General features: G+C 48.1%; 4 protein-coding genes, 3 long non-coding RNA genes and 6 pseudogenes across 15 annotated transcripts; 5 read left to right on the plus strand and 8 right to left on the minus strand.

Moving 5' to 3' along the window:
* Positions 1–305: 305 nt before the first annotated feature.
* On the minus strand, positions 306–1,077 carry Rpl35l4 (ribosomal protein L35 like 4; annotated as a pseudogene).
* A 20,289-nt stretch (positions 1,078–21,366) lies between these two features.
* Smokwl4 (sperm motility kinase W like 4) lies at positions 21,367–34,243 on the minus strand. Of its 2 annotated transcripts, XM_087567154.1 has the most exons (6): positions 30,685–34,243; positions 25,982–28,862; positions 25,540–25,674; positions 25,127–25,320; positions 21,882–22,119; positions 21,367–21,587 (listed from the first exon to the last, which is right to left on the minus strand). In XM_087567154.1, the coding sequence occupies exon 1, from the start codon at positions 34,083–34,085 to the stop codon at positions 32,610–32,612; it is 1,476 nt and encodes a 491-aa protein (XP_087423280.1). In that variant the 5' UTR covers positions 34,086–34,243; the 3' UTR covers positions 21,367–21,587; positions 21,882–22,119; positions 25,127–25,320; positions 25,540–25,674; positions 25,982–28,862; positions 30,685–32,609.
* A 12,263-nt stretch (positions 34,244–46,506) lies between these two features.
* LOC148003887 (spindlin-2-like) lies at positions 46,507–47,234 on the plus strand (annotated as a pseudogene).
* Positions 47,235–60,946: 13,712 nt separating this feature from the next.
* On the plus strand, positions 60,947–72,054 carry LOC102554696 (uncharacterized). Its single transcript, XR_015629826.1, has 5 exons — positions 60,947–67,114; positions 69,045–69,198; positions 71,109–71,221; positions 71,609–71,818; positions 71,928–72,054. It is a non-coding gene; the product is annotated as an uncharacterized LOC102554696 (long non-coding RNA).
* Positions 68,290–176,026, minus strand: Ddx11l1 (DEAD/H-box helicase 11 like 1; the record flags this gene model as incomplete). Of its 5 annotated transcripts, NM_001447203.1 has the most annotated exon segments (15): positions 68,290–69,405; positions 74,249–74,487; positions 78,999–79,066; positions 79,180–79,224; positions 80,077–80,156; positions 80,487–80,533; positions 81,314–81,466; positions 82,965–83,170; positions 83,558–83,645; positions 84,796–84,908; positions 85,121–85,228; positions 97,046–97,200; positions 97,486–97,572; positions 97,957–98,202; positions 102,644–102,782. In NM_001447203.1, coding segments are annotated over 10 exon segments (936 nt in total).
* Positions 106,759–109,330, minus strand: Washc1-ps1 (WASH complex subunit 1, pseudogene 1; annotated as a pseudogene). Its single transcript, XR_015628965.1, has 5 exons — positions 109,201–109,330; positions 108,608–108,964; positions 107,743–107,898; positions 107,069–107,139; positions 106,759–106,985 (listed from the first exon to the last, which is right to left on the minus strand). The product of XR_015628965.1 is annotated as a WASH complex subunit 1, pseudogene 1, transcript variant X2 (transcript).
* Positions 112,966–121,541, minus strand: Smokl6 (sperm motility kinase like 6). The gene is made up of 7 exons (XR_015629828.1): positions 121,430–121,541; positions 121,074–121,122; positions 120,430–120,768; positions 119,350–119,606; positions 116,656–116,857; positions 113,423–113,595; positions 112,966–113,127 (listed from the first exon to the last, which is right to left on the minus strand). It is a non-coding gene; the product is annotated as a sperm motility kinase like 6 (long non-coding RNA).
* On the minus strand, positions 127,855–129,490 carry LOC148003888 (putative sperm motility kinase W pseudogene; annotated as a pseudogene).
* LOC148003889 (spindlin-2-like) lies at positions 141,728–142,599 on the plus strand (annotated as a pseudogene). The gene has a single exon (XR_015629825.1). The product of XR_015629825.1 is annotated as a spindlin-2-like (transcript).
* On the plus strand, positions 158,264–163,323 carry LOC148003890 (uncharacterized). The gene is made up of 5 exons (XR_015629827.1): positions 158,264–158,374; positions 160,309–160,462; positions 162,372–162,484; positions 162,875–163,084; positions 163,197–163,323. It is a non-coding gene; the product is annotated as an uncharacterized LOC148003890 (long non-coding RNA).
* A 3,740-nt stretch (positions 176,027–179,766) lies between the features above and the next one.
* Positions 179,767–183,358, minus strand: Washc1-ps2 (WASH complex subunit 1, pseudogene 2). Its single transcript, XM_087567945.1, is given in 8 exon segments — positions 179,767–180,247; positions 180,331–180,399; positions 181,002–181,076; positions 181,079–181,159; positions 181,861–182,040; positions 182,123–182,324; positions 182,497–182,655; positions 183,353–183,358. Coding segments are annotated over 8 exon segments (912 nt in total). The 3' UTR covers positions 179,767–180,107.
* Positions 183,359–201,817: 18,459 nt separating this feature from the next.
* Positions 201,818–205,852, minus strand: Smokl9 (sperm motility kinase like 9). The gene is made up of 2 exons (XM_087569057.1): positions 205,593–205,852; positions 201,818–203,210 (listed from the first exon to the last, which is right to left on the minus strand). Exons 1-2 carry the CDS (start codon positions 205,757–205,759, stop codon positions 201,896–201,898), a joined length of 1,482 nt encoding a protein of 493 aa, XP_087425183.1. The 5' UTR covers positions 205,760–205,852; the 3' UTR covers positions 201,818–201,895.
* A 12,112-nt stretch (positions 205,853–217,964) lies between these two features.
* Positions 217,965–218,975, plus strand: Spin2l-ps1 (spindlin family member 2 like, pseudogene 1; annotated as a pseudogene). Its single transcript, XR_015629824.1, has one exon. The product of XR_015629824.1 is annotated as a spindlin family member 2 like, pseudogene 1 (transcript).
* The last annotated feature ends 66,886 nt before the right edge of the window (positions 218,976–285,861 follow it).

Genomic DNA, 285,861 nt, shown 5'->3' on the forward strand with positions numbered 1-285,861 from the left:
ATCCCCTTGGACTTGAGCTTTCTGCAGAGTGATAAGAATGGGTCAATTTGCATTCTTCTACATGCTGACCCCCAGTTGAACCAACACCATTTGTTGAAAATGCTGTCTTTTTTCCACTGGACAATTTTAACTCCTTTGTCAAAGATCAAGTGAGCATAGGTGTGTGGGTTCATTTCTGGGTCTTCAATTCTATTTCACTGATCTACCTGCCTGTCTCTGTACCAATATCATACAGTTGTTTTTTTTTTTTCCTTTTATCACTATTGCTCCATAATATAGCTTAATTTCAGGGATGGTGATTTCCCCAGAAGTTCTTGTATTGTTGGCAATAGTTTTTGCTATCCTGGGTTTTTGGTTATTCCAGATGAATTTGCAAATTGCTCTGTAGATCGCTTTTGGAAAAATGGCCAGTTTTACTATATTAATCCTGCCAACCCATGACATGGGAGATCTTTCCATCTTCTGAGACCTTCAATTTCTTTCTTCAGAGACTTGAAGTTCTTGTCATACAGATCTTTCAGTTGCTTGTTTAGAGTCACTCCAAGGTATTTTTTATTGTTTGTGACTATTGTGAAGGGTGTGGTTTCCCTAATTTCTTTTTATTTTCTCGTCGTCTTACAGTTTATTGTCATTGTCGAAGTCTCAGGCCTTGACTGCGTACTTGCGCAGTGGGTACAGATGGTCCTTCCGCTGCTGCTTCTTGGCCTTCGGCTTCTCTTCGTGATTGGTGAGCCCGCAGCGCATGGCTCTCGTCTTCTTGGGTCGCAGGTGCAGGAGCTTGTACTTTTTTCCCTTGTAGAACTTCCTGAGGTTTTCCTTTTGAGTCTGATTAATGACAGTGAGGACACAAGTGATGGATTTGCATATTACTCCTATCTTAGAGAACTTGGACGTGGCGCCATCTGTCATTTTGGCAACGCGAAGCTGGGACATTTCCACCTTCAGATCGTCCAGTTGTTTCAACAGCTCTTCCTTCTTGCCGCGCAGGTTCCGAGCCTTGATCTTGGCCATTCTGCGTTGTTCACTTGTTCACGGCTGAGGCCGCCTGGTTCGATAGGAAAAAACCTAATTTCTTTCTCAGGTTGTTTATCCTTTGAGTAGAAGAAGGCTACTGATTTGTTTAATTATATATCCAGCCACTTTGCTGAAGTTGTTTATCGGGTTTAGGAGTCACTTAAGTATACTATCATATCATCAGCAAATAGTGATATTTTGACTTCTTCCTTTCCAATTTGTATCCCTTTGACCTCTTTTTGTTGTCTGATTGCTCTGGCTAGGACTTCGAGTACTATATTAAATAGGTAGGGAGAGAATAGTCAGCCTTGTCTAGTCCCTGATTTTAGTGGGATTGCTTCAATTAAACTAAATTGCATTTAGTTTGATGTTGGCTTCTGGTTTGCTGTATGTTGCTTTTACTATATTTAGGTATAGGCCTTGAATTCCTGATCTTTCCAAGACTTTTATCATGAAGGGGAGTTGAATTTTGTCAAATGCTTTCTCAGCATCTAATTAGATGATCATTTTTTTTCCTTTGAGTTTATGTAATGGATTATGATGATGGATTTCTGTTTATTGAACCATTCCTGCATCTCTGGGATGAAACCTACTTGATCACGATGGATGACTGTTTTAATGTACTTGGATTTCCAAGAATTTTATTGAGTAATTTTGCATCAATATTCATAAGGGAAATTGGTCTGAAGTTCTCTTTCTTTGTTATGTCTCTTGTGGTTTACGTATAAACATAATTGTGGCTTCTTAGAAGGAATTCGGTAGTGCTCCTTCTGTTTCTATTTTGTGGAATAGTTTGGACAGTATTGGTATTAGGTCTTCTATGAAGGTCTGATAGAATTCTAAACCCATCTGGTCCAGGACTCTTTTTGGTAGGGAGAATTTTAATAACTGCTCTATTTCTTTAGATGGTTTATCTGATCCTGATTTAACTTTGGTTCCTGGTATCTGTCTAGAAAATGAGACATTTCGTCCAGATTTTCCAGTTTTATTGAATATAGGCTTTTGTAGTAGGAACTGATGATTTTTTGAATTTCTTCAGATTCTGTTATGTCTCCCTTTCATTTCTGATTTTGTTAATTTGGATACTGTCTCTGTGCCCTCTGGTTAGTCTGGCTAAGGGTTTATCTTGTTGATTTCCTCAAAGAACCAGCTCCTGGTTTTGTTGATTCTTCGTATAGTTCTTTTGGTTTCTACTTACTTGATTTCAGTCCTGAGTTTGATTATTTCCTGTCATCTATTCCTTTTGAGTGTATTTGTTTATTTTTGTTCTAGAGCTTTTAGGTGTGCTGTCAAGCTGCTAATGTATGCTCTCTCCAGTTTCTTTTTGGAGGCACCCAGAGCTATGAGTTTTTTTCTTAGTACTGCTTTAATTATGTCCCAAAAGTTTGTGTATGTTCTGCCTTCATTTTCATTAAATTCTAAGAAGTCTTTAATTTATTTGTTCCTTGACCAAGTTATCACTGAGTAGAGCATTGTTCAACTTCCATGTATATGTGGGCTTTCTGTCTTTTTTGTTGTTATTGAACCAGTCTTAGTCCATGGTGATCTGATAGGATGCATGGGATTATTTCAATCTTGTATCTGTTGAGGCCTGTTTTGTGACTGATAATATGGTGAATTTTGAAGAAGGTATCATGAGGTACTGAGAAGGTATATTCTTTTGTTTTAAGATGAAATGTTCTATAAGTATCGGTTAAGTACATTTGGTTCATAGCTTCTGTTAGTTTCTCTATGTCTCTGTTTAATTTCTGTTTCCATGATCTGTCCATTGATGAGACTGAGGTGTTGAAATCTCCTACCATTATTGTGTGAGGTGCAATGTGTGCTTTGAGCCTTAGTAAGGTTTCTTTTATAAATGTAAGTAAGTGCCCGTGCATTTGGAGCATAGATATTCAGGATTGAGAGTTCGTCTTAGTGGATTTTTCCTTTGATGAATATGAAGTGTCCTTATTTTTTTATAACTTTTGATTGAAAGTTGATTTTATTCAATATTAGAATGGCTACTCCAGCTTGTTTCTTAGGACCATTTGCTTGGAAAATTGTTTTCCAGCCTTTTACTTAGAGGTAGTATCTGTCTTCGTCACTGAGGTGTTTTCCTGTATGCAGCAAAACGTTGGGTCCTCATTACTTATCCAGTCTGTTAGTCTATGCTTTTTTTTTTTTTATTAACTTGAGTATTTCTTATATACATTTCGAGTGTTATTCCCTTTCCCGGTTTCCGGGCAAACATCCCCCTCCCCCCTCCCCTTCTTTATGGGTGCTCCCCTCCCCATCCTCCCCCCATTGCCGCCCTCCCCCCAACAATCTAGTTCACTGGGGGTTCAGTCTTAGCAGGACCCAGGGCTTCCCCTTCCACTGGTGCTCTTACTAGGATATTCATTGCTACCTATGAGGTCAGAGTCCAGGGTCAGTCCATGTATAGTCTTTAGGTAGTGGCTTAGTCCCTGGAAGCTCTGGTTGCTTGGCATTGTTGTCCATATGGGGTCTCGAGACCCTTCAAGCTCTTCCAGTTCTTTCTCTGATTCCTTCAATGCGGGTCCTATTCTCAGTTCAGCGGTTTGCTGCTGGCATTCGCCTCTGTGTTTGCTGTATTCTGGCTGTGTCTCTCAGGAGCGATCTACATCCGGCTCCTGTCGGCCTGCACTTCTTTGCTTCATCCATCTTGTCTAATTGGATGGCTGTATATGTATGGGCCACATGTGGGGCAGGCTCTGAATGGGTGTTCCTTCTGTGTCTGTTTTAATCTTTGCCTCTCTCTTCCCTGCCAGGGGTATTCTTGTTCCCCTTTTAAAGAAGGAGTGAAGCATTCACATTTTGATCATCCGTCTTGAGTTTCATTTGTTCTAGGCATCTAGGGTAATTCAAGCATTTGGGCTAATAGCCACTTATCAATGAGTGCATACCATGTGTGTTTTTCTGTGATTGGGTTACCTCACTCAGGATGATATTTTCCAGTTCCAACCATTTGCCTACGAATTTCATAAAGTCATTGTTTTTGATAGCTGAATAATATTCCATTGTGTAGATGTACCACATTTTCTGTATCCATTCCTCTGTTGAAGGGCATCTGGGTTCTTTCCAGCTTCTGGCTATTATAAATAAGGCTGTGATGAACATAGTGGAGCACGTGACTTTTTTATATGTTGGGGCATCTTTTGGGTATATGCCCAAGAGAGGTATAGCTGGATCCTCAGGCAGTTCAATGTCCAATTTTCTGAGGAACCTCCAGACTGATTTCCAGAATGGTTGTACCAGTCTGCAATCCCACCAACAATGGAGGAGTGTTCCTCTTTCTCCGCATCCTCGCCAGCATCTGCTGTCACCTGAGTTTTTGATCTTAGCCATTCTCACTGGCGTGAGGGGAAATCTCAGGGTTGTTTTGATTTGCATTTCCCTTATGACTAAAGATGTTGAACATTTCTTTAGGTGTTTCTCAGCCATTCGGCATTCCTCAGCTGTGAATTCTTTGTTTAGCTCTGAACCCCATTTTTTAATAGGGTTCTTTGTCTCCCTGCGGTCTAACTTCTTGAGTTCTTTGTATATTTTGGATATAAGGCCTCTATCTGTTGTAGGATTGGTAAAGATCTTTTCCCAATCTGTTGGTTGCCGTTTTGTCCTAACCACAGTGTCCTTTGCCTTACAGAAGCTTTGCAGTTTTATGAGATCCCATTTGTCGATTCTTGATCTTAGAGCATAAGCCATTGGTGTTTTGTTCAGGAAATTTTTTCCAGTGCCCATGTGTTCAAGATGTTTCCTTAGTTTTTCTTCTATTAGTTTGAGTGTATCTGGTTTGATGTGGAGGTCCTTGATCCACTTGGACTTAAGCTTTGTACAGGGTGATAAGCTTGGATCGATCTGCATTCTTCTAAATGTTGACATCCAGTTGAACCAGCACCATTTGCTGAAAATGCTATCTTTTTTCAATTTGATGGTTTTGGCTCCTTTGTCAAAAATCAAGTGACCATAGGTGTGTGGGTTCATTTCTGGGTCTTCAATTCTGTTCCATTGGTCTATCTGTCTGTCTCTGTACCAATACCATGCAGTTTTTTTTTATCACTATTGCTCTGTAATACTGCTTGAGTTCAGGGATAGTGATTCCCCCTGAAGTCCTTTTATTGTTGAGGATAGTTTTAGCTATCCTGGGTTTTTTGTTATTCCAGATGAATTTGCAAATTGTTCTGTCTAACTCTTTGAAGAATTGGATTGGTATTTTGATGGGGATTGCATTGAATCTGTAGATCGCTTTTGGTAAAATGACCATTTTTACTATATTAATCCTGCCAATCCATGAGCATGGGAGATCTTTCCATCTTCTGAGGTCTTCTTCAATTTCGTTCTTCAGAGTCTTGAAGTTCTTATTGTACAAATCTTTTACTTGCTTGGTTAAAGTCACACCGAGGTACTTTGTATTATTTGGGTCTATTATGAAGGGTGTCGTTTCCCTAATTTCTTTCTCAGCTTGTTTCTCTTTTGTGTAGAGGAAGGCTACTGATTTATTTGAGTTAATTTTATACCCAGCCACTTTGCTGAAGTTGTTTATCAGCTTTAGTAGTTCTCTGGTGGAACTTTTGGGATCACTTAAATATACTAGCATATCATCTGCAAATAGTGATATTTTGACTTCTTCTTTTCTGATCTGTATCCCCTTGACCTCCTTTTGTTGTCTGATTGCTCTGGCTAGAACTTCAAGAACTATATTGAATAAGTAGGGAGAGAGTGGGCAGCCTTGTCTAGTCCCTGATTTTCGTGGGATTGCTTCAAGTTTCTCTCCATTTAGTTTAATGTTAGCAACTGGTTTGCTGTATATGGCTTTTACTATGTTTAGGTATGGGCCTTGGATTCCTATTCTTTCCAGGACTTTTATCATGAAGGGGTGTTGAATTTTGTCAAATGCTTTCTCAGCATCTAATGAAATGATCATGTGGTTTTGTTCTTTCAGTTTGTTTATATAATGGATCACGTTGATGGTTTTCCGTATATTAAACCATCCCTGCATGCCTGGGATGAAGCCTACTTGATCATGGTGGATGATTGTTTTGATGTGCTCTTGGATTCAGTTTGCCAAAATTTTATTGAGTATTTTTGCGTCGATATTCATAAGGGAAATTGGTCCAAAGTTCTCTTTCTTTGTTGGGTCTTTGTGTGGTTTAGGTATAAGAGTAATTGTGGCTTCATAGAAGGAATTGGGTAGTGCTCCATCTGCTTCAATTTTGTGGAATAGTTTGGATAGTATTGGTATGAGGTCTTCTATGAAGGTCTGATAGAATTCTGCACTAAACCCGTCTGGACCTGGGCTCTTTTTGGTTGGGAGACCTTTAATGACTGCTTCTATTTCCTTAGGAGTTATGGGGTTGTTTAACTGGTTTATCTGTTCCTGATTTAACTTCGGTACCTGGTATCTGTCTAGGAAATTGTCCATTTCCTGCAGATTTTCAAGTTTTGTTGAATATAGGCTTTTATAGTAAGATCTGATGATTTTTTGAATTTCCTCTGAATCTGTAGTTATGTATCCCCTTTCATTTCTGATTTTGTTAATTTGGACACACTCTCTGTGTCCTCTCGTTCGTCTGGCTAAGGGTTTACTATCTTGTTGATTTTCTCAAAGAACCAACTTTTGGTTCTGTTGATTCTTTCTATGGTCCTTTTTGTTTCTACTTGGTTGATTTCAGCTCTGAGTTGGATTATTTCCTGCCTTCTACTCCTCCTGGGTGTATTTGCTTCTTTTTGTTCTAGAGCTTTTAGGTGTGCTGTCAAGCTGCTGACGTATGCTCTCTCCTGTTTTTTTCTGCAGACACTCAGCGCTATGAGTTTTCCTCTTAGCACAGCTTTCATTGTGTCCCATAAGTTTGGGTATGTTGTACCTTCATTTTCATTAAATTCTAAAAAGTCTTTAATTTCTTTCTTTCTTTCTTCCTTGACCAGGTTATCATTGAGTAGAGCATTGTTCAATTTCCACGTATATGTGGGCATTCTTCCCTTATTGTTATTGAAGACCAGTTTTAGGCCGTGGTGGTCCGATAGCACGCATGGGATTATTTCTATCTTTCTGTAACTGTTGAGGCCCGTTTTTTGACCAATTATATGGTCAATTTTGGAGAAAGTACCATGAGGAGCTGAGAAGAAGGTATATCCTTTTGCTTTAGGATAGAATGTTCTATAAATATCTGTAAGTCCATTTGGCTCATGACTTCTCTTAGTCTGTCTACGTCTCTGTTTAATTTCTGTTTCCATGATCTGTCCATTGATGAGAGTGGGGTGTTGAAATCTCCTACTATTATTGTGTGAGGTGCAATGTGTGTTTTGAGCTTTAGTAAGGTTTCTTTTACGTATGTAGGTGCCCTTGTATTTGGGGCATAGATATTTAGGATTGAGAGTTCATCTTGGTGGATTTTTCCTTTGATGAATATGAAGTATCCTTCCTTATCTTTTTTGATGACTTTTAGTTGAAAATTGATTTTATTTGATATTAGAATGGCTACTCCAGCTTGCTTCTTCTGACCATTTGCTTGGAAAGTTGTTTTCCAGCCTTTCACTCTGAGGTAGTGTCTGTCTTTGTCTCTGAGGTGTGTTTCCTGTAGGCAGCAGAATGCAGGGTCCTCGTTGCGTATCCAGTTTGTTAATCTATGTCTTTTTATTGGGGAGTTGAGGCCATTGATGTTGACAGATATTAAGGAATAGTGATTATTGCTTCCTGTTATATTCATATTTGGATATGAGGTTATGTTTGTGTGCTTTTCTTCTCTTTGTTTTGTTGCCAAGACGATTAGTTTCTTGCTTCTTCTAGGGTATAGCTTGCCTCCTTATGTTGGGCTTTACCATTTATTATCCTTTGTAGTGCTGGATTTGTAGAAAGATATTGTGTAAATTTGGTTTTGTCATGGAATATCTTGGTTTCTCCATCTATGTTAATTGAGAGTTTTGCAGGATACAGTAACCTGGGCTGGCATTTGTGTTCTCTTAGGGTCTGTATGACATCTGTCCAGGATCTTCTGGCTTTTATAGTTTCTGGCGAAAAGTCTGGTGTGATTCTGATAGGTCTGCCTTTATATGTTACTTGACCTTTTTCCCTTACTGCTTTTAATATTCTTCCTTTATTTTGTGCGTTTGGTGTTTTGACTATTATGTGACGGGAGGTGTTTCTTTTCTGGTCCAATCTATTTGGAGTTCTGTAGGCTTCTTGTATGCCTATGGGTATCTCTTTTTTTAGGTTAGGGAAGTTTTCTTCTATGATTTTGTTGAAGATATTTACTGGTCCTTTGAGCTGGGAGTCTTCACTCTCTTCTATACCTATTATCCTTAGGTTTGATCTTCTCATTGAGTCCTGGATTTCCTGTATGTTTTGGACCAGTAGCTTTTTCTGCTTTACATTATCTTTGACAGTTGAGTCAATGATTTCTATGGAATCTTCTGCTCCTGAGAGTCTCTCTTCCATCTCTTGTATTCTGTTGGTGAAGCTTGTATCTACAGCTCCTTGTCTCTTCTTTTGGTTTTCTATATCCAGGGTTGTTTCCAAGTGTTCTTTCTTGATTGCTTCTATTTCCATTTTTAATTCCTTCAACTGTTTGTGTTTTCCTGGAATTCTTTCAGGGATTTTTGCGATTCCTCTCTGTAGGCTTCTACTTGTTCTCTAAGGGAGTTCTTTATGTCTTTCTTGAAGTCCTCCAGCATCATGATCAAATATGATTTTGAAACTAGATCTTGCTTTTCTGGTGTGTTTGGATATTCCGTGTTTGCTTTGGTGGGAGAATTGGGCTCCGATGATGCCATGTAGTCTTGGTTTCTGTTGCTTGGGTTCCTGCGCTTGCCTCTCGCCATCAGATTATCTCTAGTGTTACTTTGTTCTGCTATTTCTGACAGTGGCTAGACTGTCCTATAAGCCTGTGTGTCAGGAGTGCTGTAGACCTGTTTTCCTGTTTTCTTTCAGCCAGTTATGGGGACAGAGTGTTTTGCTTTCAGGCGTGTAGTTTTTCCTATCTACAGGTCTTCAGCTGTTCCTGTGGGCCTGTGTCTGGAGTTCACCAGGCAGCTCACTTGCAGCAGAAAAGTTGGTCTTACCTGTGGTCCCGAGGCTCAAGTTTGCTCATGGGGTGTTTTCCTCTGGCGTCAGAGATGTGTGCAGAGTGCAGTCTCTTCTGGTTTCCCAGGCGTGTCTGCCTCTCTGAAGGTTTAGCTCTCCCTCCCACGGGATTTAGGTGCAAGAACTGTTTATCCGGTAGATCCCTTCAGGTTCTGGCGGTGTCTCAGACGCAGCGGTCCTGCTGCTCTTGGGCCCTCCTCTACGGGAACCCAGATGCCTTATACAGTTTCCTCTTGGGCCAGGGATGTGGGCAGGGGTGGGCAGTGTTGGTGGTCTCTTCTGCTCTGCAGCCTCAGGAGTGCCCACCTGAACAGGCGGTGAGGTCTCTCTCCCACGGGGTTTGGGAGCAGAGAGCTGCTGCGGGCTGGGATCCGCGGGTTTAGGACTCCCAGTAAATAGCGGAAGTGCCCGGTCCTAGAGGAATTTTGCCTCTGTGTGTCCTGAGTTCACCAGGCAGGTCTCTTGCAGCAGAAAAGTTGGTCTTACCTGTGGTCCCGAGGCTCAAGTTTGCTCGTGGGGTGCTGCCTAGGAGCTCTCCGTGGCGGCAGCAACCAGTCTATGCTTTTTATTGGGGAACAAATCCATTGGTGTTAGGAGATATTAAGGAATAGTGATTGTTGTTTCCTGTTATTTTTGTTGTTAGAGTGAAATTATGTTTGTGTGACTCTCTTCTTTCTGTTTTGTTGCAAGGAGAATACTTTCTTGCTTTTTCAAGGGTGTAGTTTCCCTGCTTGTTTTAGAGTTTTCCATCTATTATCCTTTGTAGGGTTGGATTTGTGGGAAGATTGTGTAAATTCGGTTTTGTCATGGAATATCTTGGTTTCTTCATCTATGGTAATGGAGGCTTTTTCTGGATATAGTAGCCTGGGCTGGCATGTGTGTTCTCTTAGTGTCTGTATGGCATTTGCCCAGGATCTTCTGCCTTTCAGAGTCACTGGTGAGAAGTCTGGTGTAATTCTGATAGGTCTGCCTTTATATGTTACTTGACCTTTTCCCCTTACTCTTTATAATATTCTTTGTTTTTTGTGATTGGTGTTTTGACTATTATGTGATGGGAGGAATTTATTTTCTGGACTATTTGGAGTTCTGTAGGCTTCTTGTATGTTTATGGGCTTCTCTTTCTGTAGGTTAGGGAAGTTTTCTTCTATAATTTTGTTGAAGATATTTACTGGTTCTTTATGTTGGGAGTCTTCGCTATCTTCTATACCTATTATCTTTAGGTTTGATTTTCTCATTGTGTCCTGGATTTCCTGGATGTTTTGGGTTAGGAGCTTTTTGAGTTTTACAATTTCTTTGACAATGTTTGTCAATGTTTTCTATGGTATCTCCTGCCCCTGAGATTTTCTTTTCTATCTCTTATATTCTGTTGATGATGCTCATGTCTATGACTCCTGATCTCTTTCTTAGGTTTTCTATCTCCAGGGTTGTCTCCTTTTGTGATTTCTTTATTGTTTCTATTTTCATTTTTAAATCCTGGATGGTTTTGTTCAATTCCTTCACCTGTTTGTGTTTTCCTGAAACTCTTTAAGGGATTTTCATGTTTCCTCTTTAAGGGCTTCTACTTGTTTACCTGTGTTGTCCTGTATTTCTTTAAGAGAGTTATTTATGTCCTTCTTAAAGTCCCCTGTCATCATCATAATATGTGATTTTAAATCCAAATCTTGCTTTTCCAGTGTGTTTGGATATCCAGTATTTGCTGTGGTGGGAGAACTGGCCCCTGATGATGCCAAGTAGTCTTGGTTTGTGTTGCTTAGGTTCCTGTGCTTGCCTCTCACCATCAGGTTGTCTCTAGTGTTAGCTTGTCTTGCTGTCACTGACAATGGCTTGACCCTCTTGTAAGACTGTGTGTCGGCACTCCTGTAGACCTGTTTTTTGCTGGTTTTTTTTTCAAGCTGGATCTGGGAACAGAGAGCTGTGGGACTGGGTCAGCTCCAGATGCAGGTAGAAACTGGAAGGGTCTTGTCACAGACTGCTCCTGGGTTTGTGTGTCCAGAAGCCTCCAGCTTGGAGCAGAAGAGTTGGTCTTTCCTCTGCTCTCAGGTGTGTTAGCACTCCTGGCAACTGGCTTTTAGCTCTGGGCTCAAGCAGAAACTGGAAGGATCCTGCCCCTGACTGCTCCTAGTTTCCTGTATCCAGAGGGTACTAGGCAGGTTCCTCTTTGGCCAGTAATGTAAGCAGAAGTGGCTGTCTCCCCTGAGCTATCCAGGAAGAAAGTTTTAAAAGATGGCTTTAGTTGTTTTTCAAAAAAAAAAAAGTAACAAAGTCAGAATCAGGAATAGAATGTGCCCATTCCTCATAATATTAAGTAAAGGCTGCATAGTAAGGAATACAGTGAGCTTTTGTACTTACGCTTAAGAGAAATAGACTTGGGTCAATTTGTGATCAAGGGAGACCATTCATTCTAGGGCATATTCAAGGATAAAGCCAGGGTGTGCACTATGATAAGGCAAGGCCATGTGAAAACTGCTGCTTTGAACATAGAAGGAGCTTGTAGAATCAAACAGGCTCTGAAATAATATCAGCATCCTATCGTAACCTCCATTTTGCGTAACATTTTATATGAGGTAATTTCTTAGACATTTTGCCTATGAAAAGAAAGATGGGCTTGGCTAGGGGAGCTTTGCCCAATCCATCCAACCATTCATCAAAATGTATATGTCTGTCTGGTAATATGTACGTGTGTGTATAGAGTTGATTGAGACAGATGGATATACTAGAATGTGTGTGTGTCTGTGTGTCTGTGTGTCTGTGTGTCTGTGCATATTTGCTTGTGTACAAAAATTTAGTTATTTTCCTTTCCTTCCATTCTAATTCACAAGTAGTTAACCAGCCTGGCCAGTGAAGGGCTCCAGGCCCTGTCATGAGAAGTGAGAGCTCTAGCAATAAACCCATCACACCACCCCCTGTACCCCCTGTACCCACTCTTAAGAAACAGGTGTTGCTTTGCCTGAAGCCATAGGTTTCCGGCCCCAGAATAACAAAGAATCAGGGGAGTAGACATTATTAATACTAAGCAACTTTTACTTTCCCCAAACCAAATTTTCACCCAAGGATGATCTGCCCCCTTGGCTTACTCTGGGACGAACCGTGCTCTCTGGCAGCTTCCCTGCACTGTAGTGCCATGCATGAAATATTATATGGGGTTTTTTAATTATTTGATTTGATCTGTCACCAACAGTAATTCAGAATGAAGATTTTGGACTGTGACGCTACAGATATTAAATAACCGCTGGCTATGCACACAGCTCACCGCTGCTGCCCTTTCAGAGCAGCAGCCATGGGCTCAATCTCCAACAGACAGGTGTTGGGGTGTTAAGGAGTAGCATTAGGGAAAGATGAAAAGTATGCTTTAACACACGCGTGTAGAGCTCTGCTATGGTCAAGCTCACCTGGGTACAACAGAGAATGAGCAGGACTAAAGAGGAGAGTTCCTGGAGTTATGCACATGGAGGTGAAGGATGTCACTGTCTGGGAAAACCAGGAACCCAGACTGCAGGCACACGGGGAAACCCTGTACATGAGCACTGCAAGCTAGGCTGGATTTCAGGGCAGTACAGGAACCTCACCATGGACAGACCGTGGGCTCTCACCCTACAGGAATGACCATGGAGCCACAATCTTGACAGTGTGTTACATTTTGTTAACCCAAACCTTGAATTTGAACAGCCCTTTCTGCATCCACATCCTTTTAGTTTCAGCTCCCACTATCAAGGAAAATTCCTCTTGCAGTTCCTTATCCAAGTGAGAGCCTGATTAATATCGCCTCTCCCTTTAAGACAGATCTCTGGTCACCTAAGGCCTGGTGAGATACCAGGCTGCACTTGGCCTGTGAGCTGCTGTTCCCTGTTTGGGAGTGGAAGCTCAAGCTGCTCCTGTCTTCAGTGTCACCATAATTGTAGCATTCCTGAACCTTTAGTTGTCTACACTGACATAAGAGCAGTCCATGCGAAAGAACTCGCCAATCCGGAGAAGGCAGGATCAGGAGCCATATTGGGTGCAGGTAGAATTTAAAAGTTTGTGTGAGCCTGGACAAAGAGACTGCTTTTATAAGAAATGTGGGAAATGGAGTCACTTCTGTAATGTTGTATCACTAGTTTTATACATTACAACCAGTGTTCTTGTTAAAACCCAAAACTCAGCTATAATTTATACACTAAGAGAGAAGTGAACATTTAAAGTGAGTTGAACCTAAGGAACGAATAAAACCCACTCCATCTCTCTAAGTTTCTGTCTACACATTCTCTCCTTTCTCTCCCTTTCCTCTTTTTCTCTCTTATCCTTCCTGTCTCTCCCCATCCTCCCTCCTCCCGAACCGTTAGCTCTGGGGCTTCCTGTGTCAGGCTCACGGCTCTCCCACCCACTATGAAGAAAGCCTCCATGTTAGTGCACTTCAGAAGGTCCCTCTGACAGAAGCGCTCCATGATTTTCAAATCAGACTGTGCTTATCTGTTCCTTTGTCTACTAAACTGCCTCAGCTTCACACGTGAGGCCAACAGCACTCTGGAGAAAGCTTGCCTGACCCACTGTTAATACGGAGCTGTCCTTACTGAGCATCCTCACCTTGTCCTCCCCACCTTCATCCTCCCAGGCCTCAGGATCTGAGGCAGCATGGGTCTAGAGGATGGTTTTAAGCTGCAGATCAAAGGCTCTTATCAATAAACCTGTGTCTCCCACACAAAAGAGTTGTCTGTGCACTAGGCGGCATCCCTTGAAAAGACATGTACAAATATATGTGTAGTCCAGATGTGGTGCCAACAGCAGACTTCTGGGGACAGCGTAGCATGACATGGATGACATGGGACCCTCAGAAGCAGGAGACTCATCCCTCCAGGGGTCAGCCATCAGGAATAAGGAGCGGCCCTCAGCAGGCCTGGACGGTGGCATCTCAGAAGACTGCTGGCTGCTCCCTTGTAGAAGGTTGTTCCCATTTGTCCAACGTTAGCCCTGGACAATGGCTATATACATTTCATTTGTGTGTGACTGCTTTTCAGTCAGCCTTGGTGTGCGCAATTATTCTACTACATCTGACTGTCCTATTTCTCCCTCTGCTCTCATGAATTCTGTGTAACTAGATGTTCATTGATAAAATGATTCTGAAACAATCAAAAACTGAGGCATGGGGGGACAGCACAGCACAGTCTGAATGGCCCAGGTTTGTGCTGTGAAAGAGGTTCTGGAAAATTAACCCAACAACCCTGGGTGCACTCTCATTTTTGGAACAACGCGATAACTGCACAACAGTAGTTTCCCGTTAATGTCAGACTTGCAAAAAAGTTTGAAGAAATTATGTCTAGAAATAAATTAAGAAAATGGAACAGAGAATCATACAGGGTCCATTACCAGAAAGAAGAAATTTACTGGAACTATGAAAATCATTAATATGAGAGACACAATCATGAGACCAGGGAAAAATGGAAGAAGGGAACACAAGCACAGGATACTTTAATTCATGAGGGAAGAAGCTATTGAACTTATTAAATGGTTTTACATAATACTTGAGAGTGGTTCCTGGTCTCCTTTGGCTATGAATGATAAGTAAAAGGAGACTTCTGAAAGAAGATGTAGAATGCGTACATGTATACACTAGTAAAACCATGTTAATGCACTGGGACTCTTATGAGAATCATTGTTTGCAGCATGCAGAAGCAGAAGCTAGCAGAAGTGCTGAGTTAGGGATTAACCTGTTTCTTTCTAACCAGTGCCTGCCACCTTTGCCGTGCCATTTATCATTAGAGCTTCTCAGGAAACACCTTGTAGTTGGCCTGGAGCTCTGAGCTCTGAAGTAGAAATGACAAGTTTATAATTCTTATTTTGGCCATGGGCTTGGGAAAAGGGGAGGCTTGAAACTCTGGGGAACAATCATACTTCTTGGTTCTTAGTTCTTTGTGAGATGTGGTCTTTCTTTTGAGTCTGGCACATCTGGTAATGATTACAGAATGTCTACCTCCTTCGAGTAACAAAGAAAGTGCAGAGTTATTTCACCAAGAATCATCCGAGAGCATCCGTCTTATTGAGCTGTAATACACTTGGGAATGGTTTTCCCTGAGGAAGCCTTCCTTGCTGGATCTTGGCCCCGCCCAGCAGTCTGGGTTTGAGGCTTCCCTGCAGCTGCTTGGCTTGACACTGAGGATGCCATTGGCTGTAATTGCACTCCACATCCTGCCACTCCCTTAGTGGCTCTGGCTCTGGTTCTTTGGATAAAGTATAGTGTATGAAATACTCACTGAGCAAGCAGGGATGAGTCAGTCTCCAAACTCCTGAGGCCATGTCTGCTTTGATTTACTTTTCTTTGTGGTGGAGTCCAAGTGTGCACACTTGAGTAGTTCTTAGGTGAATCTTAAGTGCCTCTCAGTGTGTGAACACTAGGGTAGAGTTTTAGGGTGACTTTGCTGTCCTTTCTCAACCCTCTGCTGCTCTTCAACACCACAGAGGTAATGACTGACCAGCAATAAGAAGAAATAGCCAGCAAGAAGAGCTGAGGGACAGGCCTGGCTTAGATGACCCTAGAGTATTAACCTTGAGAAGAATACTGGTCTGACAGGTTATTTGACTTCTAAGAGCAGGAAATGTGATGTTAAAATATTTCCCTGAGAGAGTATTCAAATCAACAAAATCAGAACTGAAAAGGGAGACATAACAACAGAAACAGGAAATTCAAAAACTCATTAGATCCTACTACAAAAGCCTGTACTCAACAAGACTGGAAAATCTGGATGATGTGGACAGTTTTCTAGGCAGATACCAGGTACCAAAGTTAGATCAGGATTGGACAAACCATCTAAACAGTCCCACAACTCCTAAAGAAATAGAAGCACTCATTAGAGTCTCCCAACCAAAAAAGCCCAGGACTGGATGGGTTTAGTGCAGAATTATGTCAGACCTTCGTGGAAGACCTAATACCAGTACTCTCCAAACTGTTCCACAAAATAGAGACTGAAAGAACACTACCCAATTCCTTCTATGACGTCACAGTTCACCTATAGCTAAACCACACAGAGACCCAAAAACGAAAGAGAGCTTCAGACCAATTTCCCTTATGAATGTTGATACAAAATTACTCAATGAAGTTCTTGTGACTCCAAGAACATATCAAAGCAATCATCCACCATGATCAAGTAGGCTTCATCCCAGGGATGCAGAGATTGTACAACACATGGAAATCTATAAACATAATCTACTATATGAACAAACTCACAGAAAAAACCCACGTGATTATCTCACTAGGTGCTGAGAAAGCATTTGACAAAATTCAACACCCCTTCATGTTAAAAGTCTTGAAAACACCAGGAATCCGAGGTCCCTACCTAAACATAGTAAAACAATATACAGCAAACCAGTTGCCAACATGGAACTAAATGGAGAGGTACTTGAAGCAATGACACTAAAGTCAGGGACTAGACAAGGCTGCCACTCTCTCCACACCTATTCAGTGTAGAACTTGAAGTGCTCGCCAGAGCAATCAGACAACATGGAGGTCAGAGGGATACAAATTGGAAAGGACGAAGTTAAAATATCACTATTTGCAGATGATATGATAATATACTTCAGTGACCCCAAAAATTCCAACGGAGAACTCCTAAACCTCATAAACAACTTCAGCAAAGTGGCTGGATATAAAGTTAACTCAAACAAATCAGTAGCCTTCCTCTACTCAAGGGATAAACAGGCTGAGAATGAAATTAGGGACATGACACACTTCACAATAGTCACAAATAATGTAAAATGCCTCAGTGTGACTCTAACCAAGCAAGTGAAAGATCTGTATGACAAGTCTCTGAAGAAAGAAATCAAAGAACATCTCAGAAGATGGAAAGATCTCCCATGCTCATGGATTGGCAGGATTAATAGAGGAAAAATAGTCATCTTGCCAAAAGCAATCTACAGATTCAATGCAATTCCCATCAAAATTCCAATTCAATTCTTGATAGAGTTAGAAAGAGCCATTTGCAAATTCATTTCGAATAATAAAAAACCCAAAATAGCAAGAGCTTCTGGGGGAATCACCATCTCTGACCTCCAGCTGTATACAGAGCAATAGTGATAAAACTGTATGGTATTGGTACAGAGACAGGCAGGTAGATCAATAGAATAGAATTCAAGACCCAGAAATGAACCTACACACCTGTGGTCACTTTATCTTTGACAAAGGAGCTAAAACCATCCAGTGGAAAAAAGATAGCATTTTCAAAAAATGGTGCTGGTTCAACTGGAGGTCAGCATGTAGAGGAATGCAAATTGATCCATTCTTTTCGACCTGAATAAATCTCAACTCCAAGTGGATCAAGGACCCCACACATAAAACCAGATACACTGAAAGTAATGGAAAAAAAAGTCAGGAAGAGCCTCGAAACATGGACACTGGGGACGATTTTCTGAACAGAAGACGAATGGCTTATGCTCGAAGATCAAGAATAGACAAATGGAACTTCATAAAATTGCAAAGCTCCTGAAAGGCAAAAGACACTGTCATTAGGACAAAAAAGAAACCAACAGATTGGGAAAAGATCTTTACCAATCATACATCTGATAGAGGGCTAATATCCAACATATACAAAGAACTCAATAAGTTAGACTCCAGAGAAACAAATAACCCTATTAAAAATGGGGTAGAGTTCTAAACAAAGAATTCACAACTGAGAAATACTGAATGACTGAGAAGCATATAAAGAAATGTTCAACATCCTTAGTCGTCAGGGAAATGTATCAAAACAACCCTGACATTCCAATTCACACTATGGCTAAGATAAAAAACTGAGGTGACAACAGATGCTGGCCAGGATATAGAGAAAGAGGAACAGTCCTCCATTGTTGGTGGGATTGAAAGCTGATACAACCACTCTGGAAGTCAGTATGGAGATTCCTCAGAAAATTGGACCTAGTAGTACCTGAGGACCCGAGTATACCACTTTTGAGCATATACCCAAAAGATGCTCCCACATATAACAAGTACACATACTCCCCTATGTTCATAAGCACCCTTATTTATAATAGCCAGAAGCTGGAAAGAACCAAAATGCCCTTCAGCAGAGGAATGGATACAGAAAAGTTGGTGCATCTACACAATGGAGTGCTACTCAGTTATCAAAACAATGACTTCATGAAATTCATAGGCAAGTGGATGGAAATAGAAAATACCATCCTGAGTGAGGTAACCGAAACACAGAGAAACACACATGATATTCACTCACTGATAAGTGGATATTAGCCACAAAGCTCAGATTACCCAAGATACAATCCACAGACCACATGAAGCTCAAGAAGAATGATGACCAAAGTGCAGATGCTTCAGTCCTTAGAAGGGTGAACAAAAATATTCACAGGAGGAACTATGAAGACAAAGTTTGGAGCAGAGACTGAAGTAAAGGCCATCCCGAGACTGCCTCACCTGGGGATCCACCCATATACATAGTCACCAAACCCAGACACTATTGCAGATGCCAAGAAGTGCATGCTGACAGGAGCCTGATATAACTGTCTCCTGAGAGGCTCTGCCAGAGCCTGACAAATACAGAGGTGAGGATGATTGCAGCCAACCATTGAACTGAGAACAGGGTCCCCAATGGAAGAGTTAGGGAAGGATTGAAGGAGCTGAAGCGGTTTGCAACCCCATAAGGACAACAATACCAACCAACCAGAGTTCCCAGGGACTAAGTCACCACCTAAAGAGTATGGGGTTACCCATGGCTGTAGCTGTATATGTAGCAGAGGATAAGCTTGTCGGGCATCAATGGTAGGAGAAGCCTTTAGTCCTGGGGAGGCTGGACTCCCAGTGTAGGGGTATGTCAGGCTGGGGAGGCAGGAAGAGTTGGGTGGTGGGTGAACACCCTCATAGATGCAGGGGGAAGGGGTGGGATAGGGGGTTTATGGATGGGAAACCGGGCAAGGGGATAATATTCGAAATGTAAATAAAAAATATTCAATAAAGAAGTATTTCTCTGATTCACTCTGGGGATAGCCAGAAGACTGGCCCTAGGGACCTGATGTTCTCTGGTCTCTATTCCAGCTCATAGGTAGGAAGAGAATAGATTCCTGTAAGCCCTGTCTGCAATGTGAACAAGGCCATGTGATGCTGGCAGCCAAGAGCAGAGCTTCATACTGCTTGTGACTTGCAAGAGAAGCAGCTGGACCTAAAGGTACCGATGGAGGGCTCAGGCAGGCCCTTCACGGCTCTGCTTCCGTCAGAGCAAGGGAGCCCATCTATCCAGCTGCATGTGGCCTCCATGCTAACTGCCACATGACTCCAGCATCTGCCATACACTTCTATTGGTTTCTCAGCCCTCTTTTACACTCCAACAATCCTGTACCTTCCAAAGAATCCCCGATTGCAGTCATGTGCTGGTTTCTGTATTGGCAAGCCCTTGGTCCTGGCAAGGCGGGACCCCAGCCTAGGAGTATGTCATACTGGGGAAGCAGGAATGTGTATGTGGGTGGGGGAACACCCTCAAAGACACAGGGGAAGGGGGTGGGATGGGGATTTATGGACAGGAACCTGGGTGATGGGATATAACTATCTTGTTTTTGGTCTATCCTAGAGCAAGATGTCAGGTACAGTGACTTCATAGGTGATAATGAATTCCTGTGTCCCAGGTGGCATTGCTGACCTGAAGCCTCCATACAGAGGCAGATGTGCTCTTCCGGATGGGGGAGCTGATACCTGGGCTACATTGAGTCATGAATCTCACCCTCACACAATACCTCCCACTTTCCTTTTGCTTTCCTCCTAAAAGCAGAGGATGTAGTGATTTCAGTATCCACTGGAACCACTCACTACACCACCGTAGGGCCACTGCATTGCTCTGCTGCCCTGCACTGCTATTCTGTAAATGGTGAGCTCACTTTGAGATTGCCAGAGAGCATGGCAATCACAGCACTAAGGGTCAAAATGCATGACATGGCTCTGTGAGCCTTGCACAGGTCGTTTTCTTTAACGTCCCCTCCCAATGTCTAAAGTTGGAATCTCTGAATGATTCTCTGTAGGTTTAGTGTTGCTCAGGCATAGGCCTGTAAATAAAACATGGATGAAACCCATGTCAGGCACCTTGTCCCGGGACTCGTTCCAGAGTGGTATCTGTACAGATTTGAGCTGTGGGATTCTGAATTGCATAGAGGTGAATCTTGGAAATATCAGGCTCAGAGCCTTGTTCTTAGTCAAACAAATATGAAAAGGGTCAATAACCACAAAGTACAGAATGGGAGTTTTAATGTCGCCTGTGGGTCCGCCTATTTCCTGCCTCTTGAAATCTTTCCTTAAAAAATCTTTCTTAGCCCATGTGTCAAGTGGGATAAGATCAGGACATGACACTCCCAATGTCAGGACTCTCTCATAGATGAGGTACCTGAGGAGGACTGTGGATACCTGGGCACAAGACTCCTAAACCTGGTATCACAGAAACACAAGTTTCACATTCCTAGTCCTGGTTGCAACAGCATCGCCACCAAGCTTCTTCTGTGGAGTGGGGCCTTCTTCCTCTTCTAGGATTCAAGGTAACCTCTGACCTGAGGCTCTCAGGCTCTCTGTATCTTGCAATGTCTGATGAGACTTTGGTCCTTGAACTTTCCTCCTGTGCATGGATGCTTTCCATGTACTTCCTAAGGATTTGGTCTCTCCTTATAGAGCCCAAGCTATTGGCTGCAATCCAGTGCTAAGCTGGGGACATCAGCAAGGCCAAAATGTTTGTGACAAGAGGCTTAATATGGAGAACAAAATGAAGGAACTTGTGTAAGTTGAGAGAAGAATGGTTTCTTGCAGTAGATGTGGTCCCAGCTGTCTCCCTCCAGTCTTTGTACCTCCCAGACATCCTAGCGCCCCACCAATGTATAAGAAACCCTCCTTACTATACTTGTCCCTCTAACCTGAAAGTCTGAGCTTTTCCACGGTGCTCTCCTGTCAGCAGAATCAGAATCTCACTGAAGTGTTAGCCAAGGAGACATACAAGAATTGAAGGAGGCTGAGAGGGGAGACTTGGGATCTCTCTGCACTAGGACAGTCAGGGTTTTTTGGAAAGAGTTAACCTGTGCCATTCTGCCTTTCCAGTGGCATTGTAGCTGTCCTGGTGAAGGTGACTGCCTGAACTGGTGAACAGCATGGCGTCTCCAGGCCCTTGTTCTCCTCCCTACAGTGTGGCTAAGAATGGAAACATCCAGTCAGGGGTGTCCACATGGACACCTCAAAAGTCTGTTCACTGTGGTCAGACCATGACTGGGGATCAGGTATGGAAGAGCTTCAAGAATGGGGTTAGTGAGCACAGAGAATGTGAGGATCCCAGCAGAACTCTGAGGACAGAGACACAACTACACCTTTATTGATCATATGCCCAGTTAGAGGAAGCATCACCTGTGTTATCCGTGTACTGAAGGCAAGCAAAGAGACCCACACGTAGATCCTGCAGCTTCCCCTACGAAGTTTTCCCCTGGAGACTTGACAGCTCAAGGGCTGGGACGGACATATAGACACATCCACGGGTGAGGATGATGGCCAATGGTTCTTCCTCCATAGCTGAAAAAAATGTGCAAATGTTACTTCTGATGAGCACCCACTCCACTGTGCACAGCCCTACATTCATACCCCAGAGACTCCATTTTAGTGTGACAGTGTCCTCTCCATTTCCCAGTCTCATGGGAGCATCATGAGGAAATGGTGGGACACTGCAGATATGCCCCTGTCCAGAGGTGTCCTCCCACACCTGAGCCTTGCTAAACACACAAGCCGGGTCCAGAACCCCCAAGACTTCAGCAGACTTCTTGCCTCCTTTGTGCAAATGGGTGTCCACACACCATTCTGAACACTTACTTAATAGTCTAAGGGTTGAGATCATCTTAACACATTTTGATAAAAGTTTCCACGAATCCACTCATCTTGACCAGCAGAGACGCACTGCTCCCATGACTGACAGAGCTCTACCCTCCACCAGGATGGGCTTATGAGGGTCCAGAGATGTCATTTCCACAAGGATGTTCCATTTTCTGGCAAATGAATTCTCAGTGTTGGTTAGAAGGTCTATTCACGATGATCAATGTTGAGATGCACTCTGAAGGGATCACAAGACATGGTGATATGAAAGGCTGGCTCAACATGGATGTGCAGAACGTTCTACAAAACAGTATCCATTGAGTTATTGGTTCATCCACCAACTGGTAGATAGGAACTCATAACACACTGGACTGCAACTTTGACCAGAGCAGGTGAGGTCTACGTTGAAAAGCTGTGAGTATAATGAGGAGCAAGTCAGCTAAGTGTCAAGTTCCTCTCCTGTGCTGTCTTCCACAGTAGAGCAGAGAATGGCTAAAGCGTGACCACTGATTCCAGACTGTGTGTACCTGTGCTGCCCCACTCTGCTCAGGTACCTTGAACCCAGGAAAACCCCACAACTCACTGAATTTTTAAATAGGGGGTAAACCACCAGACCTTTCATTGGAACATCATCCAGCCTTTGTAACGTCCCAGACTGTTGGTGACGGCCAAGAAGAGAGCGTGGTGTAGGCCAAGAGGCAGTGCAAACATGACGGAAAGGGAAGCTCAAGCTTAAAGAATGACAGGTTAGCTACAAGCAAAGGATCATTCCTGACGTCTAGGCGGCACCTGGGTTTACGTGTTTGTGCGAATGCCAGAGGATATTAGAAGATTTGTTTTTCAGCCCTGGGTGATTCCTGAAGTGACATTCTTTGAACTCTTCATGGTTAGACCCTAGCCTAGTCTTTTGAAAAGAATGATTTAGGCTCCCGAGTACAAAAAAGTTCTCCAAAGTCTAACCACATTCTCAAGCATCACACCTTCGAGCACATCACTGGGAATGTCACAGGGTTTGCAAATTTACTAGCTTTCTCTTAAGCCACATGTGTTTCATGTCTACAAGTTTCTGTGAAAATTGTGCCCATTAATACAACTTTACATGTGGTCTTTTCAATTCCTCCTTGCAAGCTGTTTTATACTGGAAACTGCACATCAAATAAGACAAGCGAGATGGTCACCTCAACAACCACCTCAGAAACTGAGACAGTCTGCCAGCTCAAAGCAGCTGGGTCATTGCTAGAAACCAGGAGGAGATATTCCCAGGAAACATGGGCCAGATGCAACTAAAAAAATACTAGAAAGACAGCAAATCTTGGTGAGGAGTTAACCTGTCGGGGGTGGAGCAGGACCTCAGGGGCACAATGGACGACAACAGTATCGACAATTTCCCAAATACATCTTGTGTGTAGAGTTCTAAGTTGATCTTCATGAAGTTCACACATACCAAACAGGACAGGAAAAGCATGCGATAATCAAAGCTCGTGTCTTTCCAGGTGACGTCCTCCACTGGAAGTGGTAAGAACGAGCCAGATGGAGTTCTCCAGAGGCACTGGGAAAGCTTAGAGAACGACAGCCTCCTGAGAAGCCAGAGAGCAGGGTTGGCATGTGGGCAGAATGTGCAGGAAAAGGAGGCCTCTCTGCATCAGAGACCGCACTGGCCTGTAGTCCAGTGTCATGCCATGTTAAACTCAGAGGAGCCTGAGATCTCCAGGCAGCAGAAAGAATCAGAGAGGTGATCCATGGCTCCCTGTTGGGCCAGAAGAAACAGGCTACCTTCTGATCGAATGTGTGCTCTCCCAGTGTGCGAAGTCCTAAACCCAGCTCACATCTGTGGGAGAGGCAGATCATCTGTCCCCTAAGATATAAAAGGACACAGAACTCTGTTATGAGAGCATGGGCCAGTCCCACTTGAGAGGAATCCCAACGTCATTGCTTCAAGTCCCTAGAGGATAAGGTGTTCAAAAAGGCCAGCTCGCAGTCATGGTCTCCTGTCGCGCCCACCTCGGCCAGCAAGGAAGACGCAACACAGTTGGATTCTTCTCAACAGCCTTTACTGCAGGACACCTTCATTGTTGACATGGGGACGCGAGCAGCAAAAGCGCTCGACTCATATACACAACAGTATGCTAATATTCTTTCAGGGATTGGCGGGGCATGAGTCACCCCATTATCACCCCACTGTCATCCCAGCTACTTGTCCTCCAGAGATTGGTGCAGCATGAACCATCCCATTAGCATAGTACCGCCCCAGCCAGACTGCAAAACCACCAGGATCTGCAAGGAAGACATGAGGGGATGGGATACCATGGGATGAGAAGGACAGAGTCCCCAGTACCTTGGTCATGATCCAGCCCATAGCTTCCTGACCTGACACTACTGAGATTCTGCAGAGAAGAAGTGTGAACAGACCAGAGGATGAGCTCCTCACAAAGAGAGTCACAGGACTTAAGTGTGCAGACACAGAGGACAGCAGAGAGAGTGCATGGATGGTAGAACATCATAGGATATTGCCCTGTTCCTGGAGAAGCATGCTGATACTAGGGAAATGCCATTCAGAGAAGACTTGCCCACTGAAGATGGGAGCACAGTAAGTGTCTTTCTTCCCTGTGATCAGCTGATGCCTGTCGAAAGTGTAGCTTACTGAGAGAGACAAAGCTAAGTGTTCCCAGGGACCCTACCTCATGCTGCCTCTAGGCATCATAGAAGTCTAGCTACTCAAAACACTGTTTTAGTCAGGTTCCTTTTTGACTACACTAAACACGTTCTATAGAAAAGGAGGCTGGAACCCAGAATCCAACAGCGGGAGAACTTCCTGGAAGTGGCGGGCAGGTGTGCACACTGAGCAGTGAGTGTCAGCGTGTTCAGGGATTCACACCACAGGATGGGTAATGAATGAAGAGGGACAGGCCCTCACAGGAGATCCTGAAGAGTCTGTGCAGGGGACATGCCACCCAGGGATCCCTCAGTCCTATCAGCCCTCCTGGACGCTATTCATCTTAGAACTATGAGTAATATTGAGATGGGACTGAAGGAACTTGGGTTCGTGGGTTGAGATGAAGCACACGGTGAGAGCCACCTGGGACCTCACCATGTTACTTACCTGGTCTTTCCTTTCAAGTGTACACACCGTCTGCTCTGAGACAGAAAGTTCAGGTTGGAGGATGGAAAGCTCATCTTCTCACAAGCTGAACTAGATTTTTGCCTCAGAGGCAGCAGCATTAGCAGCAACTACAGTTCCAACTCACAGAGTTCCAGAGGTTGGACATTCATTGACACAGCAGGTCCCGTCTTTCTCTTCAGACCGTCCTCAGCAACCAGAAACAGGGAAGGACTTCGGTGCACAGAATCAGGATTTTGGCTCCGTCCTGTGTTGTTCCTGTCAGAAAAGCCTCGTGACCCTTCACTGTTTACTTAAGGTCAGAATCATAACTGGAGGCATCTGAAGAGAGACAGTGACAGAAGGTCAGAACACGGAGGATTAAGATAACTCCTCCCACCTGTACTACTCAGTGTCTTATTTTCATAGTTAAGGAAAATCCTGGAGAGGGACAGGGTATGTGCAAGGACTGACTGTCTGCCTGGAGAGGGAGCAGGCTAAAGGCTGAGGGACACCTCAGGTCCAGGAGACCTCATGGTGAAATTTATCTGCAGCCATTACCTGCTTAGAAACTCAACATGCATATATATGTGAAGAATGATGGAGCCCCAGGCAGGAACATGGCTTCTTTTTTCTGGGATTCGAACATTGTCATCCTATCAAGATGGCCTCCTCATCTTCTGACTTTCCCATCTCCTGTAAAAGAGGAGTGTACACGTCAGCTCTTTGGCATGTTGTTACACCCAACACTCCCAGGGCCTGATATCTGAGTGGAGAACACCATTTCACCAAGCAATGAATTACAATAAATGTCCCACAGGGTTTCCATAAAATTCACACTATCACAGCCCCTCCTCAGGTCCAGTTATTTATGATGACTGTCTGTCTCATGACTGTCCTCATGGCAGAGCTCTTTTCACAGGGACTGAGTTTCCCAACAACCTGTACTAGGATAACACTCCCAATTTCATTACCCTTTTTACCTGTTTTGATGTGGACTTACCTCATCACCTTTGTCTTCCCGAGTGCCCTGGACCCTGCCCAACTGTCAGCTCCTTGGGCACAGCTTGTCCACCACACCAGTGATCCTGGGATCCAGCCCCTAGCAAGGGCCTTGCACATCACTATGCATAGTGAATGGCAACTGACTAAAGGACAGATCACATGAATGTATAGAGACAGGATGGAAGCTGGGGTCACATCTCAGAGCCAATCTTCACCCTAAATCCTTGTGGGTAAGAATGAAGTCAGGCCTCTGAAGGGAGTGATGGCTTCCATGATGCTACAGGGGAACAGGGGCAGGCACAGTCCAGGTCATGATGAACAGGTTGTATGATGAGGACTGGGAGGCCAGCTCCTCAGTCAGCCCACAGTTAGAACACAACTCTAAGGAAATGCAGAAATGCAGTGGCAGTGGTCAGGGGCCACCCACTGACTGACCTGTAGAGGCCTCTTGGAGGCTTTTCAATCTCAAGACTGAGAAGCAAGGCTAAGGGATTCTGGGAAGATGTTGCTGTCTTCTGGTGACAGGGTTGTGACTAGGAGGACACCATCATAGAATGAAGGCCTGAAGACGGGCTCAGGGGTTACACCATGTAGCTTCCAGGTATAGGTTGGCCTCCCCATCATTGTCACATGCAGCCTCCTATTCTCACGTTCCTCCTTTCCTTACTGTCACCTCAGTGACAGTAGCAACTTGTAATGCCAGTTGACCTCTATGGAGTCAGGGCAGTCATCCCATGAGCTTGAAGGGCCGAATAGCCTTGCCAGAGGATAGTTCACTGGGACATGTGCTTCTATAGGTCATGGTAACAACACTGCAGCCTGAAGTGAAGGGGACCAGGTCCACCCACTGTTCATGTCCTGGGTCACTCTCACAGGGCTCAGGATTCTCAGTATCTCCCCTTGATCTTGGGCTTTACATCAGGACACCAATGTCATCTGTGTTTTCTCCCCCATTCCTCCTTTGTCTCCTGGCCCTAATGAGGACAGACTTCATTCCCTAGACTCTAGACCTGTCCACAGCCCTGCAGCATCTCCCACTCTTACCTCCCCCAGAGCTTGATTTTGGACATTTTCTTGGGTATGACTGAGAAGTCTCTGTCCACTCTTGCCTTGAGCACTGGAGTCTCAGTTGGGTAGGATCAGAGTTGCAGATGTCTGTGGTCTTCTCTTTAGTCACAGACAGGGAGAATATGGAACCTTAGATTAGCATAGGGGTCAGGCCAGGTTAAGAAATCTGCAGGGATGCAAGTGTTCAAGCTTTTTCTGAAGACAAGGGCGACAGGGAAGAGGAGGCCTCCTTCCTTTCCTGTCAGCAGTATCTCTGGAGCAGCGACGGCTGTCCTGGTGTGACCTGCACTGGTGTGGGTTACGTGTGCTTTAGGAGGAATGAGCCTCAGGGATCCTGGTGGTGCTAGAGGTCACCAGAACACCTGTCCCCTCCTTCACCATTACTTTTGGGTTCTGGCCATTTGGGTGTGAATGCTACTCTCAGGCAGGATCCTGGTGCACACAGCAGCATGTTTCACAGTAATTCAAGCCTTAAAGGTTCCCTCAGAATTCGTGAGACCTACAAGTGGTCAGGATATAGCTATCATCTGGGACTCCCCTCCCCAAATGAAAAAGCCTATGATTCCTATTTTTCTCATTGGGACCCTGAAGTCCAGGGAGATAAGCCTAGTTTGTTCCCCATGCAGCTACACAGACTGAGTGCACCCCAGACTTCACACTCTCCCACTGTGGACCGAAGCATCCACCATGCAAAGCTCCTGGATTCCTGGGTGTTGGTGTTGACTCTGATCCAGGAGTCACTCAGGTCTCACAGGTGAAGTCCACCTCCTTTGTGGCCTGAGCTTCTTTTGTCGGCATTACAAGGTGCCACCATCATCATTGCATCCAGCGCCCTACTGTCATAGTCCTTCTGTCCTCAGTGTCCCCGTAGTTACAGTAGCACCCTGTTGGGGCAGACTGGGTATGTTCATATGGAGACTAGGGTATCACTACATCACTGTCAGTCACAGAATGGCCTTGACAGAGGACACGTGGTACAAGCTTTTCAGAAGTAGATGTGGAGAGCGCAGGTCCTCAGCTGGTCCTGCAGCTGGCAAAAAAAGTCTTCCAGAGCCTGTGCAGTCCTGCATGTCCATACAGACATGCGAGCACAGAGAGGTCCAGATCCTCTTTTCAATTGTGTTACCTGACGTCTGGAGAAAGACTCAGGTCTGACCACGGGAAGGAAATGTCTTCACCTTGATAGGAGATAGAACCAATGGGGGAATAGGAGAAAAGAACACTGCTTAAGTGTCTATGAGGATGGGTGACATTTATTCTCGGGATAGAGGCATTGAGGGCATCTGCTCAGATTTGTTCCCTGATTACCAATGTTTTTGGCAGCTGACAAAGAGGCCCTGCTCTTGTGACTTGGGTCCATGTAGAGAATTCTGTCTCATTGTCCACACACTGCCTTACTGGGTTGGTTGCTGTCTTACTGGCCAGAATGCAGTCCACTGTGGTGGGAGTCCAGTCTCTCCCACTTCTCCAGAGGGTGACACTCCACACTGATACACTGATGGAGCTCAGCACTGGGTGTTCTTCTCAACCCCAGGGAGACGCTGAGGTGGCCCATTAGAGCGTTGACCGTTGTCCCTCTGCCGGGCACCACACAATCACATTATATTCCACCTGGACATTTGTTCCTGTGTACAACAGCCTCACATCTTTTCTGCATACCTTGCTCAGGGAGGAGGGTTTTACTCTGTGTTTCCAGTTCAGCGTTGGTATTGAGATGTGATCCTCTGCAGTAATGACCACCTGCCCTCATCGTCAGAAAGCTATGTCCTTCTGGCCTCAATGCACCAGCTTCTGTAGGACGGTGCCATCATCTGCAGAGGAGAAGCAGAGGAGGGAAGGCCTTAGATGCAAGGTGAGGAACCCCAGGTACCATGGACAAGGGCAAGCCCACCTTTGCTGAGAACTTCCTACTGCATGAGATACCCCCGTGTAGATTACAACTAGGGTACGAGCCAAAGTGCTCAGGAGGGAAGGACACTGGGGCAAATGCAGAGACGGGAGAACTGATGGGCCATTGTCTTTTCCTGAATGACTAAAGCCTGCTCTTGAGACATGCAGTGGCCATCAAGAATAGCCAAGGCCATCGACTACTGGACGTCAGCATGTTGTGTGTCAGGAAGCTAATGGAACAGCACGTCCTTTAGGGCGGGGAGGGAAAGGGTCACATGTGCCATTGGGCTTCGTCTCATGCTGACTCTGGGATAGGGACAGTCCGGATCCTGTATGCACTGTGCAAACTCAGGTTCCAGAGGTAATCAATGACCATCCTCTGCAGATGAGGACAGCAGCAACTAATTCCAGAAATCAAACACATGGAGGATAGAATTGATTGGAGGGTGGGGGTGAGCAGCTGAGTCACCTGATAAAGAGGCCTGAGTGAAAATATGACAGGAGGTAAGGTCAGGCCGATTAGTGTTCCAAGAGTGAGGACACCTTACACCCTGAAGTGTCTGCCCTGCCAGGATGTGATTGCCTCTGCCAACTGTGTTGGACAAGTTTCTGACTATTTAGTCAGGTGAATGTCATTCTGGAAGAAAACCTTAAGAACATACCATCTTCAGACTGACAAGTGAGTCTGCAGTACATTTTCATGATTTCTCACTGTGTTTAATCCAGTCTGGATGGTAGCTCAGCTGGGCAATATGAAGCATGCTAAGGAAAGCATGGTGTACAAGCCAGTAAAAGAACCCTTCATGGTCTCTACTCTTGTCCCTGCTTCTAAATTCCTACCTTCAGTTACTACTCTTGACTTCTTTCAGGGTAGTTATAGGCATGCGTGTGAAGATAAGAAACACTTTCTTGGAGAGCCAAACAGGACCTGTTGCTTCTTGTGTTCATGGCAGTCATGGAGCAAGGAGGACTTGGCACACACCTGTCGGATTTTGGCTTCAGCCTCAGGCAACCTCATCCCAGAAGCCTTGTGGCAGCTTCCTACTGTACTAATGCCTCAGCGGGGGAATTCTAGAGAGATTAGGGCTGGCTGATGAGACAGGAGAGAAATAGCCTGATCAATACGCCTGTCTATCTTGGAAACTTTCATCTTAGAGGACGTAGAAATACCTAGGACACTGAAGTAGTTACCTCACGTTACAGATCCTTCGAGTTGGAGGGGAAGCATACGCAGGTCCTGGTGACACGTTTTAACTAGAATCACCACTGGCTTTGGCACACCTACAGGTATAAGTGAGAGAGGGTGGAGCCCCACAGCTGGAGCAGAGCCTCTAGATTCTGGGATGCCACTATGATCCCCGTTTCTAGTTGGCCCTGTTCTTTCCCACAGTTCTGACCCCTCTCAGAACTGTGTTTTCTGATCCTCAGGCACAGGGCAAGAACCCTTTGGGTATTTTCCTCGTGTGGACATCAAGAACGCCAGAGCCTGAGCAGTATTACGAGTTTCTGGACGTTTCACCTGAAGTAGACGTACAAACAGCTTCCCCTTGGGTGACCACAAACACTGCACTGTCACAGAAAGACACCATCATGTCCAGGGATTCAGGCTGGCAGCATGTCACATGGCTTCTCCCATGGTCCTCTGTCCATTCCATTCTTCCCTCCCAGGCTCTGACCGGCTGTGGCCTTCACAGAAGTGTCTCCTTGCTCCCTGGACTACCATGCATTCTCTCTGTCCCTTACCTTGTTAGATGTTTTCATGTGGCCCTACGCCACCATTTTTGTCTTCCTGTTTTTCCTGGACTCTGCCAGTATGTCTGCTGCTGGCGACAGGTAGATCTTCAGGCCTAAAGATCCCGGGATCCAGCAAGTAGTGAGGGCTTTGCACACAGCACAGGTTTCGTGAATGTCTTCTGACGGGAGCACTGATCACAGCCTGACAGAGTCAGCCTCGAACACGGGATTGGATTTCAGACCCCGCTTTCACACTGGAAGTCTCGAGCATTTAAGTAGAGTGAAGTGGGGCCCGTGAAAGAGGACAACTCCAGCAATGACGTGGGCACAGGTGACTGTAGAGGGAGCACATGGGCGGGCCCAGCCCAGAAAGCAAAGAACAAGCCAGATGGCTCGGACACCAAGCCCTGCCGTGCCGAACAGCCCACGGCCTGGGAACAACATCCCAAGGAAACCCCGTGACATTGGTCACAAGGCTACCATCTGACACATAAGAGGAGACCCTCCTCCAGGCTCTTCAGATGTGGAAGACTGAGTGTCAGAAAGATGGTCAGAAAGTTCTTGTTTCTCAGTCACTGAAGCCTTCGAGGTTCACTCACAAGGTTTGCAGCTTTCTTGGGCTCAGAGAGACAGATGTGCTGTGTGCCTGCCCCAACCCTTCCCACAGGAAAGCAGCTCACACAGGCTGACTGAACTGCATGGCGGCTGACCTTTCACTTTGTATTCCCTCAACCTCTGTGTGTGGTCCTTCTGCAATGTAGACTCACCACACACTCACTGTAGACAGAAGCCTTTCATGTCCACAGCTTGAGCACTCCTGGGACTTGGTTCTGGGTCAGATCCTGGAGTCCATTCATGCTCCCACAACTGATGCCCATCTCCTATAACCCCAGAGCCTCCTGCTGTCAGCCATATACTATGTCCTACGTCTCCCAGGGGGGACTCACAGGACAATGGGAAGTTCACAGGCTGCTGGAGCTTCAGTGTAGACCTGAGGGAGCCTGGTTAGTGTGAGAGGCCATCAAGGTGCTTCTTACGTATGCACGGGGGTGGGATGTTGGATGGGTGTCCCTTAGCCTGTCCTGTGGCCACACAGGAATTGCCCAAGGCAGCACAGGCATTGAATGGATTGCAGAGCAGAGCTGTGGTGGGATGCTTCCCATCTCTGCTCCTTACTTGCTCTTGAGCAGGCCTCTGTTGGGTTCACCTGTGATGACGAGAAGAAGGGAGAGTTGAGAAGGCCAGGGGTCAGTGTCCTGATGGAATCACTGTGAGGCATTGCTGCCTTGAGCCTGGTGGCCGTGAAGATCCTCTGCCAGCTAGTCTTCCCTGAGTAGGAGTTGGTTGGTAAGAGCAGCATGCAATGGTATGCCAAGGGTCTACATGCCACTGTGGAGATTCTAGTGACACTGAAACCATCTCCACTGGATAGGGTACCCACGATACTCAGTAAGTGGGCATCCAGCTCAGTTTCCCCATGTAGGCATCCAAGCAACCATGTGAGGCTTCACAGGGCTCAGCACACTCTGCCTGTCCAGTGCAAATGTAGGGGGACACTCAGGTGGCCCCTTTGTGTTTGACCATGGTCACTCTGCCAGGCTCTAGGTCCCCAGGCAGAGTCTCTATCAGAATATATTCCCCATTGACAACAGCTGCACACGTCCCCTTTCACCTTGGCAGTACCCACAGCTCTTGCTGATTACTGCTAGTGTAGCTGCATCAGATAGCACCTAGGCATGGTCCAGCCGGATTTCCTCTTGAGGTGGTGAGCCCAGGATCAGGGTTTAATCCAGCTGGAGTAGAAATGCATCTGACCATCCCAGGAGACCCTAGAAATGTACACCTTTCTGATTTTTCCAACAAGAAGACACTAATAAAGACAGAGAACACACAACACAAAAGCAGAGATTGCGCCTCTGATGCCTGCTAACCCTTCATTGGGTTTGGCCTCCTGCCTCTTTCAGGGGTGCCACTTTCTTGGAGAATCTTTGCTGGGTTCTTTTCTTCCAAGCCCTGGGCAAACAACTGAGTCTTGACAGGCACTCCCTGATGCTGTTCCTCAGTCTCTTAAAGCACCCCATCTGCTGAGGGGGAGATGATGTTTCAATGTCATAGTCTTGGTCAGGAAGCACAGGCAATTCCTCCTCCAATAGGCTTCTGCAGATACATGGGTCACTCCCATGTCCAGAATGGAGGTAACAGCTAAAAGTGCTGCTCTTCTTGTTGGTACAATCTAGAGAAATGGGAGGCATAGAGACACTTCTGGCCACCTTGTATCTTGACGGTGCCAAGGCAACAGGCCCATGCTCTCCTGAGGGCCAGATGTGGAGTGGGCAAAAGTTGGGTTCACTTCTCACTAGGGGAAGACCAGAGACAGAGGGATATGACTCGGATGGGGGTGGGGTAGGGCACAGGTTCAGAGGCTTGGATGATGTGATTGATGAATACTCAACCCTCTTGTCTTCTTGTTCTTTCAAAATTAAATATGCCCCCATTGGTGCATCAAATTTTTGGTTTTTCAATGACTCTCTAATCTCACTGGCATTAAACCCCATGCTACAGAGCACATCTATTATTTGGGTGTCTGGGTAGGTCTTAGGTGACAAACTCTGTTCAGACTTTATGACCCATGGGTGTTCTTCAATAGCTTCAATGGAGGGCCTCTTTTCTATGGGAACTGTGAGCATTTGGTGAATAAGATTTTCAAGCTGCCCAGAAAAGTAAGATGGGATAGCATAGGTCCGTGTAACGACCTCTTCCTCAGTATCTTTATTGGTAACTATTTTGTAGGGGACGAACCCGGCGGTCATAAAGTAGAGCAGCACGCCCAGACTCCACACATCGGACTTTTTTCCATCATATGGCTCCCCAAGTAAAATCTCTGGTGCGGCAAAACGTTTGGTCCCACATAAATCACTCAGTAAGGTGCCAGGTCTCTGATGTGCTGCAAGGCCAAAATCGATGACCTTCATGAGCCCATCTTCATCTTCCATGATGTTTTGTGGTTTAATGTCCCGGTGGACAATATCGAGTGTGTGGCAGTATTTGATTGCCGACACAATCTGTCCAAAATGTTTCTTCGCCACTTCTTCCTGAAGGGGGCCATCTTCAGCTATCAAATCATATAAGGTTCCTCCAGGAGCAAACTCAGTCACAAGGTGGACATGTTTTGCTGTTACCAGCACTTGATAGAGGCAAATAATATTTGGATGGTGTAGCATCTTGAGTATTGATACTTCCGACAGGATCCTTTTTATGTGCCTCTCTGTGATCTGTATAGTCTTTATTGCCACGAGGGCCTCGGTTTTCCTGTGGCAGGCGAGTTTCACTGTGCCGAATTCACCGTGGCCAATGGAAGAAAGCATCTTATACTGACTCCCTATGCTCTTCTTTTGGGAGTGCCTCGCCATGAGGCTAGGTATTCACTGTGCTCAGGTGCACACGTCAGATTCTAATATAAAATAACTCACAACTACCACACAGTGTACTGAACTGAGGTCCTCAATCTGACAACTGACAAACTAGACACCGAGGAAGGAGTCCCACAGGTTACCCAAAACAGCTACCTGGTCAGTAGAGACAAAACCACAGGCCAGCCCACAGCCTTATAGAGGGGACACTCATTCTTCTATCACAGTGGACTTTGTGAGGTCAGAGGCAGAAATGGACCAAGCACAGCACGCTATAACCCAGAGTGGCTATTTCCACTTTGGGCCCAGGGACCTTTCCATTTCTATGAGAATGAGAATGCCCTCTCTGAGCTTCTGCTTCTGCAGATCAGACAGATAGATATTCACAAGTCTAGCAATTACACGCAGCAGAGTACCTCAGTGGACTTTGTAGCTGGATAGTGAGTATGTCAAACTAACCATCTGGACTTTCAAGAATGAGGTGCATTTTGGACAAGTGTTCTGCAAAGAGAGAGGCTAAGTCAACACAAAGTGTAACTGGGAGCGTTTCTACCCAGACTCTTTATTTCCAGAATCATGACTCTGAGAATAAATGCCCAGATTATAAGCTGTGGCCCGTTCTCCAACCAGCTTGTAATTTATATAACCCGTTTACTCTAGTCTGTGTCTGCCACATGGTTGGTTATTTCTCCTCAGATTTATGCTTCTGGTTTCTTCAGCCTTTGGGGCAAATCTCCAGGTCTTGACTTTTTCCCAAAGTCCTATGTGTCTCTGCCCTGTGTTCCAACTTCTATTTCCTGCCTTAGCTAATAGCCCATCAGCTTTTTATTACAGGTGATGCTTACACAGACCTTGGAAGAGATTCTATATCTCCCGCTTATAGTTCAATAAAAGGCCCTTTCTCTAATATCACTAAACTTCGTACCTTAGGAACAACTGTGAAATCCAACAGGTAAGACTGCATTTACAGTGTCCAGCCTGACTGTATTTAGCCACCTTAGAACAGTATTCTAATATTATTCCTATCTTGGCAGTTGAGTTTGGCTTTCTGTAAATAAATTATTTTCTATTTATTTACATGCATATTCTATTATATTCTATGCATTTATAAACCAAAGAATATCTCCTTAGGCCTTAAAACATTTCCTCAAATCTTAAGTAATTTAAGGTTAAATGTCCTTAGTCTTCAACCCCATCAGAGACCTGAGGAGTAAAATGGCCTGCGTATGCTAGAAGTACAGATCATGAAGCTCCAAATCTATAGCTGGACAGTTGACTGCCCAGACAGTCACGCAAAGTGTGCAGGAGTCTTTGCAGCATCCATCTTGAGCCTTCCAGCCCAGAATATCTGACAGACTTTTCTGTGAAGCAGGAGTTGTGACAGATTGCTTACCTTGTCTTGGCAGAGCTTGGCCAACGACTTCCCTGTGTCTTATTTGTCCCCGCCTTAGACTGCATTCTGTCTCCATCCTACAAGGACTAAAATTTCGCATTACATAGGTACAGTACATTAAACAAGAGTTGAATGCAGCAAAACAGAATCCTCCATCTGCATCGAGATACAAAGCCCAGGCCAAATGTAAAATTATTTGGCTTGTTGATGTTCTTTGGTCTAAAAGTAGATTCCATAATCTACACTTGTATTCTTATGCATGCACACATACATACATACATATATACATACATACATATGTATATACATATGTGTGTGTGTGTGCATTGCTATTATTTTTATATTCCGGTTTTCTTTTCACACATTCTACCCATGTTTCCACCTGAACATTAGTTAGGAGACAGGAAAAGGAATAGAAGAAAAAGGAAGAGGAAAAAAAGAAATCACTGAGTCTAAACTCCTTTCCTTTGTTTCCACCCTAATCAGGAGCATTGACAACTTTTACCCAGGCCCCCTTAAAAGATGGCAAACATATACTACCTTATAAATAAGCAAAATCACCCACCCCATCCTTTTGTGAATAGGGTGTCATTCTCTGCACATCGCTTCCTGCCGTTTGGTGGTATCTTTTACCTGTGGGTGCCCAAAGAATTGGAATCTCGGCCTGTGTTAAGAAAGCTGGCTATAACTTTAGTTGTCCAGTCTCTGACTTCTGAGAAAGTGTGGGGCTTGAATCAAAACATTCATGGGACAGTCTGAAGGGCTGGACCAACTAGAACCAGCAGCTTTGAAGTTGATGTAGAAGGGGATTTGATGAAATGGCTTTGGCTGCAGTCTGAGGCTGAGCCTAGCAGGTTGATAGAATGAATATGTCTCAGGGTCATAGTATCATACTCAGCACCCTGACAGCAGATCTTCTCATGGCTTCTTTTACTTCATTGGTGACTGTAAGTATACAGACTCCTATAGGTAATGTACGCTTTTGCATGAACCACACACTGATGGGGTACGAGGTGTGCTCAATCGGTTAAGGAGGATTTGATGAGCAGGTAAAGTTTTGGTTTTTCTTTTAAATGTAATCTTGGACTGTATAACCAAAGTTTAATGTGAGTTTTCACACATGCCATTTTGAATGGCGTGGATCTGTCCTGAGGAGTCTGTGGCCAACAAGATTTACTGGCCATGCTCACCCGAGGTCTTGGCTGGAGACTTCTTCACGTCTCTGTCCGTCGAGTGCTGTTCCCATGTAGAGGGATCAGACAATCACGTTACCCTTTTGGTGACGTGATTACTTTCTTTTTGTCTGTAGTCAGGATCTTCAGGAGTTTTCTCCCAGTTAACTCTGACATTTATTAATTTTGAAGGACCCGACAGTTTCCCTTTTCCTGTTGAAGCAGGAGCATATTCTTTTCCTTGATGCCCCACATTTCTTGCCTTCTATTCTGAGGTTATCAGATATTATTCTGATCTGACTCGGAGTCCTTTCTAAGACCTAGTGCTTTTTAGCTGGTGTTTTATCTGCCTCTTTGGCATTTAAAACATTTAAACCCAATGAAACAGTATGCAATCTATCCTTTGAGAGATCCCATATTCCTCCTTTGTTGTATGAGCCCTTCCTTTAAAGTCCTGTGAGAGCTCTCCATAATTGTTCCACCTGTAGGTTGGTAACGTACTTCTGTGACGTTTTCTATGCCACGATGTCTTTAAAACTGTGTAAGGGATACACATGTTAAGGCATCATCAGGTCGAGTTTGCGAAGGCATTTCCCAGATAGCCATCATGGGTAATAAGTGTAGAATTTCAGAATCATCCTTTGCAGAATTCAAGGCAGAAGCCGTGTGGAAGTCTGAATGTATAACCAGTGTATGATATATCAACATACGTGCATGTTTTAAATTTTTGAAATCTACAAAATGAGACACGTAATCTGTTATAGGATGCTGCTTTAATGTGTCATGTTTAAGCAGTATCTGGATTCTTGACTGAGAATATTAAGTCTGTATTGGCAGCCATTTTCCTTCCTCAAGCCTTTATGCATTTTTCTCTTCTGGAAATAGTTTCTGCTCTCATTCTAGGTTCCGGATCAGAACCTTTCAAGACTCTTTATTCTGATTTAAAGTTTCCTCTCACCTTTGTTCTGTGGCCTCTGACCTAGCGTTCCACCTCCCATCCCTCTCTTAGTTACGCCTGCTTTATTCTGAACTTAAAAGTTGTTCTAGAAAACTCCAATCACTCCTGCACATAGTCACTTCTTGCTCACAGTCAAAACAGTAGTATATGTAGTCCTTCTGCCTTTCTGCCTTTCTGCAGGCTGCTGAGGCCAGCACATGTCTCTGGCTGCTGGCTACCATCTCTGCTTGGTCCAGCAGACTGCCGTTGGCAGTTAGGGGCTGGAGCTGCTCTATGCCCTGTATCTGTTGCCCTCTCTGGGAAGGTAGATCAGGCTCTCAGAATTCCAGTGCACTGTTTTTGTCTAGGGGCCATTGCAGGCTCCTCCCATAGGCGCATGCTGGGTTCTGACAGGCCCAGGCTGCTCAGTTGCTCTGCTGCACCAGGGAAGTGCATTAAAGCTGTGGCCTGAGAGAGACCTTTGATCAGCACTGCACCCTCCAGCTGTATGGGCTCAGTACTCACCAATTAGAGGAGCAGCACCCAGGAGCTGCACTGAGGGGCCAGTAGAAGAGCCCTTTCCTCTCAGTAAGTTTTCAGCAAGTTTTTAAAAGTATTGTTGTTGCTATGGTGATGGTGATGGTGGTGGTGATGGTGATATTTTATTATAGCTTGTGACTTCTGCATTGCCTCTCTGTGGTTTACTGCTGCTTGCCTGGGAAGTTGTTTTGCAACCAAGATTTCTCAGGCTCTAAGCCTGGATTCTAACCTCACATTCAGTGTGCCATTAGTAACCGCTGCCTTTTCTACCCACCATCTCTGTCATCAGAATTACAATGCTGAGACTTATTTATGAATAAATGCCCAGGCCGTAAGCCCTGGCTCATTCTCAGGCTAGCTTGTACCTTTCATAACTTGTTTCTTCTAGTTAATGTCTGCCACTTTTCTGGTTACCTGTCCTCAGTTTCAGGAGTCCAACATCTTCAGATTTCAGGGCCAAGCTTCTGCTCTTGTCTCAGTCCCAGAATCCTCCCTCTCTCCCCCTACCCCTTCCCTCCCTTCCTCCCTCCACTCTCTCTGCTGGTGGATCTCCCTTCTATTTCCTGCCTCAGCCAATCGGATGACTACTTATTGGCAGGAGATGCTTCTACGGAGACATAGGAGAGTCTCTCTACAAGGGAGTTTTGTCAACACCACATTCACAGGCTTCTGATTTTGGGACCTGGAGGAAGAAAGGCAGAAAGATTCAAGACACCAGGAGCTCTTGGCCCTCTCTAACTTGAATTTTTTTTTTTTTTTTGGTTCTGGCCAACAATGTTGCTTCCAGTGTATATTAAAGGGCATCATTAGATGTGGAATGCCCGGAAAGGTGGCAGCCGCAACTGGAGTCTTGTAGGCATGTGGATACTAGTCTTAGAAGCACCGAGGTGTCTTAGCACACCCCTCTCCAGGCTCCTGTCATGCCTCTTCGCCTCACAGGGTCCTGCCAAACAACTAAGTTGACTCCTTACAGATAAGAGAATGGATTTTTAGCTCTCCCTTGTGACCTTGGGTGCTGGCTTGCTCTCAGATGGTTTTTCAGGAAATGTCAGGACACCTCCCGAAGAACTGCCTCAGTGTCTTGTCTGCTTCTGGGAAAAATGTGTTTTCTTTCCCAGTTCTTACTTCCCTGAGACACTGCTCTGACTGTGGGACAGGATCTCATGCTCAACCAGAGGTCACGCTCAGGTTTGTCTTCGCGTCATTGACTAGCTCATAAGGACTTGGGAGACTAAGGGACCCAATAAAAGATCCACTCTGTCCTGATCCAAATCCCTGGTCCTCCTCATAGTCTCCTTCAGAGTCAGGACCTGCTCCCCCTCAAGCAATGGACTAGGGTGTTGCATTTTTCCTCCCCTGCAAATGCATTGTTCATTCTCTTAGTGTAATTGTAGACTCCGACGATAGCTTAAGCCTCGTCTTAGAAGCTTGGAGCCTCCACATGCTCCTATCTAGGCCTAGAATGTTTTCAGCCTCTAAGAATTTCTTGGAAGTAGCTCACCCCTTCTTGGTTCTTCCTCTTTATAAACTCACCCAGGAAAACTGCTTCCTTGTCATTTCTCTCTCTGCACTGCTCTCTTTTAAGTAGCTCTTTTTCCTCTCTCTTCTTGTGCGAGTGAGGCGTATATGCTTGTGTTAAATTTCTCTTAGATTCATCACTTCGTCTGCCACTCAATTAGACGGAACTGTTAAACCTGATGCTACTTTCTGCACTTACTTTACCTTCTCTGTTGTGATTAAAGGTGTGAACTAAGCTTGAGCCATACCACAACTAGGAACACATTATTCAAGAAAAATGCGCAGTCTCTGGTTTCAAGGTTTAAGAGTTTAATCAAATATCCCGCAGCAATCCATGTGCATGGGACTGCCTTCGGCTGTTTGTTGTCCCAGTTTGAATTCTAAGGCTGTGATCAACGCCAGGTCAAAAGCCTTGGTTAGGGAGGAAATGGTCGGTTTAATTGGCATCCCAGTGAAACCCTTCACTGAGGAAGGTCAGGGTAAGGAGTCAAGCAGGATCAGAGGCAAGAAAAATGGAAGAAAGTTACCCACTGACTTGTTCTCCCTGGCTTCCTCAGCTTGCCTTCTTGTATGACAGAGAACCACTGCCTAGGAGTGGTGCTGCCCACAGTGGTCTTTATGGAACTCCTCAGGTACCAAGAAAATAGCCCATGGATGTAAGCACAGGAAGAAAAGTGGAGGTAATTTCTTAGTTGAATTTTTTTCTCCTCGTGTCTCTGTGTCAAGTTGACAAAACCATCCAGTTCTCTTGCCTTCTCTCAGTGTAAGTCTACTTCCTTCCAAGGTGCAAAGATATAACCAAGGCCACCCCAACTTTGCTTAGAACCCAAGGCTTTAAGAGCACAGAATTTCCCACTGATATTCTGTCCCTCCTCCAACTCCTTGAATTGAATCTAAGGTAAATCGACTCAGGGTCCTGACTTAAGCCTCATTTGAGGAGGGGACCTGTGAATGTACATCTTTAGGTGGACAACCCCACCACCTGCTGTGCTGTGTGTGAGGGTCTCTGCACCGGTGCAGAGGTGTCTCATCCCCTAATTATGGATAAAGGTGGCTGACTAGAGACTAGGATTACACACAACCAGTTAGTGGTTTCATTCGGCACTCAAATGTCTACAAGTCAGACATTAAGTGTGGATCATGATCATAACAGAAACAAAGACAGAATGTTAGGCGGACAGCAAACCTCAAAAAAGATCACCTCATCAATTGCATCCACAACCATGCAGTGCTGAGAATGAACCCTTCAGTCGTGGGACTCCTTGAGTGCTCATTAATCTCACCTGTGCCCTGTCACTCAGCCCTTTGAGAGGATGCAGAGCTCAGCAGATGTGGAAGGCTGAACCAGTGCTCCAGCTGAGTCAATGCCTGTAATGACACTGGGCCTCTGAAAGTGTCCTGGAGAAACATCAGGAAAAGGACTGGTAGACAGAGGTTGGGTTCTCTGAGGCGACAAGTTTGGATGTGTGTGTGTGTGTGTGTGTGTGTGTGTGTGTGTGTGTGTGTGTGTGAACGTGTGCGTGTGCCAGTGTGAGTGCGAATGCACATATGTGCGTGATTTCTATGTAGGCCCATTCCATGGAGTCCAGACATCCTGACTTTGGTGAACGTGGCTAAGGCACAAGAAGACAGAGCATCCCAGAGCTCCCTAACTTCCTGCAAAAAAGAAAACCAGAGACTGGTTGGCTCCAACCTGGACAAGGTCTCAGAAGCAGTTTTCCCTACCTAACGCGTGCTCAGGGAATGCACTCACTAGAGGATAGCAGCCAGGACGGAGCTTTCACTCTGGGCTTGATGTCCCAGGTGCCACAGTCTGAGATAGACAGACACATTCCCTGAGGTTCAGATTCCAGATCAAGGTGAAAGCAAGCAGAAAGGCAGAAGACAGGAACAGAGGGCAGCTGGCTCCTGTGTTCTCCAACCTAGGGACTGTTCCCCTGTGGGCACTGGGCCTGAAGTATCCTCGGAGCCCAGGACTGGGACAATGCCCTCAGCTCTCCCAGTTGAAATAGGAACATCTGGGCACATGTGGCAGGCGGTCCTTTGACAGCGCTTTTCCCGTTTGTCTTGCCATATGTGGCCAAGGGGCTCCTTCCAGAGAGAGGGAAGTTCTGGCAGATCACTATCAGGAGCATGAACCCCAAGCATCAATCACAAGAAGTCAGGTCAGCAAAGGTCGTGCTCCCTTGTTGAAAGTGTGCAAGTCTGCTCTTACAGGGTAGCCAGGTGAGCCTTCCCACTGGTTACCTTCAGGGAGGCGTTGACTCTTCCTGGCTTGTGTTTCCATCCTGTGGTCTGACCCAGTCACCATGTTACCTGTTGTGGCTTGCCATCTGCATGTCTTGCTTGGTTTCAGTCTCTGGAAAGCTGCAGACCTTGTATCCCAGATGTCTCTGTAGCCGAAGTTTTTGTGGAACAGTATCTGAGGTTGTAACCACTGAATACTGCGAGTGGTTAGGGCGTGGATATCAACCAAGGAGCATGGTAGAGGCAGGGTCATTCCTGAGGCAAATCTGACTCTTGCTCCTGGCATAGCAGCTGGCCTGAACAGCACATGTACTGTTGTTTCTCTGGCAAAACAATTGGGTGGGCTGAGGAAACACTCTAGGCCAGGTTGTTCTTGGTCCTAGATTGTCTACAATTGTCTCTCCTGGTCCTAGATTCTCAGTCCTAACACTCAGGAAGAAAGCCCCTTTGCGTCAAGTAGAAATTCAATGAGTTGTAAAAAAAACCCACCGCAACAACAATAATCAGATCTATGGTTGATCAAAGTTCGCACAGGCTCAACTCAGGCAGCAAGGTCTGCAGTGTGGGACACATGTTGGTCTCGTACCCTCTCCTCTGGCTTCACTTTGAGGTCACTCTGCTCTGTGCTGCAGTCAGTTCTTTCATTTCTCAAAAGTGATCATTTGGACACTTCAGTGCCACTTTCTAGAACAGTGAGTGTCCTTTTTTGGGAAGTCTTTCCTGCTAAAGACCTACGTAGTATTTAGTCAGAGCCTAACTGGTTCTTCTTGGGGGGAACGTCCTGACAAATCACTGCATGGTAAAGTGCAGTTCATCAATAGCTACTCTTGAAGCAGAGTGGGGCCATCTGAAGAAAGGGCTCACGGTTGAGAGCTTGGACTGTTTTTGGAGATGATCTCCTTGGTTCCCAGCACTCACGCCCAGGGACTAACAATCATGAGTCACTCCAGCTCCTAGGTGATCCAGAGACCTCTGCTGGTCATCATAAGTGCCTGCATGTACATGCATAGCTTACAGAGACATAGAGAGAGAGAGACAGAGAGAGACAGAGACAGAGAGACAGAGGGACAGAGACAGAGACAGAGAGAGACAGACAGAGACAGACAGACAGAGACACAGAGAGATAGCGACAGAGAGGCAGAGAGGAAGAGAGGCAGAGAGGCAGAGAAACTAAAAATAATGTTTTGAAAAAGGAAATAAACATTTAATTGGACATTGTACAAAGAAAGACAGCAGTTTAAATTTTATGTCACTCTGAGTGCCATGGTGAGAACTCAGGCCATCCCATGACAATCCGAGGACAAAAAAAAGAAAGTAGGGGCTACTATTCATATCCACTAAAGTAACCTTGGTCCATGCTGTAGGGACATATTTAATCAATGTGCAGAAGATAACCCACAAGTTAATCTGGCATTTGAGTTTATCCTCAGTAAGATCATATGGGTGTGGTGTCAAGACCGCGCAGTGGTTATGTGCACTGGCTGCTCATGCAGAGGCCCCAGGTTGGAGTCCCAGCACCTACAGTGTGCCTAACAAACTCTTGAAACTCCAATACTAACGGATCAATGCAAACAGGACAACAATGTATTCTCCTACCTATGAGCTGGACTAGGGACACGAGAACATCAGACCCTGGGTCCGGTCTTCTGACCATTCCCAGAGTGTGTCAGGAAAGGAATTTTTTCCTATGATTGGATATTTTTATTTACATTTTAAATATTATTCCGTTTCCCAGTTTCCCCTCCAGAAACCCGATATCTCATGCCCCCGCCCCCTGCAGCTCTGAGGGTGCTCCCTCACCCATCCACCCGCTCCCTCCCACCCCTTGCCCTGGCATCCCCTACTCTGCGGCATCGATCTCCTGCCATTGATGCCCTACAAGGCCATTCAGAAAGTGTTTTGACTTTCAGATTTCAGATTTCTTGCTCTTAGAAACCAAATCAAACCTTTCACTTCAGCAGTCTTATCAAGGATGGTACTCTGTGGTCATCTAAGCCAGGCCCCTCCCTCAGCTCCTCTTGCTCCCTATTTCCTGGTCGACACTTCCTCTGTGGTGTGAAGGAGCAGTAGGGGCTGAGAAAGGATCTCAGTGTCACCCTTAGACTCTGCCCTGTGCTCACACACGGAGAGGAATTAAGATTCACCTAAGAGTTGTCCAAGAGCACACACTTGGGCCCCACCACAAAGAAACATAGATCAAAGCTGACGTGGGCCCAAGGTATTGAACCCTGACTCACCAGTGCTTGCCCAGTGAGCATTTTACACACTTCACTATGTCCCTAGGACTGGAGCCAGAGCCACTAAGGGAGTGGCAGGATGTGGAGTGCAATTACAGCCAATGGTATCCTCAGTGTCAAGCCAAGTAGCTGCAGGGAAGCCTCCCCAGAACGCTGGGTGGGGACAAGATCCAGCAAGGAAGGCTTCCTCAGGGAAAACTGTTCCCAAGAGTATTACAGATCATAAGACAGATGCACTCGGATGATTCTTGGTGAAATAGCTCATGCACTTTTTCCCTTGTGGACAGAGGCCTCCTCCACATTCCAGGAATGGACTGGGATCCAGGGGTAGATGCTTCTGTTTGGCTCAGTCTTGAGAGGTTGGGATGCTTTATATGCATGGGGGAGGGCCTCAGGTGTTGTCCCAAGTGACATGATCCTTCTAGTGGAATGTTTTCGTCACTTGTTCTGAAACCAGTAGGCCTTGACCTGAATTGGAACTAATACCTAGTGTTCGCAATTATGAGAATTCCGAGTTTTTTGTTTTTGTTTTTTAACTAACTTCATTGCCCAGTCTTCTGTCTAGTGTCAACCCCCACTGTCCCACACAACAAAAACCAAAGCATCTAATCAATACTTGGGGTAGTGAACTGAAGAGAAGGCCCTCAAAAGAAGACCCACAAAGGTAGACACTTCAACAAATGCTCAGCATCCTCACCATCCCGGGAAGGGAATTATGGTGTTTGAGGTGACAGGTCCCCCCTCCACCATGACTGGTAACGAGGAAACCAAGGCCAACATATGACAGGCAGGACAGGGAGAATCATGGATGCTCACACACTGATGTTGGGAAGTGAGACCGGGAAAGTGACCCTGGATGCCAGCATGAAAGTTCCTCAGAACAAGGAAAAGGGGACTGCTGTCTGATCCGTCAATGTAAGGCAGGGATCCTCAGACATCCAGGCTCATGGTTGCCCTGTTCACTATGGCTCAGAAGGGAACCGACAGGATGAGCACAAACATGTGGGAGGGGATGAGAAATCAGCAACACTGACGCATCATTACATGTGAAGGAAATTGAGATAAGCAGGACATGTGTCGACATTGAGATCAAGATGCTAAGTGAAATAAGCCAGTCTCAGGAACAGAAATGTGTGTGTGTGTGTGTGTGTGTGTGTGTGTGTGTGTGTGTGTGAATGCCTGAGAGTGTCTTGCTCAACTGTTTGTGTGCCTTTGTGTTTCACTCTTAAAACAATAAACGTACGAGTGGACCAGTTCTGAGAGGGGAACACAGGTATTGTGGGCGAGAAGAGGAGGCACCGAATGTAATGTGTATGACACAACATCGCAGTGAGGAAATAGCTGGGCTTGGAAGGAAACCCATTATGAGGTTCAGGAAAGTGAACAGGCCACTGGGAAGAGGATGGAACTATGGTGTAATCCATGCATAGGTACACACAAACTTCCATGCACACACGCAAACACAAGGAGCACATTTCGTTCAATTGGTTTTCAAGAAGAAACCTAAAATACAACATAATTAAAAAAAAAAAGAAACCAGGGCTAAACGAGAGCAAGGATATAATGAGGGTAGGTGTGTTAGCCTAAAGACCATACAACATCCCAAGATTCCTCAAAAATAAAAGGCTTACTGAGTAGCAAACAATGTAAAGTAAAATATGCAAACACGGCAAAGCCTGAGGCAGAGACAACAGAACTGACTGAAATCTCCAAGGCCAGCCAGGCTAATATATGACCCAACAATATCAATGGGGACTGTAGAGCAGCAGGGTGGAAGGAGAGAGCTCACCATCAACACTTCCCTCTAACCCTGACCCTTACTGTGCGTGCCCAGCACACCAATGCACATACACACATGAAGAAATGCACGTGTGCACACACATGTACACAGAACCACAGCCACACAAGCAAAGGTAATTAAAGAGTAAAAGCTATAATCAAATTCATACTGATCAGACATGCTAGTGCTCATGAAGGGGTGGTGTGTTAGACAGGGAAAGGTGACTGGTGTGGGGGATGAGAGTTCCTTCAGGCACAGCTACAAGTTTTGAAAATCTCCTGGAATCATGTTTGCAATGCGTGAGATAATCATACCAATGGCTGTTGAATTCTTAGCATATATTAAAAAGTTCCCAAGTTGTACTCTACAAATCCCTGCGTTGTATGGGACAAAAAGTTTAATAAAATCGTTAATCCTCCTTCTCAGCTCTGTGTGGAGCACTCCTTAGGTTGGACGCCCTCGCCTCCGGCTTTTAGCAGAGATATCTAGAGCCCCCTCCGACAGCCTCTATCCCCCGAGGCAGGAAGACAGTACAAGCTAGGAAGAACCTTGGAACCCTCCAGGACCCAGGAAGCAGAAGGGCAGCACACCAGCAAAGCTGCATAACAGAACATGGGAAGCGCAAAGTTGGCCAAGAAGAGAGCTGGTCAGGGAGAGGAAAAGTTTCTCCAACCCCGACCCGAAGGAACATCATGGGCTGTAGAATTTCTCTCGGGCAGAAGGAGGGACATGAGCCCATCACACAGTGGAAAGGAACTGTGCTGGATCAGGTGGCTGTAAAGACCTCTCTCCACCTGCTGAAATGCGATGGCATTGACCGTGTCTGTGGACTAGAATTTAACAAAGACAAGAGGGTACTGTGCCTTAAAATTCCTTCTGACAGGGTAGCATCATCCCAAGTCACTGACACCAGCCTTCTTGATGCCATCATTGGCAAAGCAGTGGAACATGTATTTGAGGGTGAGCATGGCGATGAGGGTGATTGCAGGGGCATGGTCCTGGGCCAAACTCCTATCTTGGATGCCAGCTTTTATATAACATATGAGAAAGATCCTGTGCTGTACATGTACCAGCTTCTAGAAGACTATATAGAGGGCGACCTCTGTATTTTGGCAGGGTGCAGAAAGCTGCCTCTTTTAGACATCAACCTTGAGCTTATGGATGCCCTGATAGGCAAACATGTGGGATACACCAAAGACGATGCCTCCAAGAGAATTGGCGTGGTCATAAACCAGGCTGAAGCCGAGCCCAGTGTGTACTTAGTTAAGTTTGAAGATATTGTTTGTGACTTGGCAAAACACTTCTAAGCATTTCACAAAGCGTCAAACAGCCGTATAAATAAAGTTAAAGTTTTAATTTTTTGGAAATAAAGTTGAAATTGTATTTGCTAAGAAATACATTCATTAATTATAGAAATAAGTAGAGCATTTCATTAAATGTGGGAAATCGAACAGTAATCAAACTAGGACCTGGGTCCTGTGGGTATAATTGGGTGTCTCAACTCTGCAGCCTGCTCCATGGATTGCATCTGGACTGCTAAGCCCGGTGCGGGGAGTTCTGACTAGCAGGAGAGCTGCCAGTTCATCTGTTTCCCTTCTCTGGCTTCCTGGAATCCTACAAAGTCAATGGCTTGCCCTTAAGAACACAGCAGCTTGGGCGGTGCGGCTGGTACAGGCCTTAGCTTAGGTCCAGCAGTCAGGAAGCAGAGGCAGGTGAAACTCAGAGTTTGAGGGCAGCCTGGTCTACAGAGGGAGTTCCAAGACAGCCAGGACTACACAGAGAATCCATGTCTCAAAACAAAACAACCAGTCAGCCCTCTGAGGGGTTAGGGAGAGGGTATAGGTTCCTAAGGGTATGTCCATAGGGTCACCTGACTCAGGCTGCTCTCCTGAGCTGCTGAGGAAATGAAGGAAAGTCACATTGAAAGTGAAGCTGGGAACAGCTGGGAACTCTAAGTGTGCCTGTGGCTGCCAGGAATCTCAGGCTGTTTAATTGGTACAGCACGGGAGGAGGGGTTAGCTAGCCTGGGTGGGAGGTGTCTGTCCATGATCAGTGTCAGGCTGTAAACATCAGGGGGAGAAACCACACTGGCTAGAACTTGCACGCACTGATCAGTCATTCAGCCACACTCATGACTGGACTCCAGAGCAAAGCTGTGCTCTTCACCCGGGCACGTAAGAGGAACGTCCTTCCCAATTTAGGATGAGACACCCGGTCTCTGAGTCCTAGTTAAGCCAAGTGCATGTCAAAATAGACTGCAACAGGACCTCACCCATTCAACTTTCTCCTGGTCCCTGCAGGTTAGGGACCATTTCACTGACAGGAGTGAGGAGCAGTCAGGGCCTCTCTCTGCCTAGGGCTCTCTGTAGCAGGCAGGTCAGAGTCATAGCTTCTCTCAGGCTGTGCCACACACATCCACTCCACCTAGTGAGCACTGAGTTCCAGTGCAATCCACCAGGCTCTCACGTCTGCCTCAAATAGGTCCTGAGAGCTACAAGGGACAGCCAGCTGCTTCTGAAACTTAAGACATTCTACCTGAGTTCCCACCTCTGGTGACATGTCACCTGGTCCTAGTCCTGCTCTTTCCATTTGTATGGTGACCATTGACCCTGTGCTGGTCCATTTGTCAACAACACAAGCAGGAGACATCTGAAAGGAGGGAAGTGTGATTGAGAGAATGCCTGCATCACATAGCCTACAGGAATGATGTGGTGTCTTCCTCAGTGACAGGTATGGGAGGATCATAGCCCTCTGGAGGATCCGCCACTACTGGGCAGCATGTCCTGAGAAGGACAGTCAGGTTAGCAAGACAGTCAGCAGCCCTCCTCTGAAGGCTCTCTTTCACTTCCTGCCTCCAGGTTCCTGCCCTGATGGAGTTCCTGCCTTGACTTCTCATCAAAGACGGCCAAGGATCAGGACACATGAGCCTCATAAAGCTTGTGTGCCCTGTGTTGCTTTTGGTCATAGTGTCTGCCACATCGATGCAAAGTAGCCTACGACACACTTGTATTTTGTACACTGGTCCTCATCAGGCAGTGGATGTTCCAGGACAGAGAATGAAGAAGGAAGGGAGGCTGATAGGCCCGCCCCCTTGCAGAAAGGGGATTGGTGGATAGCACTCTGGGGGATGGGCAAACCCTAACTGCCACAAACTGTTGTTTAACTTACATTAACTAGCCCAGAGCCCGAGATGAGGTATTCAGATACTCTGCCTTTATCTCTACATGACATTTCTCACTTTGGGGCGGGGTGGACTCAAGACCTCTGTGTAACCCTGGTATCCTCGAACTCCCTCAATAAGACAAGGCTAGCAGTGAACTCAGAGATCCACCTGCCTCTGAGTCCCGGGTGCTGGGATTAAATGTGTGCACCTCCCCCCACAAGGCTTCCTCATGGCATTTCTAACAGTTCAACCTCCAAATGTGGCGAACACAGTGACCACCCCCAGGAGCCAGGCACAGGGAAGGCAGGAGATGGGAAGCAGGCCTGAAGCCTAAGGGAACAAAGTTTCAGGTGGGCAGGAGGAATTGTCTCAGACACTCTACACAGCAGGGTGATGGTCGGCCTGAAGCGATATCCTAAGATGTTCAGAGCAACTGCAGGCTTCCTTTGCCCCTGGGATCTTAGGAGACGGCGTGGAGACCCCTAACCCCCGGGATTTGAGGGAAGTGGGAGGGAATGAGCCAAGTTTGGATTCTTCCCAGAGTTAAGTCCTAATGTCTCCATAGTCTGTGCCCAGGCCCCAGCCTGTTGGCCTCCACAGTTGGGCAGTATTAAGGGGCAGTATTGAGGCTCCAGTTGACCTGGCCGGTGTTGCAGGTTCTGCACTGGATAAAAGTCACCGAGAATGCTGACTTGGGAAAGAATAACAAGGTGACCTGAGGAAGCAGACATAGCAGTTTTCTTTCCCTTTCCAACAGCTGGACTAGAAATGAATCCAAAGCAGGTACATAGGAGTCCTTTGGTTGCCCCAAAAGAAACAAAAAACACAGCTCCCTTGAATACAAAACTGCAAACCAGACACACACATATCGATGCTCCATGTGAACATGAAGTGGAGGTCGCCCCCTCACCATATGGGCATAGTGGCTGTGGTGATATTAGACTTGAGGGCCTTTTTCTTCCTAGTGATCATGCTATGGACCTATGTAGGGGTTTGAATGAGGTTGGTCTCCATAGGGTCCTGGGAGTCAATACATGTTCCTAGCTGGTACAACTGTTTGGGAAGGGTTGGGCAGTGGGGCCTTGAGAAGAGCTGTGTTCCTGGTGCTGGGTTTGAAGGTTTCAAAAGCCCAGGCCATTCCCAATGACTCATTCCCTCTCTGCCTCCCACATGCAGACCAAGTGAGCTCTCAGCTGTTCCTCTCACAATGGCGTTGTTGTACCACAGTAGACTCTCGGTCTATGAGTCTGAATTACAATTCACTTTTCTAAGTCTGCTGTCTTGGTCATGGTGTCTTACTACAGCAAAAGGAAGGAAGACGCAGACCTTAGTAGCTATTGCTTTAGAGGATCAAACGCGCTGACATTTCCTCATTGAGAAGTCAAAGCCATTAGATATTTAATGGTCTTTGCTGTTGAGTAGTAACATTTGGGACTGCTATAAAGGTTATTTAAGGGAGAGCCATTCCATGGTCCCCCCCATTTAGGGTACTTAGGACCCTCAACAAGGACAAGTATGGCCTGATGCCCATTCATACGCAGCTTCAGAAATGCAGCTTTTCTAAGATGAAGACCGCGCTGGGTCAGGCATTTGGAGATCATTTGTCCAAGGGTGGCCCCTCCTTCTAACTGACTCCACATGCATACCTGACTATAAAGCTCCCGTGAACCCACTGGTTGAGTATGCTTGACTTGGGTAGAATAATTCTGCGGTCTGTTGCTTAAACCACATCTGGATGACACAGATACTTGCTCGTGTCTTCACAGGAATGCGGCTTAGTGCACAGGTAACTCTTTTGTGTGGGAAGACACAGGTTTATTGATAAGAACTTTTGATCCGCAACTTGGAAATTGTCCTCTAGACCCGTCCTGCCCCAGATCCTGATTACACTGAGTGAGGCCTGGGAGGATGAAGGTGGGGAGGACAAGGTGAGGATGCTCAGTAAGGACAGCTCCATATTAACAGTGGGTCAGGCAAGCTTTCTCCAGAGTGCTGTTGGCCTCACGTGTGAAGCTGAGGCAGTTTAGTAGACAAAGGAACAGATAAGCACAGTCTGATTTGAAAATCATGGAGCGCTTCTGTCAGAGGGACCTTCTGAAGTGCACTAACATGGAGGCTTTCTTCATAGTGGGTGGGAGAGCCGTGAGCCTGACACAGGAAGCCCCGGAGCTAACGGTTTGGGAGGAGGGAGGATGGGAGGGACAGGACGGATGAGAGAGAGAATGTGGAGACGGGGGGAGAGAGATGGGGTGGTGTGTTAGGTTCATTCCTTAGTTTCAACCCACTTTAAATGTTCACTTCTGGGGCTGGTGAGATGGCTCAGTGGTTAAGAGCACGGGCTGCTCTTCCAGAGGTCCTGAGTTCAATTCCCAGCAACCACATGGTGGTTCACAACCATCTGTAGTGGGATCCGATGCCCTCTTCTGGTGCGTCTGAAGAAAGCGACAGTGTACTCATATAAATAAATAAGTCTTTTTAAAAAATGTTCACTTCTCTCTTAGTGTATAAATTATAGCTGAGTTTTAGGTTTTAACAAGAACACTGGTGGTGATGTATAAAACTAGTGATACAGCATTATAGAAGTGACTCCATTTCCCACATTTCTTATAAAAGCAGCCTCTTTGTCGAGGCTCACACAAACTACCTACACCCAACATGGCTCCTAATCCTGCCTTCTCAAGATTGGGGAGTTCTTTCGCATGGACTGCTCTTATGTCAGTGTAGACAACTAAAGGTTCAGGAATGCTAAAACCATGCTGACACTGAAGACAGGAGCAGCTTGGGCTCTCTCCACTCCCAAGGAGGGAAGAGCAGCTGCCAGGCCCAAGGTGCAGCCTGGTATCTCACCAGGCCTTAGGTGACCAGAGATCTGTCTTAAAGGGAGAGGCGATATTAATCAGGCTCTCACTTGGATAAGGAAGTGTAAGAGGAATTTTCCTTGGTAGTGGGAGCTGAAACTAAAAGGATGTGGATACTGTTCAAAGTTTGGGTTAACAAAATGTAACACACTGTCAAGACTGTGGCTCCATGGTCATTCCTGTAGGGTGAGAGCCCACGGTCTGTCCATGGTGAGGTTCCTGTACTGCCCTGAAATCCAGCCTAGCTTGCAGTGCTCATGTACAGGGTTTCCCCGTGTGCCTGCAGCCTGGGTTCCTGGTTTTCCCAGACAGTGACATCCTTCACCTCCATGTGCATAACTCCAGGAACTCTCCTCTTTAGTCCTGCTCATTCTCTGTTGTACCCAGGTTAGCCTGACCATAGCAGAGCTCTACACGCGTGTGTTAACGCATACTTTTCATCTCTACCTAATGCTACTCCTTAAGACCCAACACCTGTCTGTTGGAGATTGAGCCCATGGCTGCTGCTCTGAAAGGGCAGCAGCAGTGAGCTGTGTGCATGGCCAGCGGTTATTTAATATCTGCAGTGTCACCGTCCAAAAACTTCATTCTGAGTTACTGTTGGTGACAGATCAAATCAAAGTTAAAACAACCCGCATCCTATTTGCGGTGTGGTCGTACTTTGCCAGAAGCTGACCAGAGAGCACTGGTTCGCTCCAGAAGTCAGCTGAGGTGACAGAACATTGTTGGAGGCAAAACTTGGGTTTTGCAAAAGTAAAAGTTGCTTAGTATTAATATTTACTCCCCTTGATTCTTTGTTATTCTGGGGCCAGAAACCTATGGCTTCAGGCAAAGTAACACCTGTTTCTTAACAGAGGGCCCTGGGTCTGTGGGGTAGGAGTAAGGTAAAGGATTTATTGCTAGTGCTCCCTTCTCTGGCCAGTTAACCAGGAGCCCTTGTCTGCCTAGTTACCTCTTTGTGAACTAGAGAGGAAAGAAAGGAAAATACTGAAATTTTTGTACACAGGCAAATTTGCACATACACATATACATTGATACAAATACATTCTAGCCCAGCAATCAGTCTCAATGCCACAAGTGTTCATGCATGCTTGCATGTATACACATATACTTACATAGGTACATATGAACAGACAGACAGATACCTTTGGATGTAGGGAGGGATGGTGTGATAGAAGGATGGAGGGATGGATGGAGGGAGTGTTGGAAGGTTAGAGGGATGGAGGGATGGAGGGATGGATGGATGGATAGAGGGATAGAGGGATGGAGGGATGGAAGGATGGAGGGATGGATGGAGGGAGTGTTGGAAGGTTAGAGGGATGGAGGGATGGAAGGATGGATGGATGGATAGAGGGATAGAGGGATGGAGGGATGGATGGATGGAGCAAAGCTTCCCAGTGCAACCCCACCATCTTTATTTCTGTTCTCTAGCATTTTCATAGATAAATGTTGCACAGAATGGGAGTGACAGAAGGATGTAGATAAGGAGTTGCAAGCAGCTCTGTCCCGTAAGAGCTGTATAAACCCAAAGCACCTCTTCCCCAGGGGCCTGCATCGCCATATTGCACACCAGGGGCTTCACTGCCAACATGAACTAGAATGGTTTTCCTGGATCACAGATTTCTCCCAAGTCTATTTGTCGTCTGTTTGGTTGGGGTATGAAAGCTCACTGTATTTCTTATTATACAGCCTTTACTAAATATTATGAATTAGGAATTGGAACATTTCTATTCTTGATTATGTATCCCCAGGAAACCAACTAAAACCACCTCTTAAAACTTTCTTCCTAAGATCAAATCAGGAATTCAATAAAATCATTATTCATCTGAACAGTATTGATTCATGAAGTCATCTTTAGGTTGATCTGCAGGAAATCTGCTCAATGGGGTGGGTTAAAGCCCAAGGATTATTACACTAATTCCATAATGAGAGGAAAGGCACAGCACTTGCCAAAAGCAATCCCGAGATGAAGTCTCTTTGAGGCCTTGCATCTCACAGCTCAGCCATCTTAGTTCAAGCAGAGAGTGAGGCCTCCTCCAGGAAGGCCACCTGCTAGCCTTAGTGTTTCCTAAATGGCTCCTGACAGGACTTTACAGTTTATTCCTTGCTTCCCATCCATTCCTCTTGCTTTCTTACATGAACTTTCCTCATTTTCAGGTAGGATACCTAGGAATTGGACAGATTGCTTGGGATACGTCTATCTCTGAACAAATACCTCCAAGATCCAACTTGATAACCCTTATCTGGCATTCTAAGTAACTGAAAGTTTCTACCCTGAAGTAGAAGTTTCCTGTCTCCTCCTGCTCGGACTCTTAGTATGGTCTTTGAGAGAGGTCAATTCTGAGAGGTTGTTTCATGACCCCTCACAGAGAATTTGTTTCCAGTTAAGGTTTTTACAGGCAGGCAGGCAGGATGGGATGTTGTGATGAGAGATGCCCAACGTACAGGGAGGAAGGTGGCTGGAGAGAGAGGCCCAACGTACAGGGAGGAAGGCAGTTGGTGACAATGTTCTATGTCAACTACTCTTCTCACAATCATGTGGGGTCTTCCACAGGTAGAGATTAGACACTTGGAGTCTAACTATGCTTGGCTTACCATGGAGGCATCTACTAAGGAGAGGTGAAAATCCCTATGGGAAGAACTGCCCCATATTAAAAGAGTGCTTCCCAATTTTGATAGGTAAATGCCCTCTTTATTCTGACATTCCTAAATGATCCCCCCAAAAGACACATATCCTTCTATATAAATCCTGGCATCTCGTGGTAGAATGTTTTCCCTTAGATTGACATTGGGACCCTCCCAATGGGGACCTCAGTGCAGATACAGATCTCATTTTCCTTGTCTGAATTCAAAGGAATCAAAATGGATTAAGTATCTTTCACTGAAAATTCTGACCAATCATGTCTCGAAAATTGAATAGAAGAACCAACTGTCTATCCAGCAACAAAATATATAATGTTAATTTTGGACCATGACCCCCTAAGCAGGCTGCAGCCTTCCTTACTTCAGCAGGAACAGGCCAGAGAGGCTGCTGGGCAAGAAAAGGTCTAACACTCTTGTGTCCATGGGGCAGAGTGGCTGGACAACTGTCCTCGGTGGACCATCACCTGTGTCCACCATGTGTCAGAACTAATGGCGCAAGTGACTTCCTTACGTGCTCCAGCCCAGTGCACTTTATTTAGCTTTAGTAGGACTGAGAAAGGAGAGACATACAATGGTAATGGCAACTGCAGGCCTCAGCCCCTGTGAACAGTGCCCATTAGGGTAAGAAGGGTAACCTTTTTGGAAAGATACAGAAGGCTCAGCAGAGCGTATGCTTTCCTCCTGCCCTGGTGGTCAGAGCTGGTTCAAACAAGAGTTGAGGGATGAGGTGGGGTAACTACTGCGAAGCAAGGGATACTTCACCACAAACACAGCGGACTTGGTGACAGAGGACTTGAAAGTGTGACGTCATGCTGAGAGCCTATGACCAGGCAGGCTTGCAGTGTACGGGTCAGGCCAGTAGGAAGTGGAGTAGTCTTCAGATGGGGGGTGAGGATTATAGGAAAGACGGATGAGAAGACAGAGAGACAGAGGTCGAGGTGGAGAGGGCTGTCCAGTCAGTGCTGCTGCAGCCTTGAGCTTCTCAGAGGCTTTAGAGTATGGTGGGAAGGAAACTCCCAAGCCAGCAGAGACAGTGGCTGACGTACATTCAATACCTGTACCCATCTGGAGGCCTCCCTCCCCCTCACTCCTCCTTCCTCCAAGGCTAATAGAACATTGAGCTCCTCGACGTGAACTTCAAGTGGAAACCCTGTCCTCCTGTGGTCAGTAGAGCAGGCAATCTGCCAGTAGACCCTGACCCGACTGGACTACGCCTGACAGGCAGGCTTTCACAGAAGCAGGCAGAATGGCTCCCCACAAGGCAGAAAAGGCACAAAGCTGCTGCTGGTACAGCCTCCTGAAGCCAGAAAGAAGCTCGACCCGCACCAGGCATGATGGTGAGAATGAGTTGTCCTCTTCGTTTCTGACAATATATTCTCAACCACTAATCCCTGTCCCATCCCTTTACAACTCTATGGCCTTCTGGATCTCACAACGGAGGAGGTACCACTTGGAAAAATTGTTTTAGCTCCGAGATCCAACCCAGGCTGATACCAGGACACTAAGCAAATCATGGCTTCCTACTTCTCTGTCTACACAGCCAGGTGGAGAGGGATTTCAACTAATCCACCCACAACCTATAGACCCCCAGCAGGCCATGTGGTTTCCTATCCTGTGGCATGCTTTAGAGGTATAGCCCAGTGGCCCCAGCCCCACCAGAGAAGAGAAGACTTACAGGTCTAGGTACTCAGAGAAGTTGAACCCTTCACTCACATTCCGAGCAGAGTAGAGCAAAGTTTCCTTCAAATGGTGTCTTAGCCAGTGTTTCTATTACCGCACAAAACATCACGACCAAGAAGCAAGTTGGGCAGGAAAGGGTTTATTCAGCTTACACTTCCACATGGCTGTTCATCACTAAAGGAAGTCAAGACAGGAATTGACACAGGGCAGGAACCTGGAGGCAGAAGCTGATGCAGAGGCCATGGAGGAGTGGTGCATGGCTGACTTCCTTCCCCTTACTGGCTCAGCTTGCTTTCTTATAGAACCTTACAATACCAGCCCAGGGATGGCACCAGCTGCGATGTGCCCTTCAACATTTTTATTACTAACTGAGAAAACACCTTGCAGCTGGATCTCATGCAGGCATTTCCTCAAGGGAGGCTCCTTTCTCTGTGATAACTCCAGACAGTAGAGATGGTCTTATGAGTGACTGCAGCACTCTCACCAAAGAACCACCCGGGGATTCCTGAACCAAATCTGTGCGCCACAGAGCTGTTCCCAGCCGACAGGCACAGGGGATCTGTGGACCCAGCCTCACTCTTCCCTTGAACTTGGAATGTGCCGTCAACACCTGCTCTCCGTGCCTTGCTGTCTTGGGATTTAGAATATGTGGGGAGACAACTCTAGTTCTCCCAGCAAAAGGCTTCAAAAGACTAGGTCTTGAGCCTCAGACTTTTTTGCAAAGCCTTGGGATTAAACATCATTTAGGAAGCTATAGGGAATCTCTGGATCCATGGCTTACACCGAGACTTGGTAGATTGAGGAGCTGGGAGAATTCAAAGAATGCCAAGTTGACAAAGAAGGGGGATCCTGGGAAAAGCGACACGTAGCATTGTTCTTATGAACACACACCTTCCCTTGACAAACATAACAGGAGGTCAGTCTTGTACGAGTGAGCATATAGCTAGGGGTGGAAGCATACGACCCCTCCAGGTCCCATGTTATATCAGGTACACAGTATGGGGTCTCCGTCTTCCACCTGCAGCAGTCAACAATCCACTCAGAGGTCCCATGGTTACCTACAAGCTGAAGCCAAACGTCAGTGCCCATCTGGATGAGCTGAGCTACACGTGACATGCCTGGGGAAGAACCTAGAACGTACCTTCCCCTCATGGTGGTTCATGGCTAGGCATCCAGTCTGCATCCACTGCAGCATCACCCAGTCACCTCCTCTTGTTCCCCCATCAAGGCTGAGGGACTGTGATGACCACAACTGCTCTGCTCTCTGGAAGAGGCTCCCCTGGGTTAGTGTCTGGCAGCACGTTAGCTGGGCTGCGGTTAAAAGAATAGGACATGGGTGCCGGTCTACGAGAAGTGCTGGGGTATTTGAGTTTTGTACATCCACTTCTGTTGCCCCAGAGGAAGGCCAATACAGCACGGGACATGGACCCCTCTGTAATCTCACGACATAGGACCAGATGTCCTCCTTCCCCTTCCTCTCCTGGTGTCTCTTGCTTCCCCTCTAGGATCTCTCTTATCTATTGCTTCTTTTTCTGTCCCACAGTCATGGTGATTTTAAACTATTTGAGAAATCTCTAGTAATAAGGACCTATTCATATAATCAAAGCTTTAAATCTTTGAAGTTTCTTTTCCAAGATCCGAGGTTTGACCACACAACAAAAGCAAAATTCCCTAGCAACTCTCATCAATTAAAAAAATAGGCTTGGGAAACAGCCCAGGGTCTCATGATCCTGGTAAGTGTTAGATGTCCAGTCAGGCTAAATACAGGTCAGGAGAAAGGTGGAGATATTTTTTTGGACTGCACTGTTTGGTTTAAAAGAAGACACCAACCAAGCAGTCATAACTGGGAACAAAAAGATCAGTTTTATTCAGTGGGCCGAAAAGACAGGTACAGGTTTTGTTTTCCCTGAGGGAGAAGACCAAAACAAGATTACTGAGGTCCCTGACGAGAGTAGCAAGTCTTTAGTCAGTGTGTGTCTGGGCAGTTAAGGGTTTTCTTACAAAAGAAAGCCACACTTCAATGCAGAAAGCTTGTCAGTATAGCTGGCTTATCCTAGTTACCAGGTCTCAAACTGCTGGAAACATCAATGGGCCACCTGACTACAAACCAAGGACAATCTTTCAGACAAGGTCTGGAGTTTTGCATGCTCTCCAGGAAAACACCTTAGGGGGCATGTGAGGCACTGCACAACATTGCCACTGGCTTTCCCCATCATGACATAGCAGGGACTACACTGACCTAAATCACAGTCACCGCCTGAGGAGGGTGTGTGTTGCTCTCCGGAAGAGCAAGTTTGGGGGAGCTGGCACTGCTACTTGGTGCCAATTCAGTAGTGTGGACAAAGAAAGGGACACCCTTCTCTGTCCTTGTGCCTTACCACCTACAGCAAGCTTGAGACTTGACTCTGGTGTGACCAGAGCAGGAGCGCTGCCCCTGACACTCACTTGCTACAGCACTCTGGAGTTCAGGCCCCAGACCTTGCCTGGGAGCACAGTAGAGCTGGGCCTGGATGTATGGGTTGTGTACAAGCCCCAAGGGTCCTCTTGTCTGCTAGGTGAGGGTGAGATTCCCTCTTCATTCATTCATCACGTGATACCAGTGGCAGGCAGGAGAGCTGGCCCTGTGGTCATCTGTAACAGAACTGGCCATGTCCCTCACTAGCTGCAAAACTCCAAAGATTGTGACCGGCACCCTACCTGAACAGCAGGTTAGAGCTGGCCCTGCTTGCATGGAGTACTGGTCAACATCTATCTACAAAGGCCACTGAAGCACTCTGCTGCCTCTTAAACAAGTAAATATCCATCTCTGAACCGCTGAACTGGGAGAGGCTGATCTCATTTTCAAGAGAATGCAAAGGTCCCAGTGGCCCAAAGTAGAGACAGCCACTGTGGCTTATGCCGTGTTGTACTTGCTCCATTTCTTGCTCTGACATTACTGTGATGGAAGATTGAGGGTCCCCCATAGGAGGCTGTGGGCTGTCTGTAGTTCTGTCCCTACAGAAGAGAGAGCTGTGGTTGGCGACCTGTGGGATTCCCTCACAGCTGTCTGTTTAGTTGTTGGGTGAGATCAGCTGCACCTAGTGTGGGAGCTTTCAGTCGTCCCTCAGCAGCGGTATGCACCAGAGCAAAGCAACCCTAGCCTTGTGGCCAGCAATTCTGCACAGAACCAACTCGGGAGTCCATGTGCTCTTCCCATCGGCAAGGGTACATTTGGCACTGTCAATCTTGCCTGCCAAAGACAAACACAAGCTGTGCTGGCCATAAAAACTGTAGAGATAACCAAGAAGCACATCAGGAGAACACTGTCAGAAATGACACCTCAGACACTTCACCATGCTGACTCCATCAGGCTCTTGAAGGTTCTAGTAACAACATCAAAACAAGTCTATCTAGCTACAGAGTGAGCTCCAGGAGGAAACCTGTTTGACCTGATAATTGGAGGATGGCCTGCTGCAGGAGGGTGAGGCAAAGGTAATTTTGGGCAGATAGCCACAAAGTACTGCCCCAAACTTGACATTGTTTGAGACGCTAAACTTCAAAACATTATACAAGATGCAGACAGAAAAACCAAGCTGATGCTTTGGCTGCTTCACCAAGCTCAGACCTAGCATCGCCCCTAAATGGCAGTGAGGAACCAAGGGCTTTGGTACCCCAGAGATTGTACTAGAGGGGCCACATGGTGGGATAAAGGCAGATGTGTGGGGTCTGTGCTTGCTTTTCTATTTTATCTCACTGGGTGCCACCAGTTCAGAGGAAGCCACATGAACGGTATCAGGAAAAAGATTGCCAGGGGACCTGTCATATTCTAAGTTGTATCTCTGAGCACATTGAAACCTAATTATCTAGGTCCTCACAGTGTCTTCAGAGATGAGGCCCTGCACTCACGACACTGAGGGACACCCATGGGTCAGGAAAGGTGAAGTAAATATCCCAACTGTGGTCTCTCTATATTACAACAGTGTAGACATGCTCTGAGGAATGCTGTCTAATGCCAATGAGATGGTTGAACCCCTCCAAAAAAAAAAAGACATTGGCGGAATGATGGGTGCATATTTGATTTTAAAAGAACAGGTATGCAAGGAGGTTGAGCATGGATCTACCACTTCAGCCAAGCCTGGATTCCATGCACTATGCCCCTCCTTTCACCAGCACATGCCTGTATCTCTGGATATTAGCCCAAAAGCTCGAATTACCCAGGATATAATCCACAGACCACATGAAGCTCAAGAAGGAGGACGACCAAAGTGCAGATGCTTCAGTCCTTCTTAAGGAAACAAAGGAGATACGGAAACAAAGTTTGGAGCAGAGACTAGAGGAATGGATACTCAGAGCCTACCCACCCTGGGATCCAGCTCATATACATACAGCCACCAAACCCACACAGCATTGCTGATACCAAGAAGTGCATGCTGAAAGGAGCCTGATAAAAGCTGTCACCTGAGAGGCTTTGCCAGAGTCTGACAAAAAGATGCGGATGCTCAAAGCCAACCACTGAACAGAGAACAGGGTTCCCATTGGAGGAGTTACAAAAAGGTTTGAAGGAGCTGAAGGGGTTTGCAACCCCATAAGAACGACAATACCAACCAAACAGACCTCCCAGGGACTAAACCACTACCCAAATGGACAGAGCCATGGCTCCAGTTGCATATGTAGCCAAGCAGGGCCTTGTTAGGCACCACAGGGCAGCCCTGCCAAGGTTGGACCCCGCCCCCAGTGTAGGGGAATGTCAGGGCAGGGAGGCATGAAGGGGTGGGTGGTTGGGGAGGAGGAACACCCTCATAGAAGCAAGGAGAGGGGGGATGTGATAGGGGAATTATGGATGGGAAACTGGGAAAGGGGATAACATTTGAAATGAAAATAAAAAAGTTAATGTGTTCATTCATGTTGAAATGTTTAAATAAAAAAAAAGCATAAAGAGGCAGGAAGCAGACCCAACAAAAGTGTCAACAAGTATGGGGTGGTGCATCACAACCTTGACAGTGGTCACTACCCCATGCTACACCATCAGCCTCTCCCAGGTTCTAGTAACAGCAAGTCGGGTCCATCTTGTTGCTCAGTGTGCCCCAGGAGGACACTTCTTTAACATGATAATGGAGGGTGTCCACTGTAGGAGGAAGAGGCAAAGAAAACATTCAGGCAGACAGTGTCAGCCATGAAGTACTGCCACAGCCTTGACATTGTCCATGGAGACAGGAAACCCCAGTTTCCTCAGAGAGGCGGAGGGTAATGTGAAGGATGTAATAGATTTGCCCGGGCCATGGAGTGCAGACCGAGCAGCTTCCTGCAAGAGCAGAGTGAGACCAAGGGCTTTTCTGCCCCAGAAGTTGCCTTATTGGACCATGTGATGGCAAGGGGGCAGACATGTACAGTCTGGACAACAGTCTGGACAGCTACTCCATTCCGACATCAGTGGGTCCTACTCATCAGGAAGCACCAGGAAAGAGATCATGGAAATAGATTGCGGGACCTATGACATTCCAACTCATGTCTCTGAGCAACTTGAAAAACATGAGATCATCCCAGTTCCCCCAGAGACGTGAAGTTCTCCATTGAAGACTTTAAGAGACATCCATGAGACATTAAATGTGGAGGAAGTATTTCAACTCTGACCTATCTGGATTGAGACTATAGACATGCTCTGATGCATGGCTTTAAATTTCAACGAGATCTTGGAATCCCTGCAAAATATTGTGGCAAAATGAAGGGTACATATTTGACTTTAAAAGAATGGGTACAAGAGGGGCATGAACACACACCTAACACTTGAGCCGAGCCTGTGATTCCATATCCTACGCCTCACACAACACCAGCACATTTCTGGTCTTTCACTAAAGAGAAGGGCAGTGAGCCCAAATCTGGCCTTCTGCACATCTGGCCCTCAGGTGTGCACAGACCTTTGCCCGGACACTGTCAGGGCACGAGATGGCAAGAAGTGCCTCCCCGCCTGCCATTGCTTCACAGTGTGCCAAAAAAGAGCTGATTCACTGCCTGCCTGTGCCCTCCATTCAGAAGCTGTGGCTGCCTCATGTGTCTGCAGCAGCACATTGGAAGAGGAAATGTCCATGACTCCTCAGGAAGACTCTGACAAAAAAAAAAAATCTCATCACCCATTCTGAATGTTAGGTGCTTCAAGAGACTGCGCAAGAGAAGCAGGTCTGGCCTCTCCAGACTCTGTTGCTTCCCAGGACTGCATAGACAAAAACCCACCATATCATGTTTTGAGAATGTGACTTCTCTGCAAGAGGCAGGATGCAGAATGTAATGAAAGGGTAAACAGGAATGGGACGGTACATCACAACCTCAATATTGTTCACTCCACCATCCTACACCATCAGCCGCTTCCGGGTTCTAGTAATATCAGAGCAGGTCCATCCAGTTACTGAGTGTGCTCCAGGAGGACACTGCTTTGACCTTGGAATGGAGGATGATCCACAGCAGGAAGAAGAGGCAAAGAAAACACTCAGGGAGACGGTGTCAGCTATAAAGTACTGCCACACCTTGGCATTCTCCATGGAGACTCAAAACCCTAGCTTTTCCTCAGAGACGCAGAGGGTAACGTGAAGGTAATAGACATTGGCCTTGCCATCAAGAACAGACAAAGCACCTTACTGAAATTGAGATGTGGGACCAAGAGCTTTAATGCCCAATAGGGAGTATTACAGCAGCCATGTGATGGATGGCAAGAAAGCAGATGTGTGCGCTCCGAGTGTGGTACTCTATACCATCACCACTGGTTATCATCCTTCAGAGAAGGACCATGAAACAGATAAAGATCGCCACGGGAAACTGACATTCCATCTCAGTTCTGTTGGCAACTTGAAAACCTAATTCACCATATCCTCATAGTTCCCACAGACATGAGGCCTTCCATTGAAGACGCTAAGAGGCACCCATGGGTAAAGGAAGGTGAATTGAATACTGGAAATCAACGTATCCAGATTGAAACAATATAACATGCTCTGAAACATGGGATTTTAAGCCAATGAGGTCCTGGAATCCCAGCCAGAAAAATAAAATGAACGGACGGGTACATTTTTTACTTTAACAAAAAGTTATGTAAGAGGTTTGAGCCCAGATCTTCCTCTTCATCTGGCTGTGACTTTCTGTCCTATGCCACCCCATCCATACCAAACCATCCACTAGCACATCCCTCTACCTCTGATCTTCCCATAAAGAGAAGGGGCAGTGAGCCCAACTTTGGCTTCCTCCACATCTGGCCCTCAGGAGAGCATGGGCCTGTTTCCCTGACACTAACCCACACAGGGTGGCAAGAAGGGCTTCCATGCCTGCTACTGCTTTGCATTTTCCCTTGTGTCTACACCAGTGTATTGGACGAGGAGATCCCCTACCACCTGAGGAAACCTCGAACAAGGACATCTCATCACCCACTGAGAATTTGGGTGCTTCAAGAGACTGAAAGAGAATCCGCGCATGCCTGTCATGACTGTTGCTTCCCGGGCACTCCAGAAACAGACCCACCATATTTCTCAACTTAGAAAGAGCCTCCACTGAAAGAGGCAGGAACCAGACCCAATAAAAGTGTAAACAAGCATGGGATATCACATCACATTCTCGACATTGGTCACGACAGCATCAGCCTCTTTGAGTCAAAGGGAGTGGAGCCTATCTAGTTACTGAGTGTGCCAAAGAAGTTGACCTGAAAATGGGGGATGACCTGCTACAGGTAGAGGTAGAGAAAATATTCAGGCAGGCAGTGTCAGCCATAAAGCACTGCCACAACCTTGACATTGTCCATCAAGACAGGAAACCCCAGTTTTTCCTTAGAGACGCAGAGGGTCATGTGAAGGTAATAGACTTTGCCATGGCCATCAAGTGTACAACCAACACCTTACTGAAACGAGAGTGTGTGAAAAGGGGGGTTGTTTTGTGGCCATATGATGGCCGAGAGGCAGATGTGTGAGTTGGGGTGTGCTACTCTATCACCACTGGGTAGTACCCTTTCAGAAGAAGCACCAAGAAAGACATTGAGGAAAAAATTGCCATGGGGACCTGTGACATCCAAGCTCATGTCTCTCCACAACCTGAAAACCTAATTCACCATATTCTCCCAGTTCCTCCAGAGATGAGGGCCCTCCACTGAAGACATTAAGTGACATCCAAGGGTTGATAACTGTAAAGGAAATATCCCAAGTGTGCCTTATTCTGAATCAAACAATATAGACATGCTCAGAGACAAGGCATTCAATGTCAACAATTTCTTGGAATCCCTGCAAAAAGGTATGATGAACCAATGGGTACACATTTGATTGTGAAAGGAAGCATACACACGAGATTAAGCGCAGATCTTTTACTTCATCCAAGCCTGTGCTTGTGTGCCCTATGCCACCCCATCACCAGCTCATCCATCTATCTCTGTTCTTCCAATAAGAGGAGGGACAGTGAGCCCAACTTTGGCCATCTCCACATCTGGCCCTCAGGAGAGCCTGGGCCTGTTCCCCTGGCACTATCAGGACACAAGATGGCAAGAAGGGCTTCCATGCCTGCCATTGCTTTACATTCTCCCAAGAAGAAGAGCCAATTTCCTGCCTGTGCCCTCCATTCAGGAGCTGTGGCTGCCCCATGTGTCAGCAGCAGCACATCGAAGAGGAAATGCCTGTGCTACCTGAAGAATTCTCTGACAAGGCAATCTCATCATGTCCTCTAAGGATTAGGTGCTTCAAGTCACTGTGTTAGAGAATCACAGATTCCCTATTAAAGCTGTGTTGCTTCCGGAGGGAGGGCACCAAAGACAAAGCCCCCATCTATCTTACAAGAAAGTAGATCCTCTGAAAGAGGAAGGACCCAGAACCCATTAAAAGGTAAACAATATGGCATGGAGCATCACAACACTGATGTCGTGCACTACACCATTTTAACTTCATTACCTCATCCAGGTTGTAGTAACATCAAAGCAGGTCCATCTACTCACTAAGTGTGCTCCAGGGGGAAACTTCTCTGACCTGACAATGGAGGACGGCCCACCCCAAGATGAAGAGGCAAAGAGAATAGTCAGGCGGATAGAATCGGCAATAACGTAATGCCACAGCCTTGACCTTGTCCATCGAGACAGGAAACCCCAGCTTTTCCTCAGAGTGGCAGAGGGTCATGTGAAGGTGATAGACTTTGGCATGGCCATCAAGTACAATCCTGGGCCTTACTGAAATGGCAGTGTGGGACCCAGAGCTGGCATTAGTAGGCCTTAGGATGGCACGGAGACACGTGGGTGCAGTCCTCACACGGGGTACTGTCCCTTCAGAAGAACAACCAGGGAAGAGATCAAGGACTTAGATTGCCACTAGGACCTGTGACAGTCCAGCTCATGCCTCTGAGCAACCTGAAAACCCACATCACAACATCTCATTTCCTCCAGAAATGAGGCCTCCATGAAAGTCATTGAGAGACAGCCATAGGACAGTAAACGTGGTAGACATATTCCAAATGTGACTTATTCAGATTGCAACATTATACACATGCTGCCATGCATGGCTTTAAATTTCAAAGAGATCTTCTAATTCCTGTCAATAATGTGGCAGAATGATGGGTACTTATTTGCTTTCAAAGAATGGGTACAAGAGGGGCATAAACACACACCTAACACTTGAGCCACGCCTGTGATGCCATGTCCTATGCCACCCATATCACCAGCACATCCCTCTGTCTCTGGTCTTCCAAGCAGAGAAGGGCCAGTGAGCTCAAACTTGGCTTCCTCCTTATCTGGCCCTCAGGAGTAAATGGGCCATTTCCCTAGCACTGTCAGGACACAAGATGGCAAGAAGTGCCTCCCCGCCTGCCATTGTTTTACATTTTCCCCAAAGGAAGAGCTGATTTACTGCCTATGCCCTCCAGTCAGGAGCTGTGGCTGCCCCATGTGTCTGGCACAGCATAGCAGAAGAGGAAATGCCCACGCCACCTGAGGAAGTAGCTAACAAGGAAGTCTCACCACCCCTCAGAATATTGGGTGCCTCAAGAGACTGCATAAGAGAATCAGGGCTTGCCTGTGAAGATTCTGTTGCATCCTGAGGACACCAAAGACAAAAACCCACCATATATCTTCCAAATGTGGCTCCTGTGAAAGAGACAGGAAGCAGAACCAAGGAAAATGTAGACAAGTATGGGAGGGCGCATCACAACCTTGACCTTGGTCACTACACTATCCTACATCATCAGCCTCTTACAGATTCTAGAAACATAAAAGTGGGTGCATCTAGTTACTGAGTGTGCCCCAGTAGGCAAGTTCTTTGACCATGAATGACGGTCCCTTCAGGAGGGAGATGCAAAGAAAACATTCAGGCAGAATCGCTTCCATGCCTGCCATTGCTTCACGTTGTCCCAAGAACAGAGGCATTTACTGCCTGTGCCCTCCATTTAGGAGCTGTGGCTGCCCCGTGCGTCTGCAGTTGGATATCAGAAGAGGAAATGCTCATGGCCACCTGAGACTCTTTATAAGGAAATCTCACCACCCCTGGAGAATATTGGGTGCTTCAAGAGACTGTGTAAGAGAATCAGGACTTGCCTGTCAAGACTCTGTGGCTACACAAGGGCTCTAAAGACAAACACCCACCATTTACCTTCAAAATGTGGCGCCTCTCAAAGAGACAGGAAGCAGACCCAAAGAAAGTGTCAACAAGTATGGGCTGGTCACTACCCCATGCTACACCATCAGCCTCTCCCAGGCTCTAGTAACAGCAAGTCGGGTCCATCTTGTTGCTGAGTGTGCCCCAGGAGGACACTTCTCTGACCTGACAGTGGAGGATGGCCTGCAGGAGGAGGGAGAGGCAATGAAAACAATCAGGCAGACAGTGTCAGCCTTGACATTGTCCGTCGAGGCAGGAGACCCAGCTTTCCCTCGGACATGCAGAAGGTAATGTGGATTATGTAACAAACTTTGTCCTGGACATCGAGTGCAAACCCAGCACCTTACTGCAATGCAGAGTGGGAACAGAGCTTGAATGGCCCAGAGGGCATAATGGGGCAGCCATATGCTGGCGAGGAGGCAGAGGAGTGCATCTGGACTTCCTTGTCCATTTCCTCACCACTAGGTATGGCTCCTTTGGAGGAAGCAGCAGACAGACCTAGATAAAGGGTTGCCAAGGGAACCTGGGACAGTCCAGCTCACTTTCCTGGGCAGCTTGAAGACATAATTCACCATGTCCTCATAGTCCCCAGGGATGAGGCCCTCCAGTGAGGACACTAAGAGATATCCACGGGGCATGGAAGTGAAGCTAATACCACACAGCGGCCTATCCAGATTAAAGCAATAGAACATGCTCTGAAGCATGGGGCTTTAGGCCAACGAGATCTTGGAATCACAGCTAAAATTTTTAATGGGGTTGGGGATTTAGCTCAGTGGTAGAGCACTTGCCTAGCAAGCGCAAGGCCCTGGGTTATGTAACCAACTCGGGGGGGGGGGGAATTTTAATGAACAGACAGATACCTATTTTAGTTTTAAAAAAAAGGTCACAAGGGGCCCGAGCATAGATTTACCACTTCAGCCGAGCCTGAGATTCCATGCCCTATGCAACCCGGAAGGGCACATCACTCTATGCCTGGCCTTTCCCTAAAAAGAAGGGCCAGTGAGCCCAACTTTGGCATCCTCCACATCTGGCCCTCAGGAGAGCATGGGCCTCTTGCCCTGACACTATCAGCACACAAGATGGCAAGAAGGGCTTCCATGCCTGCCATTGCTTCACATTGTCCCAAGAAGAAGAGCCAATTTAGTGCCTGTGCCCTCCATTCAGGAGCTGTAGCTACCCCATGTGTCTGCAGCAGCATATCAGAAGAGAAAAGGCCCTTCCCACCTGAGGAAGACCAAAAAGGAAATCTCATCTCCCCCTCAGAACATTGGGTGCTTCAAGTGATTGCACAAGAGCATCAGGGCTTGCCTGTCAAGACTCTATTGCTTCCACATGGCTCTGAAGACAAAAACCCACCATTTATCTTCCAAAAGTGGCTAGCTACTCCCATGTCTGCTATCACCCAAACTGGACTAAACACAGTCAATCACTAATAATGAAATGTAGGACAGACACACTCACAATCTGATAAGGGCATATTCTCAACAAGACATTTTCATCCCCAATGACTTTAAGTTTACCAAATTGACAGAAAATTATCCAATCCAGATGGGGAGACGAAAACACTTTCCAGCCTGTCAGACACTTCAGAGTGTGAGCTCTCCTCACTCTAGGAACAGGACATGGCTGGCCTGACCTCGTGCCCTGTCACATTTTCACTCAGTCCTCTATCAGGTGTCTCAGCCACTTACCGCCCCATCGATTCTGTTCTCCATTGGTTTCATTTCTGGGACTCATGACTGCTGTCCTCATCTGCAGAGGATGGTCATGAATTCCCTATGGAACCTGAGTTTGCACAGGACATAGAGGGTCCGGACTCTCCCTATCCCAGAGTCAGCATGAGACGAAGCCCAATGGCACATGTGACCCCTTTCCCTCCCCGCCCTAAAGGACGTGCTGTTCCATTAGCTTCCTGACACACAACTTGCTGACCTCCAGTAGTCGATGGCCTTGGCTATTCTTGATGGCCACTGCATGTCTCAAGGGCAGGCTTTAGTCATTCAGGACAAGGCAATGGCCCATCAGTTCTCCCGTCTCTGCATTTCCCCAGTGTCCTTCCCTCCTGAGCGCTTTGGCTCTTACCAGAGTTGTAATCTACACGGGGGTATCTCATGCAGTAGGAAGTTCTCAGCAAAGGTGGGCTTGCCCTTGTCCATGGTACCTGGGGTTCCCTCACCTTGCATCTAAGGCCTTCCCTCCTCTGCTTCTCCTCTGCAGATGACGCCTCCGTCCTACAGGAGCTGGTGCATGTGGGGTCAGGAAGGACATAGCTCTCTGACGATGAGGGCAGGTGGTCATTACTGCAGAGGATCACATCTCAATACCAACGCTGATCTGGAAACACAGAGTAAAACCCTCCTCCCTGAGCAAGGTATGCAGGAATATGTGAGGCTGTTGTTCACAGGAACAAATGTCCAGGTGGAATATAATGTGATGGTGTGGTGCCCGGCATAGGGACAAAGATCAAGGCTCTAATGGGCCACCTCAGCATCTCCCTGCGGTCGAGAAGAACACCCAGTGCTGAGCTGCTTGTTTGCTGTATCAGTGTGGAGCGTCTGCCAAGAATGGACATCAGCATCTGTAGACAAGAGAGAGACCAGATTCCTACACGTTTGTTCTGCATGCCTACCCAGTAAGACAACAGTCAAGCCATTAATGTAGTGTGTACATGATACAGATTCTCCACAGGAACTCCATTCACAAGAGCAAGGCCTTTTTGGTATCTGCCCAAAAGAAGACCTGAGCAGATGCCTTCAATCCCTGTACCCCAAGACCAAATAACAATCATTCACATAGGATCCATGAGCTGGCCCTTGTTTGCCCTCATCCCCCATTCATTCTATCTCCTAATAAGGTGAAGATATTTCCTTCCATTACAGAATTCCTGCTTCTCGGGAAGCTTGAGCACTTAAGTCCCTAAAGATTTCTCTCTTTTTAAAAAGATTTATTTATTCTAATAAGTACTGGAGTGGGCTTCAGACACACCAGAAGAGGGCATCAGATCTCATTACAGATGGTTGTTGAGCCACCATGTAGTGGTTGAGATTTGACCTCAGGACTTCTGGAAGAGCAGTCAGTGTTCTTAACCACTGAGCAGTCTCTCCAGCCCCCCTGCATATTTCTTAACCGGCCCTGAAGTCTGTGCTAATCCAGTGTTCCAGAGTACTCCCCAAGAGAAGACCACAGACATTTGCAACTCTGATCCTGTCCAACTGAGCTTCCAGTGCTCTAAGGCAAAGAATAAACAGGGATTTCCAAGGCCTCTCCACGAAATCGGTCCAGAATCAAGCTCTGGGGAGAAAATGGTAGCACACAGAACAAGGGGAGTATCACATGCTTGCCTCTCAATATGATTGGTATTTCACAGAAGGTCATTAGTGGAGGTGCTCGGGGTCACTGTAAATTCCTGTGCTGTAATCTGACACTTGGCACACACTGACAGAAGTCCCTCTGACCCTTGACAGAATGCCCTGAAGGACATTTTTACATTATGACTGGAGATGAGACCCTCAGAGGGAGAGAGGCAAAGCTCCACTGAGCATGAGTTGGGACCTACAGATTGATATCTCTATGTTGCCCTGGGCTGTTTGAGAGTCAGTGCGATTATCTGAAATAAACCCTCTTCAGTTGCATTTCTATCACAGTGACGTGACACTTCCAAGTTATACTGCATGACCATGTGAAGCCAAGGCTCGTGTGCAAAGGGACTACCCATGTCATAGCCACAGTCTAGAGCAGAGGGAAAGAAAGGCCTGCATGAGGCTTGCTTGCTTGTGCTCATCTAGAGCTCTCTGCTGTCATGCAGTCTGGGACAGAAGCCTAGGGATTGGCACTACCCAAAGTGTTGTACCTTCCATTGTCAGTTAAGGTAATCAAAGAGGTCCTCTACAGACATGCTCACAGGGGACTTCATCTAGAGGACTCCTCTGTGAAGACTCTCCCTCCAGGTCACCTCTCCTGCACTGCTTGAGAGTCTGATTAAAGACCATGAATTGCTCCAGTGGCCACCACAGCTCCCAACATTGAAAACTCTCAGACTCAGGACTAGAGGCTTCAGCTTCTCACTTTGCCTGGGCTCAAGGCTGACGCCTTGTAGTGTGTTCTCTCTGCCAGCTCAGTTTCTCCCCACATTATACCTGACACTGTTTTTACTCAGCCATCAGCTCATAACTGCTATGTCTCTACCGTGTCCTCGAGTAATGCCTTCCAGACATAGATGAAGATACCTCAGCAGACTTCTCTGCCTTCATTTGATCCTTTTTTTTCTGTTTCCTCTGCCAGGTCCATTTCCAGGTGTGGAACCCCTCCCTCCAAGAAAGGATAACAAGTGGTCGGCCTCTCTGCCCTTCTGTTACGGTGTGCTTCTTTGAGTAGGCCCAATTCAGTGCTACAAGGTATGTATGAGGCTTCCAGACATTACCCTAGTTTTCACAGACGGTATGGCTCTGAGAGCCCATAACCTTGCCAAGCACTTGATATTATTGACATATTTAGTCACTTACTTCCTTATCCACTGTCTGTCTCTCTGTCTCTCTGATACTCCTGCTTTGTCTGTCTCTGCATCTGTTTCTCTTTCCTTTGCTCTTTCTCCCTGCCTCTCAGTCTGTCTGCCTGTCTCTTTCTCTCTGTCTGTCTGTATCATTGTGTGTGTGTGTGTGGGGGGGAGAGGTAGCATGATTATTTTCTGGGTACGGTATAGAGGTCAAAGGATACTCTATTGAGGCATTACTGAAAGTTGGGGAAATACCCTGAGATTGTACTCTATTGTCTATTCTTGGAAGTTTTTGCAGGTGAAGAATCTGAAGGGTCTTTGTCAGTGCCAGTACACACAGAAGTACCTGACTTGTCTGGGAAGTGGGAGCCTTGGCCTTGGCACAGACATGTGCTGTTCTCCTTCCTTGGATGCCAGTCCGGATCATATCTCTCCTGCAGACTTGCCTTGATTGTTGACTTGGGGATCCTCAAGCTCTCAGCTTACTTAGTTCTCTAAGGTTAAGTCTCATTGAATCTCATACTACTTCATTTGCCCCAGATCTTTCTGCCTACCTTTATTTTGCCAGAACTTTCTTTGACTGTAACAGTAAGTCTGTAATATTTTAGGACATGGCTTCCCTCATCAGCAGATCCAGAGCCCTCACACCAGATGCTCTTATTTACCTGTGAGTGGGACCAAGCCAACAACCTTAATCCTGACTCAGAGGTGAGAATAAACTTAAAGCTCAGAGCATGACCTGCTCCAGTGTGGTTCCTAAGCCTGAGAGCTCCCAGCTCCACTGTCCACGTTTCATGGTTTATTCACTGTTGGGACCTTTTCAGTTATATTCTTGGCTGTGTCAACAACTGATTATGCAAAAGTGGGAGCCCAGAAAGCAAGGGATAACCCTTGCATGATCTTGACCCATGCTGGATCTTTTGCCTTTTATCTCCACCTTCCACACTAAAAATACCACATCTCTCCAAGGCCATGCCTGTTCCAGTGCCCTGCACTCAGGGAGGATGCTGGAGCGAAGCAGTGAAGTCATCTACAGCGTCTATTCAGAGTCTGATAGACCACTGATGCTCTGGGAAACACTTGGCTTCATCTGCTCTAAATAACCAACAACCTGTTCAAGGAGCAATGCTCCTCTGCCATGAAGAAAACTTTCAGGTAGACAGAGTCCACAAAAGAAAAGGGGTCTGCGGTATCTCACCTTGGAATTTCCTAGGGATCACTGACAAATATGCACAGTCCTACCTCACAGAAGATGAGCCAAGGTTTTGCAGTGACTCATAACCTGAGGCACTCAGAGATTCACCATAGATCCAAAGGCCAAGAATCAGATCACCCTTCATGTTGTCTTTCCTTAGAGACAACACTGAAAGTCACCGTGGACCTCATCTGTTAGATGCTAGTAAGGCGAGAACATTAGATACGTCTTAGCTTTTGATGCTAAGACACTGGGACTCCTAGCAGCTATGAGAGGAGAGGGCACAAGGGGAGCTCAGTCCTGCAGCTGACACCACGCATGGCTGATGTCCTGGGGTTCTGTTCTCAGGGGGCAGCACGGGGAAACTTCTACATCATGTGAAAGGAAACTCTCCCAAGCAGCCTCAGGTCTGCACCTAGAGCAGAGGCTTTGATGGCACCACATCCTAAAGCTAGTGAGGTTAGAAACATGGCTGCGTATGACTAGTCCTACCACTCTTGCTGCAGCTGTTGTCAGGGATGTCCCCATACCTCTTCATCCAATGCCTCCTGGTCTGACTTAGATACTCTTGCTGGAATCACAACCCAATGCACCTAAATTGTCCATATATGGAAGGATGGGCTATTTGTTAAGTTCTGGTAAATGTACTCATGTCTGTCCATCACTGAGATGATACACTGTGACCTTGTGAGAAAGGGGACACCAGGCTGAGGCAGGTCTCTCCTGAGGTTGACTGCCCTGACCACACAGAAACCTATCAAAACTCAGAGGAAAGGGCCACATTGAAGCCCTGCTTGACAGGCCCCAGACCCAGGAACTCTCCTTCCTCCTGGCTTTCTTTGTAAAACACTCTTCCCCTCAGACAAACCCATTTCAGTCATTCTCACAGCCATCACCTTGGCACAGTCTGGATATCATCCATCTCTTACACCTCTCCCTCTGTGTGACATGGAAAGATGTCCACTGTCCTAACAGTGGTAAGCTCGAGTTAGTGCACACTTAGACCCGTCTCAGCAGGCTTTTCTCCTGTGTACCATGGGCAGCTGTTGGCCATGTCCAGTGTCCTAACAGCTCTATAGTGAGCCCACTTCACCACACAGCCAGGCCTGTCACAGGAGGCTTTGATGGTAGCCATGCGGGCCTCTTCCTCCTTGTGTGAGCTCTCCCTATAAAGTAGACCCAGTGAATGTTATCTGAGGATGTCCCTCCACCTTGTAAGTCTTCACAGCTCCCCCACCGTGTCTTTGGCATTTAGAGGTGAGCAAAGGCACCAATTCCACTCTTTGCACACAGCAGCTAACTCACACCCCATTCTTTCCTGACCTAGTCCAGATCTCCCCTCCAAACTACCCAGAGGACGTTATCCATCTCTCAATTGTCTGAGGTGCAGAGGAAGAACGGCATTAGGAGGAAAGCAGAGGTGAAAGATCCTCTCTTGCGCATCCTCAGAGAGTTTCAGCTGTTCAGACTCAAAGACGGAGACCATGACTGCGAGATGCCCTTTTTGAACACCATGTTCTCTAGGGACTTGAAGCAATGACGTTGGGATTCCTCTCAAGTGGCAGCGGCCCATGCTCTCATAGCAGAGTGCTGTGTCCTTTTATATCTTAGGGGACAGATGGTCCGCCTCTCCCACAGATGTGAGCTGGGTTTAGGACTTCGCACAGTGGGAAAGCGCACATTCGATCAGAAGGTATCCTGTTTCTTCTGGCCCAACAGGGAGCCATGGATTACCTCTCTGATTCTTTCTGCTGCCTGGAGATCTCAGGCTCTTCTGAGTTTAACATGGCGTGACACTGGACTACAGGCCAGTGCGGTCTCTGATGCAGAGAGGCCTCCTTTTCCTGCACATTCTGCCCACTTGCCAACCCTGCTCTCTGGCTTCTCAGGAGGCTGTCGTTCTCTAAGCTTTCCCAGTGCCTCTGGAGAACTCCATCTGGCTCGTTCTTAGCACTTCCAGTGGAGGACGTCACCTGGAAAGACACGAGCTTTGATTATCGCATGCTTTTCCTGCCCTGTTTGGTATGTGTGAACTTCATGAAGATCAACTTAGAACTCTACACACAAGATGTATTTGGGAAATTGTCGATACTGTTGTCCTGAGTTATTATAAGTCAGAGCCCCTAGCCCACTCCCAACAGGTTATGTCATCCCCACAACTTTCTCCTTCTTCCTGGTATTTGCTCAGTTCCATATGATCCATGTTTCCTTCTGGTCACTAGCAAAGACCTTGCTGCTTTTAGCTGTCAGTCTTCAGTCTATCTCATTTTTTTCAGGTGGCTTTTGGGTAGATCATCTCCCTTTCTTGTCTGATGTGCTGTTACCATTTTTAAAAAGCTTGTTTGCAAGAAGGTATCGAAAAATTCACTTGCAAAATTTATGGGCTGAATTGTCAAGGAAAATCGTAGCCATGAGACAGAGGAGCTTCATGACACCCATAGTAAGCTATGTGGACTTATGTGGACTCCTATCAATTTCCCAGTGATGTGTTCAGATGTGGGATGCTGAGGAGATGCTTAAACTCTGAAGATTTTTGTTTGGTTCTGAGGAGCCTAAATAGTCCTTTTCAAAAGCTGGGCTCCTGCCCGGCCATGCAGAGTTCAGAGAATTCCTTGTTCAGGTTTCAGGTTTACCCAGGTCTGAAAGACAAATCTAATATCTTTTGGCATCTCACAAACACGTAAACCCAGGTGCCACCACTAGAGGTCATGAATGACCCTTTGCTTGTAGCTAACCTGTCATTCTTTAGGCTTGACCTTCCCTTTCTGTCATGTGCCCTGCCTCTTAGCCTACACCATGCTCTTTTCTCTGCAGTACCAGCCATCCCCAACAATCTGGGACATTACAAAAGGTGGATGATGTTGCAATGAGGGCCTACACCCTTAAGAGGAGCTCAGTTGTGGGCTTTTCCTGGGTTCAAGGTACCTGAGCAGAGTGGGGCAGGACAGGTACACACAGTCTGGAATTGGTCACGCTTTAGTCATATGCTGCCCTGCTGTGGAAGACAGCACAGGACAGGAACTTAACACTTAGCTGGCTTGCTCCTCACTACACTCACAGCTTTTCAACTTAGACCTCACCTACTCTGGTCAAAGGTGCAGTACAGTGTGTTGAGTTCCTATCTAACGGCTGGTGGATGAATGAAGATGCTCAATGGATACTGTTTTGGAGACCAATCTCTGCCACCATTTTGGGCGCTGCCTTTAGTATCACCAAGTCATGTGACCTCTCCAGAGAATATCCCCACTCCTCATCTTGAATAAACCCTTCAACCAGCTCTGAGAATCCATGTCCCAGATAGAAAGAACTTCCTTAAGTAGCTGTGATATCTCTGGGCCCTCAGAAGTCAACCGTGCTGGAGAATGGAGATCTGTCAGTCACTGGAGCAATGAGTCTCTGCTGGCCCATGATTAGCAGCATCCACTAAACTTTTATCAAGATGAATTGTGATTTTTTAATTGGACATCTTCGTATTTATATTTCAAATGTTTTTCCCTTTCCCAGTTTCCCATTAATAAACCCTCATCCCATCAACCTCCCCCGGTTTCTATGAGGGTGTTTCCCTACCCAGCTCTCCTCGCCTCCCTGCAATGATATCCCCCTATACTGGGGCATCGAGCCTTGGCAGGACAAAGGGCTTCTCTTCCCATTGGTGCCCAAAAAGACCATCCTCTGCTACACATGCAGCTGGAGCCATGGCTCTGTCCATGTGTACTCTTTTGATGGTGGTTCTGTCCCTGGGAGCTCTGGTTGGTTGGTATTGTTGTTCTTCTGGGATTGCAAACCCCTTCAGCTTCTCCAATCCTTTCTCTGACTCTACCATTGGGGATCCTGTTCACAGTTCAATCGTTAGAATGCACCTCTGTAATTGTCATGCTCTGGCAGAGCCGCTCAGGAGACAGCTATATCAGGCCTGTCAGCATGCACTTCTTGACATCAGCAATATTGTCTGGGTTTGATAGCTTTATGTATATGGGTTGGATGCCCAGGTGGGTCAGTCTCTATGGCCTTTCCTTCAATCTCTACTCCAAACTTTGTCACTATTTCCTCCTATGAATACCTTGTTCCCCTTCTAAGGACGGAAGCATCTTCATTTTGGTCGTCCTTCTTCTTGAGCTTCATGTGGTCTGTGGATTATATCGTGGGAAATCTGTGCTTTTGGGCTAATATCCACTTATCAGTGAGTGCACATCATGTGTGGTTTTTTGGTGTGTGCGTGTGTGTGTGTGTGTGTGTGTGTGTGTGTGTGTGTGTGTGTGTGTGTGTATGTGTGTGTGTGATTGGGACACTTCACTCAGGATGATATTTAGTTCCATCCATTTGCCTATTACTTTCATGAAGTCATTTTTTTTTGATAGCTGAGAAGTACTCCATTGTGTAAATGTACATTTTCTGTGTACATTCCCCTGTTGAGGGACATCTGTGTTCTTTCCAGCTTCTGGCTATTATAAATAAGGCTACTACAAACATAGTGGAGCATTTGTCCTTGTTATATGTTGGTGCATCTTTTGGGTATATGCCCAGGAGAGGTATAGCTGGATCCTCAGGCAGTGCAATGTCCAATTTTCTGAGGAACCTCCAGACTGATTTCCAGAATGGTTTTACCAGTCTGCAATCCCACCAACAATGGAGGAGTGTTCCTCTTTATCCACATCCTCGCCAGCATCTGCTGTCACCTGAGTTTTTGATCTTAGCCATTCTGAATGGTTTGACGTAGAATCTCAGAATTGTGATGATCTTAACCCTTGATTATTAATAAGTAGATTTTTCCAAAGGGTTGCTGGACACCCCATTTGTACAAAGGAGGCAAGAAGTCTGCTGAAGTCTTGGGGGTTCTGGACCCGGCTTGTGTGTTTAGCAAGGCTCAGGTGTGGGAGGACACCTCTGGACAGGGGCATATCTGCAGTGTCCCACCATTTCCTCATGATGCTCCCATGAGACTGGGAAATGGAGAGGACACTGTCACACTAAAATGGAGTCTCTGGGGTATGAATGTAGGGCTGTGCACAGTGGAGTGGGTGCTCATCAGAAGTAACATTTGCACATTTTTTCCAGCTATGGAGGAAGAACCATTGGCCATCATCCTCACCCGTGGATGTGTCTATATGTCCGTCCCAGCCCTTGAGCTGTCAAGTCTCCAGGGGAAACTTCGTAGGGGAAGCTGCAGGATCTACGTGTGGGTCTCTTTGCTTGCCTTCAGTACACGGATAACACAGGTGATGCTTCCTCTAACTGGGCATATGATCAATAAAGGTGTAGTGTCTCTCTCTCTCCTCAGAGTTCTGCTGGGATCCTCACATTCTCTGTGCTCACTAACCCCATTCTTGAAGCTCTTCCATACCTGATCCCCAGTCATGGTATGACCACAGTGAACAGACTTTTGCGGTGTCCCTGAGGACACCCCTGACTGGATGTTTCCATTCTTAGCCACACTGTAAGGAGGAGAACAAGGGCCTGGAGACGCCATGCTGTTCACCAGTTCAGGCAGTGCAGGAGCAGAGCCTGCAACCAACATCAGAACTTGTGTGAGGACCCTGTCACCTTCCCCAGGGTATCTAGGATGCCTCTGGACGGCAGGATGGCACAAGTTAACTCTTTCCCCAAAAAACCCTGACTGTCCTAGTGCAGAGAGCACTCAAGTCCCCCCTCTCAGTCCCCTTCAGCTCTTGCATGCCTCCTTGGCTAACACTTTAGTGAGCTTCTGATTCTGCTGACCGGAGAGCTGTAGACCAGGCTGACCTGAAACACAGAGATCCACCTGCCTCCAACTCCTGAGTGCTGGAATGAAAGCGGGAACCACCACAGCCCAGCAGTTTTCCTGTTCTTAAGTGTTCACAGTTTGTGCTGGCAGAGTGCTCAGAACAAAGGGACACTAGGTTGTGGTTTAGTGTCCTAGCGACTGAACTGTGGGAGCACTAGTTTTCAAAGGCTAACAGAAGCAAAGGTCTGTGATTGCCATCCTGCCCAAGGATCCACTGGGAAGACTGTCTGGGCAGTCATAGCCACGCCCACCTGCTCACCTCACACAGTAAGTACCCTGTGGACTATAGTCCTAGCCATGCCCACCTTCCCACCTCATACAGTAAGTACACAGAGGACTGTCATCCTAGCCACGCCCACCTGCTCATCATACTCAGTCACCCTGGAGAAAGTCTGGCAGAACAGAGGTAGGTAGGGATGGAGAGGCTGTGTTTACTCCAAGGGATGCCAAGACCAACCTCTCTTACCAACCCTAGGTCACATAACCCCAGAGTGGTGTACAGGCCCTGGTACAACCACTTGGCTGCTGCTGTCCTAATTTAGATCCGTTGATGTTTGCTTACTCAAGGACAACGATTTACATATTATTTCTTCTGTGTCTACTTGACTAGGTGACAGGGGCAGAACAAGACAGGCAAGTGAAGAAAAACTGACCTCCTCCCCTACCTCTCCTTTCAGAGCCTTAAGGAAACCCAAAGGTGCCTGAACCACAAGAGAGCTTTACCTTGAAGAGGTTGATGTTGTCCACCTGGCTCTGAAAGAGAAAGTCGTTGATGCTCTGCAGCTCAGACCCTGTGGGCAGACAAAAGATACTCCTTTGTACCTTGGTGAGGCCTCAGCTCAGGCCTGGAGTAAAGCCCTTCGTGGCTCAGACCACCTCCCACCCTTGACAGACACCTCCTCACCTGTCTGAGGCAGGCTCTGTGTACTAGGGTTTTGCTTAATGTTACCTACGAGGGGAAATGACAATGGGTCATGGTGGCAGCTCTCTGCCCACATCTGAGCTATAACTCCGTCCTAGCGTCATAGCTACAGGGAACATTCATTTTCAAGTGACATCCGTGTGGGGCATTTGTAGCAAACAACACACTAAAAACCAGGTGGGTACAGGAGCTGTGGGTCTGACTCACACACTTCAAATGGAACCCAAGGCCAGGCAAGAGACAGGAGCAGAGTAGTCTGCCCACTGTCCCTGAGCAGGACGAGGGAGACACCAGGGTGTGCAGAAGACGTTGAGCTGTGGCACGGGCACAGAAGGAAGTGGAAAGTACTAACACGGGACGACATCTTGGTACAAAAGCCTCCACTGACTTTCTAGAAACATAGCTGTACAGAAGCCTTTCAAACCACTGACATACAGTGTAAGAGTCCCCGCCCAGAAGAGACAAAGAAACCTGCAGGCGAGAGTCAACAGCCTGCCTCCAGTCTCCAGAGCGACAGGCAGACCCCACCTTCAGCCTTAGCTTTCCCTCTGTGAATGAAGTTTGAATCTCCTGGACTTCCCTTCTGCCAGTGTGTCATGGCCAGGACACCATGTGGCTGTAACTACACCATGAAACATCAGGTCTGTTTCACACGGCATGATGATCATAACCGTACCCTTGGGTTTCTTAAAGTGAAAAGGCTGAGGTCAAACATCTCAGCTAAGACAGACAGACACAAGGACACCATAAGGAATGACCAAGACAGCTCTTAAAGGCATAAAACACCCAAGAGTCCTCAGTGGCATTCAAGGACCAAGACCAACACAATTGGCAGATTAGGGGTGATGGCGGGAGGGGGAGGGGAAGAGGTGCACCTACCTCCCAAAACAGCCACAAACTTGTCCAGCAAGTACAGGATCTGCTTGATGTACATCAGGTTCTTGGCCTTTAAACGCTTCCTGAGGAAGGAGCATCATAGCAGGGTGTGGCATCCTCCAGGAACTCCCTGCACCAGATGCACGGGCCTTTCTCTCCGCCTAGGGCCCGACACACTGGGCTGCGGGGGACAAACCCTCCAGCAGATAAAGGCTGGCTAGGACCAGGGTTCTCAGCACCTGCTGCTCTCCCCCAGAAAGCCTAGGATGAGGAGGGCACACACCAGGACAGACCAATTCAACCCATTCCAAGATGCTGGCACTACCAGTCACCTCCACTAGTGCTCCAGGAGGCTAATGTGGAAGCCACTGGGGCTGAGCATGGGGGAGCTTTTGCCTTGGGAAGTCTCTTACCTGTATCTTTCCATGTACTGGAGCAACTGGGAATGGGCCTGGCAGAGCTAAGGAGAAAAAAGAACAGCACGAAGGAATTCCAGGATGTGGTTAAGAGAACCTTTGTAGCGATCTAGAAAATGCCAGCCCAGGACACATGGGAGCCATCAGGGTGATGGGCATCTGGGTAGCAACAGACAAAGGGAAACATGCACAGGTAGGCTGTGGGGCTGACAAGAGCTGAGAGAGTAAGGGAAGAGTCCAAAGTCAAAGGTCCTCAAGTTCAGATGAGAACTGAGCTGGGAGATGGCTTACACTCCAGGACTGAGTTCAAGGTGGGTGACATCACATAGGTTTGTCAGAAGCCAGTGGTCACATCCTGGTTCACCTCAGTTTGTGCAGTTTGGGTATAAGACACATAGCTTTGCCCTCCGAGAATCCCCAAGTTCCCAAAATAAAGCAGGGAACCCCTACCTCAAGAGAAAAGCATGAGGCACACAGATCCCTTTCGCTGTTTGCCACATACCCTTGAAGGTAATCAGGAGCCTGCAGAGGCCCTGAGCAATGTGGTACCACAAGGATAAAAGGCACTGCTGTGGGCCTGCTGGCCTGGATGCCCCCATCCTTCCAACAGACAACTCGTGAGCAGCACTGGGTGGAGGAGATGAGGACGAAGCAGCTGCCAAGCTGCTGGCGTCCAAGAACCTCACTCTTAGCAAGGAGCAGGAAAGGACAGGGTTTCAGTTTAGTTCACCCTTCCCAAGCCCCACATCCAGAACACCCCCTGATCCAGGCATTTAAAGGGATGACCAATGTCACTCTGCCCCAAACAGGAGGGGCTGACCCACCTGGGAACCATTGACCTCTGTGCTGTGGATATTGGTGATGGTGTCGATCAGGTTGTGAGCCTTGTCAATAATGACCACCTGCCCTTGCAGCCTGATTCCCGCAGCCTGACAAGTGGCTGCGTGCAGCAGCATTGGGTAGGGCAGCACCACCAGCTGTAGGGAAAGGTGATGGTTGGAGAGCGAAGCAACCTGTCTTCCCAGAGCAGAAGGCTTATCCTGCAGTAAACTACCCAGGCCACTGCACTGTTGAATTTCTTACTCAGACACTGCAGGAGGCATTCAAGCCCCAATGCCATAGATCAGGACTCTGCCTGTTCCAACAGCCCTCCTTTCAGAAGGTTTCTGAGAGGTCAACTATGAGGAACTCAAATTGGAGCTGATCACTGGGAAAGGGGAGGGCTGGAGTCCCTGGAGGTGAGCTGTGTCCTTAGACTCCAAAGTTCTTCACCGTACTGAGAATCACCAAGCAGCAGAAAACAACCTTAGCCTCTGGTGCTCGGTCTGCTACCTCAGCCCTGTGACTCTGGCACACTCTCATGTAAATGACCCTTGGTTTTTCATCAGCTCACAGAATCTGAGAAACCATGTCAGTGAGGGGTCAGTATCAATTCAGATTTGTAGGTATAGACTGCCATGAAGATTTTTCCAACAAGCAAGTGAGGGAGAGCACTCAGTTGGTAAAGTGTTTTCCTTGAAATCAAGGGCAAAATCTGGGACACAATCCCATGGGGGAAAGGCCAGGAGTGGTGGCACCACTGGAGATGGCAGCAGGAGGGATCCACAGACAGGCTCATTTCGTGCACGCACACACACAAAGATACGGACAACGTAAAAACCAGGTGCCAATGTGGGTACCGTCCTTTAGGACAGTGAGGGAAGAGAATATCTGTCTGGGCCCCAGTGCTCCCATGTACAAACAGAGCTATTTCAGTGGGCTGTTTATAAAGGGAAATGAGGTGAGAACAGCTTCCGCATGTCGAGAACACACCAATCTCAGGTCTTCTATATGGACAGCACCACCTCACTCGGACAGACATCTGGAGACAAGGCCGAGTCCCTCAGTCTGTCTGTGGGCACCCACATACAGCAGGGACATCCATGTGAGCACCGCCCTGAGCAGTAGGATTACCAGGACCTGCTCTCGGGAAATCCACTAAGTCTCCTGGATGACACAGAGCTCCCTAGGAGGGAGCAGGAGAGCACACAGTGACGCACAGTGACAGCAGTGCTGTCACAGAGAAGCAGACTTCCTCTCTGTACAAAGCTAAGGCGGTCTAACCATGACAGGACTGCCAGCAGCCGTCAGAGGGTACACCAGCAGCCCGCCTGAAAAAGCATTTGGTTATTTTCCAGTTCTGGGCTCAGCTCCTACCCAACACCCTTCAGTGTGGTTCTTTAGGATGAACAACCCTCTTCTCAGATTCCTACGTGCTGAACTCTCCATGATGCTAACTGGCCTCTCGCCCAGGCCATGTGGGATCCCTGGCCTCCTCAATCTCAATGCTCTGGAGAAGATGGCCTTGTGCCATAGCGGTGAGATGTGACGCACTTGTCATGCTAACCCAGGTAGGGACATCGTCCTCTACAGAAGAGAGATGAGGAAAGCCTTGTGTCAGCACACGGACTACTTCCCATTCCCCAGCTCGCTCACCTGGGCTGCAGGGATGGCAAAGCGGCTTCCATAATAGGGGCAGGCCTGGGCCTCCTTCCCGAGGGCCACGAGCTGCTCCATGTCCTTCACCTCCAGCAGAATCTCATCCCGGAGAAGCTCCATCTGCTCATGGTTGTAGAAGGGGCAGGAGGCCTGCATCTTCTGTCTCCTTCTCTTTGGCTTGTTTTCCCCAATTCTCATCTTCTCTGTGGTGGTGCAGATGGAGGGGAGCAAGGACAGGAAGGGGCTCAGCTACGTCTGGGGTCAGGAGTAGGAACGATGATACGGAACCACACACGTTCACGGGGTAGGAAATTCCTGCTTACTGTGGCCTCGTCGGGATACTATGGGAATTGTCCTCTATGCTCTCCAAAAAGAGATGGCACAAACGCGTCTATGCCACGTCCCTGATGCTGACCCAGGAAGCACCAACACCTGTGCCCAAGGAGGGGCCTGAGGCAGAAACCAGGGCCCGCTTAGCCATTCCTTCTGGTTAACACAGTCCTCACGCCATGGCCCTGTTGTAGACCCCACCACACTTCTGCCACTCACACGCTGTCCGGCACGTCTCACAACACAAGTCCTGTACTTACCGTGTTTGCGTCTTTGCATGTCCACACAGCGGTCATTCATGAGGTGCACAGAACCCAGGCTTTTCACATCTTCATTCACACAAAGGCTCTACAAGGCAGGAGAAGAGGGAAAGCAGTGGCTTTCATTCACATTGGGAAACCTCTGTTACCAAGCTTACCCTCAGTCAACTCTAAAGATTGCCTCATCTTGACCCTTGCTTACAGAATGGACCATTAACACAGAATCTAAACTGCTCTTCTGCCCTCCTGAAGTTTTTGTTTGTGCCTAAGCTACACCACACAAAGCTCTCCACCAACTCTAAGACTGAACCTGTTCTCTGCGTGCATGAGAACCCACTGTGTTCTGTATCAGTCGGGGGTGATTAGGTTTTATGTGTGTGGGCATTCTGTCTGCTTGTCTAACTGTGCACCATGTGCATGCCTGGGACGTGCACGGGGAGCCAGAAGGAAGCGTACGATGCCCCGGAGCTAGGGTGACAGATGGCGGCGAGCTGCCATGGAGATGCTAGACACTCAACCTGGGTCCCTGGGAAGAGCACAGCAGCAGTGTTCTTTGCCCCTGGGCCATGGCTCCAGCCCAAGCTCATACTGTTTGAAGGAAGCTTCCTCACAGTCCGTTTCTGTACCAGTATTTTAGGGTTTTGTTCCTTAGTTCGTTTTGGGGTCTTAGTGTGCATTGTGGTCGTTTGTTCTGAGAGAGCGTCTCACTGTGTAGAGCAGTCGAGTCTCAAATTCAAAAAACTTCCTCTTCCTCCATATCCCATGTGCAGGGATTAAAGGTGTGCACCACCACACCAACCTACATGAAAGGGTCTCATGTGCTCACATTCTCTTTCTTCCCAACCAAAGGGTGAGTTTGCAGTGGGATTTTTGTTTTGTTTTGTTTTGTTTCTTAAGAAAACCTCTGCCCTTTAGTGAAAAAAAATTACTGTCCTTTGTTGTGATCTCTGGGCCTAGATGAGAGAAATGGAAGCCACAGTAGTATAGCATTTCTCTCTGTCTGTCTGTCTGTCTGTGTCTGTCTGTCTCTCTCTGTCTCTCTCTCTCTGTTTGTCTTTGAGATTGAAACTGCATTTTTTTCTCCTACCCTTCAAACGCTCCTTGCTATCTTTCCAATTCACAGCTTCTCTTTCATTGATATATGTATCCATACATGTTTATGTGCATCCATATTATCTTCCTAACTCTAGCCTGCTCAGTGTATATAACGTTACTTGTAGTAGGTTAGCAGGACTGACCATCTGGTCTTGGATAGGCAATGGTGGACTGGTTCCTGGGGTAGAGGATTTCTCCCACTCAAGGCATTTCTGAGCTCAGCTGAACATCTTGGATACTGAACACTGACAGATGTCTTTAAAGATAAAGAACAGAAATGGCGCTGGCTGAAGGACAAAGGAAGGACTCACTGCCTAGTCTGTGTCTCCTGCACCTTATAATTTGGCCAACCAAGGAGCGCTGCCCCCAGGCCCACCTTGCCCTCACCAACCTCTGTCTATGCCTAGGCCAAGAGAAAAGACACAGGAGGAGGCATCTGTCTGGACAAGAACACCTCCTTTTGCTTACCTGCCTAGACCCAAGGGAGACTAGCCGCGTCTCCTTGCCAAAAGGGCTCTTCTGCACCTCACGCACAAACTGGGCCAGCTGTGAGTGTGTCCGACTGCAGTAATAAATCTGACCAGAGGAAAGGAAAGGGATTCAAAGAGGGGAGTCTAATTGGCTGCATTGGCCTGAGATCCTGCAGGAGGAAGCAGGGCAGTCACAAATGCACACTCCTGAGATGACAAAGACTCTGCTCAGGTCAGGTTACACCTAACTGGGGCCCAGCACTGTAGAACTAGAGTTTTAAAAAAGTTACTCATTGTCAGAGTCCGGATGTGCCTGAGGGAGAGCCAGAGATAGGACTTGCCAAACCAGCTATCAGCCCCAAGGACATTGACCATCTGTAGCCACCCTCTCCCCTTCCTTCACCCCCCTGAGTGAGATGACCCACCCTACATGCCTGCTGAGCTGCTAGAGAGCACGTACACCTTGCTGATGTAATTTCGCGCCGAAAGTAACTGTGCACCATTTGAATTGACCAATCACGTGTCACCACTCGAATGCCCCTATATAAACCCCCGAGTTTGGAAGCTTGGGGTCAATTCCTCTGTCTCCTGTGTGGGATACGTATCGACCCGGGATCCCGCTAATAGGGATCTCGTTAATAAAAGCTACCTCTTGCTGTTACATCAAGAATGGCTACTCGTGATTCCTGGGGGCACCCCACCCCGCGATCGGAGAGAGAGACGCAGCTCCCCGTTTTGGGGTATGCTCTTTCATTTGGGGGCTCATTCGGGATCGGAGCGTGACCCCCCAGAACCCCAAATGCCACTTGGAGGTACGTTAGTGTGAGTGCTGGAAAGCGGCCGCTGTGTGTGTGAGTGTGTGTGAATTAAGTCTTGTAGTCTGTGTTTTTTGGTACCGGTTTAAGGTCTTAGTGCACTGTCTGGGCAGATGAAGGATTCCTGCCCTGTGCACGGGTGGAAGAAGGATTCCCACCCCGTAGAAAGCTAGCTTGAGAGTGCACTGTCTGGGCAGAAGAAGGATTCCTGCCCTGTGCACAGGTGGAAAAAGGTTCCCCACCCCGAAAAGGCGCCTGTGAATAGATGAAGGATTCCTACTCTGAATAGTCTTTTTCTTTCTTTTTTTTCCTTTCTAGAAAGCGCACAGGGGGACGCCCCAATCGCGCAGGCTCTGGGACGCGTGAGAGACGTTCCGAGAGCCAGCTTTTGTCGGGAGGACCCAGCAACTGGCAGTCAAAGAGATCTGACTGTGACTTGACTTCGGAGGTCGCGTTCAGCTGCCTATTTAAGAATAGGCACGGACAAGTGTGCTTAGATGTGCTAGTGTCTGTTGTCTGTATTCTGTTTCTGTGTTTGGTATCCCAGAAGCAGCTAAGGTTAAGCTGCAGTTTGGGCCAGGTACTGAAGGTACCAGGCATCTGTGGAAATTGGTTATAGGATGCTTTGTCTTGGTCTTGTTTGTCTGGATTTTTTCCTGTGGTATTGTCCAGTGTCTTTTTCAGCCGGTTTGACACTTAGTGTGTAGCTGCCTAAAAGATCAGAAATGCTGTCAACAGGCTATAAAAAAAAGGGACAGGCTGTGTTAGAAATGCTACCAGAGGAACTATCTGAAAAGGCTGAGAGCGAGGTGGGAGAGGACTATAAGGAAAACAAGAACAAGAAAGGAATTTCTGACATTTGCTCACGGAAGGAGAGCGCTCATTAAGAGAAGTTCTTTAAGGAAGCCTGCCTTGTCTGCTGGCTTTATTCCAAGGGAGGAGTCAGTCTCCAGCACTAAATTACTTTTCTCGATGATCATCATTAATATGGAGAGAGCCTTTGATCCTATCCCCACAGCAGCCAGTTCCTGCCCCTGTGGTCAAAATGCCCCAGGTTGGGGGACAAAAAGAGCCCCTAAAATAGTTTCAAAGAATCTACAACAAGCTGTAAAGAACTTTGTTTTGTTTTGCCAGTCAAAATTTAGAATTCAGGCTTTGGCGGTGGCCAAGGTCAGGATTAATGTTTTCTTTTCCATGGGCTTTTAAACCCAGTGAGACAGTTTGGTAAAGGGCTACTACTGAGGTCCTGATAGCCCCAGGTGAACTGGTTACTATTCTTTTGTCAGCCACCTGGCATCTAGCACCCAGGTTCTAACCATCTCTCCATCCTTTTGTTATTAGTTGTTACTAAAAGCCTGGTGTCATTTGGAGGCTGGTTCTCTTGAGAGGCAAAGCCACGGAGCTGACACTGAAGAGAGATACTCCTTGAGGGAAAATCTAAGCTTGTGCTTATTTATACAATGGCCTTTTTGTCCAAGAAAACCTCCTGGCTTAGCTGTGTGACTAAATGCTGTTTGCCCTCTTCAGTAGACTTCTATTCTCAAGATTTTCTTGTTTTCTCACCATCCCATTTGAGATGCTTGTTAGTAACTGTTATAGGTCTTCTTTACCACTGCGGAAAGACGGAATCCTACTGGAGGCCAGAAAGAATGTTCCAGACATGGATGGAAAGCCCTCACTTCTGCCTGTTGGATTCCATACGCCTAAAGGTAGGGAGTGCCAGGTCTGCCGCCAGGCTCCAAGGGTGGGTCTCTGAGGGGCTGGAAAATGCCCCACCAATCTGGCTAAGATAAGGAAAGGATATGAAGAAAAAGTTACAGAAATTTGAAGGATTAAGCTAAGTCACTGAGAGAGTTATTGTAAGTTGCAGAGAAAATAAGTTGATGTGTGGTTCAGGGTCTGTGCAGAAAAGTGGACAGCACCTAATAGCTGTAGAAGAAGATGCAGAGAGACTGAAAAGAAAGAAAGAAAGAAAGAGGTAAAAAGAGCAGGAAGCTAGGGAAGAAAAGAGACAAAAAGAAGAGGAAGTTAGAGAGCTAAAGAGAGATAAAAGACGAGAAAGGAACATATACTGGCCACAGTAGTTAGGGAACCTAGGAAGATAGTACCTGGCACCAGAAGAGAATTCCTGGCTAAAGATCAGTGTGCCTAATGCAAAGAAAAAGGACACTGGGTCAGGGACTGCCCAAGAAAGAACAAGAGGGGCCACTGGAGAGCTTCTTGGTCCTAGAGTGCTGGCTATATACAGAGATAGAAGGGAAGTGTGGATACAGGGACCCAATGCTCTGTGCTCCTATGCCCCCCAGTGGGCCAATATCCAAAGACCTTGAGTACAAGGGGCTACTGGCAATGAACAATACTTATGGACTGCCCGAAGAACAGTGGACCTTGGCGTGGGCCGGGTAACCCACTAGTTCATAGTCATCCCTGACTGCCCCTATCCCTTGCTCATGAGAAAATTGCTCTCCAAAATGGCTTGCGTGGGCTAAAATGGCTGGGTGAGGCCATGTGTATGCATATTTACAGACTGTGTATGTGGAGCTTAAGACCTGTCTCAGTGCACCAGTACCTGATGCTGGGAGATGAATGGCTTAGTGCTTTTCTGCCTGGAACACACCGTTCCTGTCAGCCGGGCACTAACAATTATCACCCAATCCAGGACTTAAACTGTGATAGAGTGGCTGTTGTCTTGCCTTTGAATAGAGTGTCCCAAAAGATGGGACCACTGGTCAGCTGCCATGGACTAGATTCTCCACCGGTTGGGGACAATCTGGTCACCTTGCTGCCCAATCCGGACCTGGAGCCACCACAGCATAAGTGTCAAGCACTGACAGAAGCCCATGGGTGGAGGAAAGACCTCTGCGACTGGCTGATTGACCCCTGCTGAAAGCCGAGGACCTTGTCCACAGACGGGAACAGTTCTCTTCATGAATGAAGGTCAGAGATAAGTGGGTGCTGCCATGGTGGACAACACGATGTCATCTGGGATGGCTGAACTTCTACCCCCCCAGCGCATTAGCACTTCAGATGCCTTTACCATCTCTTGGATGCCCTGGTGAAGCCAACAACTGCAAGAAACGGCCTCGATAGTCATCAAGAAGATACTGGAAGAAATCTTCCCCAGTCTAGAGTGCCCAAGGTAATCTGGTCAGACAACGGCCCTACTTTCGTTGCCAAGGTAAGCCAGGGTGTGGCCAAGTATGTAGGGGTCGATTGGAAATTACATTGTATCTACAGACCTCAAAGTTCAGGACAGGTAGAGTAAATAAATAAAATTTTAAAAGAGACCCTGGCCTGGCCCGCAGCAGCTCTCTGCTCCCAAACCCCGTGGGAGAGAGACCTCACTGCCTGGTCAGGTGGGCACTCCTGAGGCTGCAGAGTGGAGGAGACCACCAACACTGCCCACCCCTGCCCACATCCCTGGCCCAAGAGGCAACTGTATAAGGCCTCTGGGTTCCCGTAGGGGAGGGCCCAGGAGCGGCAGGACCCCTGCGCCTGAGACACCGCCGGAACCTGAAGGAAACAGACCGGATAAACAGTTCTCTACACCCAAATCCCGTGGGAGGGAGAGCTAAACCTTCAGAGAGGCGGACACGCCTGGGAAACCAGAAGAGACTGCACTCTGTGCACATCCAGACGCCAGAGGAAAACACCAAACGCCATCTGGAACCCTGGTGCACGGAGGCTCCCAGAAAGAGCGGCGCAGATCTTCCCGGTTGCTGCCACAGCGGAGAGGACTTAGGCAGTACCCCACGAGCAAACTTGAGCCTTGGAACCACAGGTAGGACCAACTTTTCCCCTGCAAGAAACCTGCCTGGTGAACTCAAGACACAGGCCCACAGGAACAGCTGAAGACCTGTAGAGAGGAAAAACTACACGCCCGAAAGCAGAACACTCTGTCCCCATAACTGGCTGAAAGAAAACAGGAAAACAGGTCTACAGCACTCCTGACACACAGGCTTATAGGACAGTCTAGCCACGGTCAGAAATAGCAGAACAAAGTAACACTAGAGATAATCTGATGGCGAGGCAAGCGCAGGAACCCAAGCAACAGAAACCAAGACTACATGGCATCATCGGAGCCCAATTCTCCCACCAAAGCAAACACGGAATATCCAAACACACCAGAAAAGCAAGATCTAGTTTCAAAATCATATTTGATCATGATGCTGGAGGACTTCAAGAAAGACATAAAGAACTCCCTTAGAGAACAAGTAGAAGCCTACAGAGAGGAATCGCAAAAATCCCTGAAAGAATTCCAGGAAAACACAATCAAACAGTTGAAGGAATTAAAAATGGAAATAGATGCAATCAAGAAAGAACACATGGAAACAACCCTGGACATAGAAAATCAAAAGAAAAGACAAGGAGCTGTAGATACAAGCTTCACCAACAGAATACAAGAGATGGAAGAGAGAATCTCGGGAGCAGAAGATTCCATAGAAATCACTGACTCAACTGTCAAAGATAATGTAAAGCAGAAAAAGCTACTGGTCCAAAACATACAGGAAATCCAGGACTCAATGAGAAGATCAAACCTAAGGATAATAGGTATAGAAGAGAGTGAAGACTCCCAGCTCAAAGGACCAGTAAATATCTTCAACAAAATCATAGAAGAAAACTTCCCTAACCTAAAAAAAGAGATACCCATAGGCATACAAGAAGCCTACAGAACTCCAAATAGATTGGACCAGAAAAGAAACACCTCCCGTCACATAATAGTCAAAACACCAAACGCACAAAATAAAGAAAGAATATTAAAAGCAGTAAGGGAAAAAGGTCAAGTAACATATAAAGGCAGACCTATCAGAATCACACCAGACTTTTCGCCAGAAACTATGAAGGCCAGAAGATCCTGGACAGATGTCATACAGACCCTAAGAGAACACAAATGCCAGCCCAGGTTACTGTATCCTGCAAAACTCTCAATTAACATAGATGGAGAAACCAAGATATTCCATGACAAAACCAAATTTACACAATATCTTTCTACAAATCCAGCACTACAAAGGATAATAAAGGGTAGAGCCCAACATAAGGAGGCAAGCTATACCCTAGAAGAAGCAAGAAACTAATCATCTTGGCAACAAAACAAAGAGAAGAAAAGCACACAAACATAACCTCACATCCAAATATGAATATAACAGGAAGCAATAATCACTATTCCTTAATATCTCTCAACATCAATGGCCTCAACTCCCCAATTAAAAAGACATAGATTAACAAACTGGATACGCAATGAGGACCCTACATTCTGCTGCCTACAGGAAACACACCTCAGAGACAAAGACAGACACTACCTCAGAGTGAAAGGCTGGAAAACAACTTTCCAAGCAAATGGTCAGAAGAAGCAAGCTGGAGTAGCCATTCTAATATCAAATAAAATCAATTTTCAATTAAAAGTCATCAAAAAAGATAAGGAAGGACACTTCATATTCATCAAAGGAAAAATCCACCAAGATGAACTCTCAATCCTCATCTTCGGTTCGTTTATATACAAGTGTGCAATTTCTAGGCTTGACAGTAAAATGATGCTATCTGGTGCTGGATAGAGGAGCCTTATTTTTTATTATGGCAGCTTGCTATTTTTGTAACATGGTGATTTGGTTGAACACAATAAAGTACAGTAGTAACTGATCTCCCCTTCTTCCTGGATGAGTGAGGAGATGATTAAATGTTGATGTCAGCATCCTTGAGCATATTCAGATGAGCTTCTGCTTCTGTTGAAAAGGATGCTGTGTTTGATTGTGGTCCGAAGCTTTGAAGCACTATTTGGCATCTCCTTCCTTGGAGGTCTCACTGTTTAAACATAACAGATTTGATAGCTTGTTGGTAAGGTGAGGTCCAGCTTGTCTCCACTAGGTCATCTTCATGTGAATCCGGTGGTTATACGGTTTTGTTCTAGGGATATTTCATTTTTTTAATAACGGTTTTAGCTGACATTCATGGAGAGAATGAATCCTTAGAACTGTGCCACTAGTGAAAGGAAATCCTGTCTAGAGTATGTTTCTTTACAAAGCTGTGTCACACCATCCTTTGGGCCCTCTGCTGGAAAAGTAGAATCAAGTCTCAAATAATGCCTTTTAAATTGTATCCTCTAGTATTATAGATGTAGGACAGTACTGTATCATACCTCTGTGGATGTAAAATAGCTTGTACCTGCTTTATGATACGTAGTAGTGACCGTGCTTTATCAGAGCTGTTTTTAATGATGTTGCTCAGAATGTTTTCTTTCCAGATGATGATTGAGAAGCTAATTTAAAAAAAAGTGGTGCCAGGTACCACAAGAGTAACAGAACTGTGCTGTTTTCTCGGGTTTTGTTTTTTTTACTTTTTTTTTTAATGGAGTGTGCTGGATGTCTCTACAGTTTTGTTCAGATGACTGCAGAACCTGGAAAAGCTGTTACTGCTGTTGATGCATAACACACTGCTATTATTGGTCTTTTTATATAAATATAAATATATATATATATACAGACATATAATTTGAATTTTTTGAAACTTTAGCTGTGCTGTCAACTTTGGAAAAAAGTATCCCCGTTTACTGTGTTGAGTTGGCACTGTACAGAAATTAACAGCCATATTGGTCTAGAAATGTTGAACTTAAGTTTTTTCCATTTGTACAGGGGTAACACACTGTATTAAATATGTAAGGTCTTATCTACATGGGTTTGATTACAAAAACTAATAAAGTATTCTCTAAATTTACAAAAAAAAAAAAAAGAGACCCTGAGCAAATTAAATTGACCATGGAGACTGGCACAGACTGGGTGATACTCCTTCCCTCTTGCTCTCTTCAGAGCAAGAAATACCCCTTCCAGATTCAGCCTTACCCCCTTTGAGATCTTATACGGGGCCTCAGCTCCCCTGACTGTATTAGATGATGTTACTGAACCAACATGTCATAGTGCCATAGTAATAATGATTTGTGTGCCAGGCTAAAAGACCTACAGGTGATACAGAAAGAAATCTGCTCACAGCTGACAGCAGCCTATGCCCCGGAGACCCCTGAGAGATCCCATCAGTTCCAGGTCGGAGACTGCAGCTACACTGAGCCCAGACACTTGAGCCTCGCTAGAAAGGACTATACCTGGTGCTGCTGACCACCCTGACAGCCATCAACTCTCAGCCCTCACCAGCCGTGTACTAGCTGTTGGGGCTGAGAGCTGGGACCTAGAGGGAAATTCAGTCATGTTTGTCCTGGGTTCTATCAAGATAGGTGTGAGGATAGGCTTGATTTCTATTACAAATGATGTAACATTACATACCTTAGTACTCCTAATACTTCTTGGGACTGTGCCTCAGGGATCACAGTCTGTATAAGTTTAGAAGTTTTAAAAGCTAGTCATGACCTCGGTGGATAGGCTTGGATAGTGTCCAGATTAGAATCCTCATGTTAAGACAACAATACCAAGCTCTTATGCTAGATGAAGCTGAGTTCTCCATGTAGTTCTAAGATTAGAACTACTAAAAAAAAGAAGAAGGGAATGTAGAACTAGAGTTTTAAAAAGGTTACTCATTGTCAGAGTCCGGATGTGCCTGAGGGAGAGCCAGAGATAGGATTTGCCAAACCAGCTATCAGCCCCAAGGACATTGACCATCTGTAGCCACCCCCTCCCCTTCCTTCACCCCCGAGTGAGATGACCCACCCTACCTGCCTGTCGAGCTGCTAGAGAGCATGTACACCTTGTTGATGTAATTTCGCGCCGAAAGTAACTGTGCACCATTTGAATTGACCAATCACGTGTCACCACTCGAATGCCCCTATATAAACCCCCGAGTTTGGAAGCTTGGGGTCAATTCCTCTGTCTCCTGTGTGGGATACGTATCGATCCGGGATCCTGTTAATAGGGATCTCGTTAATAAAAGCTACCTCTTGCTGTTACATCAAGAATGGCTACTCGTGATTCCTGTGGGCACCCCACCCCGCGATCGGAGCGAGAGATGCGGCTCCCCGTTTTGGGGTACGCTCTTTCAGCAGTACCTAGGACCCAAGACTCCCACAGTTTAAACTCAGACTCAAGTAATAGGCTAGGAGACCTAGGAGACCCTGGGAAAGTGGGTTTCCCCACAGTGCTGATTCCTGATATGGCAACAACCTCACCTCTCTGGAGAGCATGGGAGGAAGGTTATTCTGTACACAGGCCCTGGAAGGAGAGGTGGAGCCTGAGGTGCACAGTAAGACAGGAGAGCAGAGCACAAGGACATCCACACTGCACAGAAAAGATCCATCTCAGATAACTCAAGGACTTTGAACATGGAAAGGTGTCATGGCACACACAGCTCACTGCACTCCATGTATGTGGAACACAAGCAAGAAGACAACACTCCATGAGAGTCCAAGAATAAGGACTCGACACATGCTTGCTCCTCCTTGCCCTCCCCACTTTCCCCCTGGAGAGGGGAAACTGTATGTCCTAGGCCCAGTGTGGCTGGTCCTAAAGGAACAGAGGCAACTTTTCAGATGTTAAGGAAGCAATGAAGGAAGGATCTCAGAACAAGAACTACCCAGGCAGCTTACTGCCAGTGCTTACAAAGGCAAGCAATTCATTTGCCAAGTTTAAAAAAAATGTACTTAGTCCTTCTCTAAGGATCCAAAGGGTAAGGTCATAAAAGGCTGATTCAAGAAATAGTCAGAGGGGAACCTGGAGTGGATGAGTGATTTGATATGTAAATAAAAGACTGGGCTTTGGTCTGACAGAGCTGAGCTATCTGACTGAGCTATGTGGTGATCTTCAGAGAGCTGTCTCCAACAGAACATAAGGCTGCCAGCTTCTACCCCACAATTTGACTTTGAGTTGTTCTTTCTGCCGCTCTCGAACACCCCTTCCCCAGGACCGCCAACTAAGCCACTGCTGTCCCTTGGCAGACTCTTTCTCTCTTACCTCTTGCCCCTATGTGGTCGGCCTCCTCCTTAGGCTATCCTGGAAGAGACACTGCTGCTCCTCATTAGTCCTCCTGGGATGTGGTCGGGAGAGCTGCTGATTTGTTAAGGTGACACCCAACTACTATGCCTCAGGCCATGTGTACAAGCCCAGTACCAGGTTGCTCTTACTTCTGCATTACCTCAGGACCCTATCAGAGCCTGGTTAATAACAAAACTTCCAAGACTCCATGACAGGCTTCAAAGTGGCAGTTCACCAGACTAGGCCTAGATCTGTTTCCAAGAACTGGGCAAGTCCAAGCAAGCCAGTTACTGGAAAAATCCCAGGCCTTGGGCAGCCAATCAGAAACTGCCAACACCACCAGAAGCTGACCCACCACCTGCCAGAGCCAAGCAAGGGCAATGGGTCAGCAGCAGTTTTCAGGCTCCCCCAGCAGCAGTTTCCAGTCCCTCCCTCCACCCCCAATAGTGGTTCTAGGATGTCTCTAGACAAATGGCGGTGAGGGTTCACTTTGGCGGTCTCCATCTTGGTAATGGAAGATGCCAACATGCTGGACTGCTATTGAATAAAACACTCTGCTTTTATATACTATTTGAGTCCAGGATGCCACTCTTCCGTGAATCACAGACCCTTACACTATATGAAGGATCCCTTCCCCTTCTCTGACCTTGTCTGGGGAATTAAAAAACTCCATGTGCAGAATGTCTTGTAACCTTTGTCAAGAGTACAGGTATGCCTTCCTTTTTACTGTTAACAGCCCACTCAGCAAGCACCTGAGATTCCTGAAATGCTTCCCCATGCTAATGAGGCATTCTGGTACCCTAAGCCTTCAGCCAATGATCTTTGCCCATCCTCCATGCTTCTACCACCTAACGCCCAACCCCCAAAGTATAGGAGGCTTGAATCACCCACAGGTAAAGTTGACCTGCCTCTCTCCAGCTCTTCCGAGGTGTCTTCTTCCCCCTATGTACTCAAGGGGTTTCCGAACCATCCCTACCTGGCATCTCTGCTCCCACTGCCCTTGTGGGCCATTGCTCTTGGGGGGCCAATATTTGCTGAAGATCCCCGAGGCCAGGGAGAGATGCAAATACCCACAAACCTTAATGCTTGAAGGACATTCTGGTACTGGATATGGAACATAGCACTCTCAGGCTGAATTAATCCCTCCCCCAGCATGCTGCTGTACTTTGACATCCATTCAGTATTTACACAGCCCTCAGAGACCTGTACCTGCTCCAACCTTAGGTCTTCTGTCTCTTCCTCTCTTTGCTCTGATACTTGGGCCTTCCCTCAAGCACACACTCTCTCCACTTCCAGCCCAGTGAGTTTATGGGACCCTAATCACAGCCCTCATGCCTCAGCAGACCTCACCTCGGTGTGAGTTTACATACTACTACTATCCTACTCCATTTTCCTCTAAGCAAACACACTGGTTTCAAACTGGAACTGTACACTTATTTCCCGCCCCTCTCCCAGCCTAGAAATGTACGCTGGTCATAGACAGGGCTATACCCAGCTGACCTCAACTGGCTAAACAGGGTGCCCACAGATATATCCTGAACAGGACTCCAGCTGGGAAGAAGTCTATTCTCCTCCCCTAAAGGCCATGAAAGTCCTGTGTCTCACTCACCCTGACACTGACATCTATGGTCACTGTGCACATGAAACTCCAGATTGCAGCACCTGGGCCACCAGACATTCCCTACTAGAAGTAAAGTGGGAATGAGAAAAGAGCGCCTCGAGAGGAGCTGTGTGGTACAGCCATGAATAAGTCCCTCCTATTGGAGTTTCCTGGGTCATTCACAAGTGAAGCTCATAAAATAAGAGCTTTCTGCTCATCTGGACCAGAAACGCTAAACGATGTCAACTGTGAGTCTGGAACTCTCTGACGGTTATGCTTACGCTACTGGTGGAGAACACAGAATCCAGAACCAGGTGGACTACATCCAGGCCCAGCTCTCCTCCATTCATGAGCCCACAGCAATGGCCAAGATATAGCACCTGACCGAGCCATGGCCTCCAGGATTCCACCACTGAACGACAGTGGGGAAAACTAACTCAACACATACACAGGACTGTCACAGAGAAAAGAGTCAACCGTGGTTGTCACCAGCACTTATGACCGCTGAAATACAAGCCCAAGGTGAACAAACAAGCAGTCGGCTATCAGGCGGTCTCCTGGGTGCTGCGGCTGACGCTGCAGACTGACACCCGAGGTCTCACCTGCTGCCTCTTCTCTCCTCATCACTCTCATATTCTGCCAGAACCAGATGCTCCTCCCCACACTCCAGCTGCCCCAGCTGCTCTGGTGCTGTGTCTGCAGCAAGCATCTCCCTGCTGAGGCGCAGGAGAGTCTCGGTCTCCTCTTCCTCCTGTCTCTGGGTGGGAACAAAGACACAAAGAGAAGTCTCGCACTGGAGCTCCAGCTCACTCTGTGACAGACCTGGGCCCAGCACTGCTGCCACCAAAAACAGAGCACCACATTCTCCTCAGAGGATGAACCCCACTGCCTGACTCAGATCCTCCACCACTTGAAAGCCCCAACCACTGTTTGAGGAGATGGTGGCCAATGGGAGCAAGAATGGGGTCTGCCAATCGGGTGTCTCACGTCAGGCCCAGGCAGTGTGCAGCTGCCCACACCCCACAGCCCTCCACGTGCTCACCGAGCGCTTGGCAGCAAACCTGCGTCTTCCATCCTGGCAGACCTCCTGCAGCCGCTCCTCTCGCTTCCTCCTCCTCAGCTGCTCCTCCTAGAGGACAGGGACAGCAGAAAGACTCCTGCAGAAGTGCCACCCCAGGCCTTTCTCAGTAACAAATCTACTGAGGGAGCCCCTCACAGGGTGCTACCACCTCCATTCTCTCTGCCAATCTGGCCCCACTGCTCAGGTCAGTGGGGCCACATCCTCTCTTCCTCCAAGGCATACAGTAACCGCCATTCTTCAACTCTGTCCTTTCCCGGGCGAGTGAAAAATGGAAAAGGCTTGCATCATAAGGAGACAGCAATGACCTCAAGGTCAGCCAAGGACTGAGAGGCAACACCAAACGAAAAAAAATCCTAAGTCTTGTAATAAATTGAAAATAATCATTGAAGCCTGTTTCCTGATCACTCCCCTTCTCAGTCCCTCGGATCTCACCCTCAGCCTCTCCACCAGGTCCCTTTCTTCTTTCTTCTGCACAAATTCAGTGACCCAGTCAGGATCTCCAGCAGGTCTCAGGGTGTCAGAGGGTTCTTGGCAGGATGAGGAAGACAGGACTGAGTTCCTCCCACTACTTGTGGGGCCAGATGCAGGAGCGAGGAGACCAGCCTCTGCTTGCAATTTCTTCTGTTCAAAGTCCCGGAGCCAGGAGAGGGCCCCACAAATCAGACTTAAGGACTTTCCCTGCAGGAGGAAAACGACCTCACACCAGGCCAGAAGCAAAGCTTCCCAGATGATGCCCCATGTAATAAGGCCATCAAAGAAACCCTGGTTCTGAACACGATGATGTTCCACGACCGTCTAGAATGGAAACGAATCAGTGGTCACCAGAGACAGGGAAGGGAGGAGTAAGCTTGGTTCCGAGAAGGGGAATTAGCTGCTCTTAGGCTGCATAGCTCCATGTCCCAAAAGAATTTAAGTGTTTTTTTCAACTTACAAAATATCTAAATAATGACGGGAAAAATACAGTAACATAAAGCATGGAATCCAAAATTCTTGCCAAGGCCACCTCTGACTCCAAGCTTTAGGGCAACGAAAACCCAAACACGCATAGTCAGTCACACGAGTAGCTACTGTGGGTGATGTCTACTGTCCAAAACACTCTTCCTGCTTGAGGTAACACTGTTCCATAGTACCGTTCACGCTGACAGGCAACCCTATCCTGTGCTCCTAACCCCAGTGTCTGACTGACCATGAGGCCCTTAGGTGCGTCCTCATTCTTACAAGGACTGGCAGCCTTATAAAAAAGGGTCATTCAGATGCAGTCATACAGAAAACAAAGGCACCATAAAGAAATGCAGGAACCAGAACAGGAGTGGGCCGGACAGCCTACTCACATAGCCTTCAGGAAGAGCCAAAACTATGAAAATGTTGACTCCAGACCTGAACCTCCAGAACTGTTAGTGCTGGATTTCTGCTGTGGATACAATCTGCAGTTCTCTATACCATGAAGACCAGAAGACGGACTACAGAGGAAACTGTGGAGTCCCCCAGGTTGCTGCCCCTAGGATCCATCTGGGTTCATGTGACTCTTTAGAGCTAACCCTCTCTCTTCTTAACCTTCTCAGTTTGTTGCATTTAGGGGTGGCTGAAAGTCTCCAGAGCAGGGTTCTGAACTCACCTGTCCTGGGAGGACCCTAAGAAAAACAACTTCTCACCTGCAATCCTGGACGAGACAGTGGCTCATCTCAGGAGCTCTGGGACTCTGACCTTCCTCCCAAAGCTTATTCCCATATATGTAAAAGCAAATATTTTTGTATATATGCAAAAATGGGACAGTGCACTGCCTGGTTCTATGCCAATTTGACACAAGCTGAGTTATCACAGAGAAAGGAGTCACCCTTGAGGAAATGCCTCCATGAGACCCAGCTGTAAGGCACTTTCTCAATTAGTGATCAAGGGGGGAGGACCCCTTGTGGGTGGTGCCATCCCTGGGCTGGTGGTCTTTGGTTCTATGAGCAAGCCAGGGGAAGCAAGCCATGGCCTCTGCATCAGCTCCTGCCTCCTGTCCTGTGTGAGTTCCAGCCCCGACGACTTTAGGTGAGTTGACATAGAACTCACTGTGCACAGTACCTCCTTGGGTGAGTTGACATAGTACTCACTGTGCACAGTACCTCCTTGGGTGAGTTGACATAGTACTCACTGTACACAGTACCTCCTTGGGGAAGTTCTTACAGTACTCACTGTGCACAGTAATACACCAAAGTTGGAGAAAGAAACGGGGAACCTGAAACCACAGCCCTGTTCGGTTCCAACAATCCACCTCAGATACAATCCTCACTCAGTCTGGGTGAGGAACAAGACAGCCTCGGGGTTGGCTCCCAACAGCACTCAGGAGCCTGGGTCCTAACTCAGAAACAGTGCTGAACCTGGGGAAAAGCCAAAGCTTTCTCGATGTTCCTCAACATCAAAGCAGCAGTGAGCCACAGAAATCACAAAGCCATTGGTGGTGTGGGTTACATTGCAATTTTAAAGTCTCAGCTGCCTTTAGCCTGTTCTCACCATGGGATGCATTTAGTGGTTGAACAGAGGAAGAGAACACTATGCAGAAAGAGAACCTGATGATTACTGTGCCTAGCTTCCTCTTGAGGAAGTTAATGTCTACACACGTGAACTGTCAGGGTGAGAAAGGCTGCCTCAAATTGTCTGAGTGGCGCTCGCACATCCCTCATCCCTCACACCCACCATGCCAGTTGGACTCTCAAATATCCCAATCTTGCCAGCCTCCAAAACCTTGTAGAGTTCTGCCATGAAGTATTTCTGGATAGGATGGGGGGGAAGGGAAACGGAAAATGGATGCCACCCATCTCCTGGCCTTCTTCAGCCATTGCCCTAGAGGGAGGGAGGGAGGGAGGGAGGGAGGGAGGGAGGGAGGGAGGGAGGGAGACAGAGAGAGAGAGAGAGAGAGAGAGAGAGAGAGAGAGAGAGAGAGAGAGAGAGATTACTTTTCTCATGAGCCACGACGTGAATTGAATCTGCTGAATCCAAAACACTTTTCTCACTAGTCACACAATTTCCCTTTGGGTTGTACATTTTCTGGCAAGCAGTTACCATGCTCTGTCCATCGCACACAAGTGATTATAGCAGAACCACACAACCCATAAAGTGATGCTGGTCAGATACTGGTTTTGTATGCTCCAGCCCAGAAAGACCTTAGGATGAACCTCCTGTTCTGCTACTGGATGCCCTTCCAATAATTCCTCCTCAAAAGCAGAGGCCTTCCTTGCCAAGGTCAGTGCCCTTTGGATCAAGCTGCCTTGGACGTGGGAGTCCTCCAGCAATCTTCCCGAAGGCCTCTGTAATGGGCATCGTCTGCCCAAGCTGCCTCACCTGCTCCTACGATGAAGGCCTATAAACCTATGGGAAATGGCACAGAATGACCAACAAGACCTGTTCAGAAGGCACTGATTCACATCCATACCTCCTCCATCAGACAGCTCACATCTGCTTTTCTTCATCCTAACCTCTATTTCCACACTAGCACCGCCATCTACTGGTTATTCTTTCTGACCTTGGGACACAAGGGCTTTCAGGGGCTCCCTCAATGGTAGAAAGTTTACCAGGAATTTGGAGCCTCCTTGGGATATGATCCCTGGCACCCTAACGGCACTAAAGGACAGCTGCTTGGTTCCAGACAGCAGACTGTAAGAATGCTTTTCACAGCCACTAATCTCTGACTGGACTGGCTTCCCAATACTAAGGCTGTGCACAGCATTCCCCTTCCCCTGTCAGGACAAGGGCTCTCAGCTCCATGAGTGTTTCATTCCTGTTTCCTCTTCTGAAACTCTTTTCCTCTACCACCTCTTTGCCATCAGGAGGAAACTCTCGTCCACACCTCTTTTCCTGGGAAGTAACTGGACAGGCCCATCTGTTCTAAGTCCAAATAGTAATAACCCTAAGACCCACTTTATCCTTAATAAAATTACTGACCAAAACAAAACAACAAAAGGCCACACAACAAACTAAGAAAACACAGTAATGAAAACAGCCATGCAATTGGAAAACCATTAAAACACAAAGAGAAGGTAAAGAAAAGTAACCAACAGGACGTGAAGAGATGGCTGAGTAGTTAAGGGAACGTGCTGCCCTTCCAGAGGACCCAGGTTCAATTCCTAGCACCCACTTCTCAGCTCACAACTGTCTCTAACTCCAGTTCTAAAGGATCCAGACATACAGGGAGGCAAAATACCCATACACATAAAATAGTAAAAATAAAAGTAGTTTTTAAAAGGTAAGCACAGACTGTGAGCATCTAACGTGTGTTAAGCACTCTACAGAGCCCCCAGCACCACCCCTTAATTTCACTTAACCTATCACTGATATCAGGACACGACATGCTTCTGGACACTAAAGGTACAGAACTTAAAGGACTGCTGACTGGGGGCAATGCTCACTGCTGGAGCCCTTGCCTAACAGCAGCATGGAGCTTAATCTACAATTGAAAGGGGCTGGGTGTTAAGGAGTACCATAGTTACTTAAAGAACAAAAAGCAAGCATTGGACCCACGCTCTAAGAGCAGGCTATGGTCAAACTCACCTGGGTACAACAGAGAAGTAGCAGGACTAAAAAGGAGAGGTCCTAGAGTTATGCACACTAAGGTGAAGAATGTCACTGTCTGGGAAAACCAGGGACCCGGGCTGAGAGCAGAAGGGGAAACATGAGCACTGCAAGCTAGCCTGGATTTCAGGACAGGTTCCTGAATACAGGAACCATGCATTTATTATTTACTCCTACTTTTATGACACTTCCACCGCAAATGTGGAAGACTTCCACACATCAGACAGAATTTTCTGAACCTTAAAAAGGGGGGACGGGGGGGGGGGGCAGTGCAACGGAGAAAGTAATAGTATAGGCCCTGTGAGAGACTGCCAAATTGGATCTCGTTAATTATCAGTCAACCTGTAGGTCTTCACCTGACGTCCACTATACACAATAATGCCCGAAAATCGCTTAATACAGCCTCCTTAAATTTTAGAACTCAACCTGCTACCACCACTGGGCTGCCCCTCGCGTTCCTTCTTTGCCATGCTGCCTCTGCCCACAATCTGACCTTAGGGTGCGCTTCGCTCATGCCGGTCCCTGGCAGCCTCAGTTTGGCGCCTCAGCTCCAGTCTGCCCTTCTCACCTCTCTGCCTTCAGTGTCAGTTCTTCAGTCACGCAGGACCGTATTCGCTCTCATCCGCAGGGAGGACTCCCTGAGACCAGCAGGTAAGCCCAGCAGCAGCGGTAAGACTTGAAGCTTCAATGAAGGAGCATGCGCAAACGGAAAAACCGGCCACTTGGACACGCCCCCGCGCCACTGCGCTTGAGTGCTTCAGCTCATCTCGGGACTTGAGGTTCAAATTGCTTTGATTAGGGCTATGTGCTTGAGCCTTGATCTAATTTTTCGTATTAGGATTTTACTATTACCATTTATCGGGTTTTTTGTTTTCACAGAAATATCGCACTTAAAAAAAAAAACTTATTTAATGTGTGAATGCTCTGTTGAATTTACGACCACCTGCCCGAAGAGCGCATCAGATCTCTGTTGTGAGCCACAATGTGGTTGCTGGGAATTGAACTCAAGACTTCTGGAAGAGTATCCAGTGCTCTTAAATCCTCTCACCAGCTCCCAAGTTATCATTTTCTAAATACACTTTTCTCAAAGAATGTTAAAAGTAAAAAGTGGAACTATTAAATATCAAATGTACACAAACCCTTAAGAGCTAAGAGGGTTGATATCCTTCATGCATATATTTGTTTCCTCCTTGCTGTAGATATTGGATCTGGTTCACAATAACGACAAAGATGTAGGTATTACACAGAGTCCTTTAGAAACTTCTGTTGTGTAATGCAGAATAAAATATTTAACAGACTCTGGGGAACAGGCAGTCCATTGAGACTTGGTTTTCTGTCACTAGTTAGAAAAGCACAAACAGCACAGGAGGCAGAGCAATTAGTCATTATAAACGTCCCTGTTTATTGCACTAGGAACATTGGACGTGACCTATTTTCAGAGGCTGTGCCTGAAAATTCTAACCACAACTTCAAGCTTGGTGCCCTTCGCCCGCTTTTGCCATGAGGTATAAGAATGATTCTCTGCCTCTTAGTGTCCATTTTCTAGGGAGACGGGCAGTTGCAGTATTTAGTCCTCAGTGGGATCTGAAAGCCATTGATTACCCTGATGGTTCTTTTGTCATCTCTCCGGATTCATGAAAGGCTCAAGACAGCCTGCAGTAGAAGAGGAAGACAGGGTATGTGCTGGCTCCCACCTCCTTAACCCCACGTCCAGGCTCTGTGGACTTGGTTACTGTTTCACTTAAGTTTGATTGTATCAAGTTCCACCCCAGAATATCCAGGATTCTTTGTTCTTTCTTCCCACAACAGAGTTTCTCTGTGTAAGTTTAGCAATCCTGGAACTCCCTCAGTAGACCAGGCTGGACTCAAACTCAACGAGATCCTCCTACCTCTGCTTCCCAAGTGCTGGGATTAAAGGTGTGCACCGCCTGGTGAAAGTCCAGGATTTTAAGCAGTCCCAAGCCTCTTAGGTCCTCCTTTAAAAAGCATTGTCTTGTCCCAGCAGATATTCTAAAAATGAAACATCCTCTCCCTGGTGGTTAGTGGGTAGGTTAAGTGCTTTCCACGAGGCAGCCATGTGTTTATTCCAGTCAGGTAGGACTCCTCTTCCTGTTTTCTCACACTTGCCACCTCTCTGGACTTTCATAGTATCAAGAACACAACCCAGGCAGGTCAGGTGCTGATGACCCATGAAAATCTGGCAGCTTGGACCAGCAATGGGCTTGCCCAGTTTGGATTAGTAGGTCCCCTAAGTGCTACAGCATGGCTGGAAGTCATCTGAACGCCCCTGCTCTTCTCTGTGGTCTGCTAAAAGATAACCAAAGGGACAAACTACTGATGACTTGACCAGCTAAGCAAGTGCTCTTTCCTGCTGGGGCTGAGGGCCCCATGGAACAGAGTAGTGGGCAGCCAAGATGTTCTTAGGATTCAGTTCTCTCACCTGGCCTGGGCCTCAGCGGGAAAACACCCCTTTCAGGTGGCAGGTGCAGAAGTGTAGGAAAGAAGCCAGAGAGGCTGTAAGAGTGGTGGGTAATGGCTTATGCACTCTGGAGGCCTGAGCACCTTACACCACTGGATCCTGTGTCCCACACGTATGTGGTAACAGCTGACATGAGAGAAAGATGGTTTGCTACATCAGACACTTTCGAATACCTCTAGCATTTCAGAGAACAGGGGAGGGCTAGAGAGGAACCCAGTGGGAACAACCTCACAAGAATGGGACAGTCTAGTGACACTTGTACCTCTTCCCTTTGACTATCAGGGTGTCGAGCTCATGTACCTGCAGGGACTGGATCTTCCCCTTGGGATCTCATACCAGGAGGAAGACTGAGGCTCCCATGGTGGGCAGAGGGGAGCCTCTCTCCATACAGCTCTGACGTGTCATGATGGGCAGGACCACATTCTGACCTCTCACTGTTCACTTAAACCTGAACCTCATCTTAGGACTCCCAACGACGGACTTAGCAACCGTGGAGGGCCTAACTCAGTCTCCCTGTTCTCTTCCTAGTGGAGTCACATTGGGTACATCTCCCTTTTCTACTGTTCATTAGGGTTTGATTAACTGACCTGTTTCAGGGCTGAGCCCAGCCTGTTAACAACTCTGGTAACAAGCTGTGTCTCCCCCAGGCTGGAAGGCAAGGTCCTGCACTGACCGTACATTGTCCCCTGCCTCACAACAGAATTTGTGCAGAGTCTCCATCTACTCGATCTTCTCTATGACTTCATTCCTGGCCCAGGCGCGTGAACCCTGGCCTTGCGGCTAATGCAGGACACCAGCCATCCTCTGTGAAGTCCAGTCGCTCCCCTAGCCCCACCCCTGCCATAAGGACAGTACTGGTGAGGAGTCTGGGCACCCAGGTTATCAGCCAGAGCTCAGCCTGCAGCTGGGAGTTGATAGTGAGGTCAAGCACTTGGGATGTTACCTGCCATGTTTGCCTTGTGAGGGCAGAGGAGGGAACTTACCTGATGGCTACCTCTGTGCTGAGGTAATTGTAACTTGGAGCCTGGTAGGGTGATCAGGTATCAGAGAGGCTGCAGGCATGTGTCTAGCCTCCTATCCTCACACACCTGCCAATCTGGTTTCCATACCAGTGGAGGGAAAGCATCCTTGCCCTTGCCTTCTCTGGGTGTACAAGGTTCAGTCTGCCTTTCCCTCCCAGCAAAGCCTTGGTAAACATCCCTGCATGTGCAGTTTCAGGCACAAAGCAGCTCTTCTGACAGCCTGTGGCACCCCAGAGTGGTGCCCGGATGGCCCATATACCAAAGAGATACCAGGAGCAAATCTGGATCATCATGAGGAAACAGCAAGTCCTGCCTGCCTCCCCCAGCAGTCCATTCTGAGATCTGCCTGTCCCACTAGATGTCCTGCTGGACTTCAATGCCAGACACCACCTTAGTAGAGGGCAGGCCCTAGAGCATGACAGGAGGCATCTGTGGAGTTGGGAGCCTCTGCCGTCTGCAGGCAAGGCTACCCTGCCTCTGCCCAAGGCTACCCTGCCTCTGCCCAAGGCTACCCTGCCTCTGCCCAAGGCTACCCTGCCTTGGCCCTTTCTAGCTGACCCGAGTTGTCCTGAGCTTTGACCCTTTCATCTACACCAAAGAAATCCACATTTCCAGGGCAGTGCCACAGGGACCTCATACCAGTGTCACTTCCTAATCGCAGCCCTACCTTCCTGTGTCTTCACCCTTCACAGGACTCCCTCCCGCTGGCCTCTAAGCCTACCCTGAGGCCTGCAGTAGCTCCTGTCCACAGCACCTCAGCAAACACCCAGGCATTTCCCAGTGGACAGATATCCCTCCCTCCCTCCCCCTGCAATAGCTGACCTCATCCCCATGTGCCTTGATCCCAGGGAGAGAGAGCTCAGTTCGCCCAGACATCCTGTACCATGACTGAGCACACTTGGGAAGGAGGACAGTTCACCTTCTCCGAAGCCACAACCCGCATGGCTGCTCTTTATTTATTAAAAGGCCACTGTTGGCTGGGGTTCAGGCCTACAGTTACTTTCTTTAGTCCAGCATGTTGCTGTTTTCTCTCAGGATCCTTCAAAGGAAGAAGCACTTCGGGGAAGGATCCAGTGAAGCAGTCGCATGAAACAGGGAAGGCAGCAGACGGCTCACAGAGCCCGACTCCATGAAGAGAATTTAGGCACAGGCTTGGGACACCTGCACAAACCCCTGCAGCTCCTTGGTAACAGAGCCTGACAGGCACCGACTGGCCCAGGATCCCCTGCAGGCTGTTCCTGCTGGTGGGGGAGAAGGCCCAAAGCACTCTTAGGACTCCCAGTCATCCTCGTCCTCGTCTCCTACTGGCTGCTGTGGGGGCGGCAGAGGTGGAATGGAGTCTGACATTCAACTGAAGGCTCCACCAGGCCCCTCACTGGTGCCAGTGCCAGGTCCTTTTCCAGAGATACCTGGGAGGGAGAGGCGATGAGAGAGAGACAGTGGGGCACTACTTCACCAGCCCCAGGGGGTAGACAATGGGGAAGGTGCCTACCTTTGCGCCTCATGACGAGTTTGTTGAAGAGATCTGACATCAAGTCCCCGCCTTGGCTGGTAGCTCTCACTGTAGTGGGAAAGTGGCAGGGGAGGGCAGTGTAAGATCAGGGACATCACACACTAGGGGCTCGCTGGCCTCTGGCAGCCCAGACACACCTGCCTCCCAGCCATGTGCTGGTTGTATGCTCTTGGACCTTTGGTATATCCATGGGCCCAGTCTCGGCTCGATGGTTCAGTCCTCAGCCTCACTGCATGGAGGAGGACACAAGCTCAGAGGCCAGGCAGTTGGCATTTGCCCACAAAGCAATCAGAAGAACCGGGATGCAAACCCAGGACTCTGAGTGCTGGGGTGCTAAGACAGTGCCCACAGGTTAACTAGGAAGCTACCAGCAAGGACTATTGGCAGACATAAAGCCTTGTCCTCGGGATGGGGACAGCCTCCGGGTCCCCTGTCTCAGAGGACCTCACATTCTCACACACTGCTTTGGACGATGCTTATCAAAGGTTCTACTTCCTCATGGTTTTACCTGGGAGAACTCAAGACAGGAAAGCTTCCCCGCAGGTCCTGTAGCACCACACAGAGGGACAAGGGTACCTATCAGGACAGCCACGAGGGACTTATGGTGAGTAGACAGTGAGCCTGGCTACTGTGACATCCTTCGTCCCTCATCTTGCTCCTGCTCCTTCTGTTTCTTCTTCTCAAGCTTGTGTTCCTTGACACTGCGCAGCTTGGCCTTGCCGATGCACTCGCTTGGTGGATGGACTGAAGCCGAGTGCCCTGGCCGTTGGAGGGGTCAACCACCTCCTTAGGGGCCTCCTGAACAGAGGCTGTAAGGAGAAGGGCAAAGGGCAGCTCAGCATCACAGGACAGGGAAAGGCTGTCCAGCCTCAGGCTGGGTGCTGCCTCAGGAGCCTGACCTGGATTTCTGCAGACAATGAGCCGAGGGGACGTGGGCCCAGGCGTCTCTCCTCCCTCTCCAACCCTCTTTTAGCAACACTGTGGGGTGACAGACCTGGGAGTCTGATGCTCTGAGTGTTCTAACTTAGCACCATAAGACAACAGAGGGATTTCTGCTCCTTGAAGTGGCTGGGGAAGAGGCTGAGAGAGGTGATGTGAAAGCTGGAATTTGGTTGTTTCAAGTTTTTATAGTCCCCCTGCCCGCTGACTACACTAGAAATGGCAGAGAGCTTGTCCAAGGCTTCCTCTGCCCTGAAAGTCAGACTCTCACAACTTGGTATAGCACAGAGACCACTGTACCAACCCCGTGAGACAAGACACCCACCCAGAGAACTCTCTTTGATTCCAGATCTAGGAATATGTGACCTACTGAGAGCTCTTCAGGGACCAGGGCAAGAGAAAGCCAGAGGTTCTGTTAAGGAGTGCTGACCACAGGGTTGGGGATTTAGCTCAGTGGTAGAGCGCTTGCCTAGCAAGCGCAAGGTCCTGGGTTCAGTCCCCAGCTCCGAAAAAAAAAAAGAAAAAAAGAAAAAAAAAAAAGGAGGGCTGACCACATGTACCCCCACTGCACTACCCTACCTGAGTGGGCCACGCCGATGCCAGTGTCTTCTCCCCTGGCAACCTTGACAGTCACAGTTGCCACGTCAGGGGACATCGGTGGTTGGGGGGTACTGACCAGCGCTGTGGGAGCTGGGGGAGGTAGCGGTGGAGGCGGAGGAGGAGGCGGTGGTGGTGCCAACAGCGCTCCATCCTCCCGTTTTGTGAGGGAAGTGAGAGCATAGAAGGGTTTGAGGAAGGACTCAGCAAGGACCTTCTGGGTCAGTTCCATCCTCTGGCTCACCTGGCTGGAAAGGTTCCGCCACCTCCGTATGGAAGGCAGGCAGCTCTGGAATAGCACCAGGGGCAAACAGGGCAATACTGGGACCCAAATCCGCACTGTACATCAGGTTGTCCGAGATGCCAGGCAAGTCGGGTAGGTAGGATGGCACATCGATCTCAGGAACCTGGCCCAGGCCTGGCACATAGAAGTAGTTTTCTGGAGCCTATGGGGACACGTGAGACAGGAAATGTGATGGTTCTGCCATAGCTCAGGGCCCACGCTGAGACCATGTGGCAGGCCGCACAAGTGGACCCACGCAGCTGGGTAGACAGAGGCTTAGTGGAGCCCTCACGGAACAGTACAAGGGCCTGCCTGCCCAGGCGCCCCACACCTACCGGCTGCTCCAGCTGCTCTCTCTTGCTGATGGACAGAGGAGCATCGAACAACTTCTCCTCCTCTGTGCCCAGCATGGTGTTCAACATCCTTAGTCATCAGGGAAATGCAAATCAAAACAACCCTGACATTCTAATTCACACTATGGCTAAGATAAAAAACTGAGGTGACAACAGATACTCGCCAGGATATAGAGAAAGAGGAACACTCCTCCATTGTTGGTGGGATTGCAAGCTGATACAACCACTCTGGAAATCAGTATGGAGGTTCCTCAGAAAATTGGACCTATTACAACCTGAGGACCCGACTATACCACTTTTGGGCATATACCCAAAAGATGCTCCCACATATAACAAGGACACATGCTCCACTGTGCTCATAGCACCCTTATTTATAATAGCCAGAAGCTGGAAAGAACCAAAATGCCCTTCAGCAGAGGAATGGATACAGAAAAGTTGGTACATCTACACAATGGAGTGCTACTCAGTTATCAAAACAATGACTTCATGAAATTATAGGCAAGTGGATGGAACTAGAAAATACCATCCTGAGTGAGGTAACCCAATCACAGAGAAACACACATGGTATGCACTCACTGATAAGTGGATATTAGCCACAAACCTCGGATTACCCAAGATACAATCCACAGACCACATGAAGCTCAAGAAGAATGATGACCAAAGTGCAGATGCTTCAGTCCTTCTAAGAAGGGTGAACAAAAATATTCACAGGAGGAACTATGAAGACAAAGTTTGGAGCAGAGACTGAAGTAAAGGCCATCCCGAGACTGCCTCACCTGGGGATCCACCCATATACATAGTCACCAAACCCAGACACTGTTGCAGATGCCAAGAATTACATGCTGACAGGAGCCTGATATAACTGTCTCCTGAGAGGCTCTGCCAGAGCCTGACAAATACAGAGGTGAGGATGATTGCAGCCAACCATTGAACTGAGAACAGGGTCCCCAATGGAAGAGTTAGGGAAGGACTGAAGGAGCTGAAGTGGTTTGCAACCCCATAAGGACAACAATACCAACCAACCAGAGTTCCCAGGGAGTAAACCACCATCCAAAGAGTATGGGGTTACCCATGGCTCTAGCTGTATATGTAGCAGAGGATAAGCTTGTCGGGCATCAATGGTAGGAGAAGCCCTTAGTCCTGGGGAGGCTGGACTCCCAGTGTAGGGGTATGTCAGGCTGGGGAGGCAGGAAGGCATGGTGGGGCGGGGGAACACCCTCATAGATGCAGGAGGAAGGGGTGGGATAGGGGGTTTATGGACAGGAAACCGGGCAAGGGGATAACATTCAAAATGTAAATAAAAAATATTCAATAAAGAAGTATTTCTCTGACTCACTCTGGGGATAGCCAGAAGACTGGCCCTAGGGACCTGATGTTCTCTGGTCTCTATTCCAGCTCATAGGTAGGAGGAGAATAGATTCCTGTAAGCCCTGTCTGCAATGTGAACAAGGCCATGTGATGCTGGCAGCCAAGAGCAGAGCTTCATACTGCTTGTGACTTGCAAGAGAAGCAGCTGGACCTAAAGGTACCGATGGAGGGCTCAGGCAGGCCCTTCATGGCTCTGCTTCCGTCAGAGCAAGGGAGCCCATCTATCCAGCTGCATGTGGCCTCCATGCTATCTGACACATGACTTCAGTATCTGCCATACATTTCTATTGGTTTCTCAGCCCTATTTTACACTCCAACAATCCTGTACCTTCCAAAGAATCCCCGATTGCAGTCATGTGCTGGTTTCTGTATTGGCAAGCCCTTGGTCCTGGCAAGGCGGGACCCCAGCCTAGGAGTATGTCATACTGGGGAAGCAGGAAGGTGTATGTGGGTGGGGGAACACCCTCAAAGACACAGGGGAAGGGGGTGGGATGGGGATTTATGGACAGGAACCTGGGTGATGGGATATAACTATCCTGTTTTTGTTCTATCCTAGAGCAAGATGTCAGGTACAGTGACTTCATAGGTGATAATGAATTCCTCTGTCCCAGGTGGCATTGCTGACCTGTGGCCTCCATACAGAGGCAGATGTGCTCTTCTGGATGGGGGAGCTGATACCTGGGCTACATTGAGTCATGAATCTCACCCTCACACAATCCCTCCCACTTTCCTTTTGCTTTCCTCCTAAAAGCAGAGGATGTAGTGATTTCAGTATCCACTGGAACCACTCACTACACCACCGTAGGGCCACTGCATTGCTCTGCTGCCCTGCACTGCTATTCTGTAAATGGTGAGCTCACTTTGAGATTGCCAGAGAGCATGGCAATCACAGCACTAAGAGTCACAGCTGCATGACATGGCTCTGTGAGCCTTGCACAGGTCGTTTTCTTTAACGTCCCCTCCCAATGTCTAAAGTTGGAATCTCTGAATGATTCTCTGTAGGTTTAGTGTTGCTCAGGCATAGGCCTGTAAATAAAACATGGATGAAACCCATGTCAGGCATCTTGTCCCGGGACTCGTTCCAGAGTGGTATCTGTACAGATTTGAGCTGTGGGATTCTGAATTGCATAGAGGTGAACCTTGGAAATATCAGGCTCAGAGCCTTGTTCTTAGTCAAACAAATATGAAAAGGGTCAATAACCACAAAGTACAGAACGGGAGTTTTAATGTCGCCTGTGGGTCCGCCTATTTCCTGCTTCTTGAAATCTTTCTTTAAAAAATCTTTCTTAGCCCATGTGTCAAGTGGGATAAGATCAGGACATGACAGTCCCAATCAGGACTCTCTCATAGATGAGGTACCTGAGGAGGACTGTGGATACCTGGGCACAAGACTCCTAAACCTGGTATCACAGAAACACAAGTTTCACATTCCTAGTCCTGGTTGCAACAGCATCGCCACCAAGCTTCTTCTGTGGAGTGGGGCCTTCTTCCTCTTCTAGGATTCAAGGTAACCTCTGACCTGAGGCTCTCAGGCTCTCTGTATCTTGCAATGTCTGATGAAACTTTGGTCCTTGAACTTTCCTCCTGTGCATGGATGCTTTCCATGTACTTCCTAAGGATTTGGTCCCTCCTTATAGAGCCCAAGCTATTGGCTGCAATCCACTGCTAAGCTGGGGACATCAGCAAGGCCAAAATGTTTGTGACAAGAGGCTGAATATGGAGAACAAAATGAAGGAACTTGTGTAAGTTGAGAGAAGAATGGTTTCTCGCAGTAGATGTGGTCCCAGCTGTCTCCCTCCAGTCTTTGTACCTCCCAGACATCCTAGCGCCCCACCAATGCATAAGAAACCCTCCTTACTATACTTGTCCCTCTAACCTGAAAGTCTGAGCTTTTCCATGGTGGTCTCCTGTCAGCAGAATCAGAAGCTCACTGAAGTGCTAGCCAAGGAGACATACAAGAATTGAAGGAGGCTGAGAGGGGAGACTTGGGATCTCTCTGCACTAGGACAGTCAGGCTTTTTGGAAAGAGTTAACTTGTGCCATACTGCCTGTCCAGTGGCATCGTAGATGCCCTAGGGAAGGTGACTGCCTGAACTGGTGAACAGCATGGCATCTCCAGGCCCTTGTTCTCCTCCTTACAGTGTGGCTAAGAATGGAAACATCCAGTCAGGGTTGTCCTCATAAACACCTCAAAAGTCTAATAATTTGTGGTCAGACCATGACTTCAAGAATGGAGTTGGTGAGCACAGAGAATGTGAGGGTCCCAGATACTGTGAAGGAGAGACAGACACAATTATACATTCAGCCATCAAATTCCCAGTTAGAGGAAGCATCACCTGTGTTATCCGTGTACTGAAGGCAAGCAAAGAGACCCACACGTAGATCCTGCAGCTTCCCCTACGAAGTTTTCCCCTGGAGACTTGACAGCTCAAGGGCTGGGACGGACATATAGACACATCCACGGGTGAGGATGATGGCCAATGGTTCTTCCTCCATAGCTGAAAAAAATGTGCAAATGTTACTTCTGATGAGCACCCACTCCACTGTGCACAGACCTACATTCATACCCCAGAGACTCCATTTTAGTATGACAGTGTCCTCTCCATTTCCCAGTCTCATGGGAGCATCATGAGGAAATGGTGGGACACTGCAGATATGCCACTGTCCAGAGGTGTCCTCCCACACCTGAGCCTTGCTAAACACACAAGCCGGGTCCAGAACCCCCAAGACTTCAGCAGACTTCTTGCCTCCTTTGTACAAATGGGGTGTCCACACACCATTCTGAACACTTACTTAATAGTCTAAGGGTTGAGATCATCTTAACACATTTTGATAAAAGTTCACACGAATCCACTCATCTTGACCAGCAGAGACGCACTGCTCCCATGACTGACAGAGCTCTACCCTCCACCAGGATGGGCTTATGAGAGTCCAGAGATGTCATTTCCACAAGGATGTTCCATTTTCTGGGAAATGAATTCTCAGTGTTGGTTAGAAGGTCTATTCACGATGATCAATGTTGAGATGAACTCTGAAGGGATCACAAAACATCGTGATATCAAAGGTTGGCTCAACATGGATGTGCAGAACATTCTACAAAACAGTATCCATTGAGTTATTGGTTCATCCACCAACTGGTAGATAGGAACTCATAACACACTGGACTGCAACTTTGACCAGAGCAGGTGAGGTCTACGTTGAAAAGCTGTGAGTATAATGAGGAGCAAGTCAGCTAAGTGTCAAGTTCCTCTCCTGTGCTGTCTTCCACAGTAGAGCAGAGAATGGCTAAAGCGTGACCACTGATTCCAGACTGTGTGTACCTGTGCTGCCCCACTCTGCTCAGGTACCTTGAACCCAGGAAAACCCCACAACTCACTGAATTTTTAAATAGGGGGTAAACCACCAGACCTTTCATTGGAACATCATCCAGCCTTTGTAACGTCCCAGACTGTTGGTGACGGCCAAGAAGAGAGCGTGGTGTAGGCCAAGAGGCAGTGCAAACATGACGGAAAGGGACGCTCAAGCCTAAAGAATGACAGGTTAGCTACAAGCAAAGGATCATTCCTGACGTCTAGGCGGCACCTGGGTTTATGTGTTTGTGCAAATGCCAGAGGATATTAGAAGATTTGTTTTTCAGCCCTGGGTGATTCCTGAAGTGACATTCTTTGAACTCTTCATGGTTAGACCCTAGCCTAGTCTTTTGAAAAGAATGATTTAGGCTCCCGAGTACAAAAAAGTTCTCCAAAGTCTAACCACATTCTCAAGCATCACACCTTCGAGCACATCACTGGGAATGTCACAGGGTTTGCAAATTTACTAGCTTTCTCTTAAGCCACATGTGTTTCATGTCTACAAGTTTCCGTGAACATTGTGCCCATTAATACAACTTTACATGTGGTCTTTTCAATTCCTCCTTGCAAGCTGTTTTATACTGGAAACTGGACATCAGATAAGACAAGCGAGATGGTCACCTCAACAACCACCTCAGAAACTGAGACAGTCTGCCAGCTCAAAGCAGCTGGGTCATTGCTAGAAACCAGGAGGAGATATTCCCAGGAAACATGGGCCAGATGCAACTGAACAAATACTAGCAAGACAGCAAATCTTGGTGAGGAGTTAACCTGTCGGGGGTGGAGCAGGACCTCAGGGGCACAATGGACGACAACAGTATCGACAATTTCCCAAATACATCTTGTGTGTAGAGTTCTAAGTTGATCTTCATGAAGTTCACACATACCAAACAGGGCAGGAAAAGCATGCGATAATCAAAGCTCGTGTCTTTCCAGGTGACGTCCTCCACTGGAAGTGCTAAGAACGAGCCAGATGGAGTTCTCCAGAGGCACTGGGAAAGCTTAGAGAACGACAGCCTCCTGAGAAGCCAGAGAGCAGGGTTGGCATGTGGGCAGAATGTGCAGGAAAAGGAGGCCTCTCTGCATCAGAGACCGCACTGGCCTGTAGTCCAGTGTCACGCCATGTTAAACTCAGAAGAGCCTGAGATCTCCAGGCAGCAGAAAGAATCAGAGAGGTAATCCATGGCTCCCTGTTGGGCCAGAAGAAACAGGATACCTTCTGATCGAATGTGCGCTTTCCCACTGTGCGCAGTACTAAACCCAGCTCACATCTGTGGAAGGAGCAGACCATCTGTCCCCTAAGATTTAAAAGGACACAGCACTCTGCTATGAGAGCATGGGCCACTGCCATTTGAGGAATCCCAACGTCATTGCTTCAAGTCCCTAGAGAACATGGTGTTCAAAAAGGGCATCTCGCAGTCATGGTCTCCGTCGTTGAGTCTGAACAGCTAAAACTCTCTGAGGATGCGCAAGAGAGGAACTTTCACCTCTGCTTTCCTCCTAATGCCGTTCTTCCTCTGCACCTCAGACAATTGAGAGATGGATAACGTCCTCTGAGTATTTTGGAGGGGAGATCTGGGCCAGGTCAGGAAAGAATGGGGTGTGAGTTAGCTGCTGTGTGCAATGGGTGGAATTGAAGCCTTTGCTCACCTCAAAATGCCAAAGACACGGTGGGGGAGCTGTGAAGACTTACAAGGTGGAGGGACATCCTCAGATGTCTACTTTATAGGGAAAGCATACACAAGGAAGAAGAGTCCTGCATGGCTCAGAGCAAAGCCAGCTGTGACAGGCCTGGCTGTGTGGTGAAGTGGGCTCACTGTAGAGCTGTTAGGACACTGCCCATGTTACACAGGAGAAAAGCCTGCTGAGACAGGTTAAATGTGCAGTAAAGCGCGCTTACTCTATCACTGTTAGGAAACAGGACATGGCCAACATCTTCCCATGTCACACAAAGGGAGATGATATCCAGACTGTGTGCCAAGGTGATGTCTGTGAGAATGACTGAAATGGGTCTGTCTGAGGGGAAGAGTGTTTTACAAAGAAAGCCAGGAGGAAGGAGAGTTCCTGGGTCTGGGGCCTGTCAACCAGGGCTTCAAATGTGGCCCTTTCCTCTGAGTTTTGATGGGTTTCTGTGTGGTCAGGGCAGTCAACCTCAGGAGAGACCTGCCTCAGCCTGGTGTCCCCTTTCTCACAAGGGCACAGTGTATCATTTATCTCAGTGATGGACAGACATGAGTACATTTACCAGAACATAACAAATAGCCCGTCCTTCCATATATGGACAATTTAGATGCATTGGGTTGTGATTCCAGCAAGAGTATCTAAGTCAGACCAGGAGGCATTGGATGAAGAGGTATGGGGACATCCCTGACAACAGCTGCAGCAAGAGTGGTAGGACTAGTCATACGCAGCCATGTTTCCAACCTCACTAGCTTTAGGATGTGGTGCCATCAAAGCCTCTGCTCTAGGTGCAGACCTGAGGCTGCTTGGGAGAGTTTCCTTTCACATGATGTAGAAGTTTCCCCGTGCTGCCCCCTGAGAACAGAACCCCAGGACATCAGCCATGCGTGGTGTCAGCTGCAGGACTGAGCTCCCCTTGTGCCCTCTCCTCTCAGAGCTGCTAGGAGTCCCATGACTTAGCATCAAAAGCTCACCTATCTAAGGTGATCGTCTTACCAGCATGTTAAAGATAAGGTCCACGGTGACTTTCAGTTTTGTCTCTAAGGGAAGGCTAAGGAAGACAATATTAATGGAGGTCGGTGTCTTGACTTTCAGATTCGTGGTGAACCTCTGTGTGCTTCATGTCACGAGTCATGCTAACCGCAACGCCTCGCCTCATCTTCTGGGAGGTAGGACCGTGCAGATTTGTCCCTGCTCCCTAGAAGATAGAATTGCACAGTGTTAAGGTGGTAGACGGCAGACTCATTTTCTTTTCTGGACTCTCTGTCTACCTTGTATTCATCATGGCAGAGGTGCATTGCTCCTTGAACAGGTTGTTGGACATTACAGCAGATGAAGGTCCCATAGAGTAGGGAAGTGTTTCCCAGCACATCAGTGGTCTAGCTCAGACTCTCTGAGAAACCAGAGCTTTACCATCACTCCTTGGACACTTGCTCCAATCTCCTAACTGAGTGAAGGACACCAGAATGGGCATGACCTTTGGAGAGTTGGGGTATATTTTGTGTGGAAGGTGGAGTTGGAAGGGAGAAACCCAGCATGGGTCAAGATCGTGCAAGAAACCCCTGCCCCTTACTTTCTCGACTTCCACCTTCTACAGATGTATTTCTTTACACTGACAACGAAAGAATAGAAAAGTCCCAACACTGAATAAATCATGAAGGTTTCACAGTGAAGCTGGGAGCTCTCAGGCTCAGGAACCGCACTGCAGCTGGTCACTCTTTGCACTTTAAGGTCAACTTGGACATCCCACAGGTAAATAAGAGCATTTTGTGTAAGGGTTCTGGGTAACCTGATGTGGACTTGCCCATCCTAAAGTGTTACAGGTGTACAGTCATAGCCACAGAAAGTCCTGGCAAAATAAAGGTAGGCAGAAAGAACAGGGGTGAATGAAGTAGATGCTAAGATTCAATGAGACTTAACGCTAGATAACCAAGCTGAGAGGCTGAGGATCCCCAAGTCAACAATCAAGACAAGACTGCAGGAGAGATAAGATGTCCTGACTGCCATCCAAGGAAGAACAGCACACGACTGTGCCAAGGCCAAGGCTCCCACTTCCCAGGCGTGTCAGGTACTTCAACTATAAAAACTTTTCCATGAATAGGCGGTACAGTTCATTACCTGGATATTTCATCGAGTTTGAGAAATGACTCACTAGAGTTATCCTCTGACCTCTATAGGCTACCCAGAAAATTATCATCCTACCTTCCCTACACACACAAAGGGGTGGGGCTCGGAGAGAATGAGGAAAGGAGATAGGGAAGATATCTGGAGTATCAGAGAGATCTACAACAGAAAAACAGAAGAGACAGACAGAAGTTAGAGGAACCAGTGAATGGGTAAGAAAGTGAGTATATATGTCAATAATATAAAATGCATTCAAGGTTATGGGCTCTCAGAGCCATACCATCTGTGAAAACTAGGCTAAGGTCTGTAAGCCACATATATATCTCGTATCACTGAATTGGACCTACTCAAAAAGCACAGGCTGGCAGAAGGAAATTGCTGACCAGTCGCTATGCTTTCTTGGATGCTCCATACCGGGAAAAGAACCTGGCAGAGGAAGCAGAAAAAGGGGATCACCCTGAAGGCAGAGAAGTCTGCTGAGAAATCTTCCTCTATGTCTGGAAAGCATTACTTGAGGACACGGTAGAGACATAGCAGTTATGAGCTGATGGCTGAGTGAAAACAGTGTCAGGTATAACGTGGGGAGAAACTGAGCTGGCAGAGAGAACACACTACAAGGCATCAGCCTTGAGCCCAGGCAAAGTGAGAAGCTGAAGCCTCTAGTCCTGAGTCTGAGAGTTTTCAATGTTGGGAGCTGTGGTAGCCACTGGATCAATTCATGGTCTTTAATCAGACTCTCAAGCAGTGCAGGAGAGGTGACCTGGAGGGAGAGTCTTCACAGAGGAGTCCTCTAGATGAAGTCCCCTGTGAGCATGTCTGTAGAGGACCTCTTTGATTACCTTAACTGACAATGGAAGGTACAACACTTTGGGTAGTGCCAATCCCTAGGCTTCTGTCCCAGACTGCATGACAGCAGAGAGCTCTAGATGAGCACAAGCAAGCAAGCCTCATGCAGGCCTTTCTTTCCCTCTGCTCTAGACTGTGGCTATGACATGGGTAGTCCCTTTGCACACGAGCCTTGGCTTCACATGGTCATGCAGTATAACTTGGAAGTGTCACGTCACTGTGATAGAAATGCAACTGAAAAGGGTTTATTTCAGATAATCGCACTGACTCTCAAACAGCCCAGGGCAACATAGAGATATCTGGTGTTTCCCTTAGTCAGTCAAAGTTATCAACCTCTGGCTCCCAACTCATGCTCAGTGGGACCAGGGGCACACTGCCTCACCCCCTCTGAATGTCTCATCTCCAGTCGTAATGTAAAAATTGCCTTCAGGGAGTTCTCTCAAGCGTCAGAGGGACCTGTGTCAGTGTGTGCCATGTCAGATGACAGCACAGAGGAGTTTCCAGGGACCCTGAGCACCTCCACTAATGACCTTCCCTGAAACACCAATCATATTGAGAGGCAAGCCTGTGCTACTCCCCTTCTTCTCTCTTTCCACCACTGCACTGAGAGAAACGAGTGTGCAGCGTCCTTGCTGAAGCGTGGGGGAAGGCAAGGGAAGAGAAGGCGCTCGATAACAGTTGGATACCCAGAGGTCTCACATTTGAGGAATAACCACTGACCTGAACTGCCAGCCCCTCTGCACGTGGCCATTTTCCAAGCCCCAACGTGCAGAGGAATTCTAGGTCTAGGCACTGAAATGGAGGACCTAAATCACACGTGTCCACACTGTGTTTCCCAGACCTCCATCCAACATCTGCTTGTGATGATGCACGTGAGCTTGCTGGACTCAGTGATGGTGTCTCCTGTCTGGCAGACAGAGGCTCTTGGCCTGCCACGGGGCCATATCCAGCAGCATCTTGTGGGAAAGCACCAGGATCTGCAAGGAAGACATGAGAGGATGGGATACCATGGGATGAGAAGGACAGAGTCCCCAGTACCTTGGTCATGATCCAGCCCATAGCTTCCTGACCTGACACTACTGAGATTCTGCAGAGAAGTGTGAACAGACCAGAGGATGAGCTCCTCACAAAGAGAGTCACAGGAGTTAAGTGTGCAGACAGAGAGGACAGCAGAGAGAGTGCATGGATGGTAGAGCATCATAGGATATTGCCATGTTCCTGGAGAAGCATGCTGATACTAGGGAAATGCCATTCAGAGAAGGCTTGCCCACTGAAGATGGGAGCACAGTAAGTGTCTTTCTTCCCTGTGATCAGCTGATGCCTGTCACAAAGTGTAGCTTACTGAGAGAAACAAAGCTAGTGTTCCCAGGGACCCCACCTCATGCTGCCTCTAGGCATCATGGAAGTCTAGCTACTCAAAACACTGTTTTAGTCAGGTTCCTTTTTGACTACACTAAACACGTTCTATAGAAAAGGAGGCTGGAACCCAGAATCCAACAGCGGGAGAACTTCCTGGAAGTGGCGGGCAGGTGTGCACACTGAGCAGTGAGTGTCAGCGTGTTCAGGGATTCACACCACAGGATGGGTAATGAATGAAGAGGGACAGGCCCTCACAGGAGATCCTGAAGAGTCTGTGCAGGGGACATGCCACCCAGGGATCCCTCAGTCCTATCAGCCCTCCTGGACGCTATTCATCTTAGAACTATGAGTAATATTGAGATGGGACTGAAGGAACTTGGGTTCGTGGGTTGAGAAGAAGCACACGGTGAGAGCCACCTGGGACCTCACCATGTTCCTTACCTGGTCTTTCCTTTCAAGTGTATACACCGTCTGCTCTGAGACAGAAAGTTCAGTTTAGGGGATGGAAAGCTCATTTTCTCATGAGCTGAACTAGATTTTTGCCTCAGAGGCAGCAGCATTAGCAGCAACTACAGTTCCAACACACAGAGTTCCAGAGGTTGGGCATTTACTGACACAGCAGGTCCTGTCTTTCTCTTCAGACCGTCCTCAGCAACCAGAAACAGGGAAGGACGTCGGTGCACAGAATCAGGATCTTGGCTCCATCCTGTGTTGTTCCTGTCAGAAAAGCCTAGTGACCCTTCACTGTTTATTTAAGGTCAGAATCATAACTGGAGGCATCTGAAGAGAGACAGTGACAGAAGGTCAGAACACGGAGGATTAAGATAACTCCTCCCACCTGTACTACTCAGTGTCTTATTTTCATAGTTAAGGAAAATCCTGGAGAGGGACAGGGTATGTGCAAGGACTGACTGTCTGCCTGGAAAGGGAGCAGGCTAAAGGGCTGAGGGACACCCCAGGGCCAGGAGACCTCATGGTGAAATTTATCTGCAGCCATTGCCTGCTTAGAAATTCAACATGCATATATATGAGAACAATGGTGGAGTCCCAGGCAGGAACATGGCTTCTTTTTCTAGGATTCCAACCTTGTCCTCCTATCAAGATGGCCTCCTCATCTTCTGACTTTCCCATCACCTGTAAAAGAGGAGTGTACACGTCAGCTCTTTGGCATGTTGTTACACCCAACACTCCCAGGGCCTGAGATCTGAGTGGAGAACACCATTTCACCAAGCAATGAATTACAATAAATTTCCCACAGGGCTTCCATAAAATTCACACTATCACAGCCCCTCCTCAGGTCCAGTCATTTATGATGACTGTCTGTCCCATGACGGTCCTCATGGCAGAGCTCTTTTCACAGGGACTGAGTTTCCCAACAACCTGTACTAGGATGACACTCCCAGTTTCATTACCCTTTTTACCTGTTTTGATGTGGACTTACGTCATCACCTTTGTCTTCCCGAGTGCCCTGGACCCTGCCCAAGTGTCAGCTCCTTGGGCACAGCTTGTCCACCACACCAGTGATCCTGGGATCCAGCCCCTAGCGAGGGCCTTGCACATCACTGTGCATAGTGAACGGCAACTGACCAAAGGACAGATCACATGAATGTATAGAGACAGGATGGAAGCTGGGGTCACATCTCAGAGCCAATCTTCACCCTAAATCCTTGTGGGTAAGAATGAAGTCAGGGGGTTGGGGATTTAGCTCAGTGGTAGAGCACTTGCCTAGGAAGCACAAGGCCCTGGGTTCGGTCCCCAGCTCCGAAAAAAAGAACCAAAAAAAAAAAAAAGAATGAAGTCAGGCCTCTGAAGGGAGCGATGGCTTCCATGATGGTACCGTAGGACAGGGGCAGGCACAGTCCAGGTCGTGATGAACAGGTTGTACGATGAGGACTGGGAGGCCAGCTCCTCAGTCAGCCCACAGTTAGAACACAACTCTAAGGAAATGCAGAAATGCAGTGGCAGTGGTCAGGGGCCACCCACTGACTGATCTGCAGAGGCCTCCTGGAGGCTCTTCAATCTCAAGACTGAGAAGCAAGGCTAAGGGAGTCTGGGAAGATGTTGCTGTCTTCTGGTGACAGGGTTGTGACTAGGAGGACACCATCATAGAATAAAGGCCTGAAGACGGGCTCAGGGTTTACACCATGTAGCTTCCAGGTATAGCTTTGCCTCCCCAACATTTTCCCATGCAGCCACCCACTCTCATGTTCCTCCTATCCTTATGGTCACCACAATGACAGTAGCAACTTGTAATGCCAGTTCACCTCTATGGAGGCGGGACAGTCAACCCATGAGCTTGAAGGTTCGAGTAGCCTTGCAAGAGGATAGTTCACTGGGACATGTGCTTCTATAGGTCATGGTAACAACACTGCAGCCTGAAGTGAAGGGGACCAGGTCCACCCACTGTCTATGTCCTGGGTCACTCTCACAGGGCTCAGGATTCTCAGTATCTCCCCTTGATCTTGGGCTTCACATCAGGACACCAATGTCATCTGTGTTTGCTCCCCCATTCCTCCTTTGTCTCCTGGCCCTAATGAGGACAGACTTCATTCCCTAGACTCTAGACTCTGTCCACAGCCCTGCAGCATCTCCCACTCTTACCTCCCCCAGAGCTTGATTTTGGACATTTTCTTGGGTATGACTGAGAAGTCTCTGTCCACTCTTGCCTTGAGCACTGGAGTCTCAGTTGGATAGGATCAGAGTTGCAGATGTCTGTGGTCTTCTCTTTAGTCACAGACAGGGAGAATATGGAACCTTAGATTAGCATGGGGGTCAGGCCAGGTTAAGAAATCTGCAGGGATGTAAGTGTTCAAGTTTCTTCTGAAGACAAGGGCGACAGAGAAGATGAGGCCTCCTTCCTTTCCTCTCAGCAGTATCTCTGGAGCAGCGATGGCTGCCCTGGTGTGACCTGCACTGATGTGGGTTACGTGTGCTTTAGGAGGTGGTGAGCCTCAGGGATCCTGGTGGTGTTTACTCCGATCCAGGAGTCACTCAGGTCTCACAGGTGAAGTCCACCTCCTTTGTGGCCTGAGCTTCTTTTGTCGGCATTACAAGGTGCTGCCATCATCATTGCATCCAGCGCCCTACTGTCATAGTCCTTCTGTCCTCAGTGTCCCTGTAGTGACAGTAGCACCCTGTTGGGGCAGACTGGGTATGTTCATATGGAGACCAGGGAATCACTACATCACTGTCAGTCACAGAATGGCCTTGACAGAGGACACGTGGTACAAGCTTTTCAGAAGTAGATGTGGAGAGCACAGGTCCTCAGCTGGTCCTGCAGCTGGCAAAAAAAGTCTTCCAGAGCCTGTGCAGTCCTGCATGTCCATACAGACATTTGAGCACAGAGAGGTCCAGATCCTCTTTTCAATTGTGTTACCTGACATCTGGAGAAGGTGAGCCTCGGGGATCCTGGTGGTGTTTGAGGTCACCAGAACACCTGTCCCCTCCTTCACCTTTACTTGTGGGTTCTGACCATTTGGGTGTGAATGCTGCTCTCAGGCAGGATCCTGGTGCACACAGCAGCATGTTTCACAGTAATTCAAGACTCAGCTCTGACCACGGGAAGGAAATGTCTTTACCTTGATAGGAGATAGAACCAATGGGGGAAGAGGAGGAAAGAACACTGCTTAAGTGTCTATGAGGATGGGTGACATTTATCCTTGGGATAGAGGCATTGAGGGCATCTGCTCAGGTTTTGTTCCCTGATTACCAATGCTTTTGGCAGCTGACAAAGAGGCCCTCTCTTGTGACTTGGGTCCATGTAGAGAATTCTGTCTCATTGTCCACACACTGCCTTACTGGGTTGGTTGCTGTCTTACTGGCCAGAATGCAGTCCACTGTGGTGGGAGTCCAGTCTCTCCCACTTCTCCAGAGGGTGACGCTCCACACTGATACACTGATGGAGCTCAGCACTGGGTGTTCTTCTCAACCCCAGGGAGATGCTGAGGTGGCCCATTAGAGCGTTGATCTTTGTCCCTATGCCGGGCACCACACCATCACATTATATTCCACCTGGACATTTGTTCCTGTGAACAACAGCCTCACATATTCCTGCATACCTTGCTCAGGGAGGAGGGTTTTACTCTGCGTTTCCAGTTCAGCGTTGGTATTGAGATGTGATCCTCTGCAGTAATGACCACCTGCCCTCATCGTCAGAGAGCTATGTCCTTCCTGACCCCACATGCACCAGCTCCTGTAGGACGGAGGCGTCATCTGCAGAGGAGAAGCAGAGGAGGGAAGGCCTTAGATGCAAGGTGAGGGAACCCCAGGTACCATGGACAAGGGCAAGCCCACCTTTGCTGAGAACTTCCTACTGCATGAGATACCCCTGTGTAGATTACAACTCTGGTAAGAGCCAAAGCGCTCAGGAGGGAAGGACACTGGGGAAATGCAGAGATGGGAGAACTGATGGGCCATTGCCTTGTCCTGAATGACTAAAGCCTGCCCTTGAGACATGCAGTGGCCATCGAGAATAGCCAAGGCCATCGACTACTGGAGGTCAGCAAGTTGTGTGTCAGGAAGCTAATGGAACAGCACGTCCTTTAGGGCGGTGAGGGAAAGGGGTCACATGTGCCATTGGGCTTCGTCTCATGCTGACTCTGGGATAGGGAGAGTCCGGACCCTCTATGTCCTGTGCAAACTCAGGTTCCATAGGGAATCCATGACCATCCTCTGCAGATGAGGACAGCAGTCATGAACCCCAGAAATGAAACAAATGGAGGATAGAATTGATTGGAGGGTGGGGGTGAGCAGCTGAGTCACCTGATAAAGAGGCCTGAGTGAAAATATGACAGGAGGTAAGGTCAGGCCGATTAGTGTTCCAAGAGTGAGGACACCTTACACCCTGAAGTGTCTGCCCTGCCAGGATGTGATTGCCTCTGCCAACTGTGTTGGACAAGTTTCTGACTATTTAGTCAGGTGAATGTCATTCTGGAAGAAAACCTTAAGAACATACCATCTTCAGACTGACAAGTGAGTCTGCAGTACATTTTCATGATTTCTCACTGTGTTTAATCCAGTCTGGATGGTAGCTCAGCTGGGCAATATGAAGCATGCTAAGGAAAGCATGGTGTACAAGCCAGTAAAAGAACCCTTCATGGTCTCTACTCTTGTTCCTGCTTCTAAATTCCTACCTTCAGTTACTACTCTTGACTTCTTTCAGGGTAGTTATAGGCATGCGTGTGAAGATAAGAAACACTTTCTTGGAGAGCCAAACAGGACCTGTTGCTTCTTGTGTTCATGACAACCATGGAGCAAGGAGGACTTGGCACACACCTGTCGGATTTTGGCTTCAGCCTCAGGCAACCTCATCCCAGAAGCCTTGTGGCAGCTTCCTACTGTACTAATGCCTCAGCGGGGGAATTCTAGAGAGATTAGGGCTGGCTGATGAGACAGGAGAGAAATAGCCTGATCAATACACTGTCTATCTTGGAAACTTTCATCTTAGAGGACGTAGAAATACCTAGGACACTGAAGTAGTTACCTCACGTTACAGATCCTTCGAGTTGGAGGGGAAGCATACGCAGGTCCTGGTGACACGTTTTAACTAGAATCACCACTGGCTTTGGCACACCTACAGGTATAAGTGAGAGAGGGTGGAGCCCCACAGCTGGATCAGAGCCTCTAGATTCTGGGATGCCACTATGATCCCCGTTTCTAGTTGGCCCTGTTCTTTCCCACAGTTCTGACCCCTCTCAGAACTGTGTTTTCTGATCCTCAGGCACAGGGCAAGAACCCTTTGGGTATTTTCCTCGTGTGGACATCAAGAACGCCAGAGCCTGAGCACTATTACGAGTTTCTGGACGTTTCACCTGAAGTGGACGTACAAACAGCTTCCCCTTGGGTGACCACAAACACTGCACTGTCACAGAAAGACACCATCATGTCCAGGGATTCAGGCTGGCAGCATGTCACATGGCTTCTCCCATGGACCTCTGTCCATTCCATTCTTCCCTCCCAGGCTCTGACCGGCTGTGGCCTTCACAGATGTGTCTCCTCGCTCTCTGGACTACCATGCATTCTCTCTGTCCCTTACCTTGTTAGATGTTTCCATGTGGCCCTACGCCACCATTTTTATCTTCCTGTTTTTCCTGGACTCTGCCAGTATGTCTGCTGCTGGCGACAGGTAGGTCTTCAGGCCTAAAGATCCCGGGATCCAGCAAGTAGTGAGGGCTTTGCACACAGCACAGGTTTTGTGAATGTCTTCTGACGGGAGCACTGATCACAGCCTGACAGAGTCAGCCTCGAACACGGGATTGGATCTTAGACCCCGCTTTCACACTGGAAGTCTCGAGCATTTAAGTAGAGTGAAGTGGGGCCCGTGAAAGAGGACAACTCCAGCAATGACGTGGGCACAGGTGACTGTAGAGGGAGCACATGGGCAGGCCCAGCCCAGAAAGCAAAGAGCAAGCCAGATGGCTCGGACACCAAGCCCTGACGTGCCAAACAGCCCACAGCCTGGGAACAACATCCCAAGGAAACCCAGTGACATTGGTCACAAGGCTACCCTCTGACACATAAGAGGAGACCCTCCTCCAGGCTCTTCAGATGTGGAAGACTGAGTGTCAGAAAGATGGTCAGAAAGTTCTTGTTTCTCAGTCACTGAAGCCATTGAGGTTCACTCACAAGGTTTGCAGCTTTCTTGGGCTCAGAGAGACAGATGTGCTGTGTGCCTGCCCCAACCCTTCCCACAGGAAAGCAGCTCACACAGGCTGACTGAACTGCATGGCGGCTGACCTTTTACTTTGTATTCCCTCAACCTCTGTGTGTGGTCCTTCTGCAATGTAGACTCACCACACACTCACTGTAGACAGAAGCCTTTCATGTCCACAGCTTGAGCATTCCTGGGACTTGGTTCTGGGTCAGATCCTGGAGTCCATTCATGCTCCCACAACTGATGCCCATCTCCTATATCCTCAGAGCCTCCTGCTGTTAGCCATATACTATGTCCTACGTCTCCCAGGGGGGACTCACAGGACAATGGGAAGTTCACAAGCTGCTGGAGCTTAAGCGTAGACCCAAGGGAGCCTGGTTAGTGTGAGAAGCCATCAAGGTGCTTCCTAGGTATGCACAGGGGTGGGATGTTGGATGGGCATCCCTTAGCCTGTCCTGTGGCCTCACAGGAATTGCCCAAGGCAGCACAGGCATTGAATGGATTGCAGAGCAGTGCTGTGGTGGGATGCTTCCCATCTCTGCTCCTTACTTGCTCTTGAGCAGGCCTCTGTTGGGTTCACCTGTGATGACGAGAAGAAGGGAGAGTTGAGAAGGCCAGGGGTCAGTGTCCTGATGGAATCACTGTGAGGCATTGCTGCCTTGAGCCTGGTGGCCGTGAAGATCCTCTGCCACCTAGTCTGCCCTGAGTAGGAGTAGTTTGGAAAGACCAGCATGGAATGGTATGCCAAGGGTCTGCATGCCACTGTGGTGACACTGAAACCATCTCCACTGGATAGGGTACCCACGATACTCAGTAAGTGGGCATCCAGCTCAGCTTCCCCATGTAGGCATCCAAGCAACCATGTGAGGCTTCACAGGGCTCAGCACACTCTGCCTGTCCAGTGCAAATGTAGGGGGACACTCAGGTGGCCCCTTTGTGTTTGACCATAGTCACTCTGCCAGGCTCTGGGTCCCCAAGCAGAGTCTCTATCAGAATATATTCCCCATGGACAACAGCTCCACACATCCCCTTTCACCTTGGCAGTACCCATAGCACTTGCTGATTACTGCTAGTGTAGCTGCATCAGATAGCACCTAGGCATGGTCCAGCCGGATTTCCTCTTGAGGTGGTGAGCCCAGGATCAGAGTTTAATCCAGCTGGAGTAGAAATGCATCTGATATCCCAGGAGACCCTAGAAATGTACACCTTTCTGCTTTTTCCAACAAGAAGACACTAATAAAGACAGAGAACACACAACACAAAGCAGAGATTGCGCCTCTGATGCCTGCTAACCCTTCATTGGGTTTGGCCTCCTGCCTCTTTCAGGGGTGCCACTTTCTTGGAGAATCTTTGCTGGGTTCTTTTCTTCCAAGCCCTGGGCAAACAACTGAGTCTTGACAGGCACTCCCTGATGCTGTTCCTCAGTCTCTCAAAGCACCCCATCTGCTGAGGGGGAGATGATGTTTCAATGTCATAGTCTTGGTCAGGAAGCACAGGCAATTCATCCTCCAATAGGCTTCTGCAGATACATGGGTCACTCCCATGTCCAGAATGGAGGTAACAGCTAAAAGTGCTGCTCTTCTTGTTGGTACAATCTACAGAAATGGGAGGCATAGAGACACTTCTGGCCACCTTGTATCTTGACGGTGCCAAGGCAACAGGCCCATGCTCTCCTGAGGGCCAGATGTGGAGTGGGCAAAAGTTGGGCTCACTGCCCCTTCTCACTAGGGGAAGACCAGAGACAGAGGGATATGACTCGGATGGGGATGGGGTAGGGCACAGGTTCAGAGGCTTGGATGATGTGATTGATCTATACTCAACCCTCTTGTCTTCTTGTTCTTTCAAAATTAAATATGCCCCCATTGGTTCATCAAATTTTTGGTTTTTCAATGACTCCCTAATCTCACTGGCATTAAACCCCATGCCACAGAGCACATCTATTATTTGGGTGTCTGGGTAGGTCTTAGGTGACATATTTAGTTCAGACTTTATGACCCATGGGTGTTCTTCAATAGCCTCAATGAAGGGCCTCTTCTCTATGGGAACTGTGAGCATTTGATGAATAAGATTTTCGAGCTGCCCAGAAAAGTGAGATGGGATAGCATAGGTCTGTGTAACGATCTCTTCCCCAGTATCTTTATCAGTAACTCTTTGGAAGGGGACAAACCCGGCGGTCATAAAGTAGAGCAGCACGCCCAGACTCCACACATCGGACTTTTTTCCATCATATGGCTCCCCAAGTAAAATCTCTGGTGCGGCAAAACGTTTGGTCCCACATTTCCCACTCAGTAAGGTGCCAGGTCTCTGATGTGCTGCAAGGCCAAAATCGATGACCTTCATGAGCCCGTCTTCATCTTCCACGATGTTTTGTGGTTTAATGTCCCGGTGGACAATATCGAGTGTGTGGCAGTATTTGATTGCTGACACAATCTGTCCGAATTTTTTCTTCGCCACTTCTTCCTGAAGGGGGCCATCTTCAATTATCAAATCATATAAGTTTCCTCCAGGAGCAAACTCAGTCACAAGGTGGACATGTTTTGCCGTTACCAGCACTTGATAGAGGCAAATAATATTTGGATGGTGTAGCATCTTGAGTATTGATACTTCCGACAGGATCCTTTTTATGCGCCTCTCTGTGATCTGTATAGTCTTTATGGCCACGAGGGCCTCGGTTTTCCTGTGGCAGGCGAGTTTCACTGTGCCGAATTCACCGTGGTCAATGGAAGAAAGCATCTTATACTGACGCCCTACGCTCTTCTTTTGGGAGTGCCTCGCCATGAGGCTAGGTATTCACTGTGCTCAGGTGCACACGTCAGATTCTAATATAAAATAATTCACAACTACCACACAGTGAACAGAAGTGAGGTCCTCAATCTGACAACTGACAAACTAGACACCGAGGAAGGAGTCTCACACGTTACCCAAAACAGCTACCTGGTCAGTAGAGACAAAACCACAGACCAGCCCAGTGCCTTATAGAGAGGACACTCATTCTTCTATCACAGTGGCTCTTTGTGAGGTCAGAGGCAGAAATGGACCAAGCACAGCACGCTATAACCCAGAGTGGCTATTTCCACTTTGGGCCCAGGGACCTTTCATTTCCATGAGAATGAGAATGCCCTCTCTGAGCTTCTGCTTCTGCAGATCAGACAGATAGATATTCACAAGTCTAGCAATTACAGGCAGCAGAGTGCGTCAGTGGACTTTGTAGCTGGATAGTGAATATGTCAAACTAACCATCTGGACTTTCAAGAATGAGGTGCATTTTGGACAAGTGTTCTGCAAAGAGAGAGGCTAAGTCAACACAAAGTGTAACTGGGAGCGTTTCTACCCAGACTCTTTATTTCCAGAATCATGACTCTGAGAATAAATGCCCAGATTATAAGCTGTGGCCCGTTCTCCAACCAGCTTGTAATTTATATAACCCGTTTACTCTAGTCTGTGTCTGCCACATGGTTGGGTATTTCTCCTCAGATTCATGCTTCTGGTTTCTTCAGCCTTTGGGGAATCTCCAGGTCTTGACTTTTTCCCAAAGTCCTATGTGTCTCTGCCCTGTGTTCCACCTTCTATTTCTGGCCTTAGCTAATAGCCCATCAGCTTTTTATTACAGGTGATTCTTGCACAGACTATGGAAGTGATTCTCTCTACATCTCCCCCTTATCGTCCTATAAAAGGTCATTTCTCTAATGTCACTAAACTTTGTACCTAGGAACAACTGTGAAATCCAGTGTCCAGCCTGACTGTATTTAGCCACCTTAGAAGAACAGTATTCTAATATTATTCCTATCTTGGCAGTTGGGTTTGGGTTTCTGTAAATAAATTATTTTCTATTTATTTACATGCATATTCTGTTATATTCTATGCATTTATAAACCAAAGAACATCTCCTGAGGCCTTAAAACAAATGTCCTTAGTCTTCAACCCCATCAGAGACCTGAGGAGTAAAATGGCCTGCGTGTGCTAGAAGTACAGATCACGAAACTCCAAATCTACAGCAATGACAGGGACAGTTGACTGCCCAGACAGTCACGCAAAGTGTGCAGGAGTCTTTGCAGCATCCATCTTGAGCCTTCCAGCCCAGAATATCTGACAGACTTTTCTGTGAAGCAGGAGTTGTGACAGATTGCTTACCTTGTCTTGGCAGAGCTTGGCCAACGACTTCCCTGTGTCTTATTTGTCCCCGCCTTAGACTGCATTCTGTCTCCATCCTACAAGGACTAAAATTTCGCATTACATAGGTACAGTACGTTAAACAAGAGTTGAATGCAGCAAAACAGAATCCTCCATCTGCATCGAGATACAAAGCCCAGGCCAAATGTAAAATTATTTGGCTTGTTGATGTTCTTTGGTCTAAAAATAGATTCCATAATCTACACTTGTATTCTTATGCATGCACACATACATACATACATATATACATACATACATATGTATATACATATGTGTGTGTGCATTGCTATTATTTTTATATCCCGGTTTTCTTTTCACACATTCTACCCATGTTTCCATCTGAACATTAGTTAGGAGACCGGAAAAGGAATAGAAGAAAGAAAAAGGAAGAGGAAAAAAAGAAATCACTGAGTCTAAACTCCTTTCCTTTGTTTCCACCCTAATCAGGAGCATTGACAACTTTTACCCAGGCCCCCTTAAAAGATGGCAAACATATACTACCTTATAAATAAGCAAAATCACCCACCCTGTCCTTTTGTGAATAGGGTGTCATTCTCTGCACATCGCTTCCTGCTGTTTGGTGGTATCTTTTACCTGTGGGTGCCCAAAGAATTGGAATCTCGGCCTGCGTTAAGAAAGCTGGCTATAACTTTAGTTGTCCAGTCTCTGACTTCTGAGAAAGTGTGGGGCTTGAATCAAAACATTCATGGGACAGTCTGAAGGGCCAGACCAACTAGAACCAGCAGCTTTGAAGTTGATGTAGAAGGGGATTTGATGAAATGGCTTTGGCTGCAGTCTGAGGCTGAGCCTAGCAGGTTGATAGAATGAATATGTCTCAGGGTCATAGTATCATACTCAGCACCCTGACAGAAGATCTTCTCATGGCTTCTTTTACTTCACTGGTGACTGTAAGTATATAGACTCCTATAGGTAATGTACGCTTTTGCATGAACCGCACACTGATGGGGTACGAGGTGTGCTCAATCGGTTAAGGGGGATTTGATGAGCAGGTAAAGTTTTGGTTTTTCTTTTAAATGTAATCTTGGACTGTATAACCAAAGTTTAATGTGAGTTTTCACCCATGCCATTTTGAATGGCGTGGATCTGTCCTGAGGAGTCTGTGGCCAACAAGATTTACTGGCCATGCTCACCTGAGGTCTTGGCTGGAGACTTCTTCACGTCTCTGTCCGTTGAGTGCTGTTCCCATGTAGAGGGATCAGACAATCACGTTACCCTTTTGGTTGGTCTTCATGATTACTTTCTTTTTGTCTGTAGTCAGGATCTTCAGGAGTTTTCTCCCAGTTAACTCTGACATTTACTAATTTTGAAGGACCTGACAGTTTCCCTTTTCCTGTTGAAGCAGGAGCATATTCTATTCCTTGATGCCCCACATTTCTTGCCTTCTATTCTGAGGTTATCAGATATTATTCTGATCTGACTCGGAGTCCTTTCTAAGACCTAGTGCTTTTTAGCTGGTGTTTTATCTGCCTCTTTGGCATTTAAAACATTTAAACCCAATGAAACAGTATGCAATCTATCCTTTGAGAGATCCCATATTCCTCCTTTGTTGTATGAGCCCTTCCTTTAAAGTCCTGTGAGAGCTCTCCATAATTGTTCCACCTGTAGGTTGGTAACATACTTCTGTGACGTTTTCTCTGCCACGATGTATTTAAAACTGTGTAAGGGATACACATGTTAAGGCATCATCAGGTCGAGTTTGCGAAGGCATTCCCCAGATAGCCATCATGGGTAATAAGTGTAGAATTTCAGAATCATCCTTTGCAGAATTCAAGGCAGAAGCCGTGTGGAAGTCTGAATGTATAACCAGTGTATGATATATCAACATATGTGCATGTTTTAAATTTTTGAAATTTACAAAGTGAGACATGTAATCTGTTATAGGATGCTGCTTTAATGTGGCATGTTTAAGCAGAATCTGGATTCTTGACTGAGAATATTGAGCCTGTATTGGCAGCCATTTTCCTTCCTCAAGCCTTTGTGCATTTTTCTCCTCTGGAGATAGTTTCTGCTCTCATTCTAGGTTCCTGATCAGAACCTTTCAAGACTCTTTATTCTGATTTAAAGTATCCTCTCACCTTTGTCTGTGGCCTCTGACCTAGCGTTCCACCTCCCATCCCTCTCTTAGTTACACCTGCTTCATTCTGAACATAAAAGTTGTTCTAGAAAACTCCAATCACTCCTGCACATAGTCACTTCTTGCTCACAGTCAAAACAGTAGTATATGTAGTCCTTCTGCCTTTCTGCTTTTCTGCAGGCTGTTGAGGCCAGCACATGTCTATGGCCGCTGGCTACAATCTCTCCTTGGTCCTGCAGGCTGCCCTTGACAGTTAGGGGCTGGAGCTGCTCTATGCCCTGTATCTACTGCCCTCTCTGGGAAGGTAGATCAGGCTCTCAGAATTCCAGTGCACTGTTTTTGTCTAGGGGCCATTGCAGGCTCCTCCCATAGGCGCATGCTGGGTTCTGACAGGCCCAGGCTGCTCAGTTGCTCTGCTGCACCAGGGAAGTGCATTAAAGCTGTGGCCTGAAAGAGACCTTTGATCAGCACTGCACCCTCCAGCTGTATGGGCTCAGGAGTCACCAATTAGAGGAGCAGCACCCAGGAGCTGCACTGAGGGGCCAGAAGAAGAGCACTTTCCTCTCAGTAAGTTTTCAGCAAGTTTTTAAAAGTATTGTTGTTGTTGCTATGGTGATGATGGTGATGGTGGTGATGGTGATATTATTATTATAGCTTGTGACTTCTGCATTGCCTCTCTGTGGTTTACTACTGCTTGCCTGGGAAGTTGTCTTGCAACCAAGATTTCTCCGGCTCTAAGCCTGGATTCTAACCTCACATTCAGTGTGTCATTAGTAACCGCTGCCTTTTCTAGCCACCATCTCTGTTATCAGAATTACAATGCTGAGACTTATTTATGAGTAAATGCCGAGGCCGTAAGCCCTAGCTCATTCTCAGGCTAGCTTGTACCTTTCATAACTTGTTTCTTCTAGCTAATGTCTGCCACGTTTCTGGTTACCTGTCCTCAGTTTCAGGAGTCCAACATCTTCAGATTTCAGGGCCAAGCTTCTGCTCTTGTCTCAGTCCCAGGATCCTCCCTCTCTCCCCCTACCCCTTCCCTCCCTTCCTCCCTCCACTCTCTCTGCTGGTGGATCTCCCTTCTATTTCCTGCCTCAGCCAATCGGATGACTACTTATTGGCAGGAGATGCTTCTACAGAGACATAGGAGAGTCTCTCTACAAGGGAGTTTTGTCAACACCACTTTCACAGGTTCTGGCCAACAATGTTGCTTCCAGTGTATATTAAAGGGCATCATTAGATGTGGAATGCCCAGAAAGGCGGCAGCAGCAACTGGAGTCTCGTAGGCATGTGGATACTCATCTTAGAAGAACAGAGGTGTCTTAGCACCCCCCTCCAGGCTCCTGTCATGCCTCTTCGCCTCACAGGGTCCTGCCAAACAACTAAGTTGACTCCTTACAGATAAGAGAATGGATTTTTAGCTCTCCCTTGTGACCTTGGGTGCTGGCTTGCTCTCAGATGGTTTTTCAGGAAATGTCAGGACACCTCCCGAAGAACTGCCTCAGTGTCTTGTCTGCTTCTGGGAAAAATGTGTTTTCTTTCCCAGTTCTTACTTCCCTGAGACACTGCTCTGACTGTGGGACAGGATCTCATGCTCAACCAGAGGTCACGCTCAGGTTTGTCTTCGCGTCATTGACTAGCTCATAAGGACTTGGGAGACTAAGGGACCCAATAAAAGATCCACTCTGTCCTGATCCAAATCCCTGGTCCTCCTCATAGTCTCCTTCAGAGTCAGGACCTGCTCCCCCTCAAGCAATGGACTAGGGTGTTGCATTTTTCCTCCCCTGCAAATGCATTGTTCATTCTCTTAGTGTAATTGTAGACTCCGACGATAGCTTAAGCCTCGTCTTAGAAGCTTGGAGCCTCCACATGCTCCTATCTAGGCCTAGAATGTTTTCAGCCTCTAAGAATTTCTTGGAAGTAGCTCACCCCTTCTTGGTTCTTCCTCTTTATAAACTCACCCAGGAAAACTGCTTCCTTGTCATTTCTCTCTCTGCACTGCTCTCTTTTAAGTAGCTCTTTTTCCTCTCTCTTCTTGTGCGAGTGAGGCGTATATGCTTGTGTTAAATTTCTCTTAGATTCATCACTTCGTCTGCCACTCAATTAGATGGAACTGTTAAACCTGATGCTACTTTCTGTACTTTACCTTCTCTGTTGTGATTAAAGGTGTGAACTAAGGTTGAGCCATACCACAACTAGGAACACATTATTCAAGAAAAATGCGCAGTCTCTGGTTTCAAGGTTTAAGAGTTTAATCAAATGTCCCGCAGCAATCCATGTGCATGGGACTGCCTTTGGCTCTTTGTTGTCCCAGTTTCAATTCTACCGCTGTGATCAACACCAGGGCCAAAGCCTTGGTTAGGGAGGAAATGGTCGGTTTAATTGGCATCCCAGTGAAACCCTTCACTGAGGAAGGTCAGGGTAAGGAGTCAAGCAGGATCAGAGGCAAGAAAAATGGAAGAAAGTTACCCACTGACTTGTTCTCCCTGGCTTCCTCAGCTTGCCTTCTTGTATGACAGAGAACCACTGCCTAGGAGTGGTGCTGCCCACAGTGGTCTTTATGGAACTCCTCAGGGACCAAGAAAATAGCCCATGGATGTGACCACAGGAAGAAAAGTGGAGGTAATTTCTTAGTTGAATTTTTTTCTCCTCGTGTCTCTGTGTCAAGTTGACCAAAACCATCCACTTCTCTTGCCTTCTCTCAGTGTAAGTCTACTTCCTTCCAAGGTGCAAAGATATAACCAAGGCCACCCCAACTTTGCTTAGAACCCAAGGCTTTAAGAGCACAGAATTTCCCACTGATATTCTGTCCCTCCTCCAACTCCTTGAATTGAATCTAAGGTAAATCGACTCAGGGTCCTGACTTAAGCCTCATTTGAGGAGGGGACCTGTGAATGTACATCTTTAGGTGGACAACCCCACCACCTGCTGTGCTGTGTGTGAGGGTCTCTGCACCGGTGCAGAGGTGTCTCATCCCCTAATTATGGATAAAGGTGGCTGACTAGAGACTAGGATTACACACAACCAGTTAGTGGTTTCATTCGGCACTCAAATGTCTACAAGTCAGACATTAAGTGTGGATCATGATCATAACAGAAACAAAGACAGAATGTTAGGCGGACAGCAAACCTCAAAAAAGATCACCTCATCAATTGCATCCACAACCATGCAGTGCTGAGAATGAACCCTTCAGTCGTGGGACTCCTTGAGTGCTCATTAATCTCACCTGTGCCCTGTCACTCAGCCCTTTGAGAGGATGCAGAGCTCAGCAGATGTGGAAGGCTGAACCAGTGCTCCAGCTGAGTCAATGCCTGTAATGACACTGGGCCTCTGAAAGTGTCCTGGAGAAACATCAGGAAAAGGACTGGTAGACAGAGGTTGGGTTCTCTGAGGCGACAAGTTTGGATGTGTGTGTGTGTGTGTGTGTGTGTGTGTGTGTGTGTGTGTGTGTGTATGAACGTGTGCGTGTGCCAGTGTGAGTGCGAATGCACATATGTGCGTGATTTCTATGTAGGCCCATTCCATGGAGTCCAGACATCCTGACTTTGGTGAACGTGGCTAAGGCACAAGAAGACAGAGCATCCCAGAGCTCCCTAACTTCCTGCAAAAAAGACAACCAGAGACTGGTTGGCTCCAAACTGGACAAGGTCTCAGGAGCAGTTTTCCCTACCTAACGCGTGCTCAGGGAATGGACTCACTAGAGGATAGCAGCCAGGACAGAGCTTTCACTCTGGGCTTGATGTCCCAGGTGCCACAGTCTGAGATAGACAGACACATTCCCTGAGGGTCATATTCCAGAGCAAGGCGAAAGCAAGCAGAAAGGCAGAAGACAGGAACAGAGGGCAGCTGGCTCCTGTGTTCTCCAACTTAGGGACTGTTCCCCTGTGGGCACTGGGCCTCAAGTATCCTCAGAGCCCAGGACTGGGACAATGCCCTCAGCTCTCCCAGTTGAAAGAGGAACATCTGGGCACATGTGGCAGGTGGTCCTTTGACAGTGCTTTTCCTGTTTGTCTTGCCATATGTGGCCAAGGGGCTCCTTCCAGAGAGAGGGAAGTTCTGGCAGATCACTATCAGGAGCATGAACCCCAAGCATCAATCACAAGAAGTCAGGTCAGCAAAGGTCGTGCTCCCTGGTTGAAAGTGTGCAAGTCTGCTCTTACAGGGTAGCCAGGTGAGCCTTCCCACTGATTACCTTCAGGGAGGCGTTGACTCTTCCTAGCTTGTGTTTCCATCCTGTGGTCTGACCCAGTCACCATGTTACCTGTTGTGGCTTGCCATCTGCATGTCTTGCTTGGTTTGAGTCTCTGGAAAGCTGCAGACCTCGTATCCCCGATGTCTCTGTAGCCGAAGTTTTTGGGGAACAATCTCTGAGGTTGTAACCACTGAATACCGCGAGTGGTTACGGCATGGCTATCAACCAAGTAGCATGGTAGAGGCAGGGTCATTCCTGAGGCAAATCTGACTCTTGCTCCTGGCATAGCAGCTGGCCTGAACAGCACATGTACTGTTGTTTCTCTGGCAAAACAATTGGGTGGGCTGAGGAAACACTCTAGGCCAGGTTGTTCTTGGTCCTAGATTGTCTACAATTGTCTCTCCTGGTCCTAGATTCTCAGTCCTAACACTCAGGAAGAAAGCCCCTTTGCGTCAAGCAGAAATTCTATGAGTTGCAAAAAAAAAAAACCCCACCGCAACAACAATAATCAGATCTATGGTTGATCGAAGTTCGCACAGGCTCAACTCAGGCAGCAAGGTCTGCAGTGTGGGACACATGTCGGCCTCGTACCCTCTCCTCTGGCTTCACTTTGAGGTCACTCTGCTCTGTGCTGCAGTCAGTTCTTTCATTTCTCAAAAGTGATCATTTGTACACTTCAGTGCCACTTTCTAGAACAGTGAGTGTCCTTTTTGGGAAGTCTTTCCTGCTAAAGACCTACGTAGTATTTAGTCAGAGCCTAACTGGTTCTTCTTGAGGGGAACGTCCTGACGAATCCCTGCATGGTAAAGTGCAGTTCATCAATAGCTACTCTTGAAGCAGAGTGGGGCCATCTGAAGAAAGGGCTCACGGTTGAGAGCTTGGACTGTTTGTTCTTGGAGATGATCTTCCTTGGCTCCCAGCACTCATGCCCAGGGACTAACAATCATGAGTCACTCCAGCTTCTAGGTGATCCAGAGCCCTCTGCTGGTCAACATAAGTGCCTGCACGTACATGCATAGCTTACAGACACACACACACACACACACACACACACACACACACACACAGAGAGAGAGAGAGAGAGAGAGAGAGAGAAACAGAGACAGAGAAACAGAGACAGAGACAAAGACAGAGACACAGATAGAGACAGAGAGGCAGTGAGGAAGAGAGGCAGAGAAACTAAAAATAATGTTTTGAAAAAGGAAATAAGGGGTTGGGGATTTAGCTCAGTGGTAGAGCGCTTGCCTAGGAAGCGGAAGGCCCTGGGTTTGGTCCCCAGCTCCGAAAAAAAAGAACAAAAAAAAAAAAAAAAGAAAAAGGAAATAAACATTTAATTGGATGTTGCAAAAAGAAAGAAAACACTTTAAATTTTATGTCACTCTGAGTGGCATGGTGAGAACTCAGGCCATCCCATGACAATCCGAGGACAAAAAAAAAAAAAGGAGGGGCTACTATTCATATCCACTAAAGTAACCTTGGTCCATGCTGTAGGGACATATTTAATCAATGTGCAGAAGATAACCCACAAGTTAATCTGGCATTTGCATTTATCCTTAGTAAGATCATATGGGTGTGGTGTCAAGACAGCGCAGTGGTTATGTACACAGGCTGCTCAGGCAGAGGCCCCAGGTTGGAGTCCCAGCACCTACAGTGTGCCTAACAAACTCTTGAAACTCCAGTACTAACGGATCAATGCAAACAGGACAACAATGTATTCTCCTACCTATGAGCTGGACTAGGGACATGAGAACATCAGACCTCTGGTCTTCTGACCATTCCCAGAGTGTGTCAGGAAAGTAATTTTTTCCTATGATTGGATATTTTTATTTACATTTTAAATATTATTCCCTTTCCCAGTTTCCCCTCCCGAAACCCGATATCTCATGCCCCCGCCCCCTGCAGCTCTGAGGATGCTCCCTCACCCATCCACCTGCTCCCTCCCACCCCTTGCCCTGGCATCCCCTACTCTGCGGCATCGATCTCCTACCATTGATGCCCTAGAAGGCCATTCAGAAAGTGTTTTGACTTTCAGATTTCAGATTTCTTGCTCTTTGAAGCCAAATCAAAACTTTCACTTCAGCAGTCTTATCAAGGATGGTACTCTGTGGTCATCTAAGCCAGGCCCCTCCCTCAGCTCCTCTTGCTCGCTATTTCCTGGTCGACACTTCCTGGTGTGAAGGAGCAGTAGGGGCTGAGAAAGGATCTCAGTGTCGCCCTAAGACTCTGCCCTGTGCTCACACACGGAGAGGAATTAAGATTCACCTAAGAGTTGTCCAAGAGCACACACTTGGGCCCCACCACAAAGAAACATAGATCAAAGCTGACGTGGGCCCAAGGTATTGAATTCTGACTCACCAGTGCTTGCCCAGTGAGCATTTTACACACTTCACTATGTCCCTAGGACTGGAGCCAGAGCCACCAGGGGAGTGGAAGGATGTGGTGTGCAATTACAGCCAATGGCATCCTCAGTGTCAAGCCAAGTAGCTTCAGGGAAGCCTCCCCAGAACGCTGGGCCTGGCCAAGATCCAGCAAGGAAGGCTTCCTCAGGGAAAACTGTTCCCAAGAGTATTATAGCTCATAAGACAGATGCACTCGGATGATTCTTGGTGAAATAGCTCATGCACTTTTTCCCTTGTGGACAGAGGCCTCCTACACATTCCAGGAATGGACTGGGATCCAGGGGTAGATGCTTCTGTTTGGCTCAGTCTTGAGAGGTTGGGATGCTTTATATGCATGGGGGAGGGCCTCAGGTGTTGTCCCAAGTGACATGATCCTTCTAGTGGAATGTTTTCGTCACTTGTTCTGAAACCAGTAGCCCTTGACCTGAATTGGAACTAATGCCTAGTGTTCGCAATTATGAGAATTCTGAGTTTTTTGTTTTGTTTTTTTGAACTAACTTCATTGCCCGGTCTTCTGTCTAGTGTCAACCCCCACTGCCCCACACAACAAAAACCAAAGCATCTAATCAATACTTGGGGTAGTGAACTGAAGAGAAGGCCCTCAAAAGAAGACCCACAAAGGTAGACACATCAACAAGTGCTCAGCATCCTCACCATCCCGGGAAGGGAATTAAAGGTGTTTGAGGTGACAGGTCCCCCCTCCACCATGACTGGTAACGAGGAAACCATGGCCAACAAATGACAGGCAGGACAGGGAGAATCATGGATGCTCACACACTGATGTTGGGAAGTGAGACCGGGGAAGTGACCCTGGATGCCAGCATGAAAGTTCCTCAGAACAAGGAAAAGGGGACTGCTGTCTGATCCGTCAATGTAAGGCAGGGATCATCAGACATCCAGACTCATGGTTGCCCTGTTCACTATGGCTCAGAAGGGAACCGACAGGATGAGCACAAACATGTGGGAGGGGATGAGAAATCAGCAACACTGTCACATCATTACATGTGAAGGAAATTGAGATAAGCAGGACGTGTGTCGACATGGAGATCAAGATGCTAAGTGAAATAAGCCAGTCTCAGGAACAGAAATGTGTGTGTGTGTGTGTGTGTGTGTATGCTTTAGTGTGCTTGTGTTCATCTGTGTGCCTACCGTTTTGTGTCAATCTTAAGACAGAAAAAGCAAGAGTGGACAAGTTCTGAGAGGGGAAGGTAAGAGATATTGTGGGCGAGAAGAGGAGGCACCGAATGTATTGTGTATGACACAACATCGGAGTGAGGAAATAGTTGGGCTTGGAAGGAAACCCATTATGAGGTTCAGGAAAGTGAACAGGCCACTGGGAAGAGGATGGAACTATGGTGTAATCCATGCATAGGTACACACAAACTTGCATGCACACACGCAAACACAAGGAGCACATTTCGTTCAATTGGTTTTCAAGAAGAAACCTAAAATACAACATAATTAAAAAAAAAAAAACCAGGGCTAAACGAGAGCAAGGATATAATGAGGGTAGGTGTGTTAGCCTAAAGACCCATACAACATCCCAAGATTCCTCAAAAATAAAAGGCTTACTGAGTAGCAAACAATGTAAAGTAAAATATGCAAACACGGCAAAGCCTGAGGCAGAGACAACAGAACTGAAAGAAATCTCCAAGGCCAGCCAGGCTAATATATGACCCAACAATATCAATGGGGACTGTAGAGCAGCAGGGTGGAAGGAGAGAGCTCACCATCAACACTTCCCTCTAACCCTGACCCTTACTGTGCGTGCCCAGCACACCAACGCACATACACACATGAAGAAATGCACGTGTGCACACACATGTACACAGAACCACAGCCACACAAGCAAAGGTAATTAAAGAGTGAAAGCTATAATCAAATTCATACTGATCAGACATGCTAGTGCTCATGAAGGGGTGGTGTGTTAGACAGGGAAAGGTGACCGGTGTGGGGGATGAGAGTTCCTTCAGGCACAGCTACAAGTTTTGAAAATCTCCTGGAATCATGTTTGCAATGCGTGAGATAATCATACCAATGGCTGTTGAATTCTTAGCATATGTTAAAAAGTTCCCAAGTTGTACTCTACAAATCCCTGAGTTGTATGGGACAAAAAGTTTAATAAAATCGTTAATCCTCCTTCTCAGCTCTGTGTGGAGCAGTCCTTAGGTTGGATGCCCTCGACTCCGGCTTTTAGCAGAGGTATCTGGAGCCCCCTCCGACAGCCTCTATCCCCAGAGGCAGGAAGACAGTACAAGCTAGGAAGAACCTTGGAACCCTCCAGGACCCAGGAAGCAGAAGGGCAGCACACCAGCAAAGCTGCAGAACAGAACATGGGAAGCGCAAAGTTGGCCAAGAAGAGAGCTGGTCAGGGAGAGGAAAAGTTTCTCCAACCCCGACCCGAAGGAACGTCATGGGCTGCAGAATTTCTCCCGGGCAGAAGGAGGGACATGAGCCCATCACACAGCGGAAAGGAACTGTGCTGGATCAGGTGGCTGTAAAGACCTCTCTCCACCTGCTGAAATGCGATGGCATTGACTGTGTCTGTGGACTGGAATTTAACGAAGACAAGAGGGTACTGTGCCTTAAAATTCCTTCTGACAGGGTAGCATCATCCCAAGTCACTGACACCAGCCTTCTTGATGCCATCATTGGCAAAGCAGTGGAACATGTATTTGAGGGTGAGCATGGCGATGAGGGTGATTGCAGGGGCATGGTCCTGGGCCAAACTCCTATCTTGGATGCCAGCTTTTATATAACATATGAGAAAGATCCTGTGCTGTACATGTACCAGCTTCTAGAAGACTATATAGAGGGCGACCTCTTTATTTTGGCAGGGTGCAGAAAGCTGCCTCTTTTAGACATCAACATTGAGCTTATGGATGCCCTGATAGGCAAACATGTGGGACACACCAAAGACGATGCCTCCAAGAGAATTGGCGTGGTCATAAACCAGGCTGAAGCCGAGCCCAGTGTGTACTTAGTTAAGTTTGAAGATATTGTGACTTGGCAAAACACTTCTAAGCATTTCACAAAGCGTCAAACAGCTGTATAAATAAAGATAAAGTTGTAATTTCTTTGGAAATAAAGTTGAAATTGTATTTGCTAAGAAATACATTCATTAATTATAAAAATAAGAAAGTAGAGCATTTCATTACATGTGGGAAATCAAACAGTAATCAAACTAGGACCCGGGTCCTGTGGGTATAACTGGGTGTCTCAACTCTGCAGCCTGCTCCATGGATTGCATCTGGACTGCTAAGCCCGGTGCGGGGAGTTCTGACTAGCAGGAGAGCTGCCAGTTCATCTGTTTCCCTTCTCTGGCTTCCTGGGATCCTACAAAGTCAATGGCTTGCCCTTAAGAACACAGCAGCTTGGGCGGTGCGGCTGGTACAGGCCTTAGCTTAGGTCCAGCAGTCAGGAAGCAGAGGCAGGTGAAACTCAGAGTTTGAGGGCAGCCTGGTCTACAGAGGGAGTTCCAAGACAGCCAGGACTACACAGAGAATCCCTGTCTCAAAACAAAACAACCAGTCAGCCCTCTGAGGGGTTAGGGAGAGGGTATAGGTTCCTAAGGGTATGTCCATAGGGTCACCTGACTCAGGCTGCTCTCCTGAGCTGCTGAGGAAATGAAGGAAAGTCACATTGAAAGTGAAGCTGGGAACAGCTGGGAACTCTAAGTGTGCCTGTGGCTGCCAGGAATCTCAGGCTGTTTAATTGGTACAGCACGGGAGGAGGGGTTAGCTAGCCTGGGTGGGAGGTGTATGTCCATGATCAGTGTCAGGCTGTAAACATCAGGGGGAGAAACCACACTGGCTAGAACTTGCACGCACTGATCAGTCATTCAGCCACACTCATGACTGGACTCCAGAGCAAAGCTGTGCTCTTCACCCGGGCACGTAAGAGGAACGTCCTTGCCAATTTAGGATGAGACACCCGGTCTCTGAGTCCTAGTTAAGCCAAGTGCATGTCAAAATAGACTGCAACAGGACCTCACCCATTCAACTTTCTCCTGGTCCCTGCAGGTTAGGGACCATTTCACTGACAGGAGTGAGGAGCAGTCAGGGCCTCTCTCTGCCTAGGGCTCTCTGTAGCAGGCAGGTCAGAGTCATAGCTTCTCTCAGGCTGTGCCACACACATCCACTCCACCTAGTGAGCACTGAGTTCCAGTGCAATCCACCAGGCCCTCACGTCTGCCTCAAATAGGTCCTGAGAGCTACAAGGGACAGCCAGCTGCTTCTGAAACTTAGACATTCTACCTGAGTTCTCACCTCTGGTGACATGTCACCTGGTCCTAGTCCTGCTCTTTCCATTTGTATGGTGACCATTGACCCTGTGCTGGTCCATTTGTCAACAACACAAGCAGGAGACATCTGAAAGGAGGGAAGTGTGATTGAGAGAATGCCTGCATCACATAGCCTACAGGAATGATGTGGTGTCTTCCTCAGTGACAGGTATGGGAGGATCATAGCCCTCTGGAGGATCCGCCACTACTGGGCAGCATGTCCTAAGAAGGACAGTCAGGTTAGCAAGACAGTCAGCAGCCCTCCTCTGAAGGCTCTCTTTCACTTCCTGCCTCCAGGTTCCTGCCCTGATGGAGTTCCTGCCTTGACTTCTCATCAAAGACGGCCAAGGATCAGGACACATGAGCCTCATAAAGCTTGTGTGCCCTGTGTTGCTTTTGGTCATAGTGTCTGCCACATCGATGCAAAGTAGCCTACGACACACTTGTATTTTGTACACTGGTCCTCACCAGGCAGTGGATGTTCCAGGACAGAGAATGAAGAAGGAAGGGAGGCTGATAGGCCCGCCCCCTTGCAGAAAGGGGATTGGTGGATAGCACTCTGGGGGATGGGCAAACCCTAACTGCCACAAACTGTTGTTTAACTTACATTAACTAGCCCAGAGCCCGAGATGAGGTATTCAGATACTCTGCCTTTATCTCTACATGACATTTCTCACTTTGGGGCGGGGTGGACTCAAGACCTCTGTGTAACCCTGGTATCCTCGAACTCCCTCAATAAGACAAGGCTAGCAGTGAACTCAGAGATCCACCTGCCTCTGCCTCCCGGGTGCTGGGATTAAATGTGTGCACTTCCCCCCACAAGGCTTCCTCATGGCATTTCTGACAGTTCAACCTCCAAATGTGGCGAACACAGTGACCACCCCCAGGAGCCAGGCACAGGGAAGGCAGGAGATGGGAAGCAGGCCCGAAGCCTAAGGGAACAAAGTTTCAGGTGGGCAGGAGGAATTGTCTCAAACACTCTACACAGCAGGGTGATGGTCGGCCTGAAGCGATCTCCTAAGATGTTCAGAGCAACTGCCGGCTTCCTTTGCCCCTGGGATCTTAGTAGATGGTGTGGAGACCCCTAACCCCCGGGATTTGAGGGAAGTGGGAGGGAATGAGCCAAGTTTGGATTCTTCCCAGAGTTAAGTCCTAATGTCTCCATAGTCTGTGCCCAGGCCCCAGCCTGTTGGCCTCCACAGTTGGACAGTATTAAGGGGCAGTATTGAGGCTGTAGTTGACCTTGCTGGGGGTGCAGGTTCTGCACTGGATAAAAGTCACCGAGAATGCTGACTTGGGAAAGAATAACAAGGTGACCTGAGGAAGCAGACATAGCAGTTTTCTTTCCCTTTCCAACAGCTGGACTAGAAATGAATCCAAAGCAGGTACATAGGAGTCCTTTGGTTGCCCCAAAAGAAACAAAAAACACAGCTCCCTTGAATACAAAACTGCAAACCAGACACACACATATCGATGCTCCATGTGAACATGAAGTGGAGGTCGCCCCCTCACCATATGGGCATAGTGGCTGTGGTGATATTAGACTTGAGGGCCTTTTTCTTCCTAGTGATCATGCTATGGACCTATGTAGGGGTTTGAATGAAGTTGGTCTCCATAGGGTCCTGGGAGTCAATACATGTTCCTAGCTGGTACAACTGTTTGGGAAGGGTTGGGCAGTGGGGCCTTGAGAAGAGCTGTGTTCCTGGTGCTGGGTTTGAAGGTTTCAAAAGCCCAGGCCATTCCCAATGACTCATTCCCTCTCTGCCTCCCACATGCAGACCAAGTGAGCTCTCAGCTGTTCCTCTCACAATGGCGTTGTTGTACCACAGTAGACTCTCGGTCTATGAGTCTGAATTACAATTCACTTTTCTAAGTCTGCTGTCTTGGTCATGGTGTCTTACTACAGCAAAAGGAAGGAAGACGCAGACCTTAGTAGCTATTGCTTTAGAGGATCAAACGCGCTGACATTTCCTCATTGAGAAGTCAAAGCCATTAGATATTTAATGGTCTTTGCTGTTGAGTAGTAACATTTGGGACTGCTATAAAGGTTATTTAAGGGAGAGCCATTCCATGGTCCCCCCCATTTAGGGTACTTAGGACCCTCAACAAGGACAAGTATGGCCTGATGCCCATTCATACGCAGCTTCAGAAATGCAGCTTTTCTAAGATGAAGACCGCGCTGGGTCAGGCATTTGGAGATCATTTGTCCAAGGGTGGCCCCTCCTTCTAACTGACTCCACATGCATACCTGACTATAAAGGTCCCGTGAACCCACTGGTTGAGTATGCTTGACTTGGGTAGAATAATTCTGCGGTCTGTTGCTTAAACCACATCTGGATGACACAGATACTTGCTCGTGTCTTCAAAGGAATGCGGCTTAGTGCACAGGTAACTCTTTTGTGTGGGAAGACACAGGTTTATTGATAAGAACTTTTGATCCGCAACTTGGAAATTGTCCTCTAGACCCAGATCCTGATTACACTGAGTGAGGCCTGGGAGGATGAAGGTGGGGAGGACAAGGTGAGGATGCTCAGTAAGGACAGCTCCGTATTAACAGTGGGTCAGGCAAGCTTTCTCCAGAGTGCTGTTGGCCTCACGTGTGAAGCTGAGGCAGTTTAGTAGACAAAGGAACAGATAAGCACAGTCTGATTTGAAAATCATGGAGCGCTTCTGTCAGAGGGACCTTCTGAAGTGCACTAACATGGAGGCTTTCTTCATAGTGGGTGGGAGAGCCGTGAGCCTGACACAGGAAGCCCCAGAGCTAACGGTTTGGGAGGAGGGAGGATGAAAGAGGGGAGAGACAGGACGGATAAGAGAGAGAATGTGGAGCCGGGGGGAGAGAGATGGGGTGGTGTGTTAGGTTCATTCCTTAGGTTCAACTCACTTTAAATGTTCACTTCTCTCTTAGTGTATAAATTATAGCTGAGTTTTAGGTTTTAACAAGAACACTGGTGGTGATGTATAAAACTAGTGATACAGCATTATAGAAGTGACTCCATTTCCCACATTTCTTATAAAAGCAGCCTCTTTGTCCAGGCTCACACAAACTACCTACACCCAACATGGCTCCTAATCCTGCCTTCTCAAGATTGGGGAGTTCTTTCGCATGGACTGCTCTTATGTCAGTGTAGACAACTAAAGGTTCAGGAATGCTAAAACCATGCTGACACTGAAGACAGGAGCAGCTTGGGCTCTCTCCACTCCCAAGGAGGGAAGAGCAGCTGCCAGGCCCAAGGTGCACTCTGGTATCTCACCAGGCCTTAGGTGACCAGAGATCTGTCTTAAAGGGAGAGGCGATATTAATCAGGCTCTCACTTGGATAAGGAAGTGTAAGAGGAATTATCCTTGGTAGTGGGAGCTGAAACTAAAAGGATGTGGATGCTGTTCAAAGTTTGGGTTAACAAAATGTAACACACTGTCAAGACTGTGGCTCCATGGTCATTCCTGTAGGGTGAGAGCCCACGGTCTGTCCATGGTGAGGTTCCTGTACTGCCCTGAAATCCAGCCTAGCTTGCAGTGCTCATGTACAGGGTTTCCCCGTGTGCCTGCAGCCTGGGTTCCTGGTTTTCCCAGACAGTGACATCCTTCACCTCCATGTGCATAACTCCTGGAACTCTCCTCTTTAGTCCTGCTCATTCTCTGTTGTACCCAGGTGAGCCTGACCATAGCAGAGCTCTACACGCGTGTGTTAACGCATACTTTTCATCTCTACCTAATGCTACTCCTTAAGACCCAACACCTGTCTGTTGGAGATTGAGCCCATGGCTGCTGCTCTGAAAGGGCAGCAGCAGTGAGCTGTGTGCATGGCCAGCGGTTATTTAATATCTGCAGCGTCACCGTCCAAAAACTTCATTCTGAGTTACTGTTGGTGACAGATCAAATCAAAGTTAAAACAACCCGCATCCTATTTGCGGTGTGGTCGTACTTTGCCAGAAGCTGACCAGAGAGCACTGGTTCGCTCCAGAAGTCAGCTGAGGTGACAGAACATTGTTGGAGGCAAAACTTGGGTTTTGCAAAAGTAAAAGTTGCTTAGTATTAATATTTACTCCCCTTGATTCTTTGTTATTCTGGGGCCAGAAACCTATGGCTTCAGGCAAAGTAACACCTGTTTCTTAACAGAGGGCCCTGGGTCTGTGGGGTAGGAGTAAGGTAAAGGATTTATTGCTAGTGCTCCCTTCTCTGGCCAGTTAACCAGGAGCCCTTGTCTGCCTAGTTACCTCTTTGTGAACTAGAGAGGAAAGAAAGGAAAATACTTAAATTTTTATACACAGGCAAATTTGCACATACACATATACATTGATACAAATACATTCTAGCCCAGCAATCAGTCTCAACGCCACAAGTGTTCATGCATGCTTGCATGTATACACATATACCTACATAGGTACATATGAACAGACAGACATATACCTTTGGATGTAGGGAGGGATGGAGGGATGGAAGGATGGAGGGATGGATGGAGGGAGTGTTGGAAGGTTAGAGGGATGGAGGGATGGAGGGATGGATGGATGGATAGAGGGATAGAGGGATGGAGGGATGGAAGGATGGAGGGATGGATGGAGGGAGTGTTGGAAGGTTAGAGGGATGGAGGGATGGAAGGATGGATGGATGGATAGAGGGATGGAGGGATGGAGGGATGGATGGATGGAGCAAAGCTCCCCAGTGCAACCCCACCATCTTTATTTCTGTTCTCTAGCATTTTCATAGATAAATGTTGCACAGAATGGGAGTGACAGAAGGATGTAGATAAGGAGTTGCAGGCAGCTCTGTCCCGTAAGAGCTGTATAAACCCAAAGCACCTCTTCCCCAGGGGCCTGCATCGCCATATTGCACACCAGGGGCTTCACTGCCAACATGAACTAGAATGGTTTTCCTGGATCACAGATTTCTCCCAAGTCTATTTGTCGTCTGTTTGGTTGGGGTATGAAAGCTCACTGTATTTCTTATTATACAGCCTTTACTAAATATTATGAATTAGGAATTGGAACATTTCTATTCTTGATTATGTATCCCCAGGAAACCAACTAAAACCACCTCTTAAAACTTTCTTCCTAAGATCAAATCAGGAATTCAATAAAATCATTATTCATCTGAACAGTATTGATTCATGAAGTCATCTTTAGGTTGATCTGCAGGAAATCTGCTCAATGGGGTGGGTTAAAGCCCAAGGATTATTACACTAATTCCATAATGAGAGGAAAGGCACAGCACTTGCCAAAAGCAATCCCGAGATGAAGTCTCTTTGAGGCCTTGCATCTCACAGCTCAGCCATCTTAGTTCAAGCAGAGAGTGAGGCCTCCTCCAGGAAGGCCACCTGCTAGCCTTAGTGTTTCCTAAATGGCTCCTGACAGGACTTTACAGTTTATTCCTTGCTTCCCATCCATTCCTCTTGCTTTCTTACATGAACTTTCCTCATTTTCAGGTAGGATACCTAGGAATTGGACAGATTGCTTGGGATACGTCTATCTCTGAACAAATACCTCCAAGATCCAACTTGATAACCCTTATCTGGCATTCTAAGTTACTGAAAGTTTCTACCCTGAAGTAGAAGTTTCCTGTCTCCTCCTGCTCGGACTCTTAGTATGGTCTTTGAGAGAGGTCAATTCTGAGAGGTTGTTTCATGACCCCTCACAGAGAATTTGTTTCCAGTTAAGGTTTTTACAGGCAGGCAGGCAGGATGGGATGTTGTGATGAGAGATGCCCAACGTACAGAGAGGAAGGTGGCTGGAGAGAGAGGCCCAACGTACAGGGAGGAAGGCAGTTGGTGACAATGTTCTATGTCAACTACTCTTCTCACAATCATGTGGGGTCTTCCACAGGTACAGATTAGACACTTGGAGTCTAACTATGCTTGGCTCACCATGGAGGCATCTACTAAGGAGAGGTGAAAATCCCTATGGGAAGAACTGCCCATATTAAAAGAGTGCTTCCCAATTTTGATAGGTAAATGCCCTCTTTATTCTGACATTCCTAAATGATCCCCCCAAAAGACACATATCCTTCTATATAAATCCTGGCATCTCGTGGTAGAATGTTTTCCCTTAGATTGACATTGGGACCCTCCCAATGGGGACCTCAGTGCAGATACAGATCTCATTTTCCTTGTCTGAATTCAAAGGAATCAAAATGGATTAAGTATCTTTCACTGAAAATTCTGACCAATCATGTCTCGAAAATTGAATAGAAGAACCAACTGTCTATCCAGCAACAAAATATATAATGTTAATTTTGGACCATGACCCCCTAAGCAGGCTGCAGCCTTCCTTACTTCAGCAGGAACAGGCCAGAGAGGCTGCTGGGCAAGAAAAGGTCTAACACTCTTGTGTCCATGGGGCAGAGTGGCTGGACAACTGTCCTCGGTGGACCATCACCTGTGTCCACCATGTGTCAGAACTAATGGCGCAAGTGACTTCCTTACGTGCTCCAGCCCAGTGCACTTTATTTAGCTTTAGTAGGACTGAGAAAGGAGAGACATACAATGGTAATGGCAACTGCAGGCCTCAGCCCCTGTGAACAGTGCCCATTAGGGTAAGAAGGGTAACCTTTTTGGAAAGATACAGAAGGCTCAGCAGAGCGTATGCTTTCCTCCTGCCCTGGTGGTCAGAGCTGGTTCAAACAAGAGTTGAGGGATGAGGTGGGGTAACTACTGCGAAGCAAGGGATACTTCACCACAAACACAGCGGACTTGGTGACAGAGGACTTGAAAGTGTGACGTCATGCTGAGAGCCTATGACCAGGCAGGCTTGCAGTGTACGGGTCAGGCCAGTAGGAAGTGGAGTAGTCTTCAGATGGGGGGTGAGGATTATAGGAAAGACGGAAGAGAAGACTGAGAGACAGAGGTCGAGGTGGAGAGGGCTGTCCAGTCAGTGCTGCTGCAGCCTTGAGCTTCTCAGAGGCTTTAGAGTATGGTGGGAAGCAAACTCCCAAGCCAGCAGAGACAGTGGCTGACATACATTCAATACCTGTACCCATCTGGAGGCCTCCCTCCCCCTCACTCCTCCTTCCTCCAAGGCTTATAGAACATTGAGCTCCTCGACGTGAACTTCAAGTGGAAACCCTGTCCTCCTGTGGTCAGTAGAGCAGGCAATCTGCCAGTAGACCCTGACCTGACTGGACTACGCCTGACAGGCAGGCTTTCACAGAAGCAGGCAGACTGGCTCCCCACAAGGCAGAAAAGGCACAAAGCTGCTGCTGGTACAGCCTCCTGAAGCCAGAAAGAAGCTCGACCCGCACCAGGCATGATGGTGAGAATGAGTTGTCCTCTTGGTTTCTGACAATATATTCTCAACCACTAATCCCTGTCCCATCCCTTTACAACTCTATGGCCTTCTGGATCTCACAACGGAGGAGGTACCACTTGGAAAAGATTGTTTTAGCTCCGAGATCCAACCCAGGCTGATACCAGGACACTAAGCAAATCATGGCTTCCTACTTCTCTGTCTACACAGCCAGGTGGAGAGGGATTTCAACTAATCCACCCACAACCTATAGACCCCCAGCAGGCCATGTGGTTTCCTATCCTGTGGCATGCTTTAGAGGTATAGCCCAGTGGCCCCAGCCCCACCAGAGAAGAGAAGACTTACAGGTCTAGGTACTCAGAGAAGTTGAACCCTTCACTCACATTCCGTCCAGAGTAGAGCAAAGTCCCCATCAAATGGTGTCTTACCAGTGTTTCTATTACCGCACAAAATATCACGACCAAGAAGCAAGTTGGGCAGGAAAGGGTTTATTCAGCTTACACTTCCACATGGCTTTTCATCACCAAAGGAAGTCAAGACAGGAATTGACACAGGGCAGGAACCTGGAGGCAGAAGCTGATGCAGAGGCCATGGAGGAGTGGTGCATGGCTGACTTCCTTCCCCTTACTTGCTCAGCTTGCTTTCTTATAGAACCTTACAATACCAGCCCAGGGATGGCACCAGCTGCGATCTGCCCTTCAACATTTTTATTACTAACTGAGAAAACGCCTTGCAGCTGGATCTCATGCAGGCATTTCCTCAAGGGAGGCTCCTCTCTCTGGGATAACTCCAGCTTGTGTCAAGTTGACACACAGAACCAGCCAGTACAACTGATCCCTTGTCAACTTGAGAAACACATCACCATTAAGCCTCATCCCTTTCTTTCTTACTCATCCCCAAGACCTAAATAATTTTAAAAGACCCACAGGCTTTACAGATTAAAATGTCAATCCCTTTAAAATATCCAATATCTAATAAAATTCAAAGCCTCTTAACTGTGGGGTACTTTCTTCAAGAGGGAAAAATATGGGCTGGAGAGATGGCTCAATGGTTTAGAGTATTGACTGTTCTTCCAGAGGTCCTGAGTTCAATTCCCAGCAACCACATGGTGACTCACAATCATCTGTAATGAGATCTGATGCCCTCTTCCGGTGTATCTGACGACAGCTACAGTGTACTTATATATAATTAAGTAAGTAAGTAAGTAAATACATACATACATACATACATACATACATACATATATACATACATACATACATAAATGAAAGAGGGAAAAATATCAGGGCACGGTCACAATGAAAAGAAAAATCAAACTCTGACTGCCCAATGTCTGGGATCCACTCACGATCTTCTGGGCTCCTCCAAGGGCTTGGGTCACTTCACCAGCCCTGCCCTTTGTAGCACACACCTTGTCTTGTAGGCTCCAGATGCCTGTAGTCCACTGTTGCTGCTGTTCTTGGTGCTCATCTCATGGCACTGGCATCTCCAAAACACTGCTGTCTTCTGCTGCAACTGCACTGCACTTTCACAAATAGCCTCTCACAGGCTCCTTTCAGGGTGCTAAGCCTCAACTTCTCTTCAATCCTGGGCCTTGAATTGCCACTGAGGCTGCACCTTCACCAATGGCCTCTCCTGCACTCTTGCAGTATCAAGCTTCAGCTGCTACCTTCATGTCTGAAACCTAGTAACCCTGGGTGACTCTTACACATTACCAAGTCTGGCGGACATGAGGAACGACCATGCGTATGGAACACAGCTTCCCTGTGCTCTCAGGAAACACTTCCCTGATTTCACCTCAGTGGCGCTCATCTCTTCTAAATCACTGCAAATTTCTTAGATCCAGCAAGCCAGCATCAGTCATCCCAGTACTGCAAAGGATCCCAGTAATGCAAAGGTTTTGCTTCAGTAGTTTTGATATCTTGTTCATTACAGCTGATTCTACAGACCCAGCTAACCAAAACCACAAAACCGTTTGCACTGTTCTCAACATTATCTTCCAAGCTCCTACAGAACACCCCACAGAGCTCTTAACACCCAATGGCTCTTCTATCCCAAAGTTCCAGAGTCCTTCCACAGTCCTCAAAAAAACATGGTCAGCCTGTCACAGGGATACCCCACTCCCAGTACCAATTTGTCTTAGTCAGGGTTCCTATTCCTGTACAAAGCATCATGACCAAGAAGCAAGTTTGGGATGAAGGGGTCTATTCAGCTTACACTTCCACATGGCTGTCCATCAGGAAAGGAAGTCAGGACTGGAACTCACACAGGGCAGGACCTTGGGGATAGGAGCTGATGCAGAGGCCATGAAGAAGTGCTATTTATTGACTCGCTTCCCCTGTTTGTTCAGCTTGCTTTCTTTTAGATCCCAGAAAGTCAGGGAAGGCCCCAGCCACAATGGGCCCTCCAACCCTTGATCACTAATTGAGAAAATGCCTTACACCTGGATCTCATGGAGGCATTTCCTCAAGGGAGACTCCTTTCTCTGTGATAACTCCAGCTTCCATCAGGTTGACACACAGAACCAGACAGTAGAGATGGTCTTATGAGTGACTGCAGCACTCTCACGGAAGAACCACCCGGGGATTCCTGAACCAAATCTGTGCGTCACAGAGCTGTTCCCAGCTGACAGGCACAGGGGATCTGTGGACCCAGCCTCACTTTTCCCTTGAACTTGGAATGTGCCATCAACACCTGCTCTCCCTGACTCGCTGTCTTGGGATTTAGAATATGTGGGGAGACAACTCTAGTTCTCCCAGCGAAAGGCTTCAAAAGACTAGGTCTTGAGCCTCAGACTTTTTTGCAAAGCCTTGAGAATAAACATCATTTAGGAAGCTATAGGGAATCTCTGGATCCATGGCTTACACCAAGACTTGGTAGATTGAGGAGCTGGGAGAATTCAAAGAATGCCAAGTCGACAAAGAAGGGGGATCCTGGGAAAAGCGACACGTAGCATTGTTCTTATGAACACACACCTTCCCTTGACAAACATAACAGGAGGTCAGTCTTGTACGAGTGAGCATATAGCTAGGGGTGGAAGCATACGACCCCTCCAGGTCCCATGTTATATCAGGTACACAGTATGGGGTCTCCGTCTTCCACCTGCAGCAGTCAACAATCCACTCAGAGGTCCCATGGTTACCTAAAAGCTGAAGCCAAACGTCAGTGCCCATCTGGATGAGCTGAGCTACACGTGACATGCCTGGGGAAGAACCTAGAACGTACCTTCCCCTCATGGTGGTTCATGGCTAGGCATCCCGTCTGCATCCACTGCAGCATCACCCAGTCACCTCCTCTTGTTCCCCCATCAAGGCTGAGGGACTGTGATGACCACAACTGCTCTGCTCTCTGGAAGAGGCTCCCCTGGGTTAGTGTCTGGCAGCATGTTAGCTGGGCTGCGGTTAAAAGAATAGGACATGGGTGCCGGTCTACGAGAAGTGCCGGGGTATTGCCCCAGAGGAAGGCCAATACAGCACGGGACATGGACCCCTCTGTAATCTCACGACATAGGACCAGATGTCCTCCTTGCCCCTTCCTCTCCTGGTGTCTCTTGCTTCCCCTCTAGGATCTCTCTTATCTATTGCTTCTTTTTCTGTTCCACAGTCATGGTGATTTTAAACTATTTGAGAAATCTCTAGTAATAAGGACCTATTCATATAATCAAAGCTTTAAATCTTTGAAGTTTCTTTTCCAAGATCCGAGGTTTGACCACACAACAAAAGCAAAATTCCCTAGCAACTCTCATCAATTAAAAAAATAGGCTTGGGAAACAGCCCAGGGCCTCATAATCCTGGTAAGTGTTAGATGTCCAGTCAGGCTAAATACAGGTCAGGAGAAAGGTGGAGATATTTTTTTGGACTGCACTGTTTGGTTTAAAAGAAGACACCAACCAAGCAGTCATAACTGGGAACAAAAAGATCAGTTTTATTCAGTGGGCCGAAAAGACAGGTACAGGTTTTGTTTTCCCTGAGGGAGAAGACCAAAACAAGATTACTGAGGTCCCTGACGAGAGTAGCAAGTCTTTAGTCAGTGTGTGTCTGGGCAGTTAAGAGTTTTCTTACAAAAGAAAGCCACACTTCAATGCAGAAAGCTTGTCAGTATAGCTGGCTTATCCTAGTTACCAGGTCTCAAACTGCTGGAAACATCAATGGGCCACCTGACTACAAACCAAGGACAATCTTTCAGACAAGGTCTGGAGTTTTGCATGCTCTCCAGGAAAACTCCTTAGGGGGCATGTGAGGCACTGCACAACATTGCCACTGGCTTTCCCCATCATGACATAGCAGGGACTACACTGACCTAAATCACAGTCACCGCCTGAGGAGGGTGTGTGTTGCTCTCCGGAAGAGCAAGTTTGGGGGAGCTGGCACTGCTACTTGGTGCCAATTCAGTAGTGTGGACAAAGAAAGGGACACCCTTCTCTGTCCTTGTGCCTCACCACCTACAGCGAGCTTGAGACTTGACTCTGGTGTGACCAGAGCAGGAGCGCTGCCCCTGACACTCACTTGCTACAGCACTCTGGAGTTCAGGCCCCAGACCTTGCCTGGGAGCACAGTAGAGCTGGGCCTGGATGTATGGGTTGTGTACAAGCCCCAAGGGTCCTCTTGTCTGCTAGGCGAGGGTGAGATCCCTCTTCATTCATTCATCACGTGATACCAGTGGCAGGCAGGAGAGCTGGCCCTGTGGTCATCTGTAACAGAACTGGCCATGTCCTTCACTAGCTGCAAAACTCCAAAGATTGTGACCGGCACCCTACCTGAACAGCAGGTTAGAGCTGGCCCTGCTTGCATGGAGTACTGGTCAACATCTATCTACAAAGGCCTCTGAAGCACTCTGCTGCCTCTTAAACAAGTAAATATCCATCTCTGAACCGCTGAACTGGGAGAGGCTGATCTCATTTTCAAAAGAATGCAAAGGTCCCAGTGGCCCAAAGTAGAGACAGCCACTGTGGCTTATGCCGTGTTGTACTTGCTCCATTTCTTGCTCTGACATTACTGTGATGGAAGATTGAGGGTCCCCCATAGGAGGCTGTGGGCTGTCTGTAGTTCTGTCCCTACAGAAGAGAGAGCTGTGGTTGGCGACCTGTGGGATTCCCTCACAGCTGTCTGTTTAGTTGTTGGGTGAGATCAGCTGCACCTAGTGTGGGAGCTTTCAGTCGTCCCTCAGCAGCGGTATGCACCAGAGCAAAGCAACCCTAGCCTTGTGGCCAGCAATTCTGCACAGAACCAACTCGGGAGTCCATGTGCTCTTCCCATCGGCAAGGGTACATTTGGCACTGTCAATCTTGCCTGCCAAAGACAAACACAAGCTGTGCTGGCCATAAAAACTGTAGAGATAACCAAGAAGCACATCAGGAGAACACTGTCAGAAATGACACCTCAGACACTTCACCATGCTGACTCCATCAGGCTCTTGAAGGTTCTAGTAACAACATCAAAGCAGGTCTATCTAGCTACAGAGTGAGCTCCAGGAGGAAACTTGTTTGACCTGATAATGGAGGATGGCCTGCTGCAGGAAGGAGAGGCAAAGGAAATTTTGGGCAGATAGCCACAAAGTACTGCCCCAAATTTGACATTGTTTGAGACGCTAAACTTCAAAACATTATACAAGATGCAGACAGAAAAACCAAGCTGATGCTTTGGCTGCTCCACCAAGCTCAGACCTAGCATCGCCCCTAAATGGCAGTGAGGAACCAAGGGCTTTGGTACCCCAGAGATTGTACTAGAGGGGCCACGTGGTGGGATAAAGGCAGATGTGTGGGGTCTGTGCTTGCTTTTCTATTTTACCACACTGGGTGCCACCAGTTCAGAGGAAGCCACATGAACGGTATCAGGAAAAAGATTGCCAGGGGACCTGTCATATTCTAAGTTGTATCTCTGAGCACATTGAAACCTAATTATCCAGGTCCTCACAGTGTCTTGAGAGATGAGGCCCTGCACTCACGACACTGAGGGACACCCATGGGTCAGGAAAGGTGAAGTAAATATCCCAACTGTGGTCTCTCTATATTACAACAGTGTAGACATGCTCTGAGGAATGCTGTCTAATGCCAATGAGATGGTTGAACCCCTCCAAAAAAAAAAGACATTGGCGGAATGATGGGTGCATATTTGATTTTAAAAGAACAGGTATGCAAGGAGGTTGAGCATGGATCTACCACTTCAGCCAAGCCTGGATTCCATGCACTATGCCCCTCCTTTCACCAGCACTTGCCTGTATCTCTGGATATTAGTCCAAAAGCTCGAATTACCCAGGATATAATCCACAGACCACATGAAGCTCAAGAAGGAGGATGACCAAAATGTGGATGCTTCAGTCCTTCTTAAAAGGGGGAAAATAGGGGCTGGGGATTTAGCTCAGTGGTAGAGCGCTTACCTAGGAAGCGCAAGGCCCTGGGTTCCAGCTCCGAAAAAAAAAACCCCAAAAAAAGGGGGGGGGGAAATATTCATAGGAGATATGGAAACAAAGTTTGGAGCAGACTAGAGGAATAGATACTCAGAGCCTACCCACCCTGGGATCCAGCTCATATACATACAGCCACCAAACCCACACAGCATTGCTGATACCAAGAAGTGCATGCTGACAGGAGCCTGATGAAAGCTGTCACCTGAGAGGCTTTGCCAGAGCCTGACAAAAAGATGTGGATGCTCAAAGCCAACCACTGAACAGAGAACAGGGTTCCCAATGGAGGAGTTACAAAAAGGTTTGAAGGAGCTGAAGGGGTTTGCAACCCCATAAGAATGACAATACCAACCAAACAGACCTCACAGGGACTAAACCATTACCCAAGTGGACAGAGCCATGGCTCCAGTTGCATATCTAGCCAAGCAGGGCCTTGTTAGGCACCACAGGGCAGCCCTGCCAAGGTTGGACCCCGCCCCCAGTGTAGGAGAATGTCAGGGCAGGGAGGCATGAAGGGGTGGGTGGTTGGAAAGGAGGAACATCCTCATAGACGCAAGGAGAGGGGGGATGGGACAGGGGGGTTATGGATGGGAAACTGGGAAAGGGGATAACATTTGAAATGAAAATAAAAAAGTTAATGTTTGTTCATTCATGTTGAAATTTTTAAATAAATAAAAAAACAAGCATAAAGAGGCAGGAAGCAGACCCAATGAAAGTGTCAACAAGTATGGGCTGGTCACTACCCCATGCTACACCATCAGCCTCTCCCAGGCTCTAGTAACAGCAAGTCGGGTCCATCTTGTTGCTGAGTGTGCCCCAGGAGGACACTTCTCTGACCTGACAGTGGAGGATGGCCTGCAGGAGGAGGGAGAGGCAATGAAAACAATCAGGCAGACAGTGTCAGCCTTGACATTGTCCGTCGAGGCAGGAGACCCAGCTTTCCCTCGGACATGCAGAAGGTAATGTGGATTATGTAACAAACTTTGTCCTGGACATCGAGTGCAAACCCAGCACCTTACTGCAATGCAGAGTGGGAACAGAGCTTGAATGGCCCAGAGGGCATAATGGGGCAGCCATATGCTGGCGAGGAGGCAGAGGAGTGCATCTGGATTTCCTTGTCCATTTCCTCACCACTAGGTATGGCTCCTTTGGAGGAAGCAGCAGACAGACCTAGATAAAGGGTTGCCAAGGGAACCTGGGACAGTCCAGCTCACTTTCCTGGGCAGCTTGAAGACATAATTCACCATGTCCTCATAGTCCCCCAGGGATGAGGCCCTCCAGTGAGGACACTAAGAGATATCCACGGGGCATGGAAGTGAAGCTAATACCACACAGCGGCCTATCCAGATTAAAGCAATAGAACATGCTCTGAAGCATGGGGCTTTAGGCCAACGAGATCTTGGAATCACAGCTAAAATTTTTAATGGGGTTGGGGATTTAGCTCAGTGGTAGAGCACTTGCCTAGCAAGCGCAAGGCCCTGGGTTATGTAACCAACTCCGGGGGGGGGGGGGGATTTTAATGACCAGACAGATACCTATTTTAGTTTTAAAAAAAAGGTCACAAGGGGCCCGAGCATAGATTTACCACTTCAGCCGAGCCTGAGATTCCATGCCCTATGCAACCCGGAAGGGCACATCACTCTATGCCTGGCCTTTCCCTAAAAACAAGGGCCAGTGAGCCCAACTTTGGCATCCTCCACATCTGGCCCTCAGGAGAGCATGGGCCTCTTGCCCTGACACTATCAGCACACAAGATGGCAAGAAGGGCTTCCATGCCTGCTATTGCTTCACATTGTCCCAAGAAGAAGAGCCAATTTAGTGCCTGTGCCCTCCATTCAGGAGCTGTAGCTACCCCATGTGTCTGCAGCAGCATATCAGAAGAGAAACGGCCCTTCCCACCTGAGGAAGACCAAAAAGGAAATCTCATCTCCCCCTCAGAACATTGGGTGCTTCAAGTGATTGCACAAGAGCATCAGGGCTTGCCTGTCAAGACTCTATTGCTTCCCCATGGCTCTGAAGACAAAAACCCACCATTTATCTTCCAAAAGTGGCTAGCTACTCCCATGTCTGCTATCACCCAAACTGGACTAAACACAGTCAATCACTAATAATGAAATGTAGGACAGACACACTCACAATCTGATAAGGGCATATTCTCAACAAGACATTTTCATCCCCAATGACTTTAAGTTTACCAAATTGACAGAAAATTATCCAATCCAGATGGGGAGACGAAAACACTTTCCAGCCTGTCAGACACTTCAGAGTGTGAGCTCTCCTCACTCTAGGAACAGGACATGGCTGGCCTGACCTCGTGCCCTGTCACATTTTCACTCAGTCCTCTATCAGGTGTCTCAGCCACTTACCGCCCCATCGATTCTGTTCTCCATTGGTTTCATTTCTGGGACTCATGACTGCTGTCCTCATCTGCAGAGGATGGTCATGGATTCCCTATGGAACCTGAGTTTGCACAGGACATAGGGGGTCCGGACTCTCCCTATCCCAGAGTCAGCATGAGACGAAGCCCAATGGCACATGTGACCCCTTTCCCTCCCCGCCCTAAAGGACGTGCTGTTCCATTAGCTTCCTGACACACAACTTGCTGACGTCCAGTAGTCGATGGCCTTGGCTATTCTTGATGGCCACTGCATGTCTCAAGGGCAGGCTTTAGTCATTCAGGACAAGGCAATGGCCCATCAGTTCTCCCGTCTCTGCACTTGCTCCAGTGTCCTTCCCTCCTGAGCGCTTTGGCTCTTACCAGAGTTGTAATCTACACGGGGGTATCTCATGCAGTAGGAAGTTCTCAGCAAAGGTGGGCTTGCCCTTGTCCATGGTACCTGGGGTTCCCTCACCTTGCATCTAAGGCCTTCCCTCCTCTGCTTCTCCTCTGCAGATGACGCCTCCGTCCTACAGGAGCTGGTGCATGTGGGGTCAGGAAGGACATAGCTCTCTGACGATGAGGGCAGGTGGTCATTACTGCAGAGGATCACATCTCAATACCAACGCTGATCTGGAAACACAGAGTAAAACCCTCCTCCCTGAGCAAGGTATGCAGGAATATGTGAGGCAGTTGTTCACAGGAACAAATGTCCAGGTGGAATATAATGTGATGGTGTGGTGCCCGGCAGAGGGACAAAGATCAAGGCTCTAATGGGCCACCTCAGCATCTCCCTGCGGTCGAGAAGAACACCCAGTGCTGAGCTGCTTGTTTGCTGTATCAGTGTGGAGCGTCTGCCAAGAATGGACATCAGCATCTGTAGACAAGAGAGAGACCAGATTCCTACACGTTTGTTCTGCATGCCTACCCAGTAAGACAACAGTCAAGCCATTAATGTAGTGTGTACATGATACAGATTCTCCACAGGAACTCCATTCACAAGAGCAAGGCCTTTTTGGTGTCTGCCCAAAAGAAGACCTGAGCAGATGCCTTCAATCCCTGTACCCCAAGACCAAATAACAATCATTCACATAGGATCCATGAGCTGGCCCTTGTTTGCCCTCATCCCCCATTCATTCTATCTCCTAATAAGGTGAAGATATTTCCTTCCATTACAGAATTCCTGCTTCTCGGGAAGCTTGAGCACTTAAGTCCCTAAAGATTTCTCTCTTTTTAAAAAGATTTATTTATTCTAATAAGTACTGGAGTGGGCTTCAGACACACCAGAAGAGGGCATCAGATCTCATTACAGATGGTTGTTGAGCCACCATGTAGTGGTTGAGATTTGACCTCAGGACTTCTGGAAGAGCAGTCAGTGTTCTTAACCACTGAGCAGTCTCTCCAGCCCCCCTGCATATTTCTTAACCGGCCCTGAAGTCTGTGCTAATCCAGTGTTCCAGAGTACTCCCCAAGAGATGACCACAGACATTTGCAACTCTGATCCTGTCCAACTGAGCTTCCAGTGCTCTAAGGCAAAGAATAAACAGGGATTTCCAAGGCCTCTCCACGAAATCGGTCCAGAATCAAGCTCTGGGGAGAAAATGGTAGCACACAGAACAAGGGGAGTATCACATGCTTGCCTCTCAATATGATTGGTATTTCACAGAAGGTCATTAGTGGAGGTGCTCGGGGTCACTGTAAATTCCTGTGCTGTAATCTGACACTTGGCACACACTGACAGAAGTCCCTCTGACCCTTGACAGAATGCCCTGAAGGACATTTTTACATTATGACTGGAGATGAGACCCTCAGAGGGAGAGAGGCAAAGCTCCACTGAGCATGAGTTGGGACCTACAGATTGATATCTCTACTGTTGCCCTGGGCTGTTTGAGAGTCAGTGAAATTATCTGAAATAAACCCTTTTCAGTTGCATTTCTATCACAGTGACGTGACACTTCCAGGTTATACTGCATGACCATGTGAAGCCAAGGCTCGTGTGCAAAGGGACTACCCATGTCATAGCCACAGTCTAGAGCAGAGGGAAAGAAAGGCCTGCATGAGGCTTGCTTGCTTGTGCTCATCTAGAGCTCTCTGCTGTCATGTAGTCTGGGACAGAAGCCTAGGGATTGGCACTACCCAAAGTGTTGTACCTTCCATTGTCAGTTAAGGTAATCAAAGAGGTCCTCTACAGACATGCTCACAGGGGACTTCATCTAGAGGACTCCTCTGTGAAGACTCTCCCTCCAGGTCACCTCTCCTGCACTGCTTGAGAGTCTGATTAAAGACCATGAATTGATCCAGTGGCCACCACAGCTCCCAACATTGAAAACTCTCAGACTCATGACTAGAGGCTTCAGCTTCTCACTTTGCCTGGGCTCAAGGCTGACGCCTTGTAGTGTGTTCTCTCTGCCAGCTCAGTTTCTCCCCACGTTATACCTGACACTGTTTTCACTCAGCCATCAACTCATAACTGCGATGTCTCTACTGTGTCCTCAAGTAATGCTTTCCAGACATAGATGAAGATTCCTCAGCAGACTTCTCTGCCTTCATTTGATCCTTTTTTCTGTTTCCTCTGCCAGGTCCATTTCCAGGTGTGGAACCCCTCCCTCCAAGAAAGGATAACAAGTGGTCGGCCTCTCTGCCCTTCTGTTACGGTGTGCTTCTTTGAGTAGGCCCAATTCAGTGCTACAAGGTATGTATGAGGCTTACAGACATTACCCTAGTTTTCACAGACGGTATGGCTCTGAGAGCCCATAACCTTGCCAAGCACTTGATATTATTGACATATTTAGTCACTTACTTCCTTATCCACTGTCTCTGTCTCTCTGTCTCTCTGATACTCCTGCTTTGTCTCTGTCTCTGCATCTGTTTCTCTTTCCCTTTGCTCTTTCTCCCTGCCTCTCAGTCTCTGTCTGCCTGTCTCTTTCTCTCTGTCTGTCTGTATCATTGTGTGTGGGGGGGGGGGAAGAGGTAGCATGATTATTTTCTGGTACCGTATAGAGGTCAAAGGATACTCTATTGAGGCATTACTGAAAGTTGGGGAAATACCCTGAGATTGTACTCTATTGTCTATTCTTGGAAGTTTTTGCAGGTGAAGAATCTGAAGGGTCTTTGTCAGTGCCAGTACACACAGAAGTACCTGACTTGTCTGGGAAGTGGGAGCCTTGGCCTTGGCACAGACATGTGCTGTTCTCCTTCCTTGGATGCCAGTCCGGATCATATCTCTCCTGCAGACTTGCCTTGATTGTTGACTTGGGGATCCTCAAGCTCTCAGCTTACTTAGTTCTCTAAGGTTAAGTCTCATTGAATCTTATCATACTACTTCATTTGCCCCAGATCTTTCTGCCTACCTTTATTTTGCCAGAACTTTCTTTGACTGTAACAGTAAGTCTGTAATATTTTAGGACATGGCTTCCCTCATCAGCAGATCCAGAGCCCTCACACCAGATGCTCTTATTTACCTGTGAGTGGGACCAAGCCAACAACCTTAATCCTGACTCAGAGGTGAGAATAAACTTAAAGCTCAGAGCATGACCTGCTCCAGTGTGGTTCCTGAGCCTGAGAGCTCCCGGTGAGATGTGACGCACTTGTCATGCTAACCCAGGTAGGGACATTGTCCTCTACAGAAGAGAGATGAGGAAAGCCTTGTGTCAGCACACGGACTACTTCCCATTCCCCAGCTCGCTCACCTGGGCTGCAGGGATGGCAAAGCGGCTTCCATAATAGGGGCAGGCCTGGGCCTCCTTCCCGAGGGCCACGAGCTGCTCCATGTCCTTCACCTCCAGCAGAATCTCATCCCGGAGAAGCTCCATCTGCTCATGGTTGTAGAAGGGGCAGGAGGCCTGCATCTTCTGTCTCCTTCTCTTTGGCTTGTCTTCCCCAATTCTCATCTTCTCTGTGGTGGTGCAGATGGAGGGGAGCAAGGACAGGAAGGGGCTCAGCTATGTCTGGGGTCAGGAGTAGGAACGATGATACGGAACCACACACGTTCACGGGGTAGGAAATTCCTGCTTACTGTGGCCTCGTCGGGATACTATGGGAATTGTCCTCTATGCTCTCCAAAAAGAGATGGCACAAACGCGTCTATGCCAGGTCCCTGACCCTGACCCAGGAAGCACCAACACCTGTGCCCAAGGAGGGGCCTGAGGCAGAAACCAGGGCCCGCTTAGCCATTCCTTCTGGTTAACACAGTCCTCACGCCATGGCCCTGTTGTAGACCCCACCACACTTCTGCCACTCACACGCTGTCCGGCACGTCTCACAACACAGGTCCTGTACCTACTGTGTTTGCGTCTTTGCATGTCCACACAGTGGTCATTCATGAGGTGCACAGAACCCAGGCTTTTCACATCTTCATTCACACAAAGGCTCTACAAGGCAGGAGAAGAGGGAAAGCAGTGGCTTTCGTTCACATTGGGAAACCTCTGTTACCAAGCTTACCCTCAGTCAACTCTAAAGATTGCCTCATCTTGACCCTTGCTTACAGAATGGACCATTAACACAGAATCTAAACTGCTCTTCTGCCCTCCTGAAGTTTTTGTTTGTGCCTAAGCTACACCACACAAAGCTCTCCACCAACTCTAAGACTGAACCTGTTCTCTGCGTGCATGAGAACCCACTGTGTTTTGTATCAGTCGGGGGTGATTAGGTTTTATGTGTGTGGGCATTCTGTCTGCTTGTCTAACTGTGCACCATGTGCATGCCTGGGACGTGCACGGGGAGCCAGAAGGAAGCGTACGATGCCCCGGAGCTAGGGTGACAGACGGCTGCGAGCTGCCATGGAGATGCTAGACACTCAACCTGGGTCCCTGGGAAGAGCACAGCAGCAGTGTTCTTTGCCCCTGGGCCATGGCTCCAGCCCAAGCTCATACTGTTTGAAGGAAGCTTCCTCACAGTCCGCTTCTGTACCAGTATTTTAGGGTTTTGTTCCTTAGTTGGTTTTGGGGTCTTAGTGTGCATTGTGGTCGTTTGTTCTGAGAGAGCGTCTCACTGTGTAGAGCAGTCGAGTCTCAAATTCAAAAACCTTCCTCTTCCTCCGTATCACATATGCAGGGATGAAAGGTGTGCACCACCACACCAACCTACATGAAAGGGTATCGTTCATGTGCTCACATTGTCTTTCTTTCCAACCAAAGGGTGAGTTTGCAGTGGGATTTTTGTTTTGTTTTGTTTTGTTTTGTTTCTTAAGAAAACCTCTGCCTTTTATTGAAAAAAAAATTACTGTCCTTCGTTGTGATCTCTGGGCCTAGATGAGAGAAATGGAAGCCACAGTAGTACAGCATTTCTCTCTCTCTCTCTGTCTGTCTCTCTGTCTCTCTCTCTGTTTGTCTTTGAGATTGAAACTGCATTTTTTTCTCCTACCCTTTATTCCCTCCAAACGCTCCTTGCTATCTTTCCAATTCACAGCCTCTCTTTCATTGATATATGTATCCATACATGTTTATGTGCATCCATATTATCTTCCTAATTCTAGCCTGCTCAGTGTATATAACGTTACTTGTAGTAGGTTAGCAGGACTGACCATCTGGTCTTGGATAGGCAATGGTGGACTGGTTCCTGGGGTAGAGGATTTCTCCCACTCAAGGCATTTCTGAGCTCAGCTGAACATCTTGGATACTGAACACTGACAGATGTCTTTAAAGATAAAGAACAGAAATGGCGCTGGCTGAAGGACAAAGGAAGGACTCACTGCCTAGTCTGTGTCTCCTGCACCTTATAATTTGGCCAACCAAGGAGCGCTGCCCCCAGGCCCACCTTGCCCTCACCAACCTCTGTCTATGCGTAGGCCAAGAGAAAAGACACAGGAGGAGGCATCTGTCTGGACAAGAACACCTCCTTTTGCTTACCTGCCTAGACCCAAGGGAGACTAGCCACGTCTCCTTGCCAAAAGGGCTCTTCTGTACCTCACGCACAAACTGGGCCAGCTGTGAGTGTGTCCGACTGCAGTAATAAATCTGACCAGAGGAAAGGAAAGGGATTCAAAGAGGGGAGTCTAATTGGCCGCATTGGCCGGAGATCCTGCAGGAGGAAGCAGGGCAGTCACAAATGCACACTCCTGAGATGACAAAGACTCTGCTCAGGTCAGGTTACACCTAACTGGGGCCCAGCAGTACCTAGGACCCAAGTCTCCCACAGTTTAAACTCAGACTCAAGTCCTAGGCTAGGAGACCTAGGAGACCCTGGGAAAGTGGGTTTCCCCACAGTGCTGATTCCTGATATGGCAACAACCTCACCTCTCTGGAGAGCATGGGAGGAAGGTTATTCTGTACATAGGCCCTGGAAGGAGAGGTGGAGCCTGAGGTGCACAGTAAGACAGGAGAGCAGAGCACAAGGACATCCACATTGCATAGAAAAGATCCATCTCAGACAACTCAAGGACTTTGAACATGGAGAGGTGTCAAGGCACACACAGCTCACTGCACTCCATGTATGTGGAACACAAGCAAGAAGACAACACTCCATGAGAGTCCAAGAATAAGGACTTGACACATGCTTGCTCCTCCTTGCCCTCCCCACCTCCCCCTGGAGAGGGGAACCTGTGTGTCCTAGGCCCAGTGTGGCTGATCCTCCAAGGCCTCCCTTAGAGGCCATCAGAGACGAGGGCAGCTTACCTTGGTTATATGTTCTTCCTCCAAGTCATCCTCACCCTCATCCGCCCTAGGAGACACACCAAGATGGAGGTCAGTCTCCACACGGTACACTTGGGATAATTAAATACCTAAAAGTACTGAAATGTGCTCTGGGCTCTCACTGACAAGCAGGAGGGCAGGCCTGTCCTCAGAAGTCAACAGGGCTGAGGGGCAAGCTCTGAATACAACACAGACATGACCCAGGAAACTGCCAAGCCTGCTCCTCAGGAGCTCTCTAGCTGCCTTCACTGCTCCTCAACTCTGTGAAACTTAGAAAAGACCTGGAGTTCTTTTCTCTTTAAAGACCTCTTTATGTATTTTGTCTACATGGGTACTTTGTCTGGCCTACATCTATCTGCTCACCAGAATAGGGCATCAGGCACTTCAGAGCTGCCATGTGGTTGCTGGGAATTGAACTCAGAACCTTTGGAAAAGTATTCAGCACTGCTAACCACTGAGCCATCTCCCCAGCCCTAGACTTGCAGTTATCTCTCTTTGTTTAATTTTTATTTTCTGTATGTGAGCACACAGTAGAGTGAGTATTCTGTAGGTGTCTTCACACACCAGAAGGCTTCGGATCCCATTACAGATGGTTCACAGCCACAATGTGGTGCTGGGATTTGAAGTCAGGTCCTCTGGAAGAGCAGTCGGAGCTCTTATGACTGAGCCATCTCTCCAGCCCGACTTGCAGTTCTTAAAGCCACTTCACATACTCAAAGCCAAGATGTAATCTCTGACCCTACAGCCTCATACGCCATTCTGCTATAAAATGAGAGTCCTGCATGGTCGTGGAAGGGACTGCATGACAAGATTACAAGCCCTGGAACTGAGCCAGCAGGGTATGAGGCTCCACAAGTGTTGACAATGGTGAGGCATGAGGTTTGTTTGTATAATATATATATAACTTCATGTTCCTCCATTGGGAAATATTCTCCCATCCAAGGTTTTGGTGGAAAAGGGGATATTCTCTCCGCTGAGGCTGATGACTCCATTATACTTAGAATCAGCAGTGGTCCAGAAGGTGAGGTAATGTCTAATGTCTCAGTAAAATGGTAAACACTGAAAGCTTTAAGGCTGTGGGGAAGAACTCTGAAAACATGAGTACAAAAATATATAATTTTTCAACTATGCAAATTATGAGTATGGAAAATTAATTGCATAAGGAGTTTCATGGACCTAAAGGAACAGAGGCAACTTTTCAGATGTTAAGGAAGCAATGAAGGAAGGATCTCAGAACAAGAACTACCCAGCCAGCTTACTGCCAGTGCTTACAAAGGCAGGCAATTCATTTGCCAAGTTTAAAAAAATGTACTTGCAGTCCTTCTCTAAGGATCCAAAGGGTAAGGTCATAAAAGGCTGATTCAAGAAATAATCAGAGGGGAACCTGGAGTGGATGAGTGATTTGATATGTAAATAAAAGACTGGGCTTTGGTCTGACAGAGCTGAGCTATCTGACTGAGCTATGTGGTGATCTTCAGAGAGCTGTCTCCAACAGAACATAAGGCTGCCAGCTTCTACCCCACAATTTGACTTGGGTTGTTCTTTCTGCCACTCTCAAACACCCCTTCCCCAGGACCGCCATCTAAGCCACTGCTGTCCCTTGGCAGGCTCTTTCTCTGTTACCTCTTGCCTCTATGTGGTCGGCCTCCTCCTTAGGCTATCCTGGAAGAGACACTGCTGCTCCTCATTAGTCCTCCTGGGATGTGGTCGGGAGAGCTGCTGATTTGTTAAGGTGACACCCAACTACTATGCCTCAGGCCATGTGTACAAGCCCAGTACCAGGTTGCTCTTACTTCTGCATTACCTCAGGGGCCTATCAGAGCCTGGTTAATAACAAAACTTCCAAGACTCCATGACAGGCTTCAAAGTGGCAGTTCACCAGACTAGGCCTAGATCTGTTTCCAAGAACTGGGCAAGTCCAAGCAAGCCAGTTACTGGAAAAACCCCAGGCCTTGGGCAGCCAATCAGGAACTGCCAACACCACCAGAAGCTGACCCACCACCTGCCAGAGCCAAGCAAGGGCAATGGGTCAGCAGCAGTTTTCAGGCTCCCCCAGCAGCAGTTTCCAGTCCCTCCCTCCACCCCCAATAGCGGTTCTAGGATGTCTCTAGACAAATGGGGGTGAGAGTTCACTTAGGGGTCTCCATCTTGGTAATGGAAGATGCCAACATACTGGACTGCTGCTGAATAAAACACTCTGCTTTTATATACTATTTGAGTCCAGGATACCACTCTTCCGTGAATCACAGACCCTTACACTATATGGAGGATCCCTTCCCCTTCTCTGACCTTGTCTGGGGAGTTCAAAAACTCCATGTGCAGAGTGTCATGTAACCTTGGTCAAGAGTACAGGTATGCCTTCCTTTTTACTGTTAACAGCCCACTCAGCAAGCACCTGCGATTCCTGAAATGCTTCCCCATGCTAATGAGGCATTCTGGTACCCTAAGCCTTCAGCCAATGATCTTTGCCCATCCTCCATGCTTCTACCACCTTACGCCCAACCCCCAAAGTATAGGAGGCTTGAATCACCCATAGGTAAATTTGACCTGCCTCTCTCCAGCTCTCCTGAGGTGTCTTCTTCCCCCTATTACTCAAGGGGTTTCCGACCCATCCCTACCTAGCATCTCTGCTGGCATTGCCCTCGTGGGCCATTGCTCTTGGGGGGCCAATATTTGCTGAAGATCCCCGAGGCCAGGGAGAGATGCAAATACCCACAAACCTTAATGTTTTAAGGACATTCTGGTACTGGATATGGAACATAGCACTCTCAGGCTGAATTAATCCCTCCCCCAGCATGCTGCTGTACTTTGACATCCATTCAGTATTTACACAGCCCTCAGAGACCTGTACCTGCTCCAACCTTAGGTCTTCTGTCTCTTCCTCTCTTTGCTCTGATACTTGGGCCTTCCCTCAAGCACACACTCTCTCCACTTCCAGCCCAGTGAGTTTATGGGACCCTAATCACAGCCCTCATGCCTCAGCAGACCTCACCTCGGTGTGAGTTTACACACTACTACTATCCTACTCCATTTTCCTCTAAGCAAACACACTGGTTTCAAACTGGAACTGTACACTTATTTCCCGCCCCTCTCCCAGCCTAGAAATGTACGCTGGTCATGGACAGGGCTATACCCAGCTGACCTCAACTGGCTAAACAGGGTGCCCACAGATATATCCTGAACAGGACTCCAGCTGGGAAGAAGTCTATTCTCCTCCCCTAAAGGCCATGAAAGTCCTGTGTCTCACTCACCCTGACACTGACATCTATGGTCACTGTGCACATGAAACTCCAGATTGCAGCACCTGGGCCACCAGACATTCCCTACTAGAAGTAAAGTGGGAATGAGAAAAGAGCGCCTCGAGAGGAGCTGTGTGGTACAGCCATGAATAAGTCCCTCCTATTGGAGTGTCCTGGGTCATTCACAAGTGAAGCTCATAAAATAAGAGCTTTCTGCTCATCTGGACCAGAAACCCTAAACGATGTCAACTGTGAGTCTGGAACTCTCTGACGGTTATGCTTATGCTACTGGTGGAGAACTCAGAATCCAGAACCAGGTGGACTACATCCAGGCCCAGCTCTCCTCCATTCATGAGCCCACAGCAATGGCCAAGATATAGCACCTGACCGAGCCATGGCCTCCAGGATTCCACCACTGAACGACAGTGGGGAAAACTAACTCAAAACATACACAGGACTGTCACAGAGAAAAGGGTCAACCGTGGTTGTCACCAGCACTTATGACCGCTGAAATACAAGCCCAAGGTGAACAAACAAGCAGTCGGCTATCAGGCGGTCTCCTGGGTGCTGCGGCTGAGGCTGCAGACTGACACCCGAGGTCTCACCTGCTGCCTCTTCTCTCCTCATCACTCTCATATTCTGCCAGAACCAGATGCTCCTCCCCACACTCCAGCTGCCCCAGCTGCTCTGGTGCTGTGTCTGCAGCAAGCATCTCCCTGCTGAGGCGCAGGAGAGTCTCGGTCTCCTCTTCCTCCTGTCTCTGGGTGGGAACAAAGACACAAAGAGAAGTCTCGCACTGGAGCTCCAGCTCACTCTGTGACAGACCTGGGCCCAGCACTGCTGCCACCAAAAACAGAGCACCACATTCTCCTCAGAGGATGAACCCCACTTCCTGACTCAGATCCTCCACCACTTGAAAGCCCCAACCACTGTTTGAGGAGATGGTGGCCAATGGGAGCAAGAGTGGGGTCTGCCAATCGGGTGTCTCACGTCGGGCCCAGGCAGTGAGCAGCTGCCCACACCCCACAGCCCTCCACGTGCTCACCGAGCGCTTGGCAGCAAACCTGCGTCTTCCATCCTGGCAGACCTCCTGCAGCCGCTCCTCTCGCTTCCTCCTCCTCAGCTGCTCCTCCTAGAGGACAGGGACAGCAGAAAGAGACTCCTGCAGAAGTGCCACCCCAGGCCTTTCTCAGTAACAAATCTACTGAGGGAGCCCCTCACAGGGTGCTACCACCTCCATTCTCTCTGCCAATCTGGCCCCACTGCTCAGGTCAGTGGGGCCACATCCTCTCTTCCTCCAAGGCATACAGTAACCGCCATTCTTCAACTCTGTCCTTTCCCGGGCGAGTGAAAAATGGAAAAGGCTTGCATCATAAGGAGACAGCAATGACCTCAAGGTCAGCCAAGGACTGAGAGGCAACACCAAACGAAAAAAAATCCTAAGTCTTGTAATAAATTGAAAATAATCATTGAAGCCTGTTTCCTGATCACTCCCCTTCTCAGTCCCTCGGATCTCACCCTCAGCCTCTCCACCAGGTCCCTTTCTTCTTTCTTCTGCACAAATTCAGTGACCCAGTCAGGATCTCCAGCAGGTCTCAGGGTGTCAGAGGGTTCTTGGCAGGATGAGGAAGACAGGACTGAGTTCCTCCCACTACTTGTGGGGCCAGATGCAGGAGCGAGGAGACCAGCCTCTGCTTGCAATTTCTTCTGTTCAAAGTCCCGGAGCCAGGAGAGGGCCCCACAAATCAGACTTAAGGACTTTCCCTGCAGGAGGAAAACGACCTCACACCAGGCCAGAAGCAAAGCTTCCCAGATGATGCCCCATGTAATAAGGCCATCAAAGAAACCCTGGTTCTGAACACGATGATGTTCCAAGACCGTCTAGAATGGAAACGAATCAGTGGTCACCAGAGACAGGGAAGGGAGGAGTAAGCTTGGTTCCGAGAAGGGGAATTAGCTGCTCTTAGGCTGCATAGCTCCATGTCCCAAAAGAATTTAAGTGTTTTTTTCAACTTACAAAAATATCTAAATAATGACGGGAAAAATACAGTAACATAAAGCATGGAATCCAAAATTCTTGCCAAGGCCACATGTGACTCCAAGCTTTAGGGCAACGAAAACCCAAACACGCATAGTCAGTCACACGAGTTCCTACTGTGGGTGATGTCTACTGTCCAAAACACTCTTCCTGCTTGAGGTAACACTGTTCCATAGTACCGTTCACGCTGACAGGCAGCCCTATCCTGTGCTCCTAACCCCAGTGTCTGACTGACCATGAGGCCCTTAGGTGCGTCCTCATTCTTACAAGGACTGGCAGCCTTATAAAAAAGGGTCATTCAGATGCAGTCATACAGAAAACAAAGGCACCATAAAGAAACGCAGGAAGATGGCATCTACCAGAACAGGAGTGGGCCAGGACAGCCTACTCACATAGCCTTCAGGAAGAGCCAAAACTATGAAAATCTTGACTCCAGACCTGAACCTCCAGAACTGTTAGTGCTGGATTTCTGCTGTGGACGCAATCTGCAGTTCTCTATACCATGAAGACCAGAAGATGGACTACAGAGGAAACTGTGGAGTCCCCCAGGCTGCTGCCCCTAGGATCCATCTGGGTTCATGTGACTCTTTAGAGCTAACCCTCTCTCTACTTAACCTTCTGAGTTTGTTGCATTTAGGGGTGGCTGAAAGTCTCCAGAGCAGGGTTCTGAACTCACCTGTCCTGGAAGGTACCCTAAGAAAAACAACTTCTCACCTGCAATCCTGGACGAGACAGTGGCTCATCTCAGGAGCTCTGGGACTCTGACCTGCCTCCCAAAGCTTATTCCCATATATGTAAAAGCAAATATTTTTGTATATATGCAAAAATGGGACAGTGCACTGCCTGGTTCTATGCCAACTTGACACAAGCTGAGTTATCACAGAGAAAGGAGTCACCCTTGAGGAAATGCCTCCATGAGACCCTGCTGTAAGGCACTTTCTCAATTAGTGATCAAGGGGGGAGGACCCCTTGTGGGTGGTGCCATCCCTGGGCTGGTGGTCTTTGGTTCCATGAACAAGCCAGGGGAAGCAAGCCATGGCCTCTGCATCAGCTCCTGCCTCCTGTCCTGTGTGAGTTCCAGCCCCGACGTCTTTAAGTGAGTTGACATAGTACTCACTGTGCACAGTACCTCCTTGGGTGAGTTGACATAGTACTCACTGTGCACAGTACCTCCTTGGGTGAGTTGACATAGTACTCACTATGCACAGTACCTCCTTGGGTGAGTTCACGTAGTACTCCCTGTACACAGTACCTCCTTGGGGAAGTTCTTACAGAACTCACTGTGCACAGTAATACACCAAAGTTGGAGAAAGAAACTGGGAACCTGCAACCACAGCCCTGTTCACTTCCAACAATCCACCTCAGATACATCCCTCACTCAGTCTGGGTGAGGAAGGAAGATAGCCTCGGGGTTGGCTCCCAACAGCACTCAGTAGCCTGGGTCCTAACTCAGAAACAGTGCTGAACCTGGGGAAAAGCCAAAGCTTTCTCGATGTTCCTCAACATCAAAGCAGCAGTTAGCCACAGAAATCACAAAGCCATTGGTGGTGTGGGTTACATTTCAATTTTAAAGTCCTTTAGCCTGTTATCACCATGGGGCTGCATTTAGCGGTTGAACAGAGGAAGAGAACACTATGCAGAAAGAGAACCTGATGATTACTGTGCCTAGCTTCCTCTTGAGGAAGGCAATGTCTACACAGGTGAACTGTCAGGGTGAGAAAGGCCGCCTCAAATTGTCTGAGTGGTGCTCGCACATCCCTCATCCCTCACACTCACCGTGCCAGTTGGACTCTCAAATATCCCAATCTTGCCAGTCTCCAAAACCTTGTAGAGTTCTGCCATGAAGTCTTTCTGGATAGGATAAGGGGGGAAGAGAAACAGAAAATGGATGCCACCTATCTCCTGGCTTTCCTCAGCCATTGCCCTAGAGGGGGGCAGGGAGGAAGGGAGGGAGGGAGGGAGAGAGAGAGAGAGAGAGAGAGAGAGAGAGAGAGAGAGAGAGAGAGAGAGATTACTTTTCTCATGAGCCACGAAGTGAATTGAATCTGCTGAATCCAAAACACTTTTCTCACTAGTCACACAATTTCCCTTTGGGTTGTACATTTTCTGGCAAGCAGTTACCATGCTCTGTCCATCGCACACAAGTAATTATAGCAGAACCACACAACCCATAAAGTGATGCTGGTCAGATACTGGTTTTGTATGCTCCAGCCCAGAAAGACCTTAGGATGAACCTCCTGTTCTGCTACTGGATGCCCTTCCAATAATTCCTCCTCAAAAGCAGAGGCCTTCCTTGCCAAGGTCAGTGCCCTTTGGATCAAGCTGCCTTGGACATGGGAGTCCTCCAGCAATCTTCCCGAAGGCCTCTGTAATGGGCATCGTCTGCCCAAGCTGCCTCACCTGCTCCTACGATGAAGGCCTATAAACCTATGGGAAATGGCACAGAATGACCAACAAGACCTGTTCAGAAGGCACTGATTCACATCCATACCTCCTCCATCAGACAGCTCACATCTGCTTTTCTTCATCCTAACCTCTATTTCCACACTAGCACCGCCATCTACTGGTTATTCTTTCTGACCTTGGGACACAAGGGCTTTCAGGGGCTCCCTCAATGGTAGAAAGTTTACCAGGAATTTGGAGCCTCCTTGGGATATGATCCCTGGCACCCTAACGGCACTAAAGGACAGCTGCTTGGTTCCAGACAGCAGACTGTAAGAATGCTTTTCACAGCCACTAATCTCTGACTGGACTGGCTTCCCAATACTAAGGCTGTGCACAGCATTCCCCTTCCCCTGTCAGGACAAGGGCTCTCAGCTCCATGAGTGTTTCATTCCTGTTTCCTCTTCTGAAACTCTTTTCCTCTACCACCTCTTTGCCATCTGGAGGAAACTCTCGTCCACACCTCTTTTCCTGGGAAGTAACTGGACAGGCCCATCTGTTCTAAGTCCAAATAGTAATAACCCTAAGACCCACTTTATCCTTAATAAAATTACTGACCAAAACAAAACAACAAAAGGCCACACAACAAACTAAGAAAACGCAGTAATGAAAACAGCCATGCAATTGGAAAACCATTAAAACACAAAGAGAAGGTAAAGAAAAGTAACCAACAGGACGTGAAGAGATGGCTGAGTAGTTAAGGGAACGTGCTGCCCTTCCAGAGGACCCAGGTTCAATTCCTAGCACCCACTTCTCAGCTCACAACTGTCTCTAACTCCAGTTCTAAAGGATCCAGACATACAGGGAGGCAAAATACCCATACACATAAAATAGTAAAAATAAAAGTAATTTTTAAAAGGTAAGCACAGATTGTGAGCATCTAACGCGTGTTAAGCACTCTACAGAGCCCCCAGCACCACCCCTTAATTTCACTTAACCTATCACTGATATCAGGACTCGACATGCTTCTGGACGCTAAAGGTACAGAACTTAAAGGACTGCTGACTGGGGGCAATGCTCACTACTGGAGCCCTTGCAACAGCAGCATGGAGCTTAATCTACAATTGAAAGGGGCTGGGTGTTAAGGAGTACCATAGTTACTTAAAGAACAAAAAGCAAGCATTGGACCCACGCTCTAAGAGCAGGCTATGGTTAAACTCACCTGGGTACAACAGAGAAGTAGCAGGACTAAAAAGGAGAGGTCCTAGAGTTATGCACACTAAGGTGAAGAATGTCACTGTCTGGGAAAACCAGGGACCCGGGCTGAGAGCAGAAGAGGAAACATGCGCACTGCAAGCTAGCCTGGATTTCAGGACAGGTTCCTGAATACAGGAACCATGCATTTATTATTTACTCCTACTTTTATGACACTTCCACCGCAAATGTGGAAGACTTCCACACATCAGACAGAATTTTCTGAACCTTAAAAAGGGGGGACGGGGGGAGGACAGTGCAACGGAGAAAGTAATAGTATAGGCCCTGTGAGAGACTGCCAAATTGGATCTCGTTAATTCAGTCAATCTGTAGGTCTTCACCTGACGTCCACTATACACAATAATGCCCGAAAATCGCTTAATACAGCCTCCTTAAATTTTAGAACTCAACCTGCTACCACCACTGGGCTGCCCCTCGCGTTCCTTCTTTGCCATGCTGCCTCCGCCCACAAGTCCGACCTTAGGGTGCCCTTCGCTCAAGCCGGTCCCTGGCAGCCTCACTTTGCGCCTCCGCTCGAGTCTGCCCTTCTCACCTCTCTGCCTTCAGTGTCAGTTCTTCAGTCACGCAGGACCGTATTCGCTCTCATCCGCAGGGAGGACTCCCTGAGACCAGCAAGCAAGCCCAGCAGCAGCGGTAAGATTTGAAGCTTCAATGAAGGAGCATGCGCAAACGGAAAAACCGGCCACTTGGACACGCCCCGCGCCACTGAGCTTGTGCACTCCAGCTCATATCGGGACTTGAGGTTCAAATTGCTTTGATTAGGGCTATGTGCTTGAGCCTTGATCTAACTTTTCGTATTAGGATTTTACTATTACCATTTATCGGGGTTTTTGTTTTCACAAAAATGTCGCGCTTTTCCAAAAAAACATTTATTTAATGTATGAGTGCTCTGCTGAATATATGTCTGCCTGCCCGAAGAGGGCATCAGAGCTCCCTAAAGATGGTTGTGAGCCACAATGTGGTTGCTGGGAATTGAACTCAAGACTTCTGGAAGAGGATCCAGTGCTCTTAAATCCTCTCACCAGCTCCCAAGGTATCGTTTTCTAAATACACTTTTCTCAAAGAATGTTAAAAGTAAAAAAAAAAAAAAAACTATTAAATATCAAATGTACACAAACCCTTAAGAGCTAAGAGGGTTGATATTCTTCATGCATATATTTGTTTCCTCCTTGCTGTAGATATTGGATCTGGTTCACAATAATGACAAAGATGTAGGTATTACACAGAGTCCTTTAGAAACTTCTGTTGTGTAATGCAGAATAAAATATTTAACAGACTCTGGGGAACAGGCAGTCCATTGAGACTTGGTTTTCTGTCACTAGTTAGAAAAGCACGAACAGCACAGGAGGTAGAGCAATTAGTCATTATAAACGTCCCTGTTTATTGCACTAGGAACATTGGACATGACCTATTTTCAGAGGCTGCGCCAGAAAATTCTAACCACAACTTCAAGCTTGGTGCCCTTCACCCGCTTTTGCCAAGAGGTGTAAGAATGATTAATTCTCTGACCCTTAGTGTCCATTTTCTAGGGAGAAGGGCAGTTGCAGGATTTAGTCCTCAGTGGGATCTGAGAGCCATTGATTACCCTGATGTTGTCATCTCTCCGGATTCATGAAAGGCTCAAGAAAGCCTGCAGTAGAAGAGGAGGACAGGGTATGTGCTGGCTCCCACCTCCTTAACCCCAAGTCCAGGCTCTGTGGACTTGGTTACTGTTTCCCTTAAGTTTGATTGTATCAAGTTCCAACCCCAGAATATCCAGGATTCTTTGTTCCTTTCTTCCCACAACAGAGTTTCTCTGTGTAAGCTTAGCAATCCTGGAACTCCCTCAGTAGACCAGGCTGGACTCAAACTCAACGAGATCCTCCTACCTCTGCTTCCCAAGTGCTGGGATTAAAGGTGTGCACCGCCTGGTGAAAGTCCAGGATTTTAAGCAGTCCCAAGCCTCTAAGGTCCTCTTTTAAAAAGCATTGTCTTGTCCCAGCAGATATTCTAAAAATGAACCATCCTCTCCCTGGTGGTTAGTGGGTAGGTTAAGTGCTTTCCACCAGGCAGCTATGTGTTTATTCCAGTCAGGTAGGACTCCTCTTCCTGTTTTCTCACTCTTGCCACCTCTCTGGACTTTCATAGTATCAAGAACACAACCCAGGCAGGTCAGGTACTGATGACCCATGAAAACCTGGCAGATTGGACCAGCAATGGGCTTGCCCGGTTTGGATTAGTAGGTCCCCTGCAGTGCTACAGCATGGCTGGAAGTCATCTGAAGGGCCCTGCTCTTCTCTGTGGTCTACTGAAAGATAACCAAAGGGACAAACTACTGATGACTTGACCAGCTAAGCAAGTGCTCTTTCCTGCTGGGGCTGAGGGCCCCATGGAACAGAGTAGTGGGCAGCCAAGATGTTCTCAGGATTCAGTTCTCTCACCTGACCTGGGCCTCAGCGGGAAAACACCCCTTTCAGGTGGCAGGTGCAGAAGTGTAGGGAAGAAGCCAGAGAGGCTGTAAGAGTGGTGGGTAACGGCTTATGCACTCTGAAGGTCTGAGCACCTTACATCCCTGGATCCTGTGTCCCACAAGTATGTGGTAACAGCTGACATGAGAGAAAGATGGTTTGCTATGTCAGACCCTTTCAAATACCTCTAGCATTTCAGAGAACAGGGGAGGGCTAGAGAGGAACCCAGTGGGACCAACCTCACAAGAATGGGACAGTCTAGTGACACTTGTACCTCTTCCCTTTGACCATCAGGGTGTCGAGCTCATGTACCTGCAGGGACTGGATCTTCCCCTTGGGATCTCATACCAGGAGGAAGACTGAGGCTCCCATGGTGGGCAGAGGGGAGCCTGTCTCCATACAGCTCTGACGTGTCATGATGGGCAGGACCACATTCTGACCTCTCACTGTTCACTTAAACCTGAACCTCATCTTAGGACTCCCAACGACGGACTTAGCAACCGTGGAGGGCCTAACTCAGTCTCCCTGTTCTCTTCCTAGTGGAGTCACATTGGGTACATCTCCCTTTTCTACTGTTCATTAGGGTTTGATTAACTGACCTGTTTCAGGGCTGAGCCCAGCCTGTTAACAACTCTGGTAACAAGCTGTGTCTCCCCCAGGCTGGAAGGCAAGGTCCTGCACTGACCGTACATTGTCCCCTGCCTCACAACAGAATTTGGGCAAAATCTCCATCTACTCGATCTTCTCTATGACTTCATTCCTGGCCCAGGCTCGTGAACCCTGGCCTTGCGGCTAATGCAGGACACCAGCCATCCTCTGTGAAGTCCAGTCGCTCCCCTAGCCCCACCCCTGCCATAAGGACAGTACTGGTGAGGAGTCTGGGCACCCAGGTTATCAGCCAGAGCTCAGCCTGCAGCTGGGAGTTGATAGTGAGGTCAAGCACTTGGGATGTTACCTGCCATGTTTGCCTTGTGAGGGCGGAGGAGGGAACTTACCTGATGGCTACCTCTGTGCTGAGGTAATTGTAACTTGGAGCCTGGTAGGGTGATCAGGTATCAGAGAGGCTGCAGGCATGTGTCTAGCCTCCTATCCTCACACACCTGCCAATCTGGTTTCCACACCAGTGGAGGGAAAGCATCCTTGCCCTTGCCTTCTCTGGGTGTACAAGGTTCAGTCTGCCTTTCCCTCCCAGCAAAGCCTTGGTAAACATCCCTGCATATGCAGTTTCAGGCACAAAGCAGGTCTTCTGACAGCCTGTGGCACCCCAGAGTGGTGCCCGGATGGCCCATATACCAAAGAGATACCAGCAGGAAATCTGAATCATCCTGAGGAAACGGCAAGTCCTGCCTGCCTCCGCCAGCAGTCCAGTCTGAGATCTGCCTGTCCCACAAGATGTCCTGCTGGACTTCAATGCCAGACACCACCTTAGTAGAGGGCAGCCCCTAGAGCATGACAGGAGGCATCTGTGTAGTTGGGAGCCTCTGCCGTCTGCAGCCAAGGCTACCCTGCCTCTGCCCAAGGCTACCCTGCCTCTGCCCAAGGCTACCCTGCCTCTGCCCAAGGCTACCCTGCCTCGGCCCTTTCTAGCTGACCCGAGTTGTCCTTGAGCTTTGACCCTTTCATCTACACCACAGAAATCCACATTTCCAGGGCAGTGCCACAGGGACCTCATACCAGTGTCACTTCCTAATCGCAGCCCTACCTTCCTGTGTCCTCACCCTTCACAGGACTCCCTCCCCGCTGGCCTCTAAGCCCTCCCTGTGGCCTGCAGTAGCTCCTGTCCACAGCACCTCAGCAAACACCCAGGCATTTCCCAGTGGACAGATATCCCTCCCTCCCTCCCCCTGCAATAGCTGACCTCATCCCCATGTGCCTTGATCCCAGGGAGATTGAGCTCAGTTCGCCCAGACATCCTGTACCATGCCTGAGCACACTTGGGAAGGAGGACAGTTCACCTTCTCCGAAGCCACAGCCCACATGGCTGCTCTTCATTTATTAAAAGGCCACTGTTGGCTGGGGTTCAGGCCTACAGTTACTTTCTTTAGTCCAGCATGTTGCTGTTTTCTCTCAGGATCCTTCAAAGGAAGAAGCACTTCGGGGAAGGATCCAGTGAAGCAGTCGCATGAAACAGGGAAGGCAGCAGACAGCTCACAGAGCCCGACTCCATGAAGAGAATTTAGGCACAGGCTTGGGACACCTGCACAAACCCCTGCAGCTCCTTGGTAACAGAGCCTGACAGGCACCGACTGGCCCAGGAGCCCCTGCAGGCTGTTCCTGCTGGTGGAGGAGAAGGGCCAAAGCACTCTTAGGACTCCCAGTCATCCTCGTCCTCGTCTCCTACTGGCTGCTGTGGGGGCGGCAGAAGTGGAATGGAGTCTGACATTCGACTGAAGACTCCACCAGGCCCCTCACTGGTGCCAGTGCCAGGTCCTTTTCCAGAGATACCTGGGAGGGAGAGGCGATGAGAGAGAGACAGTGGGGCACTACTTCACCAGCCCCAGGGGGTAGACAATGGGGAAGGTGCCTACCTTTGCGCCTCATGACGAGTTTGTTGAAGAGATCTAACATCAAGTCCCCGCCTTGGCTGGTAGCTCTCACTGTAGTGGGAAAGTGGCAGGAGAGGGCAGTGTAAGATCAGGGACATCACACACTAGGTGCTCGCTGGCCTCTGGCAGCACAGACACACCTGCCTACCAGCCATGTGCTGGTTGTAAGCTCTTGGAGCTTTGGTATATCCATGGGCCCAGTCTCGGCTCGATGGTTCAGTCCTCAGCCTCACTGCATGGAGGAGGACACAAGCTCAGAGGCCAGGCAGTTGGCATTGGCCCACAAAGCAATCAGAAGATCCAGGATGCAAACCCAGGACTCTCAGTGCTGGGGTGCTAAGACAGTGCACACAGGTTAACTAGGAAGCTACCAGCAAGGACTATTGGCAGACATAAAGCCTTGTCCTTGGGATGGGGAGAGCCTCCAGGTCCCCGTCTCAGAGGACCTCACGTTCTCGAACACTTCTTTGGATGATGCTTATCAAAGGTTCTACTTCTTCATGGTTTTACCTGGGAGAACTCAAGACAGGAAAGCTTCCCCGCAGGTCCTGTAGCACCACCTAGAGGGACAAGGGTACCTATCAGGACAGCCACGAGGGACTTATGGTGAGTAGACAGGGAGCCTGGCTACTGTGACATCCTCTGTCCCTCACCTTGCTCCTGCTCCTTCTGTTTCTTCTTCTCAAGCTTGAGTTCCTTAACACTGCACAGCTTAGCCCTGCAGATGCACTCGCATGGTGGATGGACTCAAGCAGAGTGGCCTGGCCGCTGGAGGGGTCAACCACCTCCTTAGGGGCCTCCTGAACAGAGGCTGTAAGGAGAAGGGCGAAGGGCAGCTCAGCATCACAGGACAGGGAAGGCTGTCCAGCCTCAGGCTGGGCGCTGCCTCAGGAGCCTGACAAACCGAAACTGACCTGGATTTCTCAATGAGCTGAGGGGACGTGGGCCCAGGCGTCTCTCCTCTCTCTCCAACCCTCTTTTATTAACACTGTGGGGTGACAGACCTGAGAGTCTGATGCTCTGAGTGTTCTAACTTAGCACCATAAGACAACAAAGGGTTTTCTGCTCCTTGAAGTGGCTGGGGAGAGGCTGAGAGAGGTGATGTGAAAGCTGGAATTTGGTTGTTTCAAGTTTTTATAGTCCCCCTGCCCGCTGACTACACTAGAAATGGCAGAGAGCTTCTCCAAGGCTTCCTCTGCCCTGAAAGTCAGACTCTCACAACTCGGTATAGCACAGAGACCACTGTACCAACCCCGTGAGACAAGACACGCACCCCGAGAACTCTCTGTAGATCCCAGATCTAGGAATATGTGACCTACTGAGAGCTTTTCAGGGACCAGGGCAAGAGAAAGCCAGAGGTTCTGTTAAGGAGAGCTGACCACAGGGTTGGGGATTTAGCTCAGTGGTAGAGCGCTTGCCTAGCAAGCGCAAGGTCCTGTGTTCAGTCCCCAGCTCCGAAAAAAAAAAAAAAAAAGAGAGCTGACCACATGTACCCCCACTGCACTACCCTACCTGAGTGGGCCACGCCGATGCCAGTGTCTTCTCCCCTGGCAACCTTGACAGTCACAGTTGCCACGTCAGGGGACATCGCTGGTTGGGGGGTACTGACCAGCGCTGTGGGAGCTGGGGGAGGTGGCGGTGGAGGAGGAGGAGGAGGCGGTGGTGGTGCCAACAGCGCTCCATCCTCCCGTTCTGTGAGGGAAGTGAGAGCATAGAAGGGTTTGAGGAAGGACTCAGCAAGGACCTTCTGGGTCAGTTCCATCCTCTGGCTCACCTGGCTGGAAAGGTTCCGCCACCTCCGTATGGAAGGCAGGCAGCTCTGGAATAGCACCAGGGGCAGACAGGGCAATACCGGAACCCAAATCCGCACTGTACATCAGGTCGTCCGAGATGCCAGGCAAGTCGGGTAGGTAGGATGGCACATCGATCTCAGGAACCTGGCCCAGGCCTGGCACATAGAAGTAGTTTTCTGGAGCCTATGGGGACACGTGAGACAGGAAATGTGATGGTTCTGCCATAGCTCAGGGCCCACGCTGAGACCATGTGGCAGGCCGCACAAGTGGACCCACGCAGCTGGGTAGACAGAGGCTTAGTGGAGCCCTCACGGAACAGTACAAGGGCCTGCCTGCCCAGGCGCCCCACACCTACCGGCTGCTCCAGCTGCTCTCTCTTGCTGATGGACAGAGGAGCATCGAACAACTTCTCCTCCTCTGTGCCCAAGATGGTGTGTGTTTTCGTTACTGCGCCAGCCAGAGTGTCCAGGAAAACATACTGCTTATACCTGTGGAGGGGGCTAGGGTCAGGAGGCTACCTCTGTCCCGAGGCCAGGGAGGCCCCTACCACCCCTCCTACTCATTGGCTAAGCACTTTGTGCATTGGAGATCCACTCTTAGGAACCCAATCAAGTCCTGAGAATTGTGCCAGGCTCAGGTCTCCAAAGCCATCCAAGCAAGGTCTCCCTCCCTCCCTCCCTCCCTCCCTCCCTCCCTCCCTCCCTCCCTCCCTCCCTCCCTCCCTCCGTCCTTACCTCCCTCCTTCTCTCGCTCTTCCTGCTCAATGATTTCCCAGCCATTATGAAGAATACTAAAGTGCCTTAAATTCACTATTGGGGTGTCTTAGGGTTTTATTGCTGTGAATAGACACCATGATCAATGCAAATTTTATAAAGGACAACATTTAATTGGGGCTGGCTTACAAGTTCAGAGGTTCAGTCCATTATCATCAAGGCGGAAGCATGGCAGCATCCAGACAGGCATGGTGCAGGAGGAGCTGAGTTCTACATCTTCACCTGAAGGAACAGCCTCAGCATCCTAGGAGGAGTTAGGTGGTCTCCAAACCCACCGCACAGTGACACACATCCTCCAACAAGGCCACACCTTCCAATAGTGCCACTCCCTGGGCCAAGCATATCACATTGGGCAAACAGCACTCTGGAGAAAGCTTGCCTGACCCACTGTTAATACAGAGTCGTCCTTACTGAGCATCCTCACCTTGTCCTCCCCACCTTCATCCTCCCAGGCCTCAGGATCTGAGGCAGCATGGGTCTAGAGGATGGTTTTAAGCTGCAGATCAAAGGCTCTTATCAATAAACCTGTGTCTCCCACACAAAAGAGTTGTCTGTGCACTAGGCGGCATCCCTTGAAAAGACATGTACAAATATATGTGTAGTCCAGATGTGGTGCCAACAGCAGACTTCTGGGGACAGCGTAGCATGACATGGATGACATGGGACCCTCAGAAGCAGGAGACTCATCCCTCCAGGGGTCAGCCATCAGGAATAAGGAGCGGCCCTCAGCAGGCCTGGATGGTGGCATCTCAGAAGACTGCTGGCTGCTCCTTGTAGAAGATTGTTCCCATTTGTCCAACGTTAGCCCTGGACAATGGCTATATACATTTCATTTGTGTGTGACTGCTTTCAAGTCAGCCTTGGTGTGCGCAATTATTCTACTACATCTGACTGTCCTATTTCTCCCTCTGCTCTCATGAATTCTGTGTAACTAGATGTTCATTGATAAAATGATTCTGAAACAATCAAAAACTGAGGCATGGGGGGACAGCACAGCACATTCTGAATGGCCCAGGTTCGTGCTGTGAAAGAGGTTCTGGAAAATTAACCCAACAACCCTGGGTGCACTCTCATTTTTGGAACAACGCGATAACTGCACAACAGTAGTTTCCCGTTAATGTCAGACTTGCAAAAAAGTTTGAAGAAATTATGTCTAGAAATAAATTAAGAAAATGGAACAGAGAATCATACAGGGTCCATTACCAGAAAGAAGAATTTACTGAAACTATGAAAATCATTAATATGAGAGACACAATCATGAGACCAGGGAAAAATGGAAGAAGGGAACACAAACACAGGATACTTTAATTCATGAGGGAAGAAGCTATTGAACTTATTAAATGGTTTTACATAATACTTGAGAGTGGTTCCTGGTCTCCTTTGGCTATGAATGATAAGTAAAAGGAGACTTCTGAAAGAAGATGTAGAATGCGTACATGTATACACTAGTAAAACCATGTTAATGCACTGGGACTCTTATGAGAATCATTGTTTGCAGCATGCAGAAGCAGAAGCTAGCAGAAGTGCTGAGTTAGGGATTAACCTGTTTCTTTCTAACCACTGCCTGCCACCTTTGCCGTGCCATTTATCATTAGAACTTCTCAGGAAACACCTTGTAGTTGGCCTGGAGCTCTGAGCTCTGAAGTAGAAATGACAAGTTTATAATTCTTATTTTGGCCATGGGCTTGGGAAAAGGGGAGGCTTGAAACTTTGAGGAACAATCATACTTCTTGGTTCTTAGTTCTTTGTGAGATGTGGTCTTTCTTTTGAGTCTGGCACATCTGGTAATGATTACAGAATGTCTACCTCCTTCGAGTAACAAAGAAAGTGCAGAGTTATTTCACCAAGAATCATCTGAGAGCATCCGTCTTAGTGAGCTGTAATACACTTGGGAATGGTTTTCCCTGAGGAAGCCTTCCTTGCTGGATCTTGGCCCCGCCCAGCAGTCTGGGTTTGAGGCTTCCCTGCAGCTGCTTGGCTTGACACTGAGGATGCCATTGGCTGTAATTGCACTCCACATCCTGCCACTCCCTTAGTGGCTCTGGCTCTGGTTCTTTGGATAAAGTATAGTGTATGAAATACTCACTGAGCAAGCAGGGATGAGTCAGTCTCCAAACTCCTGAGGCCATGTCTGCTTTGATTTACTTTTCTTTGTGGTGGAGTCCAAGTGTGCACACTTGAGTAGTTCTTAGGTGAATCTTAAGTGCCTCTCAGTGTGTGAACACTAGGGTAGAGTTTTAGGGTGACTTTGCTGTCCTTTCTCAACCCTCTGCTGCTCTTCAACACCACAGAGGTAATGACTGACCAGCAATAAGAAGAAATAGCCAGCAAGAAGAGCTGAGGGACAGGCCTGGCTTAGATGACCCTAGAGTATTAACCTTGAGAAGAATACTGGTCTGACAGGTTATTTGACTTCTAAGAGCAGGAAATGTGATGTTAAAATATTTCCCTGAGAGAGTATTCAAATCAACAAAATCAGAACTGAAAAGGGAGACATAACAACAAAAACAGGAAATTCAAAAACTCATTAGATCCTACTACAAAAGCCTGTACTCAACAAGACTGGAAAATCTGGATGATGTGGACAGTTTTCTAGGCAGATACCAGGTACCAAAGTTAGATCAGGATTGGACAAACCATCTAAACAGTCCCACAACTCCTAAAGAAATAGAAGCACTCATTAGAGTCTCCCAACCAAAAAAGCCCAGGACTGGATGGGTTTAGTGCAGAATTATGTCAGACCTTCGTGGAAGACCTAATACCAGTACTCTCCAAACTGTTCCACAAAATAGAGACTGAAAGAACACTACCCAATTCCTTCTATGACGTCACAGTTCACCTATAGCTAAACCACACAGAGACCCAAAAACGAAAGAGAGCTTCAGACCAACTTCCCTTATGAATGTTGATGAAAAATTACTCAATGAAATTCTTGTGACTCCAAGAACATATCAAAGCAATCATCCACCATGATCAAGTAGGCTTCATCCCAGGGATGCAGAGATTGTACAACACATGGAAATCTATAAACATAATCTACTATATGAACAAACTCACAGAAAAAAACCCACGTGATTATCTCACTAGGTGCTGAGAAAGCATTTGACAAAATTCAACACCGCTTCATGTTAAAAGTCTTGGAAACACCAGGAATCCGAGGTCCCTACCTAAACATAGTAAAACAATATACAGCAAACCAGTTGCCAACATGGAACTAAATGGAGGGGTACTTGAAGCAATGACACTAAAGTCAGGGACTAGACAAGGCTGCCACTCTCTCCACACCTATTCAGTGTAGAACTTGAAGTGCTCGCCAGAGCATTCAGACAACATGGAGGTCAGAGGGATACAAATTGGAAAGGACGAAGTTAAAATATCACTATTTGCAGATGATATGATAATATACTTCAGTGACCCCAAAAATTCCAACGGAGAACTCCTAAACCTCATAAACAACTTCAGCAAAGTGGCTGGATATAAAGTTAACTCAAACAAATCAGTAGCCTTCCTCTACTCAAGGGATAAACAGGCTGAGAATGAAATTAGGGACATGACACACTTCACAATAGTCACAAATAATGTAAAATGCCTCAGTGTGACTCTAACCAAGCAAGTGAAAGATCTTTATGACAAGTCTCTGAAGAAAGAAATCAACGAATATCTCAGAAGATGGAAAGATCTCCCAGGATCATGGATTGGCAGGATTAATATAGGAAAAATAGCCATCTTGCCAAAAGCAATCTACAGATTCAATGCAATTCCCATCAAAATTCCAACTCAATTCTTGAGTTTGCAAATTCAATTGGAATCATAAAAAAACCAAAATAGCAAGAGCTTCTGGGGGAATCACCATCTCTGACCTCCAGCTGTATACAGAGCAATAGTGATAAAACTGTATGGTATTGGTACAGAGACAGGCAGGTAAATCAATGGAATAGAATTGAAGACCCAGAAATGAACCCACACACCTGTGGTCACTTTATCTTTGCCAAAGGAGCTAATACCATCCAGTGGAAAAAAGATAGCATTTTCAACAAACGGTGCTGGTTCAACTGGAGGTCAGCATGTAGAGGAATGCAAATTGATCCATTCTTTTCGACCTGAATAAATCTCAAGTCCAAGTGGATCAAGGACCCCACATATAAAACCAGATACACAAAGTAATGGAAGAAAAAGTCAGGAAGAGCCTCGAAACATGGACACTGGGGGAAATTTCCTGAACAGAACACCAATGGCTTACACTCTAAGATCAAGAATAGACAAATGGGACTTCATAAAATTGCAAAGCTCCTGTAAGGCAAAAGACACTGTCATTAGGACAAAACAGAAACTAAGAGATTTGGAAAAGATCTTTACCAATCCTACATCTGATGGAGGGCTAATATCCAACATATACAAAGAACTTAAGAAGTTAGACTCCAGAGAAACAAATAATCCTATTAAAAATGGGGTAGAGTTCTAAACAAAGAATTCACAACTGAGAAATATTGAATGGCTGAAAAGCATATAAAGAAATGTTCAACATCCTTAGTCGTCAGGGAAATGTATCAAAACAACCCTGACATTCCAATTCACACTATGGCTAAGATAAAAAACTGAGGTGACAACAGATACTCGCCAGGATATAGAGAAAGAGGAACACTCCTCCATTGTTGGTGGGATTGAAAGCTGATACAACCCCTCTGGAAGTCAGTCTGGAGGTTCCTCAGAAAATTGGACCTATTACAACCTGAGGACCTGACTATACCACTTTTGGGCATATACCCAAAAGATGCTCCCACATATAACAAGGACACATGCTCCACTGTGCTCATAGCACCCTTATTTATAATAGCCAGAAGCTGGAAAGAACCAAAATGCCCTTCAGCAGAGGAATGGATACAGAAAAGTTGGTGCATCTACACAATGGAGTGCTACTCAGTTATCAAAACAATGACTTCATGAAATTCATAGGCAAGTGGATGGAAATAGAAAATACCATCCTGAGTGAGGTAACCCAAACACAGAGAAACACACATGATATGCACTCACTGATAAGTGGATATTAGCCACAAAGCTCAGATTACCCAAGATACAATCCACAGACCACATGAAGCTCAAGAAGAATGATGACCAAAGTGCAGATGCTTCAGTCCTTAGAAGGGTGAACAAAAATATTCACAGGAGGAACTATGAAGACAAAGTTTGGAGCAGAGACTGAAGTAAAGGCCATCCCGAGACTGCCTCACCTGGGGATCCACCCATATACATAGTCACCAAACCCAGACACTATTGCAGATGCCAAGAAGTGCGTGCTGACAGGAGCCTGATATAACTGTCTCCTGAGAGGTTCTGCCAGAACCTGACAAATACAGAGGTGAGGATGATTGCAGCCAACCATTGAACTGAGAACAGGGTCCCCAATGGAAGAGTTAGGGAAGGATTGAAGGAGCTGAAGAGGTTTGCAACCCCATAAGGACAACAATACCAACCAACCAGAGTTCCCAGGGAGTAAACCACCATCCAAAGAGTATGGGGTTACCCATGGCTCCAGCTGCATATGTAGCAGAGGATAAGCTTGTCAGGCATACAAAACTCCCGTTCTGTACTTTGTGGTTATTGATGCTTTTCACCCTTGTTTGACTGAGAACAAGGCTCTGAGCCTGATATTTCCAAGATTCACCTCTATGCAATTCACAGTCCCACAGCTCAAATCTGTATAGATACCACTCTGGAATGAGTCCAGGGACAAGGACCAAATGGGACTTCATACCCATTTGATAGGAGAAGCCCTTAGTCCTGGGGAGGCTGGACTCCCAGTGTAGGATATGTCAGGCTGGGAAAGCAGGAAGGGGTGGGTGGCGGGGGAACACCCTCAAAGACACAGGGGAAGGGGGTGGGATGGGGGTTTATGGACAGGAACCTGGGTGATGGGATATAACTATCCTGTTTTTGTTCTATCCTAGAGCAAGATGTCAGGTACAGTGACTTCATAGGGTGATCATGAATTCCTGTGTCCCAGGTGGCATTGCTGACCTGAAGCCTCCATCCAGAGGCAGATGTGCTCTTCCAGATGGGGGAGCTGATACCTGGACTACATTTGAGTCATGAATCTCACCCTCACACAATCCCTCCCACTTTCCTTTTGCTTTCCTCCTAAAAGCAGAGGATGTAGTGATTTCAGTATCCACTGGAACCACTCAGTACACCACCTTAGGGCCACTGCATTGCTCTGCTGCCTTGCACTGCTATTCTGTAAATGGTGAGCTCACTTTGAGATTGCCAGAGAGCATGGCAATCACAGCACTAAGGGTCACAGATGCATGACATGGCTCTGTGAGCCTTGCACAGGTCGTTTTCTTTAACGTCCCCTCCCAATGTCTAAAGTTGGAATCTCTGAATGATTCTCTGTAGGTTTAGTGTTGCTGAGGCATAGGCCTGTAAATAAAACATGGATAAAACCCATGTCAGGCACCTTGTCCCTGGACTCATTCCAGAGTGGTATCTATACAGATTTGAGCTGTGGGACTGTGAATTGCATAGAGGTGAATCTTGGAAATATCAGGCTCAGAGCCTTGTTCTCAGTCAAACAAGGGTGAAAAGCATCAATAACCACAAAGTACAGAATGGGAGTTTTAATGTCGCCTGTGGGTCCACCTATTTCCAGCCCCTTGAAATCTTTCTTTAAAAAAATCTTTCTTAGCCCATGTGTCAAGTGGGATAAGATCAGGACATGACACTCCCAATCAGGACTCTCTCATAGATGAGGTACCTGAGGAGGACTGTGGATACCTGGGCACAAGACTCCTAAACATGGTATCACAGAAACACAAGTTTCACATTCCTAGTCCTGGTTGCAACAGCATCGCCACCAAGCTTCTTCTGTGGAATGGGGCCTTCTTCCTCTTCTAGGATTCAAGGTAACCTCTGACCTGAGGCTCTCAGGCTCTCTGTATCTTGCAATGTCTGACGATACTTTGGTCCTTGAACTTTCCTCCTGTGCATGGATGTTTTCCAAGTACTTCCTAAGGATGTGGTCCATCCTTATAGAGCCCAAGCTATTGGCTGCAATCCAGTGCTAAGCTGGGGACATCAGCAAGGCCAAAATGTTTGTGACAAGAGGCTTAATATGGAGAACAAAATGAAGGAACTTGTGTAAGTTGAGAGAAGAATGGTTTCTTGCAGTAGATATAGTCCCAGCTGTCTCCCACCAGTCTTTGTACCTCCCAGACATCCTAGCGCCCCACCAATGTATAAGAAACCCTCCTTACTATACTTGTCCCTCTAACCTGAAAGTCTGAGCTTTTCCATGGTGCTCTCCTGTCAGCAGAATCAGAAGCTTACTGAAGTGCTATCCAAGGAGACATACAAGAACTGAAGGAGGCTGAGAGGGGAGACTTTTGAGCTCTCTGCGCTAGGACAGTCAGGCTTTTTTGGAAAGAGTTAACCTGTGCCATACTGCCTGTCCAGTGGCATCGTAGCTGTCCTGGGGAAGGTGACTGCCTGAACTGGTGAACAGCATGGCGTCTCCAGGCCTTTGTTCTCCTACCTACAATGGCTAAGAATGGAAACATCCAGTCAGGGGTATCCACATGGACACCTCAAAGGTCTGATCACTGTGGTCAGACCATGACTGGGGATCAGATATGGAAGAGCTTCAAGAATGGGGTTAGTGAGCACAGAGAATGTGAGGATCCCAGCAGAACTCTGAGGAGAGAGGACAGGGAGACACAACTACACCTTTATTGATCATATGCCCAGACCGCAAGCTTAAGCCCGGACCAATACCTCTTTGGCGAATGGTCCCTGCCTGCTTAGAGGATAAACGATGTGAGGAAGCCGTTAGAGCCATTAGGACAGGTCAGAGGGTCCTTGCAGAACAACAAGAAAATATGTCAGAGGGAGAAAAGGTCTCGAAAGAAAAAAAAGAAAAGAAAAGGAGATAAAAGGAACCGAGAGAAGGCAGAGATAAAAAAAAAAGAGGATAATCAGGACCAGGAAACAAATAAGATATATTCTTCTTTAAAAACCTTGACCTTAGGAATGTCAGATGATTCAGAGTTTAGTGAGGATGATGAGGCTAATCTCGAGGAAGAGGCTGCTCAGTGTGAGAGGGAGAGATTAGACAAGAAAGCAGTTATACCAACAGCACCTCCATATAACCCTCAATATAAAAGCATGATGAAGCCAGCAGGGGCTACTTCCTTTTGCCTAGAGGTGTGGAAAGAGATGGGATTAAGTTTTCCAGTGTTTCTGGATGCTAACAGGCATTGATATCATGAACCCGTTGACTTTAAGACTATGAAGCAATTGGCATAATCAGTCAGAACCTATGGGGTCAGTACAGCTTTTGTTGTAGCTCAAGTTGAGGTTATTGCTAGGTATGTGATTAGGCTCTGGAAACCTCACAGAGTCATACTGATCAGATTTGATAGAGGTAGACCACCTGAAAAATTTATTCAGGAGAACATGGAGAGTGCCTTTGATCCTAAATGCCCCACCAATCTGGCTAAGGTTATATTTTGCTTTCCACTAAAGATTGTGGCACCTTAAAAGTGGCCTATGCAAAAGTGTTTAAGGTGCTTGAAAACAATCAATTGTTCATAGCACCTGAAAAGGTTCAAATGGGCCAAATGGGGGAATATCTAGGAACTAAAATCACTCCTCATAATGTTTCCCCTCAGAAAATTGAATTACGAAAAGATCATTTGAAAACATTAAATGACTTTTAAAAATTACTAGGAAGCATAAATTGGATTCGACCCTATATTAAAATGCCCAATGTAGATTTACAGCCACTCTATGAGATCCTGAAAGGGGATTCTCAGCTTACTCCACCCCGTGCTTTAACAAAGGAAGCACGATTATCCTTGAGGAAAGTAGAAGAAAGACTAGAAAAGGCAATGCTAAGGAAAAGGAAGATCTCCTTTTGTGCATACTAAAAACCTTTCGTCAGCCTACAGGAGTGCTATGGCAACAAGGACCGCTTCTTTGGATTTATCCCCATATTTCTCCTAATAAAACCCTTGAATATTACCCTTCTGCTGTTGCACAGCTTGCTGTGTTAGGCATTAAATCTTGTATTCAGCATTTTGGTATTTTACCCAAGAAAATTATTATACCATATACAACAGCTCAGATAGAAACATTGTGTGCCTTGATAGATGATTGCGCCATATTACGCTGTAGTTTTGATGGAGAGTTTGACAATCATTATCCTAAGGATCCTTTGCTATAATTTTTTACTGAACATCCAGTGATTTTTCCAAAGGTCACTGCCTCAGAGCCTTTGTCGGGAGCGTTAGATATTTATACAGATAGCTCCAAAACAGGTGTAGGTGCCTATATGGTTGATTCTCAAGAACCAGTATTAATTCAATACAGTTTAGGCACCCCCCAAATTACGGAATGTAAAATTGTATTGGAAGTTTTTAAAAGATTTCATGATTCTTTTAATTTAATTTCTGACTCTGCTTATGTAGTTAATGCTGTGCGCTCACTTGAAATTGCAGGGCCAATTTGGTTGAGTAGTACCGTATGTCAAATTCTTTTAGAATTACAAAATTTGATTTGGGCCAGAAAAAAATAAATTTTTTATACAACATATTCGAGCCCATACTAATTTGCCTGGTCCCATGACCAGTAATAACGCCCTGGTGGATGTTAGTACTCATAGAGAGTTTATTTTTAATACTGCTCCGGTTGATCTCGCTAGAGAATTTCATCAAAAGTTTCATGTTCCTGCTTTTACTCTTCAACAAAAATTTAACATCTCTAGGGCTACAGCTCGTGATGTGGTGTTACGTTGCCAGAATTGCGTTCAATTCCACCACCCTCCTTATGTGTGGATTAACCCTCGTGGTCTGATCCCACTAAAACTTTGGCAGATGGATGTCACACACATATCTCAATTTGGAAATTTAAAATATGCTCATGTTTCTGTTGATACCTGTTCCGGTATTATACACGCTACTCTGATGACTGGTGAAAAAGCTCGTAATGCCATTAGTCATTGCTTAGAGGCATGGGCAGCCTGGGGAAAGCCTGATAGTCTCAAGACAGACAACGGGCCTGCCTACACTGCAAAGTACTTTCAGGCATTTTGCCAGACAATGCAGGTCGGTCATACTACAGGATTACCATACAATCCTCAGGGTCAAGGAATTGTAGAAAGAGCGCATCGTACCTTAAAAGAGCTTATCCCAACATATGGCTGGCCTCTTTGAAAGATTAAGAGTTCACCCTAGATCATTTTTGTCACTGTCATGTGGAGTCATTGTATCCAGAGACGGGCAACTTTCCTTGAGCTGGGACCAATCTAAGACATGGGGCCCAGTGGCGATAGGGTAACTCTATGACGGGTAATGCTGAGTTTGGATGAGAATGACCTAAGTCAGGAGCAATGACAAGATTGACGTGACACCCAGATCTAGACAAGTCATTTTATTAAACAAAAAAGGGGGAGATGTAGGGCGCCCTCCTGTGGTGAACAACGGTACTGTGCATGCGCAGGTTTTGCACCTGGTGTCAATTGGCCGGTAATATGCTAATGAGGGGCAGTACCATGCTAATGAGGTGATTCATTCTCCGCCAATCCCTGGAGGACAAGTAGTGGGGTGATAGTGGGATGACACTGGGGTGATAGTGGGGTGACCCGTGCCCTGCCAATCCCTGAAGGATTATTAGCATACTGTTGTGTATATAAGGCGAGCGCATTTGCTGCTCAAGGTCCCTGTATCAGCAATGAAGGTGTCCTGCAATAAAGGCTGTTGACAAGGATCCGATGGTGTTGGGTCTTCCTTGCCGGACAAGGTGGGCACAACACTTTCCTACACACACAATGGGGGGGGGGTGGCGCAGAGAGAATGAGGAAAGGAGATAGGGAAGATATCTGGAGTATCAGAGAGATATACAAACAGAAAAACAGAAGAGACAGACAGAAGATAGAGGAAACTGTGAATGGTAAGAAAGTGAGTATATATGTCAATACTATGAAATGTGTTCAAGGTTATGGGCTCTCAGAGCCATACCATCTGTGAAAACTAGGCTAAGGTCTGTAAGCCTCATATATATCTAGTATCACTGAATTTGACTTACTCAAAGAAGCACAGGCTGGCAGAAGGAAATTGCTGACCAGTTGTTATGCTTTCTTGGATGCTCCATACCGGGAAAAGAACCTGGCAGAGGAAACAGAAAAAAAACAGGGGATCAACCTGAAGGCAAAGACCCTGCTGAGAAATCTCCCTCTATGTCTGGAAAGCATTACTCAAGGACACAGTAGAGACATCGCAGTTATGAGCTGATGGCTGAGTAAAAACAGTGTCAGGTATAATGTGGGGAGAAACTGAGCTGGCAGAGAGAACACACTACAAGGTGTCAGCCTTGAGCCCAGGCAAAGTGAGAATCTGAAGCCTCTAGTCCTGAGTCTGAGAGTTTTCAATGTTGGGAGCTGTGGTGGCCACTGGAGCAATTCATGGTCTTTAATCAGACTCTCAAGCAGTGCAGGAGAGGTGACCTGGAGGGAGAGTCTTCACAGAGGAGTCCTCTAGATGAAGTTCCTCTGTGATGATGTCTGTAGAAGACCCCTTTGATTACCTTAATTGACATAGGAAGGCACAACAGCTTTGGCAGGCTTGTGTCCCAGACTGCATGACAGCAGAGAGCTCTAGATGAGCACAAGCAAGCAAGCCTCATGCAGGCCTTTCTTTCCCTCTGCTCTAGACTGTGGCTATGACATGGGTAGTCCCTTTGCACACGAGCCTTGGCTTCACATGGTCATGCAGTATAACCTGGAAGTGTCACGTCACTGTGATAGAAATGCAACTGAAAAGGATAATCAGATATGTTGTGGTTTGCCTTGGAGTTCTCTCTGAATTTGTAAAATAAAGGCAAGAGCCTGAGATTTGGGCAGAGGGAGGAGTTGGGAGTGAGAGGGGAGGAGTCAGGAGAGGGGAGGAGTCAGGAGGGGGAGGAGTCAGGGGAGGAGAAAGGAAAGGAGCAGGGAGAGAGTCGTCGTGGGAGAAGAAGCTGGAGACCTGGCAAATAAAAGGTGCGAGGGATGAGGGATTTGGGAGCTAGGAATAGGACAGTGTAGGGTGGATCTGCCCAATCTAGATGCTAGATTGTTGTCATATTAATTGAGTTGTGTTTTCTTTGTACGGGCCGATTCGGGTTGGAGAGGAAACTGCAACACAGATAATCGCACTGACTCTAAAACAACCCAGGGCAACAGTAGAAGATATCTGGCATTTCCCTTAGTCAGTCAAAGTTATCAACCTCTGGCTCCCAACTCATGCTCAGTGGGACCAGGGGCACACTGCCTCACTCCCTCTGAATGTCTCATCTCCAGTCGTAATGTAAAAATTGCCTTCAGGGAGTTCTCTCAAGCGTCCGAGGGACCTGTGTCAGTGTGTGCCATGTCAGATGACACCACAGAGGAGCTTCCAGGGACCCTGAGCACCTCCACTAATGACCGTCCAGGAAGTCCCAATCATATTGAGAGGCAAGCCTGTGCTACTCCCCTTCTTCTCTCTTTCCACCATTGCACTGAGAGAAACGAGTGTGCAGCGTCCTTGCTGAAGCGTGGGGGAAGGCAAGGGAAGAGAAGGCACTCGATAACAGTTGGATACCCAGAGGTCTCACATTTGAGGAATAACCACTGACCTGAACTGCCAGCCCCTCTGCACGTGGCCATTTTCCAAGCCCCAACCTGCAGAGGAATTCTAGCCCTAGGCACTGAAATGGAGGCCCTACATCACACGTGTCCACACTGTGTTTCCCAGACCTCTATCCGACATCTGCTTGTGATGATGCACGTGAGCTTGCTGGACTCAGTGACGGTGTCTCCTGTCTGGCAGACAGAGGCTCTTGGCCTGCCACGGGGCCATATCCAGCAGCATCTTGTGGGAAAGCACCAGGATCTGCAAGGAAGACATGAGGGGATGGGATACCATGGGATGAGAAGGACAGAGTCCCCAGTACCTTGGTCATGATCCAGCCCATAGCTTCCTGACCTGACACTACTGAGATTCTGCAGAGAAGTGTGAACAGACCAGAGGATGAGCTCCTCACAAAGAGAGTCACAGGAGTTAAGTGTGCAGACACAGATGACAGCAGAGAGAGTGCATGGATGGTAGAACATCGTAGGATATTGCCATGTTCCTGGAGAAGCATGCTGATACTAGGGAAATGCCATTCAGAGAAGGCTTGCCCACTGAAGATGGGAGCACAGTAAGTGTCTTTCTTCCCTGTGATCAGCTGATGCCTGTCACAAAGTGTAGCTTACTGAGAGAAACAAAGCTAAGTGTTCCCAGGGACCCCACCTCATGCTGCCTCTAGGCATCATAGAAGTCTAGCTACTCAAAACACTGTTTTAGTCAGGTTCCTTTTTGACTACACTAAACACGTTCTATAGAAAAGGAGGCTGGAACCCAGAATCCAACAGCGGGAGAACTTCCTGGAAGTGGCGGGCAGGTGTGCACACTGAGCAGTGAGTGTCAGCGTGTTCAGGGATTCACACCACAGGATGGGTAATGAATGAAGAGGGACAGGCCCTCACAGGAGATCCTGAAGAGTCTGTGCAGGGGACCTGCCACCCAGGGATCCCTCAGTCCTATCAGCCCTCCTGGACGCTATTCATCTTAGAACTATGAGTAATATTGAGATGGGACTGAAGGAACTTGGGGACGTGGGTTGAGAAGAAGCACACGGTGAGAGCCACCTGGGACCTCACCATGTTACTTACCTGGTCTTTCCTTTCAAGTGTACACACCGTCTGCTCTGAGACAGAAAGTTCAGTTTAGGGGATGGAAAGCTCATCTTCTCACAAGCTGAACTAGATTTTTGCCTCAGAGGCAGCAGCATTAGCAGCAACTACAGTTCCAACTCACAGAGTTCCAGAGGTTGGGCATTCACTGACACAGCAGGTCCCGTCTTTCTCTTCAGACCGTCCTCAGCAACCACAAACAGGGGAGGACTTCGGTGCACAGAATCAGGATCTTGGCTCCGTCCTGTGTTGTTCCTGTCAGAAAAGCCTCGTGACCCTTCACTGTTTACTTAAGGTCAGAATCATAACTGGAGGCATCTGAAGAGAGACAGTGACAGAAGGTCAGAACACGGAGGATTAAGATAACTCCTCCCACCTGTACTACTCAGTGTCTTATTTTCATAGTTAAGGAAAATCCTGGAGAGGGACAGGGTATGTGCAAGGACTGACTGTCTGCCTGGAGAGGGAGCAGGCTAAAGGCTGAGGGACACCCCAGGTCCAGGAGACCTCATGGTGAAATTTATCTACAGCCATTACCTGCTTAGAAACTCAACATGCATATATATGTGAAGAATGATGGAGTCCCAGGCAGGAACATGGCTTCTTTTTTCTTGGATTCCAACATTGTCCTCCTATCAAGATGGCCTCCTCATCTTCTGACTTTCCCATCACCTCTAAAAGAGGAGTGTACACGTCAGCTCTTTGGCATGTTGTTATACCCAACACTCCCAGGGCCTGAGATCTGAGTGGAGAACACCATTTCACCAAGCAATGAATTACAATAAATGTCCCACAGGGTTTCCATAAAATTCACACTATCACAGCCCCTCCTCAGGTCCAGTCATTTATGATGGCTGTCTGTCCCATGGCTGTTCTCATCAGAGCTCTTTTCACTGGGACAGAGTTTCCCAACAACCTCTACTAGGATGACACTCCCAGTTTCATTACCCATTTTACCTGTTTTGATGTGGACTTACCTCATCACCTTTGTCTTCCTGAGTGCCCTGGACCCTGCCCAACTGTCAGCTCCTTGGGCACAGCTTGTCCACCACACCAGTGATCCTGGGATCCAGCCCCTAGCAAGGGCCTTGCACATCACTGTGCATAGTGAATGGCAACTGACCAAAGGACAGATCACAATATACAGAGACAGGAAGGAAGCTGGGGTCACATCTCAGAGCCAATCTTCACCCTAAATCCTTGTGGGTAAGAATGAAGTCAGGCCTCTGAAGGGAGCGAAGGCTTCCATGATGGTACAGGAGGACAGGGACACGCACAGTCCAGGTCGTGATGAACAGGTTGTACGATGAGGACTGGGAGGCCAGCTCCTCAGTCAGCCCACAGTTAGAACACAACTCCAAGGATATGCAGAAATGCAGTGGCAGTGGTCAGGGGCCACCCACTGACTGATCTGCAGAGGCCTCCTGGAGGCTCTTCAATCTCAAGACTGAGAAGCAAGGCTGAGGAGTCTGGGAAGATATTGCTGTCTTCTGGTGACAGGGTTGTGACTAGGAGGACACCATCATAGAATGAAGGCCTGAAGACGGGCTCAGGGTTTACACCATGTAGCTTCCAGGTATAGCTTTGCCTCCCCAACATTTTCCCATGCAGCCACCCACTCTCATGTTCCTCCTATCCTTATGGTCACCACAGTGACAGTAGCAACTTGTAATGCCAGTTCACCTCTATGGAGGCGGGACAGTCATCCCATGAGCTTGAAGGTTCGAGTAGCCTTGCCAGAGGATAGTTCACTGGGACATGTGCTTCTATAGGTCATGGTAACAACACTGCAGCCTGAAGTGAAGGGGACCAGGTCCACCCACTGTCCTTGTCCTGGGTCACTCTCACAGGGCTCAGGATTCTCAGTAGCCCCCCCCCCCATCTTGGGCTTTACATCAGGACACCAATGTCATCTGTGTTTGCTCCGCCATTCCTCCTTTGTCTCCTGGCCCTAATGAGGACAGACTTCATTCCCTAGACTCTAGACTCTGTCCACAGCCCTGCAGCATCTCCCACTCTTACCTCCCCCAGAGCTTGATTTTGGACATTTTCTTGGGTATGACTGAGAAGTCTCTGTCCACTCTTGCCTTGAGCACTGGAGTCTCAGTTGGATAGGATCAGAGTTGCAGATGTCTGTGGTCTTCTCTTTAGTCACAGACAGGGAGAATATGGAACCTTAGATTAGCATGGGGGTCAGGCCAGGTTAAGAAATCTGCAGGGATGTAAGTGTTCAAGTTTCTTCTGAAGACAAGGGCAACAGAGAAGATGAGGCCTCCTTCCTTTCCTGTCAGCAGTATCTCTGGAGCAGCGATGGCTGCCCTGGTGTGACCTGCACTGATGTGGGTTACGTGTGCTTTAGGAGGTGGTGAGCCTCAGGGATCCTGGTGGTGTTAGAGGTCACCAGAACACCTGTCCCCTCCTACAACTTTACTTTTGGGTTCTGGCCATTTGGGTGTGAATGCTGCTCTCAGGCAGGATTCTGGTGCACACAGCAGCATGTTTCACAGTAATTCAAGCCTTAGAGGTTCCCTCAGAATTCGTGAGACCTACAAGTGGTCAGGATATAGGCATCATCTGGGGCTCACCTTCCCAAATGAAGAAGCCTATGCTTGCTATTTTTCTCATTTGGACCCTTAAGTCCAGGGAGAGAAGCCTAGTTTGTTCCCCGTGCAGCTACACAGAGTGAGTGCACCTCAGGACTTCGCCCTCTCACACTGTGGACCGAAGCATCCACCATGCAAAGCTCCTGGATTCCTGGGTGTTGGTGTTGACTCCGATCCAGGAGTAACACTCAGGTCTCACAGGTGAAGTCCACCTCCTTTGTGGCCTGAGCTTCTTTTGTCGGCATTACAAGGTGCTGCCATCATCATTGCATCCAACGTCCTACTGTCATAGTCCTGTCCTCAGTGTCCCTGTAGTGACAGTAGCACCCTGTTGGGGCAGACTGGGTATGTTCATATGGAGACCAGGGTATCACTACTTCACTGTCAGTCACAGAATGACCTTGACAGAGGACACGTGGTACAAGCTTTTCAGAAGTAGATGTGGAGAGGTCCTCAGCTGGTCCTGCAGCTGGCAAAGAAAAGTCTTCCAGAGCCTGTGCATTCCTGCATGTCCATATAGACATGCGAGCACAGAGAGGTCCAGATCCTCTTTTCAATTGTGTTACCTGACGTCTGGAGAAAGACTCAGATCTGACCACGGGAAGGAAATGTCTTTACCTTGATAGGAGTTAGAACCAATGGGGGAAGAGGAGAAAAGAACATTGCTTAAGTGTCCTATGAGGATGGGTGACATTTGGTCTCGGGGTAGAGGCATTGAGGGCATCTGCTCAGGTTTTGTTCCCTGATTACCAATGTTTTTGGCAGCTGACAAAGAGGCCCTGCTCTTGTGACTGGAGTCCATGTAGAGAATTCTGTCTCATTGTCCACACACTGCCTTACTGGGTTGGTTGTTGTCTTACTGGCCAGAATGCAGAATGGTGGGAGTCCAGTCTCTCCCACTTCTCCAGAGGGTGACGCTCCACACTGATACACTGATGGAGCTCAGCACTGGGTGTTCTTCTCAACCACAGGGAGACGCTGAGGTGGAGTAGAGTGAAGTGGGGCCCGTGAGAGAAGACAACTCCAGCAATGACGTGGGCACAGGTGACTGTAGAGGGAGCACATGGGCAGGCCCAGCCCAGAAAGCAAAGAGCAAGCCAGATGGCTCAGACACCAAGCCCTGACGTGCCGAACAGCCCATTGCCTGGGAACAACATCCTAAGGAACGCAGTGACATTGGTCACAAGGCTACCCTCTGACACATAAGAGGAGACCCTCCTCCAGGCTCTTCAAATGTGGAAGACCGAGTGTCAGAAAGATGGTCAGAAAGTTCTTGTTTCTCAGTCACTGAAGCCTTCGAGGTTCACACACAAGGTTTGCAGCTTTCTTGGACTCAGTGAGACAGATGTGCTGTGTGCCTGCCCCAACACTTCCCACAGGAAAGAAGGTCACACAGGCTGACTGAACTGCATGGTAGTGACCTTTCACTTTGTGTTCCCTCAACCTCTGTGTGTGGTCCTTCTGCAATGTAGACTCACCACACACTCACTGTAGACAGAAGCCTTTCATGTCCACAGCTTGAGCATTCCTGGGACTTGGTTCTGGGTCAGATCCTGGAGTCCATTCATGCTCCCACAACTGAAGCCCATCTCCTATATCCTCAGAGCCTCCTGCTGTCAGCCATATACTATGTCCTACATCTCCCAGGGGGGACTCACAGGACAATGGGAAGTTCACAGGCTGCTGGAGCTTCAGCGTAGACCTGAGGGAGCCTGGTTAGTGTGAGAAGCCATCAAGGTGCTTCCTAGGTATGCACGGGGGTGGGATGTTGGATGGGCGTCCCTTAGCCTGTCCTGTGGCCGCACAGGAATTGCCCAAGGCAGCACAGGCATTGAATGGATTGCAGAGCAGAGCTGTGGTGGGATGCTTCCCATCTCTGCTCCTTACTTGCTCTTGAGCAGGCCTCTGTTGGGTTCACCTGTGATGACGAGAAGAAGGGAGAGTTGAGAAGGCCAGGGGTCAGTGTCCTGATGGAATCACTGTGAGGCATTGCTGCCTTGAGCCTGGTGGCCGTGAAGATCCTCTGCCACCTAGTCTGCCCTGAGTAGGAGTTGGTTGGTAAGAGCAGCATGGAATGGTATGCCAAGGGTCTGCATGCCACTGTGGTGACACTGAAACCATCTCCACTGGATAGGGTACCCAGGATACTCAGTAAGTGGGCATCCAGCTCAGCTTCCCCATGTAGGCATCCAAGCAACCATGTGAGGCTTCACAGGGCTCAGCACACTTTGCCTGTCCAGTGCAAATGTAGGGGGACACTCAGGTGGCCCCTTTGTGTTTGACCATGGTCACTCTGCCAGGCTCTGGGTCCCCAAGCAGAGTCTCTATCAGAATATATTCCCCATGGACAACAGCTCCACACATCCCCTTTCACCTTGGCAGTACCCACAGCTCTGCTGATTACTGCTAGTGTAGCTGCATCAGATAGCACCTAGGCATGGTCCAGCCGGATTTCCTCTTGAGGTGGTGAGCCCAGGATCAGAGTTTAATCCAGCTGGAGTAGAAATGCATCTGACCATCCCAGGAGACCCCAGAAATGTACACCTTTCTGCTTTTTCCAACAAGAAGACACGAATAAAGACAGAGAACACAAAACACAAAGCAGAGATTGCGCCTCCGATGCCTGCTAACCCTTCATTGGGTTTGGCCTCCTGCCTCTTTCAGGGGTGCCACTTTCTTGGAGAATCTTTGCTGGGTTCTTTTCTTCCAAGCCCTGGGCAAACAACTGAGTCTTGACAGGCACTCCCTGATGCTGTTCCTCAGTCTCTTAAAGCACCCCATCTGCTGAGGGGGAGATGATGTTTCAATGTCATAGTCTTGGTCAGGAAGCACAGGCAATTCATCCTCCAATAGGCTTCTGCAGATACATGGGTCACTCCCATGTCCAGAATGGAGGTAACAGCTAAAAGTGCTGCTCTTCTTGCTTGTACAATCTAGAGAAATGGGAGGCATAGAGACACTTCTGGCCACCTTGTATCTTGACGGTGCCAAGGCAACAGGCCCATGCTCTCCTGAGGGCCAGATGTGGAGTGGGCAAAAGTTGGGTTCACTTCTCACTAGGGGAAGACCAGAGACAGAGGGATATGACTCGGATGGGGATGGGGTAGGGCACAGGTTCAGAGGCTTGGATGATGTGATCGATGTATACTCAACCCTCTTGTCTTGTTGTTCTTTCAAAATTAAATATGCCCCCATTGGTGCATCAAATTTTTGGTTTTTCAATGACTCCCTAATCTCACTGGCATTAAACCCCATGCCACAGAGCACATGTATTATTTGGGTGTCTGGGTAGGTCTTAGGTGACATATTCGGTTCAGACTTTATGACCCATGCGTGTTCTTCAATAGCTTCAATGAAGGGCCTCTTCTCTATGGGAACTGTGAGCATTTGGTGAATAAGATTTTCGAGCTGCCCAGAAAAGTGAGATGGGATAACATAGGTCCGTGTAACGATCTCTTCCTCAGTATCTTTATTGGTAACTCTTTTGAAGGGCACAAACCCGGCGGTCATAAAGTAGAGCAGCATGCCCAGACTCCACACATCGGACTTTTTTCGATCATATGGCTCTCCGAGTAAAATCTCTGGTGCGGCAAAACGTTTGGTCCCACATTTCCCACTCAGTAAGGTGCCAGGTCTCTGATGTGCTGCAAGGCCAAAATCGATGACCTTCATAAGCCCGTCATCATCTTCCATGATGTTTTGTGGTTTAATGTCCCGGTGGACAATATTGAGTGTGTGGCAGTATTTGGTTGCCAACATGATCTGTCCAAAATGTTTCTTCGCCACTTCTTCATGAAGGGGGCCATCTTCAGCTATCAAATCATATAAGGTTCCTCCCGGAGCAACCTCAGTCACAAGGTGGACATGTTTTACTGTTACCAGCACTTGATAGAGGCAAATAATATTTGGATGGTGTAGCATCTTGAGTATTGATACTTCCGACAGGATCCTTTTTTTTTTTTTACTACTGTACTTTATTGTGTTCAACCAAATCACCATGTTACAAAAATAGCAAGCTGCCATAATAAAAAATAAGGCTCCTCTATCCAGCACCAAATAGCATCATTTTACTTTCAAGCCTAGAAATTGCACACTTGTATATAAACCAACCGAAGATGAGGATTGAGAGTTCATCTTGGTGGATTTTTCCTTTGATGAATATGAAGTGTCCTTCCTTATCTTTTTTGATGACTTTTAATTGAAAATTGATTTTATTTGATATTAGAATGGCTACTTCAGCTTGCTTCTTCTGACCATTTGCTTGGAAAGTTGTTTTCCAGCCTTTCACTCTGAGGTAGTGTCTGTCTTTGTCTCTGAGGTGTGTTTCCTGTAGGCAGCAGAATGCAGGGTCCTCGTTGCGTATCCAGTTTGTTAATCTATGTCTTTTTATTGGGGAGTTGAGGCCATTGATGTTGAGAGATATTAAGGAATAGTGATTATTGCTTCCTGTTATATTCATATTTGGATTGAGGTTATGTTTGTGTGCTTTTCTTCTCTTTGTTTTGTTGCCAAGACGATTAGTTTCTTGCTTCTTCTAGGGTATAGCTTGCCTCCTTATGTTGGGCTCTACCCTTTATTATCCTTTGTAGTGCTGGATTTGTAGAAAGATATTGTGTAAATTTGGTTTTGTCATGGAATATCTTGGTTTCTCCATCTATGTTAATTGAGAGTTTTGCAGGATACAGTAACCTGGGCTGGCATTTGTGTTCTCTTAGGGTCTGTATGACATCTGTCCAGGATCTTCTGGCCTTCATAGTTTCTGGCGAAAAGTCTGGTGTGATTCTGATAGGTCTGCCTTTATATGTTACGTGACCTTTTTCCCTTACTGCTTTTAATATTCTTTCTTTATTTTGTGCGTTTGGTGTTTTGACTATTATGTGACGGGAGGTGTTTCTTTTCTGGTCCAATCTATTTGGAGTTCTGTAGGCTTCTTGTATGCCTATGGGTATCTCTTTTTTTAGGTTAGGGAAGTTTTCTTCTATGATTTTGTTGAAGATATTTACTGGTCCTTTGAGCTGGGAGTCTTCACTCTCTTCTATACCTATTATCCTTAGGTTTGATCTTCTCATTGAGTCCTGGATTTCCTGTCTGTTTTGGACCAGTAGCTTTTTCTGCTTTACATTATCTTTGACAGTTGAGTCAATGATTTCTATGGAATCTTCTGCTCCCGAGATTCTCTCTTCCATCTCTTGTATTCTGTTGGTGAAGCTTGTATCTACAGCTCCTTGTCTTTTCTTTTGATTTTCTATGTCCAGGGTTGTTTCCATGTGTTCTTTCTTGATTGCTTCTATTTCCATTTTTAATTCCTTCAACTGTTTGATTGTGTTTTCCTGGAATTCTTTCAGGGATTTTTGTGTCTCCTCTCTATGGGTTTCTACTTGTTTATTTATGTTTTCCTGGAATTCTTTCAGGCATTTTTGCGATTCCTCTCTGTAGGCTTCTTCTTGTTCTCTAAGGGAGTTCTCCACGTCTTTCTTGAAGTCCTCCAGCATCATGATCAAATACGATTTTGAAACTAGATCTTGCTTTTCTGGTGTGTTTGGATATTCCATGTTTATTTTGGTGGGAGAATTGGGCTCCGATGATGCCATGTAGTCTTGGTTTCTGTTGCTTGGGTTCCTGCGCTTGCCTCTCGCCATCAGATTATCTCTAGTGTTACTTTGGTCTGCTATTTCTGACAGTGGCTAGACTGTCCTATAAGCCTGTGTGTCAGGAGTGCTGTAGACCTGTTTTCCTGTTTTCTTTCAGCCAGTTATGGGGACAGAGTGTTCTGCTTTCAGGCGTGTAGTTTTTCCTCTCTACAGGTCTTCAGCTGTTCCTGTGGGCCTGTGTCTTGAGTTCACCAGGCAGGTTTCTTGCAGGGGAAAAGTTGGTCCTACCTGTGGTTCCAAGGCTCAAGTTTGCTCGTGGGGTACTGCCTAAGTCCTCTCTGCGGCGGCAGCAACTGGGAAGATCTGCGCCTCTCTTTCCAGGAGCCTCGTGCACCAGGGTTCCAGATGGCGTTTGGTGTTTTCCTCTGGCATCTGGACGTGCGCAGAGTGCAGTCTCTTCTGGTCTCCCAGGCGCGCCCGCCTCTCTGAAGGTTAAGCTCTCCCTCCCACGGGATTTGGGTGCAGAGAACTGTTTATCCAGTCTGTTTCCTTCAGGTTCTGGCAGTGTCTCAGGCACAGAGGTCCTGCCGCTCCTGGGCCCTCCCCTACGGGAACCCAGAGGCCTTATACACTTGCCTCTTGGGCCAGGGATGTGGGTAAGGGTGGGCAGTGTTGGTGGTCTCCTCCGCTCTGCAGCCTCAGGAGTGCCCACCTGACCAGGCGGTGAGGTCTCTCCCGACAGGATCCTTCTTATTTGCCTCTCTGTGATCTGTATAGTCTTTATGGCCATGAGGGCTTCGGTTTTCCTGTGGCAGGTGAGTTTCACTGTGCCGAATTCACCGTGGCCAATGGAAGAAAGCATCTTATACTGACGCCCTACGCTCTTCTTTTGGGAGTGACTTGCCATGACGCTAGGTAGTCACGGTGCTCAGGTGCACACGTCAGATTCTAATATAAAATAATTCACAACTACCAAACAGTGAACGGAACTGAGGTCCTCAATCTGACAACTGACAAACTAGACACCGAGGAAGGAGTCCCACAGGTTACCCAAAACAGCTACCTGGTCAGTAGAGACAAAACCACAGACCAGCCCACACCCTTATAGAGGGAACACTCATTCTTCTATCACAGTGGCTCTTTGTTAGGTCAGAGGGAGAAATGGACCAAGCACAGCACACTATAACCCAGAGTGGCTATTTCCACTTTGGGCCACAGGGACCTTTCCATTTCCATGAGAATGAGAATGCCCTCTCTGAGCTTCTGCTTCTGCATATCAGACAGATAGATATTCACAGGTCTAGCAATTACAGGCAGCAGAGTGCCTCAGTGGACTTTGTAGCTGGATAGTGAGTATGTCAAACTAACCATCTGGATTTTCCAGAATGAGGTGCATTTTGGACAAGTGTTCTGCAGAGAGAGAGAGGCTAAGTCAACACAAAGTGTAACTGGGAGCGTTTCTACCCAGACTCTTTCCAGAATCATGACTCTGAGAATAAATGCCCAGATTATAAGCTGTGGCCCGTTCTCCAACCAGCTTGTAATTTATATAACCTGTTTACTCTAGTCCGTGTCTGCCATATGGTTGGTTATTTCTCCTCTGATTCATGCTTCTGGTTTCTTCAGCCTTTGGGGCCAATCTCCAGGTCTTGACTTTTTCCCAAAGTCCTATGTGTCTCTTGCCCAGTGTTCCAACTTCTATTTCCTGCCTTAACTAATAGCCCATCAGCTTTTTATTACAGGTGATGCTTGCACAGACTATGGAAGAGATTCTCTCTACATCTCCCCCCTTATCGTCCAATAAAAGGCCCTTTCTCTAACGTCACTAAACTTCGTACCTTAGGAACAACTGTGAAATCCAACAGGTAAGACTGCATTTACAGTGTCCAGTCTGACTGTATTTAGCCACCTTAGAAGAACAGTATTCTAATATTATTCCTATCTTGGCAGTTGGGTTTGGGTTTCTGTAAATAAATTATTTTCTATTTATTTACATGCATATTCTATTATATTCTATGCATTTATAAACCAAAGAACATCTCCTTAGGCCTTAAAACATTTCCTCAAATCTTAAGTAATTTAAGCTTAAATATCAATAGTCTTTAACACCATCAGAGACCTGAGGAGTAAAATGGCCTGCGTATGCTAGAAGTACAGATCACGAAACTCCAAATCTATAGCAATGACGGGGCAGTTGACTGCCCAGACAGTCACCCAAAGTGTCCAGGAGTCTTTGCAGGATCCATCTTGAGCCTTCCAGCCCAGAATATCTGACAGACTTTTCTGTGAAGCAGACATTGTTACAGATTGCTTACCTTGTCTTGGCAGAGCTTGACCATCGACTTCCCTGCGTCTTATTTGTCTCCGACTAAGACTGAATTCCGTCTCCATCCTACAATGACTAAAATTTCACATTACATAGGTACAGTACATTAAACAAGAGTTTAATGCAGCAAAACAAAGTCCTCGATCTGCATCGAGATACAAAGCCCAGGCCAAATGTAAAATTATTTGGCTGGTTGATGTTCTTTGGTCTAAAAGTATATTCCATAATCTACACTTGTATTCTTATACATGCACACATACATACATACATACATGCATACATACATATATACATACATACATATGAATATATATGTGTGTGTGTGTATTGCTATTATTTTTATATCCCAGTTTTCTTTTCACACATTCTACCCATGTTTCCACCTGAACATTAGTTAGGAGACAGGAAAAGGAATAGAAGAAAGAAAAAGGAAGAGGAAAAAAAGAAATCACTGAGTCTAAACTCCTTTCCTTTGTTTCCACCCTAATCAGGACCATTAACAACTTTTACCCAGGCCCCCTTAAAAGATGGCAAACATATACTACCTTATAAATAAGCAAAATCACCCACCCCATCCTTTTGTGAATAGAGTGTCATTCTCTGCACATTGCTTCCTGCCGTTTGGTGGTATCTTTTACCTGTGGGTGCCCAAAGAATTGGAATCTCGGCCTGCGTTAAGAAAGCTGGCTATAACTTTAGTTGTCCAGTCTCTGACTTCTGAGAAAGTGTGGGGCTTGAATCAAAACATTCATGGGACAGTCTGAAGGGCTGGACCAACTAGAACCAGCAGCTTTGAAGTTGATGTAGAAGGGGATTTGATGAAATGGCTTTGGCTGCAGTCTGAGGCTGAGCCTAGCAGGTTGATAGGATGAATATGTCTCAGGGTCATAGTATCATACTCAGCACCCTGACAGCAGATCTTCTCATGGCTTCTTTTACTTCATTGGTGACTGTAAGTATATAGACTCCTATAGGTAATGTACGCTTTTGCATGAACTGCACACTGATGGGGTACGAGGTGTGCTCAATCGGTTAAGGAGGATTTGATGAGCAGGTAAAGTTTTGGTTTTTCTTTTAAATGTAATCTTGGACTGTATAACCAAAGTTTAATGTGAGTTTTCACCCATGCCATTTTGAATGGCGTGGATCTGTCCTGAGGAGTCTGTGGCCAACAAGATTTACTGGCCATGCTCACCTGAGGTCTTGGCTGGAGACTTCTTCACGTCTCTCTCCGTCGAGTGCTGTTCCCATGTAGAGGGATCAGACAATCACGTTACCCTTTTGGTTGGTCTTCATGATTACTTTCTTTTTGTCTGTAGTCAGGATCTTCAGGAGTTTTCTCCCAGTTAACTCTGACATTTATTAATTTTGAAAGACCCGACAGTTTCCCTTTTCCTGTTGAAGCAGGAGCATATTCTTTTCCTTGATGCCCCACATTTCTTGCCTTCTATTCTGAGGTTATCAGATATTATTCTGATCTGACTCAGAGTCCTTTCTAAGACCTAGTGCTTTTTAGCTGGTGTTTTATCTGCCTCTTTGGCATTTAAAACATTTAAACCCAATGAAACAGTATGCAATCTATCTTTTGAGAGATCCCATATTCCTCCTTTGTTGTATGAGCCCTTCCTTTAGAGTCCTGTGAGAGCTCTCCATAATTGGTCCACCTGTAGGTTGGTAACGTACTTCTGTGACGTTTTCTATGCCATGATGTCTTTAAAACTTGTAAGGGATACACATGTTAAGGCATCATCAGGTCGAGTTTGCGAAGGCATTTCACAGATAGCCAGTATGGGTAATAAGTGTAGAATTTCAGAATCATCCTTTGCAGAATTCAAGGCAGAAGCCGTGTGGAAGTCTGAATGTATAACCAGTGTATGATATATCAACATACGTGCATGTTTTGAATTTTTGAAATCTACAAAATGAGACACGTAATCTGTTATAGGATGCTGCTTTAATGTGGCATGTTTAAGCAGAATCTGGATTCTTGACTGAGAATATTGAGCCTGTATTGGCAGCCATTTTCCTTCCTCAAGCCTTTATGCATTTTTCTCTTCTGGAAATAGTTTCTGCTCTCATTCTAGGTTCCGGATCAGAACCTTTCAAGACTCTTTATTCTGATTTAAAGTTTCCTCTCACCTTTGTCTGTGGCTTCTGACCTAGCGTTCCACCTCCCATCCCTCTCTTAGTTACGCCTGCTTTATTCTGAACTTAAAAGTTGTTCTAGAAAACTCCAATCACTCCTGCACATAGTCACTTCTTGCTCACAGTCAAAACAGTAGTATATGTAGTCCTTCTGCCTTTCTGCCTTTCTGCAGGCTGCTGAGGCCAGCGCATGTCTATGGCCGCTGGCTACAATCTCTCCTTGGTCCTGCAGGCTGCCCTTGACAGTTAGGGGCTGGAGCTGCTCTTTGCCCTGTATCTGCTGGCCTCTCTGGGAAGGTAGATCAGGCTCTCAGAATTCCAGTGCACTGTTTTTGTCTAGGGGCCATTGCAGGCTCCTCCCATAGGCGCATGCTGGGTTCTGACAGGCCCAGCTGCTCAGTTGCTCTGCTGCACCAGGGAAGTGCATTAAAGCTGTGGCCTGAGAGAGACCTTTGATCAGCACTGCACCCTCCAGCTGTATGGGCTCAGGAGTCACCAATTAGAGGAGCAGCACCCAGGAGCTGCACTGAGGTGCCAGTAGCAGAGCCCTTTCCTCTCAGTAAGTTTTCAGCAAGTTTTTAAAAGTATTGTTGCTATGGTGATGGTGATGGTGATAGTGATGATGATGATTATCATAGCTTGTGACTTTTGAATTGCCTCTCTGTGGTTTACTGCTGCTTGCCTGGGAAGTTGTTTTGCAACCAAGATTTCTCAGGCTCTAAGCCTGGATTCTAACCTCACATTCAGTGTGCCATTAGTAACCGCTGCCTTTTCTACCCACCATCTCTGTTATCAGAATTACAATGCTGAGACTTATTTATGAATAAATGCCCAGGCCGTAAGCCCTGGCTCATTCTCAGGCTAGCTTGTACCTTTCATATCTTGTTTCTTCTAGTTAATGTCTGCCACTTTTCTGGTTACCTGTCCTCAGTTTCAGGAGTCCAACATCTTCAGATTTCAGGGCCAAGCTTCTGCTCTTGTCTCAGTCCCAGAATCCTCCCTCTCTCCCCCTACCCCTTCCCTCCCTTCCTCCCTCCACTCTCTCTGCTGGTGGATCTCCCTTCTATTTCCTGCCTCAGCCAATCGGATGACTACTTATTGGCAGGAGATGCTTCTACGGAGACATAGGAGAGTCTCTCTACAAGGGAGGTTTGTCAACACCACATTCACAGGCTTCTGATTTTGGGACCTGGAGGAAGAAAGGCAGAAAGATTCAAGACACCAGGAGCTCTTGGCCCTCTCTAACTTGAATTTTTTTTTTTTTTTTGGTTCTGGCCAACAATGTTGCTTCCAGTGTATATTAAAGGGCATCATTAGATGTGGAATGCCCGGAAAGGTGGCAGCCGCAACTGGAGTCTTGTAGGCATGTGGATACTCGTCTTAGAAGCACCGAGGTGTCTTAGCACACCCCTCTCCAGGCTCCTGTCATGCCTCTTCGCCTCACAGGGTCCTGCCAAACAACTAAGTTGACTCCTTACAGATAAGAGAATGGATTTTTAGCTCTCCCTTGTGACCTTGGGTGCTGGCTTGCTCTCAGATGGTTTTTCAGGAAATGTCAGGACACCTCCCGAAGAACTGCCTCAGTGTCTTGTCTGCTTCTGGGAAAAAATGTGTAGTGTTCCCAGTTCTTACTTCCCTGGGACACTACTCCAACTGTGGGACAGGATCTCATGCTCAACCAGAGGTCACGCTCAGGTTTGTCTTTGTGTCATTGACTAGCTCATAACGACTTGGGAGACTAAGGGACCCAATAAAAGATCCACTCTGTCCTGATCCACATCCCTGGTCCTGCTCATAGTCTCCTTCAGAGACAGGACCTGCCCTCCCTCAAGCAATGGACTAGGGTGTTGCATTTTTACTCCCCTGCAAATGCATTGTTCATTCTCTTAGTGTAATTGTAGACTTTGACGATAGCTTAAGCCTCGTCTTAGAAGCTTGGAGCCTCCACATGATCCTATCTAGGCCTAGAATGTTTTCAGCCTCTAAGACTTACTTTGGAAGGAGCTAACCCCTTCTTGGTTCTTCCTCTTTATAAACTCACCCAGTAAAACTGCTCCCTTGTCTTGATTTTTCTCTCTGCACTGCTCTCTTTTAAGTAGCTTTTTCCTCTCTCTTCTTGTGAGAGTGAGGCGTATACTCTTCTGTCAAATTTTTCTTGTATTCATCACTTTGTCTGCCACTCAATTAGACGGAACTTTTAAACATGATGCTACTTTCTGCACTGTACTTTACCTTCGCTGTTGTGATTAAAGGTGTGTACTAAGGTTGAGCAATACCACAACTAGGAACACATTATTCAAGAAAAATGCACAATCTCTGGTTTGAAGGTTTAAGAGTTTAATCAAATATCCCGCAGCAATCCATGCGCATGGGACTGCCTTTGGCTGTTTGTTGTCCCAGTTTGAATTCTAAGGCTGTGATCAATGCCAGGGCAAAAAGCCTTGGTTAGGGAAAAAATGGTTGGTTTAATTGGCATCCCAGTGAAACCCTTCACTGAGGAAAGTCAGGGTAAGGAGTCAAGCAGGAGCAGAGCCAAGAAAAATGGAAGAAAGTTACCCACTGACTTATTCTCCCTGGCTTCCTCAGCTTGCCTTCTTGTATGACAGAGAACCACTGCCTAGGAGTGGTGCTGCCCACAGTGGTCTTTATGGAACTCCTCAGGGACCAAGAAAATAGCCCATGGACGTGACCACAGGAAGAAAAGTGGAGGTAATTTCTTAGTTGAATTTTTTTCTCCTCGTGTCTCTGTGTCAAGTTGACCAAAACCATCCACTTCTCTTGCCTTCTCTCAGTGTAAGTCTACTTCCTTCCAAGGTGCAAAGATATAACCAAGGCCACCCCAACTTTGCTAAGAACCCAAGGCTTTAAGACCACAGAATTTCCCACTGATATTCTGTCCCTCCTCCAACTCCTTGAATTGAATCTAAGGTAAATCGACTCAGGGTCCTGACTTAAGCCTCATTTGAGGAGGGGACCTGTGAATGTACATCTTTAGGTGGACAACCCCACCACCTGCTGTGCTGTGTGTGAGGGTCTCTGCACCGGTGCAGAGGTGTCTTATCCCCTACTTATGGATAAAGGTGGCTGACTAGAGACTAGGATTACACACAACCAGTTAGTGGTTTCATTCTGCACTCAAATGTCTACAAGTCAGACATTAAGTGTGGATCATAATCATAACAGAAACAAAGAGAGAATGTTAGGCCGACAGAGAACCTCAAATAAAAAAGATCACCTCATCAATTGCATCCACAACCATGCAGTGCTGAGAATGAACCCTTCAGTCGTGGGACTCCTTGAGTGCTCATTAATCTCACCTGTGCCCTGTAACTCAGCCCTTTGAGAGGATGCAGAGCTCAGCAGATGTGGAAGGCTGAATGAACCAGTGCTCCAGCTGAGTCAATGCCTGTAATGACACTGGGCCTCTGAAAGTGTCCTGGAGAAACATCAGGAAAAGGACTGGTAGACAGAGGTTGGGTTCTCTGAGGCGACAAGTTTGGATGTGTGTGTGTGTGTGTGTGTGTGTGTGTGTGTGTGTGTGTGTGTGAACGTGTGCGTGTGCCAGTGTGAGTGCGAATGCACATATGTGCGTGATTTCTATGTAGGCCCATTCCATGGAGTCCAGGCATCCTGACTTTGGTGAACGTGGCTAAGGCACAAGAAGACAGAGCATCACAGAGCCCCCTAACTTCCTGCAAAAAAGACAACCAGAGACTGGTTGGCTCCAACCTGGACAAGGTCTCAGAAGCAGTTTTCCCTACCTAACTCGTGCTCAGGGAATGCACTCACTAGAGGATAGCAGCCAGGACAGAGCTTTCACTCTGGGCTTGATGTCCCAGGTGCCACAGTCTGAGATAGACAGACACATTCCCTGAGGGTCAGATTCCAGATCAAGGTGAAAGCAAGCAGAAAGGCAGAAGACAGGAACAGAGGGCAGCTGGCTCCTGTGTTCTCCAACCTAGGGACTGTTCCCCTGTGGGCACTGGGCCTGAAGTATCCTCGGAGCTCAGGACTGGGACAATGCCCTCAGCTCTCCCAGTTGAAAGAGGAACATCTGGGCATATGTGGCAGGCGGTCCTTTGACAGCGCTTTTCCCGTTTGTCTTGCCATATGTGGCCAAGGGGCTCCTTCCAGAGAGAGGGAAGTTCTGGCAGATCACTATCAGGAGCATGAACCCCAAGCATCAATCACAAGAAGTCAGGTCAACAAAGGTCGTGCTCCCTGGTTGAAAGTTTGCAAGTCTGCTCTTACAAGGTAGGCAGGTGAGCCTTCCCACTGGTTACCTTCAGGGAGGCGTTGACTCTTCCTGGCTTGTGTTTCCATCCTGCGGTCTGACCCAGTCACCATGTTACCTGTTGTGGCTTGCCATCTGCATGTCTTGCTTGGTTTGAGTCTCTGGAAAGCTGCAGACGTTGTATCCCAGATGTCTCTGTAGCCGAAGTTTTTGGGGAACAATCTCTGAGGTTGTAACCACTGAATACCGCGAGTGGTTACGGCATGGCTATCAACCAAGGAGCATGGTAGAGGCAGGGTTATTCCTGAGGCAAATCTGACTCTTGCTCCTGGCATAGCAGCTGGCTTGAACAGCACATGTACTGGTTTTTCTCTGGCAAAACAATTGGGTGGGCTGAGGAAACACTCTAGGCCAGATTGTTCTTGGTCCTAGATTGTCTACAATTGTCTCTCCTGGTCCTAGATTCTCAGTCCTAACACTCAGGAAGAAAGCCCCTTTGCGTCAAGTAGAAATTCTATGAGTTGCAAAAAAAAAACCCCACCGCAACAACAATAATCAGATCTATGGTTGATCGAAGTTCGCACAGGCTCAACTCAGGCAGCAATGTCTGCAGTGTGGGACACATGTCGGCCTCGTACCCTATCCTCTGGCTTCACTTTGAGGTCACTCTGCTCTGTGCTGCAGTCAGTTCTTTCATTTCTCAAAAGTGATCATTTGTACACTTCAGTGCCACTTTCTAGAACAGTGAGTGTCCTTTTTTGGAAGTCTTTCCTGCTAAAGACCTACGTAGTATTTAGTCAGAGCCTAACTGGTTCTTCTTGGGGGGAACGTCCTGACAAATCCCTGCATGGTAAAGTGCAGTTCATCAATAGCTACTCTTGAAGCAGAGTGGGGCCATCTGAAGAAAGGGCTCACGGTTGAGAGCTTGGACTGTTTGTTCTTGGAGATGATCTTCCTTGGCTCCCAGCACTCAAGCCCAGGGACTAACAATCATGAGTCACTCCACCTCCTAGGTGATCCAGAGCCCTCTGCTGGTCATCATAAGTGCCTGCACATACATGCATAGCTTACAGAGAGAGAGAGAGAGAGAGAGAGAGAGAGAGGCAGAGACAGAGACAGAGACAGAGAAAGACAGAGACACAAAGAGATAGAGACAGAGAGGCAGAGAGGAAGAGAGGCAGAGAGGCGGAGAAACTAAAAATAATGTTTTGAAAAAGGAAATAAACATTTAATTGGACGTTGCACAAAGAAAGACAACACTTTAAATTTTATGTCACTCTGAGTGGCATGGTGAGAACTCAGGCCATCCCATGACAATCTGAGGACAAAAGTAGGGGCTACTATTCATATCCACTAAAGCAACCTTGGTCCATGCTGTAGGGACATATTTAATCAATGTGCAGAAGATAACCCACAAGTTAATCTGGCATTTGCGTTTATCCTTAGTAAGATCATATGGGTGTGGTGTTAAGACAGCGCAGTGGTTATGTACACTGGCTGCTCATGCAGAGGCCCCAGGTTGGAGTCCCAGCACCTACAGTGTGCCTAACAACCTCTTGAAACTCCAGTACTAACGGATCAATGCAAACAGGACAACAATGTATTCTCCTACCTATGAGCTGGACTAGGGACACGAGAACATCAGACCCTGGGTCCGGTCTTCTGACCATTCCCAGAGTGTGTCAGGAAAGGAATTTTTTCCTATGATTGGATATTTTTATTTACATTTTAAATATTATTCCCTTTCCCAGTTTCCCCTCCAGAAACCCGATATCTCATGCCCCCGCCCCCTGCAGCTCTGAGGGTGCTCCCTCACCCATCCACCCACTCCCTCCCACCCCTTGCCCTGGCATCCCCTACTCTGCGGCATCGATCTCCTGCCATTGATGCCCTACAAGGCCATTCAGAAAGTGTTTTGACTTTCAGATTTCAGATTTCTTGCTCTTGGAAGCCAAATCAAACCTTTCACTTCAGCAGTCTTATCAAGGATGGTACTCTGTGGTCATCTAGGCCAGGCCCCTCCCTCAGCTCCTCTTGCTCGCTATTTCCTGGTCGACACTTCCTGGTGTGAAGGAGCAGTAGGGGCTGAAAAAGGATCTCAGTGTCGCCCTAAGACTCTGCCCTGTGCTCACACACGGAGAGGAATTAAGATTCACCTAAGAGTTGTCCAAGAGCACACACTTGGGCCCCACCACAAAGAAACATAGATCAAAGCTGACGTGGGCCCAAGGTATTGAACCCTGACTCACCAGTGCTTGCCCAGTGAGCATTTTACACACTTCACTATGTCCCTAGGACTGGAGCCATAGCCACTAAGGGAGTGGCAGAATGTGGTGTGCAATTACAGCCAATGGTATCCTCAGTGTCAAGCCAAGTAGCTGCAGGGAAGCTTCCCCAAACCGCTGGGCCGGGACAAGATCCAGCAAGGAAGGCTTCCTCAGGGAAAACTGTTCCCAAGAGTATTATAGCTCATAAGACAGATGCACTCGGATGATTCTTGGTGAAATAGCTCATGCACTTTTTCCCTTGTGGACAGAGGCCTCCTCCACATTCCAGGAATGGACTGGGATCCAGGGGTAGATGCTTCTGTTTGGCTCAGTCTTGAGAGGTTGGGATGCTTTATATGCATGGGGGAGGGCCTCAGGTGGTGTCCCAAGTGACATGATCCTTCTAGTGGAATGTTTTCGTCACTTGTTCTGAAACCAGTAGCCCTTGACCTGAATTGGAACTAATGCCTAGTGTTCGCAATTATGAGAATTCCGAGTTTTGTTTTTTAACTAACTTCATTGCCCAGTCTTCTGTCTAGTGTCAAACCCCACCGCCCCACACAACAAAAACCAAAGCATCTAATCAATACTTGGGGTAGTGAACTGAAGAGAAGGCCCTCAAAAGAAGACCCACAAAGGTAGACACTTCAACAAATGCTCAGCATCCTCACCATCCCGGGAAGGGAATTAAAGGTGTTTGAGGTAACAGGTTCCCCCCTCCACCATGACTGGTAACGAGGAAAGCAAGGCCAACAAATGACAGGCAGGACAGGGAGAATCATGGATGCTCACACACTGATGTTGGGAAGTGAGACCGGGGAAGTGACCCTGGATGCCAGCATGAAAGTTCCTCAGAACAAGGAAAAGGGGACTGCTGCCTGATCCGTCAATGTAAGGCAGGGATCCTCAGACATCCAGGCTCATGGTTGCCCTGTTCACTATAGCTCAGAAGGGAACCGACAGGATGAGCACAAACATGTGGGAGGGGATGAGAAATCAACAACACTGTCACATCATTACATGTGAAGGAAATTGAGATAAGCAGGATGTGTGTCGACATGGAGATCAAGATGCTAAGTGAAATAAGCCAGTCTCAGGAACAGAAATGTGTGTGTGTGTGTGTGTGTGTGTGTGTGTGTGTGTGTGTGTGTGTGTGAATGCCTGAGAGTGTCTTGCTCAACTGTTTGTGTGCCTTTGTGTTTCAGTCTTAAAACAGGAAACGTAAGAGTGGACCAGTGCTGAGAGGGGAACACAGGTATTGTGGGCGAGAAGAGGAGGCACCGAATGTAATGTGTATGACACAACATCGCAGTGAGGAAATAGCTGGGCTTGGAAGGAAACCCATTATGAGGTTCAGGAAAGTGAACAGGCCACTGGGAAGAGGATGGAACTATGGTGTAATCCATGCATAGGTACACACAAACTTGCATGCACACACGCAAACACAAGTGGCACATTTCGTTCAATTGGTTTTCAAGAAGAAACCTAAAATACAACATAATTTTAAAAAAATCTCAGGGCTAAACGAGAGCAAGTATATAATGAGGGTAGGTATGTTAGCCTAAAGACCCATACAACATCCCAAGATCCCTCAAAAAAAAAAAAAAAAAGGCTTACTGAGTAGCAAACAATGTAAAGTAAAATATGCAAACACGGCAAAGCCTGAGGCAGAGACAACAGAACTGACTGAAATCTCCAAGGCCAGCCAGGCTAATATATGACCCAACAATATCAATGGGGACTGTAGAACAGCAGGGTGGAAGGAGAGAGCTCACCATCTACACTTCCCTCTAACCCTGACCCTTACTGTGCGTGCCCAGCACACCAACGCACATACACACATGAAGAAATGCATGTGTGCACACACATGTACACAGAACCACAGCCACACAAGCAAAGGTAATTAAAGAGTGAAAGCTATAATCAAATTCATACTGATCAGACATGCTAGTGCTCATGAAGGGGTGGTGTGTTAGACAGGGAAAGGTGACCGGTGTGGGGGATGAGAGTTCCTTCAGGCACAGCTACAAGTTTTGAAAATCTCCTGGAATCATGTTTGCAATGCGTGAGATAATCATACCAATGGCTGTTGAATTCTTAGCATATGTTAAAAAGTTCCCAAGTTGTACTCTACAAATCCCTGCGTTGTACGGGACGAATAGTTTAATAAAATCGTTAATCCTCCTTCTCAGCACTGTGTGGAGCACTCTTTAGGTTGGATGCCCTTGCCTCCGGCTTTTAGCAGAGGTATCTGGAGCCCCCTCCGACAGCCTCTATCCCCCGAGGCAGGAAGACAGTACAAGCTAGGAAGAACCTTGGAACCCTCCAGGACCCAGGAAGCAGAAGGGCAGCACACCAGCAAAGCTGCAGAACAGAACATGGGAAGCGCAAAGTTGGCCAAGAAGAGAGCTGGTCAGGGAGAGGAAAAGTTTCTCCAACCCCGACCCGAAGGAACGTCATGGGCTGCAGAATTTCTCCCGGGCAGAAGGAGGGACATGAGCCCATCACACAGTGGAAAGGAACTGTGCTGGATCAGGTGGCTGTAAAGACCTCTCTCCACCTGCTGAAATGCGATGGCATTGACTGTGTCTGTGGACTGGAATTTAACAAAGACAAGAGGGTACTGTGCCTTAAAATTCCTTCTGACAGGGTAGCATCATCCCAAGTCACTGACACCAGCCTTCTTGATGCCATCATTGGCAAAGCAGTGGAACATGTATTTGAGGGTGAGCATGGCGATGAGGGTGATTGCAGGGGCATGGTCCTGGGCCAAACTCCTATCTTGGATGCCAGCTTTTATATAACATATGAGAAAGATCCTGTGCTGTACATGTACCAGCTTCTAGAAGACTATATAGAGGGCGACCTCTGTATTTTGGCAGGGTGCAGAAAGCCGCCTCTTTTAGACATCAACCTTGAGCTTATGGATGCCCTAATAGGCAAACATGTGGGATACACCAAAGACGATGCCTCCAAGAGAATTGGCGTGGTCATACACCAGGCTGAAGCCGATCCCAGTGTGTACTTAGTTAAATTTGAAGATATTGTCTGTGACTTGGCAAAACACTTCTAAGCATTTCACAAAGCGTCAAACAGCTGTATAAATAAAGATAAAGTTGTAATTTCTTTGGAAATAAAGTTGAAATTGTATTTGCTAAGAAATACATTCATTAATTATAGAAATAAGAAAGTAGTGCATTTCATTACATGTGGGAAATCGAACAGTAATCAAACTAGGACCTGGGTCCTGTGGGTATAACTGGGTGTCTCAACTCTGCAGCCTGCTCCACGGAATGCATCTGGACTGCTAAGCCCGGTGCGGGGAGTTCTGACTAGCAGGAGAGCTGCCAGTTCATCTGTTTCCCTTCTCTGGCTTCCTGGAATCCTACAAAGTCAATGGCTTGCCCTTAAGAACACAGCAGCTTGGGCGGTGCGGCTGGTACAGGCCTTAGCTTAGGTCCAGCAGTCAGGAAGCAGAGGCAGGTGAAACTCAGAGTTTGAGGGCAGCCTGGTCTACAGAGGGAGTTCCAAGACAGCCAGGACTACACAGAGAATCCCTGTCTCAAAACAAAACAACCAGTCAGCCCTCTGAGGGGTTAGGGAGAGGGTATAGGTTCCTAAGGGTATGTCCATAGGGTCACCTGACTCAGGCTGCTCTCCTGAGCTGCTGAGGAAATGAAGGAAAGTCACATTGAAAGTGAAGCTGGGAACAGCTGGGAACTCTAAGTGTGCCTGTGGCTGCCAGGAATCTCAGGCTGTTTAATTGGTACAGCACGGGAGGAGGGGTTAGCTAGCCTGGGTGGGAGGTGTCTGTCCATGATCAGTGTCAGGCTGTAAACATCAGGGGGAGAAACCACACTGGCTAGAACTTGCACGCACTGATCAGTCATTCAGCCACACTCATGACTGGACTCCAGAGCAAAGCTGTGCTCTTCACCCGGCACGTAAGAGGAACGTCCTTGCCAATTTAGGATGAGACACCCGGTCTCTGAGTCCTAGTTAAGCCAAGTGCATGTCAAAATAGACTGCAACAGGACCTCACCCATTCAACTTTCTCCTGGTCCCTGCAGGTTAGGGACCATTTCACTGACAGGAGTGAGGAGCAGTCAGGGCCTCTCTCTGCCTAGGGCTCTCTGTAGCAGGCAGGTCAGAGTCATAGCTTCTCTCAGGCTGTGCCACACACATCCACTCCACCTAGTGAGCACTGAGTTCCAGTGCAATCCACCAGGCCCTCACGTCTGCCTCAAATAGGTCCTGAGAGCTACAAGGGACAGCCAGCTGCTTCTGAAACTTAGACATTCTACCTGAGTTCCCACCTCTGGTGACATGTCATCTGGTCCTAGTCCTGCTCTTTCCATTTGTATGGTGACCATTGACCCTGTGCTGGTCCATTTGTCAACAATACAAGCAGGAGACATCTGAAAGGAGGGAAGTGTGATTGAGAGAATGCCTGCATCACATAGCCTACAGGAATGATGTGGTGTCTTCCTCAGTGACAGGTATGGGAGGATCATAGCCCTCTGGAGGATCCGCCACTACTGGGCAGCATGTCCTGAGAAGGACAGTCGGGTTAGCAAGACAGTCAGCAGCCCTCCTCTGAAGGCTCTCTTTCACTTCCTGCCTCCAGGTTCCTGCCCTGATGGAGTTCCTGCCTTGACTTCTCTTCACAGACGGCCAAGGATCAGGACACATGAGCCTCATAAAGCTTGTGTGCCCTGTGTTGCTTTTGGTCATAGTGTCTGCCACATCGATGCAAAGTAGCCTACGACACACTTGTATTTTGTACACTGGTCCTCACCAGGCAGTGGATGTTCCAGGACAGAGAATGAAGAAGGAAGGGAGGCTGATAGGCCCGCCCCCTTGCAGAAAGGGGATTGGTGGATAGCACTCTGGGGGATGGGCAAACCCTAACTGCCACAAACTGTTGTTTAACTTACATTAACTAGCCCAGAGCCCGAGATGAGGTATTCAGATACTCTGCCTTTATCTCTACATGACATTTCTCACTTTGGGGCAGGGTGGACTCAAGACCTCTGTGTAACCCTGGTATCCTCGAACTCCCTCAATAAGACAAAGCTAGCAGTGAACTCAGAGATCCACCTGCCTCTGCCTCTCGGGTGCTGGGATTAAATGTGTGCACTTCCCCCCACAAGGCTTCCTCATGGCATTTCTAACAGTTCAACCTCCAAATGTGGAGAACACAGTGACCACCCCTAGGAGCCAGGCACAGGGAAGGCAGGAGATGGGAAGCAGGCCTGAAGCCTAAGGGAACAAAGTTTCAGGTGGGCAGGAGGAATCGTCTCAGACACTCTACACAGCAGGGTGATGGTCGGCCTGAAGCGATCTCCTAACATGTTCAGAGCAACTGCCGGCTTCCTTTGCCCTTGGGATCTTAGTAGATGGAGTGGAGACCCCTAACCCCCGGGATTTGAGGGAAGTGGGAGGGAATGAGCCAAGTTTGGATTCTTCCCAGAGTTAAGTCCTAATGTCTCCATAGTCTGTGCCCAGGCCCCAGCCTGTTGGCCTCCACAGTTGAACAATATTAAGGGGGCAGTATTGAGGCTGCAGTTGACCTGGCCGGGGGTGCAGGTTCTGTACTGGATAAAAGTCACCGAGAATGGTGACTTGGGAAAGAATAACAAGGTGACCTGAGGAAGCAGATCTCAGAGTTTTCTTTCCCTTTCCAGAAGGCTGTCTGCAAAACTGAAACAGTCTGGACACGGTCCTGTCTCCTATTTTCCTTTTTTAATATAAGGAAAACAAAGTAGACCGAATACTCAAACTTCACTAAGAGCCTAGACAGAGGGAGAGTTATGCCAGGTGTCACCACGTCAGTTGAGGCATGCAGGGGACAGAACACCAGGCCTTTGGCCTCAGTCTCTAGAAAGAGCTGCTGTCAGGTCTGGTGTAAGCTGCTGGCTTGGGTGTACCGTTCTGCCACCCAGAATGACAGCTGTGAGACTTTTCTAGTGTCCAAGGGTTTACTTGCTGCACAGCTCCATGCCTCTGAGAATGTGACACCAGTGTCCGAGCAGGGCAGACCTGGCCGAATGGGACAGCTCCCACGTTCTGCTTATGGGAGGCCGCATGCAAGCACAGACCTAGGACAGTTACAGTCACCAGAGGATTGTGGGAACAAAGGGCAGTCCTGGGGACAGCAGGGTGAAGAGACAGCTGAGTGCAAGGAAGGTCTCAAGGACATGTCCTGTGGTTAGGAAATTGATCCTGGCAGCTTGCCAGTCTTTAATGAAACAAATTCTGTCTAGGTAGGCCCTCCCCAAGTCTCCAGAACTGCTGTTCCCTCATTCCATACATGGGCCATAAAAACCCAGCCTTCACTGACAGAGGCTGACATCAGACCCTGAAGAAGTGTGCACCTCAGAAGGATGCATGGGGGAGGTGATGCAGGTGGTGCCCTAGGTCTGCTGAGTCTGTAGGAGGAGGGAGGAGTTTCTCAAGGAATGATAGGAATGTGGGGATTGCTTAAATTGGCTTCTGCCTCCAAAGAACAACTTGGTGAGGATCTGTCACCTCTGATGAGGCATAGGTGCCCCATCATGAGTTCCACTGTCAGCTTCTCCCTCAGGAGGACAGTTAACCTCAAAGGCAGGATGCTCCCCACTTTGGAAGAAGAGGGAAGGAAAGGCTTTCCACATCCTCCGAGGCTCCTCCTGCAATTTTCTAAGAGTGCTTCTCATACAGAGAGGGCGGTGCCCTGAAGGTAGGAGAAAGCACTGAGCTACGATGAGATCTCAAGTTAACCATACATTGACCACATTCGTTCATTCGTTCATTCATTCACTCACTCACTCCCTCTCTCTCTTCAGGCCTCCATCCCTCCCTCCCTCAGTGAAGAAAACATTATGCCTAGAATGTCTCCAGTATCTCCCGCTCATGAACCTGGTATCCACAATCACTAAGTTTGCTGTTCGAGCCTCCTATAGCAGGATGGTTTGGATTCAGGTCTCTGAGCTCAATGCCCTATTTCCTGGCAGTAACAGAAGCGTTGCCAGCCTGCTGCCTCCCCGAGCACCAGCCCAGGCTGCACTATGCGGAGCTCTTCTGCACTTTGCTGCTCACAGGTCCTTTCTTTCCTCTGCCTGGGATCCCCGTCCTGCAGCTGTACATTGTTTCTCCTTATCAAATCCAACATCCAGATGATCCTGCTTGAGTGATCCATAGACTTCTTAAACCCCCTGGGCTCTGCTGCTCTCTAGAAACACCCTGGAGGAAATCCTAAGTGAGGCTTCACCTGTCACTGGGCACCTGGGAGGCTGGAAAAGCTGGCAGGCCTCAGCAAAGCAGCCCAGGCTTGTCCTGCAGATGACCCTCTCTAGACATGAGGAGCTTCCATGTGTCCAGCAAGGGCAGAATGGTAGGGCCTCCTTGTGTACACACAGAAAGATAGGATTCCAGGTCAAGGATTCCACTGTGCTTAGGGCGTGAGCACAAGAGTGGTGAGATTGGTCCCCGGGGATCCTTTTCACTTGGGTCCAGCTTCATAGAAGACTTCATAGAGAAACTTCAGAAAGAAAGGCTGGGTTACAGAATGAAGATGAGGGGAGGAATCCTGCACTGAAATGCTGTCTCCCAGAGCTGGGGAGGGATGACATGGAGTAGATGTGTGTTTAGGGCTGAGCTGGGCATGTGGTCCTCTACATTTTAGTATGGACAGAGATACCCTGACATATACCCTGGCTTTTAAAAGTGTTCTCCATGAAGAGCTCAGGGACATATATCCTGCAGCTTCCCAGGGAGGCCAGGCAAGTGTTTTGATGAGTAATTTACAAATTAAGGAGTGCAGGTTCAATTCAGTAGCTTGATGGAGGTCACACAACAAATGAGGTCTCTGGGTCTCTTCATTCTGCAGCCTGCTGCCCCCTTTGATGACCTGGATCAATTATTCCTCCCACTGCATCTCCCCAATGCTTTTACATAGCTCACACTGCACGCTGTCCCTAGACAAATATCTATTATGTTAATGTCAACTGCAATTAAGAGGATACTTATAATTTATAATAAATTTAACATGACTTGACATATTATTTCAATCAGTTATGATAAGTGTATGATATTCCTAGGGTGTAAGCCTGGGAACATTGCCATTTAAAAGAGGAACTATAATTTTCTCTCTCTGGAATCTGACTTGTGCACAGTAGAATTCGGTTTGTCTGTGGTAGGTTAGTTTGGCAGACTCAGGCCTGTCCCTAACCATTTAGGGCTGCTTCTGAGTGTGGATGGGCTTTGTCCAAGGTTCCTTTTCCCTTAATGTGTCCTAGGCTTAAGCCCTCAGCTTTTCTCCGAGACCAGAGGGAAATGCATTTGCAATTAGTACTCATCAGGTGACACAAGTGGATTCCCAGTGACACTCCTCTCTGGTTTGCAGAGTCTGCCATTCTCTTCAGACTCTTCAAATGACAGGGAATTCTTTCTATGCACTTGAGTGCATGCTAAAGTCCTATCCTAGAGAAACCAATCTGTCCCTGCCTCCCTGCAGGAGGCCTGTGTATAACACCTTCCCAAGTGTGAGGGCCTTAGCAGTGCAATCCGGGGAAGGTTCAAGGATGGAACTCTTTCAAGCCACAGTCTGTAAAGAACCCTGACAAGCCTCCACTCTCTCCTCTGCCTCTTCTGTGGCTCCTCTGTTTGCAGCCAGGGTATTGCCCAAAAGGCAAGGTCTCCTGAGAGTTTGCTGAAGCTCACACAAGGGACAGTCACAGAAGAACACTGGGTCCTGGGCTCTACATGGGGCTCTCCTTCAGGGGACAACAGAAGAAAAGGAAAAACCTGGAGACACGTTTACCCCCTGCACTGTCTTCAGGCAGCTGCTGTTGTTCAGTGTCCTGAACAGACACGGGCAAGATCAATGCCTCTTCCTTATGGGGAAAACTGAAGGAGAAGAAATTGTGGGGCATAGAAAGGTCTACTGCCAGGGACAAGTCCTTGTGACCGTCCTACAGCCAAGCCCAAGTTGATCGCATGACCTTTGATATTAAGTGTGTCCCCATTATTTCCTCATACTCTTTCTGCACAGATGCACACATGATATGTGTCACACCAAAGTCACAGAACATGGAGGGCTAGGATGGTGTGGCCTGCGTAGGCCTCACTTGGAATAGTCTATGAACTTTGCTCACTCATATTTGGTGAAGCACAGAGTTTCTGAATATTTTCTAGTGGGTGCCTTCTCTGGGGCAACTGTCAAAAGTTGGTACATGAGGGGTTTTAGCTGAGCAGAGAGTGGCTCCCTGTTAGGATTTAGGCCTGCAGCTCACCCTGTGTGTTCCCTTTGCAGAGGAGGAGCCCTGTGCCCTCATCTCAGAGAGCTTCCTGCCCAGACTCCACCCAACATTACCATTGTATGACTCCGTCAGAACAGGTTCTGGGGCACTGAAGGGCATTGAAGGGTTCTAAAGGGCTTTTGTCCACTATGTCCTTCTCTAGGTTTGATTGCAAGTCATGACTTTACATTGCTGTTTGCATTTAAGTAAGTGTTTAATTTCTAGTCCATGTGTTGGGATTGTTCTCATTTGGGGGCAGTATTTGATTGCTGTCATGGTATGTTCAGGTTGTGTCTGTTCTGGGCATATTCTTTCTGGAGACACCAAGATTCCTCTGTCAAGACAGCCTGATATAGCTGTCTCCTGACAGGCTCTGCCAGAGCATGACAAATACAGAGGTGAATGTTCACAGCCAACCACTGAACTGAGAACGGGGTCCCCATTGGAGGAGTTAGAGAAAGGATTGAAGGAGCTGAAGGTGTTTGCAACCCCATAAGAACCAATACCAATCAACCAGAGTTCCCAGGGACTAAACCACCATCCAAAGAATACACATGGACAGACCCATGGCTCCATCTGCCTATGTAGCAGAGGATGGCCTTATTTGGCACCAATGGGAGGAGAAGCTCTCAGTTCTGCCAAGGCTGGACCCCCCCCCCCAATGTTAGGGGAATGTCAGGGCGGGGAGGCGAGAAGGAGTGGGTACATGGGTGGGGGAACACGTTCATAGAAGCAGGGGAATGGGGGATAGGGGTTTATGGATGAGAAACCAGGAGAGGGGGTAACATTTGAAATGTAAATAAAAAAATCCAATAAAAAATTCCTCTATCAAGATGAATATTAAGGTATTAAAGAAAATTCAATTTGAAAATTGAATTCAGAAGCTGTTACTTTTGGAGAACAGCAATACCAAAACAAAGGTAGTGCTGATGCTTCTCTGTGCTTTCCCGGGTAGTACATTTATGGCTGCCAGGTCCCTGCAAGGCCAGGGTAGGCTAATTTTACAGAGTCAAGCTCACACAACTGGAGAGAAAAGCACCACGTGCTTATTCCTGAGGTTTCTCCTTCTGAAGAGGCTGGCCATGAAATGAGGTTGAGTACTGTCCTTGACCTCTGCTGAGAGGTCCAGGGAAAATCCCCACACATGAACTAGAAATTAAACCAAGATAGGCATGTAAGAGTCCTCTGGTTCCAACAAAAGAAAAGGGAAAAACAAATAGCTCTCTGGACTACAGGGACAAAACCCCAACCCAGAGCACAGACTTAAGCACGTGATGTTTCCTTCTCACTTACAATTCCCTCACAAACGCTACCTGGGACCAGGAAGTGGAGGGTGTCCCTATCTTCACGTTGCCAGTTGCTGTCTTGACTTTTGCTTTCAGTCCTTTTTCTTCCTTGTGATACTAAGAATCTGCGTAGGCCTTTGAATGAGAATGGCCCGCAGGCCCATGCACTTGAGTGCTTTGTTTCCTAGCTGGTACAACTGTTTGGGAAGGCTTAGGTAGTCTGGTCTTGAGGAAGTGCTGTGTCCCTGGGGCTGAGTTTATAGGTTTCAAAATCCCAAGCCATTTCCAGTGATTTCTTCTCTGCCTCCCACTTGTGGACCAAGTGTGCTCTCAGCTGTTCCTCTCACAATGCCTTTGTTGTACCACAGTAGACTCTCAGTGTATGAGTCTGAGTTACAATTCACTTTTCTAAGTCTGCTGTCTTGGTCATGGTGTCTTACTACAGCAAAAGGAAGGAAGATGCAGGCTTCAGTAGCTATGCTTCTGTGGGTCAAACATGCTGACATTTACTCATTCAGAAGTCAAAACCAGTACCATTTGGAGGTTGCTAACAAGTAGGTTGTTTGGGGGAGGGGCAATTCATAGACCTACGCACTAGGGATGTCTATGATCCAAAAACGGTGACCAGTATGGCCTGCTATCCAGTTATCAGAAGCTCCAGAAATGCAACTGTTGTAAGCTGAAGGCAGTGCTGAGTCAGACATTTCGAGATCAGCTGCCCTCGAGCCACCATTTCTTGAGACTCCGCATGCGTACTTCAGCAAGGAACCCACTGGTGAACCCACTGGTTGAATCAGCTAGACGTGGGTAGAATGAACCTGAGGTCTGTTGTTGGCATCATATCTCGGTTGCACAGATATGTGTTCATGTCTTCTCAAGGAATGCTGCCTGGTGCACAGACTAGAAAGGCGGGGTAGCAGCAATATTGCTCCATAGTCTGTATTCCAGTTGGTCCAGGGCTCCTGCCCAGCTGCGCCATCAGTAGACAGAGATTCCACGTACTAAGTACACAGATCCTCACTCTAGCTTTTAAGGACCCATGAGAGGCATGAGGATTGGATGTCTAGCCCATGACCAGAGAATATCTGGTGAGCTCCTCTCCTGCAGAACCAAGCTGGACAAACGGTTTGAGGGCGTCTCATCGTCTCAGACGACCCCTCCTGGAGCCCCGCCCACTTTTTCACTCTTGTGTTCAGGTTGGGATTGGGCTCCATTCTGACTGAGTTCCATGCCTAAGGTTCAGGCAGCCCTGACGAGAAAGCTAGGTGAGGGGCGGTTATCTGTCTCACCAGCTACATCTTCAGAGATGTCCCTCGCGGCTGGCTCAAGTGTGGGTCGAGCTCAGCAGCCAATGACATCTTCCAGTGTGTCACTTCCGGTTCCTCCAAGAGGGTTCCCGGGGCAGACTTTCAGGCACAGCCCAATCAGGGCTGTAGACAGACTGAAGGGCAGTAGCAGGCCTGGCTGTTACAGCAACATGTCTCTTAGGCTCCCTCACCTCAGCCTCTATCCCGCAATAGACACCGTCTTGTCTAGGCAAGGATTTGGGCGCCTGTTCCTCATCCCTGCTCTCTAAAGACTTGTCTTCACTCTAAAAACAAAACAAAAACAAACAAGCAAACAGAAAACTGCAGCGTCACCTCAGAGGTAGTGAGACGTAGTATTTTCTGGAACAAAAGTTGAGTGTTCATGTCCCAGGGCACAGAGTGAGGTTAGGGTTAACCCAGGTTGAATGCTCCCATGTGGAAGCCGTTTGAGAACAAAGACAGCTGAGAATCAAGGTGTTTAAAATTCATGGGTGGAAGGAAACATTTAAAAGCCATTTAACATTAAACATTAAAAGGCCATCACAGATGGCCCTGGTGTGCAGATGACTCCTAAAGCAGGGTGAAGTGGAAACTTGTCAGAGCTAAACTGAGCAGTGTTCAGGGCTTCTATTTCGCCACACCGCCCTCACCTCTTTGCCTGGGAAGGAAGACACAGGTTTAGTGATAAGAACTTTGACCTACAACTTGGAAATTGTCCTCTAGACCCAGATCCTGATTACACTGAGTGAGGACTGGGAGGATGAAGGTGGGGAGGACAAGGTGAGGATGCTCAGTAAGGACAGCTCCATATTAACAGTGGGTCAGGCAAGCTTTCTCCAGAGTGCTGTTGGCCTCACGTGTGAAGCTGAGGCAGTTTAGTAGACAAAGGAACAGATAAGCACAGTCTGATTTGAAAATCATGGAGCGCTTCTGTCAGAGGGACCTTCTGAAGTGCACTAACATGGAGGCTTTCTTCATAGTGGGTGGGAGAGCCGTGAGCCTGACACAGGAAGCCCCGGAGCTAACGGTTTGGGAGGAGGGAGGATGGGGAGGGACAGGGAGGATGAGAAAGAGGCAGGGAGGGAGGGAAGGAGGATTGGAGGGAAAGGAATGTGCAGAGACTTAGAGAGGTGGGTGTGTTAGATTCATTCCTTAGGTTCAACTCACTTTAAATGTTCACTTCTGGGGCTGGTGAGATGGCTCAGTGGTTAAGAGCACGGGCTGCTCTTCCAGAGGTCCTGAGTTCAATTCCCAGCAACCACATGGTGGTTCACAACCATCTGTAGTGGGATCCGATGCCCTCTTCTGGTGCGTCTGAAGAAAGCGACAGTGTACTCATATAAATAAATAAGTCTTTTTAAAAAATGTTCACTTCTCTCTTAGTGTATAAATTATAGCTGAGTTTTAGGTTTTAACAAGAACACTGGTGGTGATGTATAAAACTAGTGATACAGCATTATAGAAGTGACTCCATTTCCCACATTTCTTATAAAAGCAGCCTCTTTGTCCAGGCTCACACAAACTACCTACACCCAACATGGCTCCTAATCCTGCCTTCTCAAGATTGGGGAGTTCTTTCGCATGGACTGCTCTTATGTCAGTGTAGACAACTAAAGGTTCAGGAATGCTAAAACCATGCTGACACTGAAGACAGGAGCAGCTTGGGCTCTCTCCACTCCCAAGGAGGGAAGAGCAGCTGCCAGGCCCAAGGTGCACTCTGGTATCTCACCAGGCCTTAGGTGACCAGAGATCTGTCTTAAAGGGAGAGGCGATATTAATCAGGCTCTCACTTGGATAAGGAAGTGTAAGAGGAATTTTCCTTGGTAGTGGGAGCTGAAACTAAAAGGATGTGGATGCTGTTCAAAGTTTGGGTTAACAAAATGTAACACACTGTCAAGATTGTGGCTCCATGGTCATTCCTGTAGGGTGAGAGCCCACGGTCTGTCCATGGTGAGGTTCCTGTACTGCCCTGAAATCCAGCCTAGCTTGCAGTGCTCATGTACAGGGTTTCCCCGTGTGCCTGCAGTCTGGGTTCCTGGTTTTCCCAGACAGTGACATCCTTCACCTCCATGTGCATAACTCCAGAAACTCTCCTCTTTAGTCCTGCTCATTCTCTGTTGTACCCAGGTGAGCTTGACCATAGCAGAGCTCTACACATCTGGGTTAAAGCATACTTTTCATCTCTACCTAATGCTACTCCTTAACACCCCAACATCTTTCTGTTGGAGATTCAGCTCTTGGCTGCCATTATGAAAGGGCTCCACTGTCTGTGTCCCCACCGACGTGGTACCAAGGGTGTAAGCCTGCAGGGTTTAAGAAAAAACACATACTCGGTTCATTCGTGTCATGAGAATGAAAAATCTTTACCTTTATTCACTGAATATATACCCCAAGTTCACCAGGTGGAAAATTCCAGGAAGCACAGTGGGAAAACAGGCTTACACCCACAGGAACAAAAGACCGAGAACAAAAGACAGGAACCGATTATCACCCAGGCATACCACCCAGGTGTGTCACTTCAGGGCTAGGCATTCCACAGATTATCCCCTCCTTCCCACCCCTTCTTTATCCTTTATTGAGTTTTCAATTGCACATCTTATCATGGAACTTTCCTAGTTTATCAGGTAGGGTGTCCAGGAATTGGACACATACTCCTATCTCTGCATGAATACTTCCAAGACCCAACCTGACATACCCTGACATAAAGAACAAGGGAAAACCCTACCCTAATACTTACAGACGTTCCCTGTCTTGTTCTGCTCCCACTCCTAATCTGAATGGTCCTCAAGAGAACTCGATTCTGAGATGTCATTCTTGGCCCCCAGAGAGCCTGTGTTCCAGTTGGGTTTTTGTACAGGCAGGCAGGAAGGCAGTCATTGCTCTGTGTTCATCCACTCTTCTCGGGATCATCTGGGCTCACCCAGAATTGCAGACCAGACACTTGGACCCTACCATGTTTGGCTCACCCATGGAGGGTCTACCAAGGACAGGGATGAAACCTCTGCTCCATGTTAAAAGAGTTCTTCCCCATGTTCATAGTTAAGTGCCCTCTCTGTCCTGAGACTCCCAAATCAGGCCCCCCAAAGACAAATAACCCTATTTTTGGAATCCCAGTCCTTTTTAGTGGAATGTTTTCTCTTAGATTGACATTGAGACCTCTAGGGAACCCCAATGCAGATACAGGTCCAGTTTTCCATATTGGAATTGAAAGAAATCAAAATGGATTAAGGAAGCTTCACTGACAACCCTGACCAGTTATGTGTGAGTATTTGACTGTACAAACCAACTGTATTGTATGGCCAACAATGATATTAGTTGTGGACCAGCAACCTCTAGGCAGGCTGGGGCCTTCCTCACACACTCGAGTATTAGCAGATTGAGAGGCTCCTGGACAAGCTGACCTCTAAAGCTCCTGTTGTCCACAGAGGGCCAAGCTGACAACTGTCTCCATCTTGCCTCACATCTTTAGAAGGAGCAGCACCATCGAAAGAGAATCACAGCAGGGTTCCTGAGCCAAGCCTGGGAGCCACACAACTGTTCCCAGCTGCCAGGCACAGGTGGTCTCTGGACGCAGCCTCACTTCCGTCTCTCACCGCAATGCACTTGGAATACGCCGTCAGCACCTGCTCCACCTGGCTCGCTCTCTTGGGCTCTTGAACGATCTGAGGGTAGAAGATGAGGCCTCCCAGCAAAAGGCTTCAAAAGACTGATTCTTGAGCCCAGTCTGGGTTTTGAAGCATGTGGATGGATCATGTAGTCAGGCTACAGCAAAGCCCTGTGGCCTGCGTGCCAGGCCTCGACTTGGTAGATGCCAAGTTAACAAGGTTGAGGGCCCCTTGGAAGAGCTACAAGTAGCAATGTCCTCGTAGACAGGCTAAGGGGCACTCACCTTTTTCCTGACAGACAAACGTGGCAGCAGGCCAGTCTTGTCCCAGTAAGCATGTACCTGGCACAGGTACTCGTAGGAAGGAAGGAAGCACACCATCCCTCCAGGGACCACGTTGCACAAGTTACAGAGAATGCAGACCGTCTCCTCCATCTGCAGAAGGTTTACAACAACTCCAACTCTGTAAGAGAAAAGCTAATGAGAAAAAAGAGACCCCAGAGGGGAAAGCAGGGATACCAGGAGAGGAAGAGGGAAGGAGAATGCCTGGTGGCTCTGTAATTGCAAAGAAGAGACAGTGGCTTCTCTGTCCAAAAGACTTGGTCCTGTCCCTGCATATTGGCTGGCTTGCTGGTGGATGCCACTTCAGTCATGCTCAGAAAGGAAGCAGAATGACTGACACTGGGCATGGACTCTTCCTAGCCACCCCAGATGATGCTGTGTCAGCATTCCTGTGGGGACCCAGAGAGGTGGATATACAATGCCCAACCAGTGCATTATCAGGCATGCTCCTGGACCAGCCCCATCCGATTCTGTGAACCTCAGCCCAGCCAGTCTGCTGCCAGACACTAACCAGCTGAGTCTCTTCCAGAGAGCAGATGAGTTATGGTTGTCAGATTCTCCCAAGAAGATGGGTGCACATCTATGATGTTGCAGTGGATGCAGACAGGTTGCCCAGGCACCGATTCTCATGAGTAGAGATGTAGTCTACATGGTTCCCTATCCCCTTTCCATTCAGCTCCGGGCAGCAAGAGCGTGCAGCCCAGCGCTGGCAGGTTGCCTTCAGCTTGTGGGTGTAGCTGTGGGACCTGGGCTGGGTTGACTCTTATAGAGTCATGGTTGCTGCAAACCTTTTGAGCAATCTCCAGGAAGTAAGACCTATCCATATTCTCAAGCCCTTTCAGCCTCCAAAGGGTCTCTCTCAACGTCCAAGATGGACCACATACAAAAGCAGCAATTCCAGGCAGCTGCCATCAGTTCTTAAGTGAACTTGGCAGAAATTGTTCGAGGTCTTGAATCCTGGTCAGTGTCAGGGGCTGGAGGTGGGGGTTGGAGGTCAGACTCACAGGTCCAGAAGGAAGTGGAGATGCTCTATTTGGGCTGCACTGTCTGCCTGCTAGTGATTCCCCACCTTGCCCAGGGCAGCTCCCCTACTGTTTTCAGAAAATGTGTTTTCTGGGGGTTTCAGCAAAGCAAATCATTTGGTTTAAATGACAATTATCAACCAAGCAGTCATAGCCAGGGACCGGCACCTGAGGTGCCAGAGGGGAGAAGTTCAATTCTCTCCGGTCAGGCTGGTGGAACAGCAGAGGTTTTGTTTTTCTCTGGGTCCCAAGGCGGACTTCACTACTGAGATTGAGATTAGTTGGGTAACACAAAATTGACTTGATGGGGAGAGGAGAAGGAACATGAGGAGGAAGAAGACGAGGACAGGAGAGAGGAAGAGTAGGAGGAGACAATTTCTCAGAGTTAGGTGATGGGAGGTATCCATGTTGTATATCCTTGCCTGAGAGATTGTATCATTCAATCCAGCAGGGATCTTCTTAAACAGGAAGGTAAATGATTCCAAATAGCTTCAGGAAGTCCCTGAAACTGAACAGATTCTCTAAGTCCCTCCTTTCCGAGATGTAATCATAATCAACCCAAGCTGCTCAGAGTCTCTCTATGATGAGACAAGTTATAAAGACAACTGGGACCAGACCACCTAGCTGCCTGACAGAAGCAGAAAACAGGCATGCTGCTGGAAGAAATTTAGAGCAACTGAGATTTAAAACATTCTTTCACCTGTTAAGCTGCTGTCACGCTGTGCAGTGTGCTCTGGGTTGCAAATTATGGTAAGTTGTCACCCATGCTGGGATGGGCTGTGGTGATGTATCTGTCTTTGAGTCATTTCTGTTCCTCTGAGTCACTTCCCACCCCCATACTTCTGTAAATAATGGCAGTAAAAACCACCGGATCACCGAATTGGATTTGGTGCTATTGTATGTACTTCAGTCTGCCATGGGCTTACCCTATCTGGGGTGAATAGATGTGTGTGTTGTATCTTCCTAGGGAAAGAGTAGTCACACAATAGATAGAAAGGTATAGGAGAGTGGAGAGGGTAGTTATGGTGTTACGAGTCTGGGACTAAAAGATTTACTAATAAAAAGAGTGTTTTATTTAAATTCAGGCCCCAGGACTGCACTCTAGTGTTCTCAGGATGCAGCATTTAGCCCCATTAGCCCAGGGCTTACAATGTAGTTACAGTTGGGGGTGTGGGGGTGGAATTAATTCATATCCTGTCTGTGTATAGGCAAGACTCATCTTAGTGTGTATGCCTTGCTGCTATGCTAGTCATGTTTTTGGGCAGGGTAAGCAATCCTGATTACACAAGGAGAAATAACAGCCTCGTGACCTGTTATCTTGCAAGAACAGCAAGTTTTACAAGAACTGGTCAATGTTGTTTGCTTTTTGGTCTTTCAAGAATAGTAAGCTTAAACTTTTAGCACAATGCTGTGGTAACCACAATGGGAGGATTTTTTGGAGACAGTGATAAATATGTTCAAAACACCATATGAAATTGAAATTCTTAATCAAATTGTTGTTTAAAAGAACACAGAACAATGAATGCTAGCAAGGAGGTAGACAGCAGGGCCTTAGACACTGCTCATGGGAATGTAGGTCTAATGACTGGGAAAGTCAGGATGCAGGCGTCTCAAAACACAATGAAAACAGAACTTCCATATGACCCAGTACTACTACTCCAGGGTGTTCAGACAAAGGACCCCAACGTACCACAGAGGAATTCCACACCACTGCTCACTGCACCACCAAGTATAAAACCCAACTACTGAAACCCAATTCCCACCACAGAGGTGTGGACAAACAGAATACGGCAAACATTCAGGATGGGAATAGGAGCAAGCCATTGTCAGGAAAATGGACGTAACTGTGGAAGATCACATCCCGTGAATCAAGTCAGCTATAGTCCTGGATTCTGTATGGATGCATTAAATCATTTTACATGCACAGATCTGAAGTAATACCATCTCTGTGGAGACAATGGGGACCAATGGGAGGGAAGAGAGAGAAACTAGGGTGCTGCAGAGCTGGAGGACATGGAGGGGGGGACTACCACTGCAGAACTTAAATCAAGGCCAGAAAGCAAGCCTATTTTCATTTTAACAAAGTTGCAACAAGAGCCTCCTGTGCCAGTGTGAGAACCTCTACAAAGTGAGAAGGTGGAGTTCTTAAAAGGGAAACCACAACTACTCCACTCTGAGGGTCTTTATGCTGCATGAGGCATTGTCACCTTTGTTTTTTCTGAGCAGGCAGCATTTAAGTGAGGTTACAGAAGCAGGTGTGCATCTGGTTAGTAATTTAGGAAACCAAGTCCCCAATAAGGGGAGGTAGGAACAATTTTGTGAGATGAGCCAGGTGGCTCTGAGATCGGTCTCCCCTTTAGATTAATGTCAAGACCCAACTGTTGACAGAGCTGACAGGGTTATAGTTTACAAGTTCCGTGATTTGCGATTCTTAGGCTAAGAATAAGGTCTTTCTGACTCCTATGTTTTCCTTCTTAAAACAGTACCTTAGTTTAAAACTCAGAACTAGATTTTGACCGTTATAATAGTGAGATACAAAGAGGAATACAGTCAACATATATACATGTACAAAATCTTTTATAAAATATTTGGGATGGGGGCCAGAGGGATGACTCCATAGGTAAGAGCCCTCCGGGCATTGTAGACCTGGGTTTGGTTCCCAGCTCCCACATGGTGACTAACGGCCTGGAAGAGACAGCATGACCAAGGCAGCTCTTACAAAGGACACCATTTAATTGGGGCTGACTTACAGGTTCAGAGGTTCAGTCCATTATCATCAAGGAGGGAACATGGCAGCATCCAGGCTGGCATGGTGCGGGAGGAGCAGAGAGTTCTACATCCTGTTTTAAAGGAGAACAAGGGAAGGCTGACACCGACATGTCTAGGAGGAGAACCTCCAAGCCCACCCCTAACAGTGACACACTTCCTCCAAGAAGGCCACACCCACTGTAACAAGGCCACACCTCCTAATAGTGCCACTCCCTGGGCCAAGCATATTCAAACCACCACACTGAGGTTGTGGTTTCTCACTAAAACTACATAGTGAGGACTGGAGAGAGACAGCTCGCAGTTAAGTGGACTGGGCACTCTCCCTCTGGATTCCAGTCCAAGCACCCACATGGTGGCTCACGACTGTCTGTGAATCCACTTCCAGGAAATTCAGTGCCCTCTTGTGGCTTCCCACAAGCAGGTTCATGTGGACCACAGACAGCATGCAGGCAACACACACACACACACACACACACACACACACACACACACACACACTAAACTAAAAGCCTGCATAGCCAGACCCCATACCAACAAGGGTGCTGCCAGCTAAGCATCATGGGAAAGCAGGACCGTGGCTGACAGGCAACTTTGGCTCTTGCTCCTGAAACAGCAGCTGGCTTGAACATCGCATGTACTGTTGTTTGTCTGGCAAAACAGTTGGGTGGGCTTAGGGGACACTCTAGGCCAGGTTGGTCTTCACAGGGGGTCCACAATTGTCTCCCATGGTCCTAGATTATAGTCCTAACATTTGGGAAGAAACCTGTGTACAAAGTAGAAATTCTTGTGTGTTGTCAAACAACAGTAATAGTTTTACAATTGATAGAAGTTCACACATGTTCACCACGGGCAGCAAGGTCTGCAGCAGTGTGTTAACTGCTTGTTCTTGAAGATGGTGTGAATTTGGTTCCCATGTCCAGGGACTCGGAATCGCCTGTAATTCTAGTACCGTGTTGATCTAGCGCTATCTACTGGTCGTCATAGGTTCCTGCACTCCTATGCACCTGCCCTCACACAGATACATACACATATACAGAGTTACAAAATAAACCCTTTAAAAAGGAAAATAAATCTTAAATGGGAAATTTTCAGAAATTTCATAAAAAATTAATTTTTATGTCATTCTCAATGGTATGGTAAGAATTCAGGCTATCCCATGACATTTCCCGGGGAAACTGGGGGCTGCTCCTTTTATCAGTCGAACAAATGCCTGGCCGTGCTGCAGAAATATACTTAATCAAAATGGCAGGAAATAACCCACAAGTTAATCTGGCATTTGAGTTTATCCTTAATGAGATCATATGGGTGTGGTGGCAGGACAGCTCAGTGGTTATGTGCAGAGGACTGGGGTTGGAGTCCCAGCACCTACACTGTGGCTAACAATCCCTTGAAACCCCAGTTCCAAAGGAGCAACACATTCTTTTAGCTTACTCACAGACCAGGCACTGGTGTGGTACACAGGACATCCATGCAGGCAAAACACCCATACATGTAAAATGAAGATTTAAAAAAGAAAGAAATCACATGCATGCCTCACAGGGCCGCTGTAAGGGACACACTGACTACTATGATGGGGACAATTTAGGAGGGAACAGGTCAGCCCTGAGGCCTTTTCCTGAGGACTGCTGACCTTCTGTGCACCACTTCCTGTCCCCAGTCTCTCTCACCTGCAGAAAGTTGTAAAGGAAGAACATCCCTGCTTGAGGGGCCTGCTGAGGACGCTGGACTTCTCTCCTAAGCTGCACGTCTTGGGCACTTTTCACACCCAGCAGCGTCAGGAAAGGAACCTGAATTAACAGGCAGGAGGCTGGCCTTCCCCTGCCCATACAATTCCTTAAGCATTACTCTGAAAATATTCTGTTCTAGAACCTGCCTACCTAGGATGGCATCTGCAAACGACGGGGTTTGTTGTCACCCTGCCTCACACGGTCATTAGGACTGAAAAGTGAAGAAGTGCAAATGCCAGTGTGCTGCTCGCCCACAACTCATCGCTTGGACATGAGTCGCGCGTCCTCCCGAGAACCTTGGAGCGCTGCTTTGCAGACAGAGACGTGCTTTCGTAATCAGAATAACGAGCAACTTGGTATTCCTCCAAGTTTCAGAAGAGTACTTAATTATACCGCAGAGAGACGATTTTAAGAAGGACTCAAATCTACAACTATTGTCCCTAAACCCAACATTTCACATTATAAAGTCCTGCAGACAAAAAAAAATCATTTAACTGTCTGGAGCTCAACTCTCCTGTCAGCGGTGACTATGGATGTGCTGAGCCCACGCTTCCCCATTCTACAGTAGAACACTTGTGGCTTCGTGTTTGTCAAACTAATGTGTTTGCAAACTTCATGAGATGTAGAAATATCAGCAGAAAATGAAAGCAGGACCAAGGACTTCTCCTCCCATTGATGCCCTACAATGCCATCCTCTGTTATATATGAGGCTGGAGCCATGGCTCCCTCCATGTGTATTCTTTGGTTAGTGGTTTAGTCCCTGGGAGCTGGGGGGGGGGGGTCTGGTTGGTTGATATTGTTGTTCTTCCCATGGTGTTGCAAACCCCTTCAGCTCCTTCAATCCCTGCCCTAACTCCTCCATTGGGGTCCCAGGTCTCAGCCCAATGGTTGGCTGTGAGTATCTGCATCTCTATTGGTTAGGCGCTGGCAGAGCCTCTCAGGGAATAGCTATATCAGGCTTCTGTCAGCAAGCACTTCCTGGCGTCACCAACAGTGTCCAGGGTTTGGCATCAGCAGGTGGGATGGGTCCCTAGGTGAGGCAGTCTCTGGATGGCCTTTCCTTCAGGCTCTGCCCCATTTTTTGTCCCTGCCTTTCCTTTAGATAGGAACAATTCTGGGTTAAAATTCTTGAGATGGGTGAGTGGCCCCATCCCTCAACCAGAGGCCTTGCCTATCCGAGGGATACAGTCTCTAAGGGCTCTCTCTCTCCGCCTCGCTTGTTGGGTATTCAGCTTCTGTTGTCCCCACTGAGTCCTGGGAGCTTCTTGCTCCTGGCACTGGGACTTGCTGCCCCCAGTTCCCCATCCTCCATGCTACACACCTCCGTTCAATTTCCTGACCCTCTGTACATCTCTCTTGTCTCTTCCCACACCTTATACTGCACCTCCCCACACACACACCCCACACCCTTTTCCTTCCCCCTCCTCCCTCCCTCCTATCTTTAAATTCCTCGTCCCTGGGCCGCTGCCTCCACCTCCTCTCCTGTCCTATGCTGCCATCTAGCGGATGGTGGGGTGTTGTGTCATTGGAGACTGAGGCCAGTCTCAGGACGTGTCCCCTAAGTGAATGCGTTCAGTGAAGCAAGGCTGGGTCTCTATTTGCTCAGCCTGGAGGAGACCATAGTGAGTGTCTATAGACAATAATTTACAGTTCATGAGGAAGGCAATTCTCCATTGAGTAGCCATGTATAACTAGTTATTAAGAAGTCTCTCTTCTCCCTCTTTCCTTCTGTCTTTACTACCACGTCCATGTTCTCTGCTCTTGTGGATTTTAAGGCAAACCACCCCTGGGCTTCACGGGGCTCCCTGACTGTGCACGGGACATGATGGTGGATCCTGAAGTCAGTGGACAGGTCAGGAGCAGCACCCAGGCAGGACAGACAGATCAGAGGGAAAGAAGTGATCCATTTTAATGCCCTACCCCCCTCTGTTTTCAATTTCATGTTTCCAACACCGTGACACTGCACATAGCCAAATCCAGAGAAGCAAAGAAAGCATGAGGCCAGAGCCTGTGGGAAGGGGAGACGGGGACCTTGGTGACTACAAAGGCCCAGTTAGGCAAGTGTCGTAGTCAGGATTACTATTGTCAGTGATGAAACGCCATGACCAAGAGTGGGTTGGGGAGGAGAAGGTTTATTTGGCTTATACTTCACTATCACTGTTCATCATAGAAAGCAGTCAGGACTGGAACTCACACACACAGGGCAGGAACCTGGAGGCAGGAGCTGGTGCGGAGGCCATGGAGAGGGGCTGCGCTCTGGCTTGCTCCTCCTCGTCTTGCTCAGCCCAGAGGTACCAACCATGGATCTGCCCCCCACCCCCTTCAGTCACTAGTTAAGAAAATGCCCCACAGCCCTGCATGTTACCTGATTTATGGAGGCATTTTCTCAACTGAGAGTCATAAGATTATCCAGCACTGCATCTCGTATGTGGGTATGCTCGGAGCTCCTGGACCAGTTCCCTGCAGAGACTGAGAGATTGGCTATGCCGCAGAACCCAGAACACCTTAGTTCAGCACCAGTGCCCATGTGGGCATGAGCGTCTTCCAGTGAGTCTCCTTAAAGTACGCTAAAGGATGTTCCTGAGGAACACCCTTATCTCCAGGTGTCTGGAGTGAGCTATTTCTTCTTTTCCTACACAACGAGTACATCCATGCCTCTCGTGCCTCTTTGGCTGCTTCTTTGGGATGGAGGCTCATCTTCCTCAGAGTTCACCATGCCACAGGGCTGGGGTTATAACTCCAATGTAGCCTGATTGCCTGGCATGCATGAAACCTGGGGTTCAGTCCTCGGTAGTAAAATAAACACCTGCGGGGGTGAGGAAAGTCACATCTGTGAAGCCACTGAGTCGCTAAGCTAAATTCCCAAGCTCAAATTGGTTTTGGAAAGGGCCCATAAGCTGAGATCATTGTTCCAGAAAACCAGTTATTTGGGCATTGCAGAACGCATCAGACCTCGACCGCCCTGCCCCCTACCCCAAACCCACTGGTTACAGAAAGAGATGGCAGTCATTTTATTTAAGTAAAACAACCAACTTCCCCTCTCTGTCCCTAATGGGCTTCCCTTCTCCCTTCTCTATCCACAGCTACAAAAATCCCAGCTTGAAACGGATAACTTGCATTCTCAGAAGCCTGGCCACAGAGTCACTGGGTCTGGTGCCCAGATTATGGAGGGCTGAACTCCAGGCACCACCTCTCTGGCATTAAGGAAAGCCTGCTCTAGTGGTTGGAAGTAATCTGAATCCTTAACCTCTTATTTCCTCCCACAAATTTAACTCTTATGGATCTTGCTGTTTCTACGTAAACACGTGTGCCATACAACCTCAGTGCCAACACTTGGCACTGTGTGTGCTGTCACACCAGAGTCAGCCCGAGCCGCAGAAACACCCGTGCCACAGAAATACCTCGGGGCTGCTACATGACCATTGCCCATTGTATGCTGTCGTATTTTTACTGCACTTATAAAAAGTTGTCTGTTCTTATTCAGATGTAGTGGTACAATCAGGGAAAACAAAGACTCAGAACTAATTTTCCAATTATTTATCATCAGGAAAGTATCAAAAGGACAAAGGCCATGTGGGCAAGGGAAGGAGACAGAAGGTGGGCAGGGACAGACTCAAAATGACAATTAACCCATACAGCTGTCATCCAACACAGCGGGGAGGGGGATGAAAGAGAGCATCTGAAGCCCAAGGCCACTCAACTCCAATCGGCCAGTCTGGGTTATGTGTGACTCTGTCTCAGGAAATAAACCATATATGTCCCTACAGCCTCTGTAGCGAGTTTCCTCTCGGTTGTGTGGGGAAATGACTTTTTCTTGCAATGAAAGGTAGTCAATGGTAATGCCAGCTGCCCTCCCTCCCTCAGAAGTATTCGAGCATCAGACAAGTGACTTGTGGTCAGTGGAAGATGCTGGTAGGCTGTACTGACTCATCTTTTGTCAGCTTGACACAAGCTAGAGTCATCAGAGAGGAGGGAGCCTCGACTGAGAAAAGGTCCCCACATTTGTGGCTGATGCCATCCCTGGGCTGGTGGGTTTTATAAGAAACCGGGCTGAGCAAACCACGAGGAGCAAGCCAGTGAGCAGCATCCCTCCCTCCATGGCCTCTGCATCAGCTCCTCCCTCTGGATGGGGAGGGGAACACCCATATAGAAGGGGAAGGGGAGGGGATAGGGGACTGATGGACAGGAAACCAGGAAAGGGAATAACATTTGAAATATAAATAAGAAATGCCCAATTTAATAAAAATGGAAGAAAAAGAAAAGAAGTGTAGGCCAAATAAACCCTTTCCTCCCCAGTCAGCTTTGATCATGGTGTTTCAGCAATAGTAACCCTAACTGGGAAAGAAATTGGTACTAGGAATGGGGTGTTGCTGTGAGAGACGTGTTGCTTTGGGGAGGAGTGTGGAAGGACTTTGGAACTTTAGTCTAGAAAAGTCACTGAGCATTAAGCCGAGTGAGCTGTTCTGTGGGAGTTTGGGAGATGAGAATGTTGAGAGCAGTGTAGACGATGGAAGCCTGGCTTATGGAGTTTCAGAGGGAAGCCAAACCCGACAGGGCCATTTGTGTGAAGAGTATGGTGTCTTCAGCTGGGGCCAGCTGTGATAAAAAAGACAGCAACATCAATCATTAAGGTGAAACCTTCTGTGTTTCCTGAGAGTCAGCACACAGGAGCTATGTTCCAGAGACAGCCAAATTAAACCTGTGCTGGCAGCTGAACTTGGTAGTGGAGGAGTCACCCAGGCGGTGCTGGGTTTTGAAGGCATGAAGAGGCCATGAGGAGCAGCTGAGGCTTGTCAGTGTGCAGCCGGGTTGTCCCTGATGAGCCCCCAGGAGAGGCTATTGGTAAAAGTGTAGCCCAGTTGCAGCAGAAGACCCTAGATTTGGGAGATGTCAGAACCATCGAATGACCACCAAGGACAGCAGCAGCAGAGTGGAGTCAGCTGGTGCCTAGAAAACAAGCTGTGCTTTCTGTAGAAGGAAGAACTGGAAAAGGGGACCCAAGCCCCTTAAAGGAGCCAGAAGATCATGAGTGAATCCCAAATGGGGGTCATCCCTAATGGACATCGCTTCCTTTGCACTATTGATGATTGGTTTCGCTTTCTTTAGATTGTGACTATGCCCTGGTTCTTCCCACCTTGAAGTAAGAAAGTAATTTAATTTTAATTTTTGCAGGAGCTCACAGCTGAAAGACTGAACTTTTAAAAGGAGATCTTGAATTTTTAAAGAGGTGGGGTATGTTCAAGAGACTGGAGTTTTAATATGTTTGTAAGAACTGTGGTTTTTTTTTAAAAGTTACTTGTGTTTATAATGTATCAATATCAACCTGCCATCTTGAGGGTAAATTGAAAAGTGAAGGGTTTGTGTGTCATGTTGACAAGGAGTCAACAGTCTTGGTTAGTTTTATATCAATGTGACACAAGCTAGAGTCATCAGAAAGGAGGGAGCCTCCTCTGAGAAAATGTCTCCATAAGATGGTGCCATAGGCAAGCCTGTGGGGCATTTTTGCACATAGTGACTGAAGTGGGATGGGAACCGGAAGCCCACTGTTGGTGCTGCCCCTGGGCAGGTGGTCCCGGGTTCCACAGGAAAGCAGCTAAGCAGGAAGAGGAACAAACCAGTAAGCAGCACCCTCCATGGCCTCTGCATCAGCTCCTGCCTCCAGGTTCCTGCCCCATGTGAGTTCCTGCCATGGCTTCTTTCAGTGATGAACAGAGATGTGGAAGTGTGAGCCAGAGAAACCCTTTGCTCCCCAACTTGCTTTGGTCATGGTGTCCATCACAGCTTAGAAACCAAGGCAGAAGTGATCATCATTGTGGGCTTTGACAACCCAAACACCTTGATGTTCAAGAACTGTAGTTTTTCTGGAGTTGAAGCATGAAGCCCACAACAGTCTCTCATGATAACATAGGTAATACCGTCACAGAGGAGGGTGATGTCCACCCTGGCTTGGCAAGCAGCCAGTGAAGGAAAGCACTGATGGTGAACTAGCCCCAGAGGAAGGGGTTTTCTGCCTCAGTAAATGAGTGGAAAGCCAAAACCATTTCCACTGGGGAAGGGTTTCCAATTCAGGAGAAGGAAATAGCCTTGCAGTGAGAAATGCAGACCAGTCTCATTATGTTGCTCAGGCTGGTCTTGAACACACGAGCTTGCACTATTCTCCAGCATCAGTCTACCAAGCATTGGCTGCAGGCATTTGCCACCGCACATGGCTTTTTCTAAACATACAAAAGCCAGATACAGCTGTTGTGATTCAGCATGACAAAGAGTGGAACACAAGTTTCACAAAACTATTTAACCACTGCTACAGACGACGCACCCAGACATACTCTAGTCTAGTTTTGAACACATCCAATCAGTCAATCCTCTAGCAACACATCCTGACATGGCTTCCTCATCCCATCAACACCAACATCATGGCCTCCCACAGTAAGAGACCAGCCTTGTGGGACTGATGTCCTTGTGTGGTACATAACTCGTTCCTTTACTGCTGTGGAACAAATGCAGAAGAGAACTTGGTTCTAAGTGTGAGACATGTGCATCTCTACACAGTAAGTATACTCATGTGGTCTGCGTTTTGTTCTGCTCCTTCCCACCCCATTTTTATTGAAATGAGATATCTATAGCATACAATGTGCCCGTTTTAACGCTCTTTAAATATAGAACGTTCACATGTTGCATTAAGATCATTCACATTTTATTTTATTTTTATTTTTATTTTTGCCACCAGAACTTAGCTGCTTTGGTAAACTGAAACCCTTTGCCTACTAAACAGTAACCCTCCCTCCCTTCTGCCCTCCCCTAATTACCACCATTTTACTTTTGCCCATATGACAAACATTTACTCAAGGCATCTTCTACATAAGGTAACATAGAACTACAGCTTCTCTATTATGTGTCTAGCACCAAGCGCTGTGCCACTAAAGTTATGTTGCAGTCCATCAGATGAACAATGTATTTGCATGTATGTATGTATGTATTTATGTATGTATGTATGTATGTATGTATGTATGTATGTATATTGCTACATTTTGTTTGTTCATACATCCATGGACCATTGAAATGTTTCTGCTGAAATGTTTTTAGCTACTGTAATAAGGCTGCTGTGAACATGTGTAAATAAATACTGTTTTTTCCTTCTTTAAATGGTTGTTGTACCTGGGTATAGTAATATCAGCACTTGAGTCAAACTCGTGAGTTTGGAGCCAGCCCAGGTCCCACAGGGAGACCCTGTAGCTTGTCTAGGCTGTATATGTAAGGCAGGGAAGCCACACAGTTGAATGTCATGTTTAGAATTGGGTTCTAACTCCACACTGTATCGTGGGTGTGTGGATAGCCCACAATCTGAAAAAGTCCAAAATCCAACTGGATGCACTTTGCTTGAAGGATAAGCAACCTGAACCTCCGTTTCCTCACAGACATAGCTTTAAATTTTAGCTTATTTGGTGGCCATCGTCAGTGCACAAATGGTGAAGTATTTCTAGCCACACTTCACATTCTTCCCCCCTCTTCCTCCTGGGGAAGGTTTAGCGGGGTTCCTCCCTCCACTTGCCTTCTTGGAGATAAGGTTCTTCTCTTCAGTTGACAAAAGTCCATGAAAGTAACTGCCACTAGAGGAAAGGGCACTAAAATATGGCTGCTCATTCTGTCCCCCCCACCCACCCACCTACTCCCCCCTACCCCCACCCGGTGAGGAGTTAAAAACCCAAAACTTAGGTAGATATCCAGTGTTATCTGAGAAGTTTTTAAGTATCCTGAGATGCTAGGCACAAGCTAACCACAAGGGGGTGCTGTAAATCGCTGTCCTCTGGTCTCCAGCTCACCCTTCCTCTCCCCTCAGTGAGGTCCTGGAAAAGTTGCTCCCAATGGGTCAAAGGCAGCTTCCCGACAAAGAAACAGAACTGTGGAAGCGGAGATGCTGAGCTAATGGATTCCTCAGGCCCGGTGTCAGCAGCCCACAGAATTGGTGTCTGTGGTATTGGGCGTCTCTTGTAGTTCTCTTCTATGTAGTTTCCTTCAGAGGAAAGATGTAAAAATGGCTTCCCCCATTCTCACAAAGAACTCAAACTGGAAAAAGTGAATTTAGACGTGAGGGGAAACTGGGCTGCTTGCTTGCTTACTAAACACAAGAAATATCCTTTTAGGTCGAAAGCTATTGAGGACAGCATTAACGGCACTGGGGTTGTGGCTGGGAGTGACAGCAGTTCTGTAGGTGAGCTCAAACACAATCTGCAATTATGGTCTACGCCCTTAAGCTTTATTTTGACATCAGTTATGTCCACGAAAACACTGGATATAACGACTGTTCCCTATTGCCCTGGACCCTAAATCGACCTGGCTACTCGGCCATCCGGCCACAAAACAGCCATATAATTGATGACAAGGACTGATCGATGACTTCAGGTCTAGCGCTATCCTAGTTCCCCAGAATCACCTTTATTTACGTCCTCTGGGGATTTTCGGTTTGTCCTTAAATAGTCTTGATTTAAAAAAAAAAAACTACCCCAATCAAATCATTACACATCGTGCACATTTATTAGAATTCTGCACTGTTTGCATAATTGTGTACAACTACCATGTCAATTAAACTATAAATAACAGAACGGGTGAGATGGCTCAGCAGGTAGAGGTGGCTGCCGCCGCCAAGTTCAGTCTCTGGAATCTACAAGGTAGAAGGAGAGAACCCACTCATGCAAATTGTCCTCTGATCTCTGCGTGCATACTGTGGCAGGAACACACATGACTGTGCACACACGCACATGTAGGTGTGTGTGCATGTGTGTATAATATTTACATATAATAAACAAAGCAATCTAATTGACCTTCCCCCACTGTAAAACTGTAACATCATTCCAAACAAGATCTAACAAGTCGGAGTGCACTGGATCCCTGGAGCATGTGGGATCCATGTGTGTGTAGGAGTTACTGCTGTGAGGCCAGGGATCTGCATACTCTGAGACCGGAGAAACCTGGGCTGTAGCCAGAAGGTAACGTGTCACACGATGCTGACTGAAATGCTTTAAAGCATCATGGATGCAAGAACATCTGCAAAAGGAGGCCAGCCAGTCTGTCCTCAGCACCCCTGACCCGCTGCACAACCTCTCGTCAGCCGTCCTGAGTCATGCAGCCCTGCGGCCCACATCAGAGGAACCAGCCTGGAGCGGGGAAAGAGCAGGGAAAACGACGACTTCCGGAGCTGCCTGCCAGCGTCTGTGCGTGTTCAGTATGACTTGACCACTTTCACACGAGGTCGGTTGACGCGGTGCCTTCTTTTCCTAACGTGAGGGGAGGTGAGGTAGGGTCTTGGTCTAGAGAGGATTTGTCTGCCATTGGCCATAGCCACTTAACCATCTGTCCGTTCATCTGTCAGTTCCGCCAGTATATATTGAGCACTTATCTCGTGGCTGGCCCCATTTCAGGTGCTAGAGGTGGGAGCCAAGTACAGATAGAAAATACACTCAAGAAAAGAAGCAAGACAAAATAAATGGTGCATACATACATCCCAAGGTGCAGAAATGGCTTATGTTTTCAGAAACATACTCTAGATCATGGATTTGCATAACAAGCATTAGGGAAAGCTTTTTTAAAAATGGTGTTCCACTTTGTGTATTTTTAAAAAATTTTTATATTTATCGTTTTTATGCGTATGATCATTTTCCCGCCTACATGTGCCTGGTGCCTGCAGAAGTTAATAGTGGGCATTGGATCGCCCTTGGAACTGGAGTTGCAGGCTGGTGGAAGCCACCGTGTGGGTGCTGGCAATTGGATGGGTCCTCTACAAGAGCAGCAAGCAATCCTAACCATTGAGCCAACCCTCCAGTGCCCACTTGTATATTTTATTCCAACACTCATTCTACTGCTTTCAGGAATGGCCTATGGAGGCTGGAGTGATGGCTCAGAGGCTAAGAGCATTCCTGCTCATACGGTAGATGTGGGTTTCTGTCCCAACACCCATACTGGATGTCACAGCTGCCTGTAACTCTAGTTCCAAGGGTTTGAATATCCTCTTTTGACTTTTATGGGCAACGGTGTACATATGGAGCACACATACACACACACACACACACACACACACACACACACACACACACCCCACAAATCTTTTTAAAAGAACAGTGTTTAAAGGGATGTACGCAATGTGTCGGTTACCAGTTAAGCCATTTAAGTTCTGAGATGTCACAGGGCAGGTCTGATATATTTGGAGAACAGAGTCTGAGTTTTCAGGCATGATATTTATTGGAGAGTGATACTGATGGTGGTGGGTGAAGAAAACAGAATTCTTAGGGAGAAATTGAGCTACAACACAGACCAACAATGTTGACCCTACAGAGGGTTCTGGAATGCAAGCAGCTTGCCAGATGGCCCCTTGTTGGTTGGCAAAGGCTGTGCCTTTACTGTCCACTGCAGACACTTAGTAGGTATAGATCACACCAAGAAGTCACGCATATGAGCAGGGCAGCTCCCTGAGTAGGACCCAATTGAAAGCAATCTCCACGGTGGCTAACACAGTCCTTCCCTGAGAGAGCTATGGGCAGGATCCACTTGGGAGGAGGATGCTTTTGTACTCAGAGCAGAGGTGAGGACTATGTGCAACATTGTACCAAACAAGTCAAATGGCTAACTGTTGGTAGCCACCCGTACCAGCTGTTGTCTGTTAGTACAGGGCACAGCTGTTGTCCACCCCTGAAGGACGCAGTGCGCATGTGCAAGGGTGTGTTCACGCCAAGTCTTTGCCCACCCCGGGGCGTGCCAATGAGATCACGGCTATGCGGCCAATTAGGAAGGAACACATTGCTTTGGGGGATATAAAGCTAACACTCTCGGGCCCGCAGCAGCTCTCTGCTCCCAAACCCCGTGGGAGAGAGACCTCACCGCCTGGTCAGGTGGGCACTCCTGAGGCTGCAGAGCGGAGGAGACCACCAACACTGCCCACCCCTGCCCACATCCCTGGCCCAAGAGGAAACTGTATAAGGCCTCTGGGTTCCCATAGGGGAGGGCCCAGGAGCAGCGGGACCCCTGCACCTGAGACACCGCCGGAACCTGAAGGAAACGGACAGGATAAACAGTTCTCTGCACCCGAATCCTGTGGGAGGGAGAGCTGGACCTGCAGGGAGGCGGACACGCCTGGGAGGCCGGAATAGACTGCGCTCTGTGCACATCCAGGCGCCAGAGGAGAGCACCGGGCGCCGTCTGGAGCCCTGGTGCGCGTAGGCTCCCGGGGGGGGGGGGGGCGGCGCGGATCTTCCTGGTTGCTGCCGCTGTGGAGAGGACTTGGGCGGTGCCCCACGAGCGGGCTTGGGCCTCGGGGCCACAGGTGGGACCGACTTTTCCGCTGCGGGGGGCCTGCCTGGTGAACTCAGGACACACAGAGGCAAAATTCCTCTAGGACCGGGCACTTCCTGTGTTTACCGGAAGTCCGACACCCGCGGATCCCGGCCCGCAGCAGCTCTCTGCTCCCAAACCCCGTGGGAGAGAGACCTCACCGCCTGGTCAGGTGGGCACTCCTGAGGCTGCAGAGCGGAGGAGACCACCAACACTGCCCACCCCTGCCCACATCCCTGGCCCAAGAGGAAACTGTATAAGGCCTCTGGGTTCCCATAGGGGAGGGCCCAGGAGCAGCGGGACCCCTGCACCTGAGACACCGCCGGAACCTGAAGGAAACGGACAGGATAAACAGTTCTCTGCACCCGAATCCTGTGGGAGGGAGAGCTGGACCTGCAGGGAGGCGGACACGCCTGGGAGGCCGGAATAGACTGCGCTCTGTGCACATCCAGGCGCCAGAGGAGAGCACCGGGCGCCGTCTGGAGCCCTGGTGCGCGTAGGCTCCCGGGGGGGGGGGGCGGCGCGGATCTTCCTGGTTGCTGCCGCTGTGGAGAGGACTTGGGCGGTGCCCCACGAGCGGGCTTGGGCCTCGGGGCCACAGGTGGGACCGACTTTTCCGCTGCGGGGGGCCTGCCTGGTGAACTCAGGACACACAGAGGCAAAATTCCTCTAGGACCGGGCACTTCCTGTGTTTACCGGAAGTCCGACACCCGCGGATCCCGGCCCGCAGCAGCTCTCTGCTCCCAAACCCCGTGGGAGAGAGACCTCACCGCCTGGTCAGGTGGGCACTCCTGAGGCTGCAGAGCGGAGGAGACCACCAACACTGCCCACCCCTGCCCACATCCCTGGCCCAAGAGGAAACTGTATAAGGCCTCTGGGTTCCCATAGGGGAGGGCCCAGGAGCGGCAGGACCTCTGCGCCTGAGACACCGCCGAAACCTGAAGGAAACAGACCGGATAAACAGTTCTCTGCACCCGAATCCTGTGGGAGGGAGAGCTAAACCTTCAGAGAGGCAGACACGCCTGGGAAACCAGAAGAGACTGCACTCTGCACACACATCTCGGACGCCAGAGGAAAACACCAAACACCATCTGGAACCCTAGTACACGGAAGCTCCCAGAAAGGGCGGCGCATATCTTCCTGGTTGCTGCCGCCGCAGAGAGCTCGTGGGCAGCACCCCGCGAGCAAACTTGAGCCTCGGGACCACAGGTAAGACCAACTTTTCTGCTGCAAGTGACCTGCCTGGTGAACTAAAGACACATGCCCACAGGAACAGCTGAAGACCTGTAGAGAGGAAAAACTACACGCCCGAAAGCAGAACACTCTGTCCCCATAACTGGCTGAAAGAAAACAGGAAAACAGGTCTACAGCACTCCTGACACACAGGCTTATAGGACAGTCTAGCCACTGTCAGAAATAGCAGAACAAAGTAACACTAGAGATAATCTGATGGCGAGAGGCAAGCGCAGGAACCCAAGCAACAGAAACCAAGACTACATGGCATCATCGGAGCCCAATTCTCCCACCAAAATAAACATGGAATATCCAAACACACCAGAAAAGCAAGATCTAGTTTCAAAATCATATTTGGTCATGATGCTGGAGGACTTCAAGAAAGACGTGAAGAACTCCCTTAGAGAACAAGTAGAAGCCTACAGAGAGGAATCGCAAAAATGCCTGAAAGAATTCCAGGAAAACATAAATAAACAAGTAGAAACCCATAGAGAGGAGACACAAAAATCCCTGAAAGAGTTCCAGGAAAACACAATCAAACAGTTGAAGGAATTAAAAATGGAAATAGAAGCAATCAAGAAAGAACACATGGAAACAACCCTGGACATAGAAAATCAAAAGAAAAGACAAGGAGCTGTAGATACAAGCTTCACCAACAGAATACAAGAGATGGAAGAGAGAATCTCAGGAGCAGAAGATTCCATAGAAATCATTGACTCAACTGTCAAAGATAATGTAAAGCAGAAAAAGCTACTGGTCCAAAACACACAGGAAATCCAGGACTCAATGAGAAGATCAAACCTAAGGATAATAGGAATAGAAGAGAGTGAAGACTCCCAGCTCAAAGGACCAGTAAATATCTTCAACAAAATCATAGAAGAAAACTTCCCTAACCTAAAGAGATACCCATAAGCATACAAGAAGCCTACAGAACTCCAAATAGATTGGACCAGAAAAGAAACACCTCCCGTCACATAATAGTCAAAACACCAAACGCACAAAATAAAGAATATTAAAAGCAGTAAGGGAAAAAGGTCAAGTAACATATAAAGGCAGACCTATCAGAATCACACCAGACTTTTCGCCAGAAACTATGAAGGCCAGGAGATCCTGGACAGATGTCATACAGACCCTAAGAGAACACAAATGCCAGCCCAGGTTACTGTATCCTGCAAAACTCTCAATTAACATAGATGGAGAAACCAAGATATTCCATGACAAAACCAAATTTACACAATATCTTTCTACAAATCCAGCACTACAAAGGATAATAAAGGGTAGAGCCCAACATAAGGAGGCAAGCTATACCCTAGAAGAAGCAAGAAACTAATCGTCTTGGCAACAAAACAAAGAGAAGAAAAGCACACAAACATAACCTCACATCCAAATATGAATATAACAGGAAGCAATAATCACTATTCCTTAATATCTCTCAACATCAATGGCCTCAACTCCCCAATAAAAAGACATAGATTAACAAACTGGATACGCAACGAGGACCCTGCATTCTGCTGCCTACAGGAAACACACCTCAGAGACAAAGACAGACACTACCTCAGAGTGAAAGGCTGGAAAACAACTTTCCAAGCAAATGGTCAGAAGAAGCAAGCTGGAGTAGCCATTCTAATATCAAATAAAATCAATTTTCAACTAAAATTCATCAAAAAAGATAAGGACACTTCATATTCATCAAAGGAAAAATCCACCAAGACGAACTCTCAATCCTAAATATCTATGCCCCAAATACAAGGGCACCTACATACGTAAAAGAAACCTTACTAAAGCTCAAAACACACATTGCACCTCACACAATAATAGTGGGAGATTTCAACACCCCACTCTCATCAATGGACAGATCATGGAAACAGAAATTAAACAGAGACGTAGACAGACTAAGAGAAGTCATGAGCCAAATGGACTTAACGGATATTTATAGAACATTCTATCCTAAAGCAAAAGGATATACCTTCTTCTCAGCTCCTCATGGTACTTTCTCCAAAATTGACCATATAGTTGGTCAAAAAACGGGCCTCAACAGGTACAGAAAGATAGAAATAATCCCATGCGTGCTATCAGACCACCACGGCCTAAAACTGGTCTTCAATAAAAATAAGGGAAGAATGCCCACATACACATGGAAATTGAACAATGCTCTACTCAATGATAACCTGGTCAAGGAAGAAATAAAGAAAGAAATTAAAAACTTTTTAGAATTTAATGAAAATGAAGGTACAACATACCCAAACTTATGGGACACAATGAAAGCTGTGCTAAGAGGAAAACTCATAGCGCTGAGTGCCTGCAGAAAGAAACAGGAAAGAGCATATGTCAGCAGCTTGACAGCACACCTAAAAGCTCTAGAGCAAAAAGAAGCAAATACACTCAGGAGGAGTAGAAGGCAGGAAATAATCAAACTCAGAGCTGAAATCAACCAAGTAGAAACAAAAAGGACCATAGAAAGAATCAACAGAACCAAAAGTTGGTTCTTTGAGAAAATCAACAAGATAGATAAACCCTTAGCCAGACTAACGAGAGGACGCAGAGAGTGTGTCCACAAAATCAGAAATGAAAAGGGAGACATAACTACAGATTCAGAGGAAATTCAAAAAATCATCAGATCTTACTATAAAAGCCTATATTCAACAAAACGTGAAAATCTACCGGAAATGGACAATTTCCTAGACAAATACCAGGTACCGAAGTTAAATCAGGAACAGATAAACCAGTTAAACAACCCCATAACTCCTAAGGAAATAGAAGCAGTCATTAAAGGTCTCCCAACCAAAAAGAGCCCAGGTCCAGACGGGTTTAGTGCAGAATTCTATCAAACCTTCATAGAAGACCTCATACCAATATTATCCAAACTATTCCAGAAAATTGAAACAGATGGGGGGTTGGGGATTTAGCTCAGGGGTAGAGCGCTTGCCTAGCAAGCGCAAGGCCCTGGGTTCGGTCCCCAGCTCCGAAAAAAAGAAAAAAAATGTCACCTGAAACAGATGGATCACTCCCGAACTCCTTCTATGAAGCCACAATTATTCTTATACCTAAACCACACAAAGACCCAACAAAGAAAGAGAACTTCAGACCAATTTCCCTTATGAATATCGACGCAAAAATACTCAATAAAATTCTGGAAAACCGAATCCAAGAGCACATCAAAACAATCATCCACCATGATCAAGTAGGCTTCATCCCAGGCATGCAGGGATGGTTTAATATACGGAAAACCATCAACATGATCCATTATATAAACAAACTGAAAGAACAAAACCACATGATCATTTCATTAGATGCTGAGAAAGCATTTGACAAAATTCAACACCCCTTCATGATAAAAGTCCTGGAAAGAATAGGAATTCAAGGCCCATACCTAAACATAGTAAAAGCCATATACAGCAAACCAGTTGCTAACATTAAACTAAATGGAGAGAAACTTGAAGCAATCCCACTAAAATCAGGGACTAGACAAGGCTGCCCACTCTCTCCCTACTTATTCAATATAGTTCTTGAAGTTCTAGCCAGAGCAATCAGACAACAAAAGGAGGTCAAGGGGATACAGATCGGAAAAGAAGAAGTCAAAATATCACTATTTGCAGATGATATGATAGTTTATTTAAGTGATCCCAAAAGTTCCACCAGAGAACTACTAACGCTGATAAACAACTTCAGCAAAGTGGCTGGGTATAAAATTAACTCAAATAAATCAGTAGCCTTCCTCTACACAAAAGAGAAACAAGCCGAGAAAGAAATTAGGGAAACGACACCCTTCATAATAGACCCAAATAATATAAAGTACCTCGGTGTGACTTTAACCAAGCAAGTAAAAGATCTGTACAATAAGAACTTCAAGACACTGAAGAAAGAAATTGAAGAAGACCTCAGAAGATGGAAAGATCTCCCATGCTCATGGATTGGCAGGATTAATATAGTAAAAATGGCCATTTTACCAAAAGCGATCTACAGATTCAATGCAATCCCCATCAAAATACCAATCCAATTCTTCAAAGAGTTAGACAGAACAATTTGCAAATTCATCTGGAATAACAAAAAACCCAGGATAGCTAAAACTATCCTCAACAATAAAAGGACTTCAGGGGGAATCACTATCCCTGAACTCAAGCAGTATTACAGAGCAATAGTGATAAAAACTGCATGGTATTGGTACAGAGACAGACAGATAAACCAATGGAATAGAATTGAAGACCCAGAAATGAACCCACACACCTATGGTCACTTGATTTTTGACAAAGGAGCCAAAACCATCAAATTGAAAAAAGATAGCATTTTCAGCAAATGGTGCTGGTTCAACTGGAGGTCAACATGTAGAAGAATGCAGATTGATCCATGCTTATCACCCTGTACAAAGCTTAAGTCCAAGTGGATCAAGGACCTCCACATTAAACCTGATACACTCAAACTAATAGAAGAAAAACTAGGGAAGCATCTGGAACACATGGGCACTGGAAAAAATTTCCTGAACAAAACACCAATGGCTTATGCTCTAAGATCAAGAATCGACAAATGGGATCTCATAAAACTGCAAAGCTTCTGTAAGGCAAAGGACACTGAGGTTAGGACAAATCGGCAACCAACAGATTGGGAAAAGATCTTTACCAATCCTACAACAGATAGAGGCCTTATATCCAAAATATACAAAGAACTCAAGAAGTTAGACCGCAGGGAGACAAATAACCCTATTAAAAAATGGGGTTCAGAGCTAAACAAAGAATTCACAGCTGAGGAGTGCCGAATGGCTGAGAAACACCTAAAGAAATGTTCAACATCTTTAGTCATAAGGGAAATGCAAATCAAAACAACCCTGAGATTTCACCTCACACCAGTGAGAATGGCTAAGATCAAAAACTCAGGTGACAGCAGATGCTGGCGAGGATGCGGAGAAAGAGGAACATTCCTCCATTGTTGGTGGGATTGCAAACTGGTACAACCATTCTGGAAATCAGTCTGGAGGTTCCTCAGAAAATTGGACATTGAACTGCCTGAGGATCCAGCTACACCTCTCTTGGGCATATACCCAAAAGATGCCCCAACATATAAAAAAGACACGTGCTCCACTATGTTCATCACAGCCTTATTTATAATAGCCAGAAGCTGGAAAGAACCCAGATGCCCTTCAACAGAGGAATGGATACAGAAAATGTGGTACATCTACACAATGGAATATTACTCAGCTATCAAAAACAACGGCTTTATGAAATTCGTAGGCAAATGGTTGGAACTGGAAAATATCATCCTGAGTGAGGTAACTCAATCACAGAAAGACATACATGGTATGCACTCACTGATAAGTGGCTATTAGCCCAGATGCTTGAATTACCCTAGATGCCTAGAACAAATGAAACTCAAGGTGGATGATCAAAATGTGAATGCTTCACTCCTTCTCTAAAAGGGGAACAAGAATACCCTTGGCAGGGAAGAGAGAGGCAAAGATTAAAACAGAGACTGAAGGAACACCCATTCAGAGCCTGCCCCACATGTGGCCCATACATATACAGCCACCCAATTAGACAAGATGGATGAAGCAAAGAAGTGCAGACCGACAGGAGCCGGTTGTAGATCGCTCCTGAGAGACACAGCCAGAATACAGCAAATACAGAGGGGAATGCCAGCAGCAAACCACTGAACTGAGAATAGGACCCCCGTTGAAGGAATCAGAGAAAGAACTGGAAGAGCTTGAAGGGGCTCGAGACCCCATATGTACAACAATGCCAAGCAACCAGAGCTTCCAGGGACTAAGCCACTACCTAAAGACTATACATGGACTGACCCTGGACTCTGACCTCATAGGTAGCAATGAATATCCTAGTAAGAGCACCAGTGGAAGGGGAAGCCCTGGGTCCTGCTAAGACTGAACCCCCAGTGAACTAGACTGTTGGGGGGAGGGCGGCAATGGGGGGAGGGTTGGGAGGGGAACACCCATAAGGAAGGGGAGGGGGGAGGGGGATGTTTGCCCGGAAACCAAAGAATTATTATTAAGTATTAAATAAATTAAAAAAAAAAAGCTAACACTCTCTGGGGCCGCAACGTCTCCTCTTCAAGATGCAATAAACGCTTTGCTGCAGAAGGATCCTGGTGTCCGCGTGCGTTCTTGCTGGCAAGACGATAGCGCGGGACATTTGGTGCCGAAACCCAAAAAAAAAAAAAAAACGCCTCACCATCGCCAGCGCCGAGGAGACCCTCTGCTCGCGGAGAGGATTCAGAACTGCAGGACGAAGGTAAGCTCTGAGAGGCATGTTTGGTCTTGATCTCTCTCATCTCTCTCCCCCATTAGAAGATGCGGTGGAAGCTTTTGTTATTGTTTTGGCAGCGCTCATTCTTTTCCTTTTGGTTTTTGATTTTGGGGCTGCCGCTAGGCACAGTCAGAAGTCGTGCCTAGAAGATGAGAAATGCCGCCCAACAGTAATAGCAGGACAAGGGGCATTAGAGGAGTTACAGGACAGCATGTCAGAAACAGAGCGAGGTGAAAGATTACAAGCTTTAAGAAGGAAAGGTGCACCTAAGAAAAGAGGCCCTTCCAAGGACCTTGGATCCGAGGAAGCGAGAGATAAGGGAAAGGACGCCCTGGGAGAGAAACAGGCAGGAGATAAAAGGAACACAGTATTTTGGGAGAAAAAATTTTGTCTTTGTGCTTGTAAAAGGTGTGATTAGGCTCTGGAAACTTCACAGAGTCATACTGATCAGATTTGATAGAGGTAGACCGCCTGAAAATTTTATTCAGGAGAATCAAACAAAGAGATATCTCGATTCTAAACTTTTGTCTTGAGAATTGTACAGAGTGTGCCTACTTGGATTCCTGGTCTCAAGGACTTTCAGATGGGACCAGTCAAGACACATCAGCTACAGCATTAGTTCCATTTTTCCTACCCCCTACCCCCAAGGACATCTCAACGCCCATGCACAGCTTGATGGAGTTAATGTAATTGGGTTGTGAGTGGAAATATTCAGGACTGTGTTTCACTTCCATACCATTTGTGAATGTCAGTCGTGCTGCTCAGATATCCCGTAATATATCTCAGTATCTTACAGGAATTTGGTTTCAACACGTTGATGGACTAGTCCAGGAATTGAGACAATCCATCGTCCATATCAACTCCACTCGAATGGATGGTCACCGTGGAAGTGGTGGGAAAGGGGAAATCCTACCTCTCTGCTGACTCCTATTGGAATCTGGGTCCCTTTGGTGGGACACCATCTAGTTTTTCCCCTCTGTCTATTGTCTGTCCTTGGTGCACCAAGCTGTCCATGTATGTCAGTTTATGTCTGTGGTTTTTGTTTCTTGTTGCTTAAATGTTTTATGTTTCATGTTCAAAAGAGAAAATGGTAAAAAAAAAAAAAAAAAAAAAAAACCACTATCTGCTGGCCATTCACACCTTGATTTGATTTTAATTCGTTTCAAAAAATGAACAAATGAATAAAAGCAGTTCAATCAGTCCTTGGAGCCTTAGCCTGGGTCAGCTGGAGAAGCTGCCCGGGGATGAGCGTCTGCATGAGCTGATTATTAGACTTAGCAGGTGACAAGGTGCTTCTCTTAAAATCACAGCTAGAAAAGTCATAATGGTGGTTGGTCTAAATATTGAAGATATGTGTAGCCACTTCAATTTTGTTTCTGATTGGTTCTAAATGTATAATTATTCTCTACATGCCTTGGTTATGGACTATTGGCTTTTATCTTATTGGATATGGTTAAAAAATGTAACATTGGTAACAGAAAGTTGAGAAAAAAAGTGTAACATTGGTAACAAAGTTGACATAAAACTGTTAATTTGGATAGAGTTATTCTAGACAACATGTGGCATGAGCCAATCTAGGGAAACAGGTCTAAATTGGGACAATATTTTTATGGAACTCGTATCTTAGAAACCAGGCTTCTAAAAGATTTTAAGGGCAATGTCTCTTTGTTGAGGTATTGGAGACCACACCATCATGCGTTCATATGTAAGAATTGACAGTCGAACCTTGTATAGACTCGGTGTCTTGGAGACTGGATTTTGGAGACTAGATTGTTTGTTGGAGGTTGAGTTTTGCTTTCCAAAGCTGTTTGCCCCTTTTGCTGTTAGATAAGAATCAGACTGCAGCGTGGTTTAATTTGCGACGGGATTCATCTGGGCCCTGTAAAAGCTGAATGCCACCTGGATTTCTGACTGGTGGCCGGCCAGACAGGAGGGGCCTACGCCATCTCGACAGCCAAAGAAATTGGACTAGTGAATTTGACAATTTGATGGAGCAGCTGTGTGTGGCCATTGTAACCGTGAATTCCACAAGAGTTGATGCTTCTTTCGCAGAGGGACTATCTTCCTGGATCACATCTGCCATGACCCACTTCAAGGAGTGGGCGGGAATGATTGGGGTTGGCATGCTTTTTTGCGGAGGGATAGTGTTTATGGTATGGTTGGTGTGTAAGCTACGTGTCCAACAGCAACGTGACAAAGTGGTCATTGAGCAGGCCCTTGCAGCACTTGATGTGGGCTCATCTCCCTCGGTTTGGTTAAACATGCTTAAGGATTGACAATGGGATTGTGTTCAGACAGCCCATGCACCCTGAGTCCTTTGAGACATTGTACCAGGATTGGGTGTCCTACACCTAAAGGTAGCCTTTGCACCCTGCAGGATTAGTCCCATTGCACGCAGGAAGGTACCTTGCCCTTGTCACATCCATTCAAGGTCTCAAACCCTGAGGGTCCTACAAGAGCCCAATGGTTGATCAAACTTGTTCTTTATATTATTTGAGAGGGGGAGATGTTGGTAGCCACCCGTACCAGCTGTTGTCTGTTAGTACAGGGCACACACCGAAGGACGCAGTACGCATGCGCAAGGGTGTGTTCACACCAAGTCTTTGCCCACCCCGGGGCGTGCCAATGAGATCACGGCTATGCGGCCAATCAGGAAGGAACACGTTGCTTTGGGGGATATAAAGCTAACACTCTCTGGGGCCGCAGCATCTCCTCTTCAAGATGCAATAAACGCTTTGCTGCAGAAGGATCCTGGTGTCCGAGTGCGTTCTTGCTGGCGAGACGATAGCACGGGACAGCTAACTGCCTTAGACGTTAGTGAACATAGAAGTTAACGCCTGAGAAAGTCACAGAACAGGCAGTGAATGCATGAAAGAAAAGCTCGCCCTCATTTGAAATTATATAATTGAAAGTAATAAAAATAATAGCATGTCACTTTTTACTCTCATAATCTAGAAGAGAGAAAACTAATAAATCAAACAGGAGTGGAGTTTGGGTAAGCCAGCAATCATATGAAATTACTTGTGGGAGGGTAAATGGATGTAACATTTTGAGAAGGTAATTTTTGCAATATTCTTGAAAATCCTTAAAATGCTTGTGTCTGCTAGCCAGGTTGACTAGTAATCTATTGCTGTTACAAATGTGACAAACTTAGCTATTTAAAACAATAAGTATACATTGCGACATCAGAGGAGTTTGAAAACACTTAAATTGGCAGCTCTGGCTCAGAGTCTCAGTCAAGACATGAGTTGGGAATCGGAAGTCCTGACATGCGCTGGGAGATCTGTTGCCAAAATGGTATAAATTGTAGCAAAATACCTGGATATCTTAATGCCTATCGGCAGGAGGCCTTGAATTGGCTGCAAGGGCCCCTCCTTAGGACTGCTTGTCACTTTAACATTGTAGGAGATTTTCCTCAGAATGACTGAGATACATGATGCAAGCCACATTATCTTCTCAAACCTACCTTCAAATGTCATGCTGAGTTATTGATAATGCCACACTCTGTATATTAGGAATGGGTCACTAAGCTAACCTCACACTTAAGAGGCAGGAACATGATCCCACAGAACTTAGGATAATATTGTAGATATTAAAAAAAAAAACTACTTCAATTTTCCAATAACCACAAATTATACTTCTCCAAAATGCAAAATATACTCACCCTCAAAGTTCCCAGAAGCCCGTCACTGTAAGATATCTGATGGGCTGAGGGTGTTGATATTTCCTTAGTTTCCAAGTATGACAGAGGCTCCTCAAGATTCAGCTTCACCAACACTGTGGCTGTTGGTCTGAAGACATGGTAGTGCCGAACCAAGTTCTATTTCTATATGTTTATTCTGTCAATGCTCAACTCTTGAAGAGCACAACTCTCACACAATTGGAAAATTAGCACACATCAAATGTTTATTTCCTAATGGTTTGTTAAAATGGCAAACAATATTGTTCCAAAAAGCATTGTGAGGAACAGAGTGCCCACGAAAGAAAGTTAAAGTAGCTCGGATTGGATGGTGAGGTTGTTTGCAAATCTGTGTTATTCAGGGTAACAGGATCTGAACCTTTGTGATAATCTTCCATCCATTTGACAGAAATATGTAAGGTGATGTAGCCAGACCATGCCTCGCATAAACTAAAATAGTTACCTATAGGGCTGGAGAGAGGGGTCCGTGCTTAAGAGCACTGGCAGGTCTTCTAGAAGATCCAGGTTCAATTCCCAGGACCAACCATGGTGGTTCACAACCATTTGTCATTCTACATCCAAGGGATCCAATGCCATCTTCTGGCCTCTGGGGGCACCAGGCATGCACACCTTCATAGATAAGCGTGCACGCATGTACACACGCACACATGTAAGCACATGCTAAATAAATAAAATGATAGTAAGCATCAAAGGCAAGAACATGGACATTCTCCTAGAGAAATAATCTGCAGTTGGAATTGTGTGTGGGTTATACATGTTCAAGTGTGTGTGCAGGTTCATGTACAGACACGTGAGAAGTGTGGCAGTTTGAATGAGAAGGTTCCCCATAGACTGAGATATTCTAATACTTGAAACCCAGTAATGGTGGTGTTTCAGTAAATGTAGGAGGTGTAGAGGTATAGGAGATGTGGAGGTGTAGGAGGTTTAGGAGGTGTAGGAGGTGTAGGGGGTGTGGAGGTGTACCGGTATAAGAGGTGTAGGAGGTGTGGGAGGTGTAGAAGGTGTAGGAGGTGTAGGAGGGGTGGAGGTGTGGAGGTGTAGGAGGTGTAGTGTTGTAGGAGGTGTGGAGGTGTAGGAGGTTTGGATGTATAGGGGGTGTGGAGGAGTAGGAGGTGGAGGAGGTGGAGGAGGTGGAAGAGGTGGAGGAGGTGGAGGTGTCCAGGTGTGGAAGTGTACGAGGTTTGGGAAGTGTGGAGGGGTAGGAGGTGTGGTGGTGTAGAGGTGTAGGAAGTGTAGGAAGTGTGGAGGTGTAGGAGGTGTAGGAGTGGGCAGGTGTGGAGGTGTAGAGGTGTGGAGGTGTGGAGGTGTGGAGGTGTGGAGGTGTGGAGGTATGGAGGTGTGGAGGTGTAGATGGGGAGAGATGTAGGAGGTGTGGAGGTGGAGGAGGTGGAGGAGGTGGAGGAGGTGGAGGAGGTGGAGGTGTCGAGGTGTGGAGGTGTACGAGGTTTAGGAGGTGTGGAGGTGTAGGAGGTGTAGGAGGTGTGGTGTTGTAGAGGTGTAGGAAGTGTAGGAAGTGTGGAGGTGTAGGAGGTGTAGGAGTGTGCAGGTGTGGAGGTATGGAGGTGTAAGAGGTGTAGGAGATGTGGAGGTGTGGAGGTGTGGAGGTGTAGATGGGGGGAGGTATGGAGGTGTAGGAGGTGTGGAGGTGTAGGAGGTGTGGAGGTGTGGAGGTGTGGAAGTGTAGGAGGTGTAGGAGATGTAGGAGGTGTGGACGTGTAGGAGGTGTGGAGGTGTGGAGGTTTAGGAAGTGCGGAGGTGTAGGAGGTGGGGAGGTGTAGGAAGTGAAGTAGGTGTGGATGTGTAGGAGGTGTAGGAGTTGTAGGAGGTATAGGAGATGTGGAGGTGAAGGAGGTATAGGAGGTGTAGGAGGTGTGGAGATGTGGAGGTTTAGGAGGTGTGGAGGTGTGGAGGTGGGGAGGTGTAGGAGGTGTGGAGGTGTGGAGGTGTAGGAGGTGTGGAGGTGTGGAGGTGTGGAGGTGTGGAGGTGTAGGAGGTGTAAGATGTGTGGAGGTATGGAGGTGTAGGAGGTGTGGAGGTGTAGGAGGTGTGGAGGTGTGGAAGTGTAGGAGGTGTAAGATGTGTGGAGGTATGGAGGTGTAGGAGGTGTGGAGGTGTGGAGGTGTAGGAGGTGTGGAGGTGTGGAGGTGAGGAGCTGTGTAGGTGAAGGAGGTGTGGGGGTGTGTAAGTGTACGAGGTGTAGGAGGTATGGAGATGTAGGAGGTGTAAAGGTGTAGGAGGTGAAGGAGGTGTGGAGGTGTAGGAGGTGTGGACGTGTAGGAAGTGTGGAGGTGTAGGAGGTATAGGAGGTGTGGAGGTGTGGATTTGGGGAGGTGTAGAAGGTGTAGGAAGTGAAGGAGGTGTGGAGGTGTAGGAGGTGTAGGAGGGGTAGGTGGTGTGGAGGTGTGGAGGTGTGGAGGTGTAGGAGCTGTCGAGGTTTGGAGGTGTGGAGGTGTAGGAGGTGTGGAGGTATGGAGGTGTAGGAGGTGTGGAGGTGTAGCAGGTGTGGAGGTGTGGAGTTGTAGGAGGTGTGGAGGTGAGGAGCTGTGTAGGTGAAGGAGGTGTGGGGGTGTGTAGGTGTAGGAGGTGTAGGAGGTGTGGAGGTGTAGGAGGTGTAAAGGTGTAGGAGGTGTAGGAGGTGTAGGAGATGTGGAGGTGTAGGAGGTGTGGAGGTGTGGATTTGTGGAGGTGTAGAAGGTGTAGGAAGAGAAGGAGGTATGGAAGTGTAGGAGGTGTAGGTGGTGTGGAGGTGTGGAGGTGTAGGAGCTGTGGAGGTTTAGAGGTGTGGAGGTGTAGGAGGTGTGGGGTGTGGAGGTATAGGAGGTGTAAGAAGTGTGGAGGTGTGGAGGTGGAGGAGGTGTGAGGGGTAGAGGTGGAGGAGGTGTAGGAGGTTTGGAGGTGTGGAGGTGTCGAGGTGTAGGAGGTATATGAGGTGTGGAGGTGTGGATGTTTAGGAGGTGTGGAGGTATAGGAGGTTTGGAGGTGTCCAGGTGTGCAGGTGTGGAGTTTTGGAGGTGTAGGAGGTTTAGGTGGCTTAGGAGGTTTAGGGAGGTGTGGAGGTGTGGAAGTGTGGAGGTGTAGGAGGTGTTAGAGGTGTAGGAGGTGTGGAGTTTTGGTGGTGTAGGAGGTGTGGAGTTGTGGAGGTGTGTAGGTGTGGAGGTGTAGGAGGTGTGGAGGTGTGGAGGTGTGGAGGTGTGAAGGTCTGGAGGTGGGGAGGTGTGGAGGTGTACGATGTGTGGAGGTGTAGGAGGTGTGAAGTTGTGGAGGTGTAGGAGGTATAGGAGATGTAGGAGGTGTGGAGGTGGAGTAGGTGTGGAGGTGTGGAGATTTAGGAAGTGTGGAGGTGTAGGAGGTGTAGGAGGTGTGAAGTTGTGGAAGTGTAGGAGGGGTGGAGGTGTGGAGGAGTGGAGGAGTGGAGGTGTAGGAGGTGTGGAGGTGTGGAGGTATAGGAGGTGTGGAGGTGTGGAGGTGTTGAGGTGTAGGAGGTTTGGAGCTATAGGAGTTATAGAAGGTGTTGGAGGTGTCGAGGTGTCGAGGTGTAGGAGGTATGGACTTTTGGAGGTGTGGAGGTGTAGGAGGTGTGGAGGTGTGGAGGTGAAGGAGGTGTGGAGATGTTGAGGTGTGGAAGTGTGGAGGTGTAGGAGGTGTAAGAGGTGTAGGAGGTGTGGAGTTTTGGTGGTGTAGGAGGTGTGGAGTTGTGGAGGTGTGTAGGTGTGGAGGTGTAGGAGGTGTGTAGGTGTGGAGGTGTGGAGGTGTTGAGGTGTAGGAGGTTTAGGAGTTGTAGGAGGTGTGGAGGTGTAGACTGTAGTTGGTGTAGGAGGTGTGGAGTTGTGGAGGTGTAGAAGGTGTGGATGTGTGGAGGTGTAGGAGGTGTAGAAGGAGTAGGAGGTGTGGAGGTGTAGGAGGTGTAGTAGGTGTGGAGGTGCGGAGGTGTAGGAGGTGTGGAGGTGTGGTGGTGTGGAGGTGTGAAGGTGTAGGAGTTGTTAGAAGTGTGGAGTTGTGGAGGTGTAGGAGGTGTGGAGCTGTGGAGGTGTGGAGGTGTAGGAGGCGTAGGAGCATTGGAGGTGTGGAGGTGTGCAGTTTTAGGAGATGTGGAAGGTGTCGAGGTGTGGAGGTGTGGAGGTTTGGAAGTGTAGGAGGTGTGCAGATGTGTAGAAGTGGATGTGGAGGTGTGGAGTTGGGGAGGTGGGGAGGTGTAGAAGGTGTGGAGGTATAGGAAGTGTAGGAGGTGTAGAGGTCTGTAGGTTTAGGAGCTGTAGGAAGTGTAGTGTTGTAGGAGTTGTGTCGGTGAAGGAGGTGTAGGAAGTGTGGATGTGTGGAGGTGTAGTAGGTGTGGAGGTGTGGAGGTGCAGAACTGTGGATTTGTAGGAGGTGTAGAGGTGTAGGAGGTGTAGTAGGTGTGGAAGTGCGGAGGTGTAGTAGGTGTGGAGGCGTGGAGGCGTGGAGGTGTAGGAGATGTAGGAGGTGTGGACGTGTAGGAGATGTGGAGGTGTGTAGGAGTAGGAAGTGTGGAGGTGTAGGAGGTGTGGAGGAGTAGGAGGTGTGGAGCTGTTTGAGGTGTGGAGGTGTCGAAATGTAGGAGGTGTGGACTTGTGGAGCTGTGGAGGTGTAGGAGGTGTGGAGGTGTGGAGATGTGCAGGTGTGGAGGTGTAGGAGGTGTGGAAGTGTGGAGGTGTAGTAGGTGTAAGAGGTGTAGGATGTGTGGAGGTGTGGAGGTGTAGGAGGTGTGGAGTTGTGGAGATGCGGAGGTGTGGAGGTGTAGGAGGTGGGGAGGGCTGGAGGTGTGGATGTGTTGAGGTGTAGGAGGTTTAGGAGTTGTAGGAGGTGTGGAGGTGTAGACGTGTAATTGGTGTAGGAGGTGTGGAGTTGTGGAGGTGTAGGAGGTGTGGATGTGTGGAGGTGTAGGAGGTGTAGAAGGAGTAGGAGGTGGGCAGGTGTAGGAGGTGTAGGAGGTGAGAAGGTGCGGAGGTGTAGGAGGTGTGGAGGTGTGCTGGTGTGGAGGTGTAGGAGGTGTGGAAGTGTGGAGGTGTGAAGGTGTGGAGGTGTGAAGGTACAGGAGGTGTTAGAAGTGTGGAGGTGTTGAGGTGTAGGAGGTGTGGAGGTGTGGAGGTGTAGGAGGTGTAGGAGGTTTGGAGATGTGGAGATGTGCAGTTTTAGGAGGTGTAGTACGTGTAGGAGGTGTGGAGGATTGGAGGTGTAGGAGGTGTGGAGGTGTGGAGGTGTAGGACGTGTAGGAGGTGTAGAGGTTTGGACATGTAGGAGGTGTAGGAGGTGTGGAGGTGTGGAGGTGTAGGAGGTTGGGAGTTGTGGAGGTGTGGAGGTGTAGGAGTTGTAGGAGGTGTGGAGGTATGGAGGTGTGGTGGTTGGAGGCATGGAGGTGTAGGAGGTGTAGGAGGGGTGGAGGTGTGGAGGGGTGGAGGTGTGGAGGTGTAGGAGTTGTGAAGGTGTAGGAGGTGTAGGAGGTGTGGAGGTGTATGGGGTGTGGAAGTGTAGGATGTGTGGAGGTCTGGAGGTGTAGGAGGTGTAGGAGTTGTAGGAGGTGTGGAGGAGTGGAGGTGTAGGAGGTGTAGGATATGTAGGAGGTGTGGAGGTGTAGGAAGTGTAGGAGGTATAGGAGGTGTGGATGTATAGGAGGTGTAGGAGGTGTGGAGGTGGGGAGGTGTAGGGGTGTAGTGTTGTAGGAGGTTTGGAGGTGTAGGAGGTGGAGGAGGTGTAGAAGGTGTAGGAGGTTTGGAGGTGTAGGAGGTGGAAGAGGTGGAGGAATTGTCGAGGTGTAGGAGGTATGGAGGTGTGAAGGTGTGGAGGTGTAGGAGTTGTGGAGGTGTGGAGGTGTAGGAGGTGTGGAAGTGTAGGAGGTGTGGAGGTGTGAAGGTGTGGAAGTGTAGGAGGTGTAAGGGGTGTGGAGGTATGGAGGTGTAGGAGGTGTGGAGGTGGGGAGGTGTAGGGGTGTAGTGTTGTAGGAGGTTTGGAGGTGTAGGAGGTGTAGGAGGTGTAGAAGTTGTTGGAGGTTTGGAGGTGGAGGAGGTGGAGGAGGTGGAGGAGGTGTCGAGGTGTAGGAGGTATGGAGGTGTGAAGGTGTGGAGGTGTAGGAGTTGTGGAGGTGTGGAGGTGTAGGAGGTGTGGAAGTGTAGGAGGTGTGGAGGTGTGAAGGTGTGGAAGTGTAGGAGGTGTAAGGGGTGTGGAGGTATAAGATTTGTTGGAGGTGTAGGAGGTGTAGGAGGTGTGGAGTTGTGGAGGTGTGGAGGTGTGGAGATGTGGAGGTGTGGAAGTGTAGGAGGTGTGAAGGTGTAGCAGGTGTAGGAGGTGTGGAGGTGTGGAGGTGGGGAGGTGTGGAGGTGTGGAGGCTTGGAGGAGTACAAGGTATAGGAGGTGTGGAGCGGTGGAGGGGTGGAGGTGTGGAGGTGTACATGGTGTGAAGGTGAAGCAAGAGTAGGAGGTGTGGAGGTGTATGAGGTGTGAAGGTGTAGGATGTGTGGACGTGTGGAGGTGTAGGAGGTATAGGAGGTGTAGGAGGTGTGGAGGTTTGGACATGTAGGAGGTGTAGGAGGTGTGGAGGTGTGGAGGTGTGGAGGTGTAGGAGGTTGGGAGTTGTAGGAGGTGTGCAGGTATGGAGGTGTGGTGGTTGGAGGCGTGGAGGTGTAGGAGGTGTAGGAGGGGTGGAGGGGTGGAGGTGTGGAGGTGTGGAGGTGTAGGAGTTGTGAAGGTATATGAGGTGTAGGAGGTGTGGAGGTGTATGGGGTGTGTAGGTGTAGGATGTGTGGAGGTCTGGAGGTGTAGGAGGTGTACGAGTTGTAGGAGGTGTGGAGGAGTGGAGGTGTAGGAGGTGTAGGAAATGTAGGAGGTGTGGAGGTGTAGGAAGTGTAGGAGGTATAGGAGGTGTGGATGTATAGGAGGTATAGGAGGTGTTGTAGATATCGAGGTGTCAAGGTGTAGGAGGTGTGGAGGTGAGAAGGTGTGGAGGTGTAGGAGGTGTGGAGGTGTGGAGGTGTAGGAGGGGTGGAGGTGTAGGAGGTGTGGAGGTATGGAGGTGTGGAAGTGTAGGAGGTGTAAGAGCTGTGGAGGTATGGAGGTGTGGAGGTGTGGAGGTGTGGAGGTGTAGGAGGTTTCGGAGGTGTAGGAGGTGTAGTGGTGTGGAGGTGTAGTAGTTGTGGAGTTGTGGAGTTGTGGAGGTGTAGGAGGTGTAGGAGGTGTGGAGGTGTGGAGGCGTGGAGGTATGGAGGTGTGGAGTGGTGGAGGTGTGGAGGTGTGGAGGCTTGAGGAGTACGAGGTATAGGAGGTGTATGAGGTGTGGAAGTGTGGAGATGTAGGAGGTGTAGGAGGTGTAGAGGTGTGGAGGTGTAGTAGTTGTGGAGTTGAGAAGTTGTGGAGGTGTAGGAGGTGTAAGAGGTGTAGAGGTGTGGAGGCGTGGAGGTGTGGAGCGGTGGAGGTGTGGAGGTGTATGAGGTGTAAAGGTGTAGCAGGTGTAGGTGTGGAGGTGTTTGAGGTGTAGAGGTGTAGGATGTGTGGAGGTGAGGAGGTGTAGGAGGTGTGGAGGTATAGGAGGTGTGGAGGTGTAGAGGTGTAGGAGGTGTAGGAGATTTGGAGGTGTGGAGGTGTAGGAGGTGTGGAGGTGTGGATGTATGGAAGTATGGAGGTGTGGATGTGTAGGAGGTGTAGGAGGTGTGGAGGTGTGGAGGTTTGGAGGTGTAGTAGGTGTGGAGGCGTGTAGGAGTAGGAGTTGTGGAGGTGTGGAGGTGTGGAAGTGTGGAGGTGTAGGAGGTATGGAGGTGTAGGAGGTGTAGGAGGTGTGGAGGTGTAGGAGGTGTAGGAGGTGTGGAGGTGTGGAGGTGTAGGAGGTGTGGAGGTGTGGAGGGGTGGAGGTGTGGAGGTGTAGGAGTTGTGAAGGTGTATGAGGTGTATGAGGTGTGGAGGTGTATGGGGTGTGGAAGTGTAGATTGTGTGGAGGTCTGGAGGTGTAGGAGATGTAGGACTTGTAAGAGGTGTGGAGGAGTGGAGGTATAGGAGGTGTAGGAAAAGTAGGAGGTGTGGAGGTGTAGGAAGTGTAGGAGGTATAGGAGGTGTGGATGTATAGGAGGTATAGGAGGTGCTGTAGGTGTCAAGGTGTCGAGGTGTAGGAGGTGTGGAGCTGAGAAGGTGTGGAGGTGTAGGAGGTGTGGAGGTGTGGAGGTGTAGGAGGGGTGGAGGTGTAGGAGGTGTGGAGGTATGGAGGTGTGGAAGTGTAGGAGGTGTAAGAGCTGTGGAGGTATGGATGTGTAGGAGGTGTGGAGGTGTGGAGGTGGAGGAGGTGTGGAGGTGTGGAGGTGTAGAGGTGTGGAGGTGTAGTAGTTGTGGAGTTGTGGAGTTGTGGAAGTATAGGAGGTGTAGGAAGTGTGGAGGTGTGGAGGCATGGAGGTATGGAGGTGTGGAGTGGTGGAGGTGTGGAGGTGTGGAGGCTTGGAGGAGTACGAGGTATAGGAGGTGTAGGAGGTGTGGAAGTGTGGAGATGTAGGAGGTGTAGGAGTTATAGGAGGTGTGGAGGTGTAGAGGTGTAGGAGGTGTAGGAGGTTTGAAGGTTTGGAGGTGTAGGAGGTGTGGAGGTGTGGATGTATGGAGGTATGGAGGTGTGGATGTGTAGGAGGTGTAGGAGGTGTGGAGGTGTGGAGGTTTGGAGGTGTAGGAGGTGTGGATGTGTGGAGGTGTAGGAGTGTGGAGGTGTGGAGGTGTGGAGGTGTAGGAGGTATAGGAAGTGTAGGAGGTGTGGAGGTGTGGAGGTGTAGGATTGTGGAGGTGTGGGGGTGTGGAGGTGTGGGTTTGTAGGATGTGTAGGATGTGTGGATGTGTGGAGGTTTGGAGGTGTAGGAGTTGTGGAGGCATGTAGGTGTAGGAGGTGTGGAGGTGTGGAAGTGTGGAGGTGTGGAGGTGTAGGTGGTGTGGAGGTGTGGAGGTGTGGAGGTGTGGAGGTGTGGAGGTGTAGGAGGTGTGGAGGTGTGGAGGTGTGGGGGTGTAGGAGGTGTAGCAGGTGTAGGTGGTGTGGAGTTGTGGAGGTGTAGGAGTTGTGGGTTTGTAGAAGGTGCAGGAGGTGTAGGAGGTGTAGGAGGTGTGGAGGTGTGGAGGTGTAGGAGGTGTGTAGGTGTGGAGGTGTAGAGATTGGAAGGGTGGAGGTTTAAGAGGTGTGGAGGTGTAGGAGGTGTGGAGGTGTAGGAGGTGTGGAGGTGTAGGAGGTGTAGGAGGTGTGGGATGTGTAGGAGGTATAGGAGTTCTAGGACGTGTGGAGGTATAGGAGCTTTGGAGGTGTAGAAGATGTATGAGGTGTGGATGTGTGGAGGTGTGGAGGTGTGGAGTTGTGGAGGTGTGAAGGTCTGCAGGTGTAGGAAGTGTGGAGTTCTGGAGGTGTAGGAGGTGTGGAGGTGTAGGAAGTGTGAAGGTGTACGTGTAGTAGGTGTGGAGGTGTGGAGGTTAGGAGGTGTAGGAAGTGTAGGAGCTGTAGGAATTCTAGGAGGTATGGAGGTGTAGGAGGTGTGGAGGTATAGGAGGTGTAGGAGGTGTAGGAGGTGAAGGAGGTTTGGAAGTGTAGGAGGTGAAGGCAGTGTATGAGGTGAAGGAGTTGTAGGAAGTGTGGAGGTGTGGAGATGTGGAGCTGTAGAAGGTGTAGGAGGTGTGGAGGTGTGGAGGAATAGGAGGTATAGAGGTGTGGAGGTGTGGAGGTGTGGCGGTTTGGAGGTGTAGGTGTTGTTCAGGTTTAGGAGGTGTGGAGGTGTGGTGGTGTAGGAGGTATAGGAGGTGTGGAGGTGGGGAGGTGTAGGGGTGTAGTGTTGTAGGAGGTGTGGAGGTGTAGGAGGTGTAGGAGGTGTAGAAGGTGTAGGAGGTTTGGAGGTGTAGGAGGTGGAGGAGGTGGAGGAGGTGTCAAGGTGTAGGAGGTATGGAGGTGTGAAGGTGTGGAGGTGTAGGAATTGTGGAGGTGTGGAAGTGTAGGAGGTGTGGAAGTGTAGGAGGTGTTGAGGTGTGAAGGTGTGGAAGTGTAGGAGGTGTAAGGGGTGTGGAGGTATGGAGGTGTAGGAGGTGTGGAGGTGTGGAGGTGTAGGATGTGTCGGAGGTGTAGGAGGTGTAGGAGGTGTGGAGTTGTGGAGGTGCGGAGGTGTGGAGGTGTGGAGGTGTGGAGGTGTAGGAGGTGTGAAGGTGTAGCACGTGTAGGAGGTGTGGAGGTATATGAGGTGTGTAGTTGTGGAGTTGTGGAGGTGTAGGAGGTGTGGAGGTGTGGAGGTGCGGTGGTGTGGAGGTGTGGAGGCTTGGAGGAGTACGAGGTATAGGAGGTGTGGAGCGGTGGAGGGGTGGAGATGTGGAGGTGTAGGTGGTGTGAAGGTGTAGAAGGAGTAGGAGGTGTGGAGGTGTATGAGGTGTGGAGGTGTAGGATGTGTGGAGGTGTGGAGGAGTAGGAGGTATAGGAGGTGTAGGAGGTGTGGAGGTGTGCTGGTGTGGAGGTGTAGGAGGTGTGGAATTGTGAAGGTGTGAAGGTGTGGAGGTGTGATGGTACAGGAGGTGTTAGAAGTGTGGAGGTGTTGAGGTGTAGGAAGTGTGGAGGTGTGAAGGTGTAGGAGGTGTAGGAGGTTTGGAGGTGTGGAGATGTGCAGTTTTAGGAGGTGTAGGAGGTGTAGGAGGTGTAGGAGGCGTGCAGGTGTGGAGGTGTAGTACGTGTAGGAGGTGTGGAGGAGTGGAGGTGTAGGAGGTGTGGAGGTGTGGAGGTGTAGGATGTGTAGGAGGTGTGGAGGTTTGGACATGTAGGAGGTGTAGGAGGTGTGGAGGTATGGAGGTGTAGGAGGTTGGGAGTTGTGGAGGTGTGGAGGTGTAGGAGTTGTTGGAGGTGTGGAGGTATGGAGGTGTGGTGGTTGGAGGCGTGGAGGTGTAGGAGGTGTAGGAGGTGTGGAGGTGTGGAGGGGTGGAGGTGCGGAGGTGTAGGAGTTGTGTAGGTGTATGAGGTGTAGGAGGTGTGGAGGTGTATGGGGTGTGGAGGTGTAGGATGTGTGGAGGTGTGGAGGTGTAGGAGGTATAGGAGGTGTAGGAGATGTGGAGGTGTGCTGGTGTGGAGGTGTAGGAGGTATGGAATTGTGGAGGTGTGAAGGTGTGGAGGAGTGATGGTACAGGAGGTGTTAGAAGTGTGGAGGTGTTGAGGTGTAGGAAGTGTGGAGGTGTGAAGGTGTAGGAGTTGTAGGAGGTTTGGAGGTGTGGAGATGTGCAGTTTTAGGAGGTGTAGGAGGTGTAGGAGGCGTGGAGGTGTGGAGGTGTAGTACGTGTAGGAGGTGTGGAGGATTGGAGGTGTAGGAGGTGTGGAGGTGTGGAGGTGTAGGATGTGTAGGAGGTGTGGAGGTTTGGACATGTAGGAGGTGTAGGAGGTGTGGAGGTATGGAGGTGTAGGAGGTTGGGAGTTGTGGAGGTGTGGAGGTGTAGGAGTTGTTGGAGGTGTGGAGGTATGGAGGTGTGGTGGTTGGAGGCGTGGAGGTGTAGGAGGTGTAGGAGGTGTGGAGGTGTGGAGGGGTGGAGGTGCGGAGGTGTAGGAGTTGTGTAGGTGTATGAGGTGTAGGAGTGTGGAGGTGTATGGGGTGTGGAGGTGTAGGATGTGTGGAGGTCTGGAGGTGTAGGAGGTGTAGGAGTTGTAGGAGGTGTTGAGGAATGGAGGTGTAGGAGGTGTAGGAAATGTAGGAGGTGTGGAGGTGTAGGAAGTGTAGGAGGTATAGGAGGTGTTGTAGGTGTCGAGGTGTCGAGGGGTAGGAGGTGTGGAAGTGAGGAGGTGTGGAGGTGTAGGAGGTGTGGAGGTGTGGAGGTGTAGGAGGTGTGGAGGTGTGGAGGTGTAGGAGGGGTGGAGGTGTAGGAGGTGTGGAGGTATGGAGGTGTGGAAGTGTAGGAGGTGTATGAGCTGTGGAGGTATGGAGGTGTGGAGGTGTGGAGGTGTGGAGGTGTAGGAGGTTTCGGAGGTGTAGAAGGTGTAGAGGTGTGGAGGTGTAGTAGTTGTGGAGTTGTGGAGTTGTGGAGGTGTGGGAGGTGTAGGAGGTGTGGAGGTGTGGAGGCGTGGAGGTATGGAGGTGTGGAGTGGTGGAGGTGTGGAGGTGTGGAGGTGTGGAGGCTTGGAGGAGTACGAGGTATAGGAGGTGTAGGAGGTGTGGAAGTGTGGAGATGAAGGAGGTGTAGGAGGTGTAGAGGTGTGGAGGTGTAGTAGTTGTGGAGTTGTGGAGTTGTGGAGGTGTAGGAGGTGTAAGAGGTGTGGAGGTGTGGAGGTGTGGAGGTGTGGAGCGGTGGAGGTGTGGAGGTGTATGAGGTGTAAAGGTGTAGCTGGTGTAGGTGTGGAGGTGTATGAGGTGTGGAAGTGTAGGATGTGTGGAGGTGTGGAGGTGTAGGAGGTGTAAGAGGTATAGAGGTGTGGAGGTGTAGAGGTGTAGGAGGTGTAGGAGGTTTGGAGGTGTGGAGGTGTAGGAGGTGTGGAGGTGTGGATGTATAGAAGTATGGAGGTGTGGATGTGTAGGAGGTGTAGGAGGTGTGGAGGTGTGGAGGTTTGGAGGTGTAGTAGGTGTGGAGGCGTGTAGGTGTAGGACGTGTGGAGGTGTGGAGGTGTGGAAGTGTGGAGGTGTAGGAGGTGTGGAGGTGTAGGAGGTGTAGGAGGTGTGGAGGTGTAGGAGGTGTAGGAGGTGTGGAGATGTAGGAGGTGTTGAGGTATAGAAGTTCTAGGAGTTGTGGAGGTGTAGGAGGTGTAGGAGTTGTGGGATGTGTAGGAGGTAAAATAGTTCTAGGAGGTGTGGAGGTGTAGGAGCTTTGGAGGTGTAGAAGATGTAGGAGGTGTGGATGTGTGGAGTTGTGGAGGTGTGGAGGTGTGGAGTTGTGGAGGTGTGGAGTTGTGGAGGTGTGGAGGTCTGCAGGTGTAGGAGGTGTGGAGTTCTGGAGGTGTAGGATGTGTGGAGGTGTAGGAGGTGTGGAGGTGTAGAAGGTGTAGGAGGTGTGGAGGTGTGGAGGTGTAGGAGGTGTGTAGGTGTGGAGGTGTAGAGATTGGAAGTGTGGAGGTTTAGGAGTTGTGTAGGTGTAGGAGGTGTGGAGGTGTAGGAGGTGTGGAGGTGTAGGAGGTGTAGGAGGTGTGGAGATGTAGGAGGTGTTGAGGTATAGTAGTTCTAGGAGTTGTGGAGGTGTAGGAGGTGTAGGAGTTGTGGGATGTGTAGGAGGTAAAATAGTTCTAGGAGGTGTGGAGGTGTAGGAGCTTTGGAGGTGTAGAAGATGTAGGAGGTGTGGATGTGTGGAGTTGTGGAGGTGTGGAGTTGTGGAGGTGTGGAGTTGTGGAGGTGTGGAGGTCTGCAGGTGTAGGAGGTGTGGAGTTCTGGAGGTGTAGGATGTGTGGAGGTGTAGGAAGTGTGAAGGTGTACGTGTAGTAGGTGTGGAGGGGTGGAGGTGTAGGAGGTGTAGGAAGTGTAGGAGCTGTAGGAATTCTAGGAGGTTGGAGGTGTAGGAGGTGTGGAGGTATAGGAGGTGTAGGAGGTGTAGGAGGTTTGGAAGTGTAGGAGGTGAAGGCAGTGTACCAGGTGAAGAAGTTGTGGGAAGTGTGGAGGTGTGGAGATGTGGAGGTGTAGAAGGTGTAGGAGGTGTGGAGGTGTGGAGGAATAGGAGGTATAGAGGTGTGGAGGTGTGGAGGTGTGGAGGTATGGAGATGTAGGTGTTTTTCAGGTTTAGGAGGTGTGGAGGTGTGGTGGTGTAGGAGGTATAGGAGGTGTAGGAGGTGTGGAGGTGTAGGAGGCGTGGAGGTGGTGAGGTTTAGTGGTGTAGTGTTGTAGGAGGTTTGGAGGTTTATGAGGTGTAGGAGGTGGAGGAGGTGTCGAGGTGTAGGAGGTATGGAGGTGTGAAGGTGTGGAGGTGTAGGAGTTGTGGAGGTGTGGAGATGTAGGAGGTGTGGAAGTGTAGGAGGTGTGGAGGTGTGAAGGTGTGGAAGTGTAGGAGGTGTAAGGGGTGTGGAGGTATGGAGGTGTAGGAGGTGTGAGGGTGGAGGTATAGGATGTGTCGGAGTTGTAGGAGGTGTAGGAGGTGTGGAGTTGTGGAGGTGTGGAGGTGTGGAGGTCTGGAGGTGTGAAGGTGTAGCAGGTGTAGGAGGTGTGGAGGTGTATGAGGTGTGTAGTTGTGGAGTTGTGGAGGTGTAGGAGTTATAGGAGTTGTGGAGGTGTGGAGGTGCGGAGGTGTGGAGGTGTGGAGGCTTGGAGGAGTACGAGGTAGAGGAGGTGTGGAGCAGTGGAGGGGTGGAGGTGTGGAGGTGTAGGTGGTGTGAAGGTATAGCAGGAGTGGGAGGTGTGGAGGTGTATAAGGTGTGGAGGTGTAGGATGTGTGGAGGTGTGGAAGTGTAGGAGGTATAGGAGGTGTAGGAGGTGTGGAGGTGTGGATGTGTGGAGGTGTAGGAGTGTGGAGGTGTGGAGGTGTGGAGGTGTAGGAGGTATAGGAAGTGTACGAGGTGTGGAGGTGTGCTGGTGTGGAGGTGTAGGAGGTGTGGATGTGTGGAGGTGTAGGATTGTGGAGGTGTGGGGGTGTGGAGGTGTGGCTTTGTAGGATGTGTAGGAGGTGTGGATGTGTGGAGGTTTGGAGGTGTAGGAGTTGTGGACGCATGTAGGTGTAGGAGGTGTGGAGGTGTGGAGGTGTGGAAGTGTGGAGGTGTGGAGGTGTAGGAGGTGTGGAGGTGTGGAGGTGTGGAGGTGTAGGAGGTGTGGAGGTGTGGAGGTGTGGAGGTGTAGAAGTGTGGAGGTGTAGTAGGTGTGGAGGTGTAGGAGGTGTAGGAGGTGTAGCAGGTGTAGGTGGTGTGGAGTTGTGGAGGTGTAGGAGGTGTGGGCTTTTAGGAGGTGAAGGAGGTGTATGAGGTGGAGGAGGTGTGGAGGTGTGGAGGTGTAAGTGGTGTGTAGGTTTGGAAGTGTAGAGATTGGAAGTGTGGAGGTGTAGGACGTGTGGAGTTGTAAGAGGTGTGGAGGTGTAGGAAGTGTAGGAGGTGTAGGAGGTATGTAGGTGTAGGAGGTGTAGGAGGTATGGAGGTGTAGGAAGTGTAGGAGGTGTGGAGATGCAGGACGTGTGGACGTATAGAAGTTGTAGGAGGTGTGCACGTGTAGGAGGTGTAGGAGTTGTGGGATGTGTAGGAGTTATAGGAGTTCTAAGAGGTGTCGAGGTGTAGGAGCTTAGCAGGAGGTGTGCATGTGTGGAGGTGTGGAGTGTGGAGGTGTGGAGGTCTGCAGGTGTAGGAGGTGTGGAGGTGTGGAGGTGTAGGAGGTGAAGGCAGTGTACGAGGTGAAGGAGTTGTAGGTAGTGTGGAGGTGCGGAGATGTGGAGGTGTAGGAGGTGTAGGAGGTGTGGAGGTGTGGAGGTGTGGAAGTGTGGAGGTGTAGGAGTTGTGGAGGTATAGGAGGTGTAGGAGGTGTAGCAGGTGTAGGTGGTGTGGAGTTGTGGAGTATAGGAGGTGTGGGCTTGTAGGAAGTGCAGGAGGTGTACGAGGTGTAGGAGGTGTGGAGGTGTGGAGGTGTGGAGGTGTAGGAGGTGTGTAGGTGTGGAGGTGTAGAGATTGGAAGTGTAGAGGTTTAGGAGGTGTGGAGGTGTAGGAGGTGTGACGTGTAGGAGGTGTGGAGGTGTAGGAGGTGTAGGAGGTGTGGAGATGTAGGAGGTGTCGAGGTATAGAAGTTGTAGGAGGTGTGGACGTGTAGGAGGTGTAGGTGTTGTGGGATGTGTAGGAGGTATAGGAGTTCTAGGAGGTGTGGAGGTGTAGGAGCTTTGCAGGTGTAGAAGATGTAGGAGGTGTGGATGTGTGGAGGTGTGGAGGTGTGGAGTTGTGGAGGTGTGGAGGTCTGCAGTGTAGGAGGTGTGGAGTTCTGGAGGTGTAGGATGTGTGGAGGTGTAGGAAGTGTGAAGGTGTACGTGTAGTAGGTGTGGAGGTGTGGAGGTGTAGGAGGTGTAGGAAGTGTAGGAGCTGTAGGAATTCTAGGAGTTTGGAGGTGTAGGAAGTGTGGAGGTATAGGAGATGTAGGAGGTGTAGGAGGTTGGAAGTGTAGGAGGTGAAGGCAGTGTACGAGATGAAGGAGTTGTAGGAAGTGTGGAGGTGTGGAGATGTGGAGGTGTAGAAGGTGTAGGAGGTGTGGAGGTGTGGAGGAATAGGAGGTATAGAGGTGTGGAGGTGTGGAGGTGTGGAGGTATGGAGGTATAGGTGTTGTTCAGGTTTAGGAGGTGCGGAGGTGTGGTGGTGTAGGAGGTATAGGAGGTGTAGGAGGTGGGAAGGTGTAGGAGGTGTGGAGGTGGGGAGGTGTAGTGGTGTGGTGTTGTAGGAGGTGTGGAGGTGTAGGAGGTGTAGGAGGTATAGGAGGTGTAGAAGGTGTAGGAGGTTTGGAGGTGTATGAGGTGGAGGAGGTGGAGGAGATGTCGAGGTGTAGGAGGTATGGAGGTGTGAAGGTGTGGAGGTGTAGGAGATGTGGAGGTGTGGAGGTGTAGGAGGTGTGGAAGTGTACGAGGTGTGGAGGTGTGAAGGTGTGGAAGTGTAGGAGGTGTAAGGGGTGTGGAGGTATGGAGGTGTAGGAGGTGTGGAGGTATGGAGGTATAGGATGTATCGGAGGTGTAGGAGGTGTAGGAGGTGTGGAGTTGTGGAGATGTGGAGGTGTGGAGGTGTGGAGGTGTGGAGGTGTGGAGGTGTGGAGGTGTGGAGGTGTAGGAGGTGTGAAGGTGTAGCGGGTGTAGGAGGTGTGGAGGTGTATGAGGTGTGTAGTTGTGGAGTTGTGGAGGTGTAGGAGGTGTAGGAGGTGTGGAGGTGTGGAGGTGCGGAGGTATGGAGGTGTAGAGGCTTGGAGGAGTACGAGGTATAGGAGGTGTGGAGCGGTGGAGGGGTGGAGGTTTGGAGGTGTAGGTGGTGTGAAGGTGTAGCAGGAGTAGGAGGTGTGGAGGTGTATGAGGTGTGGAAGTGTAGGATGTGTGGAGGTGTGGAAGTGTAGGAGGTATAGGAGGTGTAGGAGGTGTGGAGGATTGGATGTGTGGAGGTGTATGGTTGTGTGGAGGTGTAGGAGTGTGGAGGTGTGGAGGTGTGGAGGTGTGGAGGTGTAAGAGGTGTGTAGGTGTGGAGGTGTAGAGATTGGAAGTGTGGAGGTGTAGGATGTGTGGAGTTGTAAGAGGTGTGGAGGTGTAGGAAGTGTAGGAGGTGTAGGAGGTATGTAGGTGTAGGAGGTGTAGGTGGTGTGGAGGTGTAGGAAGTGTAAGAAGTGTGGAGATGTAGGAGGTGTGGATGTATAGAAGTTGTAGGAGGTGTGCACGTGTAGGAGGTGTAGGAGTTTTGGGATGTGTAGGAGTTATAGGAGTTCTAGGAGGTGTCGAGGTGTAGGAGCTTTGCAGGAGGTGTGGATGTGTGGAGGTGTGGAGGTGTGGAGTGTGGAGGTGTGGAGGTCTGCAGGTGTAGGAGGTGTGGAGGTGTGGAGGTGTAGGAGGTGAAGGCAGTGTACGAGGTGAAGGAGTTGTAGGTAGTGTGGAGGTGCGGAGATGTGGAGGTGTAGGAGGTGTTGGAGGTGTGGAGTTATGGAGGTGTAGGAGGTATAGAGGTGTGGAGGTGTAGAGGTGTAGGAGGTGTAGGAGGTGTAGGAGGTGTGGAGGTGTGGAGGTGTTGAGCTGTGGAAGTGTAGGAGGTGTAAGGTGTGTGGAGTTATGAAGGTGTAGGAGGTGTGGAGGTGTGGAGGTATAGGATGTGTCGGAGGTGTAGGAGGTGTAGGAGGTGTGGAGGTGTGGATGTGTAGGAGGTGTGGAGTTCTGGATGTGTGGAGGTGTAGAGGTGTTGAGGCTTGGAGGAGTATGAGGTATAGGAGGTGTAGGAGGTGTGGAGGTGTGCACATGTAGGAGGTGTAGGAGGTGTAGGGTTGTGGAGTTGTAGGAGGTGTGGAGTTGTGGAGTTGTGGAGGTGTAGGAGGTGTAGGAGGTGTGGAGGTGTGTACATGTAGGAGGTGTAGGAGGTGTAGAGGTGAGGAGTTGTAGGAGGTGTAAAGTTGTGGAGTTGTGGAGGTGTAGGAGGTGTAGGAGGTGTGGAGGTGTGGAGGGGTGGAGGTGTAGGAGGTGTGAAGGTGTAGCAGGTGTAGGAGGTGTGGAGTTATATGAGGTGTGGAGTTGTGGAGTTGTGGAGGCGTAGGAGTTGTAGGAGGTGTGGAGGTGTGGAGGTGTGGAAGTGTGGAGCTGTAGGAGTTGTGGAGGTGTAGGAGGTGTAGGAGGTGTAGGAGGTGTAGCAGGTGTAGGTGGTGTGGAGTTGTGGACGTGTAGGGGTTGTGGGTTTGTAGAAGGTGCAAGAGGTGTAGGAGGTGTAGGAGGTGTGGTGGTGTGGAGGTGTAGGAGGTGTGTAGGTGTGGAGGTGTAGAGATTGGATGTGTGGAGGTTTAGGAGGTGTGGAGGTGTAGGAGGTGTGGACGTGTAGGAGGTGTGGAGGTGTAGGAGGTGTAGGAGGTGTGGAGATGTAGGAGGTGTCGAGGTATAGAATTTGTAGGAGGTGTGGACGTGTAGGAGGTGTAGGAGTTGTGGGATGTGTAGGAGGTATAGGAGTTCTAGGAGGTGTGGAGGTGTAGGAGCTTTGGAGGTGTAGAAGATGTAGGAGGAGTGGATGGATGGAGGTGTGGAGGTGTGGAGGTCTGCAGGTATAGGAGGTGTGGAGTTCTGGAGGTGTAGGATGTGTGGAGGTGTAGGAAGTGTGAAGGTGTAGCAGGTGTAGGAGGTGTGGAGGTGTATGAGGTGTTTAGTTGTGTAGTTGTGGAGGTGTAGGAGGTGTAGGAGGTGTGGAGGTGTGGAGGTGGGGAGGTGTGGAGGTGTGGAGGCTTGGAGGAGTACGAGGTATAGGAGGTGTGGAGCGGTGGAGGGGTGGAGGTTTGGAGGTGTAGGTGGTGTGAAGGTGTAGCAGGAGTAGGAGGTGTGGAGGTGAATGAGGTGTGGAGGTGTAGGATGTGTGGAGGTGTGGAAGTGTAGGAGGTATAGGAGGTGTAGGAGGTGTGGAGGTGTGGATGTGTGGAGGTGTAGGATGTGTGGAGGTGTAGGAGTGTGGAGGTGTGGAGGTGTAGGAGGTATAGGAGGTGTAGGAGGTGTGGAGGTGTGCTGGTGTGGAGGTGTAGGAGGTGTGGATGTGTGGAGGTGTGGGAGTGTGGAGGTGTGGAGGTGTGGAGGTGTGGGTTTGTAGGATGTGTAGGAGGTGTGGATGTGTGGAGGTTTGGAGGTGTAGGAGTTGTGGAGGCGTGTAGGTGTAGGAGGTGTGGAGGTGTGGATGTGTAGGAGGTGTGGAGGTGTGGAGGTATGGAGGTGTGTTGGTGTGGAGGTTTAGGAGGTGTGGAGGTGTAGAGGTGTGGAGGTGTGGAAGTGTGGAGGTGTAGGTGGTGTGGAGGTGTAGGAGGTGTAGGAGTTGTAGCAGGTGTAGGTGGTGTGGAGTTGTGGAGTATAGGAGGTGTGGGTTTGTAGGAAGTGCAGGAGGTGTACGAGGTGTAGGAGGTGTGGAGGTATGGAGGTGTAAGAGGTGTGTAGGTGTGGAGGTGTAGAGATTGGAAGTGTGGAGGTGTAGGATGTGTGGAGTTGTAAGAGGTGTGGAGGTGTAGGAAGTGTAGGAGGTGTAGGAGGTATGTAGGTGTAGGAGGTGTAGGAGGTGTGGAGGTGTAGGAAGTGTAGGAATTGTGGAGATGTAGGAGGTGTGGAGGTATAGAAGTTGTAGGAGGTGTGCACGTGTAGGAGGTGTAGGAGTTTTGGGATGTGTAGGAGTTATAGGAGTTCTAGGAGGTGTCGAGGTGTAGGAGCTTTGCAGGAGGTGTGGATGTGTGGAGGTGTGGAGGTGTGGAGTGTGGAGGTGTGGAGGTCTGCAGGTGTAGGAGGTGTGGAGGTGTGGAGGTGTAGGAGGTGAAGGCAGTGTACGAGCTGAAGGAGTTGTAGGTAGTGTGGAGGTGCGGAGATGTGGAGGTGTAGGAGGTGTCGGAGGTGTGGAGGTATGGAGGTGTAGGAGGTATAGAGGTGTGGAGGTGTAGAGGTGTAGGAGGTGTAGGAGGTGTGGAGGTGTGGAGGTGTTGAGCTGTGGAAGTGTAGGAGGTGTAAGGTGTGTGGAGTTATGAAGGTGTAGGAGGTGTGGAGGTGTGGAGGTATAGGATGTGTCGGAGGTGTAGGAGGTGTAGGAGGTGTGGAGGTGTGGATGTGTAGGAGGTGTGGAGTTCTGGATGTGTGGAGGTGTAGAGGTGTTGAGGCTTGGAGGAGTATGAGGTATAGGAGGTGTAGGAGGTGTGGAGGTGTGCACATGTAGGAGGTGTAGGAGGTGTAGGGTTGTGGAGGTGTAGGAGGTGTAGGAGGTGTGGAGGTGTGTACATGTAGGAGGTGTAGGAGGTGTAGAGGTGAGGAGTTGTAGGAGGTGTAAAGTTGTGGAGTTGTGGAGGTGTAGGAGGTGTAGGAGGTGTGGAGGTGTGGAGGGGTGGAGGTGTAGGAGGTGTGAAGGTGTAGCAGGTGTAGGAGGTGTGGAGTTATATGAGGTGTGGAGTTGTGGAGTTGTGGAGGCGTAGGAGTTGTAGGAGGTGTGGAGGTGTGGAGGTGTGGAAGTGTGGAGGTGTAGGAGTTGTGGAGGTGTAGGAGGTGTAGGAGGTGTAGCAGGTGTAGGTGGTGTGGAGTTGTGGACGTGTAGGAGTTGTGGGTTTGTAGAAGGTGCAAGAGGTGTAGGAGGTGTAGGAGGTGTGGTGGTGTGGAGGTGTAGGAGGTGTGTAGGTGTGGAGGTGTAGAGATTGGATGTGTGGAGGTTTAGGAGGTGTGGAGGTGTAGGAGGTGTGGACGTGTAGGAGGTGTGGAGGTGTAGGAGGTGTAGGAGGTGTGGAGATGTAGGAGGTGTCGAGGTATAGAATTTGTAGGAGGTGTGGACGTGTAGGAGGTGTAGGAGTTGTGGGATGTGTAGGAGGTATAGGAGTTCTAGGAGGTGTGGAGGTGTAGGAGCTTTGGAGGTGTAGAAGATGTAGGAGGAGTGGATGGATGGAGGTGTGGAGGTGTGGAGGTCTGCAGGTATAGGAGGTGTGGAGTTCTGGAGGTGTAGGATGTGTGGAGGTGTAGGAAGTGTGAAGGTGTAGCAGGTGTAGGAGGTGTGGAGGTGTATGAGGTGTTTAGTTGTGTAGTTGTGGAGGTGTAGGAGGTGTAGGAGGTGTGGAGGTGTGGAGGTGGGGAGGTGTGGAGGTGTGGAGGCTTGGAGGAGTATGAGGTATAGGAGGTGTGGAGCGGTGGAGGGGTGGAGGTTTGGAGGTGTAGGTGGTGTGAAGGTGTAGCAGGAGTAGGAGGTGTGGAGGTGAATGAGGTGTGGAGGTGTAGGATGTGTGGAGGTGTGGAAGTGTAGGAGGTATAGGAGGTGTAGGAGGTGTGGAGGTGTGGATGTGTGGAGGTGTAGGATGTGTGGAGGTGTAGGAATGTGGAGGTGTGGAGGTGTAGGAGGTATAGGAGGTGTAGGAGGTGTGGAGGTGTGCTGGTGTAGAGGTGTAGGAGGTGTGGATGTGTGGAGGTGTGGGAGTGTGGAGGTGTGGAGGTGTGGAGGTGTGGGTTTGTAGGATGTGTTGGAGGTGTGGATGTGTGGAGGTTTGGAGGTGTAGGAGTTGTGGAGGCGTGTAGGTGTAGGAGGTGTGGAGGTGTGGAGGTGTGGATGTGTAGGAGGTGTGGAGGTGTGGAGGTATGGAGGTGTGTTGGAGTGGAGGTTTAGGAGGTGTTGAGGTGTAGAGGTGTGGAGGTGTGGAAGTGTGGAGGTGTAGGTGGTGTGGAGGTGTAGGAGGTGTAGGAGTTGTAGCAGGTGTAGGTGGTGTGGAGTTGTGGAGTATAGGAGGTGTGGGCTTGTAGGAAGTGCAGGAGGTGTACGAGGTGTAGGAGGTGTGGAGGTATGGAGGTATAAGAGGTGTGTAGCTGTGGAGGTGTAGAGATTGGAAGTGTGGAGGTGTAGGATGTGTGGAGTTGTAAGAGGTGTGGAGGTGTAGGAAGTGTAGGAGGTGTAGGAGGTATGTAGGTGTAGGAGGTGTAGGAGGTGTGGAGGTGTAGGAAGTGTAGGAAGTGTGGAGATGTAGGAGGTGTGGAGGTATAGAAGTTGTAGGAGGTGTGCACGTGTAGGAGGTGTAGGAGTTTTGGGATGTGTAGGAGTTATAGGAGTTCTAGGAGGTGTCGAGGTGTAGGAGCTTTGCAGGAGGTGTGGATGTGTGGAGGTGTGGAGGTGTGGAGTGTGGAGGTGTGGAGGTCTGCAGGTGTAGGAGGTGTGGAGGTGTGGAGGTGTAGGAGGTGAAGGCAGTGTACGAGGTGAAGGAGTTGTAGGTAGTGTGGAGGTGCGGAGATGTGGAGGTGTAGGAGGTGTCGGAGGTGTGGAGGTATGGAGGTGTAGGAGGTATAGAGGTGTGGAGGTGTAGAGGTGTAGGAGGTGTAGGAGGTGTAGGAGGTGTGGAGGTGTGGAGGTGTTGAGCTGTGGAAGTGTAGGAGGTGTAAGGTGTGTGGAGTTATGAAGGTGTAGGAGGTGTGGAGGTGTGGAGGTATAGGATGTGTCGGAGGTGTAGGAGGTGTAGGAGGTGTGGAGGTGTGGATGTGTAGGAGGTGTGGAGTTCTGGATGTGTGGAGGTGTAGAGGTGTTGAGGCTTGGAGGAGTATGAGGTATAGGAGGTGTAGGAGGTGTGGAGGTGTGCACATGTAGGAGGTGTAGGAGGTGTAGGGTTGTGGAGTTGTAGGAGGTGTGGAGTTGTGGAGTTGTGGAGGTGTAGGAGGTGTAGGAGGTGTGGAGGTGTGTACATGTAGGAGGTGTAGGAGGTGTAGAGGTGAGGAGTTGTAGGAGGTGTAAAGTTGTGGAGTTGTGGAGGTGTAGGAGGTGTAGGAGGTGTGGAGGTGTGGAGGGGTGGAGGTGTAGGAGGTGTGAAGGTGTAGCAGGTGTAGGAGGTGTGGAGTTATATGAGGTGTGGAGTTGTGGAGTTGTGGAGGCGTAGGAGTTGTAGGAGGTGTGGAGGTGTGGAGGTGTGGAAGTGTGGAGGTGTAGGAGTTGTGGAGGTGTAGGAGGTGTAGGAGGTGTAGCAGGTGTAGGTGGTGTGGAGTTGTGGACGTGTAGGAGTTGTGGGTTTGTAGAAGGTGCAAGAGGTGTAGGAGGTGTAGGAGGTGTGGTGGTGTGGAGGTGTAGGAGGTGTGTAGGTGTGGAGGTGTAGAGATTGGATGTGTGGAGGTTTAGGAGGTGTGGAGGTGTAGGAGGTGTGGACGTGTAGGAGGTGTGGAGGTGTAGGAGGTGTAGGAGGTGTGGAGATGTAGGAGGTGTCGAGGTATAGAATTTGTAGGAGGTGTGGACGTGTAGGAGGTGTAGGAGTTGTGGGATGTGTAGGAGGTATAGGAGTTCTAGGAGGTGTGGAGGTGTAGGAGCTTTGGAGGTGTAGAAGATGTAGGAGGAGTGGATGGATGAGGTGTGGAGGTGTGGAGGTCTGCAGGTATAGGAGGTGTGGAGTTCTGGAGGTGTAGGATGTGTGGAGGTGTAGGAAGTGTGAAGGTGTAGCAGGTGTAGAAGGTGTGGAGGTGTATGAGGTGTGTAGTTGTGTAGTTGTGGAGGTGTAGGAGGTGTAGGAGGTGTGGAGGTGTGGAGGTGGGGAGGTGTGGAGGTGTGGAGGCTTGGAGGAGTACGAGGTATAGGAGGTGTGGAGCGGTGGAGGGGTGGAGGTTTGGAGGTGTAGGTGGTGTGAAGGTGTAGCAGGAGTAGGAGGTGTGGAGGTGAATGAGGTGTGGAGGTGTAGGATGTGTGGAGGTGTGGAAGTGTAGGAGGTATAGGAGGTGTAGGAGGTGTGGAGGTGTGGATGTGTGGAGGTGTAGGATGTGTGGAGGTGTAGGAGTGTGGAGGTGTGGAGGTGTAGTAGGTATAGGAGGTGTAGGAGGTGTGGAGGTGTGCTGGTGTGGAGGTGTAGGAGGTGTGGATGTGTGGAGGTGTGGGAGTGTGGAGGTGTGGAGGTGTGGAGGTGTGGGTTTGTAGGATGTGTAGGAGGTGTGGATGTGTGGAGGTTTGGAGGTGTAGGAGTTGTGGAGGCGTGTAGGTGTAGGAGGTGTGGAGGTGTGGAGGTGTGGATGTGTAGGAGGTGTGGAGGTGTGGAGGTATGGAGGTGTGTTGGTGTGGAGGTTTAGGAGGTGTGGAGGTGTAGAGGTGTGGAGGTGTGGAAGTGTGGAGGTGTAGGTGGTGTGGAGGTGTAGGAGGTGTAGGAGTTGTAGCAGGTGTAGGTGGTGTGGAGTTGTGGAGTATAGGAGGTGTGGGCTTGTAGGAAGTGCAGGAGGTGTACGAGGTGTAGGAGGTGTGGAGGTGTGGAGGTGTAAGAGGTATGTAGGTGTGGAGGTGTAGAGATTGGAAGTGTGGAGGTGTAGGATGTGTGGAGTTGTAAGAGGTGTGGAGGTATAGGAAGTGTAGGAGGTGTAGGAGGTATGTAGGTGTAGGAGGTGTAGGAGGTGTGGAGGTGTAGGAAGTGTAGGAAGTGTGGAGATGTAGGAGGTGTGGAGGTATAGAAGTTGTAGGAGGTGTGCACGTGTAGGAGGTGTAGGAGTTTTGGGATATGTAGGAGTTATAGGAGATCTAGGAGGTGTCGAGGTGTAGGAGCTTTGCAGGAGGTGTGGATGTGTGGAGGTGTGGAGGTGTGGAGGTGTGGAGTGTGGAGGTGTGGAGGTCTGCAGGTGTAGGAGGTGTGGAGGTGTGGAGGTGTAGGAGGTGAAGGCAGTGTACGAGGTGAAGGAGTTGTAGGTAGTGTGGAGGTGCGGAGATGTGGAGGTGTAGGAGGTGTCGGAGGTGTGGAGGTGTGGAGGTGTAGGAGGTATAGAGGTGTGGAGGTGTAGAGGTGTAGGTGTAGGAGGTGTAGGAGGTGTGGAGGTGTGGAGGTGTGGAGGTGTTGAGCTGTGGAAGTGTAGGAGGTGTAAGGTGTGTGGAGTTATGAAGGTGTAGGAGGTGTGGAGGTGTGGAGGTATAGGATGTGTCGGAGGTGTAGGAGGTGTAGGAGGTGTGGAGGTGTGGATGTGTAGGAGGTGTGGAGTTGTGGATGTGTGGAGGTGTGGAGGTGTGGAGGTGTTGAGGCTTGGAGGAGTATGAGGTATAGGAGGTGTAGGAGGTGTGGAGGTGCGTACATGTAGGAGGTGTAGGAGGTGTAGAGGTGTGGAGTTGTAGGAGGTGTGGAGTTGTGGAGTTGTGGAGGTGTAGGAGGTGTAGGAGGTGTGGAGTTGTGGAGGTGTAGGAGGTGTAGGAGGTGTAGAGGTGTGGAGTTGTAGGAGGTGTGGTGTTGTGGAGTTGTGGACGTGTAGGAGGTGTAGGAGGTGTGGAGGTGTGGAGGGGTGGAGGTGTAGGAGGTGTGAAGGTGTAGCATGTGTAGGAGGTGTGGAGTTGTATGAGGTGTGGAGTTGTGGAGTTGTGGAGGTGTAGGAGGTGTAGGAGATGTGGAGGTGTGGAGGGGTGGAGGTGTGGAGGTGTAGGAGTTGTGAAGGTGTAGCAGGTGTAGGAGGTCGGAGGTGTAGGAGGTGTAGGAGGTGTAGGAGGTGTGGAGGTGTAGAGGTGTGGACATGTAGGAGGTGTAGGAGGTGTAGAGGTGTGGAGGTGTAGGAGGTGTGGAGTTGTGGAGGTGTAGGAGTTGTACGAGGTGTGGAGGTGTGGAGGTGTTGAGGTGTAGGAGGTGAAGGCAGTGTACGAGGTGAAGGAGTTGTAGGTAGTGTGGAGGAGCGGAGATGTGGAGGTGTAGGAGGTGTAGGAGGTGTGGAGGTGTGGAGGTGTAGGAGGTATAGAGGTGTGGAGGTGTGGAGGTGTGGAGGTATAGGAGGTGAAGGCAGTGTACGAGGTGAAGGAGTTGTAGGTAGTGTGGAGGTGCAGAGATGTGGAGGTGTAGGAGGTGTAGGAGGTGTGGAGGTGTGGAGGTTTAGGAGGTATAGAGGTGTGGAGGTGTAGAGGTGTAGGAGGTGTAAGGGGTGTGGAGGTATGGAGGTGTAGGAGGTGTGGAGGTGTGGAGGTACAGGATGTGTCGGAGGTGTAGGAGGTGTAGGAGGTGTGGAGGTGTAGGAGGTGTAGGAGGTGTGGAGGTGTGGATGTGTAGGAGGTGTGGAGTTGTGGATGTGTGGAGGTGTAGATGTGTTGAGGCTTGGAGGAGTATGAGGTATAGGAGGTGTAGGAGGTGTAGGAGGTGTGGAGGTGTGGAGGTGTAGGAGGTGTAGGAGGTGTGGAGGTGTAGGAGGTGTGGAGGTGTGTACATGTAGGAGGTGTAGCAGGTATAG

The sequence above is a fragment of the Rattus norvegicus genome, chromosome 9 (genome assembly GCF_021556685.1).
Source record: "Rattus norvegicus strain SHRSP/BbbUtx chromosome 9, alternate assembly SHRSP_T2T, whole genome shotgun sequence".
Taxonomy (NCBI): domain Eukaryota; kingdom Metazoa; phylum Chordata; class Mammalia; order Rodentia; family Muridae; genus Rattus; species Rattus norvegicus.

Bases quoted from the DNA above. Each gene is read 5' to 3' on its own strand.
- Smokwl4 (XM_087567154.1), bottom strand. From the start codon at position 34,085: ATGGCGAGGCACTCCCAAAAGAAGAGCATAGGGAGTCAGTATAAGATG.
- Smokl9 (XM_087569057.1), bottom strand. From the start codon at position 205,759: ATGGCAAGTCACTCCCAAAAGAAGAGCGTAGGGCGTCAGTATAAGATG. The intron at 203,211-205,592 runs GTCGGGAGAGAC...AAAAAAAAAAAG, and splicing joins AGGCAAATAAGAAGGATCCT to GATCCTGTCGGAAGTATCAA.